General features: G+C 52.1%; 5 protein-coding genes across 6 annotated transcripts; 3 read left to right on the top strand and 2 right to left on the bottom strand.

The window, feature by feature from the left end:
- The first annotated feature begins 21,703 nt into the window (after positions 1-21,703).
- On the top strand, positions 21,704-66,016 carry Myo1h (myosin IH). The gene is made up of 31 exons (XM_036172337.1): positions 21,704-21,835; positions 23,791-23,906; positions 25,335-25,533; positions 26,311-26,391; positions 30,190-30,369; positions 34,086-34,184; positions 36,007-36,120; positions 36,484-36,555; positions 37,191-37,310; positions 39,309-39,376; positions 39,908-40,013; positions 40,780-40,860; positions 42,598-42,689; positions 45,319-45,413; positions 49,341-49,387; positions 50,540-50,620; positions 51,741-51,846; positions 52,844-52,961; positions 54,708-54,821; positions 56,384-56,460; positions 57,618-57,686; positions 59,190-59,274; positions 60,125-60,284; positions 61,490-61,573; positions 62,502-62,595; positions 62,700-62,755; positions 63,424-63,559; positions 63,793-63,863; positions 63,995-64,092; positions 65,085-65,184; positions 65,946-66,016. Exons 1-31 carry the CDS (start codon positions 21,710-21,712, stop codon positions 65,967-65,969), a joined length of 3,069 nt encoding a protein of 1,022 aa, XP_036028230.1. The 5' UTR covers positions 21,704-21,709; the 3' UTR covers positions 65,970-66,016.
- A 449-nt stretch (positions 66,017-66,465) lies between these two features.
- Kctd10 (potassium channel tetramerization domain containing 10) lies at positions 66,466-90,904 on the bottom strand. The gene is made up of 7 exons (XM_036172407.1): positions 90,427-90,904; positions 84,336-84,549; positions 76,218-76,387; positions 74,010-74,096; positions 73,307-73,359; positions 71,787-71,982; positions 66,466-68,653 (listed from the first exon to the last, which is right to left on the bottom strand). The coding sequence occupies exons 1-7, from the start codon at positions 90,427-90,429 to the stop codon at positions 68,429-68,431; spliced, it is 948 nt and encodes a 315-aa protein (XP_036028300.1). The 5' UTR covers positions 90,430-90,904; the 3' UTR covers positions 66,466-68,428.
- On the top strand, positions 90,599-136,396 carry Ube3b (ubiquitin protein ligase E3B). Of its 2 annotated transcripts, XM_036172405.1 has the most exons (28): positions 90,599-90,958; positions 94,383-94,463; positions 97,105-97,286; positions 97,429-97,549; positions 99,671-99,730; positions 100,007-100,111; positions 101,226-101,322; positions 102,881-102,966; positions 103,969-104,051; positions 106,198-106,303; positions 106,555-106,675; positions 107,512-107,689; positions 108,987-109,150; positions 110,139-110,306; positions 113,188-113,359; positions 114,847-114,965; positions 115,788-115,902; positions 116,568-116,667; positions 120,515-120,634; positions 124,897-125,073; positions 125,182-125,292; positions 126,038-126,175; positions 126,426-126,491; positions 127,603-127,661; positions 130,503-130,685; positions 130,940-131,051; positions 133,859-133,951; positions 134,697-136,396. In XM_036172405.1, exons 3-28 carry the CDS (start codon positions 97,126-97,128, stop codon positions 134,886-134,888), a joined length of 3,207 nt encoding a protein of 1,068 aa, XP_036028298.1. In that variant the 5' UTR covers positions 90,599-90,958; positions 94,383-94,463; positions 97,105-97,125; the 3' UTR covers positions 134,889-136,396. The 2 variants fall into 2 exon arrangements, with proteins under 2 accessions (XP_036028298.1, XP_036028299.1); XM_036172406.1 differs by lacking the exon at positions 90,599-90,958 and having other exon boundaries at positions 94,388-94,463; positions 97,170-97,286.
- A 10,037-nt stretch (positions 136,397-146,433) lies between these two features.
- Positions 146,434-159,586, bottom strand: Mmab (metabolism of cobalamin associated B). Its single transcript, XM_036171784.1, has 9 exons — positions 159,417-159,586; positions 158,095-158,156; positions 155,274-155,367; positions 153,206-153,263; positions 152,229-152,301; positions 151,886-151,983; positions 151,586-151,650; positions 150,071-150,130; positions 146,434-148,854 (listed from the first exon to the last, which is right to left on the bottom strand). Exons 1-9 carry the CDS (start codon positions 159,530-159,532, stop codon positions 148,767-148,769), a joined length of 714 nt encoding a protein of 237 aa, XP_036027677.1. The 5' UTR covers positions 159,533-159,586; the 3' UTR covers positions 146,434-148,766.
- Positions 159,587-159,809: 223 nt separating this feature from the next.
- Positions 159,810-177,653, top strand: Mvk (mevalonate kinase). The gene is made up of 11 exons (XM_036171783.1): positions 159,810-159,908; positions 160,958-161,049; positions 161,812-161,959; positions 165,352-165,496; positions 167,581-167,736; positions 169,511-169,614; positions 170,125-170,170; positions 172,775-172,865; positions 173,176-173,292; positions 176,095-176,248; positions 177,037-177,653. The coding sequence occupies exons 2-11, from the start codon at positions 160,972-160,974 to the stop codon at positions 177,183-177,185; spliced, it is 1,188 nt and encodes a 395-aa protein (XP_036027676.1). The 5' UTR covers positions 159,810-159,908; positions 160,958-160,971; the 3' UTR covers positions 177,186-177,653.
- The last annotated feature ends 32,723 nt before the right edge of the window (positions 177,654-210,376 follow it).

Genomic DNA, 210,376 nt, shown 5'->3' with positions numbered 1-210,376 from the left:
CTGCGCATGCGTGCATACCCATACAACTGGGCATGCACACAGAATCCCCAGCACTGCTGTATACATATGTGTGTGATTTTATGGATATATGTATTTTCCTTGTTATTTCAAGACAGGGTTTGTCTGTGTAGCCTTGGCTGTAAGAACTCGCTATGTACACCAGGCTGGCCTCCAACTCACAGAGACCCGCCTGCCTCTGTCTTCCAGGTGTTGGGACTAAAGGTGTGTGCCACCATACCCAGGTGGGTATATGTATTTTTAGTTGGCCTGTACTAAGGACACATGTCTTGTGCAGCTTTTCACTGCACGGTAGTTGGCAGATCCATCTCCTTGGTTATAATTTGTGTTGGGAATAGTCAATATCCTCTATGCCGGCTACTTGGCAGTCTCCTCTTAGATACTATCCACCACACACCCCATCTGAGCTCGATCAACATCCTCTTTCCCTCCTTCCCTCCTTCCCTCCCTCCCTCCCTCCTTCCCTTCCACCTCTCCCAGGCCCTGGTTACCTCTTCTCTCTCAGCCTTTGAGATCAGCTCTCAGCTTCCACCTATAAATGAGATTGTGTGATCTTGTTGTGTCTCCTCCGGCTTGACTTACATGGTGTCGTCATCATCATCATCCCACCCCCCATCCATATTGCTGCAAACGATGGGTTGCCTTCTCTTCAGATCTCTCTCTCCCCCCTCCCCTCCCACCTCGTGTGTGTCTGTTCGAGTGTGCGTGCATATGTGTGCATGTATATACTACATATTCATCCATCCATGGACAGAAAATGCTGATAACGTCCGAGCTGCAGAATTACAGATGTTTTTTGTTCTCTTTATTGCATTTCCCAGAACATCTAAAGTAAATATGCGAATTTTTTAAAAAAAATCATCAGACCAGGAAAAAAGAAAGCTCTTTTAAGTGTGCCCACGGACATCTTTCGGCAGCTGCTTATCTAACAAGGACACTGTCCACTTCATCATCACAGCTCAGTCCGGGTCATAGTGAAAACCAGAAAAGGTTTAAAATGATTTTACACATCTTTCAGTTTGTTCCTTTGGGGGGGAAATCCCCAATGATGCTTTCGGCAACATCTATCTGTCTGTCTGTCTCTTTGCCTCTGTTTCTGCCCCCCCCCCCGCACCCCCTTTCTTCACCTGATAAACCATGAAAATCCCAGTCGTAATACTACTTGCCTAGAATGGGGACCTGAGAAGCTGCCCCCGTCCCCCAGGAGCAAGCAGTCTTACTAAGCATTATCCAGTTTCTAGCTAGAGCTTTGCACTTTTATTAAACTTTTAGGACAGAGCAAGGTGTTGATTCCTACAGGAAGAAGGAACCTGAGTGCTGATGGCATCTCTTGGGGTCAGTATGTGCCTGGAGTGAGATCCTTTGGGACATCTCTGCAGAGAGAACGGGCACCTGTTGTGCTGGGCAAGCTCATTGCCACAGAGGTGACCCCTACGGCTGGCATCTGAGATGGAGAAAAGGGGTCGGGGTGTCCCTAGTTGTAGGAGAAGAAAGGAATTCATCTCACAAGTTGTGTATGCACCCAGCCCTGAGCTCCGGGCAGCTGGAGCCTGCAAGGCTCAAGGATCTTGGCCGCCACCTCCTCCTCTGTGAGCCTCTCTCTCCCAGCCCTGGCGACTGGTACAGTCTCTCTGTAGTTTTGACATTCCTACTATCTCAGGGAGTGACAATTCCCGTCATATCCGATGTCTAATTTCACTTCGAATTTTTCCTAGGAGACTGGCCTGAGTCTTGTGCAATGTGAACACGGGGAAGTGTTCTGTGGAAAGGCAGACTGTGGCTCTGGGGCAGCACTGAGGTGATGGGGTGTGGGGGGTGAGGATCACAGGGTGGGCTCTGTGTGTGTGTGTGTGTGTGTGTGTGTGTGTGTGTGTGTGTGTGTGTGTCTGTGTCTGTGTGTCTGTGTGTGTCTGTGTGTGTGTGTCTGTGTCCCAGCTGCTCTCACTGCAGGGACCTGTGCACACGCTCTGCACACGGAGAATGTGTGGATTGTGTTGACCTCTTGAAACTTATCCAGTAATTCGGCTTTGTGCTAAAAGTCTAAGAACTGAAAATGGAGTGTCCCTAATCTGAAAGCCTGTGACTTTTTCAGGGCTCTGGTGATTTGCTCCAAAGAAAAATTCCACATTTTCCCCCATGGGATAAACCACTGACAAGGCAGATTTGCTACACACAGTGTCTGATAGCATTTCAGGTAGGCTTTGGACACGGGGTGTACCTACATGAGTTTAGACGGGGCTCACACCCCTGCAGTCCATGATGCAGGTTTATGCATTTCAAAGCCTGAAAAAAAAAAAATTCCTAACCTGAATGCTCTCTGTTCCCAGCATTTCAGCTAGGGCCGCTCAACCTGAACATTCTAGGTATGGGTGGTTTCTGTGTGTGCCACATCCACAGCCATTTTCACCCAAGCATCATTTGAACAACCTCTAGGGCACGGGTAGGGAACTTCAAGTCCATAGCAAACTTGAAGCCCGAGGCTGGGCAGATGGCTCAGTGGGTAGTGCCTGCCGTGCAAGCACAAAGACCCTAGTGTGGATTCCCTCCACCTATGTCATAACAGCTAGGTGTGGCAAAGCAAGCCTGCCATCCCGGGACTGAGACAGGGGGATTCCTGGAGCTCGCTGACCTTCCAGCCTAGCAGAATCCGTAGGGTTCAGGTTCAGTGAGAGATGCTGCCTATGTGAGGGTGGGGGTGGTGATGAAATGATGTGGATATAGATTGAGGATACCCTAATATTGACCTCCAGTTCCCACATATACATGAACACCCCCCCCACACACATGTGCACATATAAATACAGACCTGCAAGCACAATTTTTAAAAGTTGTGAAGTCTGTTAATTTTTCTTTTAACCCGAAGACTGAGGTAAAAAGGAGCTGGGGTGGGGTGGGGTAGGGGTGGGGGAATCTACCAACTGGAAAAATGTTCACGGTACCAGTCCACGTAAGTCCGCACATGCCCCACTGCCAATTTCTGCCTTGGGCTCCCAGACCATGGAGACACTTCTGTTCTTGGAGAAGGTAGCTGAGGATGCCAGGAGCATGCTCCCAGAAGCGCCTCTTTCACAAGTTCGTACGCAAACCAGGAGGCCCACAAAGAACTTCTGTGACCTCAGGGAGGGCTGTGTGTGGCTTTTGTTGAAGGTGGCTGTGAACTTCCACAGATTTTTTTTAAAAAAAGATTTATTTGTATTGTTTTAAAATGATGTTTGGGTACCCACAGAGTCCCCTGCGGGTGGACTTAGAGGCAGTTGTGAGCTGCCACATGCGTGCTGGGAACCAAGTACAAATCCTCTGCAGGAGCAACCAGTGCTTCCCCCCCCCCCCCGAGCCAACTCTCCAGCCCCCACCAAGTCCTTCTCATGGAGCTTGTTTTAGGAAGAACTGGTCTTGCTCCCACACCTTCTCCCAGGACTTATGCTGCGAAATGTGGCCATGAGATTGTGGTTCTCCTCCACCTGTAACCTCCAGGAGCCATTAAGACACCTTGAACTGTTGTCAGCTTTACCAGCAGCCCACCTAATCCTCCAGGTAATTGAGAGGCATCATTCGGTGGGCTGATATTCATAATTACACTCACTGGTGATTAAGAGGCATCTGGATAGTAAAACACTAACGGACTGCTGGTCGTTAGATCAAAAGATAATCCTTCATCTCCACCACGGGGCTGCCAGCCTCAAATCCATCCTGGAACAGACATTTGACCTCATGTTTAGCAGCCTAGCATTCAGAATTGGGGAGAGCACTGTCCTAAGAGCCTGGCCTATCTGTCTGCATTTGTGATGTAGCCCAGGCTGTCTGTCCTTGGACTCTTCATCCTCTTGTCTCAGCACTAAGAACAGTCAGGCTCAGCCAAGCCTAGCTGCAATTTAGCTTAGAAGCATCACAGCTCCAAGGGGCGGAGAGTAAGCCACTGGACTGTTTGGACAGGGTTGTGTCTGCAATCACACTTTCTTCTGGTAGTGCTGTGACTTAAAGTACTGTTGATTCAAGGACTGGGTTACTAAGGGAACTTGGGTAAGCTGGACAGGAAGTCGGTTCCACACACTTTGGCTGCAAGGACCTACAGAGAGACTTGTAAGCCCTGGGAGCCGTTGCCTCTGTGGCAGCCATGCATCTTTACAGTGGGACAGCAGCACATGCCACATGAAGAGTCACACACAAACGTACACATCACACACACACAGACACACACACTCACCACACAGAGAGACAGAAACACACAGACACACCACATACAGATACACATAGAGACATACACACATGTCACAGAGACACACCGAAACAGACACAGTCACACAATCACATGCAATCCCACACAGACACACCACAGGCAGAGAGACAGAAACACACAGAGGCATAGACTACACAGAGACACAAAGAGACATACACACTACACAGACATACACACCATATGTACACACAGATATACAGAAACACATGTACACATCACACAGACACATAGACACACCCATGTACACACACTACACACAGACACAGACACACACAGGAACAAAGTTGGCTGTGCATGCATGCAGATCCCTGGGTAGAGCATGCATGCAGATCCCTGCCTAGAGCATGCATGCAGATCCCTGCCTAGAGCATGCTGCATACTTTCTGTCTAGAGCATGCATGCAGATCCCTGCCTAGAGCATGCTGCATACTTTCTGTCTAGAGCATGCATGCAGATCCCTGCCTAGAGCATGCTGCATACTTTCTGTCTAGAGCATGCATGCAGATCCCTGCCTAGAGCATGCTGCATACTTTCTGTCTAGCATGGCACTAGCCTGGCCGAGTGCCGACAGCTTCATTAGGAATTTTGATTCTTCTCGGCATGCGCCACGTTAGCTAGCAGATCCTTGCTTGCCACTGACTGACCACAGGCAGGGCTTGTTTATTAAAGTGCTTGTTGTATTTGTTTACTTTTGTGTGTGAGCAGACCAGAGGACCACTTGCAGGAAGGAATCAGTTCTCTCCCTGGGACCCAGCATCAGACTTGGCAGCAAGCACCTTTTACACACTGAGCCATCTTGTCAGACCCCAAAACAGATAGTCGTTGATAATACATGATGATAACAGAAGTGAGCGAATCACACATGAGGACTGCTGTGACAGAAGCAGTTTTTTTGCAGTCCAGGCATGTGAAAGCCAGTACCTAGTGATGCCTGAGAGCTCGCTTTCTCCTCTCCATTAAGGTTACTGCTGTTGTTTTGAGACAGTCTCACCCTCTAGCCCAGGCTGGCCTTGAACACATAGTCCTGTTGCCTCAGCCTCCTGAAGCACTACAGGTGTGAGCCACCATGTCCGACTACCCACTTAATTCTTCTGGTTGTATCACTGGGTGCCTGTGGCCAGCACAGGAAGCACGCTAGAAGTCCTTTGCGTCTGAGTGTGTGGGCCCCCAGTCAGATGCCCTGACAAGGCTTTCAGGGTTACTCTTTTTGGCAAGGGTCATGATGACCTTGATGAGATCTTTGTGTGTGTGTGGGGGTGGGGGGTGTTAAAGGCTCTAATAATTTTCCAATCTTTCCTACAGGCAGGCCTCTGACTTTGGATACATTTTTTTTTCTTTTTTAGCAAATGTTGGGAATGGCAGGCACAAAAGGAATATGCACACAGCTCTTGGTTGTGTTGATATATATCTCCTGCCGTGATAGCAAACTTTGGCGGCGGCTGTTATTAAGGATGGTTTGCAGTCTCCCTGCCCAGGAGGTGGCATTCTACGGAGAGTGGCCGTGGGGGAGCCGTCTCACCCGCTAACTAACCTAGCTCAGAGCGGGGTGTCTGGCCTCAACCCAGACGTTTGAGTGCTCGGAGGGAACCTGACAGGCAATTGTGTTATAGAAGCTGACATGCTGAATGGCTCTTTTCTCATTCTCTTCACCTGTCTCTTTGTGTTAAAGGGGGAGCTGGCAAAGAAGCAGGGAGAGAGTGGACGAGGCGGGAGGGGGAGGCAGGTGGGTGAAGTATCGGCGGGTTGCATGTGCACTCTGATGTAGACGGCATGCACGAAAGGGCTGCTCGGAACAAAACTCTATTGTTCGCTGTCATCTTGGAATGAGTGTCAAAGTAGGCGGGAGTGCTTTGGCCGTTAACCGCACAATTTAGCCGGCCTGTTGTGTCCTGTGGGCCCCACCTCCTTGGAGTCTCTCAGATTAGAAAAGAAGGCCCCAGCCCCTTCTAAATGGGCCATCTCTCGTCCTTTGTGCCCAGACTGCCCAGTGTGAAATCAACAGTGACGTTAAATGTTTTCTAATGAATCATTACTGAAAGGAAATGGAGGGCTATATGTGTAATGGATTGTAGCGCATTAAAATGTTTTATTTTGCACACAAAAATGTTGTCCTTCACAAGCACCGTGATTGTCGAAGAAAGGCCTTTGTGCTGGGACCGTTTCAATGGATTATCGGCCAGTGTTTCCATCCCAGATGGGAATCAAAGGGCGCCTTTGGCCAACTAATGTTTTTCAAGACGGCAACCATGAGACACATTTAGTATTTAGAGTTGGGCTTGTAAAGGAATGTTTGAACTCGGGCGATTTTCTCACTTACTTCCCCCTCCTTTGGGTTTGGGAAAGAGAAGCAACTCCCCGACCTCTGTCCATTCCAGAGGAGCCTCTCACAGCCGCTTCTCAGCCACAAGCCCGAGACCCCCCAGGCATGGGGGCTGCCGCTTTCCCCTAGCTACGTTTGGTCTGTCTTTTTCCCCATTCCTTCCTTCCTCTCTGGTTATTTGATGTCTTTCTAGGACAGAGCCTTGGTGCTTGCTTACCTCTCTGTCTGGAAGCGATCGAAGTTTCTGGGGCTTCCTCAATTGGTGCGATGTGAACATCAGAGTCTTAGTGCTGTTTTGTTGCTAATTAGACACCCAGTGTGTGCAGGGTCTAGCCTGGCCTCCTCCCTTTTCCTCTATTGTGTACCTCTCACCTTCACTAATGTTGAGGAGCTGGCGGATCGGCGGCAGCAGCTTCCTGATGCCCCAGGCCGACCTTTGAGCCCCGGCACCTGTGTTTGGCACTCTCTCAGGATGTGTGACCTGGAACGGTCAGCCTTGTAAAAAACTTTCCTGAGTGCGGCGTTTTTCTTTCTAGAAACTTCAGTCCACAAACCCCAAACAGCTTCCGTTTGGCTTCCCCTCTCCTTGATAGGAAGAAATCACACTGACAAAGAACGACCCCCTCTTGTCCGAGCACTAGAACCGTGGACAGAGGTGTAACGGGTCTTGGTTGCAAAATGGAGCCTGAAAGACTTGCTCTCTGAAGGTTTGGAGGAGACAACCTCAGGACGTGGTGGCAAATGGAAACAGAAATCTTTCTGAAGGTAGAGGGGATCAAGCGGACTTGCTCGCTTCACCCACAAGTCTAATTCTCGAGAGGAGATGAAGGATCCAACCTTTTTGGCCTCTGGTTCAGTTCTACACAGAAAACATGAAAGACGACTGTGTGGGCCTCCACAGAGACAGTGACCTCATCTGCTTCCCTCTGAGCATTAGAACTGAGATGTAGCAGCTTTTAGAGTCCTTTTATTGTGGGATGTCACCTGCATGTGGGAAGTACATTAAAAAAAAAATGTGGAGCCTACTGGGTTACTATAAACCATGTGCTTGTCTAACCATCTGGGTCTAGATTGAAGGCTCAAGTACCCCAGAAAGCCTGTCGGTGCCTAATCCTCTCGCCTCCCTTGACACCAAAGACAGTCAGTTTGGGTTTTCATGCACTGTGCATTCTGTCTGTCTCTGTCTCTGTCTGTCTCTGTCTGTCTGTCTGTCTGTCTGTCTCTCTCTCTCTCTTGTGTGTGTGTGTGTGTGTGTGTGTGTGTGTGTGTGTGTTTGTAAAAGAAACCAGACCAGCTTCACAGCAGGAGCCTTCAGCTGGTGTCTGTCAGTCAGCTGGAGAGGATGACAGCTCTTCTTAGATACCAAGAAAAACAGTGTGTCAAGTACCCGAGGGTACATTTCTGTCATCCTAGCATTCAGGAGGCTGAGGCAGGAGGATTGTGACTTCAAGGCCAGCCTGGGCTCCATAGCAGGTTTGAGACCAACCAGTGGTAAATACCAAGTCCGGCCTCTAAACCCAAAGGGCTGGAGAGAACTCAGTGGTAGAGTGCTCCCATGGTGAGTGTGGGAGGCTTTGTGGTAGGGTAGAGTGCTCCCGTGGTGAGCGTGGGAGGCTTTGTGGCTGACCCTGAGCACGGTCCAGTCGGTAGGGGAGAGAGTAGAGGAAAACAGATAAGGATAAAGAGTCAGTAAGCTGAGCTGCTGGGAAGGGTCTGTTACTTAAAGCAAAGGTCTCTGTGGCTAACCCTCACCACTGGAGTGAGCCAGAGAACAGGAGATCTGACCACAGCAAACATTGTGACTGGAGTGAGGGGCTGTGGGAGTGGTGATGAATCATCTCTTGGTCAGGGTGGGTGGCTCTCTGTTTAAACCTGGGAAGAGGGGGCAGAGAAAAGCAAGATTTGTCACTCACCACCCAGAGGCTCGGTAGCTTTTTAAGCTCAGAGGGGAGAAGTACCCCAAACTATGAGTCGCTAAATACTTGCTATGGAGCATTCCCTGAGCTTAGTGTTCCTAAGTGGGAGAAGATGGACTCCAGTCAGGGGACCCAGCCCAGCATTCCGTCTCATTGGTGCATGGTTTGAGATCTAATTTGAGATAAAAGATCATTATTTTTTCTCTGAAGTTTCCATAGTTACGGAGTCCATCCTGGGCTAGAGATAAACCCGAGGGTTAAGGTTGCATCCTGCTCTTCTAGGTTGATGGTTTTTAGCGGTGCTCTTACCCTGTGAGGAAAAGTCACGAAACACGACAGAATCGACTAACAAGTTTTATTAAGACAATGAGAAAGGGATAGATGTGACCAGGCCTGTGGAAGGACATGTATGTAAAGGGGGCAGGGGAACATGGGGCCTGTCTTTTAAGGGCCAGCCTGCACCTGTGCACACAGGCCCATGTGGCTACTCCTCCCATGCTCATGGATCACACAGGACATATGACTTGGAAATGACTAGGCAGAAATGACTAAGTGTCCCGCCTGACATGCGCGCCTATGGGGGCGTGGTTGGAATTCCTATCATAGGTGACTTGAGTTTGGTTCCCAGAACCCAAGTTGGGCAGCTCACAACTGCCTGTAACTCCAGTACTGTGGAACCAGGGACCTGGAGTGGGGAAATGGCACAGTGGGTAGTGTCTGCTGCCCACCTATGAGGACCTATGTAAAAGTTAGGCACAGAGCACCATCTATAACCAGTGCTGGGGCCTGCCAGCCAGCCAAGCTAGCCAATTGGTGAGCTCCAGGTTCAGGGAGATATACTGCCTCCAAATACATAAGGGGATGGCTTAACTGTTAAGAGCACTGGCTGCTCTTACAGAGGACCTAGGTTCGGTTCCCAGCACCCACGTGGTGGCTCACAACTACCCATAACCCCAGTCTTACCCTCTTCTAGCCTCTGTGTGCTCTGCACCCACATGGTGCATATGCATGCATGTAGGCACACATTCATGCACATCAAATTAAAAAACAACAACAACAAATTTAAGGTGAGCCCAATAGAAGACACATCGACCTCCAGCCTCCATACATACATGCACAGGCGACTGCCTGTGTATGCCTGTGCATGAGCACACATGTTCCAGTTTAGGCCGAGGCTGGGGCTCAGTGGCAAAGCCCTTGTCTCACCTGCAGGAGGCCAGTTTGATCACCAGGACCACAAATGATGATAATTCTGTCCTCCGTGTGTTGTTCAGTTAGGGTAGAAAAAGGACCATCTCGTCCACACTCATCCCAAGGTCAAATGACCAGACTGAAGACAAGTGTCACATCTGTAGAGGACACCAGCACCCCCTTTCCACACTTGAAGAATATCATTTTTTTTCCTTATATTTATTTTTGAGACAGGGTCTCAGCATGTAGCTCAGGCTGGCCTTGAACTCATGGATTCTCCTCAGACACACCCAAGACTACATTTTTAACACATGGGAATAACACATAAAGATTCCCATGACTGGGTGCTGGAGAGAGGGCTCAGTGGGCAAGAGCACTTGGTGCTCTTGCAAAGGTCCTGAGTTCAGTTCTCAGCACCTATGTCAGTGGTTCACAACTGCCTGTAACTTCAGCTCCAAGGGATCTGGTGCCACCTTCTGGCCTCCAAAGGTACCTGCACACACACAGTACTCAATCACACAAAGATACACACACACACACACACACACACACACACACACACACTCAATATACACATTATTTAATGAAAAAAAAACATAAATGGTATGTCAGTGTGTTCTAGCTGAGTGGGCATAGCTTCAACTTTTTTTAATATAGAATTAACAAGTGTTCCACCATTAACTCTGAAAGTCAGGTTAATAAAAACGTGACTTACATAAAGATATAATTTACAGTAAAATTTGATTTTTAGTAAGATGCCCTTGGGTCAAGTATCAAATAATAAACACTCCATGGTTGAGATAGCTCTGTTCTCTAATCCTCCTTTCTTTCTCCCATGAGTCTTCTTCCTTTCCTCCCCTCCCTCCCTCCCTCCCTCCCTCCCTCCCTCCCTCCCTCCCTCCCTCCCTCTTGTTCAAGACAGAGTTTCTCTGTGTAGTCCTGGCTGTCCTGGAACTCACTCTGTAGACCAGGCTGGCTTTGAACTCAGAGCTCCTCCTAAAGGCGTGCTCTACCTGAGTAGTTTCTTTTGTTAATATCTGTGTTGCTATCAAGACAGTTCAGCAGGCGGGAACGGATCTGATGTTGAAGCCACCTGATGGGAGGAGGGAACTGCCTTGAGCGATTTGTCCTCTGGTGTCTATATGTGCACGTGTGCCTCCACTCACTGAGTAAATGTAATAAAAATGCAAACCACCACAAAATGGTGTGGAGGACCATCCTTGGCTCCCTGTAGTGTCAGTGGTTCCCCGAGCTGCCTCATGCATGGATGCCTTAACGATGCTCATCTGGAATCTTTCTTGAAATAGACTCAGACCATACACACTAATGTGACATGCTGCTGCCCTTGAACATGCCAGTTTTGAAGACTGGACAGATGTTGAGGAGCACAGTGGTCCCGCCTCCACTCCAGTGGTTGCAAACAGCACAGGCTTATGTGACGTGTGTGTCGATTCTCTACACCAATATGATGCATGTTTTCCATTCTTGACGTGTGTGTGTGTGTGTGTGTGTGTGTGTGTGTGTGTGTATGTGTGAGAGAGAGAGAGAGAGAGAGAGAGAGAGAGAGAGAGAGAGAGAGAGAGAGACCAGCACTCAGACTCTGGGATCAGACTTTCTGATTTAGTCTCAGCTGACATTGGCCAAGTGAGTCCTTTTCTCCACATCTGATTTTCCATCTGTCACCTCGGGTCCCTGTCCCCCCAGGCACCTGGTGCTGTGTAGCCTGTGGAACTGTTTGTGGTGTGATGTTTGGCCCTGGTCTCTTGGAGCTGCCACATGTCACGGTGGGCATCTCAGCTTGCTGCTGCTCCACTGCCCACGATGGAGGAGTGGCTGCCTGGTCACTGCCCTGTGTCCCCCTTCACCAGGCCCTGCTGAATTGCTTCCCTCTGAAGTGGTGTATGATTCCCCGCCCCCGCCCCCACCGCGATCCACCCTGCAGCAGAGGAGGCTTTCTCCAGCTCATCCTTGTCAGTCTGTCCTTCGTAGGGGACAGAGCCCATTGATGTGCCGGTTTGCATATTTGACAAGTCAGTGTGATTCTTCTGTGAAGTGCTTTTTTCCATCTGTCCTCTCAGCTGAGATGTTTGATTTTGTTATTTCTTTTTCTTTTTTCTTTTCTTTCTTTCTTTCTTTCTTTTTTTTTTTTGCCGGAGCTGAGGATTGAACCCAGGGCCTTGCGCTTGCTAGGCAAGCGCTCTACCACTGAGCTAAATCCCCAACTCCTAGATTTTGTTATTTCTAACATCTCTTTTTTGGGGGACGGGGAAGGGCGTTGAGACAGGGTTTCTTTGTGTAGTCTTGACTGTCCTGGAACTCACTCTGTAGACCAAGCTGGTCTCAAATTCACAGAGATCCACCTGCCTCTGCCTCCCAAATGCTGGGATTAAAGGTGTGCACCATCATCACCTGGCCCTAACATCTCTTTAGACAAGGCATTTCCCCATTCTGTAGCTTTTACTTATTTCTTGTGTGTGTGTGTGTGTGTCTGTGTCTGTGTGTCTGTGTGTCTGTCTGTCTGTGTGTCTGTCTGTCTGCCTGTGTCTGTGTTTTAGAGTTTCTGTTGCTGTGAAGAGACACCATGACCGCAGCAACACTTACAAAGAAAACATTTAATTGGGGTGGCTCACTTACAGTTTCAGAGGTTTAGTTCATTATCATGGTGGAGAGCATGCTGGCATGCAGGCAGACATGGTGCTGGAGAGGGAGCTGAGAGTCCTATAACTTGCAGGCAACAGGAAGTTGACTAACTCACTGGATGGTATCTTGAGCATAGGAAACCGCAAAGCCCGCCCCCACAGTGACACACTTCCTTCAATAAGGCCACACCCACTCCAACAAAGTCACACCATCTAATAGTGCCACTCCCTTTGGGATTATAGAGGCCAATTACATTCAAACTACCACAGGCTGTGTGGTGTGTGTACGACTGTGTGGTGTGAGTGTAGCTGTGGGTGTATTTGGTGTATTTGTGGCTGTGTGATGTGGGTGTGGCATAGGTGTGATGTGTGGCGGTGTGGTGTGTGTGTGTGGCTGGTGCGTGTGTATGTATGTATGGTGGGTGTATATGTGTGTGGTAGGGAGATGGCATATATGTATGTGATGTGCAGTGCATACCTGCATGTCCATGTGTGAGCAAGTGCACCTGTCTGTGTGTGCATGCGGGAGCCAGAGACTGAGGTCTGGAGTCTTCTCTATAGCTCCCCACCTTGTTTTATGAGACAAAGTCCCTCACTGAACCTGGAGCTTGCCATTTCAGCGAGGCCAGCTGGCCAGTGGTTCCCAGATCTCTTTTAAACCCTTTCAATATTTACTGAACTAAATTCCCCATAACATGAAGCGAGCCACGGTGTCTGTCACACGTGTTTTCTACCCACCCTCTCTCTAGGTGCAGAACGCTTCCACTACTCAAAAATGAAATACCTAATGCAGTGAGAGGTCTCCCTCAATGGTTCCTCCCACCATCTTCTGGCAGCCAGCAGGCTTCAACTCCTCTGTGGGTCTATCTACACTGTAATATCTTCCCAGTGTAGCCCCGTGCCTTTCTCAGGGTGAGCTTTTAAGCATAAAACCATATCCTAAAAGGACAGACTTCAGTTAACTTGAACAGTTAGCCAGAAGCAGAACTACAGAAGCCAAAAAGCAAGTTAGTACATTACTTTCCCAGAACCATTGACCTCGGTGGATTAGGTCTTTTCGTTTTTGGCAGGTGGTGCTGTCTGCATGATGAACTCCACAGCCTAAGTGATACTTCCGTCATAGAGTCAGTTGTGCTAGGGGCTGATGGCAAAGTAAGTCTGGGGCCCTGCTACACCCTTTTAAAAAGAGCAGCTTTTTGGAGGCTGATGAGGTGTCTCCAGGGTTAAGAGTACTGTTCTTGCAGAGGACCTTGGTTTGGTTCCCAGCCCCCCCCACACACACACAGTGGCTCACAAATGCCTGTAACTCCAGTTCCAGGGGTCCCAATGCCCTCTTCTGACCTCTGTGTTCACTTAGACATACACATAGGAAATGAAATAAAATAAACAAAAACATTTTTTTAAAGATTTATTTATTAGGTATACGATGTTCTGCCTGCATATATACTTGCAGGCCAGAAGAGGGTACCAGATCTCATTACAGATGGTTGTGAGCCACCATGTGGGTGCTGGGAATTGAACTCAGGTCCTCTGGAAGAGCAGGCAGTGCTCTTAACCTCTGAGCCATCTCTCCAGCCCCTAAACGAAAACATTTTTAATCTACATTTGAAAATATAGTTTAAAAAATAAGAACAGCTTTATGAAGACCTCATCCACATGCTTGCAATTCATGTTTCATGCCATACTGTGGCTTTTGTGTCCAAGGGTCACAAGATCTTCACCATGACATGGTCAGGTTTCCACTGCTCTTGGGAGCCTGCCAGGGAATGGACCCACTGGGGCACAGGGTGACTCTGGAGAAGCTGGCGGACAGGGCAGGGGTCACAGCATTTGGTGTTCCCTTCGGCAATGGGTGGAGCCCACCATTTCTGCTTCCGGCAATGGGTGGGGCCTACCGTTTCTGCCTCCTTCCCAGCACTTGCTCTTATCTGACGTTTTTGTTTTGTTTTGTTTTGTTTTTCATTGTTCCCATCTTAGAAAGAAGGAGGCGGTCTCCCCTTGGGCTTTCAATGTGTATTTTCATCTCTTAACTTACAGGCTCCATAGCGGTCTGAAGGAAACTGGATATTTATTCTGTAGAGTTGTCCATGCATTTCAGGGTGACCATGTACACTACTGAACTGGAAGGTAGACCTAAGGTGGCAGGTTGGATCAGCAGGTAAAAATACATACCTCGCAAGCCCGACAACCTGAGTTCAATCCCCGGAACCCATCGTGAAAGCAGAGAATTAGCCGTGGCATATGTGCCCCTCTCCCCCAGGTGATGGTGGTGCTGATGATGACGCTTACAGTAGACCTATATTTAAATGTGCATTTAGTGGCCACCCCAGCCACAGAGATCAATAATCTCAAGGGAAATTAAAACACTGAACTGTGTTCTACCTGATGAGGTATGTCTGGAGAACAAAGGTCTCATTAAAATCAAAGTGTTGGGCCCAGAGAGATGGCTCAGTATTTAAGAGCACTGTCTGCTCTTGCAGAGGACCTGGTTTCAATTCCTAGCATCCACATAGCAGCTCACAGCCACCTGTAACTCCAGTTCCAGGGAATTCAATGCCCTCTTCTGACACACGTGGTGCACAGACCCACATGCAGACAAATCACTCATGCACATAAAATAACATGTTTTAAAAGCTTACAAAATCCAAACTGGTGCTGGCACAGTTGTGCATGCTTGGTATGCTAAGCCTTCAGGAGGTAGAGGCAGGGGGATTGAAAGTTTAGGATCAGCTTTAGTTACACTTTGAGACCCTGTTTCAAAAAAAGAAGCCTCAGTGTATTATAAAAATAGGATATGGCGGTAAAAAGAGGTGTGGGGGGGAGTTGGAGGTAATATGATCACAATACACTCTGGTGTGTGTGTGTGTGTGTGTGTGTGTGTGTGTGTGTGCAAAGAATAAATTTCAAAGATCCCTTAAGACACCCAATTGTTCAGTGATTGCGTTGATGACAGTGTTGATATTGTTTTTACATGTCTATAGCATGGGACGAAGGCTGTGAAAAATTTCTCAGGTCACTGAACTAGCATTTAAATGAGGGAGACAGGGGAGGAGTTTCAAGACAGAACAAGGAAAGAGCTTCAGGAACGACTCAGTGGGACCGCAGCAGCGTGCGCGCACATGTGGGCGGGGCTTTAGCGTCCACAGCATCCACCTGTCTTCCCAATGAGAAACCAGAATGAAGATCTGCAAGTGAAGTAAAATAAGCCTGGGACATCTTAATTATTTCTCTCCTTCCTCTTCCTCCTCCTCCTCCTCCCCCTCTTTTGGTCATCATCTTCTTTTGTCTTTCTTCCTTTTCTATTTTGTGTTGTACATGATGAGCATTTTGCCTTCATGTGTGTGTATGCATCACATGTGTGCCTGGAAGTCGAAGAAGGCATCACATCCCCTGGACCTGAACTTCAGGATGGTCGCGAACCACTATGTGGGTGCTGGGACCTGAACCTGGGTCCTCTGCAAGAGCAGTGAGTACTCTTAACCACTCAGCCATCTCTAACAGCCCCCATCTTGGCTTCTTAGCAAGCAGTGAAGCTGCTGAAGGAGGATTCCAGAACCCACATAGTGGATTCCCAAGAGTAAAAGCTGTGCTTCCTTGAGTACCAGTGAAGATGGTTGACAGAGGTGAAAGGCAACAAATGCCCATAAACCTGTAATAAGCTTATTGTCCTCTCTGGGCTGCCATGATGTAGGCTCACCATGCAGGCGCCTGCCTACCTTCCCTTTCTGCATGGTATGGCAGCTGCATCCTGAAAAGGGACGTTTCTCTTCCTAGGAAGTGTCCAGCTAGGGCTGGAGAGATGGCTGCACAGTTCAGAGCACTTGCTGCTCTTCCAGAGGACATGAGTTCCACTCCGGTACCCATCCGGTCTTGTGTGGGTCTTGATTTCAGTTGACCAATTATAAAAGACAGCAGGGAGGGTTTGGGTTTTCTGGCTCCAGTGGGCTAGTGTAGGGAGACATCTGCTGGACATTGTTTTAAAAACTTTTTTCCCCCTATAGAAAGTTTTAAATAACGCGTGCTAAGCAAACAGAATAGCATGCTATCTCAGCTCCATCTTGCCATGGTATTTTCGTGTGCACCTCCACCTCTCTCTACCCAGCTCCATGATTTTTATGGTTCCTTCTAGTAAGAATTGATCAGGCACACCCAGGCTGAAAGCCACACATGTTAGTAGTGATGTGTCTGCAGTTTGCTGACTCACAGCTCTATTGAGTACAGAAAGTTTCCACTACGGTGCAAATGTCCTTCCCCCGGCAGCCCCCACCAGGCGACAATTGTTCCGGGTGTCCGCCGTAGATTAGCTCTGCCTGCCCCAGACAGTCACACAAATACAATCGCATGGTGCATGCTCTTTTGTATCTGGGTTCTTTCACAATGTCTGGGAGGGTCTTCCACGCTCTCTCGAACCCTTTACTTTGCTTTTATTGCTATGTTTGGTCTTCAGTGTGGATGGGCCACATCCATTCTCCAGTTGATGGGTCTTTGGACGGCTTCCAGTTCCAGGCCATTCTGAATGAAGCTGTCCGTGGGCTGGACTTGGTGTTTCAGTCTTTTGTGGACCTGAGTTTACATTGCTCTTGTGTAAATACTTAGGGTGGAAGTGTTGATCAAAGCCTAGAGATGTGGCTGACTTCATTAGAAACTGCCAGACTTCCTTTCCTGCCGGCAAGGGACATGGAGCTCAGTCACATTTGGTGGTGTGGGGCACCTGACCTCTTCTGGTGAAGTCTTCATGGGTTTTTTCATTGCATTTCCGTGATAACCAATGGCCTTGAGCACTGTGTTGAGTGAGCATTCATCTATTTTCCTTTGTAATAAGGTCCTTTCAAGTCTTTTGCCTAAGTTTTGATTTTTTTATTATTGAACTCTCTCTCTCTCTCTCTCTCTCTCTCTCTCTCTCTCTCTCTCTCTTCTGTGTGTGTGTGTGTGTGTGTGTGTGTGTGTGCGCGCGCGCGTGCGCATGCACACCTGGACACATGCGCATGCATCCATAGAGACTAGAGGAGAGTATGAGGTGTCTTCCCCTATGGCGCCCCGCTTCACTGCTTGTATTTGTATCCAGGCCAGATGTTTCTGAGTTCTTGGCCTTTTATTCAAAGAAATGAAATAAAGCCCCAAATATTCAAAGAAAAGAGCTACAACAGCTCATAAAGAAAATATACTGTTGATATCAATGTTAGGCTAGGCATGGTGGCACATGATTTTAACCCAGCACTCTCGAGGCAGAGGAGGCAGATCTCTGTGAGTTCGATGCCAGCCTGGTCTACAGAGTGAGTTCCAGGCCAGCCAGGACAACATAGAGAGACCCTGTCTCAAAACAAAAACAAAAACAAAAAACAAAACAAAACAATTGACAACAGGCCACAGGAATGGGGGTACTTGGACTCTCAGGGGATTGCTTACCGCTTCTTTCAAAGGAATGAGTTTGGTTTTTAGGACAGCATAATTCTCTACTTTAAATTGTTATAGTGTGTGTGTGTGTGTAAACCAAGGAACAACTTGTGGGATTTGCTTCTTTTTTACTATGTGGGGCCCAGGGATCAAACTCAGATCATCAGGCTTGGCGACAGGCTTGGATTAGGAAGTCCTTTGCTCACTGTGCATGTCCCTTTAAATAATGCATCCAATTTTAATTATACACACATCCAATTGTGAGGATGACATTAATAGGGGATTCTCCCTAATGTTCACTCAGAGGACACAACTTGCCTCACTGCACGTGTGCCCAAGCCACTTCAGGAGGGATTGGTGTCCTCTGCTCTCACACCAGACATAACTGGGTATGATGAAATAGAACCTACGCTCAGTGGCTCTTAGGAGAGATGTGTCCCGTTGTTCAGAGTGGAGAGTATCTGTGCCCACAGTTTGATGCTTGGGGTGTGGCTAGGGGTTCCTAGTTTGCTAAAAGGCTGTTGGTACATTGTTCAGAAATAGGTCTGTGTGCATAGCATGTGCAGATCAGGGTCCCAGGCTGCCAAATGCTTCATTAGGAGAGAGGTGTGAGCATAGCCCAAGCCAGGTAGAGTCCTGGATTGCTACTCTATTCCCTATACTTGCTGCCTCACCTTGAGGCAGGGTTTCTCGATGAACCAGAGACTAGCCATTTCAGCTGGGCTCACTTGTTTGTGAGCTCCTGGCATCTCCCTGTCTCTGTGCCCATGGGCACAGGCAGCCATGCCTGAGTGTTAGCTGGGTGCTGGCTATTTGCTTGCTCAGGCTCTGAACAGAAGAGAGCTGCTATCCCAGGTGCAGATCCTTTGTAGCTGTAGTTTTTAATACTTCCTTAGTTCTGAGAAGCTTCCTTGCTGGAGTCCAGCCTCCCTCTTTCTCTCTGACCATTGTGTCTCCGTGTCTCCTCTGAGAACACTTTCCACCTTCCTCTGTTTGGAAAATATTCTTATTTGTTTTTCATAGTTTTATTGATTTTACAGTCACACGTAGATCTAAGAGCACCTCAATCTAGAGATTGCATGTTTGGCTACACACTACATGTGTATAGTGTGGATATCTCTGTGTATACACATGGTATAAGGGGAGGGTTAGGTTGTAGAGCTGGACTTGTGGATAGCTAGTGATTACTGCCCCATCTCTTGAAATGATTTTTCATTTCTCCCCTGAAATGTTCTGGTACAAACAACAACAACAAACAATCAAACAAAAACCTCAAACTCTTTAAAAATTAATTTCTATTGTGTGTCTGTGCACCTGTGCGCTAGGTGCCGTGGAAGCCAGAAGAGGCGCTAGTGAGCTGCCCAACATGGATGGCAGCGGGAGCCGTCTCCAGCCCGTGATTGGGGTCAGTCACCTCAGGGTGACTGTGTGACTCCCCTTCCTTTATTTTTCCTCATGAGTTTTCTTCAAGGCTGTTCGAGGATCCTGACCTGTCTCTTCCAGTGTGTGTTTACTGCCTCCCAGATCCACCTTCGCCCTCCCACCTGCTCTGAAGTCATGAAATCTTTCTCCTTGAAGTGAACACGATGTTAACCCTGTTGCCACTAGGGGGCGATGGAGGCATGTTGGAATGCTCAGGAGCGTCTCTTCCTTGTCCAGTTCTGAGTCGTCTTTGATTTCTGGCTGTATGGTGGTATACAAGCAAGATGTGCTCTGACTGTGACATAATCCCTTGTGGACCATGCTGTCCCAGTCTTCTGATACGTGGTTCACATGCCAAGGCTGGAACCTGCAGGGGTGCCCACACCTGGTGCACATAGCCCTCCATACTCTGTGCCTGGGCCTTCCAGAGTTGATTCCAGCAGCCTCCCCCTGGGTGATGCTTTGGGTCCACTGCCTAGTGACGACAGGCCAGCTCTGGCTGTGTCAGCCCAGTGAAGTCCCACGTCTGAAGTCCAGCACTGGGGAGAGACACTCCAAGTCTGTTCCTCATGAGGAACCCACTGTGATAAGAATTCTCTCTAAGCCGGGCAGTGGTGGCGCACGCCTGTAATCCCAGCACTCGGGAGGCAGAGACAGGCGGATCTCTGCGAGTTCCAGGCCAGCCTGGTCTACAGAGCGAGATCCAGGACAGCCTCCAAAGCTACAGAGAAACCCTGTCTCAAAAAAACAAAACAAAACAAAAAGAATACTCTCTAATGTCAGCTTGACACACTTCAGTTAAGGGATTGTCTCCATCAAGCCGGCTGGAGGACAAATCTGTGAGGCAGTTTTTGATTCGTGTTAACTGATGCAGGAGGGGCAGGGGGTCCAGTCCACCGTAGACAGTGATCTCCCTGGGCAAGTGGGTCTGGGCTGTGATGGGATAAATCCACGGAGTCCATTTAACAATCAAAGGAATTTATTTGGAGATAAACTCACAACCACAGGAGATTTATTGTAGGGTCCAAGAAAGCCGAACTATGTCCCACACTGAACAGCATCCAGAACCACGAGGTAGCCACGAGGGGCCAGCGTACATGCATCCCAGGCCTTAAAGGTCCCTGGTGACCACGCCCGAGAGGCCAGTACCTCAAGGTCACAGGCAGGTGTAACAGCTACAGTTGTCTCATTGGGGTGTTGCTTCAGGGCATGGCTCCCACAGCTCCCACTACAGGGCTGCATAAGGACCTGAGCAAGCCAGTGAGTAGTGCTCCTCCCCGGCCTCCGCTTCAGTTACAGCCTCTAGGTTCCTGCCTTGACTTCCCTCAGCAATGGACTATATAACCTGTAAGCCAAGTCAACCCTTTTGCTCCTCAAGTTGCCTTTGGTCAGTGTTTCATCTCGGCAACAGGAAGCAGACTGAGAGACTGACCCATCTCAGTCCTGGGAATCCCAAGGTGAATTGAGACAGTTAACTCTCAGGAACAAGGAAGAACAGGAAGCAAGGTCTGGGTCAGGCTGCTTTCATTGCAATTTATCTGTTAGGTATGTGCATGAGTGGGTGTGGGTGCATGGGTATGCACGTGTGTGCATTTGCATTTGGAGGTCAGAGGACAACCTGTGTCCTTCCTCGGGAGCCATCCACTTTGGGTTGTCCATTAACTGTCTTTTGAAATGGAATTTCTCATGTTCTGGAACTCATGCTGTCTGGCCAGCAAGCCCCGGGAATCTGCCTGTCGCCACCTCCCAAGTGCAGGACTGTGTATGTATGTGCTATCATGCTCAGCTTTTCTGCATGAGTTCTGGGGCTCACATTCAGGTGCTCATGGTTGCACGGTGAGCATTTTACCAACTGAAACATCTCCTCGGCTCCTAGGCTGCTTTCATGCCCCCAGTTCTGCCTGTTAGCAGATCTTAGCTGTGGCTCATAACATCCCTCAGTTTCCTTACTGACCTCAGCAGAAAAACAGACTCAGGTTTAATAGGCCACCACAAGCCAAGTCTTTAGAATAGCATTGCACAAACAGGTGCTGGGTTTCTGTCAGCTGCGATTGCTGTTTACACACACACACACACACACACACACACACACACACACACACACAAATACATACACATGCATATGTCATGTGCTTAATGGTGGATATGTTCTGAGAAATACACCATTAGTCAGTTTTGTTACTATAAGAACATTATAGACTGATACATGGTAACCTACTGCAGGCCTGGACTACATGTAGGCATAGCCTGTGATCCCTACATATATACACACTTCTGCACACACATTGGCTCCACACCCAAATAGGGTGCTATCTTACTGAATGTTGTGGCCAATTTTGACACAATGGTGAGTATATGTGAATCCAAACATACCTAAGCATGGAAAAGCGCGGTAAAAACACGGGTGGAGATATATGCTCAGAATGTCTCAGCCACCGTCACCTCAGCCCATTGCTGCCCCAGGGTTTAGCATGTTTCGTGCCAGGCACCAGACTCCCGGTGAGTGGCCTGCTGAGGAATGTCCTGTTCCCCACAGAAAGAAGAAGTGAGGAAGAGACACATCCGCCTGCACATGGAGGGGACGCTCACCGCCCGCGACAAGGTCGGAGTGCAGGACTTCGTGCTGTTGGACGCCTACACCAGCGAATCGGCCTTCCTGGAGAATCTTCGCAAGCGTTTCAGAGAGAACCTCATCTATGTACGTAAGCAGCTGCCTGCACCGTCGGCCCCTCCCTGTGCATAGCCTGGAGGACCTTGAATGACCTCATCACTAGGGGCCTGCAGGGGGCGCACTCCACACAGCCGGGGAGGCAGGAGTCACTTACACCGACCTCCACCAATTGACAACAGAAACAGACTAGGGTTTCCGGCAGCCACTCCTCTGCTCTGCCTTCCCTGCTGCTGAATCCTCCTGACGCAACTTCTCTGGGCTGAGCCGCAGGGTGACAGCCCGAGCCTCAGCTTGGCGTTGCTTCCCTGGAAGGGAGTGGTGTCTCTCTGGAGACATCTCCAGCAGATGGTCCAGAGAGATGCTGACTCTGATTGGCTCATCTTGGGTCAAGTGCCTGCCTTTCAACCAATCCCCGGAGAGAGGGACGGGGATTGGATTGGTCAGGCTGCTTTACAAGCCCACTCTGGGGGTGAGGGGTAAAGTCCCAGCATCCTTGACGCTTCTGGAATCTTCTGCAACAAGTGGGGAATAGATGCCAGGCAGGGAACCTAAGAGATCACCTTTTGCACTGTACGAGGTCTCCACGGACCAAGGAAACAGCTTTTTCCCCAAACCCAACTTAGACAGGTCCTGTTCTGCCTGGCATGCTCAGGAACCTGGGCTGGATCTCCAGCAGAAACAACCTATAGTGTGTGTGTACTATAAAGTGTGTGTATATACAGTATATATAGTATTTCATATATATTATAATTCAGTGTGTTGAAACCAAAGTTACTAGATATTTCTTAAATTGTATGTTTTAACCCGAGGTTCAGAATGCTCATCCTTAATTGTAAAAATGGAAACAAACTTTCTATATAAGCAAAGTGTAAATGTCATGGTATTTATAATGACATCAGGGCCAGACCAAAAGCTGCCGGTTTCAGTGGGTGAACTTCAGGGGCAACTTTCTACCCTCAAGGCCACCGATTACATTGATTAAAGTAGCGGACAATTTGTATCAAAATACTCTTTTCTCTTCGGGTCTCCAGTTGACTTTTGTCCTGGTGGTTAGAAAAGTCATCCGCAATGATTTGAGTGTGTCTGATGTAGATGCCTGCCCCTCTGTGGTGGGAAACCTCAAGTTCAGAATCTGAAGGTGCCCCACATATTTTCAAAGGAACCCAAATATTTCTGTATTGGCATTGAGACCTTAGAGCAGCTCATTCATGTATGGCTGCATTCCAAGGGGCCTTCGGTCAGTGGTTAGATCACAAACGTGAGCACTTGGGACGGTCTGAATCTGAGCAGAGCCAACAGCCCAAGTCTGAAGAAGTGCTGGTGGTGTGAGGCTTACGTGGGGCTTTGGAGTGTGGGTAGGCAGGCTTGCCCTGCATGTCCAGCCCGTGCTCAGGGAGACGTCTGCAAAGCATTCATTGGGTCCAGGCGTCCACTCAGGGGCATCTACCTATAAGAGAGTAGTAGGCTGGTCTTCCTTTCATTAGGGGAGAGCATGTCTTCGCCACCCATTGTGTTTAGAACAGAGTTCCAGTTCCTGCAGTGCTCAGGCCTTCTCCGTGACAATCTCTTTCCCCTTCTCCCAGCTCCCCACACCCACAGGCTTTAGCTGCACTGGCTGAGTGCAGTCAGCCCTGCTGTCTGGACCCATCATCCTGAAGCATCTTTCCTGGTCATGACTAGCTCTTTGTCCTCCAAGCTTCTACACAGATATCCACTCCTCAGTGGAATCTTCTGGAAGCCCGCTAGCTAATGCAGCCTCCCTGTGCATTGCCTTCTGCACACCTCTGAACGACTGATTGATTGATGCTGTCCTGAGTCTGGGCTGCTTGTCTGCTCTCAGCCCTCCACACACAAGCTCTGGGTCAGCAGAGCACACGCCTGTTGGATTACATTGTCAATGGGGAGTCAGTGCGTGGGGGTTGGAGTGTGCGGCTCTGTTTGTACACAGGATTCCTCACATAGGGTGTGGTCCCTTCCTTCAGACATATATTGGGACACTGCTCGTGTCTGTGAATCCATACCAGGAGCTGGGAATCTACACCGCCAGCCAGATGGAACTTTACCAAGGGGTTAATTTCTTTGAACTCCCACCACATGTGTAAGTAGTTCCCTAGGGTCACATCTGGGCCCAGTTTCCTTTTCTTTTTTCCTCATTGTGTATTTTTGCCTATGGCTTCCTTCTTCACATCCTCCCATCTGTCTGTCCGTCTGTCCACCCGTCCATCCATCCTCCCGCCTCCATGATGGATGTCCCTCAGGTCCCGCACTGTTTCATGTCAAAGAAGTAGAAAACGTTAGCAGGTCACTTGAGCATCTCAGCCTAAATGGACAGGAGGAGGGATCTTTGTGGACCCTCAGACCTGGGTGACTGGAGTCATCTTCTTTGGGATGTGGCTGCTATGGTGCCACCTGCTGGTGTCTGGTGTTACTGCAGCTAAGAACCGCTTTGGTCTGGGCCTGAGTGATTTCTCGCCTGGTCTGCACACTGTCAACTGCTTTCCTCTGCTGCTGACCTCCAGGCTAGTTCTCCCCTGGTGTGTCCTAGAGGCTAAAACCTCCTCCTAAAACATCTGTAGATTTTTTTCCTCAGCAGCACCATCAATGATTCCTCCACTGAGGCCCCAGCTCACCAGCTCTCAGGAGAGCTTCAAGTTTGGTTTCCGATTCCAGGAATAAAATGCTCATGGTCATTTAACCTCGAGGGCTGACGGTATCAGAGTTTTGAATCTTTGGTTTTCCTGCACCACAAGCGTTGAGAAAAGAGAAGACAGTATTTTATTGTATTTATGGAGTTATTTAATACTCAGACAAGAGCATTAAATAGCAGAATGTCTCACAGGGATGTGATTTAGCATCTGGTTTACTCTTAAAAGAAATGGAAATGGATAAAAAAAATAAATAAACTCGGTGGGGCTCAATGTGTGCTTTATGGTAGACGATGTGTTTGATTCAGTCTCTAGAATCAAATTAATTAGGCTGCCTCAGCTTCTCTTCTGTTGCTGTTGTGAACAAAGGCAGCTTTGGGGAGAAAGGGTCGATTCTGCCTCTCGGTTGAAGGGCAGAGTCTGTCATGGCGGGGCGCTAAGGGGGCAGGAGCAGGAGGCAGCTGGTCACACCAAATCTGCAATCAGGAAGTAGAGAGCGCTGAACGCACACTACTGCTCAGTTCTCTGCCCCTAGTCACACAGTCCAAGATCCCAGGCGTGGTGCCCGTGGTGGGCGGATCTTCTCCCCTCAGTCTCCCACAGACCCACCCACCTCTAGGTGATTCTAGATTCTGTATCACGTGGCTAGATTTTGAAACTGTATCCCTTGCCTTTAACTCCTGTGTTACAGAAGTTTGTTATCTGGTCCTCTCTGTGCTGGGTCACTCAGGGGATCCTGGCAGAGATGTTTCTGAGATGGCACAGTCTGACTGTGGCTCCCTAGAGGGAGGATAGTCGGTCTTTCTGCCCAGTCGTGTGTTAGAGCCAGGGCGACCCCGCAGCATCAAGAACCAGTGTGCTTCCGTCCACTCCTCTTGTAGCTACGCCATCGCCGACAATGCCTACCGCATGATGTGCTCAGAGCTGAACAATCACTTCATCCTCATCTCTGGAGAGAGCGGGGCTGGGAAGACAGAGGCCTCCAAGAAGATCCTCCAGTACTTCGCAGTGACCTGCCCGATGACTGAGTCGCTCCAAATAGCCCGGGACAGGCTGCTGCTTTCTATCCCAATCCTGGAGGTGAGTGACCTTCAGGGCCCCCAAGGGGACTTTGAGGGGGCCTCCCAGGAAAAGGAGTCCTCTGCCTGGGTAGAGCAGGAAAAATAGGCATGTGACTACTGAGAAAAGGGGCTTGACAGGCACTGTCACAGTGTGGGACATGACCTTGTCACAATGTGGGACATGACCTTGAAGCGAAGCCTGCAGGCTTGGATGTAATCCAGCAGGCCTCCGCAAAGCCCTCTGACCCAGAGCCCATCTTCCCAGCTGAGGAATGTGTCTGCTCAGGGTCCTGGAGTCTCCAGAGGCCTTGAAGGTTTGGTGGGACACATGACAAAAGCTGATGTGACTAGTATTTCCCTCTAATTGAAATCATCTGGGTTGTCATTTACACCATGACGATGCACCGACCTGCAGGACTGTCACAGGCTGATGCAGGACAAGTCACTGTCCCCCTGCGGCTGCCCCATCTGTGAGAGATGCCCCCCTAAAGGGGTTTGCAACTGGCCCTTGGGTGTGAGAAGGGTGTGGTGACAGGCTGCCAGCCGAGCCCGCGAAGCCGCACAGAGGGTCCTCAGTGATCTCTAATAGATCTCCTCAGAGATTCCCTGTGTCCAAATACAGCATGAGAATTGGATCCTTTGTAGCTAATGACTATTTCTTTTAGAAGATCAAGTGTGGTTCCCTCTTTAGCCCCACTCAGCGCCCTCTGTTTTCATAACGAGCATGTCGGTTGGGGGCAGGGACTTGCCAAACATAGTGAGCCGAAGTGACACTGTGTGACATTTGTATTCAAAGGCTTTCGGAAATGCCAAGACACCCCGGAACGACAACTCCAGCAGATTTGGGAAATATATGGACATACAGTTTGACTTCCAGGTATGTAGCAGTTCCTGTATGGGTTCCTGGGGACCCTCTGCCAGGGTAACTTTCGGGGAAAGGGCAGTGGGAAAATTCAGGGTAAGGATAACTTTTAGCGCTCTCTCTCTCTCTGAGTGTGTGTGTGTGTGTGTGTGTGTGTGTGTGTGTATGCATGCATGCATGCATGCTGCAGGTGCATTCATGAACATGTAGCGTGGCACCCATGTGGAGGTCAAAGGACATTTTCAGTGTCCCCGCCCTCTGCCTTGTTGGAGACAAGGTCTCTTGTCCCACCACTGCATGTCAGGCTAGCTGGCCTGTGAGCTTCTTGGAGTCTCTACTCCCCACCTCGCTGTAAGAACACTGAGATTGTAGACACACGCTGAGGACCCAGTCAGGCCCTTGCACTGTAGAGCAAACACTTTACCTCCGAGCCATCTCTCCAGCCCCACCTCACTCCCTCCATGATAGCACCCCAGTGAGTTACCATGGTTCTTCGTCTTTGTGGACAAGAATCCTATCGGACAATGTGGGGTGTGGGCAGACACATGGATGGCGAGGAGCCCCCACACGCGGCTGCTGGGTTCACAGGTGAGCCCATTAGAAAATGACAGATTGTACCAATGGTAGGCTCCTGTGTAGCGAGGCTGTTGTCACATGATCCAGAGTACAGCCAAGTGCTGTGGTGCACAATCCCAGCACTCAGGAGGCTGAGGCAGGAGGATAGCCATGAACTCGAGGCCAGTCTGGGGCTACAGTGTGAAGTATGGGCACTTGTTGAGGTGTCCCACCGATTCATAAACATGTCCCCAACAGCCCTGCTCACAATGACGGAAGACTGGGTGCGGTGGCCAGCATGGAGAGGGCTCCTTGTCCACCCACAGAGGAATGGCTGACATGGGGTGTCACAGTGAGGTGGCACAGACATATCACACTTGGTGTCACACAGGTGGGCTCTGGGGACAGACAGGCTGCCATTTTTTTTTTTTAAATAAAACAAATGCAAAGTAAACAAGACATTATGCAGGTGTGGGGTCTGCATGAAGGGACATGCAACCTTCTCAGATAGGGCAGGGTAGGGAATGTCTTCCACTCTGTGAGCCAGACAGCCTCAATCAAAATGCCGTGTGTTGTAGCATGAAGGTAGCCGTGAGCAGTATGTGAATAAATGAATGAATGAAAGAAAAAAATGAATGAATGAATGAGTTGGTGCTACACACACAATTAAAGTGTCTGTTGCATGTAAGTACATCCTCTCCTTACAGACATATATTCCAAGTGGCAAAGTGACAGGCTGGGGGCAGCAGGTGTCTGGGGTTACAGAGTAGCCATTTAGTCTGGCTACCTCAGGGCCTCCCAGAAGTTGGTCCATGAGCTGCTGTGGTAGCATGTACGTAGACTTGGAAAGATATCTCCTGGCTCTGTGTGGTTGCAGACTTTTTTTTTTTAAATCCAAGTTGAACATATCCACTGAAAATGTCAGCTCAGTGCATTTTGCATATATATCTGTCTGTGGGGCGTTAGCAGCCAGAAGTTGGCCAACAAGATCCAACAGTCCAAGGGTTGCCAGGGTGCTAGCTCCTGCGATCACAGCTGCATGCAGCTGGTTCTCAAGGCAGGGGACACACGTACCACCATGTGAGTGTGGAGGTCAGAGGACGGCTTGCAGGAGCTGGTTCTCTCCTCCTACCGTGTGGGTTCTGGGAATTGAACACAGACCATCTTGCCTAGTGACAGGTAACGCTATTTGCTGGCCATCTATGGAGCCATCTCACTGGTCCCATAGTGGTGATTTTGGGACAAGAATTTGTAGGGTCTCTGTTCTCCATGCTTGATAGTAGCTGTTTCCTTTCCTCTTGATATCCACACTGTCTTAATTATTACTTCTGTTGTTGTTGTTTTGTTTTGTTTTTCGAGACAGGGTTTATCTGTGTAGCTTTTGGAGCCTGTTCTGGAACTCACTTTGTAGAGCAGCCTCCCGAGTGCTGGGATTAAAGGTGTGTGCCACCACCACCTGGCCTTAAAGATATTAAAAACAATAATGGGCTGGACAAGCGTGCGCGCACACACACACAGACATACACTAATTTTTTTTAAGTGGACAGTTTTGCCTACAGCAAATAGATTTCTCAAATGTATCATGTTGACTGAGGAAAGCCAGGCATTAAATACATAATGCACCATGTCACGCCTTACACTGTAGCCCAGACAGGCCTAGAGCTTACTACAGAGCCTAGGCTGGTCTCAAATTCATGGCTATCCTCCTGCCTCGGCCTTCTGAGTGCTGGGATTGTGCACCACAGCACTTGGCTGTACTCTGGATCATGTGACAACAGCCTCGCTACACAGGAGCCTACCATTGGTACAATCTGTCATTTTCTAATGGGTTCCCTTGTGAACCCCAGCAGCCATGTGTGGGGGTCCCTCGCCATCCATCCGCACCTCACATTGTCAGATACGATTCTTGTCCGTGAGGACACAGAACTATGGTAACTCACTGGAGCCTCAAAATTAATATGGGGGTGAGGTGGGGCTGGGGGATGGCTCAGAGGGTAAAGTCATTTATCACCAAGATGGCAGCCCACGTTCAACCCCAGGACCCACGTGGTAGGAGGGAAGAACAGGCTCCTGAAGATGAGAGGTTCTCTGACCTCTGCACCCAGCTGAGGGGACGTGTCCTCGCCCTCCTGCCACATACACAAATACACAAAAATGATAAAATATTTATTTTTAAAACCTATGTTTATGCATGTGAGCATGTGCTCTGTGTGTGGGGGTGCCCACAGATGCCAGAAGACGGTGTCAGGTCCCCTGGAGCTGGAGTTACCGAAGGTTGTGAGCACTACTGACAGAGTGCTAGGATTTGAACTCCCTTCTGGGAGAACAAAAAGTTTGCTGTCTCTCCAGCCATGCTTAAAAAAAAAAAAAAAAAAAAAAAAAAAAAATTTCTGTTTAAAATCGCCACTGAGATTCAGTAGGGACGACGCCATTCTTCCAATGAATGATGCTTTTATTGACACTAAGTGTTAATAATGATTTCAGAAGACCTTTAAACGGTGTGGATTGGCAAGATGAGTTGGTATGTACAAGCACTTGCTACATAAGCCTGGTGGCCCAGGCTCGATTCCCCAGAACCCACATGGTGGAAGGAGGGAACGGTGAAATCCTGAAAGTTGTTCCCCGACCTCCACATGTATGCTATGGTACATGTGCATGCATGCTTGCATACACATACACATACTAATAAATACAAATGTTAAGTTACCTTAAAACTGGCATGATGGACCATAGTCTGAAACATTAAACTTTTTTTTAAATTTTATAATTTAATTTTACATATCAGCCAAACTAGTGGAAACAAACACATGAACTATGAACCAATAGCTGAGGAGCCCCCAACTGGATCATGTCCTCTTGGATAAGTGAGACAGTCGATTAGCTTGAACTGTTTGGGAGGCCCCCAGGCAGTGGGGCTGGGACCTGTCCTGAAACATTAAACTTTAAAATAAGCAGAGAAAGTACCTTCCTGACCTCGGAGTGGGCAAAATCAGGAGCCGAGGAAACGTCAATCATTGCATTTTAAGACTTCCAAGTTGGCCAGGACAGCGCATTCCTGTCATTGTTAGCACTTGGGAGATGAGGCAGGAAAAGTGGGAGTTCAGGACTACACAGTAATGCTGAAGCCAGTCTGCTACTGAGACTCCCCCCATCCCACCAATGAAGAAAACCACCCTGAGCTAGACAACCACTGTTCATTAGATCTGCAGTGGGAGGGGACTTGTCATAGACATCACCCTGCATTTTTTTGTTCTGAAGGGCATCCCCGTAGGTGGGCATATCATCAGTTATTTGATCGAAAAATCCCGCGTCGTCTATCAAAACCACGGGGAGCGGAATTTCCACATCTTCTACCAGCTGCTGGCGGGTGGTGAAGTGGAGCGCCTCACCTCCCTGGGACTTGAGCAGGACCCCCAGCTGTACAGATACCTCTCACAGGTTAGAGGGACCAATGCCTGGCTTTGGTGGCCCTCGGGAGGAAGGGGGTCCGGGTGTTTGCTGTTCTGATTGTACTCTCCTGCATGACACCTGTCACAAGCAAGCTAACGCGTCTTCTCTTGTGACTGACAGCCATCTCACCTTGGGAGAGCAAACCAGTGCCAAATTCCCGGCAGAAACGAGATTCAGTTGAACTGTTTCATAAACAGAGGGACCACCACCAGGGGTAGAGCACTGGCCTCATATGTACGAGGCCCTGGGTTCGAAACTCAGCACCAACTTGGTGTGAACAAACAGATGTTGGAGTCAACCTTCAGATATTTAAATTTGGTCCTTCCAGGGTGGGATGGGGCTGCCAGAGCTGTTAAGATGTAACCTCTCCCATGTTTTGAGGATGCAGCTCAGTGGTCTAGTACCTGCTGAGGATGCATAGGGTCCTTGGTTTTCAGTGCCAGCGTGTGTCTGTCTGTCTGTCTGTCTGTCTGTCTGTCTCTCTCTCTCTCTCTCTCTCACACACACACACACACACACACACACACACACACACATTCCCCTTAGATTTGGCGTGTAGTCAAGGTGAGAGTTCCTGGTGTAGGTGTGACAGGCACTGTCATCTCCCTCTGCTGCCATCCACAATCTGAAAAGAACTCTCTACAGCTCCCCACCTTCCACTGGGAGAGCGCCATGCAAAGTGAAGAGAGCTCAGGCCGGGGGCCTGGGAGCTAGCGCTGTTCAGAGTTTAACTCCGAGGCATTACTTTTTCTGCAGCCCGTGCCTGGGTTCCGAGATACCCAGCTGTGTGAAGCATTTGATGCCTCCAGCACCTTTCTTCACCCAAAGCTTTTTTTTCCTCTCCTTTCCTTCTCACTGGGCCTGGCTTTGTACTGAGGTGGCGTGCTGAATGCAGGTGTGAGAGAGAGAGAGAGAGAGAGAGAGAGAGCACGCACAAAGCTTTCTAGAGCTTTAAAATGAAGACCAGCATTGCTTAGAACCCTTAGGAGAAGAGCAGGAATGACTTGGAAAAGCAAAGCCAGATGGAAAGAAGTTTCCTAACACCATCCTATGTTGATAAGCCCACAGCTGGTTCTCAGAACACAGCGGCTGATTTGGGTTTGCTTTGTATTTCCTTTTAAGGACCTGGTTTTCACAGGGTAGCCACACATCTGTGTCATCTTTGGTACATGGCCAGGAGAGACTGATTGGAAAGAGTAAAGCGACAGAAACCTCAGTCACTTCCCCAAACATCTTGTCTTCCCTTTGAGAATCACATCTCTCTGGGAAACGCACAGACACAGACAGACAGACACACCTACCTTTATTTTTATAGATTTCTTTTCTTGGTCCTGCTGCCTCAATCAGACCCATATGGCCCACTGGCTTTGCCAGCATGTGTCTTGTTTTTTTTTAATCCGTTTCCTGGTGCCCCTCAACGTCGGGGACATGACCAGCAGTTTACACTGCTCTAAACCAACTGTGACTCAGAGGGACAGAGCTGCACATGCTTTGCCTGCAGGGGGCAGGAGAAGATGTCCTGTGGGAAAGGACAGCTGCTCAGGTTCCATGGAGATCCATTCAAGGACCCCCTCACGGGTGGCAACATCCAAGGATGCTCAAGTCTCGTGTAAAATGCCAAGGTGTTTGCACATGACCTACGCATCCTACCGTGCATGCTAAGGGGTCTCCAGGTCCTTTGCATGACCGAGTACAATACAAATACTGCTAGAGGAAGTTATGGGGGCTGGAGAGACGGCTCAGTCAGAAAAGTGCTTGCCATGCAAGCATGAGGACATGGGTTTGAATCCCTGGCATTCTCGTCAAAAGTAAGGAGGCAGAGGCAAGAGAGGGGACCCTTGAGACTCACTTCTACCCAGGCTAACTGAAGGGGGCTCCTGCATAGTGGGGGCTTCCTACCAGACCCCAGATTAGGCACAAACCACACCCAAACACCTGTTCTCACCGAGAGACCCTTTATTAAGCGGGGGAGAGAAGTCAATGTGGCTGCTTTCTGACTCAGACCTCGAAGGTGTAATTTTTAAGAACAGAAAAAGGGGAGATCTGTGTTGGGATGGGCTATGATGCAATGGTAGAGGAGACAGAGGGTGGGGAAGAAGGGGAGGAGGGCAGGGATATTTGTCCTGGAGGGCTGGGGGTCGGACAAAGGACTGCCTCTGGATAGAGGGGAGACAGATGTGGCCCATAGGCAAATGGTGGTTTATGAAGGTAAAGGAGGAAACCCCGTTAGGATGAGGTGTTTCATTTTAATTGGCCATGTTAATTAGATAAGCCAAAGGGGTCTTTTGATTGCTGGACTTCAATACTTTGGTAGCTGGACCTTGGTGGTCAGCCTCAGGAGGAAGGATTAGCCAAATAAGGGAGTAGACACTGGTGGCTAGCTTTAGGGATGTAATCTAATGGTTTTTGGCAAGGCATAGGGAATGGGGAAGAAGGGTAAGGCTTGCCAGTGCCACATGTTCAAGTGAGCTAGTGTCCCTTCACTAATCAAATCAGTGAGTGCCAGGATCAGTGAGAGACTCTGTCTCAAAAAATAAGATGGAGGGTGATCAAGAAAGACACCCAGCGTTGGCCTTTGACCTCCATGCCCAGACATGGAGCCATGTGCATTAACAAACACATGTCCACAGGCATGTAAACACTGTTATACTGTACTGTTTAGGGGAATAGTAACAAGAGAAGTCTGCACGTGCTCAGTGCAGCATAACTTATCTGAATATTTTTGATTGAACGTGAGGACACAGAACTCAGACAAGGAACTCTGTTTTCTAAAACAGTTTTTTCCTGGCTGATTCTCTGGTGAATGCTGTGTACAACACAGACATATTGTTAGCTGATAAATCTTTAGGTAGCCAGCAAACTGGGAACACCTTTTACCCCAAATACAAAATAATTTTTAAAACATCTACGCTGTGTCCTCTTTAAATTGCCACATTGTTGGGCCAGCAACACGGCTTGAGGGGTAAAGCCACTTCCCTCAAAGCCTGATGACCTGAGTTCTATCCCCGGATTCGGCATGGAGGAGGAACGGACCCGATTCCTGTGGGTTGTCTCTGATCTGCACACATACACCCTGGCATGTGTGCGCCCACAAATACATACACACACACACAGTGCATAAATACGTGTAATAAAAACTGTGACATTGGCGGGTCTGTTATCTAAAAGGCAACATTCAAAGCTGATTGAGAAGTCTGATCGAATCTCTGCCACCGACCACCACATGTTGTATGTCAGTCTGTAAAGTGTGCATCCTCCCCTCCTTCAGGGCCGTGGCCCCCGTCTAGCCCCCCACTGAGGGGGTTTCGTTTGTTTTGTTTTTTTGCTGATCATCCCGACGCACATCAGGACCAGCATCCAAATTTAAGCACTGCTATTTCTTTGCGCTTCAGCTGGTCCCTTTTAGACAAGTACCTTCCAATTAGCACAAAGGAAACGTGTTTTAAAACAGGTCCTGAAAATACGGTCCACTAGCTTTGGAAGTTTCTCAGGACAGGGATTTTTAAAGATAAAATGCCAAATAAAACTGAAAAGAAGCTGTCGCCAGCCAATGACCTCTGCGAGGTAGTTTAAAACCTTCTCTCCAGTTTGGGACATTACAGAAGTGGGTTCTGCGTGATCAGAAAACCACTTCACGTTAGGAACCGGTGTGTGCATGTTCAACTGTCCACAAAATGACACTAATGGACCCAACTGTGTCATAGGGTCATTGTGCCCGAGAGTCACCTATCAATGACAGGAATGACTGGAAAATTGTGTCCAATGCCTTTTCTGTCATCGACTTTACGGAAGCTGACCTTGAGGTAAAGGCCCTGGGGTTCTGTCTGGGTGGGAACTGCCCTGTGTTCTTGGGGATTTGGTCACTGTAGGACCAATGGACTCAGCAAAGGAAGGCATGAGACAGGGCTGGAGGAACTGATAAGCGTGTGCCAGATATGGCTGGGGGGATGGTGCAGTCAGTGGGTAAAGACCTGGAATAGGGCTGGGGGATGGTGCAGTCGGTAGAATGCTTGATCCCCAGAACCTGGATCAAAAGCCGGGTGTAGGAGCTGGAGAGATGGCTCAGCAGTTAAAAACACTTGTGGCTCCTGCAACATCACCCATGTCATGTGGCTGGCAACCACTTATAATTCCAGTTCCAGTGGACCCAGGGCTAAATAATAAAAAAATCTTTTTTTTTTTTAAAAGATGTATTTTATGTGTTTGAGTCTTTTGCCTGTGTGTATGTTGGTACATCCCACACATGCCTGATGCGCACCAAGGCCAAAAGACGGCGGGAGATCCCCTGGATCTGAAGTTACAGATACTTGTAAGACATCATGTAGGTGCTGGGAAAAGAACCCAGATCCTCTGCAAGAGCAACAAGTGCTCGTAGCCACCATGCCATCTCTTCAGCCCCTAAAAAAAGAAAGCCACGTGTTATGGCACACACTTGTGATCCCAGCAATGAGGAGGGAGAGGAAGGGGGTCTCTGGGCTCACTGGCCAGCCAGGCTGGCTCCTATGGTAAGTTCTAGATAAATAAATAAAAGGTGGGCATGATGCCTGTGAGCTAACACCTGTTCCATGAACACACATACACACCCATGCACACACGTATGGACTTGTCCACAGGTGAACATGCAAAGGGTAAAACACAAGAAATATTGTAATACAAGCACTTTGAGATAAATAGTGAAGACTACTGAATGTAAATCTGCTTCTTGTATTAAACAATTTTAAAGATCAGTCGTAACCTAGTCAAACTAAAAGTGGGCATTTTGCCTCTTTCCTGTCAGCTTGAGTTTCTCCGGTATAGAGGGAGGTGATGTGGTCCCTCCTCCAGGTTAAGTCGTCTTGACTTAGATCCACTGGGCTTGCACATTTATTCTTTATTTACTCTTCAGTTTTGAAACAAATTGCATCATGGGTAAACTGAATAGAATTTTGTCTTTTGATTTTCTGTTCTGATTATAAATCTGTTCATCTTTCAAGGACCAAAATGTAGTTTTATAAAATGATAATATTTGAGACACACTATTTGAAAACTGAATGGCTTACCTGTGAGATTGGTTGGTTTGTTTTGAGACAGGCTCTTGCTAAGTAGCCCAGGCTAGCTTGGAGATAGTGATCCCCCTGCCTCAGCCTCCCAAGTGCTGGAATTACAAGCATACAATTCCCCTGCTAGCTGTGAGTGTGTTGTTTTATAAACTGATTTTTAATAAGGGTGTTTTGTTTTGTTTTGTTTTTTTTGTATACAGAGTTTCTTGGTGTAGTAACCCTGGCTATCCTGGCTTTGTAGACCAGGCTGCCCTCAAACTCCCAGAGATCCACCTGCCTCTGCCTCCCGAGTGCTGGGATTAAAGGTATGCACCATCATACCTGGCTGACAAACTGCTTTTATAAAATGTTTATGCATTTATATTTTGTGCTGAGGGCTAACTGGGGGCTGAGAGTGGCCCTCTTCCAGTCCCCATTCCTCATTAAGATAATTAATACCGGAAGTGACCAGAGCACATTTCTAGGGAGGAGGCAGCTGGCTCTGTGAACTGGACAGGGATTCAGGGTAGGAGGCGTCTCAATGCCATTCATCAAGGAGGTGCTGCTGACCCCTCTGTCATTGTCCCCTGCCTGCCTACATATCTAGAACCTCTTTGGGATCATTGCCAGTGTCCTACACCTGGGCAACATTTGTTTCAAGGAGGACAAGCAAGGCTGTGCCAGCATTCCGGACACGCACGAAATCAAGTGGATTGCCAAGGTGACTTCCTTTCCTGAAGAGAAGTGGAGTGGGAGGCTGGCCCCCAGGTGTCCACAGCAGCCCACGTGGCCAGCACCACATTCTTTTGCTGGCACCAACTAGGAAAGTTAGGGGAGCTGCGACCACTGAACTTGCTTCTGTTTCTTTTGTTTTTGAGACAAGATCTCATTACACAGCCTAGGCTGGCCCTGAGCTGGCATCATCCTGTCTTGGGCCCCCTGAGATGACAGGGGTGCAGCACATAGCTGGTTCAGTGAGGCCCCTTTCTCCCTAAAGCACAGTGATGAGGGTGGAGGACCCTGGACCTGGAGAGGACACAGACTCTTTGTAGTCACCAAGTGACAACCGAATTCTTTCCTGCAGCTCCTGGGGGTCTGCCCGGCGGTTCTCCTGGAAGCTCTCACCCACAGAAAGATTGAAGCCAAAACAGAGGAGGTAAAAATGGCACTGGGGAGATCTGTGTCCTCCACCCATGACTGCCTGACTCAGATGGTAGCTCTCTGGTGTCCGCTGTGGGTAACAAACCCCCAAACCCAGCCTACCAGGCCCTGAGTGGTTCAGCTCTTGCTGTGGTCCCAGCCCTATCTCCCCACACCCATTCCTCCATCCCCCATTAGTCATCCCCACCTCCCACTCCTCGTCCCCCTTTCCCACCCCTCCCTGCTACACTGCCACACCAGGTCATGCCTTGTACTTGGTGCCTCCTTCACGGGGCCTTTGCACATGCTGTTCCCTCTGCTGGAATGCCCTTCCCTGCCCTTCATCCTTTAGCCCCCAGAGCCCTGAATCACGGCCCCTTCCCCGATCACATGCCTCAACCTCACCTTTCTCCTTATGGCATCTGTCACTCTGCCTGCACCATGGCTTTCCTTGGTGTGGTTCTTGGCATGTTTGGTCAGCGCTCCTGACTCTGCACCATGCTGAGCCCACAAACACCAGGACGGCAGGGCTGTGTCTGAGTCCCGGTCTCCTAACTTGTATTCTTTGCTCAGTCACCATCAAAGACTAGCGTGACCATTGAGGGGCGGGGCTTGTCCTGTCTATAACGCATTCCTTGCTCTTCCTTCCAGGTGATATGCCCACTGACAGTAGAGCTCTCTGTTTACGCTAGAGATGCCATGGCAAAGGCCATTTACGGACGGACGTTTACTTGGCTGGTCAATAAAATCAATTCCTCCCTAGTCAACAAGGTGGGTCAACACAGGTGGCGTGTCTTGTTCTCACCAAAGTGCTGATATCTTACAGTCCCCATAGTAGAGTGGCTGTGAAGGATGGAGCATAAGCTCCTCATGGGCAGGGGTAACATCTTATTGGGTCTTCCAGTGCCTGCACACAGTAGGCCAACAGGTGTGCATACCACATGGCTTGGCAGTACTTCACAAAGTCTGGCATCCATAGCACCTGTGGTTTACCCGATGGCTTTGTGTGCACACAGAAGAATTCTATATAGGCAAAGAATTTTAATATGTGTAAGAACATGCAGCTGATCTCCAAACTCCTGCTTAGCTTAAGTTCCCTTTTTAAGTGGAATCCGATTAAGATGGGAGTTTCTCTAAAGCCAGACATTGAGGCGTGACTCTAAGCCTGGGGTGCAGAATACAGACCAGGGGGGCAGCATCTCAGTCCACTCAGACAGAAGCGCCCACTGTGTGGTGCTAGACAGCTCAGCAGTTAGGAATGCTACTGTTTTTGCAGAGGATGTAAGTTCAGTTCCCAGCATGCACAGTGGTCGGCATACAACCACCTGTAATTGCAGTTCCAGGGGACCCGGATGACCAATTCTGGCCTCTTTGTGTACCTGAATACATGTGGCATATGTGCGTGTGTACGTGCACACATACACATAAATTAAATAAATCTTTAAATTAATAATAACAAGCACATTCTCTGTCGCTCCACAAGCTGGCTGGTGGAAAAGTGTAGATGTTTACTTAGCTCAGGTTTCCAGAGGCTGGGGGGTTGAGAGCACGATGCTCTATCTAGTGACGTCTCATCCAGCACCCTGACATGGCAGAGGACATCCCATGGGGAGGCACAATGTGCTGGTGAGCCTCTTCATCTTGGTGGCCCCTCCTCAGGATCTTGTCCTCCAAATATCGATAGCATGCATCTGAAGATAGTTCTGACATGTAGACTTTGGGGAGATACACTGAAACCAGAGCCTCATTGTGGGGTGTCGGCCCCCATGCCTGTATAAAATGGCATCCATGCGGCTGTCTCCTCTCGCCCAGGCAAGCACTTCCTTGGCAGTTTGTAGGTCACTTTTCATTGTTGGTTTGGGATGTGAATGCACACTTGGGAGGCTGGAGAGACATGAAGCCATGATGTGAAGCGGAAGACATGTGTTGCTGGCCTAGACAAGCCACAGGCAGATCCAGCTGAGGAGCCAGCAGGAGGAGCCAGCTGACAGGCCCCAGAGGTCACCCTGTGAGCAATTGCTGAAGAAAAAGGCAGGAGCTGTGAGCTTTGTCACCGAGTCCCAACTTCAGGGACAACAACGTGGCTTCAAGTATTACAAAATGACAAACTTAGCTGAATCAGTCCATCTTCCATTACTCTGATGATGAAGATGATGATGAAGATGAGGGGAAGGAGTACCACCTGGCAAGAGAGGAGGTGCTCTATGCGTCTGCTCTGGTCTCTCTCTCTCTCCTTGGGAAGTCAGCAGAGAGAGTCACAGGGGCTCCACTCTGATGTTCTTGTCTAGCTGATGACCCTCCAAAGCTCTCCCCCTGCCTCCAAACTCTACAGTCAAGTTTAGTTTCCTCTTAAAGCCCCACTGTGGGCATTGTTTCAACACAAGAGCCTTCAGGTAAGGGCTAGAAAGAGGCTCAGTGGTTAAAAGCACTTGCTGCTCTCGCAGAGGACCTGTTTGGTTCCCAGCACTCATGTCAGCAGCTCACAGCCGACTGTAACACCGGCTCCAGGGCACCCAACACCCTCTTCTGGCCTCTGTGGACACCTGCAGACAGGTGGCAGACACACACGCTAAAAATAAATGTTTGAAAAAAATTAAGTTTTGGAGTTTGATCCTCAGCTCAAAAAAAAAAAAAGAAAGAAAGAAAGAAAGAAAGAAAGAAAAAGAAAGAAAAAGAAAAAAAGAAAAAGCCCCAGCAGCAGCCCTAGCAGCTAATGGCATGCATCTCCCCCCCCCCCCCGCACCCCCCTCCCCACCCCTGCCCCACTAGGATTTCACACAAAAGACTGTGATTGGGTTGCTGGACATCTATGGCTTCGAAGTCTTTGACAAGAATGGGTGAGTTGCTGCTGTCTGCCTGCTGTGTTTTCCTCTTTGTGGTTTTAGTCAGAGTCTATGCCATGGTTAAGGAGCTGGAGTTAGTTTTCCTGACCCTAGAACTACAGATCACCGCAGCCCTCAATCCACACACTAGGCGAGTGCTCCACCCACAGGCTTCATCCCTGGCCGATCAAACACTGTTCTGGAAGCAGAACCATAAACAACCTGACCCTGGCCAGGCGGTGGTGGCTCACGCCTTTAATCTCAGCATTCAGGAGGCAGAGGCAGGCAGATCTCTGAGTTCGAGGCCGGCCTGGTCTGCAGAGTGAGTTCCAGGACAGCCAACACTACACAGAGAAACCCTGTTTCAAAAACAAAACAGAACAAAACAACCACCTGACCCTGTTCTCACTTGATCCATGGTTTTTAGTGGACCGCTCTGTAGATAGGAGCTGTGTGTACTCACCAAGAGGTGGTCTGGTTGTGCCCGGCCTAGCTGCACGGTCAGTGCATATTTTGTTGCATGATCGAAATCCCCTGGGTCTCTAGTTTCGAACAGTTCTGTATAAACTACTGCAATGAGAAACTGCAGCAGCTGCTCATAGAGAGGACGCTGAAGGCCGAGCAGGCTGAGTATGAATCCGAAGGCATCGAGGTGAGCACGGGACTTTGTTCTGCATCTGAGTGAGTATGTGGATCTGAGAGGGGAGGAGAGGAGGGAGGGAGGGAAGGGCTTTGAACACTCTGGTGAAGTGTTTTAGCCCCAGCTCCACCCCGACCCCTCCTCATTCATTTGGGAAGTGTTACCTCACTGGATAGTTCCTGGATTGAGGACTTCAGTTCTTCCCTAGGGAGATACCTGGGATATTTAGAAAGTATCATTTAAGGATTTTTAAATTTCGGTTGTGTGTGTATATGTGTGTGTCTGCATGATGTGTGTGTAGGCGTACATGCCAGGACACAGGACAACTTTCCAGAGTCGGTCCTTTCCTCCACCTTTACCTGGGTTCCAGGGATGGAACTCAGGGTGTCAGGCTTGTGTGGCAAACACCTTTACCTGCTGAGCCATCTTGCCAGCCCCCAAAGCATCATTTTTAAAGATTTTAAGTTATGTGTCTGGGTGGGTATGGGCGCCTCAGCTCAGGTGCCCGTGGGGGCCATAAAAGGGGGCGGTCTCCCTGGAGCCAGTTACAGGCAGTTATAAGCCACAGGATGTGCATGCTGGGAACTGAATTTGAGTCCTCTGTGAGAGCTGTAAATGTTCTTAACTGCCAAGCCACCTCTCCAGCCCCCCAAAGTGTAATTCTTCGGGTTGGATATGAAAATCAGGTTTTGAGAAAGTATTTGGAGAATCCCTGTCAAACCAGTGTGCTCGATGCCCCTGTGCATGCTGGGAGAGCTCTTTCCTCTCGTCCTTTTAGTGGGAGCCTGTTCAGTACTTCAACAACAAGATCATCTGTGACTTGGTTGAAGAGAGACACAGAGGGATCATGTCTATTCTGGTGAGAAAACAATGGCCCAGTTCCTTCACTGGTGTGGGAGCCCACAGAGGTTTCCTGGTGAGACTGAGCTTGCTTTACCCAGCGGGGCTGCGTTAGGGGATGGCTGGACCACGTGCATGGTCACCAGGTGTTTGGGATGGTCTGCACTTGGCTGTGCTGGGGGGGGGGTGTCTTTTGCTCCACCCCTTGGCATTCCTTTAAAAGCCCTTTAGTAGAGACAGAAGGGGCTGGTGGGTTTTGAGCCAGGCCCTCCCGAGGCTATCCTGTGTTTCTCTTCATTGTCTAGGTATCTCTATCTAAATATTTCCCACTTCTCCCTGCTCAAGAGAACCCTGGTCGTAAAAGTGGGAGCTGGTCCCCCACACGCTGGGTATCTGCCACAGGTGGACACATGTTCCCAGGGCTTGAAAGGGGCAGAGGAAGCCCTGTGTAACCCCAGCAACTCAGGCGGAGTGCCATGGGTTTGAAGCCAGCCTGGACTACATACTAAGTTCCAAGACAGCCTAGGCTATAGAATGGGATGTCTCAAAGTGTGTGTGTGTGTGTGTGTGTGTGTGTGTGTGTGTACGGGCGAGTGTTTACAATGGCCAGGGAAGTAGTATCATTACTGAGGAACCCCACATATACAGGAACTGAGAAATGCGCTAGTTCAGGCTCAGCCGCTTTCACTCCATGAGGCCTCTGCATGGTGTGTGCGCACAGTTCTTCTTGACCCTTGACGACCAGTTAAGAGTGTTTACATAAGCTGCCATGGCAACTGCGAGTGTCTTCAGGAAGTCCCAAACTATGGCCAGAGCAAGACATGGTGGGGCCTGCCTGCCATCTCAGCATTCCAGAATCAAGAGCTTGAGGCCAGCCTGAGCTACATATTAAGACACTAACTAAGGGGTGAGGGAGGAAGGAGCGACAGAAAAATGGGTCAGACTCGGGTGTGGTGGTACATGCCTGTCATTCCAACACTCAGGAGGCTGAGGCAGGATTATGAGTTTGAGACCACTCCAAGCTACATGGCGAGATCCCAACTAAAAGCAAGGGAGAAGAGAAAGAGAGGAGAGGGAATGGGGAGGGAGGGAGGGAGGAAGGAAGGAAGGAAGGAAGGAAGGAAGGAAGGAGGGAAGGAGGGAAGGAGGGAAGGAGGGAGGAGGGAGGAGGAGGGAGGAAGGAAGGAAGGAAGGAAGGGAGGAAGGAAGGGAGGGGAGGAGGGAAGGAGGGAGGGAGGGAAGGAGGGAAGGAAGGAAGGAAGGAAGGAAGGAAGGAAGAAAGGAAGGAAGGAAGGAAGGGAGGAAGGAAGGGAGGGGAGGAGGGAAGGAGGGAGGGAGGAAGGAAGGAAGGAAGGGAGGAAGGAAGGAAGGAAGGGTGGATGGACAGACACAGGTTGGAGCCTGTGCTGGTAGAACACAGACGCTCTCAGTCCTGGGAGGGCTAAAGCAGGAGCTGGAGGCAGCCTAGATACACAGCAAAGCCCTGCCTAGAAAGGAAAAGCTAGTAGGGAAATAAAGAAGGAAAGGAGAATCACTGTGTGGCATTTCCCGTCTCTCTGGGGCGGCGGCGCCCCCAGCCAGCCCAGGGTCCAAGCACACATGGTGGGTGACCCCTTCCTCGAAGAGGTGCACCTGATCTCATGTGAGGTGACAGGAATTTAATCTAGAACCTTCAACCGCTGCTGGAGACAATGCACTTAGCTTCTAGGCAGCATATGCCACGGTGCGCAGCTTGAGGTGCCTTTTCCTTTGAAAGGATGAAGAATGCATCCGTCCAGGTCTCGCTACAGACTTGAGTTTCCTGGAGAAGCTGGAAGAGAAAGTGGGCAAGCACGCGCACTTCCAAACGTGAGTACTTCATCTGGGGGCTGGCCCGTGGGGAAGATGCTATGGTGTCTTTCTTGGGTCTGTGTCCAAGTACAAGTACTTTGGGGCTGTAGAGACAGCTCATTGGGTGAGAACATTTGCTGGGCAAGCATGAGGACCCAAGTTCGGATCCCAGCACTCACATAAAAAGCTGGGCATGGCTGCACTCATCCGTAACCCCAGGGCTGCAGAGGGACAATTGCTGGAGCCTGCTGGCTGCCAGCCTACCTAAAAGAGTAAGGCACAGGGTGACAGAGAAGGACAGCAGTGTCTGTCCTCCTCAGGTCTCTTTGTGCCGATCATGTACATATGTTCACCCACACATGCATTCACACAGCACAGTGACGTCATATACAAGAGTAGCATCCTGAAAACCAGTTCATGTGCCAGCATGCCCTCGTTAGTAGAAATCTCACTGACAGGAATTCCAGGTGGAGTGTCTGTCCCGCTTTGTTCGGCAGTGGTTACATTTCATGTGGGGTGCAGGGGTGAGATGGTCCTTCTGAACAATTTAGGGACAGTAGCGACAGCCAGATGCAGGGATACAGCCCTGCCATTCTGAGCCAGGGAATCGGGAGTTCAGGCCAGCCTGGGCCACACTGAAAGACCTTAAAATGGAGAAACAAATGAGAAAAACCTGGGGATGGGGCTGTAGCTCAACCCAGCATGTGCAAAGCCCCGGGCTTCGTTCTAGTACTGGCAAAATAAAAATGAAAAATGATTTGTGTCTAAGATAGTGTGAATGTGCAGCAAGGAGTGTGTGTGTGTGTGTGTGTGCGCGCGCGCGCGCGCGCGCGCGCGCCACACATGTTGGAGTTATGGGCGGTTGTGAGCCATCCTATGTAGGTGCTGGGGAGCCTCTGAGTCATCTCTACAGCCCCTGGATGTTCACATTTATATGTAAGCCCCATGCCGATCAAAAGCATTCACAATGGCTCAGAAAGGAAATTCAAATTCTAACTTAGTCTCTGAGACAAATAAGAGAAAAATGTAAACATGGTCTAGAACCAGGAGTAGGCATTCCCTCAAACCCGAACTCGGGAGGCAGAGGTTGGAGAATCTCTGAGTTTGAGGCCAGCTTGGTCTGTGTAACAAGTTCCTGGTCAGTCAGAGACCTGGATTCATTCCCTAGCACCAACAAACAAAAGGAAACAAAACGAAAACCTGGCTTTGAGTCCCTGTCCCAGCGTGGCCGCTGACTGAGTGGGTGAGCAACCTCCTTTGCCTTGAGTCCCACTTCTGCAAAGCAGGGTCTCACCACAGCTGCCTAACAGCTCTGTGAGTGTCCACAGAAGTTGTCATCCACAGTAAACCTGTGGGACCCGAGAGACAAATGGATGAAGCTATAGATGCAAATGAGGTGAGCGTGGACAACAGACTGAGCAGTCACAAATGGTCTCTCACTGGGACTAGGGTCCATCCATGAGGCTAGGCTGACTGGCCTGTGAGCTCCAGGGACCAGCTTGTCTCCAGCTACCCAGGGCTGGGGTTACAGGTTCATGCCATCAAGCTTGGCCTTTTTAAAAACAAACAAACAAACAAACAAACAAACAAACCTGACTTCTGAAAATCAAACTCAGGTCTCATGTTTGTATGGCAAGCATTTTGCCAAATGAACTGTTTCACCATACCTTTTGAAAATATATGTATTAATTATTTGCAAGTGTGAGCATGCCTGTGAACACACGTAGCACATTGTGTGGAGGTCTGAGGACAACTTGGGGAAGTCAGTTCTCTCCTTGTACTAGGTAGGTCCCTGGGTTTGAATTCAGGTTATCAGACTTGGTGGCAAGCACCTTTACCAACTGAACCATCTCACTGGATCCCCTCCTCCTTTTTCTTCCTCTGTATTTTTGAGACAGGGTCTCACTATGTAGCCTTGGGTGGCCTGAAGCTTACTATGCAGACCAGGCTGGCCTCAAACTCACAAAGATCCTCCTGCCTCCTGAGTACTGGGATTAAAGTTGTGTGCTACCCCACTCAACCTCTTTTTTTAATTATTATTTTTAAAAATTGGGGCTGAAGAGGTTAAGAGTACTTATTGCTCTTCCAGGAGACCTGGATTTGGTTCCCAACACTCACTCGGTGACTCACATCTGTCTCTAACTCCAGTTCCAGGCCCTCCAACACCATCTTCTGGCCTCAGCAGGCACCAGGCACAAATGTGGTGCAAGACATACATGCAGGCAAAACACCCATCAACACAAAATTAAAAAATAACCCCAAACCCCTGCATTGTTGTTGAGGGAGCCCAAGGCTTCGTGCTTGCCTGGCAAGTGTTCTATAGAGTCAGGCCCCCAGCGCCAGGTTACTTTATTAAAAAAACTAAACTTGAATGTTTCTCACAGGCATGTTTTTCTTTCTCACTAGCTTAGGTGGGGAGGGAGGCTCTAAGTGTGAGAAATGATACACAGCCAGACACAGGGAGCAAGGCTCACTGGGTGCCTCCATGGAGTCAGCTTCAATGTAAACATGGTTTAGAACCAGGAGTAGGCATTCCCTCAAACCCGAACTTGGGAGGCAATTTCCCTGAGCAGCTGCCCCATGATTTCTCTGTCATTCCTGCCACAGTGATGGAGAAAGGGTCCAGTGGCTTGTTTGTGTCTTGCAGCAGGAAGCTGGCTGGTCCAAAGGGCTGGAAGAGGATTGGCTGGCTGGAGTTCCGCCTCCTGCACTATGCGGGGGAGGTCACCTACAGTACCAAAGGTGAGTGGCAAAGGTTGTGAGTCACAGCCACGCAGGTGCCCGAGTGTGCACACTGGTCATCAAGTCCTCCAAGGAAATACTATCTGTGGCCACCCCAGAGTTCCTTAATGTTGCATTCAAGCATACCACATGAAAGGTCTTTCTTGTTTTATTTATTATTTTAGATATAACCACCAATTTTTAAAAAACTAAATAAGTATTCATACACCGTGTGGTGCATCCATTAACGTGTGCAACTTGAGGGTTTTAGTGTATTCAGAGTTGTGTAACTGTACACTCAATTTCATTTTGGACACACTGCCCTTTCCCATGCCCTCTGTCCCTCCCCCACAGTACTAGAGAATTAAGTAAGTAATATACTTTCTAACTCCATAGCCTTCCTGTCATGGACTGGAGAATCACACGTGTGGTCTTTGGGAATCTGACTTCCCTCATTTAGCATAATATTTCAAGGTTCTTCCATGTTGCCATTTTTCACTGCTGAGTAATATTCCTTTCTCTGGATAATCCTGTCTGTGCTCATCTTTCGGTAAAGTGCAGCCATGGTGAAAACTGACAGAACATGCCTGTATACTCCCATCCCCCAGCAGTTCCAGAGACTGAGTCTAGGACCCATGCACATTAGGTAGGTGCCCTGTCACTGAGATATTCCCTCAGTCCCTTTCTGGAAAGTTGTAGAATTTTGAGACAGTCTCACTAAGTTGCCCAGGCTGTCTTTGAACTTGCCATCTTCTACCTCAGCTCCTGGAGTAGCTGGGATAACCTGGCTTGCTTTCGTTTTCCTGAGTAAATAGCAAGGAAGTGCCCTACTCAGTGTTCTGAGGAGCCTCCTCACCACCACGGCCCTAGCTTATCCACATCCTGCCCAGCACCCACAATGCTCTGCCAGCTGCTCTCTGGGCAGGTGTGAAGGCCTGTCCTGTGGTTCTCCCAGAGGCTGCTGACACCAAACTCTCCTCATGCCAGTCATTTGCATATCTTCCTTGAAGAAATGCCTGTTTAGATACTTTGCCCATTAAAAAAGTATTGTTGAATCTCGAGAGTTCTATATATATTCTGGACACTGGACCTTTTGTCAGATATAGGATTTGCCACTATTTTCCCCAATTCTGGAGAACTGACCTTTCTCTTTATTGATGGTATCTTTCAAAGCACCAAAAAGTTTATCACTAAGAATCTTTTAAAAGCCAGGCAGTGGTGGCCCACAACTTTTAATCCCAGCACTGCCCAGAGGCAGGTGGATCTCTGTGAGTTCCAGGATAACCAGGGCTGCACAGAGAAACTCTGTCCCAAAAAACCAAATCTTTTAAAAGTAACAGAATACATTTTAAGTTTTCTTCTTTCTTATATAAATGCAAAGCAGTATCGAGAACATTTTTTAAAAGAATAGGCTGGCTCTGTGGTGACTCCTGATCTTGTTTACAGAATTAAAGTGACAGACAGTCAGGTAAGGCTAGAAACCAGCTATGGTCCAGGGCACACAGACGGAAGGGGAGTCACTTTCTGTTCCTAGCCGCCCCACCCCAGGCGATCTCAAGATCCACACTTCTGTCAGTGCTTCTGGGAGAGGCCTTAATATCCGCCTACAAAGGTTGGAACACATGCTCCTCTGTGTTGTGTATTTCCATCCGTATTTCCAACACTGGAGTCTTGGGCCCACTCACATCCTCTGGGTTCACCCCTGGGGGCAGGCATGGGCCCAGGTTGGGTGTGAGGAATGCCATTGTCCCCCTGAGCTCACAGCAGTTCATGGTGTCTCCTGGAGTCACAGAGCCAGGGACTGCACTGGACTTCTTAGTTCTGCCTGAGCTACAGGTGCTATTAAAAGCCAGCTTTGACCATTTCTGGGTGTAGCGGTAAAAGAATTGGAGGTACATGGTGCAGATGCATTTGTCCACCCAGATGTGAGGCAGCAGTCTTCACCATAGCCAGGAGCTGGAAGCCTCTGGAGTAGACAAACAGCAATGTAACATGCTGGATACGCAACGGAACTTAGCTCGGCCTTAGACAAGAGGGAGATTCTGACCCGGAACAAGGTGCAAAGGAGAAGCAAGCCGGTCACAAAGTGTGATTCCTCTCAAGTGAGGGGTCTACAGGAATCAACTCCAAGAGACACTATGAGCCAGGGAGCTGCTAGTTCCAGGTACAGGGTTTTTGCCTTGGAACGTTTACAAAGTCCCAGGTGGTGATGGCTACGTGGGTGGCCTTAAAGCTGCTGAACTGTGCACTTAGTTACCATGGTATCTTTTTGTGTATGTGTTCATGTGTGGGTGTGTGCATGTGTGGAGATCAGAGGAGGTCATCAGGGGTCCTTACCTTCCACCTCATTTTTTAAGACAAGCTCTCACTGAACCTGGAGCTCACTGCCCATTCAGTCCTAGGATTACAGGCTTGTGCCGCCACACCTGGATTTTACATGGGTGCTAAGGATCCAAACTCAGGTCACCCAGAGTCATCGCCCACTGAGTCCCACAATGTGGTGAACCTTGCATTTTACCAGAATAAAAAGGCTTGTTTTGAGAACTCACAATCACCATCGGAGAAGCTGCTTATCAGTCATTTTCAATGTGGCACACCATTTGTGGCTGGTTTTACTTACGTCTTTCAGTCTCTGTGTTAGCTACAAACCAATGAAGGTTTTGTTGTTGTTGTTGTTGTTGTTTGGTTTTTCGAGACAGGGTTTCTCTGTGTAGCTTTGTGCCTTTCCTGGATCTCGCTCTGTAGACCAGGCTGGCCTCGAACTCACAGAGATCCACCTGGCTCTGCCTCCCTGAGTGCTGGGATTAAAGGCATGCGCCACCACTGCCCAGTCAGGTTTTTGTTTGTTTGTTTGTTTTTGAGACACAGTCTAACTGTAGAATCCTAGCTGGTTTGGAACTTGCGGGGATTTGCCTGTCTCGGCCTGGGGAAGGCTGGAATCAAAGGGCCTGTGTTACAGCTCCTGAGTGTACCACTTAATGCCAGTTTTTGAATGATACAAATGAAGATGTCAGGCTGGAGGTGTGGCTCAGTGGGTAGAGTAGTGGCCTAGCATGTGTTAAGCTCTGGGTTCAGTCTTTGGCACTGTGTAAACCAGGCAAGCCAATAAATGCTTAAAATCTCAATGCTTGTTGGGTAGAGGCAGGAGGTTCAGCTACATAATGAGCTGGATGCCAACCTGGGCTATAAGAGACCCAGTTTTAAAAAAAAAAAAAAAGGGAGAAAGGCCTGACATCATGACTTACACCTTTAATCCCAGCACTCTGGAGGCAGAGCAGATCTCTGTAAGTTCAAGGCCAGCCTGGTCTGTGTATCGAGTTCCAGGCCCGCTAGAGCTGTGTGGTAAGACTCTATTTCAACAAACAAACGAATCCACAAAACCAACTAGGGTGTGGAAAAGGACACCACTGGAGTCTTTCTCGGTGGGGCTGATTTTCCTAATCAGTGGGCCACCCCAGTGCTCAGCGCCCTCCCGTTTCTGTGGATCATACATAGGTCATTGCTACTGGATCACTTAGGCTCAAAGCCACAACTCACACATCAGCCTGCTCTGGGTCATTGTCTCTAGAGTAACTGGCACTCTAGAATTATATAGGAAGGGTGTCTCCCCAGAATGCCTGGCTCTGTCTGGAGGTATGGGGGGTGTCCCCCATGATGTCTAGCTCTGTCTGGGAGTATGTGGAGGGGGTGTCCCCAGGATATGTGAGAGTATGCAGTGGGGTATGTGTGTCCCCCATGATGCCTGCCTCTGTCTGATGTGTATTGTTGCAGTTAGGGGTGGTGCTCCATGCTTAACACACAGCACAGCTCACAGCTTACTGCTGGGACCCAGCCACTGTCTCAGTATTGAGAAGGCTGAGAAACCCCATGCAACTTCGGACACCATCTTAGCAATCGGTCAGTGTGGCATCATATTGATTGGGATTTTTTTTTTTTTTTTTTAAATAGGATTCTTGGAGAAAAACAATGACCTGCTTTACAGACACCTGAAGGAGGTAAGTTTGAATCTTCATCCCACATTGTTTTAATGGTGAGGGCCTAGACTATGACAGAAATCATAGTTTCTGGAACTTTCTTATCCATGCAGTATGTCCTAAGCTGGGACTACCGGCAGTCTGTAATCCTCCCTAGCACTTGGGAGGCAGGGGTAAGAGCACCAGGAGTTTGAAGTCTTCCTCAGCTACACAGGGAGTTCTCCGCCAGCCAGGACCACACCAGACCCTGTCTAAGAAAACAAACAGAATTTCCTGTTTTAAAGCTGAGTGACATTCTATTAGATAAATACAAGCACATTTTACAGTTTTTGCATAGTCCTAATTTTATTAAATTAAGCACTTCTTCCAGATGTGGTGGCTCGAACCAGTAACCCCAGCACTCAAGGCACGCGGGGGGGGGGGGGGGGGGGGGGGGGGGGGGGAGAGGGATGGGAGGATCTTGAGTTTAAGGCCAGCCAGGGGTAGCTAGTGAAACTGTCTAAAAGAAAAAACCAGAGTCAAAGATGAGAAGAGGCAGAAGACAGGACACAGAGACAGGCTGGGGCTCGGACTGAGCATGTGCAAGGCATCAGGTACCATCTCTAAACAAGAATAAAAGGGATGTGCACTTTTCTTATAACATATTATTTTGCAAACTGATGGAGCAGGACCAGATAAGGCAAAGCCTAGTGTTTGGCTTTATGCCACCATGTCTGTCCCCTGAAAGTCAGCATCGGCCGGTTTCTGAGTCCCCCTCCAGGTGGCTGAGGCCAGGCTATGGGACCGCCCCCCCATTTCCTTCCCCTGCACTGCAGTGCACTGCACCTTGGTGGTCCCTCGCTCCCACCCTCTTATTGAGTGTATGTAGGCTGGTTTGTTCCATAGCACTAAGCTGGGCTGGGGACAACTCTTGCGTCATCATGTCAGAGAAAACTAGATGGATCCGTGAGTCCACAGGCAAGGGTCTGCAGCATCTGCTCCTAGTGTGCTCTTTGGCGATGTCGAGCGTGGAACCCAGGGTCTGGCGCACAGAGGCGCGAGCTGGCTCCCAGCTCCAGTCTCTTTCCCCATTTGTCCTTCCCACTCCGTTATAGTGAGGGATGTCGCCCCGCTGTCTCCTGGCCTCTAGTGATTCCCAGAGCAGCGAGCTCAATGCCGGCCCTCTTCACACAGGTGCTGTGCGGGTCCAAGAACAGCATCCTGAGGGAGTGTTTCCTGGTGACGGAGCTTGAAAACCGGAGGCGGCCTCCCACGGTGAGCCCAGAGAGAGATGCTGGTGTGAATTTGGGAAGGGAACAAAAGTCACAGGGGACAGTGACCATTCCATGCCTGCCCCTCTGAAGCCACCCTCTCTCCCCTTTCTGTTGACAGATAACTACAAAATGTGTGTGTAAGCTTTGTATCAGTTCATCCCATTGCAGACATGTACTGAGCACCTGCTGTGCAGGCAACTGTGCCGGCTGGGGGTTCCCGGCACTCAAGGGGCTTACGGTCTGGGAGGGAGAGAATGAGAAAATATCAACAGATAAAGAAGGGACTAGGGAACCTGGGGGAGGAGACAGGGGACTGGACCCAGTGGTGGCTGGCTCCAAGAGGTGTCCACATACTCAAGTCAGCTTTCTGGCACTGTGACAATATCTTTGAGGAAAACAGCTTAAAAGTTGGTTTGGTTCCTGTCTTCAGAGACTGCACTCCCATGGCCTCTTGTTGTGGGTGGCATGGCACACCACAGCAGAGAAGGTGTGAGGAGCACACAGAAAGCATTGTGGGAAATGTATCCTTCAAAAGGCAACTTCAGTAACTTATTTCCTCTGATGAGGCCCCGCCTCTTAAAGAACCCATGCTGCTAAAGACCCCATCACCTCCAGTACCCCTGGGCTCTGAATCCATCAGGGATTCCTCTGTCAGTGAGGTCAGAGACCTCCAATCACTGTCAAAGCTGCTGCACAGGACCCATGGCTTCAGGACATGGGCCTTTGAGGGACATTTCAGACCCCAGTCATAATACTGTGACTATGCTCCTGGGTGAGGAGGCTGGGTGGATTGCTTGCCTGAGCAGGGAACCTAGCTTCTCAGGCACAGCACTCTTCCAGAGCAATATCCCCAGCCTTTCTCTCCACATTTCTGTGTTTCATCCCCTCTCTCTCTCAGTTAGAAAAATCTTCATGTCCCTTAGAAGCCAGTGGCTCTTGTCCTGCAAGTCCCCCAGCAATGGGAACTGACCTTCCCAGAACAGGGCATCCACAGCCTCCAGTCAGTGGGCAAAACTAATAGGCCGAGTTCAGGCCTGGGGGCTGGAGCCTCATGCTGGTGCTCTGTCTTCAGAGTTCAGCCAGAAGCAGGGTGTGTACTCGGGTGTGTTCTCACCGCACAGGTGGGGACTCAGTTTAAGAACAGCCTGAGTAGCCTCCTGGAACTTCTCATCTCCAAGGAGCCTTCATACATCCGCTGCATCAAGCCCAACGAGAGGAAGGAGCCCAGTGAGTGCCGCTCCTGAGCCCACAGCTCGGGATGGGGGAGCAAGGCGGTGGGGGCGGGGCATGGGTAAAGAGCCTCAGCCACCACAGCCTGAACATGAACTCTTGTCCTGCTCAAGCCACAGAAGGAGGCTGGGATGTGGCTCAGTGGGTGAAGCGCTTGCCTTGCAAGTGTGAGGATCTGAGTTCAAATCCCCAGCACCCACATAAAGCCAGACACAGTGATCCTATGGAGAGATGGGATGGGAGGCTGAGCCGGAATCCATGGAAGCTAGTGGGCTAGCCTGGTATCCCAGTGCATACAGCAAATGTGATCCTATCTGAAACAAGACAGGAAGTAAGGACTAACATTTGAGGTTGTCCTCTCACCTACAAGCATCTTTTCTGAGCTGGACATGATAGCACACCTTTAATCCCAGCACACAGGAAGCAGAGGCAGGCGGGGCGCGGGGTCAGGGGAAGAAAAAGAAAAAAAAATAAGAAAAGACAAAGAACAGTAGATGATAAACATATTGAGAAGGGCGTCCCTGATGGTCCAGAGGAAGCGAGTGCTGCTCCAAGCCTCGCCATGCCAGGCAGGTGTCCAAGGTGACAGGAAGCAAAGTGGCAGATGGCCTCAGAGTTCTCTGCAGCAGCGAACCACTGTCCACAACGGGCTGTGACTGGCGGGCATTTTCTAAGCTCTCCATGCAGAGCCCTGGCAGCTGGTGCGCTCGTGAATGGAACATGTGTAAAGGTGACAGGGCCTGGAGTGTGTTCTCCCTAGAGAGGTGAGGACAGCCACCTTCAGACAGTTGTTGCCACGTGAGATTCTGGGCTGTGTTTGCAAACCTCAGGGTTGTTTCATCAGGAGAAACTAGAATTCCCTACCGACTCCCTCCACCTAAGAAACACAGCTGAGGCCTGATAACAGGTTTCTGCAGCTAGACCCAGCCTGGAGCCTTGGTTTCGTGGAGCCGAGGGAGCTTTTCGGTCACTCTTCTCTTCTATTTCTCCAAAGGCAAGTTCGACGACTTCCTCATCAGCCATCAGATCAAGTACTTGGGGCTAATGGAGCACCTGCGCGTGCGGAGGGCGGGCTTCGCCTACAGGCGCAAGTATGAGCATTTCCTGCAAAGGTGAGGTTCGCTTTGAGCCCCAGCCCCTTAAGGGCTGGTCTCCCGTAGACAGTGTGGCCAATCAGATGGCATTCCCTAGGGAGCTGAGATCAGATCTGAAGTGAGAGTGCTGTGAAATGAAAAGACACTAACATTTGTTCTCCTATAAAAGCAGGACCTAGTTTCTCATCTTCTATTGAGGTCTCTGAACCCTAACTCAACTTCCTGGGGGAGAGTCTGGGCACACAGACCCTGCTGGGCACACAGGGTGCTCTATCTATCCAGACCTCTAAGTGTTAGTGCCCCTGTCCTGGGCTGTGAAGGGCAGTGGGTACAATGATGAAGGTGCCATGGAAGAAGCAGCTTTGAAACCCCTGGACAGGTCAGAATGCTCCCGAGCCTCACAGCTGTGACCCTTACCCACAGCAGGAGTTAAAGTGTCGGGTGTTTCTTAGTGCCACACCCACCGTGGCTTTGGTGACTAGCAGCACATGACCGCTCTACAATGATGGCAATGCACTCTTGGGGTGAGAATCCCAAAGCGCCCGTTTTTTGTTAAGTCAAAATGCCTGCACTGTTGGCCGTTCCAGAACATTCAGCCCATGCGTTATGAGGTTTCTTTTGAGTTGAAGCATCGTGGGCCAACCAGAGCATTTCCCGCCGCCCTTTCCCTGTGGTTCCCAGCTGTGCCTCCATTGCCAGCTGTCTGCCTGTCATCAATACTCACCTAACCTGTTTTTCTTAATCTGGCACCAAGGGAAGGAGTTGGGAGGAGACAGCCAGACTCACTACATCCTCAACACAGGCCTGACATTTCTGCCACATCCTTTCTGATGTTTCCCCCACACTTACGGGGAGGGCAGGCTGAGGAGATGGCTTAGGGGAGAAAGTGCTTGCCGCACAAGTGTGAGGACCAGAGTTCTGATCCCCAGCACGCTAAGAGAAGAATCCACATAAATGTTAGGCAGGTTTAACAGCCCACTTGCAACCCCAGCACTCAGGAGTCAGAGATGGGATTCCCACGGCATGCTGGCTATCCAACTCAGCAGACTGAGTTCAGTGAGAGCCCCTGCCTCAGTGAACAGTGAAGAGAAACACAAAGACACCCAGCATCTGTCCTACACACACACACACACACACACACACACACACACACACACACACACACACACAGTGCATACATACCCATGCCCTCTTGTGCCCACACACTTGTAAACATACACTTGTGTACACACTCACGCACATGAACTCACATGAGTTCCAGTGTGAGCACATCTGTTGCCTGTCCAGCCACCCACTGGTAAACAGCGAGGCTGCCCCACTTTGGGCTGTTATGAACAATGCTGTACAAGGCTGTGTGGACATGGGTGCAGCTCTTGGCTATATCCATAGGAGTGGGACTGAGTCACCCGGCTGAGGGCCCAGTGATGGCTCTGCTGGGAGAAACATGTGCTCATTTCTTTCACATCTTTTTTGGTTTTCCAAGACAGGGTTTCTCTGTAGCTTTGGAGCCTGTCCTGGACTAGCTCTGTAGACCAGGCTGGCCTCGAACTCACAGAGATCCACCTGCCTCTGCCTCCCAAGTGCTGGGATTACAGATGTGCGTCACCACTGCCCGGCTTCTTTCATATCTTATACACACTGCAGAGACAATTGCACTGTGAGTGGCCGATACACTACGAGGGGTCCAGGAGACCTCTGGGGGTGTTGTGGAGACAGTGGAGGGTGTCCTGATGGCTTCTCTATGTCCTCCTCCATTCCCGGCAGGTACAAGTCTTTGTGCCCAGACACCTGGCCACACTGGCATGGACCCCCAGGAGAGGGCGTCGAGCGCCTGATCAAGTATATTGGGTACCAACCTCAGGACTACAAGTTAGGAAAGTAAGTGGCCAGAACCCCCAAACTGTCTCACCCCTGTGCACAACAGATGTCATGTGCACGGAACAGGCGTGTCCAGCCTTTGACATGGAGGTACAGTGCTGTCGTCTACCAAGTTTTCACCGAGAACTGCTCAATTGAAATGGGAAAAAAATTCTTAAAAATTCTCATTCACAGGAGTCCATGGCTGCACACAGTCCAAGAGTCGGACATGCCTGGTATTGTCTCATATTTTTTTTGGAGACTGTTTGCAAGCCAGTTCTGCTACCCACTACATTTAAATGTAGCTGAGTGGTTCCAGTGAGAATCAGTGGTCGAAAGGAAGTCAGGTGTTGTAGGCCGGGCTCCACGGCTGGGCGGAGCCTCTGCTCCTGAAATGAAGAGGGGGCAGGGTAGGGCCCTGCCTGCATTGGCCCAGCTTCTCTCACTGCTCCCAGAGAGCTAACTTCATCTTGCTTCATTCTTAGCATCCCAGAATGGCATCCTCGAACGCCGGGTACCACTGGAGGGATCCAGTGTCCGGAGCAGAGATCTTCCCCATGTGTTGAACATTTTCGGGCACTCGTTCAGATTAACCAGGATGGCTTGCTTCTGTACTGTTAGTCATTCTGACCAGAGCTAGTGTGGCCGCAAAGAACTGTGTTCAAGCCTCAAGAGTTCTTAAACCGCAGCGCCTGCCTGCTTCAGGAACCTCTGCCCCTGAATCTACCAGTGGGCTAGCTGCCAGCTCCGGCCCAGCTGGTATCGGTCTCTCAGCTTCATTAATCCATCCGCATCCCTGAGAGGGCCACACACATCTCTGCCCATTCTATCACCCTGGAATTGGTATCACAGGGCATGGTGTGCTGCACCCCCACACCCAGGTAGCTGCTCTGGGAGGTCTCCAGCACAAGGCACTGTGTAGTTGATGCCCCTTAACATCCCTCTTGCAGGCCCAGAAGCATAACTGTAAGCAACTTCAGGTAGCATGGTGGATTCACTATCTGGGCTACATAAAAAGTCACCAGAGCAGACCAGGCGGCGGTGGCGCACGCCTTTAACCCCAGCACTCAGGAGGCAGAGGCAGGCGGGTCTCTGTGAGTTCAAGGCCAGCCTGATCTACCGAGTGAGATCCAGGACAGGCACCAAAACTACACCGAGAAACCCTGTCTCAAAAAAACAAAACCTAAACAAACAAATAAGTCGCCAGAGCAGAAATGCATTCTCTCAGGGCTCAGGGTCCACTATCAGGGCATGGGCAGGCCATCTGGAGGGCCTTCACCACGTCTGGAAGTTCCAGCAGGCTCCTGGCCTTGCTTAGCCGACAGTACCACACTTGCCTGCTCGGTTCCCGTGTCCTTTTCTAGCTTATGAAGGACACTGACCTGCATTTAGGACCTCCTCTAATCTACTGTCTCCCCTCTACCCCTACTTTAATCACATCCAAGGAACGGCCACTCCCCACAAAGGCCACCTTCTAGAGTTCTGATTGGATATGCACTGGGGAGGGGGGAGGGGCACTCCCCACCCATCCATGGGGGCAACTGACCAATCAATAACTACATGTTTCTTTTTGCTTTTGCTAGAACCAAAATATTCATTCGCTTCCCCAGAACCCTGTTTGCTACCGAAGATGCCTTTGAATTTAGTAAACATCAACTAGGTATGATTTTCTTTTTGTCCCACTTTCAAGAGAAACGAACAAGCTTAACCAGGGAGAGGGGGAAGAGAAACCTCAAACTTGGGTGTCTGCTGTGTTCAAAGATCTCACTTAAGAACCAAGGATAAGGCGTGGAGTTATGGGTTTATGATGTGGTGCCTCTGGACTGATGGGCTCCAAGGGCAGGTGTAGACATGTTACATGTCCTGGGTGTCTCATTCTATGATTGCACCCTTAAGGCACACCAAAGTGTAAGGTCACGGGAGACCCACCCCCCTCAGTCCAGGCTTCACAACTTTGTTTATGTATCTGACGGCAACAGGCATGCCTTCCAAGCCCACAGCCAGGGTGTTTTTGTGGATGGCAGATGGCAGGATTTGGATGGGAGACAGGGTACTTCTCTCACTGGAAATCTAAGGTGGTCTGAGCACTGTGCACACCAAGCAGCTGGGCTCCTTGCTCTGTGCCATGTGCACCAAGTCCAACAGTCGTATTCCAAGACCAAGCCTGTGGGTAGGCTCTGCTGCTCCCACTTCACGTTCAGTGGTACTGAGACACATAGATACTGAATATCACATGGCCGGTCTGCAGCAGGGCCGGGCTTGAACCTGGGCCAGTCTGGTTTCAAGGTTTGACAGTTACACATGCTACCACTGAGCCACTCATGGCCACTCACCTGGCTGAGATGCAGGCACTGGTTTAGCCAGCCTCCAGGGGTTTGGATCAGCTACTTCCTAGAGGCTGTGCTGTACTGTACTGGTGTTCAAGGCTCTCTGTGAACCTGGCCTCTGGTGAGACCTTTCACTATGTGGAGGGGGTGATGAGGGCTACAACTGAGGCGTGTCCTGGGTTCACACTGCTCAGTGTGGTGTCCTCTTGAGGCCACTAGACATCTGTATCTGAGCCTGCATGCTTCCTTTTGAGATGTGCCGATGTCCCATCTTGTGGATGAACTGGGCACTGTTACCCTGTGCTTCTTCCTCACCACGTGGAAGGAAAGAGAACCACACAGGGAGCCAGGCCCATTGGGACCAGCTGCTCCTGTCTTTCCCACACTGCAGGCTCTGGGGGCCACTCTGGGGGTCGGTCCTTCCTGCTTCTGGAAATCATGATCACAAACCCAGAAGCTGATTCACCAAAACTTTTATTTTATTTTTAAGTTTCGAGAATCCAAGCCACATACAAAGGCTGCCTCCGAAGGAGGGAATATGTGAGGAAGAGACAAGCAGGTGAGGACTGGGCAGAAAAACGGGGGATGAGCCCTCCCCTCACACCCTCCCCTGTCCACCCCATCCTCATACCCTCCCCCTCTGCCCACCCTCCCCTGTCCACCCCATCCTCATACCCTCCCCCTCTGCCCACCCTCCCCTGTCCACCCCACTCTATGAAGCTGTGTAACTGTGCCTGTCTAAAACACCTGAGGATCTAATAAAGAGCTGAATGGCCAATAGCTAGGCAGGAGAAAGGATGGGCAGGGCTGACAGGCAGAGAGGATACATAGAAGGAGAGATCTGGGAGGAGATGGAAAGTCTAGCAGCCAGAGGAGGAGGACTCCAGAGGCCAGCCACCCAGCTATACAGCAAGCCACAGAGTAAGATTAAGATTTACAGAAGTAAGAGCATGGGAAAAGGCAGATGGGATAAGTTAAGGAAAGGTGGCTAGAAACTAAGCCAAGCTAAAGCTGGGCATTCGTAAGTAAGAATAAGCCTCCATGAGTGATTTATTTGGTAGCTGGGTGGCAGACCCCCCCCCACACACACACACAAAAGAGCAAAAACCTCCAATAATAATTTTACATGTAAATAATGTGTCAGATACTTGTGCTCACGTGTGCTTGTGGAAGCTAGGAGTATTTCCGATCTGTGGGTCATACAGTCTCCACGGTTACTCAGCTCTGCTGCTGACTTGAAATTGCTTTAGGCAGTATGTAAATGAGCAGATTTAACTGTATATCACAGTAAAACTTTTTTTGTTTTGTTTTGTTTTTTGGGAACAGGGTTTCTCTGTAGCTTTGGAGCCTGTCCTGGACAAGCTTTGTAGACCAGGCTGGCCTCGAACTCACAGAGATCCACCTACCTCTGCCTCCTAAGTGCTGGGATGACAGGCATGCGCCACCACTGCCTGGCTCACAGTAAAACTTTATGTGAATGGGCAGCTGGTCTTTAGATCACGGTCTGCCAGCTCTGGGCCCTGTGTGCTGGAATGTTACCTCCAATAGATACTCTGCTGACCTGGGGAAGAAAGGCATTTTGAAAGTCCGGAGAAACACACACACACACACACACACACACACACACACACAGAGAGAGAGAGAGAGAGAGAGAGAGAGAGAGAGAGAGAGAGAGAGAGAGATTAAAATACAGAGACAAGCTAGGCCCCAATTTTTCATGTCCCTGTTTATGAATCCATTTCTGAATGTGACAATTGAAAGTCAGCACTGGGTTTGAGAAACTAAACACGGGGCTAAGACTAATCTGTAGTCCCCAGCAGGGACCTCAGGGCCGTCCCTCCTGGACCTTTCTGCTTCCACAAAGGTTCTCTTAGCCTCTGCTGTCACCCTGCTCTGAGCAGCAGGCATGAAATGCCAGGGTGCTCCCTACTTGGCACCTCTGGGACCAGCAGAGCCTTCAGGTGGGCAGACATGTGCTGAGTGGAGGGATCCTTCTGGAAAAGCCTTCTGTATTTCTGCACGATTGTCGCACCTTCTAATGCCAGTAGTGGACTCTTTTTAGCCACCAAGTTAGAAGCCCACTGGCGCGGAGCCCTGGCTCGCAGGGAGATCAAGAGGAGGAGGTGGGCTGTGCAGATCATCCGGAGGTAAGGTCTCAGCGTGATGGGGACCAGCACGCTGCAGCGGTCACGGGCTTGGTGGGGTTTCTGTGGGTTTTGTTTTTAGAGACAGGGTTTCTCTGTGTAGCCCTGGCTTTCCTGGAACTCACTGTGTAGACCAAGCTGGCCTTGAACTCAGAGATCCTCCTGCCTCTGCCTCCCAGTACTGGGATTAAAGGGCTGTGCTACCATTGCCTGTCTTTCTGTGACTGTTTTTAAGGGTAGGGGTGTGTGTGTGTGTGTGTGTGTGTGTGTGTGTGTGTAAATGGTGTGAGTGCATGCCAGGAGAGAGCCCTGGCTCTCTGGAGCTGGAGTGAGAGGTGTCTGAGCCGCCTGCTGTGGGTGCTGGGATCCGAACGTCAGCCCTGTGACTGAGCACCAAGTGCACTTAGCCATCTCTCCAGCTGTGGTTTTGGTTTGTACAGAAAGACCTGCCCTCAAAGCATGCTGGGAATCCCAGCTGTCACAGCTCAGCTGAGTGTTGTGATATCCCTCAGTCAGATGACTTCCAGAGCCCGGCAGGCAAAGTGAGCAAGCTGGGATGGGACAAGGTGCTGTGGGCACTGCAGCCAGTCAGGAGGCCATCTGTCACTGTTCTGCCCAGTGGAGATGAGCCCCGCCAGGGTGGCCAGCCTTCCTCTTCAGGGAGAACTGAAGTCTGGCTTTTATGTCATGCCGCATTTTTTTAACAGGCAACTAACTTCAGTTAGTTAGAACAGAAGGCGGTGTGGGTAGACCAGAACATGCAGATGGGGCAGGTGTGGCAGGGTGGGGGTGCCATGTTACTGGTTCCTGGCCTGATGGCTGTGTGAGCCACCTTTTCCACTTCCCTCTTGAGGTTCGTCAAGGGCTTCATCAACCGTGACAAACCCCTTTGCCCTGACAATGAGGAGTTTGTAGTGCTTGTCAGGAAGAATTACATCTTGAATCTTCGCTACCATGTGCCAAAGAGTGTCCTGGACAAGAGCTGGCTGAGGCCTCCGGGCATCCTGGAAAATGTAAGTCTGAAGTGGGCTGGTGTTGCTGCAGATGATAGGGCTCTGAGATCAGACCTGCGGTGTGTCTCTGCGCTCTCCCTTTGGCTCGACAGGGCTGCTTTTCAAAGCTCTCAGAATAAATGGTATGCCTCAGAGTTCATCAGTGGGGTCATAAATCCAACACTTTTTTAGAAAGAGCTTTTTCAAATACATGGGGACTTACTATGTAGCCCAGGCTGGCTTTGAACTTGTAACCTTCCTGCCTCAGCCTCCCAGGCGCTGAGATGACATGTGACAGCATACTCTGAATGGCCTTACAGCCATGCTGTAGCAGTCTTGAAGCTAAGTGAGTGCCATGGGCTCCACAAAGAATGCTCTAGAACAGCGGTTCTCAACCTCCCTAATGCTGTGACCCTTTAATACAGTTCATGTTTCGGTGATGCCCAACCATAAAATCATGTGTGTTGCTACTTCATAACTGTAATTTTGCTATTATGAGTCATAATGTAAATATGCAGGATATCTGACATGCAATCCCTGTGGGGGAGGGAATGTCGAACGATCATTTCACAAAGGGGTCATGCTGTGGATGACTGACTGATAAATAAAATGCTGATTAGCCAGTAGCCAGACAGGAAGTATAGGCCGGACAGAGAGAGAGGTTTGGGAAGTGGAAGGCTGAGGCAGAGAGATGCTGCCAGCCTCCATGAGAAGATGTTAAGATACCAGTAAGCCACGAGTCACGTGGCAACTTATAGATGAATAGAAATGGGTTAATTTAAGATATAAGAACAGCTAGCTAGAAGCCTGAGCCATTGGGCCATACAGTTTAAATAATGTAAGTGTCCGTGTGTTTATTTTGTAAGTGGACTGGGGGACTGCGGGGACTTGGTGGGACCCAGAGAGAAGCTCTCCAGCTTACAGGGTCATGACCCATAGGTGGAGAACTGCTGTTGTAGACTATAGTGGCGGCTGTTGTTAAGATTCCTGGCCTCTACCACAGCCTCCTCTCTAGTGGTTCTCCTCAAGTTGGCAAAATCTAGTTCGGTGGTGCTGACCTGCTGGGGGGAGAGGGGGACCAGTGGGGAACCACTAGCCTTGAGTGAAAGATATTGACGTCCCACTAAAATCAGACCACCATGTCCAGTCTTACAGCTGCCATGTGGGTCACCACAGCCCAAGGCAGGGAGGGAGGTGGGTGGGAAAGGAGTGTGTTCTCCCCACAGGCTTCAAATCTGCTCCGGAAGCTGTGCATGAGGAACCTTGTTCGGAAGTACTGCCGGGGAGTCTCAGCCGAGAGGAAAGCCATGGTAGGGCAGAAGGTGTGGCATCTGCATGGCGGTGGGGACCAGCCTTGCAAGTCAGATTATTGGTACTCAAGTCGACGTTAGGGCCACACTATTCCCAGGACTGACAGAGGAGTTGAGAAGTATCAGCGGCTACAATTAGCACCCCTTGTTACCATGGGAACAGAATCCAGATGGCTCCTGCATTTCACGAGGCAGGGTGGCCTGTGCTAGAGGTCTCTGACCCGTCCCCCTTTCTGTGAAGGGCTGCAGAGTCAATCTTTGAGGCCATAGGCCCTGTGGTTCCTCTGCTTTCTTGGTGTAGCAGGAGGCCGTCACAGACCTCTATGTGTAAATGCCACAGCTTTGTGCCGAAAAAGCTTTAGTTACAAATACATGCAGCAGGCCACAACTGCCTCTGGGCTGGACTTGCAGAGTTCTGGTCTAGAGAGAGCTGCTCTTAGGGTCTCTATTGCTGTGAAGAGACATCATGACCAAGGTAACTCTTAAAAAGGAAACATTTAATTGGGGTGGGCTTCCATTGTCAGAGGTTTAGTCCATTGTCACCATGCTGTGACATGGTGGCATGCAGGCAGACGTGCTGGAGCTGAGAGTCCTACATCTTGATAGGTAGGCAACAGGAAGTGGGCTGTCTCACTGGGTGTGGCTTGAGCATGTATGAGACCTCAAAACCCACCTCCACGGTGATGACACACTTACTCCAACAGGACCACACCTCCTAATAGTGCCTTTTGGGGGTCCATTTTCTTTCAAACCTCTATATCCCTGAAGCTCCAAACCCTCCACCCCGAGGAACCAGTGTGAGTAAGCGTACCCACCAAAGTATCAGCCCACGCTTCACCAGTGTAAGCGGTAGGGCATTTGTAACAAGACTCGTGTCTGAAAACAGCCCAGGGCTGCCTACTCTTTGCTCTGAACTATCTGTCACCAGATGCAGCAAAAGGTGGTCACAAGTGAAATATTCAAGGGGAAGAAGGCAGGCTACGCAGACAGCCTAACCCAACCCTTTGCCAGCAGCCGGCTGGGTAAGTGTGCTGTCGGACAAGTCGCGGGATGAGCATAGACCCAGCAGGGAGCAGATCTTCCCCACGGGCCCGTGACACTCCTCCTGTTCTGGTTCCTTCCCCAGACGAAAGCGACATAAATCCCAAAGTGCTTCAACTGCTGGGCAGTGAGAAAATCCAGGTACACCCACCTCGTGTGCCGCCTCTACCAAGCCCCTCCTTATGTCTGAGGCCAGGGCATGTTCTCCCTGTGAGTGTCTGGAGATGCTGCATAAACACAGGGGTGCAGCTGGGTTCGCTGGGGCCCCCACTGCCACTCTGGGCGTTAAGATTACCAGGTGGCGTTTGCCAACAGAGGTCTACTGCCATTCCGGCATCCTGTCAGCCCGCAAACCACCTTGGTTTGCTTTTCTATGAAACTGAGAGGTGTAGCCAGGACCTTTATCATGAGACACCATATAGGTGAGGGGGGTAGACTGATGGATGGACCAGAACTGACAGCTGTCTCTCAACACAGCCGTCAGGAGTTCCCAGGCGGTTCTAATAATCCTCTGTGGCTCTGTGGGGTGACTGAGGGGGGTGAGTGAGGCCTTTGCTCACCTGGTTGGTTCTGGAAAAACACAAGAGAAAAATGGAGATCCCCCTCTGACTGTGAAAACCCAGCCTCAGTTTCCTCGGAGGGCTGAGTCGTAAGGTAGAACTCAGAATTGAAATCTTCCAGAACTAGGGCAGCAAGGCAGAGGAGTCAGTCTGAGTGCCTGAGGCCGTACCACTGGGTTCCAGGAGAGGCTGTCCCCTGCCCTGGGGTGAGGTGGCCTTCCCCTCCTGGTGACACCAACCACCTTGCAGTATGGCGTCCCCATCATCAAGTATGACAGAAAAGGCTTCAAGGCACGTCAGCGGCAACTCCTCCTCACTCCGAGGGCAGCGTACGTGGTGGAACTTTCCAGAATCAAGCAGAAGATCGAGTACTCAGCCCTGAGAGGTGGGGAAGCAGTCTGAGCGTTATGAGCCTCTCATGTTCTGGGATGGGGTCACGGAGCTGTGGGGCTCAGTGAATGCACCTATCTGACCCCCCCCCAATGCTGGGGTTAGAGGTGCCTTTGCTAAGTCTCACTTTGTTTGGGTACCCAGCACCCACATAAAAGGTCCTCATGCTTAGTCATCTCCCCAGGCCCTGTCTTCTTTATTAATGCCAAACTCTGGATCTCTCCTAAGGGGTCTCCACTAGCAGCCTGAGCGATGGAATCCTGGTCCTTCACGTTTCACCCGGGGACAAACAGCAAAAGGTAGCTGCGGCTTCCAGCTCCTGCTGGTACGGCAGCGAGCTGCTGCGGCTGAAACTAAGTGGAACCCTGAGGGACCTCCATAGTCAAACCACTGGTCCTGAACCCGCTCTGTCTGCCGCCTGTCTCCACAGGGGGATGCCATTCTGCAGTGTGAGCACATATTTGAGGTGGCCACTAAACTGGCCATGTTGATTAAGAAGGAACATGCCATCCGGGTTGTTCAAGGAAGGTAGGGCTTACTCACCATTACAAAGCTGCCAGCATGAGTCCCACCTGCATAAAGATGCGGTGTGTGTGTGTGTGTGTGTGTGTGTGTGTGTGTCCCAATTTGGTCTAGGGCAAATAACATTCCTTTCTCCACCCTGATCTTGGGCTCAGGGTACACACAGAAGTTAGTATCACTGACCTCAGGAAGTCATTGTCGTCTTCAGTTTTCAGAGAGGGTGCTGATGTTTCCCGGGGGACCCGTGCTCACTCTCCCAGTGTGCCCAGAGGGTGCAGGTCCACCTCCGCTGTGGTGGGATGCCTGTCTAGAAGCCCAGATATGGCCCTACAGGTGCCGATGAACTGAATGGCCAGCAGAAAGGCTGGTGTTTGGGGTGTGTGTGTGTGTGTGTGTGTGTGTGTGTGTGTGTGTGTAAGAACCGGCACAGAGATAGAGAACTATCAATTCTCTCAGAGCACTGGAGCAGCCCCTTAGGTGTTCAATTCCAAGCAAGGCCAGCTGAGGTCGGGTTACCCAGCATGCTGGCGGTAGAGGCCCAAGGCTGGCGGTGAGACCGTGTGGAGGACTCCTGTTCTCGGCCCGAGTGCCCACAGCAACCTGCTGCTATGCTCGCAAAGGCCCTTCGAGCCAGCTGCTCCCAGACAGGGGACTGTTCTCTGTCCCAGCCTTTACAACCTAAGGGGTGAATTGGCAGGGAGGGTGGGGAGGGAATGTGTACTCTTAAAAGTGCATCTGCTGATGGACCTGGAGGAAACCCTGGGCAGCTGTGACCATCAGCAGGAGCCACGCAGGCCATTCTGCATCAGACGGCCCTTTAGAGAGCCGAACTGCTGAGCTCAGAGACTACAGAAGCAGGCAGGTGGCCAGCTGTGAGAATGAGGTAACAAACGGGGAATAAAGCAGGAGTTCAAGCCTTGGCTAGGACAGCTTGCCAAGGGAGCTTCTTTCTTGGACTAAAGAGCATGACAGCCATTTGTAACTTGATGTATTTTAAGTTTACAGTTTTACATCAGTCCTGGGAAAGAAGGCACAATAGTTTTTGAGACTGGAGTGGAAGACCAGGTCTATAAGGATAAAAACGGGCAGTTAACAGTGGTGAGTGGCTGCATGGGAGGGAGGAAGTACTGGATGATCTGTTTATATATGTAACGAAGTGAGTTCATTTCCCCTCTTGTATGCTGGAAGGAAGGACCAGAGGGCACTTGAAATACAATAGTGAGTGAGAAGGATGGCCAGGTCTCACTTGTCATCAGTTGTCACAAGTATTGAAGTCCAGATGGTCACTGGCTCACCAAAGGCTCTTCCATGTGCTCAGGTACCACCCTGAGCTGTAGAAGATCCTAGGTAGGAGGAGCCTCACAGGTTAGTGAAAACTGGAGGCTAGTTCTCACACACTGGTCACAAGGCCCTCACCCTCCTCTCTGGGTTGTAGCAATCTGAGGATATTTGGGGTGGTATGTTGCAAGGAAGCGACATACTGAAAGCAGGTGGGGCTGGGATCTATGAAATGCATTTTCTGTATACATTTACGCTGATATATAAAACTGGTTTGCAGGTATAAATAGTTCACACGTGCCTTTCACAACATAGTGGCCCCTCTCCACCCCGGTCAGGGACAAGTGAAGGGCCACTCTGAATATAAAGTAGGCAATCTTTTAGTGATGTGAGGTATTGCCGGGACCCTGCGGCCACAGTCATTTTCCTCTGTGCCTGCCCAAGGCTAAAGATGGGGCACTGACAGGTCTCTGTGTACTCCTTTCTAACCTGGCTGGTCCCTTAAGAGGTAGAGAGGGCTCCCAGTGGTAGCTCCCCTCCTCCAGGGCTGAGGCTCTAAAGCCAGGTGTCCTTCTCCTCAGGTGTCAGCTGGGAAGAAGACCTGACAGAGGATGACCTTTGCCCCTTAAGTTCACTGTTTCTGTTCCAACTGAGCAAGCACGGATTTGATCCAGTTAGCCATGCCTTCAAGGACAGTGCCAGCAGCTCCTGGAGAACGGATTCCATCAGCAGAACCTGTGCTCTATGGCAAAGCCAGACCTCAGCTGCTTGGGTGCCCGGTGGTAATGCATCCAAATGTTTCCTGGGAGCCAACTTTGAGTCACCCACCTGTCCCCACTCAGACACACCAAGAAATCATTACAGGGTGGGCGGCAGATCTGTACCTCTGTGACGCTGTTGGGACATGGGAGTAAAGGGGATTCCATCAAGAGGCACAACTGGAATTCTGCTGTGAATGACACTTCCAAGGTGCCAGGGACTGGGCCAGCTTCGCACAGGTGCTTTAGAACCTACAGGGTGTTTACACCCCCTGAACAGACTGGACTTGCTCTTTACTGTACGTCAGCAGCCAAGCATTCCCGAAATGACCAGAGGCAGGTGTGAACAGAAGCACAGTTTAATGTTTATTCTACACGTGTCCACAGACGCTTGTACAACAGTGAGCATGTCTAAAGCTCCCGCGTTGTTTCCACAGTGCGGACAGGAAGGTTAGTGATGGGCTGAGTACCAGCAGTGAGCAGCAGGTATGGGAGGTCGATCTAAACGGGACCACGACTGACAGAGAAAGGTCCCACAGCCACCTTCCCCAGGAAGGCAACAGACGGCGGGGTCAGGATCTGCTGGGGGTGTGGGCCCCAGCTGCCGCAAACACTGGACTGGTTACCATGGACAAAAAAGCTATTCCAATTTAATTGTGAGCCATTAGTGTGCAATAAAATGTCACTCTTTACACCAAACCCAAGAGCAATGATGCACTGGATGGCTCTGCACTGGAAATGCGGAGCAGAGCTTTGGACCGACTGACGCTGGGCCAGGCCCTGGCAGACACAGCTGCCAGCGCTATCGGGTCCTATCCCTGGGCACGGAGGTGCAAAGCTGTAGGCACAAGGCTGGAGGAAAGAGGAAGTAGAGGGAGCTGCCCAAACAGTAACCGTAAGGCGCAGAGGCCACGGCGAGTCAACCGTGCCCCCAACCATTCTGCACACGGACATTTGAACAGTGTATACAATGGCTTTTCCCTTCCTACAGAAAACACCGGGACTGACGTTCATGTTCACTTCCTAAAAGGTGGGACGCACAGGGCAGGGCTGACATGAAAACACACAGTAGAAAAACTCATGAAACATGATTTGTAAGCTCCCTTTCTTGGCTCTAAAGTTCTGCCACACCATTGTGGAAAAAGCAGCGACCCGGTACACAGTTCCTCGATCCAGCCGGGACTGTTTGTTGTTGGCTTTGCTGCCAGATACAAGAGAAAGGTACACGACTGCCACGCACAAAGTGAGCGGTCCAAACCGTCACAAAATAGAAACTTTAAAAACCTGTCAGATTATCCACTTCACACCTTTGGTCTAAAAAACAGTAACAATCCCTTCATCAAGCACTCGCCTCACCTTGTAACTAGTCTACTCACACCCACCGTGTCAGTCATGACTCACCTCTGCACAGGCACAGAGAGGACGTGAAGTAACGGGTGTGTCGTCCTCACCGGCACCTGTGCCCCGCAGTCACACGTCCTCACCGCAGTCACACACATCCTCAAACACAGACAAGACTCAAAGGTATCTATCTGCACGCCCACTCTGTCTGCAGAGAACTAAGCACTGAAGGGAACTATAGGAGAAGTGCCCTGAGTCAGCCTGCAGGCTCCTGGCGGCGTCCCCACCTGGGGCCACCGTGTCCGGGGCCCCGAGGGGAGCAGACCCTTAAGGCAGTGGTCCGGAGCGATGGCTGCAGGTATTCAGAGGGCCTTCTGGGATGCGGTGTGTCCACAAGCCCAGCAATGGGGGGACACAGATGACAGCAGAGTCCACTGCCAGGGGTCCCCTGTCCACTACTACAAGCTGAAACCATTGGCCAAAGAACTCCAGTCACAAAACCATACAGAGCAGGCTCCCAGCCTGGTCAGAGCACGCAGGGCCAGGCTGCTCCCGGACATCTTGGTTGACGGTTGCCACCTACACAGCCTCTCGGAATTGTCAAAGGAGCCCTTAAAGGAGTGTCACTTAAGAAACCCTGATAGGTAGTCAACAGCCCTAAAAATAAATACTGCAACAAAGGCTCTCACACATGCCAGACTCATTCACACTTTTCCGCCCAGAAAGCCAGGCTCCAGGCTCTCGAGAGAAGTAGAGCCCTTAGACACAGCTTTGTTCAGAAGGGGTGCACACCTGGGTCAACACAGAAGCAATCCATTTTGTCGAGAAATACCAAAATAATCATCTGGCTTATTACAAAAGTGTCTCCAGACTCCAGGGGGAGTGGGAGGTACCCCGAAGCCTGCACAGGGTCTGGGGGGGGGCAGGGGCAGAGGGAGGGCGAAGGGCAGCTGGTGCTCGCCTGCTCACTGGTGGAGGTGGGCCCGGTCATCGGGGCGTTTGATGTGGATCCTCCTTACTCGCTCAATCCGCTCCCGTTCCCGCTCCTCGTCCTCGTCCAGGTGATGGGAGCGTCCAGCAGCCCCGCCCGTGGCCTCCAGGAGAGCATTGTCAGGTCCTCGGCCGTCCTGGGCCTCATACAGCAGAATGTTCAGGGTCTCCTCATAAATGCGGGCTTCGGGGAACTCAACCTGTGCCCCCAAAACACAGTGGGTACATTAGCAGCTGCACACGGCCAGTGCCTCAGCAGGGCCACCAGGCTGACAGTCACAGGAGAGCCAACATGTCAGCCTTGCGGGGGACAACCCCTCTGCCATGTTCTTATACTGGCGCCTCAGCAGACTCATGGCTGCAACCAGGGCCTGTGGCTGCTCAGGTGCTGCCTTCCTCTCTGGTGGAGAGCTGCAGTCTGAGCAGGGTGGGCCAATGAACACCTGCTGCTTTCTCTCAGCCTGGTGCTGGTGGGGGGCGGCCTCAGACATGGCCTAGGCAGGGAAGACAGCAGCCGGGATTAAGCGAAGCCCCAGCTGTAGAGCAGCCGAGACCAGGGAGCCCAGGAAGGTCTGGGGGGCTGTGAAGGAGGGAGCCTCGGAAACTATGGCACCCGGACACCCCCCAGTGACAGGGCCTGCCCCTCCTCACACAGACCAGCACTGGGACGTGCCCACCCAAACAGACCATGCCACTACAACTCCAATCACGGGGCTGGTTGGAACTTGTGGCCTGAATCCCACAGTGGCAGTGTCCAGCAAAACCACAACGGTATATACTGGAGCCAGTGAGATGGCTCAGCGGGTAAAGGTGCCAAAGCTACCCACATGGGATAGCATAGAACCAACTCCCACAAACTGTTCTCTGACCTTCATCCACGTGCCAAGCTGGGGGAGTGGGGGAGATAGAATATTAAAAACAGAAACAACAAAACAGTTCCCTAGGAACTGGACAAGACCTATTGTCCTACAACTGAGTCATAAAACTGGACGTGGTTCTAATGGCACCGACAATCTCGATTCCCGGGAAAGCTCACTCAGCAGACGCCAGTGCAGGGCTCAAAGGACACAAGATGCTGGGCTCCCCGACAGAGGCCTGAAAGCAGCCGTTACACGAACAGAGGAGCAGCAGCAAGAAGTGAAGAGGAGGGCAGAAATGCATGCTGCAGGGCTGCAAACACACAGCCCACAGACGGGCTCCATGACAGTGCTGACCCAGGAGGGGTTCACAGAAGCCACACGAGGGGCGCGAACCCAAGGAAGGGGCGGAGCTCTGCTGGATTACCGTCGCCTCAGCGAGGATTAGGGACCCTATTACAGGCTGGGCAGGGCCAAGTACGGCAAGAGCCTTAGGAATGCACCTGGAATGCTGTCACTACCATGTGAAACCCCAGAAGCACAGGCAGCTTAGACAATGACTCAAGTGTGGCCCCCATAGCTCAATGTTGGGGAGGAGGAGGAGGAGGAACTGTTATCACCCAGGACCAGTGTACTGACACCAACTACCTGGAAAACCAAGGCCTTGGGCACCAAAGGAGCCAGGAGAAGAGAAGGGCCCTGGACCCAGAGCCAGGCCCTGCAACCAACAAGCCTCACGAAAAAGCTCAGGCTTCCCCCTGGAGACTTCCGCTCGTCTAAAACCATTCCGACTCCAAGCATGTGGTGCTGAACCCCTCTGCTCCCCAGGAAGCTCTACAATGAGAACGGGGGGACATTTAAGAACTGACTGAGAGCATGACGGAGCAGCTTGCACAGTGAGCAGGCGGCTCTGGCCCTGGGCCTTGTTCGAAACAGAGGGCCTCAGCACTCCCCGCTGCTCCCTCAGAAGCAACCTCTACCTGGCAGGATAGATTCTGAATGCCTATGCTTGCAGGGAAGGAGCTGTAGCACATAGGGAACCACCATCCCAAGGTGGTGGCCATGACGCTGGGTCATGTGCAGCACACGGCACTCGACTTGTCAGATCCCGTGACTTCAATTTTCCATCATCAATTAATTAAAGGGTGCTGCATCTCTCGGTGGTCTGGCTTTGCATCCCCGGTGTTCTGCCAGCTCTGGGACGCCACAGAACTGCAACTCCCAGAGCTGCAGGGTGACAGCAACCCAATCCAGGGACTGAACACAGGCGACTAGAACCGTGGCAGTCTGCTCTTGGCAGAATTAATGTCACAGGTAATCAGATTCCTCTCAGAGTGAGGAAGAGATGACAGGATGCACAGCAAACAGGAGGGGGAGTGGGGAGGAGGGGGAGTGGGGAGGGGGAGTAGGGAGGAGGGAGAGTGGGGAGGAGGGGGAGTGGGGAGGAGGGGGAGTGGGGGGAGGAGGGAAAGTGGGGGGAGAGGGAGTGGGGAGGAGGGGGAGTGGGGAGGAGGAGGAGTGGGGAGGAGGGGGAGTGGGGGGAGTGGGGAGGAGGGAGAGTGGGGGAGGGGGAGGGGGGAGGAAGGAGAGTAGGGGGAGGGGGAGTGGGGAGGAGGGGAGCCACCCTCTCCCTAGGTGTCGAGCAGCACTCTGCTGTACGATCTGGCTTCGTAGGACAGCTCCGCTCCGCGACAGACCCTACTGGCTTGAGAGAAGGATGCAAAGTAAATCCAATACCCAGCTCAGTGAGGAAGTCAGGTGGCTTGGAAAGGTGACATGTGGGAGGCTGGAGGCATGGCGCAGGGGTTAAGAGCACCGGCTGCTCTTCCAGAGGACCTGAGTGGTTGTCAGGATCCACGGACAGTGGCTCACAACCGTCCGTAACTCTAGCTCCGGGGAGTCCAATGCACCTGCACTCACACACAGATGCTAATTTCAAGAGGAATGAATGACGTGTGGGGCCTAGGAGAGTGGAAGACAGATCGAGGTCAGCAGACAAGAGAGGGACGGGATGGACAGCCAAGGTCAGCTTGGGCAGGCAGCAGGGCCACCTCAGCCTTGACGGCCCATGCTGGTGAAAACCACTGACTGCAGGGCTGGGGAGTTAGCTCAGTGGTAGAGCGCTTGCCTAGCTAGCGCAAGGCCCTGGGTTCGGTCCTCAAAAAAAAAAACCAAAAAACCACTGCTGCACAGAGGAGGCTGACCGTGCACGGGTCATCAGAAGGGCTAGCAGTGACAGACAGACAGACACAGAAGGCACTGGCAGCTGGGCCCACCCGGGCTCAGGAACAAACCTGATTCTGCCTTGTCTGCCCAGAGCTAGCAGGGGGCACGATCATCATCTCTGCTTGCATGGTGTCAGTAGGAACCATACTTCTTTCTCTGAACCACATACAGAGCTGGCCTAGCGCAGTGAGGCAGGCAGGGAGGGCCACGCACGCATCAGCACGCACGGGGCCACCCACCCAGCTCTTACCTTGGTCTGCTTCTTCTCCGTGGCATAGACGATGGAGGTGCAGCAGACTTCCGCAATTTTTCGGCCCTGGCCATAAAAGGACCAGCAGCAGATTTCATCCCCGATGACGTCCTTTATGAACAGGACCCTCCCGTTAAAGCGCAGGGAAAGCTTATCAAAGAGCTCAATGTTCTTCAACATATTGTCGTCAGAATTGCTGCAGAGAGGGTTAAGGAGGTTAAGGGTTAAGGAGGTGAGCCCAGGCTGCAGCCACCACAGGTGTCTACCCAATGCTTCTCCACACAGGCCTCCCCAGCTCCTTCTCTCTCCTCGAGTTCTACATGGCGAACCTTTGAGAAGGGCCTGGAGTATCTACTGCCCGAGGAAGGAGAAGACAGCCCAAAGACACCAGTCCACTGTCCAAGTCTGGAAACGTCTACGTGGCAGAGCTGGGTCTCAAAAGACAGCTGTGGCCTGAAGGCTGTGCTCATAACCCCAGGTTGCATGCCTGCCCTACACAGGCCTAAGTAGATTACTGAATGCAGGGCCTCTGGGCACAAGCTACTGAGCCCGCCCTACCCCTTTCTCTGCCAAGGCCCATGAGGTACCTAACAGCAAAGCCCAAGGAAGACTTTTGCTTTTTTGAGACAGGGTAGCCTTGGCTGTCCTGGAACTCATTTTGTAGACCAGGCTGGCCTCAAACTCATGGAGATCCTTTGACTCCTGAGTGCTGGGATTAAAGGCGTGCACCATATCGCCCAGCTCCAGGACTTTCCATCCTAGGTCCGTTTGTGGGTCTCATGAACCCATCAAATCTCTACATCTCTGAAGCTGCTCATTTGCAGAGCATGTTCCTGAGAGGCAAAGGCACTTTAGAAACGCCCATCACTTGCTGGTGGCATTGTTAAAATAGTGTGATCTCCAATAACTGCACTGGTCACAGATGACCACAGCCCACTCCTAGTGTTTAAGAGAAAGGAACACCTAAGTCCACAGACACCTAAACCTGAATTCCCAGCAGCAGCATTCAAAATAGTGAGAAGCTGCCAACCACCCGAATGCCCATGCTGCTGAGCGAATAAAACGCGGCGGTCCACACAAGAAAACAACAGCATTTTGCCATAAGGGGAATGGTATACGGATGGTGCTACAGTGTGTTCGCCCTGAAAACACTACATCCAGTGTAGGGATCGGTCACCACGTGCTCTATCACATGACGGGTTTGAACAGGCAAATGTACAGACACAGAAATGTAGGTTAACGGCTGCTGCAGGCCAGCAAAGATGAGGGACACTGCCTGTGGGGTGAAAAAACACCCTAATTCTACAAAGTCCTGGTGGCTGCACACTGTGGCTATGTCAAAAGCACTCAAGTACACAAAAGGTGGACGGTACAGAGAGGGGACTTCCACCTCAGAGTTCCCTCTGCCCAGCCACCCGTCTACTCCCCACCCACCTGTCTACCCCGCTAAGGTGCAGAGGGTTCTCCTCCGGGTGAGACGCACACAGGCAGGGCCTGGCCCGACGCTGGCAGGCGCTTACCTGGTGTAGGAGTATTTGTTGTTACTTCTGTTGTAGAGTAACTTCACGGCCGGCTGCGGGTGGGCAAGGAGAGGAGTTACCAGGCGGCCGGGTCAGTGCGCACCGGCTCCCCAGAGGCTATGGGCAGAGGCTGGCAGAGCTCACAGGAGGAGGAGGGCGCTGCCTACTCCACGGGCAGGGACAACATGGGACGTGGGGCTTCCTACTGGGCCTTTATCTCAAAACAGGCACTGCTGCTCCCCACCCCAAACACCCCCACCCCCAAGCCTGGACAATCCACCCCCCCCCCCCCCTACACAGATACATACATACACTGTCTCTGAGCCTGGACAATACACACACACACACACACACACACACACACACACACACAACCAACCAACCAACCACTCCCAAGCCCCAAGCCTCTGTTGGAGCCCACTAGGTTTCCTAGGGGCTGTACCGAGCAGGACTGCATAAGAAGTTGATTGGACCACGGGCCTGGGTACCAGGTGACTGTAACTAGCAAAGGGGAGGTCTTTTGCTCCACCCCTTGGCATTGTTATAAACAGTGCTTTGGAATAAAGTTCTGGGCCGGTGGGTAAGGATCCTGCCCACTCGAGTCTATCCTGTGTTTTCTCCGCACTCTCTATTTCTAACTGAGTCTCAAGAGTCCCTGGGGTAAACAGTGGTGAGGGCCAGTCCTCCACAAGCCTCTACACACCTTATTTGAAGTCGCTATGAGCCTCTGCTCTTCCTTGGAGGAGGTGATGACAGGAACCTTGCAGAAGGGTTCGTACGCATCTTTGCTCTGCCGGAACAAAACATGCTTTCAGCCCAGGGTCTGTCTAGCCCAGCTGTTTAAGCTGGCCAGACAGGAAGCCAGGCCCTGATGGGGAGGCACAGGACAGCGATGGGGGAGAGAGGAAGACACTTGGCACCTGTTACTAGGAAGGGGTAGCCTAGGGCAGGGGCCTGCTCTCTTCAGGCCTGTGGCATGCCTGCCTACCCAGTCACACAAGGATGACGCAGCTCTCTCTGCCCGGGAGACCCTCAGCAGGGCAGGTGACAGCACCCAAAGCTCCCACAGCCCACTAGAGTGACAGAGCAGACGTGAAGTGAAGACACAGGGAGTCACAGGCTGAGCTGGCAAGCAGACGCCAGCTGAGAGACAGGAGAGAGCCAGAGGCAAAGCCCATGTGAGGGAGACAAGAAGCCGGACAGTCCTTGGGAACGACCGCAGGCTAGGGACAGGGTGAGGGCAGAGCCATCTCGGTCAGCAGGAGAAAGGTCCACATTCCTGCAGTGGTGGCAGAGCAGAGGACAGAGACATGTTCTAACAGTGTGCAAGTCCCCCAGCCTGTCCGCCCCAGGCGACAGTCAGCCATGCTTACACCCCACAGACAGAAAAAGCACAGGGCTTCCTTAGTTTTTAATCAGAGTCGCTATGTAGCCTGGGCTGGCCTCAAATTCGTGATCCTCCTGCCTCTGCCTTCTGAGTGCCCGAATTTCAGGCACTGGCACACCTGGCAGTAGAGGGCTCCCCTCCAGTGAAGGCAGTCAGTCTATTAAGCAACCCTGAAGGCCCCGGAAGACGAGGACTCTCAGCCCCACATAGGTAGCTTTTCCTTGGGCCTCCACAGAAACCAAGGGTCACCCAATTATGCAGGGGAAGCTTCTCAACCGTGACATCGGAACCAACACCGTGAAAATGCAAGGAGAGAGGCTCAGAAGGAGCAGACAGTCAAGGACAGATGTGGCACCTTCTCAGCAAGGGTGGCACGACATGGAGATAGCTTTCAGACACAGAAGGGAAAGGACGGGGAGGCAAGTCCTGGAGGCTGAACCCCAGATCCAGAGGACACGTCCCGACACAAAGGCAACACAGAGGATCTTGGTGATACCTGGACAGCCCAGCATGAGACTTGTCCTCCTATCTGTGGACTTGGGGATCAAGCAGGGCTAGCTACGCAATTAGAAGTCAAGCAAACAAAATGCCCCAGGGCACAGCGAGATCGGCAGGGGCAGGGTGAACTCAGGACATTGTCTAACGCGAAGCTGAGATTAAACGCTTCTGCCAGAAGGTTGGTGAAGGGGAGGGAGCATGAGAGGTGAAGTCTAATCTTCTCTAAGTCCAGGAGGTCATGTCTCAAGCTGAGAACAGACGGCGGCAGAGAGCCAGCCTGGGGAAGGGGGTATGGGAGGTGGGGAAGCTACGGAGGCACGAGCCGTCAATCACGTCGTGAAGCTCTATTTCCTAAACGATGTGCCGCATGATGTCAATGAATGTAAGAATGACTCCAGTGAAATCTGTAACATTTACAAAGGCTCACAGGCGAGGCCAATACCTCCAACTCGGGACTATGAAGACTGTTCCAGTGAGGGCTAGACACAGCTCCAAGGCTCAGGGAAGGTTCAGTCACAACCCCATCACATCACAAAGGAACCTTCTGAGGCTCCAAAGTAAAAAGCTCCCGACTACACGTGCTCTGTGGACTTGGCTCTCCCTGGCCCTGCTTCAGGACACAGGAAGAGTGAGGGAGTGCGTCTGGACGCTTCTCTGGACTTCCAACAATGACAGAAGTAGGAAGTCAGACTCCCAGTGGAGCCAGAAGGGCTGTGACTGCATCAGAGGATATGACCAGCACTAAGATGATGCAGAGGCACGGAGCTAAAGATCTGAGCAGACAGGGTGTCTGAAGTACTGTCAAATCCCCTTTAGACCACAGCATCCCAGGAGGGGAGGCGCAAACGGCCACATCCTAATGTCAGGGAATGGTCCCCTGAGGGCCGTGTTCAAACCTGCTTCAGCAGGTTCAAGGCTTACTCTGCCAAACTCTCCCAACATCTCAGTGAGGGAGGGCCTGCTTGCAGGGGAAGGAAGGAGGTCCATGGATCTGGTACCCTCCTGTGGGACAGACAGGGTGCCTACTTGTAGGGCGGCCTGGCACTCTTCCAGCAGGCCCTGCACCAGGTAGTATTTGGCCTCCGCTAGCAGCTCCTCCATCTCCCGGCGGCTCTCAGGCAGGGGCACGGCCCCGTCTCGCAGATAGTTGAGTATTGTCCCGAAGTGCTTCCCGCAGCGGTCAATGAGGATCCAGCCTACAGTGGGGCGACAGGGTGACTCGTCACATGACACTTCTCAGGGAGGTGAGCACCGTGGCTGGGCACAACTCCCCGACTCCTGTGGTTGTCAGTCCCAGGAGACCCCAGAGCAGCTCAAGTCTGAAAATGTGCTCTCAAGTCCTGGCAAACACCGGAGAGACCAAAAACCGACTCCAGCGGCAGAGCCAGTCGGCCAGCCCTCCCTGCCTGGGACCTCTGGTCACACGTCAGACATGGCCAGCGCTCTCCACAACGTCACACAGCAAGCACTCCTGGGCTAGTGACAGCAGCAAACCCTGTCACTGGACATGGAAGAATGTCCCGCCTGCTGGCCAGCACCAGGACGAGGGTAAGAACTGAGACTAGCCCTGCTAACCAGAGTCCTCTCCAACTGTCACCGGCTTACGGCTCTTCCACCCGGGCCCACTGGTTTAAAATCCTGACATGGGACGTCTCTGGAAGGTGTTCGGAGGAGGCCAGGCCTAGAGCCTGGTGACAGAGAAGTAGCCAAGAGGTAGAAAGGGGCAGTCAGGGTGCAGGGGCCTGGGGGTGGGAGGAGTGGGCTGGCGAGATGCTCAGCAGCTAAGAGCACTGACTACTCATCTAGAGGACCCGGGTTCAAGTCTCAGCACCCACATGGTGGTTCACAGCCATCAGCCACTCCTGTCTCAGAGCATCAATATCCAATTCTGACCTCTGTGGGAACTGGGCACTCATGTGGTACACAGACATACGTGCAGGCAACATGTCCCTACACAAAAAAACAAAAATAAATAAACCTTATGTCAAGTTTTAAAAAGCAGCCAGACAGGTAAGGCAGACCACACAGGGACTGCAGGCAAGGGGACTTGGCCATCCCTCCGACCAGTGCAGAGCATGGTATGGAGGGATATGGTAAGCAGGAACCGGCATCTCTACTCTTGACCCCACTGTGTCCTGTCCTGGATCCTCAGACCCCTAAGCCAGGGAAGAGGACAAGAAAAGTCCCTTTTTCTCATGTCACACACCCGGCCACCTCTTACGCCCCCATCTCCTATATCCAGCCTCTGCCAATGGCCTCTTGTGGTTTGGGTGCTTTCTGAGCTCTTCTGTATGTTCCTCTCCTGGGCCTCCTCAGACTGCTGATCTGTTTCTGCACCTTCTGCTAAGGGCAGCCTCCCTCCAGAGCCTCAGTGGGAACTGCCACCCCACCGTGTCTCCTGCACGGAGCAGGAAGAAAAATGCCCAGTCTGTGAACACGGGCATGTGCTGCTAAGCAGGCTGCAAAGGTAAATCCTCCTGCACTGACCTCCAGGTGCCACACATCCCTCTTTCTGGGTCTGGGAAAACAAGACAGGTACTTTCTGTTGTATACAACACACAGCAAGCAGCCTGTGTGCAACCGTGTGGTCCAGGCCAGGGCCAGCTAGGGAGCACACTGTTTCCCCAAGTGTGTGCAGCCATGTGGTCCAGGCCAGGGCCGGCCAGGGAGCACACTGTTTTCCCAAGTGTGTGCAGCCATGTGGTCCAGGCCAGGGCTGGCTAGGAAGCACACTGTTTTCCCCAAGTGTGGCCTCAACCAATTCAGCCAAAAATGGCCAAGAAGGAAAGTGGGTCCAGGACTTCTTGAGCTCTAGCATTCCAAAAAAAGTCAGAAATTCAGATTCTTTTGTCAATCTCCTTTTTTAAAGGATGGTAAATTAAACAGTTCTCAACCCATCAAAAGGCAAATAAAACATGTATATGTATGTAAGTTGAATTCAGCCTACATGCATCCAGCCCACAGCCCCCAAGTTCCTCAGACCAAATGAGGGCATAGTATGGAATGCCAGTATTACCTCAACTGCTCTTCTCAAGGAGGCTTATTCTCTGCATTTCCGCAGATACAGAGTCCCCAAGATGCTTGGTAGCATTCCAAAGTGGGGGTGGGGGTCAGGATTCAGCCACTAAGAATAAGGACCCTCGCCATGCAGAGGTGGCGCACGCCTTTAATTTCAGCACACAGGAGGCAGAGCCAGACGGATCTCTGTGAGTTCAAGACCAGCCTGGGCCACAGAGTGAGTTCCAGGAAAGGCACAAAGTGACACAGAGAAACCCTGTCTCAAAACAAACAAAAACCCACACAACACAATAAATCTGAAGAAAAGGACTAAGGACCCTGAAGCTTCGTGAGAAAGAACAGTTGGTGACAAACTGGGCTGACAGGAATGAGCCTGCCCGTGCCCTGCCTTCTATGCTCAGCCAGCTCAAGAGCCCCCCATCCCATCACCCCAGTGACAGCCCAGAGTTTCCGTAAACCACCAGGCGGGCTGCGACACTGGGCTCCAGCTCAAGAGCGTCCCGAGATGCTTGTGGGGACGGCATACTTTGAACAAATAAGGGCAAAGGCACTCTCCATGAGGTTCCAATTAGCATTCTGACTGGAAATAGTTTGGCTGTCTCAAAGCAGGAATCCACCCCTCACAGTCCGCTCAACTGCCTGCACAGACAACAGCAAACAGCCAACAAGCAGCTCCTTGCTCCTTGGAGCACACAGCATTTAGGACAGCCTCCAGGGCCATCAGGACAGCAGGATGCACAGTACAGCCCAGAGGCTCGGACTGCGCTCCAGGATGCCTCGGTGTCTATGCAGCGGTGACTGCCAGGGCTCCTGTCAGAAGCCCAGCTCTGTCACCTGCCCGCTCACACCTCAGTATTCCCCTTAAGCTCTCAGTCCAGCAGTCTCTTCAGACGAATGCACAGTGCCGGCATATAGGTATGACCGGAGGACAGGCAGAAAGCACACAGCACAACACCAGCCTGTCGGCAGCACTCAGTTAGTTACAGGTCTGTGACAATGAACCCATCCCATTGGCAGTGCTGCAGAGGACATCAGGACTGCCGGGAAGCAGCATGTTCCAGAACTCAGGAGGGAGTCAGTGCGGCTTTCAGGGGACCTAGGCAGAAGGCGGCTGGCGGCCGGGGGTGGGGGGTGCCGCTGCGGCATGGGACTACTGGGCTCACCTCACGCAGTCACACGGTGTTTCCTCTCTGGGGAAGCCTGAGCTTTCCTTCCCCTTTCCTTCCTTCTCTAGGAAGCCATTCCTCACCACACGCAGGTATTTCCAACCCTAAGCCTGCCCAATCTCCAAAGTCACTCCGAGATACTTGTTACAAAATCCAATTCCAGCCCTGGTTCCACTGATCAAGATTCGTGAGATGGAGCCTGTCCAGTGCACTGCAGGCGCTGAGCAGCATTCCCGGCACCCAGGATGTGACAACCAAAGACATCTCTGGACACTGCTATTGTCCCTTAGGTCACAAACAACAGCAGCCCTTATCTGAAAATCACTGAGCCAGATCAGGACCTGGGATGGGGCCCAAGGGCAGACAGAGTCCTGCCTAGAAAGTGCGGTTCCCAGGCTCTAGTCCCAGTACCAGGAGGGAGGGGAAGGAAGGGTGGAAGGGGGACTGGGAAGAGGAAAAGGATGGACAGAGAGACCTGATTGCAAAAGCGATGCGGAAATGTAGCGGCTCTCCGGAAAACCGAGTTAAGTCAGACCGGGAGAAGATTTCTCCAAACAGAATGACAAGGAAACAGGACTCAGAACACGGACTTCACAGAGCAGCAGCTTCAAAAGGAGAGAGAAAAGAAATTGTGAATTAGATGCATGCTGTGGACTATATAACTGGGTAAAGATGTGTTACACTTGTTTGTACTATGGAGTATTACTTGAACTGTGTAAAGGTGTGTTACATTTGTGTCATTTAATTATGAAAAGATGCGTGGCTGTTTCACCTTGCCTGCCTAAGGCACCTGACTGATCTAATAAAAAGCTGAACGGCCAATAGTGAGGCAGAAGAGGGATAGGCGGGGCTGGCAGGCAGAGAGAAAATAGAGAGAAGGAGAGAACAAGGGAGATGCCCAGGGCCGGCCAGGCAACCAGCCAGCCAGCAGACACGGAGTAGGACATATAGAAAGAAAAGGTAAAAAGCCCTGAGGCAAAACGTAGATGAAGAGAAACAGGTTAAGTCAATCATAAGAGCCAGCAAGAACAAGCCTAAGTTAAGACCAAGCATTCATAACCAATAAGAAGTTCCCTTGTTGCCTGGCAGTGGCGGCGCACACCTTTAATCCCAGCACCCAGGAGGCAGAGGCCAGCGGAACTTGGAGTTCGAGGCCAGCTACACAGAGAAACCCTGTCTCGAAACCCTCGCCCCACAAAGTCTCCGTGTCATGATTTGGCAGCTGGTTGGCGGCCCAAAAGAAAAAGCCTGGGACAGATGCAGTCAAACCAATTACCATAAGAGACACACCACACACCAGAGATTAGGAAATGCAACGTGAAGCAGACTGAGTTGGCAGCAGCTTGGCAGCACTTGAAAGGTTCAGGGGTGCCCAGTGCTGGCCCAAGTCCAGGCCACCGTGAACCGTATGAACCGACACAGCCACCTGAGTGGAAGCTGGGGCAATACCATGGGAGACAGTCCCCAGCTGCTTCTGGGAACAAGCTAGGGAGGACAACCCAGGGCAGCTAAGAGCTAATGCTGCAGACCCTGAGACTGAGGCAGGAGAGGGAAGGGCCAGTCTAGCCACACATCCCCAGGGGAAAGTCAACACCCTAACACTGGGCCATCAACCAGACATGTCCCATCAGCTGCAGTGTGTGTTAAGAAGGGATTACTCTACCACAGGGAAAAACCTGAGCAGGAGCTATTTCCTCATGATGTCATGAGTACAATGATGAATGGGCAGAGCAGAAAAGAACACCACCAAATGCTGTCTGAAGCCACACTAACGGGTGTTCAGTAACCTCCACAGCGCGCTGAACCTAACACCTCAAAACGCAGCTCCCTAGCCTGGCTGCACACTGCAGCCACCAGGAGGTTTCCTCCTGTGCCAACGTAGGCCTACCAGCTGCCTGCCTGGGCCTGGAGTCCTCGGGTGACAAGACGGAGCTGCACCCAGGACCCCGAGTCAGGCTACCCAGCTGCCACTAAAGAGGAGTGAGGCCAGCAGACAAGGAAGGTATGGAGGCCACACTGGACTATGTGGCTTTCTGAGAGAATGTGTAGACAGTAAAATGAATGATTCTGCGTCAGCCAGTTTCTACACTCCTAATTCTGAATGTGTTAGTCAGAGATCTGACCACGGGGAGCGAGGGGCAGCCAGCGCTGAGGAGAAATGGGGAGGAGAGAACAGGCCTTGCACTCTTGACCCTCCTGCCTCCACTTCCTGAATGCCACAATCACAGGCACACGACACCACGCCCAGTTTTTTATTTGCTGCTGGGGACTGAACCCGGCTTCACGTGCCCTTGGCAGGCACTCCATCCACTGAGCACCGTCCCAGGCCCAGAATCTAATTCTTACCACAAGAGCTGCTGCACAAACCCGCTGGGCCACTGGAGACGTTGACGAGAGCTCACAGGAAAACTCTAGCATGGCCAGAAGTCAACTTTTCAGAGAAGTCAGGCAAAGGTCTGTTCACGGCCACTGTGCCAGAAAAGGCACCGAGGGAGCAATGCCAAACCGCAGCACATCCACTCTTGAAGGGCGAGGTGGGGCTCCCCGCCTCCCCCATGGAGGCGGGCTCTTCTGTCTTTCCATCTTCCAGTGAGGCCTGCTGGCCAGTCTGCCCAAAGCACTCAGCGCTGACCACTGGCTCTCTAGCGTACTCACGCACTGAGGTCCAGAGAGAGCCACTCACTCGTGTCACAATTCCAGTAAATGGCCAGTGAGGCAAGACTGGCGCCATGCCTGGCAGGAGCAAAGGCCCCGTAAATGTCGGCTGTGGCTCTGCCATGTGGAGAGACAGGCAGACTCAGCCCGAGGTACTTCACACACCCACGTTCTTCTTCTTCAGGACTGTGCACACGGCGCAGCACTCAGGCAAGCGGCAGTGCTAAAGGGGGTGCTCCCGCCAGCGTGGACACGGCCCCCCTCAAGCCACTCTCTCAGCCGTGACCCAGGGACGGCTAGCAACATGGCACACACGCTGCCAGAACTCTGAAACCTCCTTCCCTTCTCGTGGGAAGCCCTACTGGGGGGCCTTCACCCAGCTGTTGCTTTTCACATTTGTTTTTTAAAGACGGTGTCTGGGCGGTGGTGGTGCATGCCTTTAATCCCGGCATTTGGGAGGCAGAGCCAGGAGGATCTCTGTGAGTTCGAGGCCAGCCTGATCTACAGAGCGAGATCTAGGAGAGGCACCAAAACTACACAGAGAAACCCTGTCTCAAAAACAAACAGGGGTTGGGGATTTAGCTCAGTGGTAGAGTGCTTGCCTAGCAAGCGCAAGGCCCTGGGTTTGATCCTCAGCTTCACAATAAATAAATAAATAAATACATAAATAAATAAACAAACAAATAAATAAATAAATAAATAAATACAAATAGAAAAAGACAGTGTCAGGGGAGGGAGGGGAAACCGGGGTTGGTGTGTAAAATGAAAAAAAATTTAATAAATAAATATATTAAAGAAAAAAAAAAGACAGTGTCTGTGTGTCTATATGAGCACTGGGTGTCTATAGAAGGCAGAAGATGGCATCAGATACCCTGGAGGCGGACTTATAGGCAGTTGTAAGCTGCCTGACGTGGGCGCTGGGAACCAACTTCAGTCCACTGCAAAAGCTGAACCATGTGTCCAGCCCTGGCATTTCTGTTTGTAGCAAACATGAGTGCAGCTAGCAGTGATGGGGTCCCCAAATCAAGGTGAATCTTTAAAATGCAGGAAGTCTACTCCGATTTGGACCTAAGAATGTTACTGGAGTAGCACGTAGGCCGTAGGGCAGGCCATGCAGTGGTCCCTCCAAGGGCAACAGGACGGCTCTGCTTGGCATAGGGGATGCTGAGGTCAGAATACCAACCTGATGGCCAGGCCTCCACGAACCTAAAGGACTCTGGTAGCAAACCAGTGGCTGACCCACTGTGACGTGGCTTGGGTGAGGGGCCCACGCCCAACCAGAGAGAGTAAGAATCAGCCAGACTCCGGGTCGGTGGAGGTGGCTGCATCTCCTTTGCTGGCCCCGAAGCACTGGCAAAGCATTTAACTGGCCCCACAGCGAAGGGTGGGCCGAGAGTGGACAGAAATGAAAGCCATCAACTGCTGGACAGAGTTCTCCTAAGGGGCAGGAGGCTGGTGACTGGTGGGCACATGTGACGTGTCTGGTATGTTGGTGACAACACTGCTTCCCCAGATGCTGAGTTACCAGACTGCATGGGACAAAGGCACCCTTAGCGTGCATCTACAGCAGGAGCAGGCCCGCTGGCCCACAGACACAGTCCAGCAGAACCATGAGGGCTGTGTACCCTGTCTGGTTGGCAATATGGCCTCAGGCCACCCAGATGAGGGTTTTCTTGAGGAAGGTTCCCCAGCCCTTACAGCCTCTCAGCTGCTTCCAGAACCCTGCCAAGGCTGCACCAGAGAGGACCGAGACGCCCGCACAAGGACGCTGGGCTCTCAGATAACATCTGCTTCCTCCTGAAGCTGGGGTGCCATTGTCTTGATTTCCACAAATACTCGGCGGCAGCATGGGGTGTGACGGCAGAAGGGCACCTCCCACTCATAAGCCCTGTTTTATGAGTGCAAGCACAGCCAAGACTGGGCTGTGGCCCCACCAACGGGAAGAGAAGCAGCAAGGCAAGCCGCCCTGGCCCGCGTTTACAAGGAGCGGAGGCCTGGAGCAGAAGAATCTCGCTCAAAGTCACACAACAGACCTGCTCAGTCAAGACTAGGAGTCCTCACCTACACCAGTGACTCCTGCTCAGTCTGGTCTCAGCTCCAGTACCACTTCCTCAGGAAGCCCTCCCTGACCACACCCCCAGACTAAGTCTGGTCTCCCAAGGCTTCCTGCACACAGCGTGTGTACAACTACTGTTGAACACTGGATTTCCAAACAGACAGACGTCCTTAAGCACCAGCATGTCTGTGGCACTCAGCACAATGTCAAATTAGGGACCGGCAGCCGATGGCTGGCAGGCAGACTCACCTTCACTGTCGGTGAGAACTTCCATGCGCCCACTGAACATGGCCTTCAGCATGGTGTCCTGCTTGGTGAGCGTCTGCATGGTGGTGTAGTAGAGGGCTCCCCCGACATTCAGCTTCACGTACTTGGAGCTAGGACTGGCGCCCTTGAAGGAAGTGGTGCGGGTAGCAGCCGCTGGCACCGCTGAGCTCACCACGCTTTCTCCTGACATCTCTTCCTGCCAGCGAGAAGACAGGGTCAGACACCAGGTCCCCTTGATTTCCTTCAGCTCCAGGCTGATTTATAGAGAATTCACTCTAGATATTGTTTGGTCTGGTCCATGTATACACTGTATTTAAAACGTTCAATGTTGACAACCCAAGAAAGAGCTCAAAGGCAAAAAACAATAAAACAAAAACAAACAAACAAAAAAACCAAAAACCAACCAAACAAACCTGATTTCTGGTTTCTCTTAAAATCAGAGGCTGGCCGGGTGGTGGTGGTGGCGCAGGCCTGTAATCCCAGCACTCGGGAGGCAGAGGCAGGTGGATCTCTGTGAGTTCGAGGCCAGCCTGGGCTACCAAGCTAGTCCAGGACAGGCAATCAGAGGCTGACTGGGGCAGGTGGACAAATGGGGGCTGCTGGGGACCAGCTGCCCCCAAGGAGAGGAATGCGTCCCTCAGTTCACTCCGATCCACACCTAGTCTTCCAGGCTAACCCTGCCTGCTGACCCTGCTGGCATGAGGTTGCCTCTGAACCTATCTGTATTAACAGCACCTGGCCGGCATGTGAAGGAGCCAAAGCCGAGCCTGGGTCACTCTACCTTTCCTCACAGGACACACGAGCAGCCAACAGGGCCATCTTTAGACAGACCCCAGATTAAGATGCTGTGTGAGCTGGGCAGGTCCCTACTCCCACGTCTACAACGGCCTATGGGGAAAGTGACCCTGAGCACAAGCAACAGCCGACGAGGAAGCAAGTTCAGAAGAAGGAGCAATTGCCCATCTCCTGTCACCGGTCAGTGAGATCCTACAGCGATCCAGACACGGGGAGCACCCCCAGACACGGGGAGCTCACTCCAGGGCTAGCACCCAGTCCTTACCTACCTCAGGAAACTCGTTTTTAAATAGGAATCTATCAAATTCTAGAGCCTGAGATGTCTAGGGATGGGCTGGATCCACCCCATGACTCTGTGGCAAGAACTGAGAAAGAGAAAGGCGGCCTCCACAGACAACGCGGGCTGCCCGCACTCCGAGGCCTTGGAAACGTCACAAAACTTCACCGTCACCTGAAGCCTCTCTGGAATAAGCTGCTGTAGGACCAAAACAACAACTTTCTACCCTGGCACCTGAGCACACAAGGACACCGGCCTTATCCAGAATATCCATATGGCCACAGACAGCCTTTCCTGGCCGCTGTGCGTGCTTGCCGTGTGTGCCTGCTGCTCTGCTGGTCTTGGCGCCCTACCTTCAGGACGGAGTCGGCTGCCTGGGGACAGTGTCTCACACATAGCTGGGCCACTTCTCTGAACTCTCCTGCTCCTCCTCTCCCTGAGGTACCTCACCCAACCACCCTGGGCACAGGTAAGCGCCTTGTATCTTCCCACTAGAGGGCACCGACAAGCACAAAACTTCCAGCTACCGGAAAAATGATGGTTTTCTTACTTTTACCGCAAAGATCTTCCCACAGTGAACACTTATTACATTATAAATGACAAACACACATCTTTCTAATAGACAGGGGACAAAACAGAAGCAACCCGTCTGAGCAGAGACAGTGAGCAAGTGTGGAAAACGCAGTTCAAGGCTCTCAATTCTGGCCAGGCATTTCTACCTGTCCCCCAACCCTCAGGGGTGGCTGGAAATCACTGCTGGGGAACTTGTGTCAGAGCCCAGCAGGGTGGAGCAGAAGAATGGTCCCCTACAAAGAAGGGTTTCCTCAGGTGATTCTTCCTGCTTAGCGGACACATGCACATGTGCACACATGCACGCACACGCGCGTGCACACACACAGACACACACACACACAGAGACAGATACACACAGACACAGATACAGAGATACAGATACATCCAGATATAGAGATACAGAAACACAGACACACACACACACACAATCTGGTTTCAAAAGCTCAGGCGGGGCTCTCCTGGGGTCTAAGGCATGCTGTCAAAATAAAAGATAGCAGGAGGAAAGCAGGACACCAAACACTTTCCCCACAGCTTTCAAACCAGCCCCTGGAGATGCTCTTTTTAACAGTCATGGCCAAGCACATCCTCCAGAGACAACGTCCACCAGTGGCAGGTGATTCTAGGAATAAAGCCTTTTCCAAAAGTCTGATGACCTGGAGGGCAAAAGAAAGGCTTATAGGTGTGTGGGGGAGGGTGATTTGCCCCAAATTGGAAACACTTTTCTACAACTTTTCAGATATAAACTTATAATGCATATCACACACACACACACACACACACACACACACACACACACAGTCTGTGGAAGCAGGCTAGCGTCTTGCCAGGCACCTGACATGAAACAAACAGAACAGGACATAAACACACCTGTGCACTTGTGTGTGTGCACTTCAGCACATGATGACACTCTCCGTGTACAGATGACTGGGTTTCCAAGACTGTGCACCTGTGCAGCCCCACTCTGACTACGACAAACAACACTGGCACACTCTAGACACACTTATGCCCTTGACCACTTGATTTCTGCCACTCTGGCCATGACATCCACACAACGTGAGAGGCAGGGATTATCATCTCCATTCGATGGCCCACAGAGGGTCAATCATTTCTCAAAGCAGTGAGGGTCCGCGACAAGCAAACAAAGGACGTGGGCAAGGCCTGACTGGCCCTGGGTTGTTCCTGATGCTTGGCATAGTTAGAGCTATGACATGTAAGTCAAGAAAGAAAGAAAGAAAGAAAAAAAAAGACAAAAGCAACATGTAGGTAAGGACTCAGTTGTCAGACCCGTGTTCAAGGCCCCAACTCTGACACTTAGTAGTGGCAGGAACATGGGCATTCAGATACCTGAATGACCCAGCTATCAAACAGACACACTGGCTTTCCCTCCCACTGCAAGAGGCCAGGCGAACAGAGAGCACTCAGCATAGCCTCAGGCTGGTTAAACACTCCAGCAGAAAACACTCCAGTTATGATTATCCAAGTCTCAAGTCATTGTCTCCTCTTCCGAGACCGTCTCCAGCTATGAAAGACTATGGGACGGAGTCATTAAATATCACATGGAGGCCAAGACACCGAGGGAGGCAAGGAAAACTTGGAAACTTGCCAGAGCCCCTCACCCCAAGTCAACTAATCAGCCTAATGTCAGGAGAGACATGCTGCATCCATGCCCCCAGGGTGCAGCGACAGTGACCTGAGAGCAGAAGGCAGCTGCTTGCTACAGCGGACTTCTCTGCAAAGCTCTTCGCTGCCACACACAGGGATGCTGCTGTCTGGCCCTTTCACAGGCTGATAGCATTAGCGAGTGCGCGCGCATGCGCGCGGAGGGCAGACTGGGTTAGCAGTGCAAGGGAGGGGACACATCAGAAGTAGGGACTTCTTTTTGACACTTGTCCCGGCGCTATGAGTGAATCTAGGCTTCTTTCCTCCCGACTGATTGAAGACACCTTTGACAACTCTAAATGGTGGCTCTACCTGGCCACAAGATGGAACCAGAGGAGTTTTAAAGACAGTAATGTCTGGGCCCTTTTCATAGAAACTGTGATGTATCAGTCTTCTGGGTGCGGCCGGGAACATTTTTTTTTTTTAAATTCCCCCAGCTGGTTCTAATGCGAGGCCAAGATGACAAGCCTCTGTTCTAAAAGGTTCTGTACCCCATAATTCAGCTATAATTAGCTCTGTGGTCTTGAAGACGCTCTCTAACTAACCTCTTACTCTGCTGCCCCAGTGAATTCCTGACCCACACATAAAAACCCACCAAAGTAACATAAATAAGAGTCTCACTGCACGGCTTCAGAGCCCAAGGCAGGAAGCAGCCATCTACATGTCTGAAAAGATTTTAAAAAAATCAGCAGAAAGGAGAGAGCTGTTGACTTGAGGGGAAAGCTAGGCAAGTAAGACAGGAAAACACAAAAACAACAACAACCACCACCCAGAAAACACCAAATTCTTGCAGCCCGTCTCGTGTGAGCAGAGAGAAACAAGCCTGAGGACCTAGCAGCCCTGGCCTGCATGCTCAGGCCATCACTTTATGTACCATGTTCATAAGACCGATTGGACCCAAGTCTCAGTTTCCCAACTTGTGAAACAGACTGTTAAAACTATCATCTTCCAAACCTCCTCCCCCCCCCCCCCCCCCCCGCAAAGTTAAAACATGGGCCACCTAATCTTTCTACTTCTAGAAGTTTCTTTTCTACTCCTTAAGGCCGGGTGTTTTCAAACAAAGCTACTAGAGGCAACCTGTGCTTTCAAAACACTGGTGCCTGCCTGGATTAGACCCCGGATCAACTCATCAGAAGGTTGGTAAGCAGCAGGTGATACAGCTGCCACTAACTTGGGTTTAAAAGGCTCTTTCAGGTGATTCGGATGCTAAGATCAGATGGTCAGTTTATCTAAGAGCCATCTGAGGGGAATTCTTCCCCCAGGGAAACTTAGGAGGCACTATGCACTCACAGTGGTTAAACCTTAATACCTTCCTAAACTGAGGTCTCTGCTACAACGCAGAAAAGGTTGCAGCTCTATTCCAACCAAACGAGGCTCAAGAGGGTAAATGACTTAAAGCATTCTGCACCATGAACTTGCTTCTAAGGCAGTTACCACCAATTCCAAGAGCCTGGCCGAAGGGCATTCTCCTGCTAATTTTTTGCTTGTTTGTTTTCCGAGACAGATTTTCTCTGTATAGCCTTGGCTGTCTTGGAACTCACTCTGTAGACCAGGCTGGCCTCGAACTCAGAGATTCACCTGCTTCTGCCTCCCTGGTGCTGGGATTAAAGGTGTGTGCCATCCACTGCCCGGTTCTACTGTTAATTTTTAACCTGCTTCTCTTAAGAGTCTAGTGAGGATACTGTCAATCTTGCTAATTAGGAAAGGAAGCCAAGAATTAAAACTCTGCAAGGACTCATGTCAAATGCCTCCATTTCACAACCCAAATCACTAATGACCTGAAGAGTTTGTAAAAAACAGATAAATCTGTGTCCAGATTGTCTGTGGTTAGGGTTGAAAACATGGCAGCTTTGAACAAGTCCCCAGGTAATGCTGCTAGCCTGGGGATCCGTTTAAGAGCTACTGGTGGTGTTGGTCTTCTTTTGCCAAAGTGTTCCTTATTTTACACAAAATAGAGCCGATCAAAGTCAAATACATGCTGACTCATTTGTCTTCAGTTTGGGGTTGATCTTCTAGGGGAGTGTATGGCAAACAAAAATGAACTGTATTGATCTCTGCCCATCCCCACCCAAGGACAAAGAACCATTCAAGGAACAGACCCTCAAGAAGCCCAGGTAAACAGAAACCATCCCACAGCCCAGACAGCAACAGGAGACAGCCTGGGATCCCGAGGTGTGGTCACCTAAGGCCTCAACGGAAGTGACTAGATAGGTACCCAGATGCCACTCTGTGGTCCAGAATACCCTGACCTCAGACACCTGGCATCCCTCCCCAGAATTCCAAACACAGAATTTACAGTCATCTCGCTCCAGACTATGGGTCTGGAGGATCGTGGAAGCCCCTTCCTGTCTTGCCTGGAACCCAACCACTCAAGACACAGCCCCGAAGATGCCAAATGCTCTGTTCCAAGGTCTCCGGCTCGCCCCTCGCTCTCCACACGCCCCCCCGAATCTTCATGTCCCACCCCGAGCGTCGGTTTCGATGTCGTCTCTTTGTTCTATCAATCTTCCAAGTCCCATCTCCAATCAACACTCAAGACTCGGAGCCCGTCCGCTCACGGCCCTGCACATCTCCGCAAATCCAAACGCCCCTTCGCAGACCCCCCCACCCCAGTTCTATCCCCAAAGCCCTTCCCCCGCCCCGACCTCGCCCGCGCGCGCTGCCCAGCACCCCTCCGCTATCCGCGCCTGGTCCAGCGCGTCCCTCCCCCTCGGCCCCGCCGCCGCCCTCGCTGGCCCGTAGCCCCCCGACAACGGCCACCGCCCTCACCATGAAAAGTCGGAGGACGCCGGAGTCTCCAAATCCGGACTGAGAGGCAGGAAACACCCAGCTTACTCAAAGCAGGGGGCGGAGGCGGGGCCGGGGCGGGCACTTCCGTTGTCCACACCCCACTTCCGCCCCGCAGTGGGACCCATCTTAAAGTGTCCCCTGCAGCCCCAAGTGGGCACTCTTTTCCTTGCAATCTCTCTCTCTCTCTCGGGTGGGTCCCACCTCCCCATGGCTGAGTCAGGCGTTTATCCTACTTCTGGATGTTTCTTCTTCTCGGCTGCCAAAGAAGAGGACATGATAAAGAGACGTTTTCTTTCCCGGGGAAAGAAACTGCGGAACTGTTGTTTCCCGGAACTGGATCGTTGCTTCTAGGCGGAGTTCGGAGCACAACACCCGGGGCAAGATGGCGGCCGGGCTTCGGCCGCTGCCCCGGGTCTGGGCGAACTCGGGGTTATCGGGCTGAGGCGGCGGCAGCTGCGGCCCGGACCCCGAGCGTGGGGGTCTCGAACGGATAAAGATCTTCGGCCTGCGGGTAGCGAGTGGGAACAGGATGGTCGGTTCTCTGGGTGGCGGGGCCAAGGACTGAGGGAGGTTGTCTGGGGGCCGAGGCTTGGCTTAGTGAAGTCGGAGGGGGCGGTTCTGGGGGCCTGACTTTCTGGTTCTAGGGATCTCTCCGTGGCCCCTTTCCATCGATTTTTTTGTTTGTTTGTTTGAGGCAACTGGCCTTTATAGCCAACTAATTAAGGGCGAGACGGACTTGTTATTGTGATTGTTGATGTTGGTGCCAAATGAAAGGCGTTGGGCCTTAGCAGTCACCCGAAGTGGAATTCGAGCTCTGTGCGCTTGCTGTGTGACCTTGGGTGAATCCAGTCACATCTCTGACCCTCAGCTTCCTCCTTTGTAAATGAAGTAATTAGATTGTTTCACAGAGGTTATTTTATGATACGTTTTAGTGTGGTGCCTGGCAGCTCTTAATACAGAAAAAACTTGACCATATTTTGACTTCAGCCTAGCCACAAGGAAACCTGGCATTCTCAACTTCTCTTTGTTGTACCATTCTGTGAGTGGGGCAATCCTGAATCTTGTCTGTTTGACTTGCTAGTAAGTAATTGCTTCGGGGTTCAAATCCGAAGGACACTGGCAAGTTATGTATCCGCTCTGCATTTCGCTGTAGGTGTTTATGAGCCATAGCTTGGATTATTTAAGACCTATTGCTTATTCTTGAGCTTATGGCTTCTTTAAGACCTATTGCCTATTCTTGAGCTTTTAAAATTGGGGTACTGTAGCCTAGTAGGATAGAGCCGATGTAAAGGAAGAGCTAGTTATCTGTACTGTGTTTGTTACTGACCTGCCCTTAAATGGTGGCCATGAAGGCTGGCAACCTAGCTTTTTCCACTATAAAGGAAAATCGCTCAGCAGTGTATTTTTATTTTATTTCACAGTCTGGACTCTTGTGCGGTCTTGTTGCTCTCCTCCAGGGTAGATGGGTTTTAAGCAGGTTGCCTGGGAATGTAGAGATAATGCAGAGTCTGAATCTTGTCTGTTAACATTGAAAGCTTGGCTCTGCCACTCACTAGCTGTATAACCCAGACTAAGTGGGGGGCAAGAATTGACCTTCTCACAGTGTTGCTGCCCTTATTAGGTGAGGCACTGAGAGGACACGAGGCTTATTTTCCCTTCCAGATCTGAATTCTTAGCAACTTAGTGTTTTCTAATCTTCCCACCTATGTGACGCTTACTTCCCAAAGCAGATTCCCAAGCTTTGTGAGGACAATGCAGTAGGACCTCCTTAGATCTGATGAACTTCCAATGGCAGTCATTAATGTGTCCCCGTTTATTCCTAATCTCCATACTGCAGTGACTAAATGAAGGTTCAGAATGGCAGATGTTCCATGCAATCCTTTAGCAACCCTGAGATTGAGTATTGTCGTTATCCTCAGGAAATGGGGGCCTAGAGTACTTAAGTGCCTGTAAAATGAGCAGTGGAATCAGGACCAGGAAGGTCTGAGGGGCATTTTCTCGGATCTGAGGCCTTTCCTGTTCCGGTCTTTGCTGTGTTTCTCTGTGGCTTTCCGGGCAAGGAGAACGTAGTAGTTGTGCATCTTGATTCATAATCTGTGCAGGTGGGAGGGGCTACAGAAAGAATGAGGAACACCACAAAGCTTAGATTATTGTGCAGTGTAAACAGAAGCCAGTGTGTGAGATTTCTCGTGGGGACAATCCCAAGAAAGGGATTGGATCCTGGGAGGTCCCTGGGAGAAGCGAAAGCTCTGAGGTCGTCATGGATGCTGGGTACAGTTTGCATGCAGTCATTTGTTTTTCCTCTGGGAGGAGGCTCCTGCGCCTGCTTCCCTGTCGTGCCTACTGCTAGGGATCTCTTCATTCTTTTTTGAAAGATTTGTTATTTAATTTTATTTTAGGTGTATAAGTGTTTTGCTTGTGTGTATGTATGTGCATGCCCATGACCAGAAGAGGGCACTGGATCTTCTAGAACTGTGGGTGCTAGAACCCGAACCCTGGTTCTCTGCAAGAAGAGCCAGTGCTCATAGCCACTGAGCCATCTCTGAAGCCACTAGTAGGGCCGCCTGAATGAGAGGACTTGGTGCTGTAGTCATGCCTTGAACTTGACTGTTCACAGTTTAAACAGTAGGCCCAGGGGTTCATGGTCCCAAGTACTAGGCCTGGCAAATCTTAGTTCATTTGAAGATAGGAAAACAGCTTAATGGAATGGTTGGTGCAGATAGGAAGATTAATAACAGACAGGCTGGAGAGAGATCAAAGGTTCAGAGCACTCGCTGCTCTTGCAGAGCACTCAAGTTCAATTCCCACTTCACTCGGCTCACGACTACCTGTCCCTCCAGCTCCAGGGGATCTGACACCCTCTGTTGGCCCTCCTGGGCACTGCACTCACATCCTCACAGACACACAGTTGAAAATAATGTCAAGCCGGGCGGTGGTGGCGCACACCTGTAATCCCAGCACTCGGGAGGCAGAGGCAGGCGGATCTCTGAGTTCAAGGCCAGCCTGGTCTACAGAGCTAGTTCAGGACAGGCTCCAAAGCTACAGAGAAACCCTGTCTCGAAAAACCAAAAAAAAAGAAAAGAATGTCAAAAAAGGAAAACTGTTTTGTGTCAGTGAAGGCAACACATCCCCCAGGCTTCATAACTGCTGTTAGTAGCTCGGTAGAACCATGGTACACACGTGATGGTTCTCATGACAGGCATCAAAGCTGATTATCAAAGGCAGAAGACTCTGAGACTCCCTGCCAGCAGGGTTGACAGAGTGGGTGGGGGCGGGGGGGGGGATTGGTGCCAGCTCTTTGTGACTCAGGCCCATATGCCTCTTCCTATGAAAAGGAGGAGCTCCCCATAATCCCACTACTCAAAATGGCCACTTTGATTTGGTTTGGGCCCTTCACTTTTACCACGCTGGAGAGCAAACCTGAGATCTCAACCATGTTTTGTTGCAGTGTGGTCTCCATGTGTGCACATTCACTCAGCCTTTTCACTGAGATGTGGAATCCCGTTGTGTCACGGAGAGCCTGTTTTTTCACTTCTACGGCATGAATACTTTTCCAGAGCATTGAAAAAATGTAAAGAGTAATTGCTTTTTAACATTGTTTTACCTCTTGGAGTTACTTTTGAGGTAATGTGGCATTTAGAGGGCTGCTTTTAATAAGTTAGTTTTATGTGCATTGGTGTTTTGCCTGCATGTATGTCTGTGTGAGGGTGTTGGAGCCTCTGGAGCTGGAGTCAACAGAAGTTGTAAGCTGCTATGTGGGTATTTGGAATTGAACTGGAGTCCTCTGGAAGAGCAGCCAGTGCTCTTAACTACTGAGCCATCTCTCCAACTCCTAGATGGTTTTTAAAATCAACTACAGTATATTACTTACACTCAGTAACATTGGGATGCCACACCTACAAAACAGTACTAATTCTGAATTTTCCTTACACCAGAAAACCAACTCCTCTGAAGCCAGTGCTGTGCAAGGTCATCAATGGTCACCTAGCATCTCCGTTGTACAGGCGGGTCCTCAGGTGAGCTCTCCAGGCCTGGAGGAAGAGGGAACAGTTGGGAACATGGCTACCTCTCTAGTTCTAGCTTTTCTGTCCCTGTGGTTAGCCGACGACGTAGGTCTGTTTCAGGAGTTGCTGATGGGACTGGCTGGTGGTAGTGTTTGACTAACCTGCACAAAACAACGTTTCCTTGAGTATTGCTGATGATAACCTAGTATGTTGGCAAATCCCTGGTGTCACTTGACAGGTATGAATCAGGTGAGGAAGGGGTTAGAGGTCCCTGGATATGTTCATGTGTCAGGAATCTAGTTCCACCTTTTATTCTATGCATGTTTCCAAGTGGCTGCTGCTTTGAGTGAATTAACCTGGTGAAATATGCTTTTCCAAGATTCTGGATTTCTGCATGATCCATATTCGTGTTTTGGTCAGCTGGGTTAATGATGCCGTGTTGTGGGACAGCTAAAAAGATCACCCAGTTAGGAGGCTTAGTGGATAAATGCTTTGTCCATTTGGCTGTCAGTTAAAGCCACCCACTTGGAGCAAAAAACAATTACTAGTGATCCTATACTGTTCAATGTCACCTCTGCCCTGCACAGCACCTGTCAGTGAAAAGGAGCAGGTCCCCTGTGCGGCCTGGCCACAGCGTGTGTGATGTGTAATGTCCCCCGTCCAGATTAAATGGGCTGTCATGGCTGCTGGAAACATGGTCGTTGGAAAAAGTCCTTGCCATGCAAACATGAGGTCCAGAGTTCAGGTGCCCAGAATCTACCTGTGCTGGGCAGGTTTGGCACCTCACTATAATCTCAGCACTTCAGAGGCAGAGATAGGGTCCCTGAGGTCTCTTCAGCATAGGTAGACCAGCTGATTTGTGAGCAGTGGGCTCAAGTGAGGAACCTTACCTTAATAAATAAAGTGGAGAGCAATGGAGGAAGACATGACATCAACTTCAGCCTCCGTGTGCATATGCACACGCTGCACCCACTCGTGTGGAACACAACACACACAAGCAAAAATCAAACAAAAATTACTTCTTAAAGAAGACCTTGGGGCCTGCATTGCGGCCCAGTGGGTATAAAGGTGCCTGCTGACCAGCCTGACCTTTGAGTTTGATCCCTAGAATCTGCATGGTGGCAGGAGATGACTGACACCTGCATGTTCTCTAACCTCCATACACATTCCCTCCATTTATATCACACACATGTGCATACACACACAAAAATGTAATCTTTAAATGTACTTTTTAAAAAAGATTTATCATTTTATATATGAGTGTTTTGCTTGAATGTGTGTATGTGCATCATGAGTGCATAGCACCTGCATGGCCAGAAGAGGGCATCACATCTCAGTAACTAGAGTTACAGGTGATTGTGAGCTACCATGTGGCTACAGGAAACTGAACCTGGGTCTTCTGCAAGAGCAACAAGTGCTCCTAACCCCTGAGACATCTCTTCAGCCTCAATAAATGTAAAGAAAGATTTTGGGGTGCCGAGGTATCTCAAGGATAGAGGTGCAAGTGGCTCAGGACCAGAGGTAGAGTGCAGGTGGACAGGGGTGGATGTGCAGGTGGACAGGGGTGGATGTGCAGGTGGACAGGGGTGGTGGACAGGGGTGGATGTGCAGGTGGACAGGGGTGGATGTGCAGGTGGACAGGGGTGGATGTGCAGGTGGACAGGGGTGGTGGACAGGGGTAGAGTGCAGGTGGACAGGGGTGGATGTGCAGGTGGACAGGGGTAGAGTGCAGTGCAGGTGGATGGGTAGATGTACAGGTGGACAGGGGTTAAAGGTCCTTGCCTTGCAGATCTAATGGCCTGATTTCAAGCCCCAAAACCCATGTAAAGAAAATTGATTCCTCAGATTGTTTTCTGATCTCTACACATGCACAATAACACGCTTGCTCACACAAACACACTGCACACGCACATACAATGATAACTTGTTAAAATTGCCAGCAAATTGGCACAGCAGGTGAGGGCCTCTGCCCAGCCTGGCAGTGTGAGTCCTGTAACTTGTCCTCTGACCTTCACACGGGCATAATGGGCATGCGCTGTGGCGCTGGTATATGTGCATACACATACGTACATGTTCGTTCATTCTTGCTCAAATAAAATGTAATTAAACGTTGTTAAATAATCATCTTTTCAAAAGCCCTTTTTCCACGTGTTGCTGGGCATAGTAGGCACAGGTAAACATGTGCTGCGTGGATGGGTGACCACAGCGATGACAACATAAGTTCCTCCCTTTGGGTCTTCACCTGCAAGATGGAAGGAGGTGGTTTACTGCCTTCTAAGTGTGGGCAGTGTAGCAGAGAAGGCACATGTCTGGGGCCCTTTGACACGTGGGTAACTGGTGCTCTCTGGATGGCGCTGACTCATGCTCTGTGCGCCCTTCAAACTTGCTGGGAGCCCACCTCTGCTCTCCACCAGGCACGGCCCTTTCCCTGAAGAAACTGGAATTCTTTAGTGCAGCTGTGCAGTCTGGTCTCTGGGGATGACGTGACAGGAGCTGGTAGGGAGTGGAGACTTGGGTCAAGAGACCATGAGCTCTGTGGGGGCATGGAGGCTGCTGAGCGCCGCTGCCACCGCCGCCCAGGTGCCCTCTGCCCCCAAGCCCCTGTCCTGGTGTGCACAGGTGACTCACACCAGCGCCTCCCCTGTCCCCGCAGGGTTCGTGTTGGCTTGCAAACATGTTCACTGTGTCTCAGACCTCCAGAGCATGTTTCATTGACAGAGCCCGGCAGGCCCGCGAAGGCAGGCTGGAGCAGAAGGAGCGGGAGCGCTCAGCCGTGCTCATCCAGGCCGTGGTCCGGAGTTTCCTCAGCCGCCGACGGCTGCACGGAGCCATCAGGTGAGTGCAGCCGCTCCCCAGGCCTCCTCCCGTGCCGCGGGCAGAAGGGGAGTGAGTTGGCCCTCCCTGCTGCAGAAGGCCCCCGATGCCTGGCGCTCCTGAGAGAGTATGCCTTGGTTTATTTTCACCCTTCCCTATCCAGGAGAGAGATTGATGAGTTCTTTAACACGGACGACTCTGGGTCCAGCAAAAGAAGTGCACTTTGTATTTTTAAGATTGCCCGGAAACTGCTGTTCATATGCAAAGCTAATGAGGACAACGAGGTAAGCCCTGTTTCTTAGTCAGGGTTTTTATTGCTATGAAGAGCTAGCGTGAGAAAACATTTTAGTGGGGTGGCTAGCTTACAATTTCAGAGGGTCAGTCCATTCTCATGATGGGGAGCATGGCGGCGTGCCTGCAGTCATGGTGCTGGAGCTGAGAGAGCTCATCTGGACCAGAGCTCAACAGGAAGTCAACTGCCTGTCACACTGAGGGAAGCTTGAGCAAAAGAGACCTCCAAGCCCGCCCCCACAGTGACACACTTCCCCCAGCAAGGCCACACCTAACTGCCACTCCCTATGAGAATGGTGCCGGTTAGGTTCAAACCCCCACACCCTGACAGTCATGCATGCTTCTTTCCCTGTGCCAGAACTTGGTGGGGATAAGCCCGGACCTTTTTGTCCTTAAGGCGCCTGCATGAGGCACACTTCCCGGCTGCCCACAGAGAGACTTGGCTGTACTTCTGAGGGCTCTGCACAGTAACGGTTACAAACAGGAACTCTCCTCAGATGTAGAAGAATAAGGCAGCTGAGGGACGTGAATGAAAGAGGCTGGAGACAACACAGAAGGAAACAGGAATCAGCAATCAGCAAGTGGTGGGCCGCAGTGGTGAGGCCTGAGAGAGCGGTGGGGTCTGCTCCAAGCCCTGGACAGGGGTCGGGGCTCCGGTCTTCCAAAGAGGTGCTGGAGGCCTGAGTTATGATGGATATTCTGATTAAGATTAAACACAGATGTCTTATTTATCATTATTTACATCATAAAATTGAACCGCTTTGCTGCCCTGGCATTAAGATGACTGGCCTGGAGGACGGCCAAGGGAAGCAGTAGGTGCCTGTAGTCATGCTCAGGGTACTTACTACTGGGGAGCCCCAGAGGGAAAGGAGACAGGCAAGCTCCCTGTGGCCCTCCTAGCCCATCAGAGAGAAGAGAACAGTCACAAAGACAGGACCTTCAGACTCAGGGAGGTGTCCCCATTACAGGGGAGAAAACTGGAGCCATGCCTTTTCAAGTGCAGATGTGGAGATAGCACAGCCTGCTTGTAAGCGGTTTTTCCAGTTTCTGCTTTTTCTTGATTTGCATATTAGGGTCAAAGCCATGACTGAAGGGCTTTGGGCTGATGGCCGTGAGGCAGAGGTCAGTAATTGGTGTTCACAGAAGTGCCAAGTGCAGGCAGGGCACAGGTGTGGGAGGCCAGTGCCCACCTTTTAAAAGGTGCCTATGAGGAGGAGAGAGGGATAAGAAACTTGGAAAGATAGCGAAGAGGAGACAGAAACACAAGATAGCTTCAGGAGGGCCTGGGTCAGTGGCCAACAGCCCCTTCTACCTCTTCAAAAGGGCTTTTTATAACAATGCCAAGGGGCGGGGCAAAAGACCACCCCTTGCTAGACCAAAGCACACTGCACAGCCAAGTGCAGATCCTTCCACACACCTGGTAACCACGCCCATGGTCTGATCATCTCCTCATGCAGCCCTGCTGGGTAAAGCAAGCTCAGATTCTCAACCCTGAGTAAGTTCTCACTAGGAAACCAGTGGGTCTCTGCACACAGCTTAGAAAGTCAGCTGCTGGTCTGCCAGAGTCCAAGGCCAGTTTTCCATAAGAAGTGCCATGGCTAGGAATGGTGGCTATCGGGAGGCCAAGGCAGGAAGATAGCCATGAGTTGGAGGCCAGCCTAAGCCACAGTGAGACCAAAAGAGGCACCATTCTGGATTTTTATTTGAAATGCACTAATTTAAAAAATATAATTTGCTAGGCAGTGGTGGTGCATACCTTTTATCCCAGCATTCAGGAGGCAGAGGCAGGCAGCTCTCTGAGTTTGAGCTAGCTTGGTCTACAGAGCGAGTTCCAGGACAGCCAGGGCTACAGGGAAACTCTGCCTTGAAAAACCTAAGAATAAAAAACCCACATCCCTAGGGCTCGTGAGCTCTGTAAGCCACTGGTTTGAAACCTGCCTGTAGCCGTGTGTCTATAGTGTCTGTCTCTAAGGAGGAATTGAGTACATCGTGAATGTATGAACCACTGACCTGCTGCCCCCCGCCATGCTTCAGGCACCCACCAAACATACTCCCCTCTTTCTTGTGTTTTGATTAGTTTGGGGAATTCATAACCAGCTTTTCTGCCCCTGCAGAGATTGGAGAAGTTGTGTCGAAGCATCCTGAGCAGCATGGATGTAGAGAATGAGCCAAAGGTGAGTGGGTCTCCTACGAGGTCTAAAGGGCTACCTTAGAACCGAAAGGTCTTGCTCAGTGGATCACAGAGATGAGCAGTTGAGTATTGGGTGGCTGGGGGATGCCTTTGCTCCTGCCTCTTATTCAGGATCGTCACTGCCTTTTCTAGTCTCTGACCTCTGGGGTTAGTGTTCAGGTACATCTGCTTTCCACTTCTGCATTCAGTCCTGCTGTCTTAGTCGAACCCTGTGATTGGCCCAGCACTGTCCACACTCCTCCTCTTCTGCTGCCTGTAGGTGTGGTACGTGTCCCTGGCCCTTTCCAAGGACCTCACTCTGCTGTGGATTCAGCAGGTCAAGAGCATCCTGTGGTACTGCTGCGAGCTTCTTGAACAGCTCAAGGTAAACACCCAGACCAGCAAATCCACTCACCAGTACCTTGGTCCCCATCATTTTGCTCTTTATTTGTGCCTTTGGGGATCTAGCAGAGGATCAGATGAGCCACTGTCTGGGAGAGAGCAGGGTCGATGCTCTGGTTACTGTGACCCTGCCTTAGGAGCACGCCTTGAACATTGGTTACATTAGCCATAGTCTCCCATACCTAGGAGCCCTCTTCAGGGCCAGGGAGGTGACTGAGCAAGCTTTGGGCATGGCCATAAGAGCCTACAGCAATGGGAGACGAGACAGGTGGATCCCAGGAGCTGGCTGGCTACTGGAATGCTGTCTCTCAAAAATATGAGAGAGCAATAGAGGAAGACACTGAATGTCCTGATCTGTCTCCACACACGCGCACGGATGCACACACGAGCACACCACCTGTACATATTCACCACATGTGCATAGGCCCCACCTCCCCCACAACACAAATAACTCACAGCCAGGCTTAGAAGAGGGTGGGGAGGGGGCTCTGGGTGTCAGGCCTGCTCCACTGCCAGGCTTCCGCATGTTTCTGAGGGAGTCTCCACACCGTTCCCTGTGAATGTGGGATTTGAAGTGTTTCTGGGGTCTTTCCCAGGTGTGCATACTGTAGAGTCTCTGAGCCTAGAAAGCGGTCTCACATTTGCCTGGCTTACTCTTGCAGAACCTGGACTGAGCTCCATGCGCTGTTCTTGGTTCTGTGTGTGCATCAAGCCCTGATTCTGCACAAAGCCCCATGAAGAGAACAATGCTGCTGTCCCTAGTCAACAGCTAAGGAAACCAAGGCACAGAGAGGTTAAGAAACTTCTCCAAGATCACACAGCCAGGAAATAGGCCAAAAATTGTAACCTCTAGTCCCCGTTAGTCTATATTGCAGCTGTACTCTGTCACTGCCCTCTTCCAGCATACAGTCAGCTGTAGGCCCAGAGTGAGGTAGCCTAGGACCCTGTTTCCCAGGAATGCTCAGTTCTCTGTTCCCAAGCACTGAAAGTGTAGGATATATTGTGTGGACTCCAGTGTGAGTTGGCCGTGTGGGAAGCACGTGTGCTGTGGAGTGGGTTCATGAGCCTGAGTGTTAATCTTACCCCGTTGTTTGCAGCCGGAAATCTTACAAGACTCCAGGCTCATCACACTGTACCTCACCATGCTGGTCACCTTCACGGACACCTCAACATGGAAGATCCTCCGCGGAAAAGGTGTGTGGAGCCACTTCAGAAATCCTTCCTAGCCAGCATTTCCACGGAGGGGGGCCCGGCTCATGAGAAGCACTTCGGCCCACAAGCTGGGGGAGGCTCAGAGCCTGAGCCCGTGCCCCTGGCGCTTGTCGCCAGGCCACTTCTTAGTGTCCGGTGTGCGTTAGCGTGTGCGGAAACTCTCTGCCTTTGAATCTGTGTAAAGGCCTTGTTCCCTGCTCTCCTTTCTAACTCCCCCTGCACCCTGCCTGTGAGTGATGGACTCCCTTGACGCCTTCTCGGGTCATTTGTTTATTCAAGACAAAAGTAGTAAGGGGCCGGGGAGGTGCTCAGTAGTCGGAAGCAGTGACTGCTCTTCCGGAGGATTCGGGTTGGTTTCTCAGTGTCCACCTGGTGGGTGGCTCACAACTATCCGTGACTCCAGTTCCAGGGCATCCAGGCACATGTGTTACATATACATACATGCAGGCAGAGCGCTCATACACGTAAAATAAAAATAAATCTAAAATGTTTACTATTTTGCCCAGAGAATTTCACTGTAGAATTGCCCAAGGAATTGTCCACAGTATTTTACACATTCATTCAGCAAACAGCCTCATATGTACCAGACACTGTGCTAGACACTGGAGATGCCGTGCTGAGCAGATGGCCATCAAGCAGAAGAGGTTCCACAATCATGGATTGGAAACAGATGATAAAAATTGCACCTGTAGGGCTATCCAGACTATTCTTTCCATTAGTTGGCAGTGTGTTACAGCGGCTGTCCTGGAACAGTTATGTTGTACCAAGTGCTTTGAATTATCAACCGGTGAACTGAAATGCGTGGGCGATGTCTTTGCGTGCAAATCCTATGCCTTGAATGAGCAGCACGTGTGTGTTTTATGCATTTTTCTGGCCTGAGGAAAGGTCCTAAAGCTGTTGAGTTCTGAGTCCTGCCGGGGGCAGAGGAGGCAGGGCCAGCAGTGTCTCTTCTGGCTAGGGGTCAGATGATCCACCTGTGAAGTACACTTGAGCCAGACCTGTGGGAACCGGCCTCCCCTGGCTCTGGTTTGCAGTAAGGGGCTAGGATGTGGTCGTGGCCTGGGGCGTTCTCTCGGGCTTGTCTGTAGGGGTCCTAGAACACCCTGGCAAAAGCAGCTGGGAGGAGAAAGGGGTTCCTTTGGCTGACTGTTGGGGGGTACAAGAGGGTACCGTCCACCATGGCAGATAAAGGTTGTCAGCAGGAGCTAGAGACTGGCCTGCCAGTTGGGAACCAGAGTGGGCACATTCTGTACAGGAAGTGGGGGTGACGGTGGGGCAAGGCTATAAAAACTCAAAGCCTACCCCCCACACACACACACACAGAGCCTGGGACATACTTCCTCCAGCAGAGTTCTTCTGCTTGAGGTTCAAGGACCCTTAAGGTTAAGTCCCACACCTTCCAGTCAGCAGCCCTGCTGGGGACAGTCCAGTCACTGGGGACGCTTCTCGTCCAAACCCCCAGAGGTCTTGCCCTCTGTCCTGCATGAATTGGTCATATTGTGGCAAGAGATTGCCTTCTCAAGCTGTTTTCTTCATTTAGGTGAGAGCCTTCGGCCAGCCCTGAACCACATTTGTGCGAATATAATGGGCCATCTCAACCAGCGTGGATTTTACCCTGTGTTGCAGGTCTGTGGCCCCATCCCGGACGTGCCCGTGGGGCACCTGTGCCTTGTGTCCTCCCTTGCTGGAGAGTTGGGTCCGTAGCGACCTCTTCCTCCCTTACTTGAGGTCACTGTGGTTCTAGTGGGGAGGATGGGGCACTCAGCCCCTAGAATGTTGTAGCTAATGGATGAAGAGACAGTCCAGAGTCTTGACTGACATTGAGGCTGAGGGAGGAGGCCCCGGGGCTATTCCTGCTCCTTGGTGGAGGGGGACAGTGTACTTCTAACTCAGTGTCCTCAGATGGCCCTCTGTCCACTCTGTATGCGATGCCAGTTCTCAGGCCGGAGAATGGGCAAAAGTGGGTTGATCTTGAGGTGCTTTCGGGGCTTTAGAAGGAATGTTGATGTGACTCTTTCTTCTGCCCAGTGCTGGGGGGGGCCATCTCCTTTTCAATTTCACAGCTCCACAGCACAGTAAGTAGTGTGTGGGCAAAAGTGTCACGTCAACTGTCATCTTTGGCTGGAACGATGAACAGTTGCTTACGTCACGTTTCACGTGGATTTTTAAAACTCGCCGTTTTTAGAATTGCTGTGCTGCCCAAGCCAACCTCTGACCCCAGACTGGAGTGCCTTAGCCTCCTGGGAAGCCAGGACTACCGGGGGGGGGGGGGGGGGGGGCACTGCACCCAGCTCGCAGATACTCGCTTCCTCAGCTGTTGATTATGAAAAGGCTTCAGTGTATTTGGGATAGGGATGAGCACAAGGAACCTCCACACCCAGCAGCGTCCTTCTGTTTGAGCAGGGCCTATCTGAAGCATTCCTGTCACAGTTCTACTTCCTTTTTGTTTTGTTTGAGTGGGGTCTGCTGTGTAACCAAGCTGATCTAGAACCTGCTCTGTAAACCAGGCTGGCCTCAAACTCGGAGATCCTCCTGCCTCCGCGCCACTGCTGCCGAGCTCCTCTTCCGAATGGGCAAATGGCTCCGGAAACCCGATACCCAGGCTGACAGCCTGAATGTTCTTTTCAGGTACTGCTGACCCGAGGCCTGGCCAGGTCCCGGCCCTGTCTGTCCACAGGCACTTTAACAGCGGTCTTCTCTCTGGCATTGCGGTAAGACACCAGCTGCAGACTGGTACCCCAGCACCCCTCTCTCCCCTTGGTTCCCTTTCTACCCACCCTGTCAGACTTTGTAAGAAGTGTTCATCTTAATGAAGGTGACATTTCTGTGACAGTTGACACTGTCCTTCGGCCTTCAGCAGTGAGTTTTGCTGTGTGATCTCAGGACAGCTGTGTGCAGTGAATTAGGTTCATCCTGCCAGTGGCTGCATGGAGTTATTTTTCCTTTTGAGTTCCTAAGAGTAAAAGGAAGACCCGCCCAGGGTAGGTGGGAGGTCCTGAGAGAACGGGGTTCGGCACACAGGCGGGAGATGCTGGCATTGGGCAGCAGAGAGTGTGTGAGGATGCAGTGTTCTCCAGCACCTCGTTGGTTCAGTGTGTAAATGTGTAGACATGAAAGGTGTCCTTCGAGAATTTAGACCTACAGTGGGCAAAGCTGCACCCCTAACTGCTCTGGAGTGTTCGTAATGTGTTGAGAGGATCATGGACATTGAGAGAGGTTGGTAACTGGTCCTGGAGGAAAGAGCACCACGGTCCAGCCAGCTCAGGATGAACAGTCTACCCTGCCCCCTCATCGGATGCATGGCGCAGCCTAGTGCTGAATCCTGGCCTGTCACAGCTCCTGTCGTGGGAGGGCAGGCGCAGTGAGGTTTCTGTCATTCACCATCATGACCCCAGGGACCACCAGTTGGCTGGGCAGGAAAGGCCCTGCCTTTGATCCCCAAGACCGCAGACTGGTCATGAATGCTTGGTGAAGAACTGCCAGGCTTTGCCAGAGCATTCGTTCCCAGGAGCAGCGGGTGGGAACGACAGCTCCGGTTTCTTCCCAGTCTCTCTCACCTTGTGAGATGAAGTGCTGTCTCAGTCAAGGGCTTTAGTCTCAGGCCCTGACAGCCGCTGGCAGCCATGTTTTCAAGTTTGTGTGTCCCTTTTGGAGAGATGTCTATTGAGTTCTTTTGGCCATCTCCCTGCCCTGGTTTTGTGCTTTGGTTTGAACGTAGTGTTGAACTGTGTAGCCCAGGCTAGCCTCCAACACTCGCTCTTCCTTTCCTTACCTTCCGCAGCGGGACTACAGGCCTGCAGCACCTGTAGCTTGTTGAACCGTCTTCGGGTTGGCTTGTCTCTTACACTGAGTTAGTGAGTCTTTCTGTTGAGGTACTGCAAGCCGCTGGCAGAGGTGGCGGTCTGCAGACGCGTCCACTTGGCGCTCATCTTCCTGCCTTCTGGGTGGGGTGTGCGGTCACACCACTCCGGCTCTGATGTTGTGCAGTTATTTACCTTTCCTTTGTCCTTACACTCTTAGTGTCAATTCTAAGAAATCATTGTGTAACTTTAGGGTTTTCTATTCTGTGAATTTGGTGATTTTTAGTCATAAGATTATTCTGAGTTAATTTTTGAATATGGTGTGAGATAGGGGTCACTATCTTTTTGGTGCTTTGGTTTGGTTTTCTGTGCCCTGGTATGCTAGACAAGCACTCGATCCCTGGGCTATATGACATCCCTTGCCCTCGGTCTTTTGAGACTGAGACTCTCATGTAGCCCCTGTTAGCCTTGGGCTTGAGTCTTCTGCCTCGGTCTCCATGTGCTGGGGTGACTTGTGCGCACTGCCATGCCTAGCCTGGGTCATTATCTTAGTTTAATATTTATCTTATGGAAAGAATGCACGCTAATTGTAAAAATCCAAAGAAGGGCTGTTTCTCACACTCATGTGGGAAAAGCATGTTGTTGACTTCTCCCTTTGTGTTTCCAGGCGTTTTGAGTCTTAGGTGTACACTGAAATGTTAATGCCAGGCTGTAGAAACTAAAGTAAACTGTGTGCTTCAAGTGTGAGGTGATGAGTCATCCCCAGGGAGGCACTCGGGTGGCACTGCTTGGTGGAGGAGTGGGCTGTACCGGAAGTTTCTCCATCCTTATCAGAAGCCCCTCCCGTCCGTGGAGTGTTTTATCTGGCCTTTTTCCAGACGTTGTATAGTACAAGCATTTTCTCACATCAGTTCCTTCAGTACCGACCTTTCCTAGCAGTGCACACGTGCGCGTGCATACACACACACACACACTCACACATACACACACACACACACACACACACTCACACACCTGGGTCATTTGCACTCACCCAGCCTGTCTGCCCTCTGTCTAGCCCTGTAGTTGCTGCGCAGTTCTCAGACAACCTGATGCGGCCGTTTGTCATCCACATCATGTCGGTGCCTGCCCTCGTCACTCATCTCAGCACAGTGACCCCTGAGGTGAGCGGCCAGTTCTGCCCCTGGTTAGTTTGCTAGACTCCAAAAGCAAAGCAGTTCCCTGCTGATTCCCACTCCTTCCCCCTGTTTTCCCAGTAACTGCTGTAGACACGCACCTGTTAGCAGCCAAAAAATCAGGTTCCCATCATTCATCCTCCGCTGCTGCTTGGGAGCAGGGTTCTGCCTGAGTGAGGTCCGTGCCTCTCGGGAAAGCCCTGCCCGGCTCCACACTAACTGTCGGCCGTTTTTTCCAGCGTCTCAGCGTTTTAGAATCCCATGACATGCTTCGCAAATTCATCGTCTTTCTAAGAGACAGAGACCGGTGCCGTGACGCTTGTGAAAGTTTAGAAGGATGCCATACCCTATGTCTGATGGGTGAGTCCAGGAGGCTGGGTTTGGGTTGGTTATACCGTGGGGGAGCCTACATGTTTTGTTATGGTCATTGGTTGCACTTACATACAACTTGGAGTTGGTATAAAGCCAGACTCATTTCCATAGTGCAGATAGATGAACAGTTAGAAGCACATGCAGAACGGGACTAAGTGGACACTGTGTGGTGAGTTAGCTGCAGAGTTCTTCCCTAAAAGGGAGGAAGCTCTTGGGTGGGGCTCAGATCAGAGCTGGACCACTGTGTTACAGTGTCTGTGGTAGGTGGGTTTGTGGGTGGACACATTTGAACACAGAATAGACCCCTAATTCTCTGATGGTGCTGTTCCTAGAGATTGGCACCCCTTGGACCAATCAAGCTAGCCTCAGCTATAGCTCTTGTGTCTTGGGCTGGACTCCAAGGGGAGAGGACTTCGGTAAACACTGAATACAGCCATCTTCTAGGACATTGAGCTAATGTCATATCTTGTGTTCCTGTCGTATAAAAATGCCATGCTAAGTATTGTGTGCCTCTGTGTGCCTGGCAGTCCAGACTCTCCCTATAGGGCCTGTAGGGAAGGTGGGCATCATTACTCTTGCCTTATAGCCAAGGGTGAGATTTCAGGCTGGGTTGAGAGCTGGGTTGCTCCTCCGTGGCCACGCTGGGATTTAAAGTTAGGTCAGCTTGGTTCTTCCAGCCCCTGGCACTGACTGATAGATACCCTTCACGTACACTCTCCTTCTTGCTGAGACATAGACACCTGAGCCTCAGGCAGAGAGCAGGGCTGGGAGACCTGGCAGTGCACCTGTCTGGTGGCATCACATTCAGCCCTCTCTCTTCATAGGCAACATCCTCCAGTTGGGCTCCCTCAACCCCAAAGTGTTGGAGGAAGAGACAGACGGGTTTGTGAGCTTGCTTACACAGATGCTGTGCTACTGTCAGAAGTATGTGTCCCAGAAGAAGTCCAACCTCACCCACTGGCACCCTGTGCTTGGCTGGTTTTCCCAGTCTGTGGACTACGGGTATGTCCGGAGAGAGCTTGCTGCCCGCCGCCCTCCCTCCCTCCCGTTCTCTTCTTCCAGCTCTTGTGGTTTTGTTTTGCTATAGAAGTGATAGGTATTTATTGTCTAACATAGATATGGTCTGGGGACTGGCTTACTGGTAGAGGCCCTGCCTAGCAGGTGTAGGGTCCTGGGTTCAGTCCCCAGAGCGAAGAGAAACATTAAACATCCCAGAATCCTCCTGTGCAAAATGATCTGGGTAATTGGCCTTCCATCCTCGTCCCTTGTCGGTAGTTTTTATGTATAGAAATGAGATCATATGATTTTTCACTTTTTTAATTAGTAAATTGTGAACCTTGCCCATGATACTTTGCCTTCTCCGGTATCACTTTTATTGGTTGACGAGGCAGCCATGCCTCAGAGATGCTGGGACAGGGTAAATGATGTAAAGGGATAGAGCGCCCTGCCCCACCATCCTTTCCACACCGTGGGATGGGAGTGACTGGGCTCGAGGTCATTAGGAAGGCAGGAGCAGGGTGAAGGCAACAGCCACACAGTGTGCCCTGGGATGCCATCCCCTGGTCTCTGTCCTGAGTGACGGCCTTAAGACCCATCCAGACACCAAAAGACGTCGCCCCAGGAAGGTGGGACACTCCACCTGGAGAGCAAGAGCTCATGGACTGGGCAGGCTTTGTCTTCTTCACTGAGGCCTATAGACAGCTCTCCTCACCCGTTTCCTCACCTGAAATGTGGGGTGATGACACATGCCTCCGAGAAGGTTGTCTCGCTGTCCCGACACTGCATGCCAGGACCTGGCTTATGCCCAGTGGGTTGTGGCTGTTCCCACAAGACAGTGGGGGCCAGCTTAGGGTCTTGATGGATTCTAGGACTGGGGTGGTGCTAGGAACACAGCCTGCAGGAGAGGCGCCCCAAGGCAAGGCGACCATTGTAGGTGTTGGGCCTGCTGGAGGAACGCAGACCAGCTGCCAGCAGCTCCAAGATGGCTGCCTCAGGGAAGGCAGCCGTGGAGGGACAGACCGGGTGCCTTCACAAACCCACCCTCCACGGCAGTTTCTTCATTCAGCGTCTTTGACAAGAAATTCCTTTGGATTTTCTTGTTTGTCTGTTGGTTTTTAGACAAAAGCTCGTTATGCAGCTCAAATTGTCTTTAACTTGCTACCCTCCAGCCGCCTGAGTGCTGGGATTGTAGGCGAGTGACCTGTCCTTACTTACTGTATCCCCTGTGTGGAGGCCACCGGGGACAAGAGCAGGCTCTCCCTGGCAGACACTGACATGCCTGTCTCCCGCTCTGCCCTAGCCTCAACGAGTCCATGTACCTGATCACCAGACAGCTGCAGTTCCTGTGGAGTGTGCCTCTCATCCGCATTTTCTTCTGTGACATCCTCAGCAGGAAGCTGCTGGAGCCCCCGGATCCAGCCCCTGTACAGCCCTCGCCCTCACAGAATGTGCTTCCAGTGAAGAGTGAGTGAGTGAGTGAGTGTGTGTGTGTGTGTGTGTGTGTGTGTGTGTGTGTGTCCCGCCGAAAGGCAACTCCTGCTCCTTGCTGTGTGAAGGCCTGACTGCCTGTGGGATGCTCAGCTCTCCAGCTACCATCTGCAGGCGCTGAAGTCCACGTTCATATGATAGAGATTAGAGCCAGTGAGATAGAACGAGGCCAGGGTCGCTCTGCTGTCTCTGAGCTTCAGCTTGCCTGAAAACTCCCTGCCGGTCAAAGGGAAGAGGATTTTGCGGACCCTTTCTTTCTTATCACCAGGGAGGAGCGGAAAGTCCATTTTGCAGGGGACTTTAAGCTTTTTTTAAGTCAGTCATAAATCTCCCACATGAGACTCCTCCAACGAGCCACTGAGGCACAGGCCAGGCTGACACCCCGGCAGCACCCTGTGGGTGGAGGTGGTCACTGAAGAAAGAACGGTTCTTTATTCTGCTGTGATCAGAGTTGCGGACGTGCAACCAGCATACGATCCCTGATTTCACTGCCGACCGGCTAAGTGATGAGAGTTCTGCCTCTGGTGGGCTGTAGTGAGCATGGGCTCCTCACATGTCAGTTCCCCTGCCTAGGAACAGGAAAGCCAAAGGCAGAAGCAGAATGCATTCAGCCAGGGCTTAGGACCTGAGGATGTCCATGGCACTCCTTCCAAAACACAGTGACTCCCTCCCCCTGCTACGCTCCTCCACATTTCCCCTGTCTCCTGGAACTTGGGTGATACAATAGTGAATGCCATGTCAGAGCTGGACATGCCCGGCTCATGCTTACGGGCGCTGTGGTGATGTGACCCGGTCTCCGGGCTGCACCGAAAATCCCAAGTTAGCTTTCCCTGGTTTATCCCAAAGGAATTCCTCGGCCCCGCACAGCAGCCCGCCGCCCCTGCTGTGACGGGGTTCTCTTCCTCACAGGTGGGAGCTGGTGGCCCCTGAACTTGTGCTGTGCATCTTCTTCCCTCCGTGCCAGGTCTCCTCAAGCGTGCCTTTCAGAAGTCGGCTTCGGTTCGGAACATCCTCCGGCCTGTGGGGGGCCGGCACGTGGACTCGGCTGAGGTGCAGAAGGTCTGCAGCATCTGTGTCCTCTACCAGACCTCGCTGACGACTCTGACCCAGATCCGCCTGCAGATCCTCACAGGTCAGAACCCCGGCCTGCTCCCACTTCCAGAGTTGGTGGGCAGCTTGTCCTAGAAGCAGCTGGCCTTTTCTTCCCCGACTCCGAAAGAATTTTGTAGGTGGGTGGGCATCTCTGAGCTGATGTTAGAGATGGGCGAGCCTCCTCGTAGCCCTGCCGTCCGGGTCCCCTCACGAGCTCTCCGGTTACAAAGTGCAACTTTTTAAAAGCTCTCTTCCCTGAGTAGAGCACAGAGACAGGAGGAAGACTGTAAACAGCACTTAACTGTCACCCCAGCGATGAGCATTTGTGCCCAGCGTGCTCACACGCAGTACAGACGTGTTCAGACAGACACCTCTCATCTTACTCTTTCCTGCCCATCACTCATAAGCATTTACCACGCCAGTTCCTCAAACCTCATTGGTACTGGCTGCATGATACTCATCGCGTGGCTATGCCTCCCATTTTCTTTTTCAGCTGAGCAAGAAAGTCCCTTCTGTAAGGACAGAGTTGGGTCAGGGCTTTTACGGTGTGGCCCGGGTGTTGTTGGTATGACTTTGATCCTCTGAGTATAGGACCTTTCCAGCCGGGCAAGCTGTTGGCTTCAGAAAGGGATAAAGACTACTGCATGTGGGTTTTAAATCTCCGATTGCTGCTGCCTGCCTGTCCTTAATGCCTGGTTATTCACTCCAAATAGTCAGAGACTCGTCTGTGCGGGCACTGGGGAGGCAGGGGAAAGAGACTGCCAGGCTCTCTGTCCTGGCATTAGAGTCAGGGCGGCCAGCAGTCCGCAGCAGCAGTAGAGGCCTGAGTGGGGAGGTGGCGAAGGAGGGTGGGGCCAGTGGTTGGACAAGAGCAGAGTCCCTCACCTTGCACTGCCACTGTTGAGGGCCACATGGTTCTTTGTGGAAGGCAGTCTGGTATGGTAGATGTCACCCTGACTGATCCTTCCTCTCCATGGCGGGGTGATGCCAGGTCATCCCCACTGGTACATAAGTGATAAAAAGGAAGTAGTGGCTCCAGGTGCCTTTTAAAGGTGCATCTGTAGTTCTCACTGGTAGGTGGATTGTATTTGGGGCGTGAGGACTAGGGGTGACGTCACCTGTGCGGCCTGAGCACCTCTGCGGCCTCACTGCTGAGCTGGAGGCAGAGGAGGGCCTTGGGCGGCTCCCCAGAAGAGGCTAGCAGGAGGAAGGCAGGGCAGGCGCTAGCTGGCACCCCAGCCCCCGGGACCTGAGAGGTTCTGGGGGAGAGGATTCTGAGGTTCCATATGCGTTTTAAGGTGAGCTCACAACAAGACGCATTCTCTGCGCTGAAGCCACAGATCAGTCTGGACTCACACCTGGTGACAGAGTGACCTGATTTTACAGTAGAGCTGTACTGTACCTTCCGCTCCTGCTCCCAAGTCTGCCCCGCCCTCCTGTGCCCACCTGTGAGGCTGTCGCTGCCTGTGTGTGTCACACAGGGACAGTTGCTTCCTTCCTGTATTCAGGAAGACAGTTTATCTGTGCCCAGTGTAATGAACCATCACTGTCTCTTCATGTGTTTTAAACAGTAAGGTTTCTGAATTCTTCAGTGTGTGTGATTTGGGTTGCATACACATGAGCACCTGTGTAGGCAGGATGCGGGATATGAAGCAGGTGGCATCAGCCTTGTAGTCTCTCTGCCTCTTCACAGGCCATCAGCTGACCTGTCAGCACCCTTAGGTAGCACTGACGTGGTCTCCCAGAGTCACACCCCAGGCAGCATCTTACCCAGACAGGCTTCATTTGGGACTAACTCTGAGAGTGCCTGACCCTGACAGTTGGCAGGTCGGTGTAGGCTCTGCCACTCTCTGGGCCATCTTAGCTGTGTCTGCAGCATGCTGGAGCCCTGGCGCAGGCTTTCCTAGTCCCTGCCACAGCGTTGGCCCAAGGTGTGCCAGTCTGGTCTCTGTCCAGGCCCTGGAGCCCCCGGGAAGCAGATTAGAAGGTTCCCATTGCACCTGTTGCTTGCCCCGAGGGTTCCTTTTGGAGCAATCATTTCTTGCTTTCCTGGTTTTAGTAAAGCGTCTCAGGAGCAGGTAGGAGGGAGCGCAGTGGGCCTGCGAGGTTGCACAAGGCAGGGGTCTGCCCATAGACCATGCCAGCCTCCACTCACTGTCATAAACACTCTTCTATTGGGACACAGCCAGATCCGTTCTGTCCCTTCGTTCCTGCATCTGCTCTGTGCTAGCACCAAGTGTAGTAACAGTGTCAAGTAAACTTGGCCTGTTCTTTTATACCATGAAGGCCAAGAAAACAGCTGACCTCCGTGAATGCTCCGTAACAAGTGGCTGAGTCAGAGCCATGGCCACAAGCCTCAGGCAGTCATGGTGGCCAGCTGACCAGAGCAGTTCAATAAAGGAAGCTTCAGGCTGGGATGCATACCACCTCCCCAGTCTGGAAGCTGCACTATGAACCATGTCTGGTCCTGAGTACTGTCAGGGTGTGGCCGCTCTTCACTGAAACTCTGATAATTTAATTTGTCTCAGGCTTTTAACACCAGAGATCGCCTGGCCTGCAAAGCTTAAAAATGTCCTCTGACCTTAGCTGGTTTCCTGACTTAAAACATGGCTGTTCATCAGAAAGACCCAGGTTCTCTCTCTGGCTCTGACTCCAGCCATGGACAGGGACAGTAACTGGGCCTTGCCTTGCTTCAGCTCCTCTTCTAGGCAGCGCTTGGTGGGGCTTTGTGGGCGGGTGCTGATCTGGAGCCGTGCAGAGTGGAGTCTGGTGCTTGTGAGCTTCCACCCAGCTGGAAAAGCTTTTCCTGCTGGACCTTCTCTTGCACGCTGGTTTAAGTGCTGGGTTTTTCCACTGGAAAGGAGGAAATAACAGACCAGCTGGAGCCCCCACCTGAAGCTCGGGTTTCTCTCCTTTTCCAGGTCTTACGTACCTTGATGACCTGCTGCCCAAGCTGTGGGCCTTTATCTGTGAGCTGGGGCCCCATGGAGGGTTAAAGCTCTTCTTGGAATGCCTGAACAATGACACTGGAGAGTCCAAGCAGCTCCTGGCCATGCTGATGCTGTTCTGTGATTGTTCCCGGCACCTCATCACGTAGGTTGATGTGGGCTGCATGCCCTGGCTAGGACTCAGCGGGGCCACCAGCACTGTGGGGAAGCAAGTAACTGCCCCCATATGGTGGGTCACTGTAAGAACCGGCCAAGAGCTGGGCATGGTGATGCATGCCTGTAATGGCAGCTACTCAGAAGGCTGAGGCAGGAGAATCACTTGAGCGCATAAGTTCCAGGCCAGCTTGGTCAACATAGCAAGAACCCATAACCCCTTGCCCCTCCCACCAAAAAAGCATTCACAAAGTGGCCTGTGACAGGTGTTCAGTAGTTGCTAGGTACTTTCGGGGCAGCAGCTTTGGCCCTTGAGGGTCTCTGGAGATGTGTTCAAACTCCCATGGCTGGAGTTGCACCCACCTCAGCCATTTATTCACTGACAGGTAGATTTTAGGAAAACTCCAGACTCAGAGACCAGGCTGTAAAACCCGGGCCAGTTGTGTGCTGAGACACCAGTTTCCTCATCTATAAATGAAGTAACACCAGCACCCGCCTCTGAGGCATTGGTAAGGATACAGGAGATGATCAGTGCCGAGTGCTTGCAGCCCGGTTATCAGGCTGACTCTAGACAGCAGAGCTGACCTTGCCGAGCGCCCTTTCCTCCTTGGTGGTTAGAGGCAGCGTCACCTACCTTGGGGACAGAAGAACTAAGAAGGCATTATTTAGGACATGTCAGGCACAGCCTGGGACATTCCCAAGAATCTTGTATCCCTTCTGCATTGCTGCTGTCTGCCCTCCACTCTCCCCAGGGGTGGTTGGAAAGATCTAGAACGGACCTCAAGCAGCAATGTTCAGACTAACGATCTCGGAGCATGAGGGTTCAGGGACATGTCGCTGGCCGACTGGGTGCCCTAGAAGAAGGGTCTAGTGAACGGGATAAACACCCTAATGGCCAAGGCAAGGCTAACCCAAGACTGAGCTGTATTCTAAAGCATGTGGAGAGGTTTCCGTAAATCTTTAGTTGAGCCATGTCATGTGTTCGTTCGTTTGTTCATTCATTCATTCATTCATTCATTCATTCTTTCTTTCTTTCTTTCTTTCAAATATTGATTCACTCACAACCACCAAGCGCCACTGGCCTCTCCTAGATGTGAGATGTGGTTTCACGGTGCTCCGCAGTAAGCGCCGACTGACTCAAGACTCCCTCACACTCAGGCATGGATGAGGCGTGACAGAGAATGTGCCACAGGCAGCTCACTGGGAAAGGCCCGAGTAGAACTACTCTGAACAGTTCCACATAAACAGAAGGTAGAAAGATTAGTGAGCCCCCAAGAGCCATCTCCAGCTCGTGGCCAACTAAACCCCAGCAGCCCCTCCCCTGGCTTTCTCTGAGGAGATCTTAGAAATCAGCCGTTAGTCTGCAAGCCGTGCAGGATGTGTCTAGAAAAGCCAGTGCTCTCCGCCTGGAAGACAGTGAGGTCGCATCTGTTTCCTTTTCTCAATGGGAAATTCTGAACGGTTTTCTGCCTCGTGTAGCATCCTCGATGACATCGAAGTATATGAAGAACAAATCTCATTCAAGCTGGAAGAGCTAGTCACCATCTCCTCCTTCCTCAATTCCTTCGTGTTTAAGATGATCTGGGATGGAATTGTAGGTAAGGAGGTGAAGGTGTCCACCGTTCTTTGGTGCTACCCCAGGAGGCCAGTCTGTCCCCTCAGCTGTGGGTGGCTCACCTTTGTTTACCAAAGGTGGTAGAGAATGCATGTCTTCTCCCATGGCTGGGTGAGCTCATGAGACAGTGGTGTGGCTGCAGAGGTCTCTCTCTGCTGGCTCCTTCAGCCTGTGCACGTGGGGTTGTTACTAGTGACGAGCTCTGCCCTGAAACGCCCTTTATATCTACACTTTGGTTTCCGTGGGGGTGGAACTTGTGCCAGTTCCTGCTGTGGGCAAGTCTACTTTCTGACATGTTTCTGCTAGTTCAGTACAAAGCTCCCTAGAGGAAAGGGCCTTTGGATGGTGCGTTCTTGGGATGCAGCATGGGTGGCTCCCCTGAAGGTACCCAGGCCTAGGAACATACATTCTTGGGATACAGCATGGGTGGCTCCCCTGAAGGTACCCAGGCCTAGGAACATACATTCTTGGGATACAGCATGGGTGGCTCCCCTGAAGGTACCCAGGCCTAGGAACATGCATTCTAGGGATGCAGCAGGGGTGGCTCCCCTGAAGAATACCTAGGCCTAGGAACATGCATTCTAGGGATGCAGCATGGGTGGCTCCCCTGAAGGATACCCAGGCCCTAGGAACATGCATTCTTGGGATGCAGCATGGGTGGCTCCCCTGAAGGATACCCAGGCCCTAGGGACATTTAGAACACTTGCGAACAGCCTGTGGTCCCACTGGAGCAGAGTACCAGAGCTCAGGCCTGCCACGCTGAGCGCTGCCCTCCAGCTCCGACCCCCTCCTGTTTGCTGCACAGAGAACGCCAAGGGTGAGACCCTGGAGCTGTTCCAGTCCGTCCACGGATGGCTCATGGTGCTGTATGAGCGAGACTGTCGAAGACGCTTTGCTCCTGAGGACCACTGGCTGCGGAAGTGAGCACGGGCGGGGAAGGGCCGGGGAAGCCCTCATGCCTGCAGCACAGGCGGCCAGCGCTTGGCATGTGCTCTTGGGGCGACGAGCCTTCTCTTCTCTTGCACCCCATCCATTTGTCTGTGGAGAGGGCGGCTGTTGTGTGAAGCTCCTGTCTGGGTGTGTCGCGGAGCAGTCTCTAACGCTCCACCAATGTCGTTGCGGTCAGTTGAAGGTGACAGGTGACTGTGAGCGGCTGTCTCATCTAGGCTGGGAGGAGAGGATCTCTTGACTGATCTGATAGTTACATTTCTCAGCAGAATTACCTGAGTGAAAACTGATTCCTGGGTGGGGAGTGGGCTGGGGGCCTGTGACAGCAGCTGAAGTCAAGAGCATTTCTTCAGTGACCTGTCACAGTGGTGACACCTGAGCAGGGCCTCACAAACCCCGCCATAAAGGGATCTGTGGGCCAGACAGCTCTGCCCTAGCCATTCCCTCTGCTGCGGGGCCAGCAAGACAGCCACAGCCCCGTGCACGGAGGACAAGCAGGTGTGGCTGTATTCCCATAAGATCTCCATAAGCGGGAGGGTGGCTGCCACGCTTGGCCTTGTGCCCTGTGTTGCCTGCCAGCCCTGCACTAGACACGGCTTTTCTGGTTTTGGTGACCACACCTGTGTCTCTCTTGAAGGGATCTCAAGCCTGGCGTGCTCTTCCAGGAACTCGACAAGGACCGGAAGAGGGCTCAGCTGATCCTGCAGCATATCCCCCATGTTGTTCCTCACAAGAACGTGAGTTGACTCGGTACCATCTCTCCCACGTGTTGTTTCTGGCTCCTCCCCATTGTGAGTGGAAATAGGTGTGGGCCGTCACTCATTCTGCACACAGTGGTGGTCTTTCTTACTCAGGAAGCTTGTGCTGTGCACTGGGGTACAGACAGAGGAGGCGGGGTGACGTCAGGTGACTTGAGGTATGTGCTGTGTTAAATCCCAGCATGTGGACCTCATGGAGCCCTCAGAGGAAAAGGGGTCAAGAGAAAGTGGCAGGAAAGCACTAACCCCAGCAGATTGCCCTCTGACCTCCACACAACAGCATGGAACCCACACAATCACCTGCTCACACGAACCAAGTGATTAGATGATTTTTTAAGTGAAAAATAACTTTAATTAAAAAATAGTCAGCCAGGGGTTGGGGATTTAGCTGAGTGGTAGAGCGCTTGCCTAGCAAGCATAAGGCCCTGAGTTTGATCCTCAGCTCTGGCAAAAAAAAAAAAAAAAAGTCAGCCAGGTGGTGGTGGCGTGTGCCTTTAATCCCAGCACTTGGGAGGCAGAGGCAAGTGGATCTCTGTGAGTTTGAGGCCAGCCTGGTCTACAAAGAGAGTTCCAGGACAGCCAAGACTGTTACACAGAGAAACCCTGTCTCAAAAAAAAAAAAAAAAAAAAAGCCGGGCAGCGGTAATCCCAACATTCAGGAGGCAGAGCCAGGCAGATCTCTGCAAGTTCAAGGACAGCCTCCTCTACAACGTGAGATCCAGGACAGGCACCAAAACTACACAGAGAAACCCTGTCTCGAAAAATAGCAATAAATAAATCAGTAAATGAATGAAATTGTTAGCAATCTCCCATTGATGCACTGTCTCATTGTTTGGATTTCAGTTTAGAGTCACATAAAATTGTTATATGAACTTTGAGATCCACTGTGTGAGATTTAAAGTAACTTTTTAACTTAGATTCCCTTGCATCTAATCAGTAAGTATTTTCTAATTCATGAAAAGTGGGATATTCACTCTGCTGTAATTCAGAAACAATAAAAATGATATATTCGACTCAGAGGGAAGTGAGGGGCTGAGCTTCAAGGCCTGGGACAAGAGAGAGTATGAAGGATGGGGTCAGAAATGAAGCCAGAGCCTTGTAAAGCATGGATGGTCGCCTGAGGCTGGCCATAGCAGAGGCCCTGCTCAGAGCTGTGCTTCAGAAAGAAGGCTCTGGCCATGATGTGAGGACTGGCCAGAGCAGTCAAGCCAGAGGAGAAAGATGACTGAGTCCACAAGGTGCACTCGCCAGCAAGAAGGGCTGGAGGTGGAAGCGAGGTCTCTGGCTGGGAGAGCCACCCCAGCTTAGGGAGATAGACAAAGGCAGGTCTGTGAGCTTTGGCAGGAGGAGGTGGGCAACAGGGGTCTGTCTGCTGGGCAGGTCACCAAGGCAGGGGGAGGGGGGCAGGGCTTCATCAGAGAGCACTGAGAAGAGAGAAGGAAGGGAAGCAGGGGGTGTGCGGTCACTTCCTGGGACATGCGCAGGCTTTGCGAAGGGTCAGGCACTATGATAGGAGCATCCAGGATGTGCTAGACCCTGGGACAGTACTGTGCCCCCCTCAGAAAAGGCCCCCCTTCTTTCCTCCCCCAATAGATACATATTTAGAAAAGAGTGAAAATGAAGTGTTGATAATTCTCACTCTTAGAGACACTGAGTCCTCACTGCTCTCTGACCGATTTTAACATTAAGTCACTGTTCATCCTGCGTGAGCCAGGGATGTGGTTGCTTACACTCTTGCTTCATTGACAGGCCCTTAGGAATGAAGGAACCTCCTGGAGGTTACCCACTCAAGTGTGCCCTCTCTGAGAGACCACCCACAAGCACACATACACTCACACAAATGCATGTGCATGCACGCACACCTCTGCTAGAAATTGCACAGCTTGGCGAAGCCAGCCATCCTGTGCCGTGTTCTCCAAGGGATGGTGCACTCCTCCTCACCTTTAACTGCCTGCTGCTCGGTAATGTCTGCCCTCCGACTATGAACAGCCCCCAAAAGTGGTGTCTCCAATCGAGGTTGAACCTCCTAAGATCTGCAGTGGCTAGCATCTGCCTTGTGAGTCTTCCATTTTCTGCAGGGCAGGGTGTGTGAGGTGGGGTAGGCAGCTGTGAAGTGGGCAGGTGACCTGTGAGTGAGCTCTGGCTTGAGCTTGATCCCCACTGCCCTGGAGAGAATGCTCCTCACTTAGGTGTCTGCTGGGGTCACTTCCCAGCCTCTTAAACGTTGGATGAGGTTGCCTTGACCCTCCTTCCATGCCCCATGGAAATCTGGAGCCTGGTTTGGGCTGCCTATGATTCTGAGAGGCCTGTAGAATCCCATAATCCCCTGTATCTGCAGCTCCACTTCTGGGACCAGTTGCTAGCCACACTTCACAGGTGGCCCTGCTAAGAGTTGAGTCGCAGCCCCACATGACTTAAATCCTGTTTCTCCAGCTGCTGAGGAAGGGAGATGTGGGAGCAGGCCACTGGGCCTCCTCTGTCCACTCCCTCCCTCATGATGTTGGAACCCTCAGAACTTGGGATGGGATGTGGAGCATGGTCCTTTTTCTTACTTCCAGGTACATTATGGAGGGACAGTCCTTCCACCGAGTACCTATGTTGTCTTGGAAGCCACTGGCAATTGCTTTTTCTCTTGAAGACTGTTTTTCCTTGATAGAGGGATGCAAGGATGAAGTGAAATGGAGTGTCATTATTACTGTTTTTATCAGGTTTTGCCATTTTCCCCTCCCTGTCTCTGTACTTCCCTTTCCCTCTTCCCCATCTTGCACCTCCTGTGTATATATTTAAATCTAGACTCCACACGTGGAAGAAAATACCTTTGTCCACCTCTGGCCGAGTTCCCTTAGCATGATGGTCCCCACGCCTACCCGTTTTCCTGCAAATGATGTGATTGCATCCTTCTTTGCTGATGGATAGAATTGCACTTCTTTTGTGGGTGTCTATCTAGGCTGGTTCCATGTGGGTGCTGAGAACCAGACCTGAGTTCTCTGAGAGTAACAAGTGCTCTTAAGAGCTGAGCCCTCTCTTCAGCCCCAGCTCCATGTTTGAAAGTACAGCTGTGGCTGGTACATGTGCTCAGTCAGCTTCCTTCACTGGGATGCCGTGGTCCCTGCGCCTGTGTTCTCGGTACTTACTGAAAGGCCGTTGGCTGGGCTCAGTGGCCTGTGCACTTGCTCCGGGCCACCTGGGAAGCTGAGAAGATGCCTTGAGACCAGGAGAGAAAGGCCAGCCTGAGTAACATAAAGACCCAAGTCTCTTAAATACAATAAAGGTACTTGTCAGAATCCTGGAGCTGAGGAGTTAGGTTCTCTCTGAGTGCTGACTAGAAACCTACTCGGGCAGGTCTGAGGACACGGGATGCAGACAGAAAGGCCAAGGATCTTTACACTGTAGGCTCATATTTATAGCTGACAGTGGGAAAGATTGCCTTAGAATGGTTTTTGTGTCTGAAGTTCATAGTATTGATTCCCCTTAGAGCAGGCCCATCTATGGAAAGGAGGCCGTGTGACTGGCTGTGCCCCTGGGCTTCTGAGATGCCTACTGACTCCATGAGAATGGGTTTGATTGGACCGGTCCTAGCTGGACGCCAGCTGTGGCCTGGCATCTCTCTCTGAAAGGGGCCTGTCTCCGTGCAGGGTAGCTGTATTTCTAGTCCCCAGAGGTTCTCTGGGGAATGCTCACTGTTCTCACAGGACACCTCTGCACTACAGCACACAGGGCTTCCTGTTCTCACCCATCTCAGTTGACTTGATTGGTGGTCGTTTTGTAGGGTGGAGTTTGGTTTGGTTTGGTTTTGACATTAGTTGTCCACCTTTGCTCATTTCAGAGAGTTCTCCTGTTCCGAAACATGGTTACCAAGGAGAAGGAGAAGCTGGGGCTTGTGGAAACCAGCTCTGCCTCCCCTCACGTCACGCACATCACTATCCGAAGGTCCCGGATGTTGGAGGTGAGGGGCTCCCTCCAGAGAAGAGTGCTCTGTTGGGTGGATCTAGTGGGTGCCTGCTGCCTCCAGACCCTCTTGTCACGCTGTGGTAGGAAAACTCAAAATGAGGCCCTTAGAACAGCAAGGGACGTTTAGCCAGTCAGCTGCAGAGCTCAGTCTAGCGTGTGCTTAGTGCTGGGCATCTTCAGTGACTTCCTTTGCTCTGTGAGGGCCCTGGGAAAACAGACTCCTAACACCTCTGTGAGACAAGGTCAAGAGCTCAGAGCAGTGACCGCCCTTCCTTCCTCGGGTCTGTGCTGACTCTGTTGTCCTGGCCAGCATGTCCCCAGCCAGGATGCGATGTAGCCAGTGAGGGCATTACCCCGCCTGGGTCATACAAACTCCGTCCTGGCAGAGCTCAGGCCTCTGTAGATACAACAGGAGGCCTGTCACCTCTAAGCACACCTTGTCTGGGATGGCCACTCCATGTGGCTACTTCACAAGTTAGAAGTGGGTGCCCTGTCCTTAAGCACGTAGCCTCTGGGTCACATTTTCACGGTGTCTTGCTGTGTTTTGAGGTGAGAGGAAAGTCTGTGGAAGGCTGCCCCAGAGGTGTGTCCTCCTCCTGACTGTATGGCTAGGGCACTGCTGAAGGGCCTATGACGTGTATGCCGTCTGTGTGTTCCTGTGTGTCTGCCACAGTCTGTCTTTTGGGTTTGTTGTTGTTGCTGCCTTTTTGAGACAGGGTTTCTCTGTGCAGCCCTGGCTGGCCTGGATCTCACTCTGTAGACCAGGCTGGCCTGGAACTCACTCTGTAGACCAGGCTGGCCTGGAACTCACAGAGATCCGCCCGCCTCCGCCTCCCGAGTGCTGGGATCAAAGGCGTGCGCCACCACCACCCGGTCCAATCTTCCTTCTTAGTGGGCTGAACTTGAGTCACCTGTCATGTTCTCAGACCTCGTCTGTGCTATCCATACTTTCTCGATTGCGTTTCTGCCTGTGCACGGCGGCCACATTACCAGCCCCCCGCGTGGCTGTGGCCCAGCAGCCGCTCTGCAGCATGTGTGCCATTTTTACCACGGCTTACTGGATGTTTCAGCTCCTGGGACTTGTAGTTCTCAGGAGCTGTTCAAACAGTAGTGTGTACAACAGTTGATGTTCTCACCGTCTTAAAGGTAAGGCTCTAGAGGATGTGGCTTAGTGGTAGAACACCCGTCTAGCATCTGTGAGGCCTAGGTACCATCCCCAGCACTGACCAAACAACAGAAATAAGGTCATGTACAGCAGGGTTGGCTGGGTGTGAGCATTTGTTTGTGGGCTCAACAAGGAAAAAGACCCTCCTCCACTCCACTGTTCCAGCCAGTGCCCTCCCTCAGACATGGTCTTCTCATCTGTCATCCCCCACCAGGCAGCGGCAACTGTTAGCTGATGTTAACTAAGATGTTAGCTGACATCTTGCTTCAGTGTTAGGGAAATGGGTGGGCAAGAGGGTGGCATATCAGTCACCCCAAAGATACACATCTGCTCAATGTCTCTTGACTTGCCATGTGGACATGTGAGTGTTGTTTTTATCTAAAACTCAGTCATTTGATTTACCAATAGACTCAGGAGCAAGATGCTGGGGTGAAAGCCTGCTAGCTCAGAAAGGCAGAGGAAGCACCCTGCTGACCTTCCTCTTCAGCTGACATCCCTGAAAAAACTTTCCCCTCTGTCCTAAACAAAACTACTCAAACCGATTGCCCCTCCCCTCTACTTCCTGTGCGTCTCTCTATCCCCCGACTCCCTCTTACTCTCTATGGTGGTCACTTCCTGTCAACTGGTTGCTTGCTGTGCCTCTTGACCTATGGTTGACCTTATTTAATTCTGTTTACAATAAACAGAAAACTTGCTAGGCTGAGCCACACCACAACTGGAAACAGATTTTTCCAGTAATAAGGCAATCTCGAGGTCCAAAGTGTAATCAAATATCCTGTAACATGTGAGTTCCAGAGGACTTTGAATTTTTAAGAGAAGACCCCTAAGTTCAGGGTCTTATGTAATGCTTCAGATCTGTTACATTTTGAACTAATTAAATTTTGACAGGTGCCTTGAAGGCCAAGTTGTGGCCACCAAGTAGCCTCTGCTTTGCCTCTAAAGCTTGTTTGTATTAAAAGTGTCTCCAACACTTTCCTCATCAGAACCGGGTGTGGCTGCCCTGTCTCTGGGGTCTATAGTAGGAATCTTAAAAGTTCTTATTAATAAAATCGAATCTGAGGCCAGTTATTGGGGTGAACGCTGGAAGATCAGAGAAGCAGAACAAGCCAGTTTCCTCACCTCGCCAGTTCCTCAGCTGGTCTTGTTTCCTCAGACTACAAGTTTCTGTGTCCTCATCCACAATGGATCTCAGCTGAACTGTGCTGCTCCAAACCCTAAAAGCATAACCAACCAAATGCTAAACCATCCAAATGCTTCTAGTTTCTGGACTTCACGCCTTATATATCTTTCTACTTTCTGCCGTCGCTCCCTGGGATTAAAGGCGTGAGTCACCATGCCTGGCTGTTTCCAGTGTGGCCTTGAACTCAGAGATCCAGAGGTACTTCTGTCTCTGGAATGCTAGGATTAAAGGCATGTACTACCACTGCCTATCCTCATGTTTAATATTGTGGCCGTCCTGTTCTCTGTCCCCAGATAAGTTTATTAGCCTGCACAATACCACAGGGGTCTCAATCCTCCCCCATCAGATAGGGCTGGCACCCACCTCCTGAAAGAATCAGGAGCTGTGGCCTGTGCTGTGTGCTGAGGGACTCCTTGGCTCCTCCCTCAAGTGCTGCTGCCGAAGGGAGGTCACCTGCACCAGCTCTGCAGGGCTAAAGCCCCTCGGGTGTCACAGGAGACAGTCTCTATCTTAGGATAGCCCCTTTCCTCCTTGCATTCCATGAAAGCGTACTTTGGTGAACCTGATTGAGAACATCTTTGTGCCCAAGGCCTGTTCCCACAGGTGGCCTGGGGACTATGGTCGTTCTTCCCTGGCTCACCAACCTGAGAGCGTCTCTGACAAGAGCAGAGACACCACAGGAGGGACTTCTGTATCACTAAGCACGACACAAAGGCAGCGGGGGTACCCCAACACAGGGCTCCTGTGCTGCCTGCCGGGTTGTTGGCTGGCTTTGTGTCAGAGTCGACCAGGACAGCACATGGATGGATGACAGATGCCATGGCTGTGGTCTGTGTCGTGTCGGCTAACTGTGGCAGTACAGCTCAGGATAGAAACCTCAGCACCTGACACTGAAGGCAGGCAGGCCAGGAAGACTTCTTCAGATGGGAACCCAGAGGCCTCTGCCTTAGCCAGGTCCCTGCTGCTGAGGTGAAACCGTGACCAAAAGCAACTTGGAGAGAAAGAAAGGCTTTATTTGGCTTACATGTCCTGAATCGCACTCCATTAAGGAAAGCCAAGGCTGGAGCTCAGTTGGGCAGGAAGTTGGAGGCAGCAGAGGGGACCACAGAGGAGCGCTGCTCACTAGCCTGCTCCCTACAGCTTCGCTCAACCCGCTTTCTTAGCTCCCAGGACCGCCAGCCCAAGGCTGCCCCCACCCTTCACTGATTAGGGAAATAGCCTACAGGCTTGCCTACAGCCGGCTCTTAGGGAAGTAATTTCTCAGGTGAGGGTGACATTGCTGTGTCAAGGTGACAGAAAACCTGTGTGTGGAGTTCTGGGTCGGAACATGTGTGTGGAGTTCTGGGTCAGAGGCACGCACTCATTATCTGCAGTTACTGCTCTTGGTTTCCAGAGCTTGGCTCACACCAGGGCCTGACATGGACTAAAGCTCACTTTCCCACGCAACCACTGGTTACCCTCCTGCAGACGCAGCATGGCTACCTGGGCTCTGTCCCACCTTGTCTTCTGCTGCAAGGGTAGGGGGGGGGGGGTAGGGTAGGGGGGGTGCGGGGTGTCTTTCTGGTTCAGAAAGTCAGCCCAATTGCTCTGACTTCCCCAGCCCCCTCCTCACAGCTGCCTCAGCACCAGGACCCGGGGTTTTCATCTTACAGTGTCTTGTAGGCCTGACTCGGCCCATGAGCTAACAGATATTCCCAGCGTCCTCCATCTTTGACGGCCAGAGCTAGCACAGCTCTTTCTTATTCCTGTCTGACTCTCTGTGTCCTCCTGAGGGCAGGCTCCTCATGCCAGGGAGAGACAGCATAGCCATCACATGAACCCTCCCATGGGCTGGTGTCCTGACTTGCATGTTTAGACTCCTGGGTTTGCTGAAGCCACCCGCACTCCTGTGGTTGGAATTCTGTCTTGGTAGGATGGCTACGAACAGCTCCGGCAGCTTTCCCAGCATGCCATGAAAGGTGTGATCCGAGTGAAGTTCGTCAATGACCTCGGGGTTGATGAAGCCGGCATCGACCAGGACGGTGTCTTCAAGGAGTTTTTGGAGGAGATCATCAAGAGGGTGTTCGACCCAGCACTCAATCTCTTCAAGGTGAGTAAGGAGGCACCGGTGGGCGTGGCAGCAGCCAGACCCAGGGAACCAATGTGGAGTGAGGACGGCCTCTTACCTCCCACCCCTCCCCGTCCTTCCTCCTGGCAGACAACCAGCGGAGATGAGAGGCTGTACCCCTCACCCACATCCTACATCCATGAGAACTACCTGCAGCTCTTCGAGTTTGTGGGGAAGATGCTGGGAAAGGCTGTGTATGAGGTAGGCACTCAGAGTGGACAAGTGTGAAGTGCCGCCTGAGAGGTGGGCGTGGTGGCACATGCAGTGACGTATGTGAGAGGTGGCGTGTGAGTGGTTTGGTTGGGGGATGGGACCTAGAGCTCCCACGCTTAGTCAGGACTCTCTGCTGCCGACACCCCCCCCAGCCCAGTGCTGAAATCTGTTACTTGCGTGGAAACTTCAGAAGCGGGTGGAAGTTCCTGGGAGTCAGCAAACTAGGGCCGAGAGCTTGGGTGTAGCCAGTGGTGTAGCGGGTACCTGCATTACCTTCCTCTGAGCCTGGTACTTCTCCGGTAAAGTGGGGTAGGAAGAGCTGCGTGACTGGGTGTCATCCATGGGAGGGCTGTACCTGGCCCTAGGTCCGTGTCTCAGGATTGTTGTTAGCTTCTGCTCCTTGGGATCATGGGGTCAAGGTAGTGGGGGCTTCCTCAGGCTTCAGGGGAGTCCCTCACAGCTCCTGGTGCCCATCCATGGACACCCAGGTTGTGGAGCCACCTGAGCAGCTGAGCAGAAGCCTCATCCCTGCGCTACATGGCTCTGGAGCCTGTGCCCAAGACCGTTGCTCTCCAAGGACCCCCCCCCCCCCCCCCCCCCCCACGACATTTCTCAGATGGCAGGGAGGTACATCTCCAGACTAAACAGAGACACCACTGGTGCCCTCAGGCTGCCCCTGCAGCCCACGCTGCCCTGGCTGGTGGCTGAGTGCCTGCCCTCCTGTCTCTTTTAGGGGATCGTGGTGGATGTGCCCTTTGCCTCCTTCTTCCTGAGCCAGATGCTGGGGCACCACCACAGCATCTTTTATAGCTCCGTGGATGAGCTCCCTTCGCTGGACTCAGAGTTTTATAAAAACCTTACCTCCATCAAGGTCAGTGCTGCGTGGCGGGTGAATCCATAGCCAACAACACCGGCTAGGTTCCACCTTTCCAGTCACTGAGGCCTGGAACAGCCCCAACCTCCCCTCTGGCCCCTCTCATGGCCCAGGCTCACAGCCTCTTCCATCCTCAAGACAAGCGGCCTCTGCCTGAAGGTGAGGCAGCGCAGCCGTCCCTGGCCTCTCTAGGAGGGAAGACCTCGCCCACACAAGCCCACTGCTCTCTCGCTCTCTCTCCCCTTAGCGCTATGATGGCGACATTGCTGACCTCGGGCTAACACTGTCTTATGATGAGGACGTCATGGGGCAGGTACGTAGGCTGATCTGGCAGGCGGCTTCCGGTCTCGAGACCTGATGTTCATGGGATTTCCCTCAGAAATCTGCCCACTGAGGGTCTGTCTGTCACCTGGCCAGGAGGGAGGGTTTCCTGTTCTTCTCTGCCAGCCTGGCCTCTGCATGCTCACCTCAGCCAGCCCCTCAGCCTGGGCGTTGCCTGTGTCTCCTCGTCTTGGGACTTGAGGCAGTATCTGCCTCCACCCAGCCTTCCTGCTGTAGCCGGGGACAAGCTGTGAGCCTCAGTTTGGAAATCCATGCTGAGGACCGGCCATAGAGGTGGCGGTTTCTGACGTGATGTGGAAGGACAGCACCCCTAGGGAAGTCAGATCCTTGTCACACTGTCATCAGGAGCAGAGAAGAAAACGGCCCGAGCCAGGCAGGCGGAAGCCATTTCTGTCACAGTTACTGGCACGACTCTCCATGTCCTCTGCCCCCTTCTCTGTGTCCCTGTGGGAGGCTCTCTGTCCGCGGAGCCTGAGGTCTGCTCTGGAGAAACCATGAGCATATTGGTACAGAGCTGGCTTCTCAGACCCGGCCTGTGTCATCTCAGCTTATTCGGTCTCTAGAGCATCGGCAACATCCGTGTCTGGGTGTGCTCTTGTAACGTGTGCCCTGTGGCTTTCAGACTCATGCGTGTGTGTGTGTGTATGTGTGTGTGTGTGTGTGTGTGTGTGTGTGTGTACGTGTGTATGCGTGTGTATGCGTGTGTATGTGTGTTGCAGAGATGATACTATGTCTCTTGGAATATGTTTCCCCCACTAAGTCCACGCTCTTACCACGTTTTTAGGTGGCCATGCAGTGTTCCCACGTGTGGACGTTCACGCCCCACCACTGCCCTTAACACTAGCACAGGTCCTTCTGTGGCTTCCAGCATCCTTAGTGCACACGTGTGGACAAGGATCAGATGAGAAAGCTTTCCTCTTGGTCACATGAGGCCTGCTTGTTGATGTTTCGGCCCCAGGGTTTTGTAAAAAAATGATCATCCTCAAGCACAGCCTCTTAACTCCGTCATTACTGTGGTCGTTTGTGCCTTTCATGTTCCCTGTTAGAACTCTGTCTGGTAATTACTCCTGTCTTCTCCCCAGCTTGTCTGCCATGAGCTGGTTCCTGGAGGGAAGACCATTCCTGTTACAAATGAAAATAAGTGAGTATAACAATTAGACGGTTAAGGTCAGCACTTGAAAAGACTTCATTCTGGCTCTCCAGAGTTACGCTGAGAACTTATTAAGATAGATTGAGGTGGAAAGAGTCCATAAATATCATAATGGAATTTTCTGGTTGTAGTTCATAGCCTGGAATTGTATTAAATTCAATTTGCAAAATAAGAGTGGACGGTTTAGTCTTTGCAGAAGCTCTTGGAAGGTCAGAGGCACCGGCGGCCGCTGTTCTTAGGAATGTAGTGGAAGCCTCTCTGAGGGATGGAGCCTGAGCAGCTTGGGCGTGCTGTCCTGAGGGCAGGCGAATGAGCAGGGGCACTTCAGAACAGCTGTTGGTGGCTGTTCTCAGGAAGACAGTGTGAGTGCAGATGTAGCAGATGTGCACTTAGAGGTGGGTTGAAGGAAGTGCTGAGACAGCAGCTCCTGTCACGGAAAATGCACTTCTAGTAAGCTGTCCTGGATGTCAGTCCTTTGATCCCGGGAACAAACCCCTCAGCACATGGTCTGCACCCAGGCCGGCCGGCCTAGTTGGCAGGAGCAGGGGCATTGGGCCTCTCGTCGGCTGTCTGCCTCCCTGCTCGGGATTTGAACTCTTCCTGTGAGTCGTCTGGTCCCAGTACAGCCCCCTGCACCTTGTTCCTCTGGGGTCAGCCAGTCTGGTAACCAGTGTGCTGGGCGGGTTGTGTTTTAACTTTGATAGTCAGACAGTGGTCAGCAGATTCCCAACACATCAGCATTGCCCTGTAGCCACGGGCATTGGTTTAAAAACTTGAAACAAAGCACTGCCCATGGAGAAGAGGTGGCTGAGGTTTGGGTCTCGGTGCCGGGGTGAGCACTGGTCCTGCCTGTGTGTGACATGTGACTGTTCCTCACGGGGCAGTGTGTGGAATGTGTAGATCAGCTTTTGAAATATAAAAGGGGTCATGAAACTTTTGACAGCAGATAGGGGAATGCCCTGTAGATCCTGCCCTCTCCCCAGGGAGCTATGGCAAAGGGTGATGGTGTGTGTGTGATATGTGCAAATAACAGTTAGAAAAAGTGAGTTCACACAGCCTAAAAGGTCAGGGGAGATGAATCTACTCAGAATGAAGGACAGGGAGGTGAGTCTGTGAGGACTGAAGGGCAGGGAGGTGAGTCTGTGTGGACTGAAGGACAGGGAGGTGAGTCTGTGGACTGAAGGACAGGGAGGTGAGTCTGTGGACTGAAGGGCAGGGAGGTGAGTCTGTGAGGACTGAAGGACAGGGAGGTGAGTCTGTGGACTGAAGGGCAGGGAGGTGAGTCTGTGAGGACTGAAGGACAGGGAGGTGAGTCTGTGGACTGAAGGACAGGGAGGTGAGTCTGAGGACTGAAGGACAGGGAGGTGAGTCTGTGTGGACTGAAGGACAGGGAGGTGAGTCTGTGGACTGAAGGACAGGGAGGTGAGTCTGTGGACTGAAGGACAGGGAGGGGAGTCTGTGTGGACTGAAGGACAGGGAGGGGAGTCTGTGAGGACTGAAGGACAGGGAGGTGAGTCTGAGGACTGAAGGACAGGGAGGTGAGTCTGTGTGGACTGAAGGACAGGGAGGTGAGTCTGTGGACTGAAGGACAGGGAGGTGAGTCTGTGAGGACTGAAGGGCAGGGAGGGGAGTCTGTGGACTGAAGGACAGGGAGGTGTGGACTGAAGGACAGGGAGGTGTGGACTGAAGGACAGGGAGGTGAGTCTGTGTGGGCTATGTTGGAACAAGATTCTTTTCCTGCTGGGAAGCCTAAGGGAAGTTTGTGTCATAGCTCTAGCCAATGGTGAAGCCTCAGAATATGGCAAGAATACCCAATCATGTCCTTGACTGGGGCCTGGCAGTGTCTGGTTACCCCCAGGCTTCTGGGTAATTCCTCTCTCTGTTTCTCTCTAACGTGCACGCGCGCGCACACACACACATACACACACACACACACACACACACACACACACACACACGTATTGGTAACCTGCTTCATAGAATACATGGAAGGAGGAGGTATTCAGAAAATTCATTTGAATGTATTAATGTATAGTTTGTTGCTGAATGATTTTTAAACTAGAAATATTTCAAGGTCAGTGACTTTGGCCTCGGCATTGTACGGCAAAACAGAATTATCTGGGCTATATTTAACATGGCGGAGGTTTTTGTTTGTTATTTTGGTTTTTGAGACTTTCTCTGTGTTTCCCTGACTGTCCTGGATACACACTCTGTAGACCAGGCTGGCCTAGAACTCAGAGATTTGCCCGCTTCTGCCTCCCGAGTGCACCGTGGAATTTTTAATGGTGTACTTGGGCATGTTTGCCCACACAGCAACAACACCTGCAAGCTCCTGGAGTGCCAGCCTGTGGCTGTAGATAAGCCAGATCGGGAGCATAAACACAAACAGAAGACCCTTTGCCTGTCGCTGTTGGTACATCTGACCTCCCTGTTGACCCTGGAACAATCCAGAACACTGGCCCCTCCCGCACCACAGGCTCTAGTGGAACTTTGAACGTGCAGTTGTGGGAGCACCAAGCTGTGTCCTCGAGAGTGATCCGCTGGCTGGTGCTCACCTATGCAAGTGGCTCTAACTCCTGAGAACGTGGGGGGTCACCAGGGTGTTCTGTTGGGGCTGTGGGGAGAGCTGTTAATGAGGCTGTGCCTGGGACACTTGGTGCTGTCACGCTGCCCCACAGTGTATGACTTAGGAGCTTCCATCATGGGCACCGCCACCATTGTTAGTGGTGTGGTTTGTGTTTTGGAAAGTTGTTCAAAAGTGGTAGGCTTATCTCCTAGCCCATTTGGCAGCAGCCTATCCCAGACTATTAGCTTTCTCTTTCTTGTTAACAGAATTAGCTACATCCATCTGATGGCGCATTTTCGAATGCACACGCAAATCAAAAACCAGACAGCTGCTCTTATCAGTGGCTTCCGTTCTATTATTAAGCCCGAGTGGATCCGAATGTTCTCTACCCCTGAGCTTCAGCGTCTCATCTCCGGGGATAATGCCGAGATCGATCTGGAGGATTTAAAGTAAGGGCAGTGAGGAGGGAAGGGTGGCATGCTCAGGCCGTCTAGAAGGAGAGCTGCTCCCCTCCCTGGGCTCCTAATACTGAGTCATTCTGGGACCCCCTGAAGACTGGGTGCTCTCTGAGGCTCCAGCAGAGCAGTTCTGGAGCCTCTGCCCATTTAGTTTCCTGAGATGAGGCCGTGATGTGTGAACTTGTGGCTGCCTGCCCGTACCCATGATGCCAGCACACTGCTGAGCCCCCTCTGATTGCTTTCAGGAAGCACACGGTGTACTATGGAGGCTTTCATGGGAGTCACAGAGTCATCATCTGGCTCTGGGACATTCTGGCTTCCGACTTCACGCCTGACGAAAGAGCCATGTTCCTGAAGGTATCTCCTTTACAGCTTCCATATGCATTTCTGAACACTCATGCAGTCCTCAGGCCGCTCCGTAATTCACACTGGGGGCCACACGTGTCAGCATAGCCCCACTACTGTGCCAAAGGCTGAGGACCCAGAGGGGCTGGAGAGACGGGGCCTGGCCTGCTGTCTGCTCCTCACTGGGAGCCGGGTCCTGTGTGCCACTGTGCCCCACCCTCATCATCCTCACTACTGTCTCTTGACTTAAGAAAATAGTGATACGCACCTTTAACCCCAGCACTCGGGAGGTACAGGCAGGTGGATCTCTGTGAGTTTGAGACCAGCCTGATCCACATAGTGAGTTCCAGGACTGCCAGGGCTGTCACAGAGAAACCCTGTCCCCAACAAAAAGAAAGAAATACAGACAGTTATAAATATTGCTCCAGTATAGTTCCTTGTACGTAAGGGACTACGCCCAGGTACCGTTTCTCAGTGGTATAAACCTGCATCACACCCACGTGCACAGTGTCCCGAGGAAACACGGTTATCTAGGCCAACAGCACTGTGTGTTGCTTTGAGCAAGCACAGATGTTGAGTCAGGTTCTCTGTGTAGCCCAGTCTACTCCAGACTCAGGGCAGTCCTCCTGCCTCAGCATCTTGAGTACTAGCATTCCAAGGGTGGCCTCCAGGCCTGGCTTATTTATACTTTCTCAGATATGGTATCTGCCATTAACTGTTTGCTGCTCTAGTGTTGGTGAAGACTTCAGTGTCCACTGTGTCCCTGGGCGTCATTGGTTTCTGATGAGTGACCTCAGAGTGTAGGCATTTATAGGACACGGAGTAACACACATGCCTGTCCTCTGTATCATGTGGGTAGATTGTCATTAACACGCATCATCATTTTGCCACCTGCTTTCCTTCTGTCTGAGAAGACAGCCTAGGAGTGCATTTAGCACCTTGAAGTCTTGGCCCTGAGGCCTCCTGGCGGGCTCGCGTGCTTTCTCTGTCTCTCTCTGTCTCCCCCTCCCTCTCTTCCTCTGCCCTCCCTCTCTCCAGGCAGGGTCTCATGTATCTCAGGATCCTCTCAGGTTTGCCGTGTAACCTGTAGCCAAGCATGACCTCGAAGTTCCGATCCTCCTGTCTCCACCTCTGAATGCTGGTGTTACAAATGTGTGCCATCACACCCAGCGTACACACATGTGAGTTTCTTGTGTGACCGCTTTTGTGAAGACAGTGTGGTGGCCTCACCAACCAAACCCACAGCTGGTCTTCCTCCTCGCTGGCCATCCTGAACTCAGTTCCCTCCCCCTGAGTAGGCTTTCACCCACTCCAGTACAGCCAGTGTACACACGGGCTCCACTCACCCACGGGTCTCCAGGGCATAGGGGCATCTGTTACAACAAGGGGTTCTGGGAGCACAGGCTGCTTTTCCCAGCAGTGCACTGCCCGGGCAGAGCAGTCCGCTGCTTGTGCACGCCTGCCTCCTAGAGAGCAGTGCCAAGTGGCTCGCACTTGAACAGTCACCTGCCTTGGGTCACCTGTTACCAGACCGGCACCTGTTACACACCTACCTTCTGTGGCTGCACAGGCTCCGGTGCCAGCCGAAGGAGGTGTAATTTCTTGCATGAGAGGATATGGCCGTGTTGCTTTTAAATGTAGTGAAAGCTGACGTTTCCCATCCCTCTGGCTAGCCCCAGTTTGCAAAGTTAAACATGTCAGAGCAGCAACGTAGTAGCTTTTTTAAAGATTGACTTTATTTTTATTGATATGTATATGTCTGTGTGAGTATGTGCTGTGAGTATGAGTGCCCTCAGAAGCCAATTAGAATTACAGGCAGTTGTGAGCGGCCTGATTTGGAAACTGGAAATCAAACTCAGGTCCCCTGGAAGAGCAGCCACTTCCCTTAACCACTGAGCCATCTCTCCAGCCCCAGGAGCATAGTGACTCAATAACAGCTTTTGAAGCATGGCACCTAAAGCTGTCTAGCTGTTACAACATCACTAAGTGGTCGTCTTTGACCCACGCAACATTAGCTGCTGAATTTTGGAGCCAGACTTGGAATTCTGGCTCTTAGAAAACAGCATTCGTTTGGTTACTGCTGAGTTAACCCGGGGTTTTCCTAGGTCTTCCCCATGCGGGCTGACCCGTGAGTTTCCAGCTTGGTCAGGTGCTGAGCGAGCGCATCTGAAACATAAGGCAGGGGCTGTGTTTGGAGACTGCCAGGAGGTGCTGGGATGCTGCTGAGAAGGTGGCTGGCTGCCCAGAGGCCCCACATCCAGTCTCCCACACCTTGGTCCCCACAGCATGCTGATAGCTGCCAAATCTCCTGCAGGCCCAGCCCACAGGATGCACCGCATACATGCATGACACCAATGTGCACCAATGCATGAGGTCATGGGTCCAAGCCATGCTAGGACTCCCTGGCTCCAGGCCTTGGCTCATGGGCACCACTAGCATCTGCTCACCAGGCCCCCTCGGATGTCACTGCTGCTGTCCTCCCTGAGGACAGATGTCACTCATGTGTTCCCGCTGCTGCTTAATGTCAGTGCAGTAGAGATCTGCTCTAAACTGTGCTACACACCAGGAATTGAGCTACGTCTTCAGCTGTGTCCAGCAGTAATGTAAACAGGAGACCTGGTTCATGGGATGACACCCCCCAGTGCCCTACAAGCCATCAAACTTGTACACCCTTGAGACATGTCATGTGTTCTGGGCACATGTTGGGCAAGCACCTCCCTGTCAGCCCTAGTTCTAGTGAGAGATCAGTGAGCAGCACAGGAGGGAGAGGGGCCCAGCATGGCTTCCCCGACTTCCCACTGACGCACCTTGTATTGCAGTTTGTGACCAGCTGCTCCCGGCCCCCACTCCTAGGATTTGCCTACCTCAAGCCTCCGTTCTCCATCCGCTGTGTGGAAGTGTCAGATGACCAGGTCAGTCAGGCCATCTTGCTTCCCTCCGCTCCGTTCTCTGCTGTGCCTATCGTGGGCCCCACACCCCTGCCTACATGGTTCTGGGGCATGAATGCCGCCCACAGCGGGCACTGCAGACCCAGGCCAGTGTGGGCTCTCAGCGCTCTTTCTCTGGGGCCCCTCCTTGGGGAAGACCTGCGGGAGTGTGTAATCAGGATGCTCTTTTCATGGTTGCTGATCTGGCAAGGTTCAGGAGGCAGGGTCAGAGAGGGAGAGGTTCAGGTTAAGGGCAAATGCAGGTCTGCTCCCCAGCTCCTCCCCCTGCTGGCCATGCCCACCCTGGCAGGCTGCCTGCCGCCTGCAGGTTGAAGGAGAATGTGCCCAGGGTTAGGAGCCTGGCCAGCGGTGTTGCTTAGATGCGCCTGCACCGTTGAAGCCTGCTGGTCTCAGGGTGTCCCTGCCTCAGCACCTCTCTTCAGGCTGCACTCCCTTTGGTCAGACACTAGATGGTCCTCCTCCTCCAGACTTGAGGAAGAGCTGAGCAGAGTGCTTGTCAGCCGTGGGCCACAGTCCTTGCGGTCTTAGTTACTGATAAGTGTCCATTAGCCAGGAGGCCCCTCATCTGGGGTGACCTAGCACAGGACTTGGTGTGAGTGCTCAGGGCAGCAGTGTCCCCTCGGCCACTCAGACCACTGTCCCGAGCTGGACTTGAGCTGCATGCACCTGCATAGGCACTTCTGACCCCAGCTGTGGTGTGTGCTTGCAGGACACTGGGGACACCCTGGGCAGTGTCCTCAGGGGCTTCTTCACCATCCGCAAGCGGGAGCCAGGCGGGCGGCTGCCCACCTCTTCCACTTGCTTCAACCTGCTCAAGCTGCCCAACTACAGCAAGAAAAGCGTTCTCCGAGAGAAACTGCGCTATGCCATCAGCATGAACACAGGCTTTGAGCTCTCCTAGCCCAGCCCCGGGCTCCCCCACCGCCCTCCAGAGCACCCAGGCGACAGAGCCCTTCAGCTCCTGGAGGCACCCTGCTCCCAGGAGTGTGGCAGCTTATGAGTCCTCAGACCCTCTCAATAGCCATGAGATGCCCAAGCTTGGGGATGCAGTACAGCGCACTCAGTGTGTTGGGGAGTGTTGTTAAGAATAAGCCCCTGGTCGTTCCCCCTCACCCCCCACCCCACCCCTGTGCTCCCTCTTCCTGCCTTCTAGGGCCTGAACCTGGGCCTAGCGATTGCAGAGGAGCTCCTGGTAGTTCTGTGAGGCTTTCTTCCTTTACCCTCTGACTACACAAAGCCTGTGCCTGTGAGCTCCTCCTCCTATTCTGAAAACTCAGGTAAGGCCTCGCCAAGCCTCTATGCACGGCAGAGTCCCTGCCTCTACCCTGTCCACAGCAGCCTCTTCCCAGGCAGTCAAACCCAGCTCCTGCCAGGGAGGCTGCTGAGTACAGTTTGGGGTCTCTCCTACAGGGGAGCAGGTGTTCCACACCACAGCCCCGCCTCCCAAGAGCAGCCCCATTTCTGGAGTACCCAGAACCTATGGCTCTGTGTGTCTGCCCTCCTCATTACCTTACGGAGAAACACGAGAACCTGCAGTGCCCGGTCACCTGGGCACTGCTTTAGCCAGGTACTGCAAAGCCCGTCCCTTGCACAGGAGCCCTTTTGCACTGAACGGCCCAGGAGGCTGACGGGTATCTCACACACCTTCACACCACCTCTGTTGGCTCCGGTCTCTGTTTTAATCCCGACTTCATTCTGTCTTTCCACTCTCTGTGCGCCCGGGCCCTCCTTTCTCCCTTTACCTAAGAACCTTCTCCAGGTTCAGGATGTGGAGGCAGAGGCTCTGGGCTCTGTGTCTTGTCTCCTCATGTTCTTGCATCCCTCCACCCTGGTCCCTCTTGCACTCTGTGGAGCCAGCTTAGGACTATAGCACTCAAAGCAAGGAAATGCCTTCCATCGGGAACCTGCACACCGTGGGAAAGTGGGCACACCCTGTCCCACTTCAGAAAGAAGCTGTGGCCGGGGGCCTGGGGAAGGTCCCGGGGCTTCTGGAGAGCGCTGCAAGCTTCCCGTGGATGGAAGGGTGGCGAGGTCTTGGAAGATGTCTGCAACCATCTTCGTGTGTACTCAACTTCCCACAGACTCCTGGGCCCTGTGCACAGCCTGTGCGAATAACATGAAGCCTGAGAATTACAGCGGGGACATGGATGGGGAAAGAGCAGCTTATGAACACCAATATCACCTTGACCTGCTTGGTGTTTGACCTAGGGTTGTCTGTAGTTCACTACAAGCCTGCTTTCCCGCAAGTACAACATCACACTACCCGAGCACCAAGTCTGGGTCATAGCCGGTTTGCACTGGTGCCCCATTGGCTCTTGGTGGCTTCAAAAAAGGAGTGGTTATTGTTTTTGTAGGTGACTTGTGGACTTAAGACATGTCAGGGCTTTAATAAATTTGTACTTGAGCATATGGTGGCTGTTCTGGTTTGTACTCAGCCCTGTGCCTGGATGGCTCAGGTCACCATCCCACACACCCACAGTACCAAAAAGAGAGTGTTTTGACAGACATCCTGGCTTCAGAGCTGAGTTAGGAGAGCTGGGCAGTTGTCATATGGGTTTTGGAAGTGACATTTCAGAGACATCCCTAGAACCAGTCTCCCTCTGCCCACTTCCTACAGGTACTGGCACCAGGATTGCAAGCATAGCTTTGAAGTTCCTGATTTACATGGCACCTACAAATGCCAGCTTGTTTGATGGGCAGGGACCAGGTAACTCAGACATGTCTCTTGCTTGGGACATCTCTGGGACCCCAGTGTCCCCACTAACAGAGAAATACTGCAAAGCCCCAAAGACACACCACCTGCCTGCAGTGTGATATACACCCACCTAAAACCAAAGCCTGGCCCTGTGGCGTAGTGTTTAGAACTGAAGTCGGTGTGAACGGCTGGCTTGTTTATCAGGGAAGCAAGCGGGATTGTTTGCTGTGCTGGCGGGACCTGTGCATGCTTAGGAACGTTTAGGTGAGGTCTGCAACCCCCTGGCCTCCACTCTTGCTGACAGTCATCCTTCAGCTGTGCAGCTAGGAGTGGAAATCGGGAAGGCACTGGGTTCCCCCTGTTCGGCCCGTGTCTGGATCCAGTGCACCCTAGTTTGGGGGTGTATTATGTAGCGCGGCTGCTTGAGCTCTGGGATCACAAGTTCATGTCACCACACCTCACTGGAACCTTAAATTGCTCAGATGGGCTGGCTGCAGGACTATGGAAAGAGGTCCATTGCATGGGCTGTGGAGTCAGGCGCCTGACTGATCCTCTGAGCCCCATTCCATGCCCATTTCTGTCTGGGAGACTTTGGAGTTTGAATCCTATGTACTGATAATCAGTGTGATGATAGCATGGAGCTGTCTGGGGACTGGGCTTGGCTCAAGATTAGCTTCTAGATGACAGTCTACTTCCTGCTTCTCCAGAGCCACTGCACACCCCAATAATCCCAGGACCTGTGAGCCTGAGACAGGACAATTTAAAGGTTCAAGGCCTGGGATAAACAGCAGAAGTTGACTCAAGTCACAAAAAACAAACAAACAAAAACAAGAAGCCAGGACTACCCACAGGCCTGATGAGGCACTCTGACCAAGCTTCCAGAGTGGCTTCTGTTCCTCACAGAGCGGACAGTGGGTAAAGGTCACCTGTCATTTCTTCACGCGTTTTACACAGACTGGTGACTCCTCTGTGTGGATAGCGCCTCTGCAGAAATGCTTCAGTGAGCCAGGGTCTGGCCCGAGGTGTGCTTGCACACCTGAGGTATTTACACGCCTGTGCATCTCCAGGAACTGGGCCATGCCTCCCACACCAGTGTTAGACCAATGTTGGAAAGGCTGCATCAGGACCTAGGACAGACAGGCCAGCAGTCCCCAGCCCCTGACACATGGGTTCTAATGAAATAATTTCCTCATTGTGATCATGACAGCCAAGGCTGATGACAAGCATATGTGTAACAGATGGAGTAGTTCGGGAGCCTGGACTGAGGACGTAACCATCCAGCCAGGGCCGAGAAGATCCTGCCACAGGGCTCATGTCCCAACTCTGCTGCCCACCGGCTGGGAGCTCAGGCCAAGTCCCCTTGCTTCTTGGAGCTGCGGGTTCCAGTTTCCCCTCCGGGACGGTAGAGAAAGGGCCTGGGAGACCCGATCTGCACCGTCTGTGGGCTGCCTGTGACGTCTGATAGCGGCTGTCTCAGGGCTGGAGTTCCTTTGTTCTTTAAACTCCTGGGTAGGAGCATTCATGGATCTCTGCAGACATCCCAGAGATTTGCTGCTGGGCCAAACACCATGCCAGTGCCCCCGGGCCAGAGCCCTGGCTGCACCCCAAGCTCCTGCTGCACCCCAAGCTCCCACCACACTTGCCAGACGGCTCTCCTGGCTTGGGCACTGAGGCTGCCATCCTCCTGCTTTCCTGGACCCTGGTGGTGGGGTGATGGGAGGAATGACAGAACACCAGGTGGTTTGAAGCAGGGACAGGGCTAGGTAGGGCTCAAGCAGGTAGACGACGAGGCTGAACCTGGCCTCCGACCTTCTCCGCTCATCCAACTGAACCCTGAACAATGTCTAACTCTCGGCCTTGCTCCGCACTCCCGCCTCCATAACAATACCCGTGGATCATCTTGCAGACAGGCGGCTGGAGTTACAGACGGAGTGGGCAAGGTCGGTCAGCAGCCATTAGCCATGGGTGCTCTGGTCACCTTGCTCCAGCCTCACTCTCCTCCTCTGAGAAAATGGGACAATAAGTCAGACTTTTCCAAGTCTTTGCCTCTTCCAGTTGCACTGTGGTTCAGACCGGTAGCCCCAGCACTTGGAAACCTGAGGCAGAAGGATTGCCAGAAGTTCAAGAATAGTCAGAGAGACAGAGTGAGACTCTGTCTTTAAAAGAAAGAAAGAAAGAAAAGGAAGGAAGGAAGGAAGGAAGGAAGGAAGGAAGGAAGGAAGGAAGGAAGGAAGAAAGAAAGAAGCCGGGCGGTGGCGGCACACGCCTGTAATCCCAGCACTGGGAGGCAGAGGCAGGTGGATCTCTGTGAGTTCAAGGCCAGCCTGATCTAAAGAGCGAGATCCAGGACAGGCTCCAGAACTACACAGAGAAACCTTGTCTGGAAACAAACAAACAAACAACACCACCCCCCCCCCCCCGCAAAAAAAAAAAAAAAAAGCCAGGTGTGGTAGCACACATCTTTAATCCCAACACTCGAGGCAGAGGCAGGTAGATCTCTGAGTTCAAAGCCAGCCTGGTCTCTGCATCCATGGGGTAAATCACGGCTGGGTTCAGTGAAAAGGCTCAGAAAGGAAGTGTCCGTATGTCCACCCGAGACAGAGTTTTCACCATGGAGGTGGAAAGGGAGGCCCTGTGGCAGAGGGGAGAAGACCCAACGTGCAGGTGAGGCATGTTGAGATGAATCACTATCGGCCCAAGGACACGTGTGAGCACCACACACCACACGGTGACGGCCAAGGGCTGTCAATCCTGCCCTGCCCACTCTCTGTTGAACCTCTACAGAGAGGGTTGCTGTAAATCCACCCAGGGGTCTCATCCTACCAGTGTTTGGGGAAGTGAATGGGCTTGCGTGAGATCACAACTCAAAAACACCCCAACTGAGATGCAGCCCTGGGCAGTGACTTTGTCGTGTGGGGAGCCAGGGCTCAGGGCTCAGGCTACCTTCCAAACTGTGATTTTGAAGCCAGTGGGGACAAGGCCAGACTCGGGAGAGAGGTCCCCGGGGAGGCAGGGGAGCAAAGCTAAGCTAAACATGGTGCTGCTTTGCCACTAGATATCTGCCATCCTTAGGCACCAGCCAGGCATCTGCTTCCATGATCCTCTGTTCATACTGGCTCCTGGGAACTCCACAACCTGCTCCCACACAGGACACTGACCGGGGGAGGGAGTGTCCTCTGTATGTACTGTGGGGGCTTCCCTGTACAGTCTGCTGGATGGTTTTGTCACTGGCCCAGATGGTGCCAGATGGGCTGAGCAGCTGGCAGGTGTTCCAGCTGAGAGCTGGCCCAGGAAGCCAGATGGGCATTCACTCACCTAACAAATAGGTCCAGAGAACTCCTCAGGCTGGGGTGGGTGTTATTACAGCCAGGAGCAATGTGGGTACTGTCCCTACTCCAAGGAGCTGTAACTAATCCAAAGAAAGGAATGTGGCCTTTCGTACCCTGGTCATTCCATCCAGTGTCTGTGTCACCCTATTCTGATGCCCACTTAACAGCTGGGAAAACTGAGGTTCAGAAACTGTTACCCTAGTGTTCCAGGTCTGAACATCCCAAAGCCCTCACCAGGGCGGAGTGTGCAAAAGGATGGGAGAGGCCTCTAGGCAAAGCTGAAGGGCTACTCTGTCCCTTGTCTGCAGTTTTTCCTTGACCCCATCACCTTGCAAAGGCTGCTGGAAGCAGACACAGTCACACCTGTGTTGAGAGTTCTGCAAGTGAGAACTCCGAGCTCTGGCTTCCCAAGTCCTGCAAACTCGGAGAAAGTGGCAGGCCACAGAGCAGCAGCTGGCCCCCGGTTCCCAGCTGAAGGGAAGCACCAGCCTTGAGAGGAGGTCGTCACCCAAGCAGCTGCCAACTGCCCACCTGACCCTCCAATAAATTAAATGAGTCGCGCATCACTTTCTGGTGGGGATACCTTCTCAGAAATCTGTTCTCGGCTATTTTATCGCTGTTTGAACATCACAGAGTGCACCCATAATGTCACTATGACGTCAGCGGTCTGCCAGTGTCATAAATGTGACTCTCTTGATCGAAACATCATTGTGCACTGTGAGCAGCATGGCTGTGCAGCCTTGGGTCATTGGTTCCTCCCTCCGAAGTAAAAAAAAAAAAAAAAAGTCTATTTATAATAATCATAGAATTAGTCCTGTTGCTGGGTGACGGTGGTGCATGCCTTTGATCCCAGCACTTGGGAGGCAGAGGCAGGCGAATCTCTGAGAGTTCAAGGCCAGCCTGATCTACAGAGTGAGATCCAGGACAGGCACCAAAACTACACAGAGAAATCCTCTCTCGGAAAAAAAAAATTAGTCCTATTTCCTGGGATTATCCAAGCTGGAGTCCCTCCCCCCAGTCACCTGGCTTGATCCCAAGGTGCCTGCTCCTCCGTGGCATGCCTGTCCCCCAGCAGCCAGGTAACTACACAGAGGTTTCCTTCATGACCTTTGGCCGCAGGACTTTGCAACTTTTAAGTCCCCAAAAGTCCCTGGACCAAAATGTTTGCTCCACCTAAATGCAGCCATCTTCCAGGAGAAGAGCTGGCACTGGTTCCTCACCCCAATGGGCGCAGCACGGCACAGCACAATGGGGACCTGGAAGACAAAGCGGCCAGAGGGAAGGTTCTAGAACTTGCACCCTGAGGAGCCGGTGGTGCGGGATGGGCTGGCAGAGGCTGCAGGGGGTGGAGCTGTCACACTGTCTCTCGATGGCTTTAATCTTGAATTTGCATGCTTTAATATGAAATCTAATTGCAGATGCTGAATTATGGTGGGGAGCTCGTCAGAGCTGACTAATTAATTAGTCAGATTTATAAGCATTTGACTCTTAGAGATCTATGGCCCTGATTTGTCACCTCAAAGGTCTTGGAAATTTTTCCTCTGCTAGTCAGTTCTCATGGGGTGTCGAGAATCATGTGGAGGGGCTGCTTTGGAGGGGCAGTCTGATCCCCAAAGGCAGTCTGGAGACCACACCTCCTTATGAAATCTCCCCTCCTTTGAGATCAGTGAGAGTTTTACCCTAAGAAGGCAGACGGAACAACCAAAGTATGTCTCTTATTCTGTACCTTTATGAGGCCATGGCAGACATTACTAATAGATTGCCAAATTCCTTTCTATAGAATCCGGCCTCCGGGCTCAGTCTTCTTCCTTATGACTGGCAATCCACTGAATTAGCTTCTCTTTCCCTTCCTGGGGTCAGCCCCTCTCTGCTCACAGCAGAACAGAGAAGGGAACTGGGTTTGCTCCGGAAGGCTGGCACTGATTTCCGGTTTTGCCACTAGCTGACTATGGCCTCTCATCTCTCCACCTGTCAGTGTGTCCCTTTGTCGAGAGGGGCTTAAATTGACCATTCAGGATATAAAGGCATGAGATAATAAATATGAAAGTTCTTTGTGTACTCTCGAGGTCTGGGCAAATATAAGATGCTGTCACAGGTCAAGGAGAGGGATGGCAGTGTCCTTAGCTTCTGGCTGAGATGGTGGTGGAGACTGATGGTGAAGGAGACTTGTCCAGTGAGGCATCTCAGGAGGGAGGGGAACACGTTTTTTTTTACCTCCATGGTTGCTCTAGAGTACAAGCCAGGTCTCCATTCATGAGCAGGACTCCAGCCAGTCAACTGTCTACGGCAGGAACAGCACAGCATACCTCCCCCAGGCTGCGTGCTTGTAGTGTGTGGATAAGAATGGCCCCTATAAACCGGGCAGTGGTGGCGCACACCTTTAATCCCAGCACTCGGGAGGCAGAGCCAGGCGGATCTCTGTGAGTTTGAGGCCAGCCTGGTCTACAAAGCGAGTTCTAGGAAAGGCACAAAGCTACACGGAGGAACCCTGTCTCAGAAAACCAAAACCAAAACCAAAAAACAAAAAAGAAGAAGAAGAAGAGGAGGAGGAGGAGGAGAAGAATGGCCCCCATACGCTCATTGATTTGAATGCTTGGTCACTAGGGACTGGAACTGTTTGAAAGGATGAAGAGGCATGGCTGGTTGGAGGATGTAGGCTTTGAAGTCTCTCTTGGCCTGTGGATCAGGATGTATCTCTCAGCAACTTCTCCACGTCCTCCTCCATGCTGCCATGGTTCCACTGTGATGACAATGGACCAAACCTCTGAACTGTAAGCCAGTCCTAATTCAGTGCTTTCCTTTCTAAGAGTTGCCACGGTCCTGGTGTCTCCCCACAGCGATAGAACACGAGGACAGTATCAGAAGGCACCCATGGGTAGTGGGGAGGCTCTAGGTAGGGGTTGTCATCCTCCAGGGACTAACTACCGTGATTCCAGCTGCCCCAAGGGAAGAAGGCAGGCAGAGGGACACATCTTCCCCCTTCTTTCGATCTTTCTATTTATTTGTCTTTGGCCAGGGTCTCATGTAGCCCAGGCTAGCCTCAGACTTGATAGGTAGCCAAGATGACCTTGTCCTTGAACTCCTGGTACTACCACCTCCACCTCCCAGGTACTGAGATTAGCAGCATGCACCACCACACACGTTTATTCCATGTTGGGGACCAAACCCAGGGCTCCGTGCATGCTAGACAGGCCCTCTACCCACAGAGCCATGTGCCAGGCCCGGCTTTCACTTTCTTCCCATTCTCCCTTGGGCTTCTTACACAGTGAGCCCTCCTCAAATCTAATCTGAATCCACTGCAGAAAGTCAGAAAATCCAGACAAAAAAGGAAATAAGTGTTCCCTTCATGTAGAGGCAAGCACTGTTAAACACCCAGTCTTCCTGTGTGTATACACACATCGATTTCACAAAATTCGGACTGTTTGCTACACAGCTGTTTTGGAACAGGTCCCCATACCTACTTACTACAGAAGTCATGACATTTCTTACAGTCCATCATTGTTAAATAGTGCACTCACTCATGGAATCATCTAGCTGTCTCGTCCTGCACACAAGTGTCCAGTTTTTCACGGTAATGAGCAACATCACTGAACAAGACCCTCTGGGCTCTGCTGAGACACATTTCCCTCTGAGATGTTTGGAGGGGGTACTTGCAGGTTAGGGGCATGTACTATCAGGACTCTCGTGAAAGTTGTCCAACTGTCCCCCTGAAACTCATGCCCACCTTCACTCCTCCATGCTGGAGATGCATGCTTTTCTCTCCCTGGTATTACCAGGTGGAAAGCCATAGGCTCAAACCTCTCCAGCTGCTGGGGCACAGCAGCTGAGTCCTAAAGGCCATGGAAATAAAGTTCTCTCTCACGTCTTCCCCAGCTTAAAGCACCTTGACAAAGGCCATGGCCAGTCCATGCATCTGGCCACCTGGCATGGCCACCACAGCTGCTAGCTGCCTCCCTGCCCACATGCATGCCTGGATGTGTCTGCTCAAGGCCTGCAGCTCACACCTAGTGGCAGGACAGTGAGCTTGAGTTATAGCGGACCTGATTTCCCTGTACAGCTCCCATGGAGTTAACAGATGTATGCACGTCTGAAGCAGTCAGGCGGCAAGAGGCTTTGGGGCCGATCCTTCCCATTTTGACAGTGTGTAATTGAGGTGAAGCCATAAATTTTATAAACAAGAATAAACGCCCCTTTAGCAACATATGTCTGCTCGACCCTTCCAAGGTGATCATAAATAAAGGCACCTACTAGCTGGGGAGGGATGTGGGCATTACAGATGGCCAGTGGGGAGGGCCAGAGGGCCTGTGACCTGAGATCAGCCACGGGGAGTTGCTTCTAGGGCGCTGGTAGATGGAGAGGTCACCTTGCACCCAGGGTCCGGAGTTATCAGGATGCTTTTGTGCCATCTATTGGGTTGGTTCTCTGGGGGCCTTTGTGACACTTTCAATTGGCACCTACTTCTCATTTTCCTTGGAATGGCTTCCTCTGTCCAGGACAACCAGAGTCCTCTGGGAGCTTTTCAATTCTTTCTTCCTCTTCTAGAGAAGCAGCCTACCCCACTTAATTACCAGCCATACCCTAGTAGCTAACTTACCAAGGAGGCCATCCTGGGGAACCCGACAGGCTCTGCTGTCACCACAGCAAGACAGGTGTGGTGTGGTCCCTGTGCAGAGGTAAGCAGGCTAGAGGAAGACCCAAGCTCAAGTCCCAGAGTGGCCTCTGCGTGAAGCCAGCCATGGTGCCATTTCCCAGCACCCCAGCTTCTGTGTTTGTAACACAGGGATGCTTAATGGCAGCTTGCTGGGGCTGCTGTGGGCAGGGTGCTCTCTCAGGGTTAGTTACGGTGTGAAGGTTTTGTTGACATTGATCTTGTTTGCCTGTGTGTATGTTTATGCGCACACATGTATTGTGCGTACATGGAAGTCTGAAGACAACTTGTAGGAGCCTGTCCTCTCCTTCCACCATGGGGACTCCAGGTGTCAAACTCGGGACATCTGCTCCGTGGCAAGTGCCCCGGCCCACTGAGACATCTCGGCAGCCCACGGTGTGAGGGTTTGCAAAGCTGTGCGCATGGCCCAAGTGTGGCGACACCTACCTGGGATCACAGAACTCAAGGAACGAAGGCAGGAGGATCTTAAGATTGAAGTCAGTTGGCTCTGTGGCAAAAGCCTGTCTCGAAGCCCGGCTCCACACCTGGAGCTCAGAACGGCTTTGAAGAAGACAAAGCTGCTCAGCCAGACAGCTACACCGACCAGGCTCGTGGAGTCCGCCTCGAACCTCAGGAAGTTGCTGTTATTGCTACAATAAGGAGCGCCAGGCACAGTGGTACACCCCGCTTATCCCAGCACTCTAGAGGAGGAAGGAGCCCTCAGGCAGATCACAAGTTCCAGGGCAGCCTGGGCTACACAGTCGCTAAATGAATTGTTCAAGGTGACACAGCTAAGGTGTGGCAGAGCTGTAATTTGAATTCAAGTAACAGTAGCTGGCATTTGCCAGGGCCTTGTTAAACACGCCCTAAGTAAGCTCTCCCAGTGACCACAGAGCGAGGAGACTCATTGTTTTACCAGTGAGAGGAAGTATGAAGATGACCGTGTCCCGAGTTCAGAAGCTAGGAAGTGACAGGCCTGTTCTCAGGCTCCAGGAGGCCAGCATGGAGCTATGTGTCTGCCAATCATTCACTGTCCTTCCAGGTCCTGCAGATAGCCAGGTCTTCCAGTAGCCTCTCTAGCTCCAGGCATTCCTACTCACCTTCAAGGTTGGGGCTACGTGAACCCCTAAGTGGCTGCTGGAGGAAGTTGTCCCATGGATCTGCACTTAGCTCTTGAAGAGGGTGTTGTTATTTTTGCTTTTTTTTTTTTTTGTTTGTTTGTTTTTGTTTTTGTTTTTTCAGACAGGGTCTTGCTATGTTGCCTAGGCTGGTCTTAAACTTGAGGTTGTTCAGACAATCCTCCCGCCTCAGCCTTGACAACAGGTGTATGCCACAGTGTCCAGCTTGCATGGCAGTCTTACCTTGGGGTTCCATGGACTTCCAGGATGCATGCAAACGTGGTGACCAACCTCGAAAGAACATGTGCACCACACTAAGGAGAGCATGTGTGTGGCTTTCCCCAGGATTCCAAGGTGACAAATGACGGCTTTAGGAATTCTGATTCCACAAATGACTGAGAGCCCTCCCCAGAGCTCCCAGACCCCTAGTCTGCTCGTCCTCCGCCCTGCCTGGACAAAGCTCCGTCTTCCAGGAGGGACTCAGAGATCAGCTCTAGATCCTGACAGCAAAAGCCACACCCTCTACAAGAACCCCCAAAGGCAAATTTATTCCTCTTGGTGATCAAGACAGGACCAGCTTGGGCACAGCACTGCCAGCAGGATCCCCGAACCCCATCTGTGGAGAGAGATGAGCCACAAATCCTTCCAGGCATTGATTGATTTATGTAGCATTCATGCGGAATTTATTATACAAAGAATTTTATTCAATTAAACTTGAAATGCGTCTGGATTCTTAAAGGTTCAGCCGTGATCACTGGGACGGAGGGCTCATAAAACTGGATGGGCTGTCGGGAGGTGCTGGGGAGGAGGTAAGGGTGACATTGCAGTTGACAGGGGACTCAGAACTGGGGACGTTCATCATTGGGATGTGCTACAAGTTCAGGCTCTGGAAATTACTCAGTGAAAATGCACATTAACAGTAGCCGTGAAACATCAGTTAAGGGAAATGCGGCTGAGGAATGCGACAGCGGATAGATCTATCAGTGCCTGACATTGCTTGCCACGGCCCAGGCTGTGATTAAATGACTGTGGGGTAAGCCTGGCGGGGGGGTGTCATGAGACCACAGCCTAGGCCAGTTCTGAGCCTCAGTTTCCTTTCCTGCAGAAACGTGAACTCCTGCTCCCAACGCTGGCGGTCCAGTGTGAACATGTGGCTGGGGCCCTTCTGTAGCACTGACAGGCACCACGGCTGAGGACTCATCTCTGGTAACGATGGTGAACTGTTCTGATGAGCCTGTCCTGAACTACGGGGCATCTTCCTGGGTGTGAGTTATGGGGTGGCAGAAACTGGGCAATATCCTAAAATCCACTGAACTGTCTCCATTTTAAAACGCATTTTATGGGAGGTGGGACTGTATCCCAATAAAACTGCTATTTACAAAAATTTTAAAAAGATAGGGAGCTTTTCCGCGATATTGTCAAGGGTTGAATTATGCAAAAAGGGAGAGATACCAATGATAAATGGGTACAATTTAGAAAAACAGTTCTGCAGCTGTGTTAGCGTGCAGTGGGATTGCCCCGTGAGGACTGTGGGTGGTGTGCATGAGGCTAGGCAATGCCTAGAGCCTGAATGTGTGATATACCCTGTGAGAGCCACCCCAAACCCTGGCGGGGGTGGGGGGTGGGGGGTGGGGTGGGTGTTGAAAGCAGTCAGGGCATAGGCTTGGGTAGAGATTGCTATTTTCTTGAATCCATCCTGTCTTTTCAGGAGGACCTGTGGCTGTAGGCAGGGTGGAGGGGCTGCTACAAGCTCTGGGAACATGGCTTCCCTGGCTAGGCCCAGAACAGCATGATGCTTAAGCACCGTGAGCTTGTGCACCAACTCCGTATCCACTAGGTGCCTCACTATGGTGGCTGCAGTGGCACTGGACAGGGTTGCCTCCTGGGGGGTACTCCTCCCTCCTGGGCATCTACCCTTTAAAGGATTCAGAAGATACACAGGTAGCTGCCCGGCTGAAACGTCGGCAGGAAGGTGGGGAGGGGACGCAGCTGAAACCAATGCTTGCTGACTGAGCAACAGGGAAGCCATACAGGGGCCAGTCCGCCCACACCTGGCATGGAAGGCACACCTAACAGGTGCAGTGAGGAGATCCCTGAGCTGGGTCCTCAGGTGTCCCTCCTGGACCTGTGCTTCCTCAGTCACTACCCGCCCCAAGGCGTGGGAGCCTTAGGTTCTCTGCCTCCAGCCTTTCATGAATATCCCTCTTCCCAAGGACACAGCTGCCACCAGCGATGTCATTTCACAGTGAGAAGCAGCAGCGGTGACAGCTGGAATAAAACACAGCCGTGGTGTGGATCGCAGGAGCATAAACCAGTCAAGGGCGACATTGGAGGGCTCAGTGTTGGCCTCAAGACCTCATTTCCACCATTGCCTCGGTGGGGAGGGCTGCCCACCTCCTGCCCTGCTGGAGAGGATTCTCCACGTGCACCCCTGCGGACCTGCAGCTGTCATTCCCTACACGGTGGCAGTGATGGGCGGCTCAGAGGTGACTAACCTCCTCAAGCCTGCCTGCCTTCCCCTCTATAAATGTGACATTTAAAGCCCCGTTGGCACAGGTAAATCATAATTACATTTCCAGGGGCCTCTGTTACACTCCAAATCCTTGAACAGCCTGAGTTGGCAGCAGCATCTTTCTGTCTTACACTTAACACACACACACACACACACACACACACACACACACACACACACACACACCCCGAGTGCAAGGTTCAAACCTTCCCCACGTTCACTCCCAAGGCCGAGCGGCCCCTCCTCTTCATAGCCTTCAGTCTACCTTTCCTCCTGCAGTACGGAACTCAGGCCCATAGCTCGAGCAGAGCCTGGGGAAGGCAGCAGAGTCTCAGAGGTCCCGTGGGGTAAGGCAGGGGTGTGAGGTGACACAGTCTGTACCTCGGGCCCGCTTCCAGTCTGTCAACATGACTGTCCTAGTTTACCGTGGCCTCTCTGGAGGGGCCTGTGAAGGTCCCTCCACCATTTCTTAGTGTCTCACACGTCACGTTTCTTATATATTTTTTCTTGGCTGCCCTCCTTCATGGCTGCATATCTGGCCACGGTGAAGAGGTAATCGCTGAGTCTGGAGGGGCAGGAAGAAGCAACAGGAAGGAAGTGAGAGATGGATGCTAGCTGGCTCATGCCTAGCTCGTCTTCGAGAAGGAAGGGCGAATCTCGTACCCCAGGAGCACCATGTGGGAAGAGTGGGTAGTACACCCTCTTGTCATAATGGATGGCGGGGCTGGAGCACTCCTGGAGTGCTCCTGTGGGCACAGGCTACTGCCTACCTGAGCTGCAAGGGTGGAGTGTAGGCTACCTGAGGTACATCTGGGGCTCTGCCTCACCTCTGGGAGGCTCACAGCAAGCTTTTGTCACTTGCTCCTCCACGGCCTCCTGCACCCCTCCTACCCCGAGCCCAGCTCCACAGACCTCCCCTTCCATCTGGTGCACTCACTATTCCTAACTCCTGGGCTACTGCTGGCTATGGAGAGGATGAGCCTGCCCTGGCATTGTCCTTCTGAGCCTTGTGTTCCTAGGGCAGTGATATGCTACTTTCCTGATGACTCCAGGAACCTGCAGGGAGGGGATGACCTGCCCTGCCCTGCCCTGTCCAACACTACAGCTCCAGAGGGTCTCCTCAGGGTTGCTGCTTCTGAGTTAAAAAGGAGCTGTCTCTCACTCGGTCTGGGTGACATCCCACAGGAATAAGGAAGCCTGTGGGGATCCAAGCCAGTCTACATCCCGGGTTAACCCGGGACATCCCGTAGCCAGGCATCTCCTGGGGTGCAGTGCCTTCCTCTCCCTAAGCCCTCCGCTGGCTCCCAGGCTGCAGTAGAAACCAGAGGTATAGCTGTGGTGCAGAGGCTGACCATAGGGCAGGGTACTACTGGATTAGCCTGCCTCACAGCACTGGGGCCTGAGCGTGGCATGACTGTGGGCCACCTGGGATGTCTCAGAAAGAGACATTGGCTGGACAGGCTTCCTGATGGACACCATGAACAGCCCCTGAGACCACCTTGCTCCTTTCATTTGGGTTTGCTCCTGCTGGCCCTTACAGGCATTTCCTAACTAGAGCCTTACCTCACAGAGTAAACGTACATGCTGAGGGAGGGGAGGAGGGAGGGGAGGAGGGAGGGGAGGAGGGAGGGGAGGAGGGAGGGGAGGAGGGAGGGGAGGAGGGAGGGGAGGAGGGAGGGGTGTGCGGGCTTAGCCCTGGATGCTCTTAGGGCTCACTGCACTGCTGTGGCCCACCGATGTGCCTGGTGGATCACATGACCCACCACACTCCACTTAAGCACCTGTTTAAGAACTTCGCCACATTTGCATCCGTTTCTCCCGTTTGGACAAGAGGCACCACACTGTAAGGAGAGGATGCAGTCAGGTACACAGTCAGCTCAACACACGGGAGCCTGGGACACCTAGCACACCTTGACCTCACCACCCAAACTAATCTCGACAACTACGAACCAGATCCAAAAACTCACCACCGCCTCAGTCGACCCCTCTACCTTGGAAACACATGACATGGCCTGGCCAGCGAAAGAGGAGGCAGAGCAGCTAAGTTGAGGGTAGGCTGGCCAACAGCTCAGCCTGCTGGCCTTTGTGCCAACAGGCATGGTCTGGGCTCCTGTGTGGGCAGGGCTGTCAGCCTCTAGACTTCAAAGAGGGGTTTATCTGGTCCTTAATCCCCAAAGATCTACTAGGTCTAAGTTGTAATTCATTTTTTTTTTGTTTTTTCTTCAAGACAGGGTTTCTCTGTGTGGTCCTGGCTGTCCTGTATCTAGACCAGGCTGGCCTTGAACTCAAGAGATCCCACCTGGCTCTGCCTCCTGGGTGCTATGATTAAAGGCATGCACCACTACCGCAGGCCTAAATTGTAATTCTAAATGCCTGGAGGTTCCATACCAGTCTGTGTTCACACACTTGCAACAGTGTGCCTGTTGGACACCATGGTGTGATTACACCCCACCCCGAACCCCTACTGGTACTCTCCCCTGAGGCAGCCTGGGGGGTTTGGGACCTATCCAAGATGATATACTTGGCCAGTGGCCCAGAAGTCTCAGCCTCGATGGGCCTGTGGGCACCTCCCATTCAGCATGGTTTCTTCCCCTAGGTATCCATCCATCCACCCTGAGAGCATCCTGGCGGGGCATTCCTGGGGCTAGGGTCTGTCTGCCTCACTGAGGATGCAACACCAGCTCAGTCTCGTTCTGAGCCTGTGGGCTACTCCACTGCTCACTGCTGTAGGCCCCACTGACATGGGTGACTTTGTACAAATGACTATTTGTCTTTGGAGGCCCAAGCTTTTTTTGTTACCCAGGATACATCTGGGAATCTCTGGGTCTAAGAGCCTTCTGTAAAGGACCAAACTCTTGTGATGTGGGGGCTGTGGAGGGTGACCCCCAGCCACAGAATCTAACTAAGCTGCTCCTGATTCCTGAGGAACTGTAAGGAACCCCTTGACTGTGAACTTGACTCTGAGTTTGGAGATGAGGCAGGGGCAGTAGATGGCTAGACTGTGGACAGCTTCTACCTGGGTCCTCCCTAACCATTGGGCCCTGTGGTCCTTTCTAGCAGGGTCCTTTCATGTTATTATCCCCACCCCCATCCCAGAAAGCCTGGAATGCATCACTGGCTTCTTGTGAATCTCACGAAGGAAAACTCTGCTTGGCCTTTGAGCAGTATGTGGTCACTTATCACAGTCCCCTCTGCGAGACGGACTCGGGACACAACATGATGAAGACCCCTGGAGAAGGGTTGGGGGTGGCACAGATAATGACGAGGCTCCTGCGTCGGCCTCTTGGGACCCTTACCGTCGCTCAGCTCGGCGGCACACAGCCCGGCAGAAGTGCAGGGCCGAGCTGCTCTTGCCTCCAGACTGAAAGAGAAAGCGGGCATTGGCCAGCATTGCTCCACACTGGGCAGTCTTCTGCCTCCCAGAACACAACCAGACACACCCCAGGGGCTGCCCTCAAGGAGGCAGGTAAGGGGCTGGGGTGCTGCGGGCAGCTTTGTTGTGGTAAAAGCCGAAGTCGGGACTAATGGCAAGCCCATGTGTTTCTGTCACTACACCCACCCTGGCCACCCCAGGCTGAGCCCCCCCCAATACTTACGGGCAGAATGAAAGCCGTGAGCGGGGGGAGCTGGCTGGAGTACTTGTCAATCCACTGTTCCAGCTCCGTGATAGTCCCTTCCTCGAAGGCCGTGTGTTCTGAAGAGTCGAGGGGCAGGAAGAACACTCCTGAAAGCATGCCACCAGGCCACCCAGGAGACACCACACCCCTTCTGTGTGGGCATCTTGCCAACAGTTCCCATCAGCTTTGAGGCTAACTTCTTTCCCAAGGCGGAGAACATGTCTGTCTACCCTGTCAGGGACCTAGGCTCCCAATGGGTTATACTCCGGGGCAGCCCCCACCCCAGGGCCCTGAGAACTCCCTGAGTGGGGCTGGGAATTACTTAGGTGAGCCTCCCTGGCTGAGGAACGTGGAGTGGCCAGGGCGGAGCCGACATCCTGCAGCGTGCACTGGATCTGGGGAACAAGAGGAGAGAAGGAAGGGCTGGTGGCAGGCTGGGTGGAAGCGTGCAATTGCACTGTACGACTGCCTTGTGTGGAGTGCCACTGAGCATCCACACAGCCATGAGGAGCTAACGGACCTTCTGAATTCACATCCAAAGGCAAACTGTCACAACTAAGCACCAGGAAGCCTCCTGAGAGGAGTCTGAGGGAGCCAAGGGTCTGCTAAGTACTGGCCAGGAGGCACCTTCTTGGCCCAACGTACGGCTCCCACACCTGCACCAGGCGGCCTTCTTTCTCTACACTGACAGCTCTGGACCAAGAGGCCGAATGTGCCAGTGCCACCTAAATGGTGAAGGACAGGATGTGGAGGGCAGTGGTCAGCGGGACAGAAGACTCGGGAAGAATTCCTGTCTGCTCCTGGGAGCCATGTAGGCCCCAAGCAGACTACAGTGATGCTTGGAAGACCGCAGCACCCCACAGGCGGTCTAGAGCAGCGTGCTGCTTGCCCCGGCTGCTTGCCCTGGCTGCAGGTCCCTGTGGGAACTGAGCAGCACTAACAGGCACAGTTCCGTCTGGCTGAGACTTCCATCTGGGCTCCCGAGCATGCGGCTCTTCAGCACGGGCTGTGGCCACTGGCACCGGGTTGTTCTTTGCCAAGAGGCCGCCCTGTGCCATGCAGGAGATTGACACCAGCCGTTCCCCCGCCAGACGTGACAAGCACAGATATCCTTCAGTATTGCTGAACACAGCGCCCCTCACCTCAGAGGAGTCCTGATTTCAGAAGTGAGCACAGAGTGGTTCTCAGGAGTGATTCATTGCTGTGACGCAAGGAGGCAGTGGGCAGAGAACGACACCAGTGACACCCCAGGCCACAGGGACAAAAAGCCCCAACAGGGGTTAAAAGGATGTTACTTACTTTCTGAAGCTCTTCGGCAAATGTGTGGCCTTTTTCTGTGATCAACTCCATGGCAAAGCTAGGAGGAAAAGGAAAAATTAACCCCTAACAGAATTCTGTGGGGCTGGAAGATAATATGACCGATGACGGCCATGGCAGAGTCTTTCTTTTTGGCCAAAAGAACACCACATAGACGGGGTATTTGCTTCCTAAAATGCTTTCATTATATTCCTTATCCCCAGCCAGCTGATCCTTTCTGCCCTTGCTCAGGCTGGCCTTGTTGATACAGTAGGAGCAGGTGACCTGGGGTCTGTTTGGCAGGAGACAGAGACGTGTGCTGTGCACCACAGCGCCAAAGTTAAGAATGAGGGGAGCATGACCTGTCCTTGACATGGTGAAGAGGAAGAAGGTGGGGCTTTGAAGGATGAATAGGAGTTCCTTGGTAAAGCAGGACAGAGGCGGAAACAACTTCCTAGACATAGGTCGTAAACGCTACACGCCTCTCTTGTACCCTCGAGGCCTGGCAGGGAACAGATAGTGGCACATGGAAGGATTCCTGGCGGATAGAATCTCAAAGAGACAATTCTTGCAGATGAGAGCACAGATACAAGAACTGATGGGTGACGGGAAACAGCAGCAAGAGCAGAAGCCTGGAGAGGCAAGGGAGAGGACATGGATGCACGCTGAACTCAGAGGGCCACCAGCAGGGTCCACACAGCAGGGGAAGCTCTGCCAGGGCCATGCTCAGCTGGCAGACAGTTTGTCCATGCTCCCAGGGTGTCTTCCACACACTTCCTCTCTCCCAGCGCCCATGGCTGCCTCCCATTGCAGGACCCTTGTGGAAGCCAGAAGGCCAGGACAACAGGGGTAGGATTGGCAGTTCCTCTGGTCAAGCGCCCAGGCAGAGAGGCCAAGAGGACACGTAAAGGACCAGCAGGGTGAACAGCAAACAACCATCTTCCAGTCAGAACAGAGCACGCACGCACACAGACATGCATGCCCACATGCACACAGGCGTCCAGTCCTAACGTCTGTCTCCCTCTGAATGACAAGGAAAGGCTGTGCTGGCTGGGATACATCCCTGTCATCCATCACGGTCCATACACTCCTGGCACCCGGCAGCCATGAGCCTAGAAGTTACCAGGGCAATGATCAATGATAAAGATAAGTATAAACAGTACTAGTGCTTGTGTTAAGTACCACCCTGGGGTAGATGCAGATTTACTGAATTAATTCATAAGAACAGAGGGAAAGTACTACCATGACCATTTCACAGAACAGTAAACTGAGGTTCACAACAAGGGTGTCTGGTTTGACCTGAAGTCACGCAGCTAATAAGCGTTGACACAGGATTTGAACACAGGTCTTCCAGATTCCTACACATCTAGGACCACAGGACCAGGCCGGGTCTTGAGGAGCAGCACTCGGGTCTGTCGGCGTTGACACCCTCAGTGTGGCTGGGCACAGCCACCCACATGGTCACCCTCAGGCATTTAGCTTTTTCCACCCCACAATGTCGGGATCTGACTTGTTCTGACCAATGCAGTGGGAATGAGAGGTCACACAGAAAACTTCAGGAGCTGGCACAAGCCTCACCAGGACCTGTACCACCCCAGACAGGTGTCTCATCAGCCTGGGTTCCACGGAGGCCACACTTGGCAGAGGGACAGCGAGCATGCAATGTCTCGGAGTGAGGGTGTGAAATAATCCTTCGGTGGGGTAAGAACCGGGGTTGGGAGCAGATCATAATCACTGAGTAAGCCTTTTAACCTTCGGCACACTTTAATAAAATCCACATCCGAGGTTCTGCACATCACCTGAGCTCACCTCGTTCCCTCACTGCCTGTCTCCTGATGGCTCATGTGTGCTCAAAGTGACAGAGCCAGGGATGGGGAGAAGGTCGCTCCCTGTTGTGACAGAGGGACAGACCTACAGCCTGCAGTTCCATGGGGTGGACCAGCCTGGGCTAACAGCTCACACAGACCCATCCAGGCAATCTTCAAGACCCTCCAGCACTCGGGAGAACGTCACAGTGGTGACTGTCACCCCAGGCTGACTTCACATCAAGGCCCGTTCCTGCCCCTCTTACCCAATAGCCGAACTTAATTCATCTGTGGTTCCCACGGCCTCAAATACTTGGTCATCTTTAGGTCTCCGTTCTCCTGTGAAGGTGCTGGAAAACCCTGGGAAAGATATTTAGCACATTAAGATCTGGGGTTGTCTGGGGTAGGGGCAGGAGCTGGAGGCATGGCTCAGTGGTTAAGAACACTCACTGCTCTTGCAGAGGACCCAGGTTCAGTTCCCAGTACTCATGTGGCTCACAACCATCTGTAACTCTAGTTCCAGGATCTGATGCCTTCTTCTGGCCTTCTCAGGCAGCAGGAAATGTACATGGTACATATACATACATGTAGACTTTTTGTTTGTTTGTTTTTTGTTTTTTCAAGACAGGGTTTCTCTGTGTAACAGCCCTGGCTGTCCTGGATCTCACTCTGTAGACCAGGCTGGTCTTGAACTCACAGAGATCCACCTGCCTCTGCCTCCTGAGTACTGGGATTAAAGGTGTGTGCCACCACCACCTGGCCAAAAAAATGAATCTTATAAAAACCAGATTTTTTTTCCTGATACACTTTAAATGTTTATTTTATTTCATGCATAGGGTGTCTATTTGCATATGTGTCTATGCACTGTGTGCATGAAGTGTCCTTGTGGTCACCACCACCAAAGGTGTCCCCTCTGCTTCCCTGGCATGCTTTCAGTTTAGACTAGGAGCCACAAATGAAGTCTCTTGTTTAGGAAGTAAAGCACCGTGATTCAGTCAATCACGTCTGGACCTTAGCCTAGGTCACAGCTCCTGCCTGGCTTTGGTGCTGGCTAGCCACTCAGATGTCCACTGCACTGTTGTTAAGCACCAATGACTCCACAGAGCACCACAGAGATCCATCTCGTAGCTGTGATAAACCAACCTCAACAAATCAAAGGAACCGTGCCGGAGCAAAATTCACATAAAGACAACCAGGCATCAGCTCTCCTGGCTAATGAGAATGGCCAGTGCATCTCTGTCTGTCACGGTCCCAGCACCTCCCTGTCTCCCCCACCTTCTAAGAAAAATCATTAAGTCCCTTCAATTACAGAAGTAGCCCTGCTTTCCAACCACATAAGATCCATAACAAAGCTCCACTTCCCCGGCTCCGCCCCTTCCCCGGCCCCGCCCCTTCCCGGCTCCGCCCCTGTGCCACCATAAGCTTCTCCTTATGAAAGGTCCTATCCAGCACCTACTGGGAATTCCACTGCTGGGCTTTAGTGAGCCGAAGCTCATCTGTAACGGGCTGGAGGTTGTCCCTGGACCTTTCTGGTGGAAAGCACCGACACCACCATCTACCATCTGTCCCCCCCCCCACGCATGGTTTCTTTTTTATCATTACAGTAACATACGTGTGACAAAACATTTCCAATCCTGGCTTTTTTGTTTACCTATAGCTCAGTGGTGTTAAGCACATCCTATGCATTTGTATACTTGGTATGAAGGATTTCCCCAAACACAATTGCTAATGATCTGCTTGGTCTTCCGTTACAGAAAATGATACCATAGTGGTCTATTTCCTTGTCATATTACATCTGGTATTTATTAAAATATTGAAGCAATAAATTATGTTATGAAAAAAATAATAGAAGAAAAGTATGTGAACTTTTGTGTATTTCTCTCTCCCACAATCTCTCTCCTGTCTACCAGTCAAAGATAAACCATTTCAGGGCTGGTGAGATGGCTCAGCTGGTAAAGGGGCTTGCTGCCAGGCCTGATGACCCAAGTTTAATCCCCAGGAACCACATGGTGGGAAGAAAGAACCAACCTCTGAAAGTTGTTCTCCAACCTCAACTGCAATACAGGCACATGTGCACACATAACACAGACACACTAAAAAATAAATAAATTATAATAAAAAAAAACCTCAAATCCAAAGAGATACTTAAGCTCCCCCCCCCCACATACACACACACACATTTTTTTTTTTTTTTTTTTTGGTTCTTTACAGACAGGGTCTCACCATGTAGCCCAGGCTGGCCTACAACTTGCTATTAGCCCAGGCATACCAACATATACACACACACACACACACACAAACATACATACACATATATACTATACACACATAATTTTTTTTTTCTTTTTGTTAGAGACAAAGTCTCAGTATGTAGCCCAGGCTGGCCTTAAGCTTACAGTGATCCTCTGGCCTCTGCCTCACGAGTACCACCATGCCTACCATTACACATTTCTAATCCAAATGGACTAAAAGTTCTTTTAAAAAGCTTTAAAATTTATTTTAATTGTGCGGGTGTACATGAGTGCGGGTGCCCACAGAGGTCAAAAGCAATGGATCCTCCTAGAGCTGAAGTTATAGGAAGGTGTGAGCCACCCAATGTGGGTGCTAGGAACCAAATTTGAGCCTTCTGGAGGAGGAGTACAGGCTCTTAAGCACAGAGCCATCTCTCCACCCCTGACTCAGGGTTCTTAGGTTGTACCATACTGTTGTTACTTGTTTACCTTGTTGTGCAGGTCTGGGGTTGAACCTAGGGCCTCCAGCATACTAGCCAAGCACTACGGTCACTGAGCTACACTCCCATCCCACGACTTGTCTTTCCTTGAGTTCAAGATAGGGTTTCATTATGTAGCCTAGGCTGTCCTGGAGCTTGATATGTCACCCCAGCTGGTCTTGAACTTGTGACTCTCCTACCTCGGCCTGGGATGACAAGTGTGCACTATACCCAGCTTTTTTTTACAACTTGTTTTGAACACTTAACAATAGTTTGTGCCATTTTCATGTCACTTCACATGGGTGATGGGCTAGAACGAGGTCAGAAGAACTTTAAAACGACGCCTGTGATGTGTCTCCTCGCGTTCCTCACCCTACCTTTGTCTCCCGTCCTGGTGTAAATCTTGGGGAGCCGGCGTGCCTTCGAGGATGACTGTCCCCTAATGAGAAACAGACATTGAGACATGCTAAGTGGGGTGGGCTTACAGAGTGCACCCCGGTGAGTGCGGCCCAGCTTGCTGCCTGCGACCTCCGTGGTAGTGCCTGCGACACCTCCCGTGGTAGCGTTTATCCCCACTTCTGGATGGCAATCTCTTGTCAGCCATTTCCCTCACCATCCCTTCTAGACAAAGTCCCAGGCGGGCAAGCTGAGCTTCGTGTCCATGTCTCTCCCCGTAGGGCAGCTGCTGAAGTGTTGACAAACACTTGTTAGAGGAACTAACCGATCACTCCATATAGCCCTTGCTCCGTAGCGGACTAAAGCCACTTGCTTCTGGAATCACCCTTCAGCTTCTCCCACACTCCCAAAGTTAGCCAGTAACTATTACACTCACTTCTCTGTTGAGGAAACCATAGTCCACCAACGCTCACCTCCCTAGGTCTCCAGAAAGAGGCAGGGCTGGGATTCATGCCCCAGACTGTTCTATTGTAAGCCTGACCTGGCCCACTACCCTCCACAAACTCTTGCCCATAGTCTACCCTACCTCCGACCCTCTATCACAAAGTTAGGGCTTCTTGGGGGAAAGAAAACTGGGCCACTTAGATTTTCTAAGGTTTCAAGTGTCACACAAAAATGAAAACGCTGTCAAAATGGAATTTGAAAAACTGGTATTTTCACTTTTTTAATTTGTTTTTGATTTTTTGTTGTTGTTGTTGTTGAGGCCTGCGACTGGACTCCGGCCTTTGGACGTGATAGACAAACATTCTGCCACTGGGCCACATCTCCGGTCCTTGCTCTCCCGCCTCAAGAGACTGCCATTTCCAAATAGTAGTGCATAACGGAAGCATGTAGCTTACAACTAAAATGTGACCTCACACGGCTATTCAAAAGTCAGAGGACTGGACAGGAAACGCTGGTTACGTAAGTTCACGGTAGTCTGCAGGTTCTAAGGTCCTGGAAGTCCACTATACAAGTTTCAAAGTGCGACCACGTCTTCCTTAGATGATGCCTGGGGTCCTCTAATTCTAATCCCGACAAAATCCGAGCAGAGGGCCCTGCTGGCCCACACGGTCGTGCCCTGCCCTGTCTGACTACAGCTGGACCGAGTTAGAACTTGTGCCAAGAAATCCTGGCCATGCTACCCAGTGACGTCAACCCACAGAGCACGTCGCCGGAGTAACGTACCCACGGAGCCAACACCATCATTTCCCCCTCCTCCCGCCCCCAAGTGTTGGAATTACCCTCCAAGCCTGACACGCACCTGTCCCCGTCTTCCTCGCCCTGAGGACCGCGGCTCTGAAAACGGAGACACAGCAGCCTGCAGGCGCCAAGATGCCCGCGCAGGCCAAAACGGCCCCCAAAGACCCACACAGCCATGCGCGCGGGACAACGAGTCCTGGGCTGACCCGGCCAGGCACCCGTCCAGGCCCGGGGATGGCTCCGCCCCGCAGCTGGCCGCGCCACCTCTCAGTCGCTGTTTCTCATTGGCCTGCGGCACTCGCACCAGGGCGGGGCATTCCCCGGGACTTGCTTCCCATTGGAGTACGAAAAGAGTGAGGCGGGGAAACCCTCGGCTTGTTTGAAATTTCCATTGGTCAGTGTCCGACCCAATCCGTAAAGGGCTTCTCAGCTCGAGCTCTCTGATTGGCTGGAGGGAAGACGCGCCCGCCTCCTTGGGGCCGTGCGCTCCGGAATGGAGAAGACAGCGGGCTGCAGCCGGGGTTTCGGCACACCTGGACGCCAGCCGTGGCCGGTGAGAGGCCTGGGTTGCGGGGCCGGGCGGCGTGAGGACCGGGGCCCCGGACACCCCAGGCCAGGCGCCCCGTTCCTCTCTCTGCCTTAGTTTCCTTGATGGGAGCGGTGGGCGACATCAGATCGGACAGTTCCCTAAGAAACGGGGGGACCTCGGTGACTTAGTTTGTAGTGGGGTGGTTCGTGTGAGGGAGTTCCCGTGACGCCTTAAACGCGGGTGATTTTGCACTAGCTATAACAATGTAAAATGCACGCGCCCGTGAATCCAGCAAAAGCACTCTGTGAGACTCTGCTTTGCAGAAGTTCATGTTTAGATACGCAACACCAGGCGTGACAGGTCAGCCCTGCAGCCTTGTTTATAATGGTTGTGGGCTCGATGTCCGGGGAGAATTTTTTTTTTCTTCAAGATTTTATGTAAACCTCCCTTTTCCACACCATCAAACACATGGCCTTCCTCGTGATAGGCAAGCTTTCCACGACTGAGCCATGCACTCGGAGCCCATGCCAGTTTCTACCTTCAGTAGTGATAGCAGTAAAGGCAGGAACCGAGAACCAGCCACCTAGTCAAGCAGCTGTTTTTGGCAGGCAGACAGACAGACAGACACTGCTGCTTCCCAGTCCTTTGAATCAGTCTCCAGTGTTGCCCCGATCTGAGGTGTAGGAAACAGATTCATGGCAGTTTATGTAAGGTGACATCACTGGGCTGTGGAAGGGCTGGGGTCTGAACCCAGACGTTTTTCATGGTCCAGCGGGCTGGGTCACAGCACTGTCTTGATACACAGTTTGTGCCGGATGGCAGTTCCCATTGTTATAATGTGCATTTTTCTTTTCTTCCTTTCTTTCTTCTTTCTCTTTTTGAGACAGTTTCTCTACATGGTTCTGGCTGTCCTGGAACTCACTCTGTAGACTAGGCTGCCCTGGAACTCAGAGATCCACCTGCCTCTGCCTCCCAAGGGCTGGGATTAAAGGTGTGCACCACCAAGCCCAACTTTCCTGATGTGTCTAATGAACATCTAGGACCCTTTGTTCCTCTCTTTGGATCCCTTTCAGGAATCTCGGGAGCCATGTTGTCAGAAGTCCTGCTGGTATCCGCTCCGGGGAAAATCATCCTCCATGGAGAACACGCTGTGGTCCATGGCAAGGTAAAAAGTACCCAGAGCCCTGAAGGGCTGGGTACCGCTTCTCTCTGACCCTGAATTTGAAGACAGTCAAAGAAAGGCCTCAGTGGTAGACTGGATGAATCACTCCAACCAGACAAACCCTTAAACTGCTAAAGGACTTCGTTATGCTAGCAGAAAGACGGCCTATAAAACCTGACAGGTGGAGTGGAGTTACCTAGGGAGTGAGGTTGGTGGAGGGGACAGAGCTCACAAGAGTGGGAAGACTGGAGGTCATCCCAGTGTGGAGGAATTGTAAAGAAGGTCCGGTAGAGGTGTTAGACACATGTATAATGCCCTTTAATCCTGAGAGTTAGCCCAAGGGTGCAGCTTTGTAGTCTTCTACTTTACAGGTAGGGAACCTGAGGCTTAGGAAAGGATTGGTGACTTGACCAAGCCCATGATACCTTCATAACGCTGGGAGCGAGCCTGAGTGGTCCGAGCCCAAAGCTTATGTATTTTTTCCCCATTCATTCCAACTGTCACTTTCTGTGTGTGTGTGTGTGTGTGTGTGTGTGTGTGTGTGTGTGTGTGTGTTTAGGAGACAACCTCAGGTACCATTCTTCAGGAGGCACTATCTGCCTCAGATCTTGAGGCAGACTTCTCATTGTCTTAGAGCTTGCTGGAATGGCGAGGCTAAATGGCCAGTGAACCCCAGGGATCCTCCTGTCTGCACCTCTGAAACATATGGATATTGGCCCTGAGCCACTGCCTGCAGGCTTACTGCTTTTGCCCTTTATTCTACAGGTAGCCCTGGCAGTGGCCTTGAACCTGAGAACATTTCTACTGCTTCGACCACAGAACAATGGGAAAGTGAGCCTCAGTTTACCAAACATTGGTATTAAGAAGGTCTGGGATGTAGCCGGCCTTCAGCTGCTGGACACAAGCTTTCTTGGTTAGTACAAATAGGGGGAGCCAGGTGTGGTAAGAGCCTGGCCCCTGAAGAAAGCAGGGAGGTGGTGACAGGTAATTACTTCAGGCTGTCTGTAAGGGAGCCAGAGGACAGCTGTTCCAAGAGATTTCTGACCCTAGAAAATTGGTTTCGTTCATTCACGATTTGATTTGATTTTATTTGTGACAGAGTCTCACTCTGTAGACCAGGCTATCCTGAAACTCACAGAAATCTGCCTGTCTCTGCCTCTCAAGTGCTGGGATTAAAGGCGTGCACCGTCACACCCAGCTAGTCATTTTTAAACGTGTAAAACTGTGCCCTAGATCTCTGTGGACTGTCCTGGGCAGGTCATTCAGGCCCACTGTAGAGTAAGCACCTTAAACTGTTGTTCTCGTTTCCCTTCTCGTTTTATGGTGTGTTTGGCGTATTTGAGCACGGTCCATCCTGCTCCTGGCAGGAGTGTGAAGTGGTTGGTCACATTGCCTCTGCACTCAGGAAGCAGAGAGAGATGATGGTTGCTGGTGCACAGCTCCACTTCTCCCTCTTATTCAGTCTAGAACCCTGGTCCCTGGGATGGTGCCACACTCATTTAAACCTCTCTAGAAGCACCTCATTGATGTGCCCAGAGGTGTGTTCCCCAGGTGACTCAATCCTACCAAACTAGTATATTCCCAGTACCTGAGAGGTAGAGGCCAGCGGATCAGGGATTCCAGAACAGCTTCAGATGTATGGTAAGTTCGAGTCCAGTCTAGGCTACATGAGACCACATCAAACAAAATCAGATAAAAGAGAACAAAAGGAATGACCGCCACAGGTGTGAAAATGTGTGCATACTGATATAAGCCAGTGTGCACATGTGTAGGAAAGTCTGGGGAAGAGACCTCAACTGTCAGTGATGATGATTAGTTCCTGGAGAAGGCACTGTGACAGGAAGCAGGTCAAGAAAGCCTTCAATTTCTGCTCTTAGTGTATAGTTATTACTGAGCATAGGGCTGGGGCAGCCCAGCAGTGGAGTGTATGCTTAGCATACGTGAGACCCCTGGGTTTCGTCTCCAGCACCACTGGAAATTATTTAAAAAGTCAAAGTAACATATGTTTATTACCGGCAAATCCAGTCAATACTAATGAAGCGTTGCTAAAATTCCTTCCTGGAGAAACATAAACGACATCTACCCTCCTCCTCAGGTCCCAACGACAAACCCAGGCACAGTTCCACCAGTGTTCATTCACTCTGGGGAACCAGTGAGTTAATCAGGCTTCTTTACCAAGCATAGGTCACTTATTGGAGTGTGGGTGCCCCCACATAAAGGCCTCACCGGAAGGAATGATGCCTCTCCTGTAGTCACCCAGATGGAGCCCCCTCCCCAGCCTCTCTCCCCTAGCCCCTCCCCAAAGCCGTGTGCAGTTGGGGTGGAATTGCACACAGCAGGTGGTAGGAAGCCACTAGATGCTCAGGTGAGGGTCCTGTGACCTCCGTACACCTCTGTGAGGGAGTGCACAGTCAACAATCCCAGCTGGGATAATCACTTTTGCAAGGGGTTATAGCATAACTCTCCAAGATGGTGGTTGTCTGGCTCAGAGAGGACAGTCAGAAACAATATGAGGCGATAGACATCTCATTGCTTCAGCTTCCCCAGTAGCAACCTGGCCGTTCTGGTATCAGCCAGTCAGGATTGACTTCCCTAGAGGGAATGGTAGATTGACAGGGAAAAGGAATTCCCTGTCTCTGAAACAGAGTCAGGCCTTACCATGCTTTTCTTTCCGGGTGTCAGCACTGTCTTCCCATGCCATTAGCCCAGGGCCCCTGTGCTGCTCCTGCTGCTGATGGCACGGGACTCCACGGTGGCTACAGCTGTCCAGGCTAGTTCCCTTCTATCTGCAGGGCGCCTGCCCATTGCTTAGCCTGATCCCAGGGTCCTCCCTCTTCTCTGGTTCCTGCCTCCTCGCTGGAAATAGCATTTCTCCGTCAGCCCAGGGCAGGTGAGAGCCCTCCAGGGACTACTTCCGGCCTGCACCTGAGCCTTGCCGCCTGCCACAGGATTTGGAGTAGCGAGCAGAGGCTTTAGCTTGGGCTGTGGCTCAGCAGTGGAGGGCCGGGCTTGATCCCCAGCAGAAAGAAAGAAGGTTGAGGGCTGTCCAGAGCGGTTCTTTTTTCCCTGCCAGGTGGGCCTTGGAATTGGCTGGGGGCTTTGTTCTTTTGTCCGTGTGTATGGGTCCCTGGCCATGCCTTTCTCCTGTGGAGGGTTGCTATGGGTAGTGCTCCCTGGATGACTCCCGCATCCCCCTCAGCTCAGAGCCTCTGGGACTAGCTTTCCATGGCGTCAGACAGTCGGTAGGACACAGTGTTCCCTGAGGACCAGCAACTGCTTTTCTGTGTCAGTGTCTGAGGCAGCAACAGCCAGGCATGGCAGCTTGTGGCTGAGAACACACAGACCCACTGGCGAGTCCGGGCAAGTCTCTACAAGGGTGTGTGATCTGCCTGACTGTTGCTGCGGGGACCCAGCAGGGTGAAAGGTGGATGCCAGGGCTGTATGTCTGTTTCAGTAGGAGACTACAGGGACTCCTTGGAGGCTGGCTGCTACTGTTCTCTCCACATAGTAACAGGCAGAGCGAACAGGTACTGAGCACGTGGGCCAGACCACAAGCCACGTGTGGTCTCCACTATTAGTCCTCAAAGCATGTGATACTGTTCATCTCTATTTTATGAATGTGACAGTGGGGTCTTGGAGGCTGCACCTCCATCATGGCTGTAGAAAGACCCACACAGGTCTCTAAACTCCAAGATTGGTCTGTCTCCATCACAGAACCCTGCAGTGAGTGCCAGGGTCTCCTCTGGTTTGGCCCTCTACAGTGTGTCATGAATCTATTCAGCACACATGTACTGAGCCCTGAGTGGGTGCCCTGAACTTTCCTAACAGCCATGCCCCACTCCATTCCACCTGCTGACCCAAGGCTGGGCGTGATTTGTGAAGTTGAGCTGGCTAGACTTGCTTAACCTGGTGTGTGTGGGGGTGTGTGTGAACACATGGTAAGTGAGGGCCTTATCCACATTGCCAGTCCTTTTGCTAATTGTCTTTGAGAAAGGGAGAAATGGTTGGGGATTAACTTACTGCTGCCTTTGGTTTTGAAGGCTGGAAGTAGAGCAAAGGCGTTGTCATATCTCAGACTGTTAGTTCAGCCCTTGCTCCAGGTCTGGAGCCGTGCTGAGTCCTGAGCGCCTGGTCTTTATCTTTACAGTCAAGACCTACACCCAAGGCTGCCTACCCCACAAACCTGAAGCGAACCTGTACACCTGGCCATTTGCTGGTACCCTGTGTATCCCCATGCTGATCCCAGTATGTTCTGTGGTTGATAAATGCTCCCCTCACCCACCTGTTTGTTTGCCTGTGTGACAGAGCAAGGTGATGCCCCAGCACCCACCCCAGAGCAACTGGAGAAGCTGAAGAAGGTGGCGGGCCTCCCCGAGGACTGTGTCGGCACCGAGGGCCTGGCAGTCCTTGCCTTTCTGTACCTGTACCTGGCCATCTCCCGGAAGCAGAGGTGTGTCATGGTCGGTTGGAGTTCACCCATCCTCCCCTGGGAAGTGTCCTGGTTGTCACTGTTCCTGGAGAATCCCTGTGCCTCATGGGTAGGGACAATGGCCGTAGGCTGTCCACCCAGTGGGGCAGCAGTCCAGGAGGGAGGCTCCACCTGTTTATTCCTGGGGATGCAGAGGCTCCAGAGATAGACAGCCTGAAAGCCATTTAGGTGGTTAGGCCATAGAGCTGTGACATGCGCCCAGTTCACATGAACATGACGTGTTGGCCCTGTACTGCGTCCTCTGCTGCTTGAGTTCAGTAGGACAAAGGCTTTGCTGCACTCTTGTTCCTCAGGGCAGCCTCTTTGTGGTGTGGCTGCAGAGGCACATGCATGCCTCATCTTGCTACAGTGAGCAAAGCAAAGCCTGAGCCACTTGCCTGTTTTCAGAGAGACCCGGGGAGCCGGTGCCTAGAGCTTGACAGTGCTGCTGAGACAGGGTCACATGATGCTCTGGAGGCTGGTGGCAGGCCACTTGTCCTCATTTGAGGTGATTGCCCTCTCGGAGGCTCAGCTTTCCCATCTGTGACATGGACGCATTGACAGCACCAAGCTCTGAGGGTAGTAAGGTTTAATCTGAAGTGCAGAGCTCGGAGCCTGGTAGCCTGATGCATCATCACTGTGACCATTAACTGTTTCCTCAGGCTGTAATTGGTAACTTATGCCTGTGACCCCAGCACTCAGGGAGACGGAGGCAAGAAGACTGAGTGGTCATATGCCTGGGCTTCAGTGTGAGACCTTGTCTCCAACAGTCACACAAACAAAACACCAAGTAGGGCTAGCAATGTGGCTCTTTGCCTAGCACGCGTGAAGCCTTAGATTCTCTCCCAAGGCCACATACCAGCCAGTGTGGTGGTGCACACTGTAATCCCAGCACCCGGGAGGTGGAGGCTGGGTCATCAAGCTCAGGGCCATCCTTATCTACCTAGCAACTCTACGTCAGCCTAGGCTTCACAAGACCCTCTCCAAAATGGCACAAGCTCACACAGCAAACTCATTATGAATTAATCATGTGCAATTTCCTCAGTAATCAACAAGGAGGATTAGGAGTATATTTAAAATGGTAACATGGCCATGGCTATGACAGGCATGCTGTATGCAGTAGCTTGGGGTTTTTTAATGTTGTTTTTGAGACATGTAGCCCTGGTTGGTCTGGGACTCACTGTGTAGACCAGGCTGGCCTGGAACTCACAGAGTTCTACCTGCCTCTGCCTCTGGAGTTCTTGGGTTAAAGGTGTGCACCGCCATGCCTGTCACCAGTATTATGTTTTATGCAAGGGGAAAGGCAATCAGAGCCACAGACACTGGCCACTGCCAGGCCCTGTGCTGAAGACATTGCAGAAGTGGCCGGCACTTGTACCTGACTTGGGGATGTTCAGCTTGGGTGGTACACTTCCCTCAGTGGGTTGGGACGGAGTCTCCCACCCGCATAGGGTGGGCATGTGTACTTTGAAAAGTCACACTCAGTGTTAGATATCCACAAAGTGGGAACAGGACTTAGAAATTACAAAGCACTGTCGGGCGTCACTTGAGGGAGGTCTGTGCGTGATGGCATGACTGCTCCTTTAGCTGGTTTGCAGCAGACCCGGGTGACTGGTGAGAGAGGCCACCTAAGAACACAGTGGGTGCTGTGATGAGGCAGCTGTGGAGGCAGATGGCATGTGGATCCTCATGGGATGGCTCTTGTGGGTGGTTTGGGGGAAGTGCCCAGTGGGAGCACTTGGTGAATTCTGGAAAGATGGATGGGAGATGATGGGGTGCAAGGTTGTGCTAGCCAGTGGCCAGCTGGTGCTGAGAGCCTGACCAGAAAGGAGCCCGGCTCAGCAGAGCAGGGAGGAGGGGGGTTGTAGTTCTCAGTGATTTAAGTCTGGCACCTGTTTCCTGGTTGTCTGAGCCACCTTCAGCTGCTGCTGTCCAGCAGGGATGCTGTTCCATCCGTGGTCCAGGTGCTCAGCCAGCCCCTCCCCCGATGTCCACTCCTGGCCACAAGTTCCCGTACACTCCACAGCCTTCAAGGGAGTCATGCCTTATGCCCTGGTGTCTTTCAGGACACTCCCGAGCCTGGACATTGTGGTGTGGTCGGAACTGCCCACTGGGGCAGGCTTGGGCTCCAGCGCCGCCTACTCGGTGTGTTTGGTGGCTGCCCTCCTGACCGCCTGCGAGGAGATCACTAACCCGCTCAAGGACAGGGGTGCCATCAGCAGGTAATGTCTGTCTTTGCATTGTCCTTCCTGTGATGGAGCAGTGGGAAGCACTGTGGCTTGGAACACTGTTGTACCTATCTGAACCTTAGTTCCCCCTCATGAAAGGGGATAACCTGCCTTTCCTATAGGCTTTAAAAAAAAAATCTGTCTCTGCCTCTCTGTCTCTCCCTCTCCCTGTCTTGTGTGTGTGTGTGTGTGTGTGTGTGTGTGTGTGTGTGTGTGTGTGTGTGTGTGTGTGTGTGTAGGTCAGGGTAATCTTGGGTGTCGATCCTTGCTTTTACCTGGGGAGACAGGTCTCTTGTTCACCACTGGGTACAGCAGCCTGGCTGGTCTGAGCTTGCGGAGTCTCCTGCTTCTGCTCCCATCTCCCCACAGCAGTGCTAGGATTACAGGTGGTGTGTCACCTCCAGCTTTACACGAGATCTGGGGGCAGCTCGGATCTCCTGCTTGTACATCAAGCCTCTGCCCACTCGAGCCTTCTCCCTTCTCCTTCCTTCCTTTTTCTTTCTTAATTTATGAAAATGACTTGCTATTGTAGCCCGGGTTGGTCTCTAACTCATAATCCTCCTGCCTTAGCCTTCCAGATGCTAGGGTTACAAGTGTGCACCATCGCACCTGGCCAGTTCACCTTTAATCACCACCCACACTTACTGTGTGAGTTGCAGATCTGTGATGCTCAGCGGACACATGAGAGAAAACCCGCAGAGGCAGCAGCTGCCTCAGCAAGAGGTTGGGCCGGGTTTCGCATATGCGCGGGAGCTGTGGTCCCAGGAGCCTGTTTGAGGCCACTGTCCCCAAGCATCCTACCACAGTGGTGTGCTCTTCCATCTCACAGCGGCGTCTCTGTGAAGGGGATGCTGCTGTGTCTGCTTCTGCAGATGACGGGGTGACGGTATAGCCAGAGGAATTGAGTAGCAGATGGCGTCCAACCAGCCCACAGGGCCCCACACAGCTCTGCAAGGGAAAGGGAATTTCCAGAAAGGAGCCTCACTGAGCAGGGGAGAGCATGGGCTGCCCCTCCGAGTTCCCGCTAGTGTTTTGATCTGGTCACGTGCTGGCACTGAGCCCACCCACCCTGTTCCACAGGAGGGAGGCCCAGAGATGACTGGTGCCTACCCAAGTCACAGTGGTGGTGTCTTTGTTTGCTCTGAGGCAGGGTCTCAGTGTGTGTGGCTGGCCTCACGCCGTGGCTCTTGCTGCCTCAGTGTCCTGAGTGCACAAATACAGGAGCGTGCCACCGTGGACGCTTCCTTCCCCCGCTGGCTGTGCTGCCGAGGCACACCTACAGACCACAGCTACAGTGGTCACCCAGGAAGCAGTAGCCTCACCTCTGCGTGCCCTTCCTGCGACAGGCCTGGTCCAGGAGCTGGCACTTGAGCAGAGGTTGTTACCACGCATCCCATGTAGACACAAGGCCTGCTTCCAGCTCTGCAGGACGTGGGCCGGAAGAGAACATTCTATCCCGGAGGAGAGTGGGACTCAGAGAGATTAGGTAACAGGCCCAGAGTCACTCAGCTAGTGAGAACACAACATGCCGGGAAACAAGCCCGGGCCCCTCCTGCTGCACGGCTAAGCCAAACCCCAGGCCTCTCCCGCTGCGCTGTGTGGAGGGAGCAAAGCAAGGCTCAGCATCGTCTTGAGCTGAGAGGGCAACTCTTCTGCCCAGTCATGTCAGCCCGGGGCTCTGGGTAGCCTCTGCTAGCAGCAGGTGCACCCGCAGCTCCTTCCTCTGCTGTCCAAAGCGGCCCTAGACGCTAACTCTCTGTGTGCCCAGGTGGTCTGAGGAGGACCTGGAGTCGATTAACAAGTGGGCCTATGAGGGGGAGAGAGTGATCCACGGGAACCCCTCTGGCGTGGACAACGCCGTCAGTACCTGGGGTAAGTGTGTCTGCTTCCTCGGCCTTCCTGGGAGTCACTTTATGCTGGCAGGTGCCCTGGCTCTCGGCTTGGGGTGAGTCCCTGAGGCCTCTGAGGAAAAGAGCCTGTTCCTATTCGAGGGCAAGATCTCAGGGCTGTGCCTCTCTGAAGGGTGGGCTCAGGCCCTGGGAAATAGTAAACCCCACTGATCTCTGCCAGGGAGTCACAGGGAACTGTTGCTATGGAGTTGGCAAACCACGCAAGCAGCGTTCTGTCCCAACAGGACGCTTGCTCACAGGCCTAGCCACTGAGCCCTGGGCCTTAGCCTCACCACACGTGCAATGGCTGAGGAAGCCCGGCAGCTCAGAAGGCCAAGGCCCCAAGGGCCTTCATACCCACTGGGTCCTCCACAGCTGGAATGGATGGGTGCATCATTCAGCCTGGTGTGTCACGAGGTCACCCTGACCTCCTGCTGTCCCCGAATGCAAATCTGGCCTTCCCCATGATGATAGCTGCTGTCCCTCTCTTTAGGAGGAGCCCTGCGCTACCAGCAAGGGAAGATGTCGTCCTTGAAGAGGTAACTCAGGCTTCGTGGCCATGCCTAGCACATCCTCCACATATCCAGGAAGAGCACTGTGCCTTTGTGAAGTTGTGAGGGTCAGGAGTCCTTGTGTCCCCTTCCCGCTGCAGCCGGGTGTCACAGTGTGAGGCCCGGAGCACAGCGAGGCCTGCTCAGTCACTGTCTTCCCTCCTCCTTGCCAGCTCTTCGCTGTGTTTAAAGGTGGCTGTCCCGTGCCCTTGAAGCGCCGCTGGTCCCCAGACCTGGCTGCCTGTCTGTCCATTCATTCAGTTAACAGTAGGCGCTACCTTCCTTATCCTAATGACTCGTCCTGGGGCCCAGGAACGTGGGGGTACCTCTCGGACTGTTTCTAGGAGCTCTTGCTGGGAGTGAAGGTAGGGCTGGGTTGGGGTCTGACAGGTCAGCATGGAAGCCAACACGGGACCAAGAGGGGTGTTGCGGTGGAGGCCAGCAAGGCTGAGGCGGGCTGGAGCCTGCAGTGGGAGGCTTGGGCAAGGCTCAGAGCAGAAGGCTTGGGGGCTCACGCCTGGCTTTGCGTGGCTGTGCCCCACCTGGTCCCCTGTGCAGACTGAATCTTGGCACCCAGTGTTTTTGCCATCCGGGAAAGATTGGGGACAGGGATTAGATCATGGCAAGTAGGAGCCCGTTGGGGCTGAGGTGGGCTGTGTGGTGGTTTATGTTTTGGGGGGTTGGGGGTCACTGGTGCTCTCTTGGTGTCTTCACCTATGGTGGTTGTCACAGATAGGCACCAGGTCCTGGCACACTGCCTAGCCAGCTGAGTCACTCCGTTAGTGGCTCATAGTACCACACGGCTCCCCAGCCTTACCTGTACCTGTGCAGACTTCCTCTTCCAGCTTGGGCCTTCTGCAACTCTGCACAGCGGCTTCTCAGTCTTGCTTCCGTCAGTATTAAGCTGTCTGTCTGTACCTCATGGGGTGTTCAGCAGCATGCAAGACCTCTTACACACTAGATGCCCATAGCACCCCTCAGCTGTGACGATCAACAGTGTTCCTCAGTGGAAGCTGGTCGGATGGGGTTCCCGAGGGCCTCTGATGAGGTAGCGCCAGGACAGAGGCCAGAATGCATAGGAGTCATGCAGCTGTGAGTGGGGAGCAGCCTCTGGAAGAGTGGGTGCCAGTGCAAAGGTCCTGTGGCTGCTGTGGAGCAGCAGCAGGGAGGCCAGGGTGACCAGGTGACGTGTGCAGCAGGGAAGGAAAGGGATGGGGGACGTGGAGTCAGGGGAGGCCAGGCCCAGATCACACAGGTCTTTCCAGAGCAGAGCCCTGAGTAGTGACCCTGGACAGGATAGGTTTTGTGGAGGCTGCCTTTAGCAGAGGATGTGGGTGAGGATGAAGATGCTCCCCAATCCCCAAGCCAGTCCCACCTTCATCCTACAGCTGGCTTGACGGGGAGTCTTCTCCCCCAAACCACACATGACGCCATTCCGCTCAAAGCGCCTTGTTTGAGGCGTGGCTCCAGGTCCAGCCTCCCTGAACACTGCCTTTTTTGAGTGATGGGCAGTCTTCAAAGGGGAAAGAGAAGACCGCTCATCTTAGGAAGTTTAGAAAAGGCAAGCGCCGGCCGTCCTTGGGTGGGAATTGTCTCCCGGGCCTCTGGGCAGTGAGACAGTGGGCTGGCGGCCTCTCCACCTCAGCTGGATCTTACAGTCTTGAACTGTAAAGAGGGAGAATAAAGGGGTGGGTTCCACGGCTCCCAGCTGTCTCGCAGGGGTGCATGCAGGTTCTCCGCCTCCACCCCCGCCACAGCTCTCTGAAGGGCGGAGTGCATGGCAAGCAAGAGCCGCTGGTTCCTCCAGAGGCGCCCGCACAAGGACAGGCAGGACCAGTCAGCTTCCCTGGAGCCATGCTGGGGAGTCCGCCCACTGCAGCCTCGGTCAGGGCTGCCCCCTTCTCTACAGCAGCTGGGGCTTTGGCTCCTGTGGCCACGGCACAGGATTGCTGCCTGGATTGCTGTTCTGGGTGCTGTCGAATGGGCTCATGGGTGGGGGGGGTGGGGGGTGGCTGACCTCTGTAGCCCTGCCTGCTTGCTCCCTCCCACAGGGACCACCACAGGTGCATGACAGATGAACAAGCACCCCTAAGCTAGAAATCTGAACTCAGACATGGTGCCCAAAGTTTTCGGATTGCAGAGCATTTCAGGTTTAGATTAAGGACAGTCAGCAAGTGATACCATGCAGATAGATAGTCCTGAATCCCCAGAACCTGGAGATCTGGCGCATGTCTGCAGAGGGGTGTTAGCATCTCTCCTTGTGCCCCCCATTCAGTCCCACCTCAGCTTCAAGGTTGAGCGCCGCGAGTCTCCGACCCTCCCTGCACTCTGCCATAGCTACTTTGAGGGGGTCATGACCTTCGCATATGCTTCTCTACCCCCACCTTTGCCCTAGTGGTCTTTCTTCCTCCTCAGTCCTTTTACCTCATGATGGTGAAGCCTTGGAGGACCTCTCTCCTCCCCTCTCTGCCTGCTAGTCCCTAGACCAAGTCCCCCCCTTGTGACATACGGTCCTGGGCCTACACTTCTGTACCAAGAGGGGCTGGAGTCCTGGGCCGGGCTCCTCCATCCTGCCTTTTTCCCTCACCACAGGCTCCCGGCCCTGCAGATCCTGCTCACGAACACCAAGGTCCCACGAAGTACCAAGGCCCTCGTGGCTGGCGTCAGAAGCAGGCTAATCAAGGTGCTGCTGGATGGAGGGGTGCTGTGGGTGTCGGGGACAGGGAAGTCTCAGGAGGCGGTGTGAACGGAAAGGAAGGTGCCGACCGTGGTCACTGCCAGGCCAGAGTCGGGGAGAGACTTTTGGAACCTGCCTGCCCCTTTAGCCATGCTGGCTTTGTGGGAAGGATTCCCCTACAGATGTCAGGGCAGCTGCAGGGACAAAGGCCAGGCCAGAGGAGATTCCCCAAGGGCTGGTGTAGACAGTGCCTCACTGCAACAGCAGGGCCCTCCCCTATCCTTAGACCTCACCTCCTGCCCTTTCTTCTCTACAGTTCCCTGAGATCGTGGCCCCGATCCTGACCTCAATTGACGCCATATCCCTGGAGTGTGAGCGCGTGCTGGGAGAGATGGTGGCGGCCCCGGCCCCGGAACAGTACCTTGTTCTAGAAGTAAGCCGGCCACTGGCCAGCTCTTCACCCGGAGCTGCTGTCCAAGTCCCGTCTCCCCTCGCCCTCAGTCGGCCCAGACCCGGGCCCTGAGCATGTGTGTGCCCATGTGGGCAAGCATGTCTTACCTAGAAGCCTGGCCCTGAGGCCCTGTGGGCAGGTGCGGGGTCACAAGGTTGAGAAGTAGCCCACATGGGCAGACACTTCATCTTGTGGACCCCCATTCCCTATTCGTCCTGGGGAGATGCCTACCTTGCTGGTTCCGCTCTGTGCTGGCTAGGGGTGTCCACTCAGCAGCCACCCGCTGCTTCTGCTCAGGCGGGTTCTGAAGTTTGTTCTGGGGTCCTCACTGTGGCCAGCACCATTCACGTGATTCACCATCAGCATCCGAGCGGGCCAGTGTCTCAATTCTCTTTCACACACTGCCTGCTGGTGGCCCTACTGGGGTGTCACGAGCTTGTTACAGTTCCAGGGTCTCCTGTTCCCAGTGCCCGTGTGCCACCAGCTCAGAGAGCCAAAGGCTCGCTCTCAGACACGGTCCATCTGGTCTGGTAAATTAGGCTGATGGTAAAACGCCATCTGGCCTCCCTTAGAGTACAAGGGGACCCAGCAGCCCCGGCTGAAGCAGCCGGGCAGCAGCAGTCATATGCACATGCAGGCAGGGTCCCCTCCAGATGGCCCCGCATGCTCCTGCTCTGCCTGGCTTTTAGTGCTGTCCTGTGATACCTGCTGCAACCTCTGCCCATCCTGGCATTCCAGTGGGCAGCCTCGTGGTGGGGAAATGCCACTCTTGCTCCTTGCAGCTCCCTGTGTCTCCATTTTACAGGCATAAAAGTTGAGGTCCAAAGTGGTGACTTCCTCCTGTGTGATCCAGCTAGTGGATGACAGAGCCAGAACCCAAACTAATGCCTGTGGATGCCTCCGTTCAGCCGATTTTTATTTATTTTTCGCCTTTTGAGCCAGGGTCACACTGTGTAGCCCCAGCTGGCCTGGAATTCACTGTGCAGACCAGGATAGCCTCGGACTCAGACGTTCCCCCTTCATTGTGCTCTGTCCCACCCAGAACCACGCAGAGCTTTACTGAGCACCTACTGTGCACTGGGCGCAAGGCCTCCATGTAATCTGGAGCCTCTCTCCTCATTCCCCAGGCTCCCTCCTGCAGTCCCAAACCCTGCTTCCCCAGCTCTCATTCCCTCCCGTGCTCAGCATCGCAGACCTGAGCGGGAAAGAAACAAAGGTAGAGAACTAACTGCTCGCCCGTGAGCCGTGAAGCCCCGAGAATGCCGGGCAGCAGCCCACCGATTACACAGCGCGGGTATTTTTGGCACCACGGTCGCTGAAGTGCGCAGCTCCATTCTTGGGCAACTCTGCACATGAACCAGTGAAGCTATTCTCTCCTGTCACGGTCTGTCATCTGATCCTTGACAGATTGTGGATCAAAATGTGACAGGTGTCTGAAACCTGCCTTGACAACATGACACCTGGAACTCAGGCACAGAGAGGCCCCACAAGTCTTCTCCACACGCAGCCCGCGGAGCTCATGAAAGGCACCCGGGGCTGCCACTAGGCCACACTGCCCGGTCTGCTTATTTGTCAGAATGGCTGGGAAGTGGGGCGGGCCTGAGGGAAGAGCACCTGGCAAAGCTGCCTCGGTGCTGGTCGGTCCTCAGTGCACAAGCATCCTGAACCCCGTGCTCAGAGCAGAACACTGCACAGCACACGCCACATGAGCCCCCCTGAGCAAGAGGAGGCATCCGAAAGGCCAAGGGCCTTCTTGCAAGCAGAAGCGCTTCCGGCACAGACTCACTACCTACTAGATGGGTGGTCCCTGACAGGTTTTTTGCCCGTAGCCCTCAGTGTCCCTTCCCTATTATAAAATGGGATGTTGGTAACACACTGATAGCTGAATGTTTGCACAGGATGGGCATTGTGCAAAGTCCTTCCCTCCATACAGCCAGGAGGTGGTGGGCAGACCTCACACCTTCTGTTTCCATGGGAGAAACACTCTAGCAAAGGACCCTGCCTAAAGGCTGAGAAGGGCAGAGCCCAGCCTCACCCTGGCCTGCCTGAGTCTCTGGTCCAGAGGGGAGTGCAGGACCTGGCTGGGTGTGCCTCTCCAGTGCACAGTCTGTACCCAGTGTCCAACACCAGGCAAACAGTGGCCACCGTTAGCATTTTATCCGCACATTCCTTTTAGTTGGCAAGCAGCAATTTTATTGCACATAACTGAAGAAATCTCGACAAATATTTAGCTGTTTCCTCACTCATGACCTTGCTGGAGTGACACCTTGGTTCTTATTCTGAAAACCAGCCCAGGAGGCAGCGGTAGGGCGGCATATTGTCTGAGACATTTTCACTCACAAATGGCAAACGTGTCCCCACTAGCCTTTAGCAGAAAAGGAACTATCTCGTAAGTGAGGGACCAGTGAGTGGTAATGGCTTCAGGCGTAGCTTGATCCAGAGATTGAAGCCAGGTTTGGAATCTTTCATGTGACCTCTGGTTACTTGGCAGGTAGACACGTTAGGTGGCCAGTGTCTGAAGTCAACTAGTTTTAGCCATTCCAGTGACGGGGACCCTCTCGCTGTTTGGCCAGCTTAGATTATGTGCCTGGCCCATGTAGTCACAAGGGCCGGGCTTGCACTGGCCTCCATGGCGGGAGGAGGATCTTGGCTCTAGTCATCAAGTCCCACCTAGAGAGCATGAGCTACCCCACATCAGCAGCTGCCAGCTGGGCAGGAGACGTGGGCTGGGACAGAGGCTTTGCCTCAGGTGGATCAGGCAGGAACAGATAGCACCTTTTCCAGGAGCTGATGGACATGAACCAGCACCACCTGAATGCCCTTGGTGTGGGCCACGCCTCTCTGGACCAGCTCTGCCAGGTCACAGCCGCACACGGGCTCCACAGCAAGCTGACGGGTGCAGGTGGCGGTGGCTGCGGCATCACCCTCCTGAAACCAGGTACGGGGCTTGGGATACAGTGGCGAAGGTGGACTGTGGTGCAGGATCCGCTGGAGAATTCCCTAGAAAGGGAGACTTGAGCTGTGCTTTATGACCGTGGGCAGGTTAATTAACCTCTCTGTGCCTTTGTTTCCCCTGGGAAAACAGGGATGACTGCAGGTAGGCTGCGGGACTATCACTCCTGCTCAGGGAGGAGCGTGTGGCTGGAAAGCTCATGTGCTCCAGGCCGCTCCTGCTGCAGGTGTACCATAAGCATCCAGTGATAACCACCTGCCTCCACCCGCTCTGGCCTGCTGCCCTCCTCCTCATCATCCCTCTGTTTCCTCACTTTGTACAGCCCACCAGGGTTCCCAAAGCCCCTTGCTCTTGGTAGTGGCTTCTGGCTTCAAGGAGTGTGCGGACCTTCCTCTAGGAGGCCCTGAGTGGTAGCTACTGGTCCAGGGCCAACATTGATCATGAGAGAATGCTTTAAGAACATGCCCAGTCTACCAGGTACTGGCCAGGCCCTCGAGTGGGAGTGTGGCCAGCGTCAGTCCCGTTCCCAGATAGGGAAACTGAGGCCCGTATGGGGATTAAGCCTGAAGCCACATGAGCAGCTGATGCATGGCAAGGCTGGGTCCAGGTGATTAGAGTCCATGAGGAAGATGTGGACCTGGCACATGGCTCACTGGAACTTCAGGGAGCCTCTGGAGCTGCAAGATGCAGAGCAGGAGGGCCCCACCCCAGGGGTGGGAGTGTCCGCCGCCACTGAGCACCATCCACCAGGGCTGACTGCCTTTCCTCTCCAGGTCTAGAGCAGGCCAACGTGGAGGCTGCTAAGCAGGCCCTGACCAGCTGCGGGTTTGAGTGCTGGGAGACCAGCATTGGAGCGCCTGGGGTCTCCATGCACTCAGCTGCCTCCATAGACGACCCTGTCCGACAAGCCCTGGGCCTCTGAGGTGATGCAACACTTTGGTCCTGCCAAGGAGCCTCTCACTGGAGTATCCTGGGGCTGGTCAGTGACACCGTTCCGGTGGGCAGCGCCTTCTAGACTCTGAGAGGTGCCACCTCAGTGGCCTGTCTGTACGCTGGCATTTCTGGAACCAGACAGGCATCCGTTGTGCGGTCTTCTGAGATGGCAGGCTGATACAGGCCATCACCGTGGAGCTCTCGTGGGTGCATCTGCCTGGGCCTGGCCTCCATCTGCCTCACTCACACTCTGTGGCTCCGAGCCATGTGCCCTTCCGTCCAGCCAATCCAAGGCTCCTTAGGAACTGGCTGGCCGGTGGTTTTTGTCTGCCGTCCTCTCCCAGGGATCACCAGCTGAGGCAAGGCATGCTGGCTGTTCTATCTCTGTGTGGACTTGTGGGAAAGGTGCCCATGAGGGAAATAAAGAGATTGCACAGGCGGGGCCTGTGGGAAGGCAGGGCTGGTGTACTCTGCTCGGTCCTCATCCTTCCTTCTCCAGTGTGCCCTCCCTCTCTGTAGGAGTTCTGGGGCTGAAGGAAATAAGACTCCTGTCACTCTGCTGTGTAGCTTGGAGAGGGAGTTTCCCCAGGTGGCACTTGCTGAATAAGGACAAGGACATACCTGCCTCAGTCACAACACAGAGAGAGCAGGGCTACACTGAGTGCCCACCAGCGCGCACAGCTCTGAAGCCTTGGGAATGAATTTAAGGCCTAAGACATCCCTTGCTTCTTTTTGTTTGGTTTTCCAAGACAGGGTTTCTCCATGTAGCTTTGGAGCCTGTCCTGGTACTCACTCTGCCTCCTGAGTACTGGGATTAAAGGCCTGTGGCTACCACTGCCCAGCCCATCCCTCTCTTCTGATGTCAGCTGGCTGGATGGAGAGAATGCCCTGGATGGCAGGGTCCACCAAAGCCTGGTAAAGCGGCACCTCACCCACAGAACCCCTGGGAGCCGGGGGCCACGTAAAGATGGACTGGGCTGGGCTTAGTTTGTTTCACATGCCTTGGTGTGTGGTGTGTGTTTGCCCTCAGCCGCTAGGGGGCAGCTGATGCCTTTCCTAGCACCCTCGGGAGGAGGGTAGGTGGGAGCTGGGGGCGGGGAGGTGGGGCATGGGGTGTACACCACCAGGAGGTCACTGCCAGCAGACTTGTTGGCAGGTCTGTGCCCCTGCCCTTCAGAAACAAGTAATGCATGAAGCGATAATATTCACTGGAGTGCTCGTGGGCCATTCCGTGCCCAACTTCACAACCAGTCAGTAATCTCACCCTCATTTAATAAACCAAGAAGCTCAGAGATGTTGGGTGATTGTCCAAAGCCACAAAGCTGATAAGTCCCAGAGGCCATTGGATTCCGTAGCCAGCTGTCAACCTGCTCTGCCCTGGCCCTGTTCCCCCTCAGGCTGGCTACAATTGTAACCACCTGTAGCATGAAGGCTCAAATGTCTTCACCACCATGCAGTTTGAGTGAACCGCTGGGACAGCCACATGGGACGGTCCTGCAGTCCCGTGGGGGAAGGGTGACATGTCCATGGCAGCTATAGCGCCCAGCAGGGTCATCAGACTGAGATCTGTGAGCCTTCATGCTCCCTGGGGGCTGGGTGTCAGCAGCCCATGCTGACATGATGCCCTGGCCCTCGGGAAGCAGCCATCGTGTGTCCTGGATAGGCTAAGCCAGCATAGCCACTTACCTCAGCCGCTGTGTGGCCTCCCTGTACTCCCAATGCCACCATACACAGCCACCTGTGTAAAGGCCTTTGCAGCCACGGCTGCTCTTAACTGGTCACGCAGTGGTGTCACTTAATGGTTCACAGCCACCCCTGGGCTTCCAAAAGACCCAGGAACTCTGTTCCCTGTCTGCCTTGGACATTCTGCCTTTGCTGGACTGCAAGGCTTTATCTTTTTTTTTTTTTTCCACACTTAATGTGTGTGTGTGCTACAGTGTGGGTGTACACAAAAGACAGCTTTTTTTTTTTTTTTTTGAGCTGAGAATCGAACCCAGGGCCTTGTGCTTGCTGGGCGAGTGCTCTACCACTGAGCTAAATCCCCAACCCCAAGACAGCTTTTATGAGTCTGTTCTCTTCCACTGTGTGAATTCTGTGGACTGAACTAAGGTCATCAGGCTTGGCAGTTAGTGTCTTTACCAGCTGAGCCGTCTTGCCAGCCACTGGTAGCTTTCAAAGCTCCTGGGTAATTCCAGTGTACACTCAGGCCCGAGGTCACAAAACTGCAAGGTCACCTCTGGCATGCCAACCTGGTGGCTGAGCCCAGCTCTGGCAGGCTCCATTCCAGCTCTGCTACCCTCGGGCCATGTGGCCTTGGGCCAAGTCACCCTTGGAGGCTCTCTCTTAGTGAGGTGAACGGAATCGCCTTTACAGAGGTCGTGTGAAGCCCGGGAGAGAACACACAGTAAGTGTTCAGCACAGTGCTGGCTATGCCATGAGCGCTCACTAAATGTTCACTGAGGTCCTGCGCTGAGTGATGGCAAAGTGTTTCCCAGAAACCTCAGTGGCGTTCGGTGCCGGTTAAAACCCCAGCCTTACTGGTCAGAGACCCTCTTCTCTGTTCACTGTTGGAAGGATTGTTAGTACCACCCAGCTTCGCCCCTCCTAGCTTCTCTGCTCAGAGCCGACACAGCCTGGCACCCTCTGCCACCCTCCCATGCACAGCAGGATCTCAGGCAGGGGAGACAGGCCACAGACACCACAGGTGATGTTCTTTCAGAAAAGCTTCATGCTCCCATGGCCAGCATGTGGGGCAGGCTCCGGCTGGTCTGCCAACCTCCATGTGCTTGGCTCTGCCCTCTGGTTTTGTCCTTTGTGGGTCAGGCACTTCACTCCACATCTAGCACCCAGCAGTCGCTCCTTGCCTGGCCGCCTGGCTCCTGGCTCATTCTGGATGGGCTTCTCAACCGCAGCTGCCATCTTGCTGTGAGGCAGTGGAGAGCAGCTTCTGCAGCCAGAGCCAGAAATGTTTTCACACTTTTCACGTAACAGTGAGCCTGGCCATGCTCAACTTTCATCCCAGCACGTGAGAGGCAGAGGCAGGCAGATCTCTCTGAGTTTGAGGCCAGCATGATCTACATAGGAAGTCTCCCCTCTCTTCCTTTCTCCCTCCCTCCTTCCCTCTCAAAAACATTTTCAGTCACATGAATTCACTGTGATGAACATGAGCGAGAAAATCAAATTACTGTCTCGAACCACACAGAGTGTGACTACCTTCCACCTCCCTCATGCAGGAGCATGCCTTGGTTACCTGCTGACTTGGTTTGTAGTCACCATTCTGTGCCAATAGATATTGATCTCTGGTGCCCAGGCCACAGGCACATTTCCCCCAATTTGCTCCCCAGTGTATTCCGGCCCTTTCCTTCCAGAGCCCAGGCAATCCGGCTTGTCATGCAGCCCAGCTCAGCCACTTCCTCTCCGGCCTTGCTGCTTCTCGAGTCTAAGATCCCCTCTGGCTGACACAGAGAACAGAGGAGTGGAGCTGTCGGGGGACATATGTATTCTCTCTGCAATAAACCTGGAGCGGCCACCCCACCTCCAAGGGAAGCCTGACACCAGGTTGAAGGAGCCCACACGCTCAGTGTGTCTTTTCCAAACAAATGCACAAGTGTGGCTGTCCCCGGTTGTCACCCGAGAGATGTGTGAGTTGCTGGTAATCAGAGGCCCATAGCATCAGCTTAGCGGAACCCCTGGAGGTATGGATGAGGAAACCAAGTCCAGAGAGGGTAAGACACCTGCCGAAGGTCACACAGGGAGCTGCCTCACGTTCCTCTGTCACGCTGTTCCATAGCTGGGATGCTACGCACAAGACCATCCCGGCCTCACCTCTGCACACCCTGCCCAGCTTGGCCCAGGGAATCTGCTCTAGCTTTCCTTTCTGGGTCTGTTTTCCCACATGCAAAACGCCAGACAGTGTGCTCAACATCTTGGTTGTCATCGGGTCCCTGTGGTCCCTTGTCTGAAGTCCACAGCAGTGCAGTGCGGGATTTCTAGTGGTATGCGGAAGGTGTGCAGGGCCTCACCGAGCAGGGAGAAGACCACAAGACCCACCGACTGCATTGACCAACCAGAGTTGGATGTGCTGACACACGACCTTGGGTGCTGAGCTTCTGAGTACAGGGCATCTTGGATAGTGGCAGAACAAGTTTCCCATTTTACAGAGAGGCAGTCGGACAGGTGTGCCCTCAGACAGGCTTGGATCTGAGCCTTGCCAGCCCACCTGGTGCTGACCAGAGCCTGTTTCTGGATGAGAGACAGCTGTGCCGGACTCTCCTCATGCTGCCTGAGACTCTTGCGGGGCTTGAGGCCTGGAGCCCCTGGCTGAGACATCCAGTCAAACCTGAGTTTTCTGTCTCATTTATTTTCTCCTCACCGTAGACCCATGTGATGAATGAGGTTGGGGATAAATGGGGACCCTCTTGGGGCCCTGCAAAGGGGTCACAGACTTCCTCTCCTCCCAACCCCTCCCCAGCTCCCTCCTTGCATAAGGGAGGGACAGGAGGCCTGAGTGCATCAGTTAATAGGGCCAACTCATGGGCTCCAGGCATGAGATATGTGCCAAGTGAGCCTGTTTGGGGGGGCATGCTCGACTGTGAGGTCTGTATGACTAGGAAGACATCGTTCAAAGGCGCCTTCATGATGTGTAGGCTGAGGCAGGGAACCTCCAGAGTACCCCTAGGTCCCTCCTCAAACCCCCAGGGCTTCCTCCTCTTCCCAGAGAAAGATGCTGCTTCTGTACAAGGGCCAAGGCTGGCAGGATCTGCCCCTGAGTCATGAGCACCTCCACTGTGTGCAAAGAATGAGGCCAGGCCCCAGAGGGACCCGCTGGCTGCCTTTGTCCTCAGCTGGTGGATGAGACACGTTGTGAGAGATACAGAATGACCAGGATGTAGACAAGGCAAGGCAAGACGGCTGCTGTGTGACCGGAAACAGTTGTCTTGCCCTCTCTGGGCCTCGGTCTTTCTATCCATAGAAAATAGGCCTGTTCACTGGGGCAGGACCTTGGACCTCGTGTCTTCCTTAGCCAGCTCACTGATGGATGTTCTGTGAATTCTGCACTCGAAGGCGTTTGCCTTTGTTTCATGGTTCTGGCACCCCCCACCCCCCAGTTGTAGCACTTCAGTTGGACCATCTCCTTGTGGGAGCCTCAAGCTCCTCTGTCCACTTTACATGTGGCCCAAGCCTCCAGGAAGTGGAGCTGCTGTTGTTCTTACAGGGGAAACTGAGGCTCATAGAAGCCACCTGTGCCCAGAGCAGCAGACCTGGGCTTCAGACCTGGCAATGACAGCTGCCGAAGCCAGGGTCCCTGCTCACTTTCTGACAGGCAAGGCTGGGCTCTACAAAGAGAGACGGGAAGAGCCATCTTTTCTGCTCTTCCAGGCGGCCGGCAGCAAGGCGGGGTTGGCTGTGCTGAGCTGGACGCTGGGCTCCACCGTGCGCGGTGCCCGCATGCCAGATTGCCAGGGCTCTGGGAGTTGGAGGACGTGACCTTGGAGGAAGAGGCTTCCTGGACCCGTGCACCTGCCATCTGTTGCCAAGACAACACATCTGTTGCACGCCCTCTGTGACCCCCCCAGGGTGGGGGCCTTCAGCACATGGGCTGGCCTGTCCTTGGCAGCCATCAAGTGGCCCTCACACCTGTCCCTCCAGGTTGTCATCTCCATCTGCCTCAAAGAGCAGAGTCCACCAAGACCATCCCCCAGGAGAGCCACAACACTGTGAACGGGGACACCAAGGCACGGAGCTGGGGAACAACCTGCTCCTGGACAGCGTGTTTGCAATAAGCTGGGATGCTAGCCCAGGCTTCCTAAAGGATGGAGGCCACTGGCTTGAACTCAGCCAGACCTAAGGCCTGGAGAAAGAGCAGAAGCTAGGGTAACCTTGCTTCCCTCAGCTGTCGTCCCCAGAGCCAGCCCCAAGGGCAGAGGCTTCCCAGCTGCAGGAGTCACGTGGTCTTTTGGACTGGAGAGAGAGTTGCCAAATTCAGGCCTTCCCACCTCTCTGAGGCTTATCTCACAAAGCCAAGAAGAGCACTGTTCAGGGAGCTGCTTTCTGAGCCGCTGCGTGTCCCAGGAAAGTGGCTTGCCCTCTCTGGGCCTGCTCTCCGTGCTGTTTCTGAGGGTTTGATCTGCGACCTGGCCTTGATTCCCAGGGCTTCTGACATCACTCTGGGAAGTCTCTCCGCTTGGACACTTCACACCCACAAATCTCCAACCTAACTGAGAAAGTAGTAATAGGTACCGCCTGACCCTAGCCCCAGCCAGCTGTTGCCCTGGACTAGGGGTGGGGCTGCCGTACAAGCCTTTCTGTCAGGCCAGGTCCAGGTGTGGAATTTAGGTCCTCCGCACACCTTCTAAAGGTCAGTCAGCTCCACCCCTGGGTCTCTATTTAGTTTTACTTATTTGTTTTTATTTACGTATATATAGTTTGGAGACAGGGTCTCCTATAGCCCAGGCTGGCCTCCATCTAGTTCACCATGTAGCTGAGGATGACCTTGAACTCCATCTTTCTGCCTCCACCTTCCAAATGCTGAGATTACAGACATCCACCGCCATCCCTGGCTCCTCTATCTAGTGTGAAAAGGAGATTCCCCAAATCTGGCTGTCATGGTACAATTCAGTTTTTAAACACTACTAAGAAAGAATGAAAAACCAACTTCAAAAATTCCAGGAGCTGAAAAGGTCCCCAGGGGAGCCACCCTGGGGAGGACTGCTGGGCCCGGGGTGGGAGGACCACCCTGTGGAATCTGATTACCCTGGTGCAGTAAAAGGGCAGGCTGGGCGGCGGGGTGCCAGCGGTTGGAACCGAGCTCTCTCTGTCCCCGGGAGGCACAGATGGTTTTTTTTTTTTCTTTTATCAGTGTCAGGATTGGCTTCTTTCTGCTCTGATGAATAGATACTAAAGAGGCAGTGACATTATTTGAGATAGCAGAGACAGCAGAAAAAGGGTCAGCGCGGGAGAGAGAGAAAACGGCAGAGCCAGCAGATAAAGGGGAGGCCTGAGAGGCAGAGCACCCTGGCTGGGGTCCCCCCACTGACCCCATCGACAGCCCCCCCAGCCTGGCTCCCTGCCTGGGGTGGGGTGGGGGAGCTGGAATGAGGCCCTGCTGGCCACGGAGCCCCAGCCAGCTGCGCCAGGCCACGGCGCGCCTCTGTCCCTCCTCCCAGGCCCCGCCCCCCATTCTGCCTTTTCAATTCCATTCAATTAGGCCTCCCCGCTCGGAAGCTTGTCTCCTCTGATATCCAGGCTAACTGACAGGGGATTAGAGCTGTTTGTATTACCCACAGAACCACTGCCGCCAGGGCCCAAGGACCTGGTTATTTATGGAGCAGCCAGGATACTGTCCCCTGGGACCTGCTTCCTCTCAAGGAGGGCTGGGGGGCCTGTTCTCTGCCTCTCTCCTTTTCCATCTTGCAGCCTGAGGAACAGTGGAAGGGAAGAAGAAAACAAGACAAGAAAACAAAACAAAACAAAAAGCCCAGATAGATCTGGGTTCAAAGCCCAGCTCTACCACATGCTGGCTGTGTGACCCTGGGCAAGGGGCACCATTTTTCTGAGCCTTGGACTAAATTTCTTCATCTTGGTTTGGCTTGGTTTTTGAGACAAGGCTTCCTGTGCATCCCAGGCTGGCAATTCATAGCAATTCCCCTGCCTCAGCTCCCAAGTGCTGAGATGAACGAGCCAGACGCCTGGCAGAGCCTGATTCTTCATCGGGAAACAGTGAAGCTGCTCAGCAGATGGCTGGGTGGATAGTGAAGCGCTGGGTGGGGCGTTGGGCCCTGTGCGGGCAGCAGGTTCCCTTTGCCTATTCAGTGACCCCTCTGTGCCGGTCCGTTACAGCAGCAGCGGTGTGGGAAGGACCCTTGGTGAAGGAATGGTGGGCCTAGCCACCCCTACCCCTGCTCTGCTTGCAGGAAGTGTCCAGCCCAGTGCAGGAGATGACAATGGAGGATCTCTTGGGTGCTGCGTGAATCACACAGGGTGTGGGGGCAGATGGAACAGGGTTAAACCAGCCTCCCCTGGCACCCTGGCCCTCCTCACCAGCCTCCCCTGGCACCCTGGCCCTCCTCACCAGCCTCCCCTGGCACCCTGGCCCTCCTCACCAGCCTCCCCTGGCCCTCCTCACCAGCCTCCCCTGGCCCTCTTCACCAGCCTCCTCTGGCACCCTGGCCCTCCTCACCAGCTTCCCCTGGCCCTCCTCACCAGCCTCCCCTGCACCCTGGCCCTCCTCACCAGCCTCCCCTGGCACCCTGGCCTTCCTCACCAGCCTCCCCTGGCACCCTGGCCTTCCTCACCAGCCTCCCCTGGCACCCTGGCCTTCCTCACCAGCGTCCCCTGCACCCTTGATCTTCATCACCAGCCTCCCCTGGCACCCTGGCCTTCCTCACCAGCCTCCTCTGGCACCCTGGCCTTCCTCACCAGCCTCCCCTGGCACCCTAGCCTTCCTCACCAGCGTCCCCTGCACCCTTGATCTTCATCACCCCGCTAGCTCCAGGTCTCAGCCTCCTGTGTCCCATCCCCCGCTCCCCCCCCCCCCCCCCCCCCGCCGTGCCCGCTCTTCCTCTCCAAGTCCTACCACTCTTGGTTGGAGACGCATCAGTGCCATCGTCAGCACCCAAGGGCAGGTGACTGGCATGCCGCCTTGTTCACGTCTGTCTTACCCCCATCCAGTCAGGTGTGTGACATGTGATAACTGCTTGGAATTCTGGGATGAATGCAGAGATGGAAGGAAGGGAGGGAGGGAGGGAGGGAGGGAGGGAAGGAAGGAAGGAAGGAAGGAAGGAAGGAAGGAAGGAAGGAAGGAAGGAAGGAAGGAAGGAAGGAAGGAAGGGAATTCTCTTGTTCATGATGGCCATCCTGCTGGCTGAGGAACCCCATTGTCCTGAGGCTGCCCCTTGCCCCCCAAAGGCGCTTCTGGGTGTTGGAATGAGTGGGCTCAGGTCCTGGTCTGAGGGTAGTGTTTCTCTCATACACTCTGTCTACCCAAGAGAAGGAAGGGTCTTGGTGACTGATGCCCTGCCCCCCTCCCATGACTGAAAGAGCTGGATGGGCCCAGGCCAAGGAAGGTCCTCGTGGAGTAGGGTAATACTGGGCTATTCATTGCACCCCTGTCTCCGTTGCATTGGCCAGAGCTCAGTGCAAGCCTTGGACAGTTATTAAAGACCCAGTGCTGGGTTGGCAAGATGATACAGTGGGTAAAGGTGCTTGCAGTGAAGTCTGGCAGCCTGAGTTCAGTTCCAGGACCCACATGATGGAAAGAGAGAACCAGCTCCTGAAAGCTGGCCTCTGACCTCCACACATGCACGATGGTATGCACAGTACTGCACACGTTGTATGCCTGCACATGCATCATTCATATATATATAAACTTTTTTTAACCCAGTGCCATAAAAATCAGCCACATGTTGGGTGTGGTGGCACACACTTGGAATCCTGGCACTGAGGTGGCTGAGGCAGGGGGCTCGAAGGTGCCAGGCCATCCTGAGTTGGAAAGTCTCCCTAAAACAAAGCAACACAACCCATCCTCCACCTGCTACTTGAGTTTGCCTTTCCCAGCCGGGGACTGACGGCCTCCTTCCACCCTCCAGCAGCTCTCCATGGTGAGTCTGTCACCCAGGCTCGTTGTGATGCTGGAGCTTGGCAGAGTCATCCAGCCAGGCAGGGCTGGAGTTGGGATCAGGCCCGGGTCTCTGAGGCTAGACGCCTGCTGGCCTGGCAGACACTTGCTTCATGTACGTTGTCTCCTGACACTTTGAGACGTAGGAACTGTTCCCTCATGCTGCAGAGAGGTGAGGCGGCCCAGCCTGCTAGACATAGCTGAGTGGAGGCGGTCACCACCTGTGGTTTCTCCCTCAGCTCCAGTCCCTGGGTGGTTTCAGATTTGTATCAAACCAGTGGCTCTCAACATGTGAGTCATGGCCCCTTTGGGGTCAAATGAACCTCTCACAGGGGTCGCCTAAGACCATTGGAAAACAGAGATTTGCGTTATGATTCATAACAGTAGCAAAATTACAATTAGGAAGTAGCAATGAAAATAATGTTATGGTTGGGGGTCACCACACCATGAGGAACTGTGTGAAAGGGTCACAGCATCAGGAAGGGTGAGAACCACTGGATTAGACCCTGGGTGAGCAATCATGGCTTTGTATCAGCCAGACTGAGGGTATTGAGCCCCTCAAGACCCCTGAGAGTGGCACTGTGCTGGCTAATTTTTTGTAAGCTTGACACAAGCTAGATTATCTGAAAGGAGGGAATCCTGATTGAGAAAATGCCTCCATAAGATCCAGCTATAAGATGTTTTCTTAATTAGTATTGTTGGGGAGGGCCCAGCCCATTGTAGGTGGGGCTATCCCTGGGCTGATAGTCCTGGGTGCTATAAGAAAGCAGGAGCAAGCCAGTAAGCAGCATCCTCCATGGCCTCTGCATCAGCGCCTGCCTGCAGGTTTCTGCCCTGCTTGAGTTCCTGTCCTGGCTTCCTCCAGTGATGAACAGTGATATAGGAGAGTAAGCCAAACAAACTCTTTCCTCCCCAAGTTGCTTTAGTCATGGTGTTTCATCACAGCACCAGTAACCTTAATTAAGACAAATTGGTACCAGAATAGTGGGGTGTTGCTGTGACAGACCTGACCATGTTTTGGGGAGGACTGTGGAAGGACTTTGAGACGGAAGAGCCCTTGAGTGTTGAGAGCTCTGTGGCATCTTGGAAGATAAGAATGTCAGAAGTAATGCAGATAGCAGAAGCCTGTCTGGTGGTCCCCAAATGGAGTGGCACTCTTAGGAGGTGTGGCCTTGTTGGGGTAGGTTGTAGCCTTGCTGCAGGAAGTGTGTCACTGTGGGAGCAGGCCTTGAAGTCTCTTTTGCTCAAGCTTCCCTAAATGTAACACTCTGACCACTTCCCATTGCCTGCAAGATGTTGGATCCTCCGATACTTCTCCAGCACCATTCTGCCTTAAAGTTGCTGTGTCCCACCCCGACAATAGGGAACTGAACCTCTGAACTGTAAGTGAGCCACCACAACAAAATGTTTTCCTTTATAAGAGTTGCTGTGGAGCTGGGTGGAGGCGCACGCCTTTAATCCCAGCACTCGGGAGGCAGAAGCAGGCAGATCTCTGTGAGTTCGAGGTCAGCCTGGTCTACAGAGTGAGTTCCAGGAACGGCTCCAAAGCTACACAGAGAAACCCTGTCTCGAAAAACCAAAAAAAAAAAAATTGCTGTAGTCATGTTGTCTCTTCACAGCAATGGAAACCCTAAGTAAGACAGCCTGCCTATGAAGTTTCAGAGGGAAGCAAAGACTATTCCAGGTCTTTTGCACAAAGAATCTTTGGTGTCTGGTCAGCTGGGGATGAAGAATCGGCTGTGATTAACAGTAGACCAGAACCACTAAAGTGAAACTTTTGCCTTGCTGGGACAATGGATGCTGCTCAGGTAAGACATTAGAGGCAGTCAAGAAGAGACCAGCGTCCCTGAGGTGAAGTCTTCTGGGAAGGGTCTCCTCAGGGTCAGCACACAGAAGCTGTGTCCCAGAGGCAGCCAAGGTTGCACCTCATGCTGGCAGCTGAACTTGGTCATGTAAGAGTCACCCAGGTGTTACTGGTTTTGGAAACATGAAGAGATTATGGAGAGCAGCTGAGGCCTGGCACTGTGTGGCAGGGCTGGAGTCCCTGAAGAGAGCCCAGGAGAGGCTATTGGTGAATGTGCTGCTCAGTTGCAACAAGGAGATGCATTTTGGAGATGCCAGTACCATGAGGTGACCACCAAGGACAGCAGCTGTGGAGTGTTACCAGCCAGGGCCTAGAAGACAAGCTGTGTGTGCTGCAGAGGGCGGAGCCGGAGAAGTGACCTAGGCCCTTGGAGGAGCCCAGAAGATGGTGAGTGAATCCCAGATACTACTGAACACTAAGGGTTTTTTTCTTCTTCTTATTATTATTATTATATTTGTGTTTTAATTTTACACATCAGCCATGGGTTTCCCCTGTCCTCCCCCCTCCTGCCCCCACCCCCATCTTCCCCCCAGCCCCTCCCCTCCATTCCCATCTCCTCCAGGGCCAAGACTCCCCTGGGGATTCATTTAAACCTGGTGGATTCAGTACAGGCAGGTCCAGTCCCCTCCTTCCAGGCTGAGCAAAGTGTCCCTGTGTACACCCAAGGTTCCAAACAGCCAGCTCATGCACTAAGGACAGTGGAACTCTCATCCAATAACTGATGGAAGTGGATGCAGAGATCCTCAGCCAGGCCCCAGGTGGAGCTCGAGGTGTCCAACTGTTGAGAAAGAGGAGGGACTGTAAGAGCGTGAATTGTTGAACCCAAGATTGGAAAATGCACAGGGACAAATAGCCAAATGAATGGTAGCACATGTATTATGAACACTAAGTTTTTTACACAGTTGGAATTTGGTTTTGCTTTGTTCAGATTGTGACTGGTTCTTCCCTCTTAAAATGAGAAAATATTTAATTTACTTTTGATGTTACAGGAGCCTACAGTTGGGAGGGTTTGTAAAAGACTTTGGGCTTTTAAAGAGACTGAATTATTCATTTATTTATTTATATCTATCTATCTATCTATCTATCTATCTATCTATCTATCTATTTAGGTTTTTCAAGACAGGGTTTCTCTGTGTAGCTTTGCGCCTTTCCTGCAACTCGCTTTGTAGTCCAGGCTCAAACTCACAGAAATTCACCTGCCTCTGCCTCCTGAGTGCTGGGATTAAAGCCGTGCACCACCATTACCTGGCAAGAGACTGAATTTTTAAGTGTTTGAATTTTTAAAGACTGTGGGACTTTGAAAATGGATATTAATGTGTCATCTTGGGGAAGAACAAGAAAGGAAAGGCCGTGGTTCAACAGTGACGTGTCTGTGTGTCAAGCTGACAAGGGGTCAATTATGCTGGCTAGTTTTATGTCAACTTGACACAGTTAGAATTATATGAAAAGAGGGAACCTCAATTGAGAAAATGCTTCCATAATATCCAGCTGTGGGCAAGTCTGAAGGGCATTTTCTTAATCAGTTACTGAATGGAGGAGATCCCAGCCCATGGTGGGTGGTGCCATCCTTGGATCCTGGGTTCTATAAGAAAGCAGGCTGAGCAAGCCATGCGGAGCAAGCCAGTAAGCAGCACCCCTCCATGGCCTCTGCATCAGCTCCTGCCTCCAGGTTCCTGCCCTGCGTGAGTTCCTGTCCTGGCTTCCTTCAATGATGATGAACAGTGATGTGGAAGTGTAAGACAGATAAATCCTTTCCTTCCCAGGGTGTTTTGGTCATGGTGTTTCCTCACAGCAATAGAAATCCTAAGTTAGGCACAGCCCTTGCTGGTAGGGGAGATATTGTCCAATTGGGAGGACAGTGCCTATGTCAAGAGAAACAAGAATCCAATGGCAGCATCTGGTGTGTGCATGCCACAGGGTATGAGCATGACTTACAACCCTGAGGAGGGGGACAGGACATGTGGCTCTTGGGAAGAGACGTGCCATAGTAATCAGTGTAGTTATGATGACAGAGATAATAACCACTGGTGACCACGGCGATTCAGCCATGCACCACGAGCCATACTGTTCAGGTTACCAGAGGGAAATGACAGGGCTCAGAGGGACAAAGCTACTGGCCAGCTGGTCCTGGGACACAAGCCCAGGCTCTGGGGTCCCAGAGAGATCGCTATCCCTCAGCCCTGGCCTGCCTCAGCCTTTCAGGATTTCATGGACTCAGAGCTCAGAGGTGAGTGAGCCACGGCCACACCCCACAAACTCACAGAGCCGGGTAAGCAAATAGTGGTGTGACAGAGCTGTGGGTCCTGACTTCCCAGGGAGAGCCCCGGGGAGAAGAGAGGGGTGCACTTCTCACCCTGAAGTGGTAACGGGATGCAGAAGGTGGCATCTTGAAGAATATGGCATCTGGGTGCTTTTGTTTTAAGACAGATCTTAGTAGCCCAGGCTAGCTTCAAGCTCAGTGTCTAACTAATGATGACCTTAAACCCCTGACCCTCTTGTCTCTACTTCCCAAATGCTGAGATGACAGGCATTCACCAGCAGGCCTGGTTTATGTGCTGCTGGGGACTGAACCCACAGCTTTATGCAAGTCAGACAGATACTCTCACAATTGAACTACCAGCTCCTGGGTGAAGGAGGGTGTGCGAGGCAGCAGAGGCCCCCTGTGCAGGCATTCCAGCACACAGCAGTCTTGTATTCATATGGAGCTTGCAGTGAGTGTGTAGAGGAGGATCTGGACCCACACTAAGCAAGAGGCAGGGCCCTGGGGAGCCTGTGTGAGTGATAGAATGGGAGAGCAGGCCCCAGCCTCAGGAAGTTCTCTGGTGGAAAGAGATGTGAAGAGGTGAGGTGGTTCTCCAGGGCAATGGGTATTGAAGTCACAAGTAATGGAGGGGACACCAGGGGGAACACCCCAGGGGTGTCATATTTGATAAAGGGGCCTCTCAGCTTTGGGGTTCCGATTATCTGCCCTGTCCAGAGAGTGTATATATTGGTTTTTAACACTTCTCCTGCCCGGGTCTGTTTGGCAAACAAACCCTGTGTGTCACCGAAAAGAGCCACCTGGCAGAACTTCTCACAGTCTGGAGGCTGGCCACCCTCCCTCCCGATGCCAGTGGCTCCCTTCTTGCTGTTGGCCTCTAGTGGTAGCTATGGCCCCTGGGTCTTCCCTGTGCAGCAGGATGCCACACTATCCCTGCATCTTGGGGTCTTTTCTCAGTACGCCAGTCCCTGGGGTAGAACACACCCCAAACCTCATCTGACCTGGACACATCTGCAAAGACTTGAGTTTCCTAATCAGTCCACACCATAGGGCCCCAGGGGCCAGACCCATCAGGCCCTTTTGCGGGGGACACAGTTCCTTCTCATCCTGGCAGGGAAATCTACAGGTTATCTGCACCTCTGTCCTCAGACATGACAGCACTCCACTGCTGGAGAGACCCCACATCCAGGTACCTCCCCTCATGACTTCAGACCCTTTGATCCAGAGCCGAGCCCACACAGTAGCGCTGGGGTAAGGCAGGTCTCCTGGGCACGCCTCTCCCTGGGGCTGTGCTCAGGAGGAAGCGCGCTGATGTCAGCACATGCCTGCCACCTTCCTTCCCTGGCAGATCTCAACTGTCAGGGAGACCGTCACTCCTAGCTCTCATCCCAGATTTTATTGGCAGCTCCATTGTCAACCCCCCCAAATCTTTTTCTCTCAGTTGGCATTTTCATCAGGCGAGTCTGGGTGGGAGGAAGAAGCAGAGCTGCTTTTTGGAAATCAGTGGTGCTGGTGCCCCTGGCCTGGGTCAGCAGAGACAGAGGATCCCACATGACATCCCCGTCCCCAGGAGCAAAGGGGATCAAAAGGCATGACGTGGAGTATACCCTGGGGAGGCCCAGACCCCACAGACTGCCAAGCTCTTCTTCAGCCCTCCCTGCTGATATGTAGGAGGCAAGGGGATGAGGTGAGAACATGGGCCATGGCATCAGATCCACCCAGGGGTATTTCTCAGCTTGGTGATGAGCACTTCAGGGCAGATCTTTCCTCTGTGGTGCCTCAACATACCCATCTACCAAGAGTCCTGTAGTGTCCTAGGAAGAGGAAAGGTAACAAAGTGTCAGCACACACCAAACACAGGAAGAAAAGCCATCTGCTGTGGTGGGCGGGATGGGGGCAGGCTCCTTGGTAGCCACTCTGTGCTGAGCGCCCAGTGGAAATCACTGGGTAGGGTTACAGGATGGCACAGGGGCGCCCTCGGGCATGAGGTGAGGTTGGGGGTTGCTCCAAGGCTGAGGAACCCCCTTAGGGGTTGAGTCCCTCTCTATAATGGGACCCCAGCTGTGTAATCGGAAAACAAAGACCCAGGCTGTGGCTGGTTCAGGGCTACCTAGGCAGGAGCTGGTGCTTGAGAGCTTGAATTTTGCAGTGGTTATTTACTGAGTCCGAGTTCCATGGTCTGTACAGTAGGGAAATCAGAGATTCCTCTCCTGGGGTCAAGAGGCCACCCTGCCTGGGGAGAAAGCTAGGCGGTACTTGGGCATCTAGAAAGTTCCTCCAGGGCTCGGACTCCAAACCCCTCTGTGGTACAGCCGAGGAGACCCAGGCCCTGGGATGAGAAGGAAGGAGAAACTGCTGCCCCAGCCTCCGGACTCCGAGGCCTCTGCCCCCTCCCCGTCCTCCGTCCGCAGTCCTGCGCCTCTGACCCCTGTGGCTTCCAGAGCCCGAGCCCCAGGCCTGCAGTGAGGAATGTCACTCTTCCTCTCCCTGGCACACTGAAGGTTCTGAAAGTTAAAGCGTTACCATCGGCTTTGTTGTTACCTAACTACGACAGACAAATTGAGAACGAGTTGTCAAAATGTCAACGCACAACAAATCAACATGCGAAACGAGTCCCAGCGCTCGGCGGTGTATAATTAAACAAAAAATCCCTTTTAGAAATTTCAGCGAGCGTCGGTTCCACTTTATATTTGTCTGTGTGATTAATAAAGGCAGCTAATTTTCAGACTTTAAAAACAGCTAGAAAATAGCTCCTAATTACATATTAGGTTCCTGGCGGCCCCTGCTGTGCTCCGCCGGCATTGGTGGGCCGAAGAATTTGGCAGAGCCTTAATTGCATTCTGAGCGTCATCTAATTTTAGTTAAATGTAATGTAATCAGCAGCAGATGTCTGAAATAAAATATGAATTATGAATATGATGAAATTTCATTCTTGAATAAAAAAGTAATTTGCTATTTAGTTCATTAACGTCTTCGAGGTTTATTAGAGCAGGTAGTTGGGCCCGGCATGCTTATGGATTTAAATCGGGGACACCCCCACCCCGGGACGGGAAACTTCATCTGGACACACCCAGTCGTAATGAGTGAGTATGGGACCTTGAGTTCACATCCTGGTGAGTCAGTGTTTAGGGGTGAAGGGAGCCTCCAGTGCTTCTTAATCCTATGGCACCCCAGTACCCCATTCTCCCTTCTCCTGAGATGGACACAGTGGAAGGCCACCTCCAGGTGACGACACCACATGGGGCTTGGTGACAATGTGGAGCCGGGATCAGTGTCTTAGTCTCTGACCAAGGATCCAGGCTCTGCCTCTCACTGAGGTCCGTGTGATTGTGAGCCAGGACCTCAGGTTCCCTTTCCATAAAAGGGGATCATCACAGCATCTATTGGACATTCCAAATGCATCCGGTGACTAGGAAAGCCTGTTTGTGTTAGGCAGAGCGGTGGTAGAACATGGTCGCTAACACACCTGCTTTGTTTGTTTGTGGGATAGCCCGTGACTCAGGGATTGCAAATTCTGTATGGTCTTTCACCCAAGGCCCAGAGAAGCTAAACAACCCACCTATAGATACACAGCTGGACATGGTCAAGATCGGGATTTGGTTCCATACAATTTGCCCCAGCGCTTCCTGCCACATTCAGCGGGGTACCCCAGGAGCTAAATTGATAGGGGTTCTGGGTTAAGGATTCCGGACAGGCTCATCTGGGTAAAGCAGAGGTGAGACACAAATCGGTGGGAAGGTGGGGCCGAGGGTGGAATCTGCCTCCTGAAGCTGCTTTGGGCAGGTTGGGAGACACAGCTGCTTCTCTCCCCTCTGTTCACACCAACCAATAATTCCCTGCAATTATCTGGAAGAGATTAATTAGCAAAGTGCACCATATTGACTCAAGGTTGGCCTCAGCGATCGATAACTTGGGAGAGTCTCGGGGGGGTGGGGGCAGGCAGAAGAAAGAAGCAGAATTGGCAAATGGGGGAGGCGGCTCCACTCCAGACTGCTAAGCTTCTGTCTGAGACTCCCGGCTTTGCCCGGCTACCTGGTAGCTCTGAGCACATCTCTTGACTCTGTTTCCTCATATGTAAAATGGGTAGGCAGCTCTAAGCATCTTAGGGCCCCTCACACCTGATTCACAAACCTCACCCAGAGAAACCCGGATTCCTGCCAAGAGGGACCCTGTGAATGATTGATTTGATTGGTTGGTTTTGGTTGGGAGACAGGATCTGACTACAGCCCAGGCTAGCTTGAAATGATAAAACTCATTGTCCTTCCATCCCCCAGTGCTCTGACAGGAGAGCAGGCTCTTTGGGCACGTAAGGTCCCGGGGTGTCACCATTATGGAAGGAGCTGAAGCCAAGTCTGGTGGTGCAGAAAAGAAGCTGCCAATGCTAGAAGGCACCAGGGTGGCAGTGCCACAGAGCTGTGGTCTCAAAGGACACATCGACTGCCAGGAACACTACACGGAGACAGTGAGTGTGGCAGAGCGGGGCAGGGGTACCCCAACTCCCCCCTTGTCCTCCTAGCCTCCCGTCAGATAACCTGCCTGGAGCCACCGTGAAGGTCAGCTTCCTGGGGTCCAGAGCTGACTGAGAGAAGAGAATGGGCAGGTGCGGGGGGGGGGGGGGGGGAGCGGGTAAGAAGAAACCACCACAGACTGGGACTACGGGGGCACAGGTGTGTAATGGGTTTAAGGCTAGCCTGGGCTACAAAGTAAAGCCTTGTCTCAAAAAACAGAACCTAGCCAGGCAGTGGTGGCGCACGCCTTTAATCCCAGCACTCGGGAGGCAGAGGCAGGTGGATCTCTGTGAGTTTGAGGACAGCCTGGTCTACAGAGCGAGCTCCAGACAGGCTCCAAAGCTACACAGAGAAACCCTGTTTCAAAAAAACCAAAACCTACCAAACAAACAAACAAACAACAACAACAAAAAAAAAAAAAAAAAAACAGAACTAAAGTAAGCAGAAAAAAAAAAAAAAAAAAAAACCTAAATCTCCTGTTGGCAAGAATTGAGGAATTTTTGTGCGTGAGGCTGCTGAGTGGGAGTGGGCACCAGGGTCCTAAACAGGTCCAGGCCTCGCTCTGTGTTGCTGACACTTGGGTCTCTCCAAACAGGCACCAACTCCGAGCTTGCTTGCTCCCACCCCAGGCCGAGTAGCCCTGGCTCTGAGATTAAACCAGGCTACCCCAGGCTACCCCAGTGAAATACCGAACACTGGTCGATGAACTCCCAAGTGTAGGTAGTGTGCTAAACAAGCGGCAAGGTCTTCGCTAACACCCACTCTGTGCAGTGAGTGGAGTTTGATAGTGACCTTTGCTACAAGTGTGAAAAGAAAAAACAGTAGGTTTATGCAAAGCACTGACTCTGCCCTGTCCGTCCTCTTCCTTAGCCTCTGTCACATGGCACATCCATCTGACAGTCACGGGCCCTTGTCATAGTCAAGGACTAAACTGGAGAAATTGAGGGTCATTTGTCCAGCTGTGAAAATTATCTAAGCATCTTTGGGCTGGAAGGATGTGGGAGCTACAAGACAGAGCTGGACCCTGAGCCTGTGAGGGAGGGTTCCAATCTCAGGAAGCTTTCTCTAGGAGGCACTCACAGGATGGGTTTCAGGGTTCCGAGTATCTCTCAGCTGCTCCCAGCAGAGAACCCTCCTACATTCGCAACCTGGGACCCGGAGAGCCGCCCTCAGGATGGGGTGTTGGCGTATAAGACCCCTGTGAGCAAGACCGCGGCATGCCAGCAGCCCTCAGTGCAGGACATGGGGAAGACACAGAGGGGTCTAGGAAGGTGGACTTCCTGAGTCCTTGGTCATCATCTCTTCTCCCACGAGCACTCCATCCAACCTCACACTCCCACCAGAGCCAGAGGGTGCCTGCCGGCCACCCCTCGGCCACTGCTCGGCCCGGGTCAGCTGCCTGTCCCTGCTCTATTCATCAAGGGCATGACAGCTAAAATTCATTTGAAGATGAAGAAAGTGCCTGCTAATCCGTTCTGCAAGACATTGATAGACTCGCACAGCAGTAATGAAATTAGGTTAAAACCGCTGGCGGATCGCAGGTAATTGCCCTTGTCTGTCACGAGGAATAACATCTCCCAAATCCAACACAATGATTGTTCCACTTGCAGGGATTTCTGTTTTAAAAGAATAAAAGAAAAGCCAGAGAGGCGAGGCCCATGCCGGGGCTGGAGGAGCCATTGCCTGGACAGCTGCCTGGGGTGAGACAAATGCATGGCCGCTAACCATTGTACCACCCAGCCTGGGCTGGAGGTACTTAGAGGAGGGAGGAAGCCTGGTGACAGTCCCCATGGAGCCTGCCCAGGGCTCCACCCCTACCTCGGTCTTGATTGCCCCTAGGATTCTGCCCCTCCCCCCACCAGTGGTGGTCTTGTGTAGAAAATGGGGAGCAGAGAAGTCTTGGGGGTCAGGTCTGCAGCTTCGGCAGCTCCGGGTTTTGACAAGACCAACTCTGAATGTGGGGACTGCGGGGCTTGTGTGGGAGTGACATTAGCTTGTTATTGAGACATCACTTCTCCATATGATAGAAGGGACTCTGCGTATGTGTGGGGGGTTGACTTATGTCTCCCTGAGTCTCGCCCTGGAGAGCGCATAGGGACCATATGTTTCCCAGGCTGTGAGCATGATGGAAGTATCCATCTGTGTTCTATAGTGCATGCGTCCTGAAGTGTACGATGTCCGCAGACATTTGAATGTCAGAATGAGAACATTTCACGGGTTAGCTGAGGTGCAGGTATGATGTCAGTAGCATCGGATGATGTCAGGGAACATCTGAATGTCAGCATCAGGCTGTGCAGAAAGCTTCCATGTACCCAGATAGGGAGCGAGAAAGTCAATATCACAGGCTACTAGAGCGTAATTCAGAGGTTAAAAGGAACGGCAACCTCCTCCTCCCCCTTCTCCTTCTCCTCCTCCTCTTCCTCCTCTTCTCCTTCTCCTCCTCCTCCTCTTCTTCCTCCTCCTTCCTCATCCTCCTCCTCCTTCCTCTTCCTCCTCCTCCTCCTCTTCCTCCTCTTCCTTCTCTTTTCCTCCTCCTCCTCTTCCTCCTCCTCCTTCCTCTTCCTCCTCCTCTTCCTCTTCCTTTTTAACATATAGTACAAGTGCTTTGTTTTCCAGTAGCAGCCCTATGGGCCAAGTGGTGGATACCCAGGACCAAGCAGGAAGCTCAGTGCAGCCTCTGAACCTCTCTTTCTGACTCTAATGTGGCGAACACCTCCCCTCTCCCATGAGGTCTTTCACATTGTGGATGATGGTTCAGCCAGTGTCGGCCATGAATTCCATCACTCCATGTGCACTGTCCCTACAAACCGTCCTACCCAGCACTTTGGTTATCCTGGCCAGCTTAATGGGTTGGCCTGTGATGCTCAGAGCAGAAACTCCCGTGAACCTCCGGCCTGCTCTCCAAGGGGCCATTAGTGTTGTGAATCAGCCCTGCCATAGATGAGGGTCTTTATTCCTTTCCATCAACAGAGGGCTGTTGAGGGCCTAGTATACCCCCAAAACAGGGTGCTGGCAAGGGGGCCAGGCCGCAAGGAAGACCACTTTCTGGCAGTTCGTGTTAGGAAAAGGAGACTCCCACTGAGGGAAGGATCCAGCGAGAAGTTGGCATCTGGAACGGCGTCTCAAAGAAGTGGAAGTGTTTTCCTTAGCAGCCTCAGCGAGTCCTGGGTCTGGGGTTGGAGACGTTTGTCCTGAAGTGGGAAGGAGGAGGAGTCCAAGTAGGTACCAGACATGATGTGGCTTCTGATGAGGTAGGGGCAATTTACGAAGGTCCCTTTATCCATCTAAGTTCATTTACCTCTCCTCATACCCCAACTTTCTGGAAGGATCAGGCTGGATCAGTGGCTCTCGAAGTGGATCCGCACACCTCCGGAGTCCCAATTCCTTCCTTCTATGTGTCTGTGGGGTTAAAGCTGCTTTTGTAATACTGCAAAGGCATTATTTGGCCTTCCCATTATGTTTGCTATTTGCATTGGTGATGGGAAAGTGATTGACGGCAAAGCAGCTGGCAAAGCCAGGGGTCGTGGACCACAGAGCACTTGAAGGTCGAGAGACATAAAGGTTGAGAGTTTGGAGCCAGCCTGGACTACATAGCTAAACCTGTCTCAGTGGGACACGTTATCCTGCTGGCTTGATAGCATGAGCTGAGTAACGGAGAAGTTACAGGAATCATGTCTTTCCTCCTGGTTGTCCTGGCTGGTTTTATGTCAGCTTGACACAAGCTAGAGACATCTGAGAGGAGGGGGCCTCCACTGAGAAAATGCTTCCATAAGATCCAGCATTTCTTAATCAGTGATTGATGGGGGAGGTCCAGCCCACTGTGGGTGGGGCTACCCCTGGGCTGGTGGTCCTGGGTTCTACAAGAAAGCAGGCTGAACAAGCCATGAGGAGCAAGCCAGTAAGCAGCACCCCTCCATGGCCTCTGCCTCAGCTGCTGCCTCCAGGTTCCTGCCCTGTTTGAGTTCCTGTTCTGACTTCCTGAATGATGGATTCTGATGTGGAAGTGTAAGCCGAATAAACCCTTTCCTCCCCAACTTATTTTGATCATGGTGTTTCATTGCAGCCATAGAAACCCAAACTAAGACACTAGCTGCTGAAGGAGACCCCTGGTGAGAAGTGACCAGTTATATGTTTTAAGAATTGAAGCTTCTTGGTGAACAGCTTTCAAATAATTCCTTGTAGGGGAACAGAAATTCCACTCTCCGGGATGAGCTGTTGAGGCACCCCAGCCAGGGTGCCTTTTTGCCTGAGATGCCATCGATACTCAGAACAACAAACCACCTAGCCTCTCACCGCTGAGTTTTGGGATGTTATTTCCCCCAAAAAATGAACAAAGTTGCCAGGGACAGCGTTGGACTTTCATGCCAAATCAGAATCTTGGAGAACTTGTATCTGCCATGGCAGGCTTAGCATTCCTACTCACTTTCCTAAAGATATAGGCGGTGATATTAGTGGCTGTGGCTTCTTAAAACTATTATATTGTGGCCTCGGAAGGCAGCTCAGTGGGAAGAAGCGCTTGTCACCAAGCTGAGTGGCCTGGGTTTGATCCCCAGCACCCACAAGGTAGAGAGAGATGACTCTCACAAGTTGTCCTCCGACCTCCACGTGCCCCCCAATAAATGAAATGTAATTTAAAATGTAAAAACATCACCTTGGGAAATAGATCAACATATGGGAGAGCCAGAGGCTTCAGTAAACCTGTGTTTTTCCCAGTGACCAATGTGACTGTTCCGTTCTATATGCAAAACAGATCCAAGGGTTTGAACTGAACAAGAGGCAGAGGTGAGGAGTGTGGCTGGAGATGTCACCAGCCATTAAGAAGCTGTGATCTGTGACCTTTGGGGTTAGCACCCTAGAACCCGATGTCCTTCCTCTTCAGGCTGCGCACCTGGCTGTGGCCTGGTCTCTTCCCGCACTCCAGTCAAATCAGAGCACCTCTCAGTTCCAGTGGACAGCAGATCCAAGAGTCCAGCTGCGTTCCTTCAAACCAGTCGCTAAAGAGAGAGACAATGTGTAAACCGGTGGGCGACCCCATCTTGCAGGGGCAGAAACGGGGCTGGGCCTCAGATCAGACCCCTCTCGAATCAGAAGGGTGATTGTGTCTCCTACCCAGACATCTGGAGGCAGGTTGTTTGGCAAGCACAAAGCCGTCCCCTGACCTCTTTGGCCCTGGGTGGATGGGGGCCCGATCCGGACAAGGAGCAGTCCCTGGGCGGTTGGCAGTAATGGATTTCAGGGCAAGCGGGTGGCAGGCCGGGTGAAAGAGTTCGCTGGCCCCAGCCCCATAATGCCTCCCGCACCAGGTCTGGCACGGGTAATTTACTGCTGCCGACAATAACATATTTCACTTCCCGTCGCCCCAATGGAGATTAGTTGTGTTTGAAAGTGGCCGAGTACACAGTCAATTCCGCTTAAACGTTTACACTCAGCCGAGCACAGATAATGCCCCCTCTGAACATGTGTCCAGCCTCCCGCAGCTCGGGGTGGGGCTGGCAGAGCGGGTAGGGGAGTCCCCACCCCAGGAAGAGGCTGCAGCTGCTCCCAGTAGACACACAGGCAGTGCGGAGGGGAGGGACTTGGGCCTGGAAGCTGGGAAGGGAGCAGTGGCCTCCTTTGCCCTTTAGACTGCAGTTTAAAAACCACTCAACAGACACTTCCCTGAGATTGGCCCTGGGCATCTGTGTCATCTTTGGATGCAGAGAGAGTTAAAAGTGAAGATTGTTTTGTTTCAAAGGTTTATTTTATTTTTTTTAAACCTCCCGTCCCCGTGTGTGTGTGTGTGTGTGTGTGTGTGTGTGTGTGTGTGTGTGAGAGAGAGAGAGAGAGAGAGAGAGAGAGAGAGAGAGAGAGAGAGCTCACACAGGAGCATATATGCTCCCACAGGTGGCTTCAGGTGGCTTCAAAGACCAGAATTGTGGGAGCCCCTGGAGCTAGAGTTACCGGTGGTCAGTGGTTGGTGGTCGTGAGCAGCCTGACATGGGTGCTGAGGACTGAACTCAGGTCCCTGCAAGAGCAGTCTGTGCTCTTAATGCTGAGCTGTCTCTCCAGTCCATTGTTTCTTTCTTTTATCTTTTTTTTTTTTTTTTTTTTTTGAGGGGGGAGTCTTGAGACAGGGTCTCTCTGTGTAACCCTGGCTGTCCTGGAACTGGCTCCCTTAGACCAGGCTGGCCTTGAACTCACAAAGATCCGCCTGCCTCTGCCTCCTGAATGCTGGGAATTAAAGATGTGTGCACCACCACCGCCTAGCTGTTTTTCATTTATGAGACAAGGTCTTTCCGCATGGCTCAGGCTAGCCTTGAACTCAGAATCTCCTCCTTCACCCTCTAAGTACAGGACTTATATGTGAGCGGCAACATGCCTGCCTCCGTGGTTGTGTTTGATCTGAGATCCCCAGGAGACAGATTTTGTTTCCAGCCTTCAGAAGAAAGGGACAGAAGGCTGAGGGGTGGGTGAGGAACTTTTCCAAGGTAACACAGCTGGTACCGATGGAGCCAGAATTTGAACCTAGGGCAGAAAAGATGGTCGAGTCTCAGGTAGTTCCTGGTGTCTTTGATTCTGCAGTCTTGTGGCCTGGGCTGAGCTGGGTCATAGGTTCAATTCGGCCATGGCCCCTGATTCCCAGACAATCTCTAAACCTACACGCCTCAGGCTCTCACATTCAGTGAATCACCAGCTCACATCGCGGGTCCCACATCAGGGCCAGGATGCTGTAGCCTCAGGCCTGGACCTTCTCTTACCCTTGACCAGTGGGGAGGAGTAGCTGGAGGTTCCAATGTCCCAGACTTTCTTCTCCAGCCTGCCCTTGATATTCAAAGACCAGGGTGTAGTCAGATGCCTACCTGCTGACCCCGGCTTCCCCTCCCACTACTGGCAGTGTCTGGGACATACTCATGGGGACACCAGACCACCAGGGGCCACATTCACCCCTCAGAGGACCATCCTTGGACCCATTTGCTGCACCCATAGCAGATCTGTTCCTGGGAGGAGGCGCCTTGGGTGGGCTTCAAGAGGGGCCCTCCAGACCTTGAGTGTCCAGAAAACAGGTTTCTAAACACCTCCTGAGTGTGGTCCGTATTACACAGGCCTTTGGGCCCCTCTGATCCTCCTCCTATAGGTAGAGGATCAAAGGGCCTCTAAGATAAATCCAGCCCTGGTACAAGGTATGTGGCCTTGGGCCACCTCCCTCAGAGGACTCTCCTTCTGTGTCCCCAAGGGCTTCCTGGTCTTGGAGACCTTGCAAGTCCCTCTATCCAGAGCCTATGGTGGAAACCCAGAGGCCTCTCACAGTCACAGGATGAATGAGGGATTTCCACGGCCCATTGAGCACCCACACCATGCCTACCTGGGCGAGACTCTGCACGCAGGCCACCCAGCTGAAGCCTTCAGGATCCTGGTGGCGGTCACTCCTGCTCTCCCTCTTGGGAAAACACCAAGGCTCAACAGAGAGGAGACGTGAGGAGACACACCCAAAGGAGAACATACTGGGATCCAGCCCACATCTGGAGCTCCATGGAAGGTCCCAGTCCTCAACTCTGGACCCATGGACTGAGAGGGCATGTGTATGACCTTGGACATGGATGTGTAGGTAGGGTATCTTTCACTATGTGGGATAGAGACTCTGAGATAGCATGCCCATGGATGCTACAGGACAGTGCCTGCTAGTCACACAGCATCTACATCCAGAGGACACTGCAGATGACCCTGTTGTCTGTGTGACATCGGGCCAGTGGGGTACTGCCACTTGACCACAGAAAGTAGGTAGAACAGTTTGGCTGTGTGGGGGCCACTGGAACAACCAGTGTCCTTCAGATACATTTATTTCACCTGGTACAGGACTCTCTCTGTGACATCTGAAAGGGACTGACTATCCAGGTCTCTGAACAGGAATACTTGTATGATGCTGAATGTCAGAGTGTGTGACATGTTCTCCATGAACTTACACAGTCAGTGTGACACTGTTCATCAGAATCCGCAGATGCGTGGTGTGTGTGTGTGTGTGTGTGTGTGTGTATGTGTGTGTATGTGTGTGTATGTGTGTGTATGTGTGTGTGTGTATGTGTGTGTATGTGTGTGTATGTGTGTGTATGTGTGTGTGTATATGTGTGTGTATGTGTGTGTATGTGTGTGTGTATGTGTGTGTATGTGTGTGTATGTGTGTATGTGTGTGTGTGTATATGTGTGTGTATGTGTGTGTGTATGTGTGTGTGTGTGTGTAAAGGGTACCATTTGCTAGTCTTCAAGACACCATCAGGGTGACCCCTGCATGTCTGTGCAGCACAATTTGTTTCCATGACATCGTTATGACTTCTGTGTGTGTGTGGCACCATTTATCAGTCTCCATGACATCTGGTGACCCATACACTTCTCTGTCTCTGTGACCCTGTCTGGGTGGCCTGTGCATGGCTCTGTAACACTGTTGCTATGTACCCATGACACCATCCAGTGACCTTATGTGCCTAAGTGGACCTCTTCCTTTGTGGACCCTAACTGTGGATGCTAGGTTAGACCCTGAGTCCTCACAGAGGCTAGTGACCACTGCCCACCCCCTTGAATCTCTGTCCAGGTTCTGAGATAGCCCCTGAAGAGAGGAAGCCACCAGAGAGATAGCGTGGCTGGCAACACAGCATGGTGGGCACTCTGAGCAGGTGACGCTGACATCTCCTTCCTACTCTCTCCCTGCAGGGCAGCATCAGGGTCCTCCATCCTGGACTGGACCCCTTCCCTCCCCACTCCTAAACCTGATGTCTCTCTGGGGATTCCCTCAGCCCTCTATGTGTCCCTTCACTGCTGTCCTGCAATGGGTGGTTCCAGCCCTGGGGATCCCGTCCAGCCCAGCTAAGCTCACACCCCAGGATAGGTCACCCTCAGATCAGGGCCCCATCCCCAGGGTATCCAGAATGTAGAGCCCAGTGTCTTAAACTGTGGGCTGTAAGCCAACTGGATATGGGGGGGGGGGGTGCTGGACATTGAGCAATAGTCAAAGGATTCAAAGTCAAACACATAATGAGTCCTGGGAGCTCCTGGCAGCCCTGGCCAATGCATGATGTCACACAGTTCTGAGCACCAGACTTGTACCCTCAGCACTGAGCATGCCCTCACACCATCCGACCCAAGGAATGCTGTCGAAAATGCCTCAGGCTAGGAGACAGAAAGGTGTCGGCCGTGTGAGTTCGAGAAGCTGAGTCTGGATCCCCAGCACAAAGAAAGCTGGACGGGACAGCTGTGCTCCCAATTCCAGCATGGGGACATGGAGACGGAAGGAGCTCAGGGACTTCCCTCAGGGTCAATGAGAGACTCTGGCTGATAATAATGACAATATAATAATAATAATAATAATAATAATAATAATAATAATAATAGTAATAAAAAGTAGGAGTAGGATCACTTTCTGCCAAGCCTGATGACCAGAGCCCGGTCCTCGGGATTCACACAGAGGAAGGAGAGAGCCAACAGCATCAAGTTGTCCTGTGACCGCCACACGTGTGCCATGGCATGTGTGCATGTGAACACATACAATACAAATAAAAAGGCTGTTTTTTAAAAGTGGGGGCTAGGCATGGTAGTATACACCTTTAACCCCAGTACTTGGGAGGTAGAGGCAGGTGGCTCTCTATGAGTTCGAGGCCAGCCTGGGCTACTTGGCAAGTTACAGGCCAGCCAGGGCTTTGTTTCATAAGACCCTGTCTCAAAACAAACAAACAAACAAAAAAAAACCCAAAAACAAAAAGATGAAGAATGGTAGAGGAAGACACTCCACATCAGCCTCCATCCTACACACACACACACACACACACACACACACACACACACACATCAGCCTCCACCCTACACACACACACACACACACACACATCAGCCTCCATCCTACACACACACACACACATCAGCCTCCATCCTACACACACACACACACACACATCAGCCTCCATCCTACACACACACACACACACACACACACACACACACACACACACATCAGCCTCCATCCTACACACACACACACACACACACACCTGCCTCCATCTTACACATATACACACACATCAGCCTCCATCCTACACACACACACACACACACACACACACACATCAGCCTCCATCCTACACACAAACACACACACACACATCAGCCTCCATCCTACACACACACCTTCCTCCATTTTACACACACACACACACACACACACACACACACACCTGCCTCCATCTTACACATATACACACACACATCAACCTCCATCCTACACACACACACACACATCAGCCTCCATCTTACACACACACCTTCCTCCACTTTACACACACACACACTCACACACACTCACACCTGCCTCCATCTTACACACACACACACACACACACACTCACACCTGCCTCCATCTTACACACACACACACACACACACACACACACACACTCATACACACACACACACACACACACACACACACACACACACACACACACACCGGCCTCCATCAGCTGCAACCCTTGAACACACCCACAACTCACCTTACCTCAGATTCCAGATTATTGTATTTTGTGAATTAGATGTTTAAATTTTCTTCCCTTATAGAAATTAAATTACAGAATGATGTGATTGCAGAAAGCTAACTTGTTTTTGTTTTTGTTTTGGTTTTTTAGAGACAGTAGCTTTGTGCCTTTCCTGGAACTCACTCTGTAGCCCAGGCTGGCCTAACTTTTTTTGCCCACTGTCATCCCTCAGCATCATAAGTGTCAGAGCATCTTTAGGCTGAATCGTGTTTAAATATTTCATTTTAAAATTTGCTGTTTGTAGCCAAATGCAGTGGTCTGGGCCTGTAATCCCAGGGGAGGAGGAGACAGGATTCAAGGTCATCCTCAGTTACTAGGTAATTGAAGGTTGGAGGTCTCGGTCACTTGAGACCTCATCTTAAAAACATCATAAAACAAAGCTTCAGGTGTGGGGTGATTCACACCCTTAATCCCTGAATTTGGGCAGCTGAGGCAGGAGGATCTCCACAAGTTTGAGATCATTTTGGACTACACAATGAGTTCTAGGTCAAGCTAGATTATGTAGTAAATTCTAGACCAGCCTGAGGACAATAGGAAGACCCTGTCTTTAAAAGAAAAAATTAAAGAAAATTGCTTTTAAACCATTTACTTGGTTAAAAAAAATCATTAAAAAACTCAATAAATTTTGGCTTGGGATTAAGACAGAACTGAATTTCTGAAATGACACCAAACTCTGAAAAATGTTGAATCTGACTGTAACTAAAGCGTCTCGCAGTAGAGGGCAATTAACAGAAACCCTCAACTGGTCAATGTCTGGAAAACTAGACTGTGGTGTGCTCAGCCCTAAATGGGATGCAGTACCACACACGTCCCTCAAAGATCGCATATCTATGTGAATGGAGAGAGGGAAATATTATGAGTCAGATGGGGTGGATGACTGACAGTGTTCCAGACACAACAGGGCACATGCATGTATGAGCTCAGAGAGATTAGGACGACGTGCACAGGACCTGTGCACGAGCAAGCCACACAAAATCCCCGTATGGAAGAGGGGAGGTGGGCATGAAGTCCCGCCCCTAGCTGAGGAGCTGTTAGCGTTTGGCTGCTTCAGGGAGACAGAGTTCTAATGTGAAAGCTGATGCATCCACGTACTCCAGGGCGGGCCCCACGTCCAAGAGCAGCTGCTCGATACGGCTGGTCTCAATGGGTTTTTGGTTTTGTTTTGTTTTTCCAAGACAGGTTTTCTCTGGGTAGCCCTGGCTGTCCCGGAACTTGCTCTGTAGACCAGCCTGGCCTCAGACTCAGACATCCACCTGCCTCTGCCTCCTGAGTGCTGGGATCAAAGGTGTGCGCCACCAGCACCTGGTTCGATGGTCTGTTTGTTTTTTTAAAGAGAATGAGAACAGGAAGGACATATCCATCTCACTAATATGCACGTTTGCTTTAATCTTTAATAAAATGAGAACATTTATCAGTATGCTGAACATTTTTAAAAATAAATCTCATGGTTTCTCATCAGCAAATGTTTGATTTGTGTACCTACAGACCTGGGGGTGAGTGAAAGTTTCTTGGGCAAAAACGGATCTCAAGCCCAAAAAAGGTTCGGAAGCCCTGTTCTAGAAGACTGAGAATCCAGGAGCGGCTCTGGGAGCCTGGCTAGGGACTCCCTTGTCATGTGACCTTAGAAATGGTGCTTCTCTTCTCTGAGTAGAGGCAGGACCCGGCCAAGGAAGGGGTCTTGATATCTTGTCTCTGTACCCGGGACAGTTTGTTACTGCCCTGCTGTGGCACCAAGCTCTTTAAAGCTTCTGGGGCTGGAGCACCACCATGACTGCAATGTGGTGGCAGCTGCCATCTCTAGGCAGAGCTCAGGAGCTGAGCGCTCTGTGTGACTGTTCCTGGGGACAGGCTGAGCTTTGTTTTTGCGTTACAGATGAGGAAATAGCTCCAGGGTGGGGAGTTGGGGGAGGGGTTAGGGGGTGGGAGGGGCATTCAGCGGACAGCAACAGAGCTTGGCCCAATCCCACACTCAGGGTCACCTCCAAGTGCCACACCCTCCTCATCAGGAAGGCCGAGGCATGGCAGGAATCACCCCTGTTACAGATGGGGAGACTGAGGCTCCAAGAGGAGGGCTGGGGGACTCCCAAACCAGTGTTCTTACCCACTTGATCCTGAATCTCCCTCTATCTTGAATGCAAACCACCATGACTGGGGATGTGGGAGGTCTAGGCAGGCAGAGAGAGAGAGAGCCCGCTGGGGACAAAGGGCCCCTGTAGCCACACAATGGTGACAACCAAAGCTGGAGGCAGGCTCCTCAGGAGAAGCTTGAAGTCCACCTGCTGCTTCTTCCACACAATAGGAAGCCTGTCCTACCCAGGGGCCACAATGGGTCCCTGTGCTGGGTGCTGTCCATTTCCTACCCCACGCTGGGGAAGAGATGGCCTAGCAGTTGATACCTGGTCTAGCAGCCAGGGAATGGAATTTGGGGACCAAAATTGAGGTGGGACATAGGCAGCTCACTCACCTGCATGGTATTATTTAGAAGGTCTTTCTTTCCTGACCCAGACCCCTCACCGTCAGTGGCCTGTGGCTGCGTCTAAATTAAGCATGCAACTAATTGTCCACTGTCTGGCCTTTGGGCAGGCAACCTAAATATCTCAGAGCCTAAGTTTTTGTTTTCTTTTGTATCTGTAAAATAGGCACGCTAGATCTTACCTGACAAGTGCTTCATGAGAATCTGATGGGGGAGGTGCATGGGGTCGCTTACAGGAACGGCTGAAGGCTTATTGGCTCCCTGTTGCTGGGTGCTTTTTATTTGCTTGTTTGTTTTTTATTCTTTGGGCTCTTTGCTCTTTGGGGTGCTCGCCACCCAGCTCCCAAATAAATCACATGGAGACTCATTATTACTTATAAATGCCTGGCCTTAGCTTGGCTTGTTGCTAGCCAGCCTTTCTAAACTTAAATTATCCTGTCTATCTTTTGCCTTTTATCTTTCTCTATTTCTGTATACCTTTTGTTACTCCTTACTCCATGGCTTGCTGTGTCTCTGGGTGGCTGGCCCCTGGGGCCTCCTCCTTCTTTTCTTGCTCCTTCTCCTTAATCTCCTCTTCCCAGATTTCTCCTCCTATTTATTCTCTCTGCCTGCCAGCCCCACTTATCCTTTCTCTGCCCAGCTCTCAGCCATTCAGCTCTTTATTAGACCAATCAGGTGTAGTAGACAGGCAAAGGCAAACTCAGCTTCACAGAGTTAAACAAATGCAGCATAAAAGAATGAAACAGATCTTTGTATCATTAAACAAATGTTCTAAAGCATAAACAAATGTAACACATCTTCAACTAATATTCTACAACAGCTCCCTGATCTGTGTTGTTAAACTCCACCAGGGAAAGGGGCCCAGCTCTTCAGGTGCAACCATTAACACCTACTGTCTTGACTTTCATCCCCCTGACATGGCAAGTTTAGAGGCTTTGAAATACAATTTAGTTTGGGCAGTGTTGGCCCACAACTTTAATCCCAGCACTTGGGAGGCAGAGGCAGGTGGATCTCTGTGAGTTCAAGGCCAGCCTGGTCTACAAATCGAGTTCCAGGACAGCCAGGGTGGTTACACAGAGAAACCCTGTCTCAAAAAACAAACAAACCCAAAAAACAACTTAAAATATTCCTGAGATGCTTGTTACAATCTAGTCTGGGCTCTTTTGCTGCTGTGGATAGCAGTTACAGTGTGTAATAGAGGCCCTGGGCATGTGGCAAGTTGGTGGTGGAGGCTGAGTCATGGGTCCTCAGTTTGGGGTCCTAGATACACTCCTACAATTTTGAGAGCCCATCATTTTGGATAAGCCAAGGCAAAAGCTTAAGCAGCCACAGTCAAGAGTAAAGAGAAAGTCAAGTCACCCTTGCTGCTGACTTGCTTTCAGGTAGCCATCTTCTCCCTGCTTACAGGGTTCAGGACCCCTGTCTAGAGAATGGTGCCACCCACAGTGGCCTGCGTCTTTCTACATCAGTTAGACAATGCCCACCAGGCATGCCCACAGGCCAACCTGATCTAGACAATTCCTCACGAAGACTCTCTTCCCTGCCAGGCTTGTGGGCACACACTGCCGCCAACTCTTGCATCCTCAGCTATTGGCATCCTGGCAGTCAGAGCATTTCTTTGCTCTCTGCTATGTTCCCAGCAGCAGTACAGAGCCTAGACGATTACAGACTCTGAGCAAGGAACAGGGCATGAGCGTGGAGTGATAAAGAGGACTCAGAGCTATTCCTCAAGGTCTTCTAGTGGGAGGTTCATTATTGCTTCCTTGCTGTGCCACAAAGCCTGCATGGCTTTGGTGAGGCCAATTGAGAGCTGGGATTACCCCAGGTAGGCTGCAGGTGTGAATTAGAGACTGGGCAGGGCACTACCTACTCAAATATCCTGAGATGTGTTGGGTAGTTTCATGTC

Source organism: Onychomys torridus, chromosome 22 (assembly GCF_903995425.1).
Source record: "Onychomys torridus chromosome 22, mOncTor1.1, whole genome shotgun sequence".
NCBI classification, from domain to species: domain Eukaryota; kingdom Metazoa; phylum Chordata; class Mammalia; order Rodentia; family Cricetidae; genus Onychomys; species Onychomys torridus.
This window is presented reverse-complemented; position numbering and strand designations above follow the sequence as displayed.

Coding starts and splice junctions, on each gene's coding strand:
- Mvk (XM_036171783.1), top strand. CDS start 160,972: ATGTTGTCAGAAGTCCTGCTGGTATCCGCTCCGGGGAAAATCATCCTC. Junction 161,960..165,351: donor GCTGGACACAAGCTTTCTTG/GTTAGTACAAAT, acceptor CCTGTGTGACAG/AGCAAGGTGATGCCCCAGCA. Junction 165,497..167,580: donor GCCATCTCCCGGAAGCAGAG/GTGTGTCATGGT, acceptor GGTGTCTTTCAG/GACACTCCCGAGCCTGGACA.
- Kctd10 (XM_036172407.1), bottom strand. Junction 71,983..73,306: donor AACAAATACTCCTACACCAG/GTAAGCGCCTGC, acceptor CCCTCTCTGCAG/CAATTCTGACGACAATATGT. Junction 68,654..71,786: donor CGGAGAAGAAGCAGACCAAG/GTAAGAGCTGGG, acceptor TTGGGGGCACAG/GTTGAGTTCCCCGAAGCCCG.
- Myo1h (XM_036172337.1), top strand. CDS start 21,710: ATGGAGGGGACGCTCACCGCCCGCGACAAGGTCGGAGTGCAGGACTTC. Junction 42,690..45,318: donor AAGCACGCGCACTTCCAAAC/GTGAGTACTTCA, acceptor TGTGTCTTGCAG/CAGGAAGCTGGCTGGTCCAA. Junction 63,560..63,792: donor CGAGTACTCAGCCCTGAGAG/GTGGGGAAGCAG, acceptor ATCTCTCCTAAG/GGGTCTCCACTAGCAGCCTG.
- Mmab (XM_036171784.1), bottom strand. CDS start 159,532: ATGGCTGTGTGGGTCTTTGGGGGCCGTTTTGGCCTGCGCGGGCATCTT. Junction 152,302..153,205: donor TTGCCGAAGAGCTTCAGAAA/GTAAGTAACATC, acceptor CTTGTTCCCCAG/ATCCAGTGCACGCTGCAGGA. Junction 150,131..151,585: donor TGCCGCCGAGCTGAGCGACG/GTAAGGGTCCCA, acceptor CTCTCCTTACAG/TGTGGTGCCTCTTGTCCAAA.
- Ube3b (XM_036172405.1), top strand. CDS start 97,126: ATGTTCACTGTGTCTCAGACCTCCAGAGCATGTTTCATTGACAGAGCC. Junction 110,307..113,187: donor CCGCCTGCAGATCCTCACAG/GTCAGAACCCCG, acceptor CTCCTTTTCCAG/GTCTTACGTACCTTGATGAC. Junction 130,686..130,939: donor ATCGATCTGGAGGATTTAAA/GTAAGGGCAGTG, acceptor GATTGCTTTCAG/GAAGCACACGGTGTACTATG.